This window comes from Diceros bicornis, unplaced genomic scaffold, assembly GCF_020826845.1.
Source record: "Diceros bicornis minor isolate mBicDic1 unplaced genomic scaffold, mDicBic1.mat.cur scaffold_93_ctg1, whole genome shotgun sequence".
In the NCBI taxonomy this organism is placed as follows: Eukaryota; Metazoa; Chordata; class Mammalia; order Perissodactyla; family Rhinocerotidae; genus Diceros; species Diceros bicornis.
In genome coordinates, this window is record NW_026691823.1 from 1,120,151 (window position 1) to 1,406,907 (window position 286,757).

The 286,757-nt window shown below is 37.2% G+C and overlaps 5 long non-coding RNA genes across 29 annotated transcripts in view; 1 reads left to right on the top strand and 4 right to left on the bottom strand.

The window, feature by feature from the left end:
- Positions 1-47,264: 47,264 nt before the first annotated feature.
- LOC131403854 (uncharacterized) lies at positions 47,265-179,678 on the bottom strand. Of its 24 annotated transcripts, XR_009219582.1 has the most exons (13): positions 179,595-179,678; positions 177,021-177,285; positions 169,998-170,093; positions 168,136-168,217; positions 161,271-161,387; positions 135,890-138,468; positions 130,860-131,019; positions 120,261-120,342; positions 115,204-115,367; positions 107,704-107,769; positions 107,083-107,225; positions 89,151-89,302; positions 87,849-87,894 (listed from the first exon to the last, which is right to left on the bottom strand). It is a non-coding gene; the product is annotated as an uncharacterized LOC131403854 (long non-coding RNA). The 24 variants fall into 24 exon arrangements; XR_009219584.1 differs by lacking the exon at positions 107,704-107,769 and having other exon boundaries at positions 87,850-87,894; XR_009219586.1 differs by lacking the exon at positions 89,151-89,302 and having other exon boundaries at positions 87,880-87,894.
- LOC131403858 (uncharacterized) lies at positions 179,672-225,304 on the bottom strand. Its single transcript, XR_009219607.1, has 3 exons — positions 225,215-225,304; positions 203,974-204,118; positions 179,672-179,725 (listed from the first exon to the last, which is right to left on the bottom strand). It is a non-coding gene; the product is annotated as an uncharacterized LOC131403858 (long non-coding RNA).
- A 29,105-nt stretch (positions 225,305-254,409) lies between these two features.
- Positions 254,410-257,960, top strand: LOC131403857 (uncharacterized). The gene is made up of 3 exons (XR_009219606.1): positions 254,410-254,652; positions 254,773-254,877; positions 257,829-257,960. It is a non-coding gene; the product is annotated as an uncharacterized LOC131403857 (long non-coding RNA).
- Positions 257,961-280,266: 22,306 nt separating this feature from the next.
- LOC131403879 (uncharacterized) lies at positions 280,267-284,440 on the bottom strand. 2 transcript variants are annotated; one of them, XR_009219622.1, is made up of 4 exons: positions 284,372-284,440; positions 282,076-282,226; positions 280,685-280,710; positions 280,267-280,482 (listed from the first exon to the last, which is right to left on the bottom strand). It is a non-coding gene; the product is annotated as an uncharacterized LOC131403879 (long non-coding RNA). The 2 variants fall into 2 exon arrangements; XR_009219621.1 differs by having other exon boundaries at positions 280,685-280,726.
- A 1,740-nt stretch (positions 284,441-286,180) lies between these two features.
- LOC131403880 (uncharacterized) overlaps positions 286,181-286,757 on the bottom strand; it is a 3,024-nt gene continuing 2,447 nt past the window's right edge. Inside the window, exons 2-3 of the long non-coding RNA XR_009219623.1 lie at positions 286,598-286,633; positions 286,181-286,227 (exon numbers count right to left, since the gene is read on the bottom strand). This is a non-coding gene — a long non-coding RNA (uncharacterized LOC131403880). The remainder of the gene's footprint in view (positions 286,228-286,597; positions 286,634-286,757) is intronic.

Genomic DNA, 286,757 nt, shown 5'->3' on the forward strand with positions numbered 1-286,757 from the left:
TGCAATTAATTAGCTCACCGTATAGGCCCATTAAGTGAGCTAGAGTCCACTTTTGTTTACTTCTTTTTTTAATTTTATTAAAGTTGGGTTGTGTAAGTGCTATGTGAAATCATTTTGTAAGTGAGAACAAAATCAAGGTATAGACATAATTTTTCTCTGTTTTACATTTGGGTACAAAATATAATTTGCTCTAATACCCAAGGAGACTATTTGACTTGAGGGATGTGACTTAGAAACCCAAGTATGCTCTGTGAATATCAAGGGTAACAAGAAGGGGGCTGTTGGGGAAGGGTGTTAGTCCATAGCAAGTCTCTATTATTCCTAACAATCCAAAGTAAGCCTATGATTTATTTATCAAAACAAATGAGTTTATATGCAAAGACATCTTTAAATCACATTAAATTATTACACAACCAAATTCAAAGAGTATTTTCTATGCCCAGTTAGTGTCAAGAAGCAGCTCTACTAGCCCTGATGGTCTAGTGGTTAAAGTTCGGCACTCTCAGCACTTTGGAGGCCTGGGTTTGCTTCCCAGTGGCAGAACCACACCGCCCATCCATCAGTTGCCATGCTGTGTTGGCAGCTCACACAGAAGCACCAGAAGCATTTACAACTAGGATATGTCACCATGCACTGGGGCTTTGAGGAAGAAAGAAAAAAAAAAGAGGAAGATTGGCAACAGAAGTTAGCTCAGGGCAAATCTTTCCCTGCAAAAAAAAAAAAAAAAAAAGATCTAGTCCCAGCCCAAGCCCCTCCTAGAAATTTTGAAGGTGCCACTGAAGAGTGCCCCCACCACCTGCTTCTCTCTGTGACAGTGGTGAAATAATGTAATCTCAGCTCCTTCACCTCTAACTTGAGAACAACAATATCCAGTTCCCTGGCATAGCTGTTACTTTCTCCTTGAACCCTTACTTCCTGGATCTAAAAATACTGAGTAGCACATTGCTACCAATAACCTTCAATTTTAGAAGGCAATTAAGTGAGTTTTTCTAAGAAAAAATTGTTGCTAATTCATTGAAATTATAATTCCACCTGTTTAAAAATATAAATTGGATGATTATGTGATAAATCGTCAATGAAGGAGGATCTTACATTTTAATGCCAGCCTATGGAATCTGGGTACCACTGGGACTGAGGCACCTAAGATAAAATTTATTCTGAAGTAGGGAAAGTTCTAGAAGCAACACCATACAAAACAAAAGGAAGAGCTATTATCACTTTTCATTACTTTTAGGTGTTTTGTTTTGTTTTGTTTTTTGGTGAGGAAGACCAGCCCTGAGCTAACAGCTGTCAGCAATCCTCCTCTTTTTGCTGAGCAAGACCAGGCCTGGGCTAACTTCCATGCCCATCTTCCTCTACTTTATATATGGGATGCCTGCCACAGCATGGCTTGATAAGTGAGGCGTAGGTCCGCGCCCAGGATCTGAACCTGGAAACCCTGGGCCTCTGAAGCAGAGCATGAGAACCTAACCACTATGCCAGTGGGCCAGCCCCACTTTGTGGGTTTTTAAAAAACATTTTTGATATCTCTTTTTGATATTTAATGTGAAGATTATTAGTTATGAATTCTCAGTAAAAGAAAATATTTGCACAAAATGTTTGAGAAGCCCTTCTCCCTTGATTTTAATGCCCCAAATCATCCAGTCTGCAATGAAGAATTGTTTAGCCACAGAGCAGAGAAGGGAAAAAAGACAGCAGGAATCAGGAGAAGTAGAGCAATGTGAATGGAGTAAAGATAAACAATGCTTTGAAGAAATGTTTTGGATTTGAAAAAGAGAAATATTAATTTATATAGTGGATTTCAATTCATTTCTTATATAAGTAAAGTGTTTTTAAAAAGAGATACTATTCAGTTAGGTGATTTCATTTCACTTTATCTATTTTCTAAAATCCTAATAAAATACCAAAACAAAAGAAAAAAGCATCACGTCTCAGCATTACATGTCGACTTAATACAAATATTTCTTATCAATATATTCCTAATTAACAAAACTTATTTTTAGCTAATGTTATTTGAGCATCATTAAATTAAATATATACATTAAATATTTAAAGAATTTACCCTTTGAGATTTAAATAATGTATACAGTAACATTTACCTCATATGCACCTCATCTCAGTATATATTTATATTTCAAAGGGGAAAGTTGAGAAATAGGAATTAAGGAATTATTACAAGTGAAAAAAACATGAGGGGGAAGAAGATCTTTAAAGGGTCATTTACAGGCTTAGGAGTTCACTAAATTGAAAGCGCCTATGACCCTGACAAAGCGGTACTCAAATTCCAGTTGAAATAAACCATTTAAACTCATAAAATGATTTTTATTACCCTCTGAGAAAAGAAAAATCCAGTGGAGTCATCAAGCGATTTGTTACATTTTTTTGTGCGTGGCGTTTGAGAAAGCGTCGTCAAAATCATTTTTCTGAGTTTATTATTTCAACAGCAAGGAATGCTTCCACAAGGCTTTTGTTATTAAAGAACGTGCATATAGTGTGATAATTTATGTCTAGTTCATTAAGCGGGTGTTCTGGGCAACATAATATAGGGGAAATGACAAATATGACACACTGTTTTCCATTAACCCCTCTGGCACTGACAGGCTGAAGCTCCCTTCTGAAGACTAATCCATTTTGCTGAATGCTTAGCATTTTCAGATCCTAGCTCTGGGTGCCAGAAAGGTTTCATGTTTGAAGTAGAAGAAAAGTATGTGGGCATTTTGGGCACCTAGTCAGCTATCCCTTATGAAAATCAATTGATAAAATCCCCAGTCATCAAAAGGAGAAAGCCTTTGTACACACAGTGCACACCAAACCAGGATGCTTTATACTCTGTCACTGGAGCAGATGCTATAAATCCCTTCTCATCAAGTAGAAGGAAAGCTTTTTTTTTTCTTTTTTAATATGACCACTATTGTCACCCTTTAGAAGGCTCCCTAACCCCATTTATATTTATTTCAAAGACTATTACTTAGGAAAGGGGGGGGGAGAAAGATATTGAATATAATTATTCACAATATCTAAACCAATGGTCACAGGACCACAAAACGCCTCCCCTCCGTGGTCAAATTTAGCTCACAAACTTCCTTTATCATTTTGGACTTGAATGGATTTGCACGTTGTACTTTAGCTCCAGTTTGCCACGATTCCCACCAACCCTGCTATTCCTAATCTGTTTTCCACATTTACTTGATCTGCTTAATCCCCACAGGCATTTGAATCCCATCTAAACATTCATCTCCCCAAGTAAGGCTCTACTAACTTTTTCTTTGGTTTTATTTTTTCTAGGATTCAACAGAATTTACTATTGTTCACGGTTAGGACCACTCTGCTCTCAGATGACCTAGATTCAAATCTGAATCAGCTTCTTTCTATGTAGGCTACTTACTTAACCTCCCCAAACCTCACATTTTTCATTTGTAAAGTGGCAATTGTAATAATACTACAGTAACATTTATCGCATATGTACCAGATCTGTCTAACCACCAGTGCAGACTCCTGGGTATGCACAGAGACCCACACTCAGAAGGGCTACATGATAGGTAAGTACTCTATTGTCTCTGACTTTAAATTCTTAAAAATATTCCAACAAAGAGCCTAGCATTTCATTTTGCACTAGGCCTTGTAAATTTCATAGCCAGTTGTGCTAATCACAGAGAACTCTTCACCACTTAGTTTAGAGCTTTCTCCACATTACATCTTAAAATTGATTAATATGATGTCAAAATAAATGGGCTTACAACGATATGGAAAGATCCACATCCCATTTGACCCATTATTTTCTTTTTATTGCTTCCCTTTTCTCAGCTGTATTTTTTCTTATGTATATATATTGACTCAAAATTATTGACATTTTTATTCTATAACTTTTGGAAAGATTTAACAAACCCTCAAAACCCAACTCCTTTGGGTTTCCAGATTTAATAAATAAAGATACAGGATGTACAGTTATATTTAAATTTCAGATAAACAATAAATAAAATTTTTAAAAGACATCCCATGTAACATTTGAGAAACACTTACATGAAAAAAATTTAATTTGCATTAGAATCAATAAAGAAAAAGAATGGCATTGCATTACATTTAATCAATAATGTCAGCAAAATTCTAGAATAATTCTCCAGATTTCAAAGAAAAGAAAACAGATGGAAATGAAGAATTGTATGAATATGTATGGAGGTCAAAAAAAAAGAGACAAAATCATATGAATGTGCATCCTTGAAAAGATTGGGCTATTCATTATGCCCTATAAAATATTTAAATAAATTATAAAATAATTTTCTTCTAAAAATAGAGGGTGTACTATTAGTCTCCGGGGTACACATCTCTGGTCAAGCTACTATCTCCCCATGTTTTAAGCAGAAGAAACAGCATAAGCTCTTAGCCTGTAGAGGGGTCTGAGGGTTTCCACTCCTACCATAGATGGATCTCTCAGATGTTCTCTCAAAACCAATTTCCTGATATCTTCTAACCCGCCATCTTGCCTTTCTCCAGGAGCAAGGTATATGTTTACTGTTTATCTCCATTAAATAAGAAATGTCATATGCTCTTACTTCTTTAAGAATCTAAAATTTGTGGACATTTCTCCAAGCTCTATATGACTGATGTATCGAGAAAGTGATAGAAATGAAGGCTCCACATTTCGGCTTCACCTGGTTGTGAATGGCTCTGATTCCACAGAGCTGGGGGAGACAGCCAAGATGAAATGACAGGCTTCCTATCTTCCAATCTGGACCCACAAAAGTAAAATTAAGCTGCTAATTGCTGAAATTATTCAAAGTATTCAGCCAAATATCCCCAAATAATCTGAATTTATTTATGAAAATGTTTTCCTATCTACACTGGTTAGTAATCTTTCTAAAAATAATATTGTATTACCTTCATTTCTAGGGATGTTCCCCAAGTAATTCAAACATGAGATGGTTCTTCCAGCCCCACTCCCCCAGAATGAAAAATCAGTTATCTCAAGTCCATGTTACAATTTTTTAAGTAAATGGTCATTATATTAATTATCAAAACCGTGAAAAATAGAAAAAAAATCAAGTGTGGAACATAACATTAATTTCAAAGTGCTTCTTTTTTCCTCCAAAAAATCTGACGTCTGAAGAGAGCATGCTTGTGGAAGTTTAGCTAGATTTATCTACTCGGAAAAGTAACCATAAAAATCCACACAAGGAAGTGGTAACAATATTGGAAGTCAGTTTTAAGTGGGACTGGGTAGCATAAACAACAGAAATGGATGTTTCCACAGCTCTAGAGGCTGGGAAGCACAAGATCAGTGCCAGCATCTGATGAAGGCTCTCTTCCTGGCTTCTAGACGACCACCTTCTAATTGTGCGCTCACACGGCGGAGACAGAGAGAGAGCCAGCGCTCTGGTGTCTCTTCTTATTACGGCACTAATCCCATCACGAGGCTCTCACCCTCACAGTCTCATCTAAACCTAATCGTCTCCCAAAGGCCTCCACCTTCAGACACAATCACACTGAGGGTTAGGACTTCAACACACAAACTTTGAAGGGACACAGTTCGTTCCGTAGCAGTGGACTTGACATTGTGAAACAGAAACTGCTTGAAAAAGATGGGAAGGCGCCTTGCACATTCTCACCATATTAGTCGCTAATTTAAAGATGTATGAACCCACGAGAAAACAGAGCAGCTCGCTTTCTAAATCCCTCAAAAGCTGTTTGTGGTTATGACAAACACAATTTCTTTGACATTTATTCCACCAAGTCAAGCCATCCTTCTGCTTTCCCTAGTAATTTTCACCATCAACATTTTCTATGTAAAATCATCAAATCCAGAAAACACCTGCCCAGATATTGAAAAAAACTCTCAGTAAGCTAATACATATTGAGTGGTATATTCTAGGAGGCAGACCACACAGTGGTTAAAAGCCTACTTTCCAGAACCAGCCTGCCTAGGTGTGGAGCCCAGATCCACCACTTACAGCTGGGAGAAAGTAGTATCCGCTTGCCCTCCTGTAAAATAGAAAGGAATGGTAGTAATAGCAGTACTTATAGGGTTGTGAGGATTTAATGACGTAAAGTGTCTAAAGTGCTTAGACAATGCCTAATACATGGTAAATAAATCTACTGGTTTATATCGGTATTATCTGCAAAGACTGTTAAAAATACGTATGTCCGGGTCCCATCCAGAGCTAGTAAACACCAGTTAGGAATATATGTTAGTAAAACTAGTGTGCTGGTGGCTAGTCCTGTTAGGGAACCACCTACGTATTCTCCAAACAGGAAGCTTATTCAGGTGCTTAGTGAGACAGATAATACCTGTAGCAGCGTTTGCTGTAATTATAGGTTTTTATTTACTGTGTAAGATTGGATGGAAGGAGTATACATTCAACTGCAATAAAGTGCATCTGAGAAGAGTATTTGACTACTGTCTCATTGGGCAGAGAGCAGAATCTGTCCCCAAAAAACAAATCAAACCAAAATTAAAGTTCACAATATAAGCAAATATAGCCTTATTCAAACTAAGCCCAGGGAAATAAATGCAGCTTGAGAAAGAATATGGGAAAACAAGGGAAAAGAAAGAGCCCTTGAAATACTTAAAAGGAGGCGAGAGGAAACTTTTGAAATGAGCAGAAATCCTCAAAAAAAAAGTACATGGAAAGAGTTAAATAAAATATTGCACATCTACATAAAAAGACTCTGTAATTGTCAAAAACAATACCAGATTAGTATATGTATTAATGAAAATGTAAAATAAAATTGGACAAAGTAATCTTTTATATAAGATTGTAATATTTCATTATCATACATATACTAATTATTATGGGAAAACCAGAATATAAAGATAAATAATCTCTTATTATAGCTGTATTCAGAGAGAAGAAATTGAAGTTAAGATACTTTATGCTTATATTTATGTACACGTATGTATTCATATATGTATGTACATACTTACAATATCTTCTTGGCATCCTCATTTGATCTCTTTATTGTCACCCTTACTTACCACTCACGTTTTCTCCACTTTATGACAAAAGATTATTTTTTTTTTTTTTTTTTTACATTTTTATTGATATTTTAATGGTTTCTAACATTGTGAGATTTTGGGTTGTACATTTTTGTTTGTCCTTCACCCCATATATGACTCCCTTCACCCCTTGTGCCCACCCCCCACCCCCACTTCCCGGGTAACCACAGTCCAGTTTTCTCTGTCCATGTGTTGGTTTATATTCCACATATGAGTGAGATCATACAGTGTTTGTCTTTCTCTTTCTGGCTTATTTCACTTAACATAATACGCTCCAGGCCCATCCATGTTGTTGCAAATGGGACGATTTTGTCTTTTTTTATGGCTGAGTAGTATTCCATTGTATATATATACCACATTTTCTTAATCCAATCGTCAGTCGAGGGACACTTAGGTTGCTTCCACTTCTTGGCTATGGTGAATAATGCTGCAATGAACATAGGGGTGCATAAGCCTCTTTGGATTGTTGATTTCAGGTGCGTTGGATAGATTCCCAGTAGTGGGATGGCTGGATCATAGGGCATCTCTATTTTTAATTCTTTGAGGAATCTCCATACCGTTTTCCATAGAGGCTGCACCAATTTGCATTCCCACCAGCTGTGTATGAGGGTTCCTGTTTCTCCACATCCTCTCCAACATTTGTTGTTTTTTGTCTTGGTGATTATAGCCATTCTAACGGGCGTGAGGTGGTATCTTAGTGTTGTTTTGATTTGCATTTCCCTGATGATTAGTGATGTTGAGCATCTTTTCATGTGCCTATTGGCCATCTGTATATCTTCCTTGGAGAAGTGTCTGTTCATTTCCTCTGCCCATTTTTTGATCGGGTTGTTTGTTTTTTTGTTGTTCAATTGTGTGAGTTCTTTATATATTATGGAGATCAACCCCTTGTCAGATGTATGTTTTGCAAATATTCTCTCCCAGCTGGTTGGTTGTTTGTTCATCTTGATTCTGATTTCATTTGTCTTATAAAAGCTCTTTAGTCTGATAAAGTCCCACTTGTTTATTTTTTCTTTAGTTTCCCTAGTCTGGGTAGGCATGTCATCCGAAAAGATTCCTTTAAACCCAATGTCAAATAGTGTGTTGCCTATATTTTCTTCTATGAGTTTTATAGTTTCAGGTCTCACCTTCAGGTCTTTGATCCATTTTGAGTTAATTTTTGTGTATGGCGATAGCACATGGTCCACTTTCATTCTTTTGCATGTGGATGTCCAGTTTTCCCAACACCATTTATTGAAGAGACTTTCCTTTCTCCATTGCATGTCCTTAGCACCTTTGTCGAAAATTAGCTGTCCGTATATGTGTGGTTTTATTTCTGGGCTTTCAATTCTGTTCCATTGATCTGTGTGTCTGTTTTTGTACCAGTACCATGCTGTTTTGATTACTATTGCTTTGTAGTATGTTTTGAAGTCAGGAATTGTGATGCCTCCTGCTTTGTTCTTTTTCTTTAGGATTTCTTTAGCTATTCGGGGTCTTTTGTTGCCCCATATAAATTTTAGTATTCTTTTTTCTATTTCTGTGAAGAATGTCATTGGGATTCTGATTGGGATTGCATTGAATCTGTAGATTGCTTTAGGTAATATAGACATTTTAACTATGTTTATTCTTCCAATCCACGTGCATGGGATTTCTTTCCATTTCTTTATGTCATCGTAGATTTCCCTCAATAATGTCTTGTAGTTCTCATTGTATAGGTCCTTCACCTCCTTGGTAAGATTTATTCCTAGGTATTTTATTCTTTTTGATGCAATTGTAAATGGTATTATCTTTTTGAGCTCTCTTTCTGTTAGTTCATTATTAGCATATAGAAATGCAACTGATTTTTGTAGATTGATTTTGTACCCTGCAACTTTGCTGTAGTTGTTGATTGTTTCTAACAGTTTTCCAACAGATTCTTTAGGGTTTTCTATATATACAATCATGTCATCTGCAAATAGTGAGAGTTTCACTTCTTCGTTACCTATTTGGATTCCTTTTATTCCTTTTTCTTGCCTAATTGCTCTGGCCAAAACCTCCAGTACTATGTTGAACAGGAGTGGTGAGAGTGGGCAGCCCTGCCTCGTTCCTGTTCTCAGAGGAATGGCTTTCAGTCTTTCCCCGTTGAGTATGATGTTAGCTGTGGGTTTGTCATATATGGCCTTTATTATGTTGAGGTACTTTCCTTCTATTCCCAATTTATTGAGAGTTTTTATCATAAATGGATGTTGTATCTTGTCAAATGCCTTCTCTGCGTCTATTGAGATGATCATGTGGTTTTTATTCTTTGTTTTGTTGATGTGATGTATCACGTTGATTGATTTGCGGATGTTGAACCATCCCTGCGTCTCTGGTATAAATCCCACTTGATCATGGTGTATGATCTTTTTAATATATTGTTGTATTCGGTTTGCCAATATTTTGTTGAGGATTTTTGCATCAATGTTCATCAGCGATATTGGCCTGTAATTTTCTTTCTTTGTATTGTCTTTGTCTGGTTTCGGTATCAGGGTGATGTTGGCCTCGTAAAATGATTCAGGAAGTGTTCCATCTTCCTCTATTTTTTGGAATAGTTTGAGGAGGATGGGTATTAAATCTTCTTTGAATGTTTGGTAAAATTCACTGGAGAAGCCATCTGGTCCTGGACTTTTATTTTTTGGGAGGTTTTTGATTACTATTTCAATCTCTTTACTTGTGATTGGTCTATTCAGATTCTCCATTTCTTCTTGGTTCAATTTTGGGGGGTTGTATAAGTCTAAGAATTTATCCATTTCTTCTAGATTGTCCAATTTGTTGGCATATAATTTCTCATAGTATTCTCTTATAATCCTCTGTATTTCCATGGTATCCGTTGTAATTTCTCCTCTTTCATTTCTAATTTTATTTACTTGAGCCTTTTCTCTTTTTTTCTTAGTTAGCCTGGCTAAGAGTTTGTCTATTTTGTTTATCTTCTCGAAGAACCAACTCTTTGTTTCATTAATCCTTTCTACTGTTTTTTTGGTCTCAATATCATTTATTTCTGCTCTGATTTTTATTATTTCTCTCCTTCTGCTGGCTTTGGGCTTTGTTTGTTCTTCTTTTTCTAGTTCTGTTAGGTGTAATTTAAGGTTGCCTATTAGGGCTTTTTCTTGTTTGTTAAGGTGGGCTTGTATCGCTATGAGTTTCCCTCTCAGGACAGCTTTTGCTGCGTCCCATATGGTTTGATATGGCATGTTATCATTTTCGTTTGTTTCAAGATAGTTTTTGATTTCTCCTTTAATTTCATCAATGATCCATTGGTTGTTCAGTAGCATGTTGTTTAATCTCCACATTTTTGTCACTTTCCCAGTTTTTTTTTCCTGGTTCATTTCCAGTTTCATAGCCTTATGGTCTGAAAAGATGCTTGTTATGATTTCAATCCTCTTAAATTTATTGAGGCTTGCTTTGTTTCCCAACATATGGTCTATCCTAGAGAATGTTCCATGCGCGCTTGAGAAGAATGTATAGTCAGCTGTTTTTGGGTGGAGTGCTCTGTATATGTCTACTAGGTCCATCTCGTCCAGTTTTTCATTTAAGTCTAATATTTCTTTATTAACTTTTTGTCTGGATGATCTATCCATTGCTGTAAGTGGGGTGTTAAGATCCCCTACTATTATTGTGTTGTTGTTGATTTCTCCTGACAAAAGATTATTTTAAAAATATAAATCTGATTATAATACCCTGATGTTTAAAACACACTCCAATATCTTCTCGTATCCCTGAGGACCAAGTCTTAAATCCTTAATATGTGTGGAAAGACCATCTATACTCAAGTTTTGTCTAATTTCCTGCTTCCTCCTTCTCTAACTACTCTAGTCACACTTACTCTACCTGCTTAAGTCTCTCAGATGTGGCATAATTTTTCTTTCCTTCAAGACTAGAGAACTCTCCTCTAGGATCTTACCTATCCCTCCGTCTTTTCCCTAGATAACGTACTCATTCTTCAGCTCTGCAGTATTTTGAACCAAATGTTTCTCAGATTAGAGCATTGATAATAGTGCAAATAATGCTTGCAAGACTTAAGAAGAGGTAGCAGAATTTAAATTGGCTTTTGCTAGAAACCCAAAATAATAGGTTAGGCAACACATTTTATGAGATTAAACGATGAGTAAAACGTAATCCAGACCCCCAGGCAAGGAGAGAAAGGTAAATGGACTAAACATTTATAGAGTATTCAATATGCTCTATATGCTTTACAGACAAAATCCCATATAATTACCAAACAATCCACAAAATACGTATTTACCCTATTTTACGAATGAAGAAAGTAAAGATTAAAGAGATGACGAAAGATTACTGATATCAAACTGGATTCCAATCTAGAACTGTCTAAATCCAAGACACACACGTTTTCCGCCATCCCCGCCACCACAGCTCAGCAGCTTACAGCCCACAAATAACTCTAACACAAAGCACAGCGTGATTGGCGTGGCAATACAGGTGTTGTGGTAACGCTCTGAAAAAAGTGTCTTTCAGTAGAACTTTATCTGGTTGCTACAAACAGTGTTAGAGAATCATAGGCGAGGATTCGGGAACCCTTCCTGAGGGAGGGAGTATTTGAGTCGGACCTCACTTACCAGGATTTTGAAATGATTCATAAAACACTTAGAAATGAATCATAAGTAGAAAAACCAGAAAGAATCGTATTAGAAATATAGGCCACCAGAGGTGCTATTTTCACACTTTGCTAGGGTTCACACATCCTACCCAGTCCTCCTATCCAACCTCCCGATTGTCACAGATAGCTTGGCAGAGGAGGTAACTCTGGCAACTTTTCAGGGAAGGCAGTTAATCAAATTCTTACAGCCTTAGACAACAAGTTCCTGAGAAGTTCCCTTGGGTAGATGCAGTGTAGACTATCTGTCTTTCATATCTACCAAGGAGAGAAAGCTGCGCTTAAATGAGATGGTAGCAATGAATGATAAGGTTTAGGTATATGACAACTCAGGACCTTTCCCTGATAGGATAGGCTGCCACGCACTGAGGTAGATTGAAAAGAGAAGTTGAGGATATTTTCATTTGTTATTGTGAATTAAAATTTTACAAATTCTGGTATCAAGAGTATGCCTAAATCCCCCTATTTTGTAGATTTTTTTAAATGGAATCACCAACAAACATCCTTATAGAAAGATTCTAAAGATAGATATAGAATAACAAGCATATGGGAGCAGATCATGAACACAAAATATGTTATGCTTCCGGGAATATTTTCTCAGTCATGTTCTGGGATAAAAGTATTTGTAAATTCTGCTCTATAAAATTATACAGAAAAGTCACATTTCTTTAGCTTCTTGTTTGAATGATAAATGCAAGTTCTACTTGAGAATTTCTTCAGAGAAATAACTATCCATAATTGTATCAGAGACTTATTTGAAATAAAGAGACAGACTTAAATCTTTCACATATGGTTAATTCTAACAAATTATGTTTTTCCCATATTTACAAGTAAAAAACATAGCATATATTTTAGTTGCCTAATTACTATATATCTTTATTAACTATTTTATTTTATTAAGTTGGAAAAAATAGCTATGAATATACTTTGCAATTTAAATCCCCAAAATTAGTAGAAACAGAAGCATGGGACATTCACATCCTTTAGATTCCACAAGCAGGAACAGAAGGGCTATCAGTAAAGTAGCAATATGATAAAATCAGTGAATCTTTCTAAAAGAGAGTCGCATTCCTTGTTCTGTCAAACCTTTTATTAAATCAAAACTGAAGTCATTTCGAGCGACTGAAATTTACAAATGTGTCTTTCTACAAATAGATTATCTAATTGTCTGGATAAGTGAATAATGCAGACTCTTCTGTTCCTCTCTACTCAGAGCACCTGCACGGGCTGCTCTTTTTGCAGAGAAGGTTCTTCTCCCAGGTGGCCCTGTGGTTGGCTCCTCTTCATCACTAGCCATTGGTTCAAAGTTCACTTCCTCAGAGAAGTACCACCCTGTATAGAATACTGACCCAACACACACACACACACACACACACACACACACACACACACCTATAATGCTCTACTGCATTAGCATATTTTATTAAGTCAGGGTTCTCCAAGTGTAGTACAAGGACTTCTGGGGGACCGCCAGAGTTTTTCAAGAGGACTGAAATTTAAGACTATTTTCATAATAATGCTAAGGCATTATTTGCCCTTTAAATTCTCATTCTCTCATCATTGTAAGTATGAATTTCAGTGATATGGTTTCAGATTCCACATTGCAACTAACCCTTAAGTTATATGCTTCATTTTAAGTTATAAGAAACACTTGTTCTATATACTCAGGATATGCTGTCTACATGCCCTAAAAAACTTTAAATGCTACATGTACACACATATATGTAACATATATAATGTATATATCTTAAATGTTACACATATATATGTAATTACTGTGGGTGTATACACACACACTAACATTTAAGGTGCTTTAGAGCATGCACATAGCATATCAGGAACTTTGAATTGATTCAGATAATAGTACCGTTACTATTCCGTTATATACACTATTCCAGATAACATACCATTACTAATAGTTCCATTACATAGAACCATATGAAATTGCCAATATTGGACTATGTTTGATCTACAAAAATTGCAATTTATTATGACCCAACAGTAAGAAAAAACCTTATATGAGGAAAAAGTTAATAGGAAAAGTTTACCTTTTCATATAAATAAGCATATTCATTATAATCGAAAGTACTATCCAGGTCTTCTTTTCCCCAAGAATTTAACCTTGCACAGGTAGTACAAAAAAACATCTGCCATAAGACCCTAAAAAGAATGTTGCAGTCTTTTCAGTCAGCGGGGACAGGTGTACCAAGAAGAGCAGGCTAGTTAGTTCCATCAGCTCCGGAAAAGGATTGATCCCAAAGGCAATGAAAGGGGGACTTGACCATCTGCAGTTCCCAAGAAGAAAAATAAATCAGCTTCCGGTGTCTGCTGCAGCTCTGGATATGATCAGAATGTCCCCTAATTCTTTATAGCATGGAACAATGACATATAAGATATTGTTGCTAACTGGCACCAACTGCTCTACTTGGCAGTCAGTCAAGGGAAAGAAGGTGGTTTTCTCTCCCTAAATGTCTTCAATCATGCTTTTATTTTAGAAAATAAACAAGGGAGGGTAAGTACTAGTTATATATTACATAGCATAATATAAATATTGTTAGATAAATGGTAAAGTGTTGCTTTGAAAATAGCATATCCTATTTTTGGATCATTTCAACGTGTGTGGTGATGTGGGAAATGCCCTATTTCTAATATTTCTCTCCAGGGGAAGAAGTTCACTGTCTATAGCAACACTGGCCTGTCTCAATTCCCTCCCTCACTTTTCACCTAATTATGAGTTTGAAAGGAGAGTTGTATGTGAGTAGAACAGAGACTGCTTCTGGCCTTCTTGGAGTTGAGCTATTTCAGGAAACACATGTCCCAATCTGTTCCTCCATGCCACCAATTTTAAAGGAGCCTCCCAGAGTGGCCACAGAGAAGCCTGCCCAGTCCAGCCCTGTTGTGTGGCTAAGGCTACTACTTCTCAGGTTCAGTGTTGCCCATAAATATAAACTTTTATAAAAATAAAGGTGATATTTTGGCCTCCATGAGCTAACCTTTTGATCTTCTTTCTCAATTGGATCAAGATCTCCGCAGAGAAGATTGTTATTAGGTGTCAAGAGCCTCAACATTTGGCATAATCAACTTCACTGAAAATAAACACACATTTACAAATCAATTCTCTGAGCACTATCATCTCTCTCACCTCTACAAGCTTGGAATTAAAGAGGTTGCTGGCCATTGCCTTACACGGCAGCTCAGAGAGCCTGGGAAAAAAGAGAATTGGGGAACCATTGGCTTGAAGATGTTACATAGTGACTTGTTTCCTTTTCTGCTTTCTAATGGATCAACTCAGGACGTATCTTCTGCCACTTGAGGCAAAAAGCCAAATAAACAAAAAACTCACAAAGCTATCCTGCCTTTTAACACTCTGTGAATTCTGATGGATTAATACAAATGAGGTTGGCAAAACCTGTGTCTACACTGGTGGGTACCGCCAAGCTATGGTGAAATAACGAAGTGCAGCCAGTAAAAGCTGCAGCCAAGACTAGAGTTACAAGAACTTCCCTTACTTCATTTTGCTATTGCGAGAAGACAGTTATGAAGAAGAACTTTGCTCAAATTAAATAGCACTCTATTTTTACATAAGATAGATGATCATAACAGTTGATGACACTTTTTAAGGGAAATGCTGCTGGAAAAATTATCAGGTGGAGCAGGCCTAAACAGCTGCCTCTGTTGGACTGGGTCTTCGCAGCTGCACAGAGCCCAGGATAAACGACAAGCAATTCTTCTCACTCAGTCCTCTATTACTTCCAAATCTTCAGACTCATATTTCATACTTCAACATCACATCATTTTTCTTATTGAGCTGCCAGGGGAAAAAAAAGATAATTTCACTAAAGATGATAAAATAAAGTGGACAGACTCTTTGTCATAGGTATGAATGAGAGGAAAAAGTCATCTAATTTTAACCCTGAGTTACAGAAGTATTTTCAAGTTTTTTACCTGGGTCAGCATGGAACCTCTGGGACAGATAGTAATAGAACTAGAGTTTCATAACCAACAAATGAATTGAGAGGTCACATTAACACAGTAATCAAAGCAGTAATGTCATATTACAAAAATAGTCCTGCTGTATCCAGAGTTCCAGATTTCCCAAAATTAAGCAATAAAACGAACTAGAGTCAAGCGAACCTGCCTACAAATCAGGAGATAACCCTGTCACAACATAAACTCTTGGAGCTCAAACACCATCATCTGTAAAATAAAGCTGTGAGAATTGCTGAATTTTAAGGTTTCTTTTAACTGTAAGATTTTCTGTGTCTATTATCTTTGTTTATTGTAAGAGAAACAGATGGATAACAGGTACTTCTGCTGAGGGAAATGGGAAAGAAAACAAAAAGTCAGTACTAATGATAGCTAAACATTTTATGGAGGAAGGAAATCTAGTTATTCTGCTTTTCGTTCTGTGCTATTTCTTTTAAGTAATTATACTATCAGTTCCTGATTCTAAAATCTTCATTTTCATTGCTTGCGTTTAAATGTGCCAATTACAGATGCATTTTTTAAATCATATTTATTATTTTTTTCGTATTAGAAAAGTGCTACATATTCATTGCAATGAATACAAATACAAAAATTCACAAAACGAAAATGAAAATTATCTATAATCCTATCACCCAGACATAACCATAGTTGACATTTTCTATATCGGTGTATGTGTGTGAAATGTGAAATAAGTTCCCAGATATTGGTTTATCAAGTGGTACTGAAGTGCTTTGAGAATGGGTCCCTGTTTAGAAATATTCAACTACATATCCTCAGTGGGCAAATTGAAATTGGCACCATGAGAATAAAGAAATCACTTCCAAACAAGTAATTATTGAGGTCCAAGAATCCGTACTGGGGAAACTGGGATAACGAGGGAAGAAGAAAATAAGCTCCTATGCTACAATTTGCTGAGCAGAATGGACTAAGAAATTGAGTGCCCCAATTGAGAGAGTTCCACTTATTAATTACCCTGCTACATGGCATGCCTTTTTAATTGGAATAACCAGCAAGGCAGAGACTTAGTTCAGAGCATTCAAATGACTCCTAATAGTAGTTAACTGGCATGCCCATCTCATTTAAATGGAACACCTGGCATTATATCTCAGCCTCCTTCCCAGGAGTTGGCTCTACGATATTTACTCACAAAACTTCTGCAGGGCAAGGCTTTTATGGTTCCCTCACTGCTACCCCGTGGGGAGTGCTAAGAAAGTTTCACCAGGGCTTAGTTTCCTTCATAGCACCTTTATCAAGTAATTGCACATTTGACACTGAAAATCCAGAGTGGTAGACTGAGGTTAGTGACACACTTAGAGCTTTACTAAAGAGTATAGTCTTCAAGAGTATATCTTCAATTTTATGAAGTACCTATTCTGCAGCCTTACAATTATAAATCTGATGTCACATTCAGCTATTATGGTAAAATTTCATTGATAAGAATGACAAGGAGACACAAAATGTCAACCTCAAATCAGTTTAGTTCAAATTATCCAGTTAAATTTAAACTGCTAGAAAACAGATTCTCTACTACACCTGCCTCTTTAAACAAATAACCATTATGACTATTGTTCTGGTGGCGATAAATAGTGTAGAAATTTCATTCAGTTCAAATCTTACAAGCTAAAATTAAAAAAAAAAATCAATCTCAATACCATGACCTGAAAAGTACTCAGTATTTTTACAATTGAATACAAAACATATGAAAGCCTACTGCTGTCTAACAACCATTGAAATATACGCAGCACTTGATCATTTTTTAATATCCCACAAACAGTTTCTTGGCAAGATGAGGAACTAACGCAGACAGTTGGCTCTCTCTCCTAAACCCAACTCTAGTGAACTGACAGAATCAACAAGGAAATTGTTGGATGTGAGAAACTAACAGTCAACTTTTAAGAAATTTTATATTTATGTCCCTTTGTTAGAGGAAAATGGCAATCCAGAATGGAAAGACCAAAGGAGAGCTTCTAATCATGTTCTTTCCCTCTTCCACATTGCACAGGACTGCACATTGCTCCATGCACTAACGCTGTGAGCCACAGACAGGGATGACAGGGTGATATCAGGGTAGCTGTCATAGGTTGGGTTTTTCTGAGGCAGATGCTGAGATAGGGCTTGAGGGACAATGCATTTATTAGAGACCAATACCTATGAAAGGTGAGAGACTAAAGCAGGCCTGGACAAAGGGAGAAGTCAAACTATGATGCTGGCCTAAGACAGCTTTGGCCTAACAAGCAGAGAGTTTGGGAGCAAGAACTACCATCACAGGTGCCCTGTAACAAGCCGAAACAGTCAGGTATTTGTACCCCTGCCTCACTCAATCACCAGATGTGGATTTCTCTGGAAAGGGCATGACCTTGTTGAGTCAGCTTTCTGCTTCTGATGAAGACCGTGAAGGAGTTGACACATGGCTGGGCAGTAAGTCCTCTCTTGAAATGGGGTCTGGGTGGTACATCTCCTGTCTACTACAGTGGTCTAGTGGCCAGTAAGGATGATGAGTGGATAACAGTATCTATCTGCACCCACAGACCCACAGTCCCTTAGCTCTTCTTGTTTCATCCTCATCCTTTATACTCTCAGGATTAAATTACCGTGGTTAAGAAAGATATGGAAAGGGAAAGTATAGATGAATTTTACTAATGAATATAGAAGCAATAATTATAAATAAAATATTAAAAAATTAAATATACATATATTTCACTTGTATATGAAATGTAAGTGCTGGAACTATGTGTACGCAATGACTGAATGACTTCTCCAGCATTTCTCCCATATGCATATCTAGGCTCCACAGTCATGAGGAATTCATGTGGCAGCCATATTTGTTGTGGGGGGATTCCTCAAAGAATTAAGTTAACAGCAAGGCTTAAAAACATAAACCAATAAACAGAAACCTAAACGTGGATAACTTTAGTAGAGGCTTGGTAACAGACTTACTGTTAACAGTTTATCATGGCTTTGAATGTCTATGACATGTAGCTCTTTGCAGTTCTGTTGTGCATGTGATTTGAAAAAAACATGCACGGCAGGCAGGCAAGTGAGATAAGCTGATCGCCAGAAACCACTGCTCCATGAGGCTGTAGTAGCGGTCGTAGTGTTTGGAATTGTATTTATTTATTCATACAGAAAATCCTCGCAAACCTCCTTTACGTAAAATGTAACATGGTTTAGAAGTGAAAACCTACTGAGAGTGGATATAGAAGTGAAAAATATTTGATAAGGCCAAAGAGACTCTAAGCCATAAAACAGTAGTCCTGTGGACAAATTATATGTTGTCTTCGTGCTCACACACTGGGGTTATTGAGAAGCCCTCTAGATATGTTCCTCTGTGTCAAAATCTATTCCATTTCTGGCCTACTTGACAAGGAAGGCCATAGGTTTTGAGGCACAGGTTTTTGAGAATAGATTTCTTCAGCCATTCACCAGCTGTATGACCTCGTTCAAACTACGTAGGTTTCTTCAGTTTCAACTTCCTTGTTTGTAAAATAGTTTAGAATATATTTAGAATTGTATGATTATTAAATGAAGTTATAATAATGCTACTCACTTATCCGTATCCACATCACTCCCTCCTCTTCACCAATCGCTTGCAAAATTGGATTCTTCACTTGATTATACCACAATTATAAATTTATGTATTCTAGTGAAATTTTAAAAAAATGTGTCCAGGGCTATATAACAACTCTTACTCTATTTATTTATCTAAATAGATATTTATTTGATGTGTATTATTTCAATGTCTTCCTAGATACGAATTAGCCTATTCTAGACAAATTTTTTCAAGCTCTTAGGTTATTACCACATAATGGAAGAAGAGGAAGAGAAAGATAAGAGTCTTAGAGATAATCAGTAGTATATCATGTAAGAAAAAATATCTAAAATCCACATCTAAATCCAGTGGAGCTAAAATTATATTTCAAAAGTCTAACAAATGGGAGCTTTTTGAAGTATTATTGAGAAAATTAGTATTTTTAATAACTCAGCTTCATGAAATGCATGATGTTTACATTCTGTTATAATTTTAGATTAGGAGAGTGGCATCAAATAATTCATTGTAATAATCTGAAATTCACTTCCATGTGTAAAATAGGCCTAAAGACAGAATACTGAATCCAGTTTTATTTAAAGAACCAGGAAAATTTATTCAGATATATGTAAGTCTAGGCACCGAGTGCAAAATTACTATAGTCTGTATGGGATAAAAAGCTATAAAATTTTCCTTTTTTCATTAAAGATTAATTTGGAATGTTAATGACTAATACTAAATCTAAATAAAAATTTTCTTTGCACTTATATGTCAGTATATTTCTTCTTTACTTTTGAGTAAGCTGTTACCTGGAGTTATTGCAAAATAAATTACAAATAGACCCCCAGTACTAAAATAATGAGATAGTAATCCAACTTTCTAGATAAATATATAATGCCATTTTCCAATAACAGAAGAGAGCTAAACAGCAATGGACTTGGATATCTTTAGCGATATATGGCACTCAAATCCATTATTAATTTTGTGCCTTACCCAGCACATAGGGGTGTAGCTAAGATTAGAGCTCACTGGATAATTTAAAATTCATAAAGTTTCTTGAGTTTCTCAGAGTAAGGTGCTATATAAATATTAAATAGCAGTAATCATAATGACGAAATTATTATTCCAATCTTCATCTTGCACATGCTGTAAGTAATTCTCAGCCACTTTATCACTTGGCTATATGCACATACACACAGTCAGGGAGGTTTTTGGGAGTATGGAATTCCCTTTGAAACCAATGAGAGTTCAGCAATCAATTCAACTCAGCAGGAGGCTTGGGGGTGTGGAAGAAAGAAAAATTGCACCATAACACTGAACAGAATCAAAGCAAATAGAAAACACAGTTCAATGGTTTCAAAGTTAAGAAAAATGAGGTAAGGCTGCTATTTTTAATTAAAAGAAATAAAATTCTAAATATTATTTTATAGGAAAAAAATAAGAGCAAAAAGAATAAGTTAAAATTGTAAAGAAAAAATAAAAAAGCCATGCACTTTCTTGTATAAGAAATGAAAACTCTCCATTCTTTTAAATAAGATCTAAATATGTTCATTTGTATTTCTTGCAAGTTCCTAAACCTTATTTTGGATTTGAAAATATCTCTTTTGTATCATAATTTAAAATCCTCTTTGTGCCTGCTAAAATTGGTTGCTGTAATTGTCCTGAAGAGAAGGTAATAGATTGTATTAAAAAAGACAGCCTTCTGCATTACTGAAGACTACATCAGCACCTGTGGCCAAGAAAATTATAAAAATGGATGCCTTCCGAAAAGATGAGATAAAGTGCATTTCCTTATAATTAGAATAGTGGAAACTACAAATATGGTCATTTTTAATAGTGAAAACATGGTACAAGCTTCAGGGAAAGGTATCTTTATGAACTGCTATTTATATAGCTTAAAAGCTGTCTCTTCCCTAAATTTATTCTCAGACTCATACTTAGCCCAGAGATGGAAACCATATTTACAGAAACAATCTTCAGATTCTTTAAGATAAGAGGGCACAAACCAACACCTACAAGTTTGTAGTTTACTCAGCCAGCCTGTAACCATGGAAACAGATGGCCCATTACACAGAGCCAGCCCTTGCGAATGCACCCCTGCCTCCCCGTCTTGAAAACTGCTAACAATGTAATCTGATTACTTTGTCTAAGAATGTGTTACCATTCAAACAACAACCAATCAAGAAAGTATATGAAAAAGTTCTTGCTACATTAGTGTATAAAAAGGCTTAAAACACGTCTCACACAAAAGTTTAACATAATCCTTTCCACTGAATCTTCTTTTATTGGAGAAAGACAGAGATGCTACATCAATAAGGCTCTTGATTCTGTGCCATCTGCCCACATTGTTCCCCACTTATTGTATCCCACACTTTATTGTTCTGTGCATCCCCAAACCTGCACACTCTGTCATGCACGTGTTCTTTATAACATTGACTTCACATCCTGTTCAGCCTCCGTGGAAATGTGTAGAGAACAATGACTATTGACAATTCTTTGAGAGATGAGATATATCATGAGTCTTCCGTCTTAAACAATGACAATTACCTATTTTTATTTGATATTATTAATATAAATAACCATAAGCATCACATTTGCTACTTTAGTATATCTTACAGCCTAAAATGAAAATCTCACGTATATTATTAATGTTGACTCTAACAGCCCTGTCAGAAACACATCCTCATTACTGTTTGCACAGAGAAAGTTCAAGAGACTTCAAGTATCTTGTCCAAGGTAAAAGTAAATGAATAAACAAAATAAATACAAGTAAAGTTTTTTATGGCAGACTCAGGATTCAAACTTGGATTTTTTGACCCTAAGTCTGTCTTGCACTCTGTACCTACAATTATTCAATTCCCAGGTAACATCCTAAGATAAACTAAACTTTTCTAGTTAACCATATTTACTGAAAAACAAAGTTTCTCTGTACATCTAACTGTCATCATACATCATTTATTCTTCTTATATGGCCCGTGGTGACTATAAATTTTTTCATTGTGGCATAGTCTATGTAATCAAATATCAAAGATTAAAAGATTATGCTAAAAATATTATCAAACTAATAACTTTCCTTTTGTTATTACAAGTCTCGTATTGTGATAAAATATATATTTAAAAAAAAAACCCTTGACACTTTCTGCCCATGATAACGAAGGCATAGTTGACATATTGGAAAAAATGATTCCTTAATATTTCTACAACACTATAAATTGAGTGCTTTTATTTTCACTATCTTAAAGGTTACAAAACGTAGAAAGATAAATGAAGAATAATGTACTTGTTTCAGTTTTTATTGGAGGAGATTAAAAATTAAATTTTATCCTATTCATATTTTGTTGTTTATAATGAAGATAGAGTTCAGGAAAGTATTGCCTGCGGCATTTAAACAAATATAGTAAAATAAAATCCCTTTAGTATACCCTCTACTACTATAAATTTCTATATGCAGTGAATCAAAATTCTTTATTATCTTTGCATATTTCTTATAAAATTTATCACATTTTATGTTTCTCATCTGTTTCTATGTAGCTCCTGAAAGGTAGAGACTAAGTTATTCAGGATGTATATACAATTTCAACAAAGGACATGGCACTTACTTGACATTCAGTGGAAAAATTTATGAATAATGTAACTGAGTTATAATATATCATAGGTGTTAGCCAGGGCCAAAGACACCCATGAAGTTGGGATTACTCTGAAGTCTGTAATAGATTATATACACACACATATATTATATGTATATAGATTATATATGCATATACATGCACATATATATGTTTAACATGAGGAAAGACATCTTTTCCCTTGATATCATTTAAATAAATTCATTTTTTTGGAATAGCATTTTTCAGACTTTTTTCTATAAAAGTGAAAGTTGAGAAATTCAAAGCATTTCAGAAATCTTAAGGTATAGCATTGCAAGTCACTTATAACTCTGATTTATATCGAGCCAGTGGTAAACTGATCCCACACGTGAAATGAGTCAAACTCTTTCAAAACATTAAAGGCGTACTGAAGGGAAGGGAAACTAGTAAACAGTTCATGCTGCTCTACGAGATTTAATATTTCACAGGGGAAATTTCTTCCTCCAAGAGAGCGGCTTACTTGTGAAGGCTCACTGTGTTATCAGACCTATTTGGATTGGACCTAAGCCTAGAAACATGGGTTAAGAACTTACGTTTACAGACACTGCATCATACGCCTCCTGTATAACCAGACCCCTTTACAGAGGCTCTCAAAGAAAAAGAAAAAAAAACCTACTCTTACTGCCAACGATGTAAAACCACAATAGATGTTTACAAACATATTAAATCATTTGAAGCATTTTAATTAATTAAAAAGAAATCAGAACATTTTTATGATTATTTATGTTTTAATATCATATTAGTTTTCTACCGCTGTGTAACAAAGTACCACAAACACAGCACTTTAAAAACCATTCCTACTACCAGAGGGGAAGGGGGGAGGGAGGAGGGTGAAAGGGATAATTCGGTACATGTGTGTGGTGATGGGTTGTAATTAGTATTTTGGTGGTGAACATGATGTAATCTATGCAGAAATAGAAGTATAATGATGTACACCTGAAATTTTTACAATGTTATAAACCAATGTTACTGCAATAAACAAAAAATTAAGAAAAAAAAAAACATTCCTTATTTCCCTGTTGTTTAAGTTAGAAGTGTAGGTGGGCTTCACTGGGTTTACTGCTTTCGGTCTCACAAGGCTGAAATCAAGCTGTCAGCTGGGGTAGCTCTTCTCTACAAACTCGGGGAAGAATCCACTGCAAGGATCATTTAGGTTGTTGGTGGATCTAGTTCCACGTGGCTGTAGGAGTGAGATCGCAGTGTCCTTGGTGGCTGTCAACCAGGGTGGCTCTCAGCTTTTAGAGAGTGCACCTCGGTCCTTGGATTTGCTCGTCCCTCTTCAAAGCCAGCAATGGAGCAATGACTCTTTCTCTATGCTTTGACTCTCTCTCTTGCAAGTGGGAAAACTTCTCTGCTTTTAAAGGGCTTGTGTGATTAAATTAGGACCGACAGAAAAATTTACCTTTTTCCATATAATGTGACATAATCATGGAAGTAACACCATAGGGTGAAGGTCATGGGAGCCATTTAAAAATTAGGCTTACCACAAATATGTATTAAAATCTTAGTAGTTAAAAGAGCAAGCAATTAAAAAAATTACTATACTAATGTTGAATCTAGAGAATAATAGATTTAGTTTAAAAATGAAACCCCAATGAAGGCATAAAGCTATTAATAACAATTTTAATTGTGTAAAATTTCAACATACGACGACATACATAAAACAGAAATAGTAATGGTTTTATATTAAAAGTATTTAGGCTATTAATCTGTATAGCTAATAACCTAATAAGTAAACCATCTAAATTTTAATTTATAAGATAAAAAATAATATGGATAAAAAGAAAGGTAAAAATGGTTTCATCACATGAATTTTAAAAATTCTTTGAAAGTGTCAATTATATTTAACAGTAATCATGTTACAATAAATTAGCATTCAGGTATAATTTAAATGTTAGAAAATCTGATTATATTTTAACTTCCTTCAAAAGGTGTTGGAGTCAGTCTTTTTCACCCATTTGCCTCTTAGCATCCTCAAAATAAATCAATAAAATTAAAAAGTACATGAAAAGAAAACTTCATCTTTAATTTAATTATGCAATAGACACTATCTGCAATTAAAATAGTATTATTATCTATAAAACAGAATGGAGCATGCCCCAAATCAAGGAAAACACCAGTTATTACGTATACCAGCCAAGATGTCTAACGAGATGCATTATTCTCATGTATTATGACCTACAAATAATTCACATAATCCTTTAAAACTCCAACAACATTTCCCTGAAGCCATGTGGCAAACACTACTGACAAGCCAATGGCAAAATCAAAGATTCCCATCGAATCTTAAAGATTTCCTTAGGAAACATGGAGCAAAAAGTGATAAAACTCAAACATGCGATCCTTTTCCTTTTCTGTGACTCTGTCTTCAACCAACAGAAATGGCAAGAACTTGAAGAGTAAAAAAGAGAGGAGAAGGCACAGTCACCGTGTAGCTGTGGACCAGCGTCAGTTCAGCAGAGATAATTAAACACAAGATCGATAGCTCAAAATGCTGTGGTTGTACTAGTCAAGAGAAACCTCTGCTAGACGCTCTTCCTCCAAATTTTCTTGATTATTCGTGTCATTCAAGTCTCTGCTGACATATAACCCGCTCAAGACTGCCTTGCCTGACCAACTTATCAAAAAATACCGCTCACAAACACATATACATACCTAATACCTTTTATTACCTTAACTGCTGTTTTCACATAGCATTAATTATTCCTAAAATCATGTTTACTATCTTTTCTTCTAGAATATAAGTTCCAATAGAGGAAGAAGGAATTTTTTCTACATTTTTTACTGCTTTATCCCTAGCATTTAGAATAATGCCTAGTATATATTGGGCATTCACTATATACTTAATGAGTGAATGAATGACAAATATTAAAACAATTTTAAATACATACTTGAAAGAGAAATGTCAAATTCATGATAGCAGTTTCTTCTGGGGAAAGATCAGATAGATAGATAGATAGATAGATAGATAGATAGATAGATAGACAGATTGATAGACAGATAGATGACAGATAGGCAATTACAGATAAAGAGAGAAAGAGAGAGAGAGAAGCATAGAAACAGAGTGAGACAGAGAGACAGACATAGTGAATATGTTCTCACAGGCTATGCTTTGCCTTTTTACTTTCTTATGGGAGGGGTCCAAAGAGGACTATAACTTTGGGGCAAGCTTATATTTCTTTATCAAAAATTTGAGGCTAGGGGCCAGCCCAGTGGTGCAAGCGCTTAAGTGCGCCAGCTATGCTGCGGTGGCCCAGGGTTCGCCAGTTCGGATCCTGGGTATGCACGGACGCACCACTTGTCAAGCCATGCTGTGGCGGCATCCCGTATAAAGTGGAGGAAGATAGGCATGGATGTTAGCCCAGGGCCAGTCTTCCTCAGCAAAAAGAGGAGGATTGGCAGATGTTAGCTCAGGGCCGATCTTCCTCACAAAAAAAAAAGAAAAAAAAATTGAGGCTAGGGGGCCTGTCCGGTGGCATAGTGGTTAAGTTCGCTCGCTCCAATTTAGTGGCCCCAGGTTTGCAGGTTTAGATCCCAGGTGTGGACCTACACACCGCTTATCAAGCCATGCTGTGGTGGCGTCCCATATAAAGTAGAGGAAGATGGACACGGATGTTAGCCCAAGGCCAGTCTTCCTCAGCAAAAAGAGGAGGATTGGCGTGGATGTTACCTCAGGGCTGATCTTCCTCACAAAAAAAAAATAAATAAATAGACAATACAATTCAAAAAGGGGCAGAGTATTTACATAAACATTTCTCAAAAGAAGATACACAAATGGTCAATAACCACATGAAAAGATGTTTAACACCATTATTCACTCAGAAAATGCAAATCAAACCAAAATGAAATACTACTTCATGCCCACTATAAATGGCTATAATTTAAACACCAGACAACGACAAGTGTTGACGGGGATGTGGAGATGCAGAAGCTCTCATATGTTGCTGATGGGAATGTAAAATGCTGCAGCTGATTTGTAAAACAGTTTGGAAGGTTTCCTTCCTTCCTTTAAGGAAAGAAGTTTCCTTCCTTAAAATGTTAAGCATACGTGTTTGACAAAATGCTACCTTATAACCTAGCAATTACATTTCTAGCAAAACAAAAAAATGAAATTATACATCCATACAGAAACTTGTACATAAACGTTCATAGCAGCCTTCAAAGCAGCATAAAACGTGGAAACAATCCAAATGTCTATCAACTTATCAATGAATAAACAAATGCATGGAATATTATCTGGGAATGAAAGGGAATGAAGTGATGATATGTACTACAATGTGGAAGAAACTCAAAGGCACGCTAAGTGAAAGAAGCCAGACACAAAAAAAGCACATACCGCGTGATTCCATTTATATGAAATGTCCAAAATAGGCAATACCAGCGAGACAGAAATTAGCGTAATGTTTGCCCAGCAGAAGGTAGTGGTGGGGGAAAAAAAAAAAAAAGGAAACTAACTGGAGGGTATAAAGCTTCTGTTTTGAAAGGCAAAAATGTTCTCAAGTTAGGTTGATTAATTGGCAACGATTGCATAACTATGTGAATGAATTACCAAATAAACATGGAATTGTATACTTTAAATGACTGAATTTAAATGGGTTAATTGTATTGTATATGAATTATATCTCCATGAAGCAGTTGAAAAATATGAGTAAGATCAACTTATCTATTTATTAGAAGGAAAAAGGGATGTCAGACTGAATCAAGAAACAATATCTATTTTTTATGCAGTAATTAAATTAAAACTGCATCTTGAAGAAAATAGCTCGGAAATGTTGCAAGTAGCAGGTTACGCAAATACACATCAGAGAAAAACAAAAAGAAGAGTTCATGATATCAATACCATATAAAGTTGAACTCAATGCAGAAAGCACTAAGAAAACAAGGAGTTCTCTCTCATATGAAATGTTTCAAATATATAAAAAATCATGTAGTATAATATGAGGAAGAGCTATGTGCCCTCCACCTAGCGTTTGCAAATTTTAACTTTATGCCATATTTGCTTCAACTTTTTTAATTTCTTTCATTGTTCTGTATGAAACTCCATGTGTTGTCCCTCATCCTATCTGCCTCCTTCCTTTAATTTTGTTTTTTTACTTAATTATTTTATGGAGGTCATATTGGCTTATAACACTGTATAATTTCAGGTGTACATTATTATGTATCGGTTTCTGTCTAGACTGCATCGTGCTCACCACCAATAGTCTAATTTGTATCCCTCACCGTACATGTGCCCCTTACTCCTTTCATCCTCCCCTCCTCTTTCCCTCTGGTAACCACTGATCTGTTCTCCTTATCTGTGTGTTTGTTTATCTTCCACATGAGGGAAATCATACGGTGTTGTGCCCTGTCTAGCTTATTTCACTTAGCATAATACCTTTAAGGTCCACCCGTGTTGTTGCAAATGGCACAATTTTCTCTTTTTTATGGCTGAGTAGTATTCCTTTGTGTGTGTGTATATATATATATATAGCAAATCTTCTTTATCCACTCATTCATGGATGGGCACTTGAGTTGCTTCCATGTCTTGGCTATTATGAATAATGCTGCAATGAACATAGGGATGTACACACAGATCTCTTTGAATTGTTTGTTTCATATTTTTGGATAAATACCCAGAAGTGAGATAGCAGGATTCCACTAGAATTTCTATTTTTAATTTTTTGATAAATCTCTATACTGTTTTCCACAGCGGCTACACCAGTTTGCATTCCCACCAGCAGTGTATGAGGGTTCCCATTTCTCCACATCCTCTCCAACACTTGTTATTTCTTGTCTTGGTAATTATAGCCATTCTGACAGGTGTGAGGTAGTATCTCATTGGAGTTTTGATTTACATTTCCTTAATAATCGGTGATGTTGAACATCTGTTCATGTGTCTGTTGGCCAACCATATATCTTCTTTGGAAAAATGTCTTTTCATATTCTTTGCCCATTTTTTGATTGGACTGTTTTTTTGTTGTTGAGTTGTGTAAGTTCTTTATATATTTTGGAAATTAACCCTTTGTTGGATATATGATTTGCAGACATTTTCTCCCAGTTGGGGGGTTGTCTTTCATTTTTTTCATGGTTTCCTTTGCCTTGCAAAAGTTTTTTAGTCTGATGTAGTCCGATTTGTTTATTTTTTCTTTTGTTTCCCTTGCCTGAGTAGACATGGTATTTGAAAAAATACCACTAAGGCCAGTATCAAAGAGTGGACTGCCTATATTTTCTTCTAGGAGTTTTATTGTTTCAGGTCTTACATTCAAGTCTTTAATCCATTTTCAGTTAATTTTTGTGTATGGTGTAAGATAATGGTCTGCCTTCTTTCTTTTGCTTTTCTGCATACTTTCTCTCTAGAGAAAACCTCATGCAAGGTCATATTGCAACAGTGTTCATAGCCACATTGTTCATAAAAAGAAAAAATAGTAAACAATATAAATTTCTATCAATGTGTATGTTGAGGAATATTCTTGCAACTCAGTATGTTATGGAAATTAAAAATGAATGAAAGGGGGCTGGCCCCGTTCATTAACCATTAAGCTGTAGTGGTTAAGTGCCCACGCTCCGCTGCTGGCAGCCCAGGTTCGATCCCGGGTGTGCACTGATGCACCACTTGTCAGGCCATGCTGTGGCGGCGTCCCATATAAAGTAGAGGAAGATGAGCACAGATGTTAGCCCAGGGCCAGTCTTCCTCAGCAAAAAGAGGAGGATTGGCATGGATGTTAGCTCAGGGCTGATCTTCCTCACACACACACACAAAAAATGAATGACGTAAGGCTACATTTATCCTCTTAAAAATATATATATATATTATTAAATGAAAAGAAAAACCAAGTTAGGATGTTATTTATGAAATGTTCATATATATAATGTTTGAAAATCCATAAATATGTAATAAAGTATTAAAAACAAGTTAAGGAATAATAAAAAATGAAGTTGTGTGATATCTTTTGATACTCAGAATACTTCAATTTTAATGAAGTCAATGCATCAGTTGGTTCCTTTATGGATTGAGCTTTTTTGTCTTCTTGAAATTATCCTTGCCAACCACCAGATCGTAAATATTTTCTTCTGAAAGTTTTTAAGGTTTGCTTTTTGCGTTAAGGTTTTTTTTATCCTAGCTAGAATTGATCTTTGTGCCTGGTGTAATTAAAATCTAAATTGATTTGTTTCTATAAGGTTAGTCAATTGTCCCAGAACCGTTTACTGTATTCTTTCTCCACTGATGTGCATGCTCCATCTGTCATGGATCAGGGCTCCATATACTCACAGCCTGTTTTGGAGCTCTCTATTTTGTTACATGGCTCTATTTTTATTTATCTCTACCCTAATGCTACTCTGTCTTTATTCTCCTAGATTTATAGTAAGTTTATATAGGATAAGGAAAGTTTCTCCAACTTTTTCAAAAATGTCTTGGCTCTTCTTGGCACTTAGATCTTATGTATAAATATCAAGATTAGCTTCTGAAAGTTTGTGAATCTTATGATCCCTAAAATGGCATATCCTTCATTTATTCAGATTTTCTTTTATATCTTTAAATATCTTTCTATAATTTTCTCCATATACACATTGCCATTTTTTGTTAAGTTTATTCCTAGATGCTTATTCATACCTTACTTGGGAATATGTAAATCTTTTTATCAAAGTACCAGGCAAACAGTACATACTCAAAAACTGTTAACTGCTATTCTTAATGTGTTTTTTATTATATTCTCTATTAGTTTTTCTTGTTGTATAGGGATGCTTTTGAGCCTTTGCATGTTGATTTTTTATGTAAGAAAACTTGCTTCACTTTCTTATTAGTTCCAATGCTCTTTCTGGGGATTTTCTTGGATTTGCTTCTGGTTTAACATATTTTATCACTTTATGGATATACTCTTCAATTTCTAGTTTCCTAAGAGATATATCTTCAGTAAATGTCAAATCATTCAAATGTTTTTCCTGTATATTTTTCTTTAATGTACAGTCACAAGTCACTTAACAATGGGATGCATTCTGAGAAATGTGTCCTCAGGCAATTTCATCATTGTGTGAACATCATAGAGTGTCCTCACACAAACCTAGATGGTACAGCCTACTACACACCTAGACCATATGGTACTATTATAATGGGACTACCATTGTATATGTGGTCCATCATGGACCGAAACGTCATTATGCCACACGTGACTGTACTAGTATTATTCCATCTCTAGTTGGGTTTCCCACGATGCAGATTCTGAGATGTAAATTAACATGTAGGAAGATGATCAGGAATCAAGACTTGGGATCATCATCTATAGAAGGAAAGGGAAAGAGGCAGGATGGGGCAGAGCGAGAAGTTAGTCTGTAATGAAATCTCAAGGGAAACATCAGCCAACACTACAAGAGGCTCCACAGCTGAGGTGGGATGGTATGTCAGACTTTTCTTAAATTGGCGGGAGGGGGCCATGGCCTTAACTTCCTTCATGGACCAGTCATTTAATGCAAATTGTTTAGGAAAAGGAGCTTAACCTCAGACAAGGTGACTCTCTTCATCCACTCATTTCTTGGAAATGACCAGTAGCTGAGGGCTATCTGCTAGGAAATAGCATTCCCAGGCGTAGGAAAATAGTCCTTAAGTCCAAAAAGAGTATCTAGTGGTACATCACACTATCAACTAAATATACACTGCGATAATAGATTTTGTGGTGTTGAACTTCCTTGGATTACTGGGATAAACCATATTTGATCATAATATGATTTTTTAAACGTATACACTGATAAATTCAGTTTGCCAATATTTTATACTTTTTTATAAGCACTGCTGAGTTTTATTTGCTAATATTTTATTTCATATCTTTAGTCTTATGTTCATTAGTGATATTGGTCTATTTTTTTATTAATTTATTCATGGAATATTTATTGAGGGATTACTATGTAACATATACTGTTGGAGTGTTTAGGATATAATTTTTGAGAGCATAATTTTTTATTCTCTTTTCATAGAAGCTAGGTATTAATTCGATTTGTTGAACAGCCACAACATACTTAAAGTCTCTATCAAAATATTATAGAAAATTGTTTTTATCCAGGAAAAATTATTATTATTATTTTTTTGTGTGAGGAAGATCAGCCCTGAGCTAACATCTGCTGCCAATCTTCCTCTTTTTGCTGAGGAATATTAGCCCTGAGCTAACACCCATGCCCATTTTCTTCTATTTTGTATGTGGGACGCTGCCACACCATGGCTTGAGGAGCAGTGCATAGGTCCGCACTCCGGATCCAAATCAGTGAACCCCAACCCGCTGAAGGGGAGCACATAAACTTACCCACTACACCACTGGGCAGGCCCCTTGTTTTGTCTTCTTAGCATGATATTAAATGCACTTTAAAATTTTATTCTCAGGTTCACATTTGGTGGAAGATTTCTGTTGTTATTACTAATACTGCACATGCTCTCCCTCTCCCTCTTCCCCACTCTCTTTCTCCCTGTGCATCACCCCACTTTGGCTCTTTTAAAGATGCCTGTAGCTGGCCCTATCTGTCAAGAATATGGGTCTACTCCCAGTGTGTTAAGGGACATGGCAGAGTCAGTCAAGGTACTTTGACTGGGCTCTCGGAAATCAATTTACAAACTTGGAGGCAGTTTTCTCCGGCCACATCTTGTGAGCAGGTGCCACATCTTAATCTCTATTTTCAACCAATGAAATATTTTATTTGAAAATCATTTCTAATGCACTTTACTGATAGGAGCTAAACTTCTGGCTTCCACTGCGCATCTACTAACCCAGAGGCCAGCAGGCCCACAAAATCAGCTCTTCACCATGGTGCACATTCTGCTCCGTGGAGATACGTGCCTTATATTTGAGCATAGCTATAACTCTGTATTTGTTTTTATTATGTTATCTTCCATTAACATTTAAATTTAAGCACTAACTCACTTTACCACCTTGTCCTAAAATATCTGGGAGGCATGTTAAAAGATAAATAGGGGCCGGCCTGGTTGCATAGTGGTTAAGTTCATGCGCTCTACTTCTGCAGCCTGGGGTTTGCCAGTTTGGATCCCGGGTTTGTTGTGTTTGGACCTACACAACACTCGCCATGCTGTGGTGGCATCCCACATACAAAATTTGGGGAAGATTGGCACAGATGTTAGCTCAGGGCCAATCTTCCTCACCAAAAAGTAAAAACGATAAATAATGTAGTACTGCCTTGATCTTCAGTGAAACAAATAATAGTATCTATATTATTTATATAGATTATTATCTGTATTATTATCTAATATATTATCTATATACTTATATAGATTATATATAATATTCTATATTATATATCTATAATAGTATCTATATAATAGTATCTATAAGCAGACACAAAATTATTTAGATAGAGAAAGGAAGAATACATAGGAATCTAATAAATCAAATAGTAGGTGGATCTAACAGCTATTTCTCCCTCTCTGCAGTTTGGGAATGCAACTCCTTTTCATAAACACATGGAACAATTAGATAAATGTTTTAGGCACTGTTAAATAGTACCTTATTTAAGCCTCAAAACAACCCTATGATGTACATGCCATTATTCTATCATTTTAGAGATAAAGAAACCAAAACACAGAGAAGTTAAGTAATATCTTTAAAAGACACACAATTGGTAAGTGGTAAAGCAAGGATTCAAACCTAGGTATCTAACTTCAGAACCAAACTCTTCATCATGAGACACCTGAGGAAAAGCAGCTGGAGATGCCCAATCAGCAAATCACCATGTTCTACAAATGAAGACATAAGAGTTATATTACTGATGATAATTACACTGTTGGAACAAATCAGGTTACTCAAGGTGGTGGATAGCAAGAGAAGGAACTGAAGTCAGGATTTGGAGAACAGCAGGTTTAAGTAGAGGTTAGAGACCAAGAAGCCAGCGCAGGAGATAAAGAATCAACCCAGAAGCAGGAGGAGACCAAGAGATGTGTCTTCCAATAATCCAAGGTATTCTGCATATAATACAAATTTTTTTTTAAATTTTTTGTTTATTGCAGTAACATTGGTTTATAACATTGTATAAATTTCAGGCGTACATCTTTATACTTCTATTGCTGCATAGATTACATCATGTTCACCACCCAAATACTAATTACAACCCATCACCACACACTTGTGCTGAATTATCCCTTTCGCCCTCCTCCCTCCCCCCTTCCCCTCTGGTAACCACCAATCCAATCTCTGTCTCTGTGTGTTTGTTTATTGTTGTTATTATCTACTACTTAATGAAGGAAATCATACGGTATTTGACCTTCTCCCTCTGACTTATTTCACTTTGCATTATACCCTCAATGTCCATCCATGTTGTCACAAATGGCTGGATTTCATCGTTTCTTATGGCTGAGTACTATTCCATTGTGTTTGTTTTGGGTTAGGGTTATATGTTGTGTCTAAAATTCTCTGTTAGACTAAACAGAGATAATTTCCATAATAAAATTCTACAAAAATAAAGTGCGAATCGAATAGACCAGATGATTCTAGCAAAGTTTAGAAAGTAGTATTTTTCAAGTATCATTTAGAATTAATTAAATTGGCTCAGATTTCACTTCACAAAAAAATTCAAATGAGTTAAATATCTTGAGATGAATAGTACATTCATAGAAAAAAGACCTTATCCTAATTTTCCTGGTATGTCATGACCCATACATTCAGCTTTTAGTAAATTATAATATATTAGAACAAGATTTAATCACAACCTTTACTGATCTGGATCAGCATTTAGTTTAGATTCTTAGAGTGATACTGTTTATATTATTTGAAAAAACATATTCGAATTAGATTCTCAAACACTATTTGTGCTAATTCTTTTTAATACACTGATTGTAGACAGAGATACAGAGCTTTCTCAGCCTCACCCTCACATAGCACAGTATGACTTTCCTGCAGAGCACTCATCAGCATTTATGATTAAACCACTACATTTGGTGATGAATTGATAGATCCTTGGCTTCCACATTAATCAGTCAACTCCAGGAGAGCAAGGTCTGCCTCCGTTTTCACTCACCTTTGTAATCCTAGGCATATCACAATGTCTGCATCATAGGAAGAACTCAATCACTATTTTTGAATAAATAAATCATTATGGATAGAGAACTTTCAATGTTCTATTTCAAAGCTGCTTGGGGAAAAATGCGGCTGCTGTTGAACGATGCATCTTTTTCTCCCTCTTGCCATAGTTAACTTAGATGATGCCCAAAATAAAATTCAAAAAAAACAAATATCAGACATACTTTTATGAAGGAAAATTCCTAAGATGTCTACAGAATGCTAAAACAACTAAGTGAAAATCAAAAAGTGCATTTATCTGGTTACTCGAATAATCAATCTAATTTTTAGCAATTGACTTGAGTAAATCATTCAAACAGCTGAACTAATCATTTTGACATATCATCTCAGCCTTGAAAAGGAATCTTCAATAGAACTTCTGAACTTACTGCTGATTCCCAAGTAAAGTTAGTGATTTATACACAGAAATAAATTAAACATCTTCTTTGATTCCCTCGCAAACCTGCTGGTTCTCCTCTTCCCCGGCTCAGTTAAAAACTTCCTCCTCATTCCAGTCATTCAAGCTGGAATCCAAAAATATTCTCCTTCATGCCTCACATATAATTAGTTACCAAATCCTCTCAGCCACACCTTTCCAAAGTCTCTCTCCTGTGTCAATTTATTCTTATTCCCACTACCCTAGTTCACACCATCATCTCTTCTCACCTAGACAATTCAATAGCTTGCCCCTATTCCTAATTCTAGAGAAAAGATTACTTGGGTTAAAAAATCAGAAATCTGAGTTCTATCATTTCCTGTGCTATCAATTGATATGAGCCTCTTTTATCATGTATTAAATACGGGGATTGTGTTCTCTGAAAATTCCCCTAAAGTCATGTAATTTTTCCCCAGCTAAATCCTCCCTTCACATTTCATCCAATCACATTCTCAGAACATAGATCAAACATCAACTTCCTACTCAAATCCTGCCACAGGAACTCAATGTTGATAGAAAAAGGTTCAAATTACTTAGAATGGAATTCAACTCTACCCAGCATCTGAACCCAACTCACCTTCCCGTCGTTTTCTGCCACATTTACCTTCTAAATTGATGCAATCCAGAAATTCCTGATTTGTTGGTTTCCCAAATTTGCCCTATACATTCCTACTTCCATATGTTAACCCCTCTGAGAAACCCTCCTGGATAATACCATCTGTCAGTATCTTTCCCATCCTTCAAGAGCCATGCCAAATGCCATTTCCTCCAGCATTCCTGATTCCTGGCCACACTTAGACTCTCCCTCCCCTTTGTATCCATCAAGATTTGTTTAGACATTTATTTACTTCTCTTCTCATTTTGTTTAGTCTTATCAACCAAATTTTTAGTTTAGACAAGATCTAATTATTTCCCATTTCTCACAACACTTACTGCTTTACAATGAAAATAATCAATGGAAAAATACTTATAAATATTTCAACTCCTAATCTATTTCCCTCCTCCTCCTTTTTCTCTATTTTTTCATTCCCTATTACCTCTAATTTTAAATTAAAAAATACTTTTTCTTTTTAAAATGAAAGTTATTTGTGTAGTGCTTGCTTAAATATATTATTTCCTCAGTATACTGTGCATGCAAAAAAAGTGCTAAAATCACATAGGCTAAGATCATTGATGAATTTTCAATGAATTAGTGAGATTCTTTTATGTTATTGTAAATTATAATAATAGCTCAATAGTTTTCACAGATATATATTTGCCAAAATCTACTCTTTGATTTTTTTTGGTGAGGAAGTTTTGCCCTGAGCTAACATCCATGCCAATACTCCTCTATTTTGGATGTGGGTCACCACCACAGCATGGCTGATGAGTGGAGCAGGTCCACGACCGGGATCCAAACCCATGAACTCATGAACCTGGACCACTTAAGCAGAGCATGCGGAACTTGAACCACTCGGCCACAGGGCAGGCCCCGCCAAAATCTTCTCTTGATGAATACTTGGATAGTTTCTAGTTGAGGGACATTATGAACAACGCTGTTATGTGCCTTCTTGCATATATATTTTGCAGCATTCATTTCTCTTTGGAAAATATCTAGGAGTAGAACTGCTGGATGATAAGGCAAGTTGGTGTTAAACTTTAGTAAATACCGTCAGATAGTTTTACAAAGTGGTTATACCAATTTATAGTCCTTTCATGTAAACAGCATATATTGAAATTTTATTACCTTTACTCAAGCTGAAACTTTTTTCTTGTCAATACAATGGTTTAAGCATTTACATTTTTTAACAGAATTTTTAATGTTTTGACATATATAGTTTTGTTATGCATGCACACATACATATTTATCTGCTGTAATTATACATTCCACACATTATGGTGGTGTTAATTTTATTACTGGTTACTTTTAAGAAGTTTTAAAAACATCATTGAGGCCATGTGTATTAACACAACTTAGATAAACCTGAAGACCACCTATGTCAACATGATTTAGTCATTTGTTCCAAAAAAACGTGGTCTATGAACGATAAGGCTGAAACCACTATACAACTTCACTATTTCATTCAGGAAATTCTCATGATCAATTTATCAGACATAATCTGCTCCCTTGGGTAACATTTAGGTTATCAGTCAAGACTCAGTTCAAGACCCCCATTTTGTTGTGTCCACCAAACTTAAACTAATCCATCATGAATTCAGCCCTGTCTCCATCAGATACCCACTTGGAAAGACCTGCCTTAAATCATTTGATCCTAGGTTCAAAGTCTATAAAACCCCACTTTAGTTTTCCCCTTTTGAGACAGTAAGAAGACTTTGTGGTAGTCTCCCTTACTAGAGGGAAATAATAAATTTCTAAATTTATTAGAAAGTTCTAATAAATTTAACTTCATAACAAGTCAAGAGATAGTTTGGAACATTGAATAACATTAGACTCAAAATAAAGTGCCTCTTTTTTATAATAAGCAGTTTAACACCCCTTAACTCTCCCCTGCCCATTCCCACATTACAACATTTACTAACGTAACATGATTTACACCAAGGTTATTGCGATTAATTTTACATCTCATAAATTCTCTTGAACAATGATTTAGGCTTAATTTGTACTAGTTGTCACATTTTTATACCTGACTTCTCCAATTATGAGCAATTAATTTGGAATTATTTTATAATTAGTTGGAATATTACTAAAATATATACTGAAAACTTTTAAACACTTTTCAAAGTAATCTGTAAGTGCATCTTTTGTATATTTGAATACTTGTTCTATTTCTAAGGAAATTTATTTGGATAAAAATTATCTCAAGTCTCCATAAACATCCTCCCATAACATCTCATATTTAGAGTTACAGAGAATTTGGAGGCTAGACTACTTCTTTTACAGATAATCTGTTTTCCTTTTTCTTTGTTTCCTCTGTGTTGTAGATTTTCTTTTTCCTCATGTGCCTAGTGAACTTTTTTCTAAAATAGAGGTTTCTTTTTTAAAAAGTTTTTCCTGAAGTGGTAGTTTTCCTGGAGGCTGTTTCATTTGGTATATGTTGGTAATTATTTTTCTGAAGAAACATATCTCCAACAATAATTTAATGTCTTCAACAATAATTTAATCTAATTATCTTGTTTTTTTCTCCTGCTGAAACACCTATAATTCCATTGTCTGTCATTCCTTTTTATTTTTCTTTCCCTGCTATGAATCAAAGTGTCTAAAGTCGATCTTCCATATCATTAAATTGATTCTCTTCTTCCAGAATCCTGTTCGTTAATTTTTCTGATGAAAATTTAATTCAGACATTGCATATTTTGTTTCCTTGATTACTTCTTTATGTTTTCCTTCTCTGTTTTAATCTTATCCCATTCAGTCTTGATGGTTTTCTATATCAAGGATGTCAAAGTGTTTTCTGAAGTAATTTTATGGTTTCTGTAATAATCGCTCATTTTCAGAGGTACGGTCTTTTTCTGAGTCTTCATTTGATATTTTCGCTCCTTTGATCTGCAGCGTTTTTACCCTTCTCATCATTAAACTTTGTAGGAGTTATCCAGAGTTGGTGCTTACCAAGGGATTTGGTGTTGGGTTGCTTTGGCACAGCTTAGTGTTTGGGTGCTAGCTAAATCCTCATTGTGGAGTCAGGGCTGGAGAGCAGGTTGATATACACAAGTCCCAGTCTATTACTCAATTTCCAGCAAATGTTCTGCTTAAAGCAGGGCTTCTTTATGTTTTTGTGCCATGGAAAGATTTGCCAGAACACTGAACCATAGAGAAACCTTAAAAAGGCAAACAGAATTCCAAGAAAATAAATTATGCTGAAACACAGATAGCAATCTACTTTAAAATAAAATATACATTATATACCAATATATATGTGCTTCTTTATTAATCATTAATATCAAGATCTAGTGAAAGGTCTCATAACTACCATAAATCCAAAGTATCAATGAGCATAAAAGATATTTTGAGACACCTAAAGTTACTTAAATATGTTATCAAACTATTAATGATCTCTCTTGGGGAGAAAGTCACGAATCCTGCTAGTATAACTGTGGTTTATTGCCTACATTCGTACTTGAAAGGAATGCTACATTTCAGTTACAGACGAATGAAAATAAAGATTTCTTTTTTTCCATCCAATTTCATGGAGCCCCTGAATTTGGACCCCAGGTTAGGACACTTACTCTAGTGTTATTCTATTGGATGTAAGTGGAATAACCTATTTCCTTGCCTGACATCGTAAAACTCTAAATTAAAGAATTCCATGAATAAATATGAGACATAGAAATACAGTTTTCAAGGCATCTCCAGTCTTGCCCTTATCCATCATAGCTTAGTTGGGGGGATTTGGGGTCCTAGAAGTCATAAGAGGAAAAGGATTGCAGTCTGCTGTTTTCCAAAAGCCACACCTTCAAAGAAGATGAATAGAGCTCAGTTTTCTGCTTGATACTGATCCTGTGTCTCCAAGAACAGTTAGAAGATAATGGTTAAAGAACAGAATACACTTCTACTGTGCATCAGGTGATGGGGCTGCTGCCGGATTTCTTGAAGTGTATCATATTTTAGTTACCTATCAAAGAATTCTACCATCAGATCCCTCAGTCTTTTTTCTGCGTAACAATCTTGAAGTTTTTGGAGGTAATAACTACATGACAGTTGCTATCCAGATGCCAAATTAAAATAAAGGTATATAACACTATTTTAATTTTACACAGATAGCATAAACACAACTAAAACATAATTTTCAAGATATAGCTTGGTTTTTCGGAACACCATTCCAAATCTATGTTATAATATTGCTTCACAGGATAAACTAAATAATTTCCATGAATAAAATGGATCAGAACTATCCTTGAGTATAGAATCCCGGGAACAACTTTTCTCCTAAGAGGTTCAACTTTGTGTTTGTTGGGTTTACTTTAGGTCAAAATACACATTTGTGAACTTGAATTTTCTTTTAAGACATACACATGCACACACACACACACACACACAAACTATAGTATTGTACTAAACTAATCCACACATTTAAAAATTCTACTTTATGAATAAGTTCTTTTAGTTATACATATTGGATAGATAGATGGATGGATGGATGGATGGATAGATAGATAGACAGACAGACAGATAGAAAATCAATATAGTTATACTTTTGAGTCTTTCTTTTCTTCTCATTCTTGTTCCTATGACATTACTGAATAAGCAGTTAGCGTTGTGGAGGGAAGCCCCTAAAGTATTTTTTTTTTAAATTGTGACCTTAAAATTGTGTGTTCTAAACTGCTGCATGGTCATCAACTAAAGCATTCTTCTCAGTTTCTGCCTCACTATAACGACACTCTAGGCTTGTTGATCTCTGGCCCAGCTTCACACAGAACCACAGAGAGCACAGGGCTAGTAACAAGTAACCATGGCAACCAAACTCCATACATGTTTGCACAAAAAGGAGGAGGTTATATCGCTGTGGACTTTCATCTAAATGAAATTTTCTGATTGTTTTATGAATTCAGATTCTCTGGAGAAACAAAGCATTTCTCAAGTCAAGAGGTTATCCGTCAAATGCAGGAACTGTGCTCTCAGGGAAAATGATGGAATTCCATAAGACAAATATTTTCAAGATTTTACAAAAACGAAATACAGAAAGATATCCCAGTTGAAAATACTACTTGGCAAGGAGCAAAGAAAGGGATCTGTATTTGCTATTGAGCTGGAGAAGACAATCTTTAGAAAAGGACAGCCATCTGAGAATGAAGGAAACTTTAAACTCCATTAACAGATGGACTCATTAATATGACTTTGCTGCTCCTTTTCAAAAGGAACTAGTGACTAAACAAAACCCACAGAGGGAATCTTTGGGTGTGGAATTTATAAATAAAATATTGCCTTGATCTTTGTGTACACAATAAATGTATCAAAACAGTATCTGCAAAATTTAACCAAATATATTCAGCTGAATATAAAAAAAACATTTTGGGATGCAAAGATATTTCCTCCAAATTATTTTCTTAGAAGAGTTATGAAAGATAGTCAAAGCTAAGAAGGGTAGTTATTTTGAAATATTATTGGTAATTTGTAGATTCTCACATATTTCTATATCTAGACTTTCTTGTTAATTCAATTTTTTTAAACACCTAAAGAAAAATAAGGTGCTATATCTCTTTCCTCTCAAAATTTTTGCACAAAATTTCCATCTCCTTTTGATTCTTTTGGGCATGTTTGGTCTACGATAAATTCCCCCATTGACACCTTTTGGTTGTTATAATCATCTTTGACAAAGAAGGTGCTATAGTAAAATTGCCTCTCAGTCCTCATACTGAAAAATATCTCAGATTAAAAATTTGAGACATGTAATTGACAATAGTGCAACAGCCAGGAGTAGAAATAAAGGGATCCATGCAAGGCCTGCAAGAGACCAGAATGCCTCAATTATGATAACACCAAAAACCAACCACCACAGAGCTTATAAACTTACAACTTTCCCAAGTAAATTCTCTTAGAAATTATAAGTAAATTCTCTTAGGCAGGTTTGGCTGTGAGATAAGGCTAACTGGCTCTGATTATTACATTTGATCCCTTGGTATGTACTTTGAAAACCATATAATTTTTACCAATAACGCAGGTACCAGGAGATTCTTTTGTTATGCAAAGCCAACTGTGAGTAAATCGGCAGAGCACGTCAAACTTAACCAACAGGCCACTGGGGCTGGCCCTCATCCTTAAGGATGTTAAAGTGTAGTTGGCTTATCCCCATACAAAGGTGAAGAGTACATGAGACTATGCAAGTGGGACAGAGGAAATATCACGTAGGAATTCAGAACAAGAGATCAGTGTAGGACAGAAAAAAACAGAGAACACTTGAAAAAGGAGGTGAGACTTGAAATGTGTTTTAATGGATAGGAAAGATTTCAAGAGGAAAAACATATTTCTCATCTTAATATTCAAATTAAGATGGGATTTTAAAGTGTGGTTACTAAATACTAATGTATTTAAAAGAGCACATAAATTCAAAATGAGCAGTAGTGAATTTGAATTATCTCTATGCTTGTGATATTTTACAGATGATCTAGGAGACTTGAGATTTCATTGAAAAGGAAACAGATGTTAAAACAATTATTTTTGTTAAGTTAGATGTTTTAAAAAATGCTAGCATAACAGTTGAATATTTTAATATTTGGTGCCCAGATTTCTTTTCTAAAGCAAGACAATGAGAAAAAGAAGGTAAACATGCTAGGAAAAGTGTAATTATACATTGCACTTTTTTGCTAATGCTGTGAATCTTAAATTAAAAGGCCAGTTACACTATTAATGCTGCTTTTAGTTTTAACCACCAAAAGTGCAGAGCTGTTAATTTAACCATCTTTGTTACCTTACAATTCTTTCAATAAATCAAAGAAATCTAAATTAGACACCATTGTCTTTGCAAAATAACATGGTAGCAATAGATTTCACAGCAATTTTCACTGAATTCTTATTGAATTTCAGAATATTTTATCCCATTTTAGCTAATTCTTAAGAAGACTTCAGGAAATAATCACTTCCTTTAGTATACATAATGCTTTCTGAAATTTGCTTCATAGGAAAATAGATTAAAAATTAGTAATTAATAAGTCACAATTGCCCCTTAAGGTTAGTCATCATTATTTTTATTCATTCTTGCAAAGTTGTAAACTCTATTTGACTGAATTAACAGTTCCCAATATCACATTTATCAGCTCCAGGAATTAACAGAATATTGGCACTGAGGATGAAGAACTGGTGTAATTGTTTTGGTAACCCACCATCTTTACAATCTGGATGTAGATGAAAACATAGTTTTGGATTTGGATATGGGTAGGAATACTTATTGACACCTGCATCATTTTCAGATGTATTTTTGAATTTAATTTCAGAACAATGTATCTGACATAACTTATAACTTGGGACAATCACTGGTGTCTCTCTGAGCCTCCTTTTCTTCATCTGCAACATGTGCTCTACTGCTAAGAACAGGTGTGGGGCAAACAGGATAACACATGCAGAAGGGCTCTGAGGTAGGGGCTTCACTGTAGAAATTGTGAAAATTAATAAAGGAAAACCTCACTTAAAACGGAGTCAGGAAGCCCCTTAGGGGAGGTCTACAGGACACAACTTCCCTGAAGCTTACTTTACAATTTGGACAGGAAGTGCAACTACTACTCCAGCAGGAGGAAGAAAGATTTTCTCCTTGCCCAGCAACAGCCCAGCCAATGAGAAGCTTCACAGCTCAGCCAACGAGAAGCCATCTCCACCCCAAACTCTTACTTTCCTCCAATGAATTTTTGTTCAAAACAGCCCCTCCCAACCCCCCCTTCTTCTCTATAAAATCAAGCTCCCCTCCCTTATTCTCTGGATTTGCCTGTGGTCCGCCATAGCTTGCATTTAACAAATTGCAATTCCTCTGTCTACTCTCGAATAAACTCATTTTGCTGGTAGGATAACTGGCTATTTTATTTTAAAGTTCACAAAATAATATACCTGCCATTTCTTGTTTCCTCCATTTCCATTATACTCTCTTATATCTGGCAAATTCCTCCACCTTTGCTTAATTGATGAAGAACCTTAAATTTACAGTTTCAGTAATTCTAAACTGGTTCCCACACCTCACACACATTATTCCCGTTCTTTGGGTATCATGCTGCTAGGGGCTGGAAGAGTGGTACAAATACCACCAGGTAACCCTTTTTTGAACCACATGCACTTTGTGTTCTGAGTTATGTGCATACAGAAATGTACATGTACATACTTATATTAAAATATGGCAATAAACTAAACCATTAAATATTGAATCAATATTTAAATTAAAATATGGCAAATAAGGATGGGCAACTGATCCACATGCTAAAAAAATCTTTCTGAAATGCTTCTATTCACAATATTGGTTTATATTCATTGATAAGCTGTCCTTATGCTTAAATTAATCTGAATTTGCCTACTTATATTATGTTGATTTACAAATCATCTCAAGTTTAGGAGCTCAAATTTCAATAACTATAAGTAACCCAAGATTATGGTAATAAATAAAATAATCTAAAGAAATCACAAGAATCTTTTAAAGATGCTCTACTACCATCATGCAAGAAATTATTTTAATTATGAAAACTTTAAAAAAAAATTATTTCTACTTCTAACCATGACAGAACTTGCCTTGGTCCTTGACTTGCCGTCTCACCATAAAAAGCAAGAATACTGGAAAGCATGAAACAACTCTTTTCAGATATTGGGAAAACACACAATGCAGGGCTGTGATCCTCAGGAAGAAAACAAAAGAAGAAAACACTAAAAGCTCTCCCTTTTACTGACGGCATTTGCTCTCCAAACCCAGAGCAGGGACGGAGAAATAAGCAAAGACGGCAGTTCAAGGAGACTGAGGCGTCTGAATTTTAGCACTTGTACTGAGAAGCTTGGAAACAGTCAATGTCTCAAGGGAAAAACTGGAATATTTGATTCACTTCTCGTGCCTCCCTTCTTTCTGGGATCTTGATGTTCCTCAAATCCAGGTGCTTTGGCAGAACCAAATTCTAATTTTTGTCTCTCCAGATCTGAAAAATTGTTTAAAGCTCTCCTGACTCCCCTGCCTTTTAGGAGCTTCTCAACCTGCTTTGTCTCTCCTCTCCCACCAAGAATGAGCAAATGTCCTATGGGGCATATGGGGTAAAATGAGAAAGCAACCTGCAGAATGTCGAGGCCCGACTCAATTGGTTTCCCTACACATTGGAAATTTGGCTTCTCACTATTGCCTTAATTTTCATTTTCCTACTAATATATAATAATTCTAAGCAATGAAGTTTGTCTCCCAAATACATTAGTAAAACTTGGCAAGAAAAACAAGGAGATGGCAGAATAGTCTCAAATTTTAAAACCTGAAGGTCTGGACCAAAAAAGAGGACTATCAGGTTGGGGTCGAGATAACAGATACGGCCAGAGTAATGACTAACTCCAAAGCTAGCTTCACTGAAGAGAAGGCATTTTAAAGATTGAAGAAAAATCTTGTCAGAAGATCCCAGAAAAGTTCTAATTTTCATTACCAGTTAATAAAGTTATTGATACATAAGCGTACAGAACAGAACATGGCTCTTGTTTATTTTCCTTGCACTTTTTGGCCTGGGATATGGGTTTTAAATAGACATTGTCTGTACCACCTTCATTAAAATAAACAAAATATTTGTAAAAACCACGAAAGAAGAAAGGAAGGAAGGGAAGGGAAGGGGAGGGGAGGGGAGGGGAGGGGAGGGGAGGGGAGGGGAGGGAAGGAGGGAGGGAGGGAGGAAGGGAGGAAGGAAGGAAGGAAGGAAGGAAGGAAGGAAGGAAGGAAGGAAGGAAGGAAGGAAGGAAGGAACTCTGTGCCTTTATTGGCCAAGCAGGCCACCTGAGTGAGATGAAGTGGGAGGTGTGGGTGGCGCCGGTGCCTGGCTGGCCATGGTTCCCGGGCCTGTAGGTGATGAGAACGCACCTAGGTAGTGGTCAGCCATCTCTCGCTAGGTTTCTACCTGGCTGAAGGTCTTGCCATTGTAGACGCCCACCATCTCCAGCAGGACGACCATGTCTCCAGGTGCATCTTCAGCACCTCAGGCCTCTCCCCGGCAGCGCCTCCTTCCTGGGCTCGCGCAGGCGCGTCAGCGGAAGAGCCGCCTCCACGGCAGGGCGGGTTTAGTGGCTGCGGCTGCACCCGCTGCTCCAGCTGCTCCTAGAATGTGACCCCGGCTGGGCGAGAGCCGCCCCGCGGTAGGTGCATTTGCAGAAGGTCCGCTTCTTCTTCGGCTCTACTTCCACCATCTTGTCGGGTCTACTTTTCAGAATGTTGGTTTTCCCGTACATAAAGGAAAAGGTACGAACATATTCTCTCTCTAAATATTTTTAATTTTAACAAAGAAATTTTTATTATTTTTAGTTTCGAAAAGACAGCTACAATCAAAGAAACTCTAAACTGGTCCTGTCCAATAGAAATATAACAAGCCACATATGTGATTTTCACCTTTTCGTAGCCAAATTTTAAACCGTAGAAATGAAACAGATGAAATTAGTTTCAATAATATATTTTTATTTAACCCAATGTATCCAAAATATTATCATTTACACGTTTAATCAATATAAAAATTATTAATGATATACCTGTCATATTCACTACAACACAATAATGTTGATGCAGTGGTTAAGGTGAAATGTAGTCCCACTAAAGCAATAAAGATTTATGAAAGAAAAAATGTTTTAGGTGCTTCAGTTTTTAAGTTAAAATTAAATAAAATTTAGAATTCACTTCCTCCATAGCTCTACCCATATTTAAGTGCTCAACAGCTTCGTGTGCTTAGTGGCTGCCATCCTAGACAGCACAGTTCTAACCTCACTTGTTGATGGAAATTAGTGATTTTCAACGGAGGCTGCAGATCGCTGCCAGAGATGTGTTGGTCAAAGAAATATCTCCCTCAAAAGAGAGGCAGTGTTGAGAACGACAAGATGAATTAGTCAGTTATAGCTCTGACTTTAATTTTCAAAAGAATAAGTAAGCTAATTAAAATAATTATGAACAATGCTGTTGATCTTAAAATCAATTCTCTTGTCTTCCTGCCAAATAACAGTATTTCAAAATCTTTCAATCTAAAATCCTATTTTCTTACTGAAAAACATTTACCCTTTAAGCATTTTTACTTTCATATTCTCACTGTACAAATTATTGCATTTCATCAAGACCCCAGAGCATGAGCCATTTCGTATACTGTGTCATCAGCCTCCTAGTGACTGCACTTTTGTCCCTTGTTGAACCTGTGGTCCATCACTTTCAAATACTCTCCACCCACAACCCACAACTGCTTTGTTTTCTTGTCCTCCCACTACACTGGATCTGTACATCACTATCAGGAAATCACTCCAAACCTTTGCTCTCCTGCTTTTATATGCAGACCATTAAGCACTGCTGGGAAAAATCATACCTCTGTACCAAATAAGTTTTCTCTGTTCAAGTTCACTCAACAATCCTTCTATTTGTTCTCGTCTGTCAACTCCATCAGCCCTTCTACGTGGCAGAGTCTCCAACTCTTAGACATTTTTCTCTATTTCTCCATTTTGTCCCCATGCTCATGCGCACCTCCATGCCCGTCTTTGATAGAGAAAATGTATCTTTTTAAGTTACAGCAAAGACAAAAGCCAAGTAGCAGAAATTCACTCAACCTCTACCTCCACCCACAAATGAACTGATCTTCATATACCACTTTCCCTCCTTCTTTTATATCTCACTGAAAGAAGGGCCAAGTTATCTGTTCAGTTTACTTTGAACTTAATAGAACTTTGAACCTCCTCAGAGACCTTTTTCCTCAGTATCTTTCTTTCTTTTATTTTTTTACCTTCAGTGTATAATTATCTCTTCTGTGTTAAAAAGAAAACCTCCCAGCATTTTTTTTATTTTCCTATGTATATTATCCTATCTTTCTCCTTTCTTCACATTTGTCCCCGAGAAAAACATTGTCTTCTCACATTGTGTGACTTTCTTTATCTCCCGTTGATTCCTAATTACATTTACTCCTGGCTTCTTTCCCCACAGTCCACAGAATCTGGTCTCAATGAGGTCAAGGTTATTGTCTCTAGTGCCAGATTCAGTAGACGTGTCTAAGTACTTTCTTCACCTGATCTCCCTCTGTGCCATCTGATTAATTCCCCTTTCTTCTCTTGGCCTTCTTAATGCTGCTCTTTGCTAGATTTTTCCCAAATATTCTGGTCACTTCTTTTCAGTCTTTGTTATCACAGCTTTTTCTGATTGCATATTAAGAAGTTACGAATTTTAGTAATATAAATTTCTAAATAACATTCTCAATATTATAATATGAAAAGTGAAAGTGGTGGTTTTCTTCTGAAAATCATTCAGCCTATTGACTTGATGAAAAGACAATTCACCAAGCCAGGTGAACTGATTTGCTTTACGCGGGAGCTTATACTCTTGAAAATAAAGCCTCTATTCTTCAAATGTGTCCTGAGAGAAAGTTATGTAAAAACCTTAATAGCAATATAATCAGACTGTTACCACACAATTGCACCATAAAGAATACCAGTCATGGATATAATCATGGAAAATTGCCAGACAATTGCAACATTAAAATGTATCAATCATAGACACAATCACACAAATGACTACAATCAGTAGTAAAATTTAAAGCAATTACAACTTTTAACGGAATTATTATGTGGGAAAATTATTTAAATAACAATACTGTGTTTCTAACTTTTACATAAATTCAAGAGAATGTCTCTGATACATGAATGCCTCCCCAGTAGAAGGGCACTTCTGCGCTAACCTCCAATTTCTTTCAAATGTCCTGGCCACTTAATTGTTAATGTATCTGAATGTCAAGTCTCAATTCCAAAGAAAGAGAGCTCCTAAAATGTAAGAAATAAGGTACACTCATATTAGAAAATTGTAATTGTGTCCTACAGGAGAAAAAACTGATTTCTAAATATTATAAGGAGATGACATCAAAATGGTAAGCTGTTTAAATAATTTTTCAAATGTGACTTTCTAGCTGTTGCCAAGACATGAGAAATTAGTAACACTGTGTATATAAAGCAAAAATGTAACTTAAGAGAAAAGCAAATGCCCAGAAGCTCATAAAACAAAAGCATGCAGTCACCCTATCTACTCATGTTTAAGATGATGTCTTAAATCATTTTCTTTTTAAATTTTTTTTTGTTTTTTGCTTTTTATCTTCTTTATTCCTATTCACAGAGGTCATAACAAACAGATATATTTAATTCAAGCCTCCCTATTTTTGACTAAAATGAAAATTCTGTTCAGTTGAAATTAACCAGTGCAAAATTGCCACAGGCATGTTCCAGACAGAGAGTGCCTGGGTGTCAGAGCCCTCTGCCTGTCTAAAAGTCCCACATCACACTCCAGTGTTTTCTCCAGGCAGGCAGCCCATCCTTTGATGAGTTGATTCATGCTTCCGATCTTCCTGCCTCTGGCCTTGACCTGAGTACTGTGGCTAAATACACTAACAATACTTAAATCTTCAAAACTAGAGAAAGTTAGGAAGGCATGAAGGGCGGTATCAACTTAGAGACAATAGAGCCCACAGAACACTATTGCAGAACACAAGTTGGCCCAAACTTGTCAAAAACTCTCTCTCAAACACAAAGCCTAGAAAATAGCCAATTATTTATTTAATTATCACATATATTATTTAAAATGTAAATATCTATGAACGTTTTAAATAAATTTTTTTTCATCAAGACATCTAGCAAAGAATCCAAAATGCCTTACTGATGCAGTAACTTTCCCTAAAAATATCTGAGTTCTTCACCCAAGAAGAAAGGAAAGGTGTATGTGAATATGGCAGGGCAGGAAAAGCTATAACAAAACTGTTATGTTGTTATAAGCTTAAGACCCCTGGGACGGAGGATCGCCAGAAAGTAGAATAAATGACCAGAAGGAATGGTTCCAAAGACAAGACACAGCTTAGGTCAAGATAATTCACATCAATCTTGCATCAAGCAATAAGCTAAAAATGTGTATTTTTGCCTCTTTCGCATGCATCCTTCTCCAATTGAACCCATATTCCCACAGCCCAAATCAAAGCTATTACTCTTATTGTCAATTCAGCTACATGATTGCTAAATGGACTTTCTTGATCTACCTTGAGAAAGTACTGTTATGTAAGAAATAAGCAGGTAGGTAATATATAGCATATAAACAAATTAGTTGCAAATGACCAAATTACTAGGAAACTCTTGTTTTAAATTCTACACTGTCAGAAAGAAATTCCTTTAGCTATGATTTTTATTTCAAAAAAAATTAAAATAAACTGAGACATTTTGCTTTGAAAAATTAAATATAAAGCCTTGTACACTGAAAACTGACACATTAAAAAAACCTAATGTCTGAAACTTGGAAACATGAATGCTTCAGAGGCCTTCAAATGAAAAAGGCAATTTAACTCACTTTCCTCTTTGCCTGAATATTGGTGCAATATTATTTAATGCCACTAAACCAGCTTGTCAGTTTTTTCATGTTACTTTCCATTGGCAAATGTATAATGTGTCCAATCTTTTATGGAGCTCTGCTTATATGCCAGGCACTTTACCAAATGCTTCGCATATGTTATCTCATTTAATCCCTCCAGCAACCCCTTTAAAATGCAACTTTTTCCCTATTTTACAGATTAGGAAATTGAAGCTCGGAAAGATGAGTACAACTAATTGCAGGAAAGGTAGAATAAAATCTAAATCTGTCTGACTCCAAAGCCAGAATGCTCAACCTGTGCAATAAATGTCCTCCCTAAATGACTAAGGTAGATCAACTTGCATCTAGAGAAAAAATAATTCAGCTTCCAAAAGTACATTGCAATGTAATTCAATACAGGAATTTCTAGTAATTTGAAAGAGTTAATAAGCTAAGGTAACCCAAATTGAGCAATATTTTACGAAGTTAATAGCCAATTCTCTTCAAAAACCCCAAGGTTGTAAAGTACAAAGAAATTCTGAGGAACAATTACACATTAAATAAAACTAAAGAAATATGACAACTAAATATAAGGAGTTATTCTGGAGTGGACTCTGGACTGGGGAGGGGGGCGGTGTAAAAAGTAGCTACAAATAACATTATTAGGACAGAAATTTAAGTGTGGAGTATGGATTAGACAGTAGTATTATATCAATGTTAAGATTTCTGATTTTTATAACTGCACTGTAGTATATAGGAGGTTTTTGTGCTAATGTTGCAGCTCTAAGTTTGAAATTATCTCAAATCGTAGCAAAATAAAAAGTGGCTGATAGATAAAAGCAAACAATTAAAATAAGTCAAATAGGAAGAAAACAATCAGATTGATAACACTTCATAGTTTTTATATTCTGACAAATATATATACTAGGATGAATAAGGAAGAAAATGAGTAAATACGTTGCTTTAAATTTTTCATTATTTGAGGGAATAATACTACGTATTCCCTGTAGAATTCCTCCAGGGGCATTATAGTTGATTAGTATTACTTTTTTTTTAATTGGAAAGAATCTTTCAGAGTCTTGCGTAAGAAGATTTGGCTACTACTTTAAGAGTTTATTATGCTTATGCTCAAGTAATCTTGAATTACAACATAAATCCCTTGAAAGAATATTGATAGTCACATAACTACTATATAAACTCATTGCCACAGTATTTTAAATATTCTCCCTTGATATTCTTAATCTCCATATAATATAGAACAATGCTGATATTTTAACAAGAATGGAAAGAATACTGATTGCTACTACCTTTGAATGATACGTCACTTCCAGCAAAGGCTCAAGATGAGAAAAGGAAAGAAAGCTGAAACTAAAGACTATTTTCCAAAACTATACAAACATAAAAATGTAAAGATATACCTCAATTTGTTGCTAGTAAAGTACAGCTAAGTGCATTCACTATCATTTTTTTTAAGGTTTGAGGTAAATATAAATTTTTTTTCAGTAAAAAAAATTCATATGAATGTTGGTAATATATTTTAAACATCTCTATTTAGGAAACTCAGAAAACAATTAGACTGTATAAGCATATCTGAGTTTAGTAAAGGGTCTGAGTGTAGTAGAGGGTACTCTATAAAAGTACACATACTAGACTATGTGCTCTAAAATTATCTTTTAAAACAAAGTTTTGACTGGATTTTGACTATTTTATATCTTTCAAAAAGAGATATAGGAAGCAAATATGTCAAAATGTCTGATAGATCTGGGTACAGGGAATAGATATCTCACTATTTTCGGTAAGTTGGTTTTCCTTCAAAATTAATTTTTTTTTAACTTAATAGTTTGTTAGAAGAGTTTTATTGGAAAATGAGGTGGTATTAGGAGAAAATGACTATTTATTCCCAAATCTTTGTTTTAATTTTCTACAAAACACTGGTGTTTGTAAAATCAGGAATCCTAGGTTTAGTCAGGATCTTCAGTCATCTGTGTAATATTTTTAACCTCTCTAGGCTTCCTCATCTATAAAATTATGATATCTTAGAATCCTTTAAACTCTGAAATTGATTCTCAGACATACTATAGAAACAATAGCAAGAGAATATTGTTAAAGCCAGGATTGTTGGGTTTAGAAATCTTCCAAAACTAACTTAAGTAAAAATAAAATGGAGACAGGAGAGGCAAGAAGTTTCGGCAACTCTAAGTGAACTGTAACCAGGACCTGAAAAGCAAAGACGGCTAAGCCCTTGCCTCTCTCAGGAGCTCTCTCGCTCTCGTTTAGACTACATACTTTCCTCTCTTCTTCTCTGTGCATGTCTCCTTCATTTTTGTCTTTCTCTGAAGACTGGCTTGCTCTTCTTTTCCATGCACGTGACCACATATTATGAGGTCACCAAAACCTCACTGTTATATGACTTCATTGACTGAATAGCCAACTAGGGATTTTGGATCTCAAATTCAAATTCCCAGGAGAGAGACATTTTGTCTGACTATCTGTTGCCATGCAACTGTGATCTCTTGGGTCACGGCCCAGTCCTCAGGGCTGTGGAGGCACATTTGTTCTAGCACAGATCCAACAATCAGTGAGATTTTGGGAATCAGAAAGTTTCTGCAAGGTAGGAACAAAAAGAGTGTGATAAGGTATGACAGTTAATAATGAGGATTATGAAGAAAAATAAAAGGCCAACCTGAGAGTGAAAATCACCCTAATAACAAAAGCCATTGTAAGAAGAACTTTAAGAAAGGTGGTTTGATATGTCGACTATGTAAGAGGTTCGATCCATAAGGCAATAACCAATATAACAGCAGTGAGTTCTTCTGATTTCATAGGGTTTTACCATCACCTAAGAATTCCACTGTGTGCATTAGAGAAGAAAGCATTGAAATACCTATCAGGACAAATAATAGCCCAAATATTTCAATCCAACAATCCTTCATTTTCAGCCTTCCAAAGATCTGTGGGATGCTTTCTAGGTTAAGATGCCAAGCATTAACCCATTCTTGAAATTCTTCACTTCATGTAAAGAGATCCACAAGAAGAAGAATAAAGATACGAGTTACAAATGGAGGTCATATGCTTTCATGATGTAGAAGAATAGATAAAAGAGTTCTCCCAATAGGATGATGAAGAGAAAAGTATGGGGGTAAAGGGGCAGATATGTATGGTGACGGATGGCAAGCAGACTTTTGGTGGTGAACACGATGCAGTCTATACAGAAGTAGAAATATAATGATGTATATCTGAAATTTATATAATGCTATAAACCAATATGACCTTAATTTTTTAAAAAAGAGAAAAGTATGAAGGGAATAACAAATTGTTCAGTGAGAAAGGGTATAAAAAATGTACAGGACTGGTCCAGAATCTTGGGAAAGCTGTCTACTCAGCTGTCGTCTCCTTCAATTCCTGGAAATCTTACTTTCAGGTCACCAGTTGGTGTGCAGGTCCAGTCAGGGTTTAGTGGTGTCTTTAGATGTAACTTATGAATCCAAGGGTCTATACCTTGGAGTCTAGTGACACAAGGGCTGGTTAACAGTAGCTGATAAGTTTCCTTCCAGTGAGGTTGGAGGGAGTCTTTCTAAAGGTGTCTTTTCCAGTGTCTACAGGAAAGTTCTGGGCTGCAGATTGTGATGTCTGGTGTTTTAGTCTCCCGGGAGTGCACTGTGGAAAGACTGTTCTACCAAAGTGTGATTATTCTCTATAGATTTGATTAGGCCTTTGCCAAATTGACGTATATCCCCTTTTATCAGCTGTGGATCAAAAGAAGTAGGGGCTAGGTGCATTGAGCATCCCATTATAAGGAGAACAGATTCTTATTGAACTTATGCAAATATGTATATTGTCATGAAACTAAGAATATTTAATAAGAATTTCAGAATTCTAGAGGGATCAGGTATGGAGAAAAAGATAAACGCTTCAACCTTCGCTGCAAAGATACACTTTACCAAATTGCTGTAAGTTATAGATTGCTTAAAAGAGAGGAGAAAAGAGGGTCCTTTAAATCTGGAAAACAAAATATCAAAGCAATCAGTTTCCCATTAGAATTTTAGAAATTCCCACCCAGTTCAGTGTTATGATTTGATAACCCAAAGTTATCAAAGACCTGTACTCTAAAGTACTTGTCAAAGTCTTTTCTATGAATCTCTTTGAAGATGAAGCACTTTTGCAGCCACAGTTCTTTGCCAAACCCCATCAGAGTAAAGCAAAAGCTGTCTATAAATGACAAAAGACTCTAAAATGCCCATTATTAAAGATCTGATGAGCAGTCATTATAATGCAATTGACAAAGGAATTTGGTTATTTTGGGGACATGCAACATTTTAAGATAATAGTTGGAGTTTGATGATGTTATATTAGGACACGTCCGATTTCCAGGAATTTTGTGTCATTTCTGGAGCACTAACAATATGTACCTACATAGATATGATGTAAAGAAGGCTTAGTATTACTTCTTATTTGATACTTCCCACGTAATTTAACATATCAAATAAACCTAATTAGGTTAATATCTCTCAGGTCAAAAAGACTGTATTTAGAATTTGATTCAGGGATGTTGGTTAAAAATATCAAAAGGTTTTAAAACATTTAATCCAAAAGATTCACAGATTTTTATGAAACAATATTTAATTATCCATTTAACCAAAGCAACAAAAAGATTTTAAGGGAAAATGCAGAAGGTTACATAGTTTTAAGCAAAACCCAGTTCTTTTTTTTTTTTTTTTTTTGTGAGGAGATCAGCTCTATGCTAACATCTGCCAATCCTCCTCTTTTTTGCTGAGGAAGACTGGCCCTGGGCTAACATCCATGCCCATCTTCCTCCACTTTATATGGGACGCCGCCGCAGCATGGCTTGCCAAGCAGTGTGTCGGTGCGCGCCCGGGATCCGAACCGGTGAACCCCGGGGCCCCACAGCGGAGCGTGTGCACTTAACCTCTTGCGCCACCAGGCCGGACCCAAAACCCAGTTCTTTTAATATTGAGAAAATTCAGCTTTTCTAAGTAATCGAAGACCTAATAAAGACAAAACAGAGAATCTTTGTTTTCTAGGCAAATTACTTTAAAGATAAAGAAACTTTCTTTAGAATTTCTTTTTTTTTTTTTTTGTGAGGAGGAGCAGCCCTGAGCTAACTGAGCTAATCTGATGCCAATCCTCCCCTTTTTTCTCAAGGAAGATTGGCCCTGGGCTAACATCCATGGCCATCTTCCTCTACGTTATATGGGACGCGGCCACAGCATGGCTTGACAAGCGGTGCGTCAGTGCGCGCCCGGGATCCGAACCTGCGAACCCCGGGCCGCCACAGTGGAGCGCCCGCACTTAATTGCTTGTGCCACCGGGCCGGCCCGCTCTTTATAATTTCTTATTAAGAGCAGATCAATAATCTGAGAAGACTTTGTCCTTTTAATAAAGGACTTTGTTCTTTGTACTTTTAATTAATGTCCGAATTTTAATTTTACACCAGTGTACTTTTGATATTAAAATTTATTTTTCAATAAATTCACTTTAATCTTAGCCAGCTTGACCACACATTAAAATTTCTTTTTAAAGATTCCTTTTTCACAGTCTTCTACAATTTTTTATGTCTTGTTTTGTCCTTTTTTTTTTTTTTATTTTGGAACAATCATTTTATTTTAGAACAAAATTACTTGCTTTTTCCTTCAACAAAATTCCATCTTCATTCTTCATATCTTCTTTCACTGAAAATACATAGCCTACTTTTCTTGCTTACTTTTCATTTACAGTCATTCTCTCAATTTCAAAAACTTATAAAGTTTATCTAGAAAAGAAATGAAGCAAAGCAGTTGTTACAGAATAATTACAGATTTTACCTTGGAGGGTGGCATAATTGCCTATGCATTACATTAAATGAATATAAACTCCTTCCACATAGTACAAAGTAAGCCATATGCTTTTTGGATATTACAGAACGAGATTCACTTGGGTCTATAGGTTCATCCTGACATTGCTCTGCCACACTGTTCATGATAGAACAGGCGGATAGAACAAGATCCCCACATTGTTGCTGAAGACGGCTGCTGTAAGTTGAGTAGGCAGAATAAAGATTTGAAAGATGGAACAACAGCGTCTAAACTGATGGCAGGGCTATAAATATCTGGGAAACCGTCACCAGAATGCCCAGCATTGTAAGTAGTTATAAGAACTGGGGGAAGTTCTTTTGAACAAAGATTGTTGCCTGGCTGTAAATCTGAAAAAACAGGCAACAGAGTATGAGCCTGTCAGAGAATGAGTACAGCCTGGCCTTGAGGAGTTATCCTTGTGTGCCTACAGGACAGCAAGGGTGGTGGTTCTTGCATTGGTCTCTCCATCTGGCTGCACAGACCTTTCTGTTGCTCAATTTACTGTAGTATAAGAGCAATGGTTTTCAAACATGTTGAATCATTCCACAGCAAGAAATCTAGTGTATATCATGGTCCAGCATTTGCCTATATATATAAAACCATATAAGTATCTGAAATAAAAGTTTAATAAACTGATATGTATTTCCCATGCTTAATATATGCCATATGTGCCTTCTATTTTGCATTTTATGAAATTATTTTCTTTTATTTATATATAATAAATAAATTTATAATAAATTTATCTATGAATTATAAATAAAGTTGAAGATATGTATTATCCATTTATCTATATTGATAAATGTAGATACCATGTACATGTTCTGTTTAAATAAACATTAATCATAATTTCTCAATGGTCTGTGACAATAGTTTGAAAAATAAAAAGTTACAGTGAATCCTTCCATAGTAGGAAAAAGCTCTCAAGAGAATCCCATTGCTTCTCATCTTTCAGAGGCTCCTGCTGCTTTGCCTGCACTCTCTCAGCGTCAGTGCACACAGTTTGCACAGAGTTAATTTATGTTTATCACTCTAAGTGTTCTGACATTTTCTCTTTGGTTCACCTTATATTCTCAGCTCTTCTTCCAACTTTTTTAACTCTTTGCTTTCCAGTGAAAACTAGGAAGCATGAAATTGTGAGCTATCAGATATTATAAGCTCATCTATTAGCATCCTGTAGTAGATTAGCAAACCCATAAACAAATTTCATAATTTCTAGAAGCATATTTCTCTTTACAGCAAACTTTTCAATGTGGCACAAAACATGTCTATTGGTGGACCCAAATATTGTTTGTTTCCCTGTATGTTTAGCAGTCAATGTCTCAGTGACTATCCTATCTGGAAATGATTTAGATATTTAATGGATATCCATTATTTAGTTTAGCTTAGTGTAAGCTTTTATCTTATTTACATTTATTTAAACACTTGTTTTTAACAATTATGTTTGGATTAGACATTAAAGAGTTAACCATCATCTTAAGTTATTTTTCTTGTTGACAAATTCTGTAACAGAATTATTTGACTAGTAAACAATTATTTGATTAGTAAACAATTATTTGATTAGTAAACCCAGATAGAAAAACTTGTATGCTTGTATTTCATTCAGTATTGATTACTCTGAAGACATGCCTGATCTCAGACAATGTGAACTTGAAAGACGTTTGGGTTAGTTTCTATATTTCTGAGAATTTTAGGAATACTTAATATATATAAATGTTTAATTTTGGCAATACCATCCAGAGGTAGAAAAATACCATACATATGTGTGTGTATATATACATATACATATGTATATATACACACACATATGTATATACATACAGAGAGACACAAAGATCTTTAAAATTTTTAGCCATGTCTCAGGTACAAAACCCAAAAGAATAGCTGAATCTAAATTGTGTTTCTGGCAGATGGACTAAGTAAAGTTTACCTGCTCAGAAGGCCAAAGACTTTTACTAAAGATTTTTTTTATTTGCGTGCTGTGAGGACCATTTTATAGCTGTTTTTGAAGTCATTTTTTCTTTTAGAAGCTTCTGCATAGGAATCAAAGAATGCATTCCATTGTCTCTGAGAGGTTTGGAATCCTCTCTTTTAAGGGTGCCCCTTAAGGTGGACTTATCCAAAAGAAAGTTTCTCCAGAATGGCTGTTACAATCGCAAATTATCCAAAAGTTCACCCATTTCCAGAAAGGCACAAGATCCTGGTCCATAGACCAGGTGGAACCTATCTTGCCTTTGGATTCCCTAAAACTTCTTTACTACGATAGGCCTTCTTGTTCAACAGTGCCTAAAACGCTGGAATCACGTTTCCCCGCCTTTTGAACAGGATGGGGCACTTCCCAGGACACTTCAACATACCAATCAAAATAAGCTTCCCGTTCCACTTGCTTAGTTTTAGATCTCTTATTTTCTAACTGTGCATGCAAATAAACTAATTTATATATTTCAAAAGAGCCCCATTGGGGCCAAGCAAGTTTTAAATCATCCTTGGTATACCAATGCCATTTCTCTAAAAATTGATATGCAGAGGGCCCATAATTTTTTAACATAAATCCAGCAGGGATCCCCAAAGAGAGCTGAATCCCTGTAGCAATAGACTGCATACTTCCTGCTACAAGTATGGACTCACCAAAAGAGGAAGTAAATTCTCTTAAACTAGTTCCAAAAGACACCCAGATAAAAGCCAGAACCTCAACCAAGGTGGAGGTTCAGAACTGAGAGGACTCACCTGGCCTGAGGCTGTCAGGGAGATGACAGAGCACAGGAGGCTCACACAGGGGTCTTGCTCCAAACCAACAGCAGCCCCAGAAATAGGTGGAAAGTCGCTTCACATCCCATAGCTCTAACACCAAATATGCCAACTTATTAAAAAAAAGACAACTGTAAAATAGAAGAGTAGCATTTATTTGGGGTCTTAGAATTGCAATTCAAGGAACACAGTTCCAGCAGCAGCTGGAAAGTCCAGACTTTTTATTAGCAAGAAAGAGAGCCCAGAACAGTTCCCTCCATTGTTTGTTAAGGAGGGTAAATTTCTGCTACAGTTTATTGGCTTACTCAAGGGCATATGGTTGCTACCAGAAAAAGTATGTTTTTGGACAGTCCTTCAGAAAGTTCTGTCTCAGCAAATAACTCCCTTTTGGCAAGTCAGCATGGTCAGCACAGTTTCATATTTTTAACAAGGTGAAGTCCAGGGTACAAAATGGAGTCACCACTGACAATTCATTTCATAGGTGCAAGGCTAAAGAAACTTCTCTCGAGTCTGATCATAGAAGGCCGTATAGACAATTCATTATAATCAGTCTGTTATCTCCTTAGGCGAGTCCTAAATATGGCATGGAGTTTGGGCCTATCTATCGAAGACGTGGTATACCCCTTTCTGTTCTGTTCTCTACCTAAAGAATACTGTGGTAACAAGTTCTATAGATAGTTACATTTAAATGAATAAGGTTACTTGCTCTGACTAAGACAATTTGTTAAGCATACAAGACCATTACATGGGTTCAGAACCCATCTATACCATTCACTAACTGTGTTATAGTGGTGAAGTTATTTAAACTCCATAAGCCACAGTTTCCTCACCTGTACAAAGTATTAATACTAGCAGTTATTTAATAGGGGCTATGCAGAGCAATTTAGCACAGTGCCTGACACATAGTATGTATTCAAAAGTTGATTTCTTGAAAAATAATTTGTATAATGGCCAAAATAGTGTTTACGTAAATAAGGTTCAGTATAATAGATCACCAATACTTCTAAAATAATTTAGATTAGAATGTGTAAATCATTGTATAATTTGATATTTCCCACAATAAATTTATCATGGAAATAGTGGTCATATTTAGCTTTCTGCATTTTTTTACATAAACGAGGAAATAAGTTCATTTTCCTTTCTTCTTAATGGAATGTTGTACCTTACATTTTCTTATGTTGTTTTGTGTTATTGTGTTCTTTTTTTTTAATTGAGGTATAATTGACATATAACACTTATATTAGTTTCAGGTGTACAACACAGTGGTTTGATATTTGTATATATTGCAAAATGATCACCACAATAAGTCTAGTTAACAACCATTATTATACATAGTTACAAATTTTTTTTCTTGTAGTGCGGACTTGTAAGTTCTTTATTAGCAACTTTCAAATATGCAATACAGTATTATTAAGTACAGTCAACATGCTGCATATTACCCCGTCTGGCCCAGTCATCAAGGCTAAGGAGGCACAATTTCTAATGGACAAGTTCTCCCAAAAGAGGAAGAGAAGTGGGGAGAAAATAATGCTCAATTCCTTTGCCTCTTCATATGATCCCTAATAAGAATACAGTTAAATAATTTTTAATACTTTCTTGGGCACTATGTTTCGTAAGGGGAGAATTTGGTACCAGCTTTGTAAGTCTGTAGGACCAGAAGGATCAGCATTAACTGGTAATTGATATTGCCTGTCCACAAATGTAAGATCTCAAATTTTAGGAGTTGAATCTTTAGAAATAATTAGAGAGCTAAGTTCTCTGTGCTGTGACTTTCTTCCCAAAGACGTCCTACAGTTACTCTAATCTAGAGAGAAAAATCATTAATAACTCTACTGAATGTTCTAAGATTATTATCTTTCAGATACTTGTTCTAAGATGATCCTATAATTTTTATCTTATTCTAAGATATTTTCAAGATTATTATCCTTCATATTCTTAGGATATTCTTATTATTTTATCTCCGATTAAATACACTTATATTTTAGTGGAATTTGTTATGTTTATTATCTGTGTCAGACACAATTGGTGGTTTAATCAACAATCGTCTCATACCCCTTTTGTGTTTTTTAAAAGAACACAGAGTTTAAATACCTGGTGGTCCGGGACAAGAAAATATTTATTTATCTAAAAATAAATCTTGGTAAACTTATATATAATTTTATGAAATCTGGACAAGGAGACATGAAGGAAAAATACCAGGTTTGTGGCAGTGGGGGAAGTTAAGGTTCTGAGAAAGTTTACCTTACTCCCTCAAGAAAACGACATTCTTCTGGCCTTTGCTATTTCTTACAGAAGAACATTCTTGTCCAAATGATTTAGACCATAAGACGGCAAATGTGAAAACAAAATTCAATAGGACAACGTGAAGGGTAAAGTAACCTGTGCCTTTGAGAACAATAAGTCACGGAATTAACCCAACTTGGCCTTTTTGTAATGAGAGATAATAAATCCAACCTATATTTAAGCCAGTGTTAAGTTGTGTCCTCTGTTATTTGAAACTCATCATTCTATCAATTTTATCCAAGTAGCGTATTCTCTTAAGTATTTTAAACAGTTTTTGCTTATCTTTTTCTTTCCTTGTATAATTTTTATTTTACTCCTTTCATTTTGTATCACTACTTCTGAGGGAGAAGAGCACATAGGGAAGCAGGAGGCACACATTTGAGACTTCATTGTGAAGGGCAAGATGTAAAAGAAAAAGAAAATTTATTTTTCCAAAGGAAGAAAAAAAGACATGATAAAAAGAGAAGACAAATCAAAGCCTCTTTCCCTGAAAAGAGTAGTATCCATTAAATAAACTGCACTTCAAAATATTAACAGAAGAGAGAACTCTTGAACAGAGAAACCTAATTAGCCATCTGAAAGTCTTGTATGTAGACATTTGTTATTGCCAATCCAGAATAATTTTTTTCAAATACTGAATCAACTGAAAATTGCAGAGTACTTCCATATGGACCTAATATAAAAAGAAAACAAGAAAAGGAGAATCAAAACATCTCAACTGATAAAAATTCTCTCTAATAAAAGATCTAACAAGGAAATTAATTAATTAACTAAACAATTAAAGTAAAACCTTTAACACAACACTCCAAACTGAATTAAACAAGCTTAAGGAAAAACTTGCATTAAAAAACTTTGAATTATAAATTCCAAAATTTAGAACAGAAATGGACATCTAAGTTCATTCACTCTGAAAATAAGTTTTCAATATTAAGATAAATATTAACATGTGTTAATATTAGCTACATTACAGAGTGTCCAAGAGAGAAAAGCTTAAACGTCAAAGTTAATAAGGAAGATTTAGGAAAGGCATTCTAACAACTAAGACAAACCAAAATTGAAATAATGAAAGAAACAAAGTGTTCAGAGAGAAATTGATCAATATAGGCAAAGAAGATAAAAGACAGGCATAGTTGGAGATATTAAAGACTAAAATAAAATAATTGAAAATATTTTAAACCATAATTCAAAAACATTCAGAAACAAAGAAGTCCCGAAGCTATGTAATTGAAGAGATCACCATATACTGAAAAAAATATGCCCTTTAATGTTTAGCTTCAATATCTTTCTTTAAGCATAAAGAAAATTATCCTTGGAATATTCGTGCAAAAAGACAAAGTCACATATCAATGAAAGAAAATCTGATGACATCAAAATTCTAGACAAGGACGTTGAAACCAAGACAAAGGTGGGACCTTTGTTCCAATAACTCAAGGAAAGAAAGTGTGAGCTACGAGTGTTAAATCAGCAAAACTGTCTTTCAAGTGTCAAGTCTATAGAAACTGTTTAATCCTGTAAGAACTCCAGGAATACTGTATGAGCCCTTCCTGCAAAATCAATTACAGGACAAGCTTACTCCACTCAAGACGTGATTGAAGAAACTTGAGCAAAAGGACTGATTTTCAGCACTGAATATATTTAACTGTAGGTCTAAGATTAAAACAGAGGTGGTAACAATGGTTGAAGAACAAGGGTGAGAACAAGGATAAAACAGCAATTGAAACAGAAGGATTTAAAATATTATGAGAATACTGTGCAAAACTTTATGCAGATAAATGCCAAAACTTAGATGAAATAGATAATATCTCAGAAAAATATAATTTATCAAATTTGATTATAATAGAGACAAAAAGTTTAAACAGATGATTTGCATATGACAAAGAGAGAAAGAGAGAGAATGGAAAGGCAGAAAGACAGAAAGAGACACAGAAAGAGTGAGAGAGTTATTAAAGAACTACCCAATAAAAAAGCATCACATCCAGATGATTCCATAGAGAATTCTATCAAAACTTCAAAGATTAGATAATTCCAATGCTGTATAAATTGTTACAGAACGTAGAAAATTAAGGAACACTTTAAAATATTTTTAGAAAGCAAGAATAGCATTGATTCCTAAACTGAAAAAATTTAGCACATACCAATTTTGTTTCTTAACATCAATCTAAAAATCTTAAATAAAACATTAGCAAACAAAATCTAATACTACATTAAGAAAAGATATAGCATCATTAATTGAAGTTTATTTAATAAATCTAAAGATAGAAATTCATTTGTAAAACTCACTATATTGATAGATATAAAAGAAAAATACATAATTATCTCCATAGATGCTAAAAAGCCCGTGATAAAATCCAACACCCGTTTCTGATTAAAATTTATTCAATAATATAGAAATATACACACATACATATAACATTATATACTCAGCCCTAAAGCCAGCATCTTAATGTGGAAGAAAAAGAGATATACCCATCAAGTTCAAGAATAAAGCATGAATACTTTCTATCTCCACTATTATTTAACAATAAATTAGAGGTATTGCCCATGAAATTAGATTAGAAGAAACAATTAGAGGCACGAGAATTGGAAAAGAAAAAGAAACCCCAAATGAATCAGTGATCTAAATACACAAATTAAATCTATGCAATTACCAGGGAAAAATACATGGTATTCCTTTATAAACTGGGTGAAAAAAAGTCTACCTATAACTCAAAATCCTGATGCAATGAAAGGAAATATTGAAAAAAAATTCTGTATGACATCCCCCCAAAAAAAACATGGAAATAAAATTGATACATAGAAAGGAAATTATTTGTATATATCACAGGTAAAAAGTGATCATTCTAAGTATTTAAAGAACATTTTAAATTACAGGGGAAAATACCAAAACCAAATAAAAATAAAGGCAAAAGATATAAATGGCTTACAAAAAGAGACACAAGAGACATACAAATGACCTTTAAACATATGAAAAGACATTTAACTTCACTCATGATAAGAGAATTTCATATTTATCTCACCTATACTAAGATTCCATATATTCTTTATCAGATTTATAAAACACAAAAGTTTGAGAACACTTTGTTTGAAGGCTTTGGAAACAAGTACTTCCATATATTGCTGATATAAATACAACATAGATTCAGCTCTCTGGGAAGAATTTGGCAGTATCTAACAAAACTTCAAATTTAGGAATTTACTGTTAAGATACACTTACAAAAATACAATTAAAAAATGTAGCCCATATACAGGAGATTGACTGAATAAATGACTGTTCACCACAAAATGAAGTTCTATGCAGTTTTAAACCAAAATATGAAGAAAATTTCTATGAACTCATATGCAGTGATTTTCAGGACAAGCTCTTTAGTGAAAAAAAAAATTAACTTCAATAAAGTACCTATAATGCACTCCTTTTTTGGATAAGAAAGAATGAGAAGGAATATTTAGTATATATTGCTTTAATTTTGAAAAAATAAGTACAGGAAGTGAAAACCTGAAGCCAATGAAATGACTACCTGCAGGGGGGTGAGTGGCAATGGCTTGGAAATGGATAGAAAAAAACGCGGGTCCCTTGGAGAAATATTGATTCCGGGGCTAAGGCAAGGAAAGTACAAGGTAAGACTAGAAAGTCTTCTTGTTACAGAAAGTAAGGAATTTCTTTTAAAAATTATAGGTACATATCAAAAGGATCCTGGAGCATGCATGAATAGGCTCCCACTGGCCAAATGGGGAATGGCTTGGCTATCAATCTGAATAAGAACATAACACACTGCAATAAGAAAGGAACCTAATATGTATATTGCTATTAAATAATAGTAATTACAAAGTGAGGAAAAGGAAAAGCTCTACTTTATGGACAAATATCAACTAACATGTTGAAAAAATTATAGAAATTAAAATTTATTCTTTTTCACCTATCATAGTAATGACAGAAAGAATCAATGGAAGCTAATAATTAGTGGATTTATGAACACAATATTATGTCCTCATAAACTTTCCCCCACAGATTATTTACTAAAAAGAACTTGTGCAGTGAGTAAATCTGAGAGATGACACCTTGGAGAAATGATCAAGCCATATTTCACCAATAATGGAAGAAACTCACATCATGTTCTGTACAGAGGACGCAAAAATCACCTGTGTAGTATGCCTGGCAAAAATGTTTAACTCCAGTCAAATCATGAGAAAAACCTTAAATGAATCCAATTGAGGTGCATTCTTCCAATTTGGAACCATATGAACTTTTTCTATTTTGAGAATCTTACTCTGTCAAGATGATTCTCCCTTGCTTCAATTAGTTGTAATAAATTTAGCTTTGATTTACTAACAATTAACAAAGCTTTGCTTTATTAGCCAACTAAAGAGAATAACAACTGAACGCAATGCGTTATTCTTCATGTCCTCTGGATCAAAAAACATCTGTTAAGAATTCTGTTTGGACGATTGGAGGAATTTAAATATGGACTATATATTAAATAATTGTATTTTTAAATGTTATATTTTCTGATTGTGATAATTTTATTACAGTAATGTAGAAGAGTATCCTTGTTTTTAGAAGGTACATGCTGAAGTATTTGAGAAAGAAAAAGCAAATGTGGTAAAATGATGTCCTTTGATGAATTCTTACAACTCATATAGATTTTAATTTTTCAAAATAAAAAAATTGGAAAAAATAATGCAGAAAACTAGATAGTGATACTAATAGAATTGTACTTTAAAATTTTAGTTTTTAAAGTTCTTCAAAAATTAGAAGATTTCTAACATCTGAGTTTCTTTTGTTCTTTGGTTTTTACACTTTATTTCTATATTAATTGATAAATTTATATAGATTTCTTATTTTCCAAAACTGATTTTAAAAGTTTGGCATCTCAACTGAAAAGTGATTTTTAAGTAGTCTTGGAAAAAGCTCCATGGTTATTTTTGAGTTCTTTAAAAAGAAAATCATGTTAAAAATATTGAGATTTTGCTATCTCACTAACAATTCAACCAAAATACTTTCAGTTTAGCATATGTTAAAACATTTATGAGAAATGGTCATTGACCAAAATGTAAAAATATCACTTTTAACCATCAGCAAGTCTCCTTCTTTTGCTTACTTCATATGACTCACTTAATGGATAAATTGCTCATGCCCTTTGTTTCCTGCTGATTAGAAGTTGCTACTAGCACGACGTATATGAGAAAAATAGCAAATGTTTCTCAGAAACCCACAGAGCAATGTTTTTCCAACTTTGCAGAACATTGCCAAAAATATCTATCTGAACCACAGGCACCTGGAATGGATATCAGAACATATCACAAAGTTTTAAATCAACATAATCTCATTTTTCACTTCATTATAGAAACTGCCCACTTGCAAGGTGGTCAGTTGAGGAGCATAGCTACCAAGACCATCTAAGCAAAAAGAATATCCAGTCAGGTTTGTGAATTTTTGTGCTAAGAAAGTTTATGTAAAAATATAGAGATTGGTTTCTATTCTGCAGAGGCAATGATCGAGGCAGTGTGAAGACAAAAAAGTTTTGGAGCTTTCTTTATGATCAAAAAAAGAATTCACAGTTACTGCTTGGCATACAGGAAACTTGACCTGGGATACTGTAAAAAGCCAGCTGAAAAGAGAAGCAACCAACGGAAATACCAGAGTCATTATTGAAAAGTAGATTGTAAGAGGCGTAAGGACAGAAGAGTTAACAAACCAAATTGAAAAATTGTGCCTATTTCCTTTGAGTATTTCAAAATTAATACTTTATGAACTTTATGACCTATTTAGATAAACCCAAAGAAGGATTCAGTAGATGATGGCATGTAGTTTGCCAAAATATTCTGCAAATTTAGTTTTGTCTCATGTCTGTGTGCTTCACAATTACTCTTGTCTCTGTCATGAAAACATGCTTCCTCTAACATCTACTCCTCCTTTAACACTCAGGTTATGAACCTGGTATAGAAATCTTCTCTGAGTAGTCTTGACTGCCCATCTAAATAATCCTATATCACATAGCGCATTCCTCTTTCACAGTGTCCTGGAAGTATTGATCTACTTGTTTGTTTTGTCCAACACTGCCTTCAATAAAGGGGTTTGTGTTACTCAGTTAAATCCTTAGCACGTTATCTAAGGCCCCAGTAAATCTCAGTTGAAGGAACGTGTAAATGAATGAGTGGACAAATGCCTCTCTATGCTGCCATACACCTGTGCCAAAAGGGCCTCTAGTGCCGATGTCACCAGTAAACACTCTAGGATCTAAGACATGTAAAAGGTGGCTTCACTCTGCTCAAGGTCCTCTGCACAAGTAAGGAACGTCATTCTCTCTTTCTTTCTTCACATTTCTCTTGTGTGGATCCCAGAATATTGGTGAGTTACGGTACCAACGCCTAACAGACTTCTTAAGGAAGTAGCTATTTGAAATATATGTTTTAGTTTCCACTCCTCTGTACTCTGGCACAAGAACCTGGGATAAAGAGAAGGGGGAAGGAAAACCATTAGGGCTAAAGGTTAACATGATCAGCACAGGCCCCAGATGGCCAATCTTCTTTAACCTCAGCCTATCCTAAGATTTATTTTTCTGACTCTTTTTTTCTTAAAATGAACTTTTCTTTAGAAGGCTCCTTGTATCTCATGCAAATAGGCTCCTCCAATCATGACCACACATAAATGACCCTGTGTGACTATTGTTTAGGTTCATATTCATATTCTGCTACCAGAAGTGGTATTACTAAATACTGTGTTTACGTTCACAATTGACAAAGCACTATCATTATAAGATTTACTTTTATATTTCTCCTTTCATAATGAAAGAATCTCTAAAAAATGGGTTAGAAAGGTTTTACCAATAGAGAACATGATATTTACAAAGCTTTAAATGACATTCATACATTCACTTATCCATTCAACTATTCATTCAACAAATGAGTATTGACCATCAACTTTTGACCCTGTTAGGTTTTTAGAAGAGACTCACACTTTGACCAATGAAGTGGCTTAGAATAGCGGAGCCATGTATTGACCAGCAAATAGTACCCTAGGGAAAGTCACACTGTATAGCAAAAGCTTACTAACTGTGAAGTAGCTAAAGGTCCCCTGCCAAGGGCCCACCTTGGTCCCACTTCGTTCTTGGAAATCAACAATTCTTTTGTGACTATGGTCCCTACTCCATTAGTATAGATGTCACCTCCAATCCAGCCAGAAAAGGATTGAGTTAAACCGTTTTTGTGTGTGTGATTCTTACAGTAGATTCAACTTCAGTAAAAATTCTTATGATGTATGGAAAATGGCATGGCTTCTTCTGTGTTCAAAACAAGATGTAACTGTATGAATCATTTACTACAGGAATAATTTTCAAACTTAGCATAAAATCCTTTCTCCAAATGAAACATTATTCATGAAGCCCAGATTCCAGACTTGGTTCAACACTTCCAACCCCTAAAATTCTACACCCCATGGAAGTCAGACTCTCCTCACGGATTTATACAAACTCCTGTGGTGACATTTTCATGGATTCCTCTACCTCAGTGCCCCTTTCCAAGAGAACTGCTTCTAAATACATTGTCAAACATCTCTCAGCCATCTTAGCAATTTAAATTATAAGGAAAATTCATCAATAAGCTCTACTTACTGTATGGGAGAGAGCCAGATGACGGTCTTACATCAGAGAAACACCATAATTTCCAATGGAAGAGTAGGCATCGCCATTTGGTCACTCCACCACAAGGAAGATTTATTGACCCTCCTTCACTCAATCTCAGCTTCTCTTCTGCCTCTCTCTCTCTCTCTCTCCTTCCTTATCTTCTCATCCACTCTTACCAGATTTCTTTATAGCCCCAAAGTATTTTGTTCTTTATTTTATAGAACAATTAAGCACACCCCTTCTCTTACTGCTGAATGTGCCTAAACAAATTTACTAAAATGTTCTGTTAATTACTAATTTGATTCTAATTAAAAGTAGCTGTGATTAAAAATAGCAATTTGCCCCTGTCTCCTATCGTGTACGAAAGCTCAGTGTATAAGCAGAAAAATAAAGGAGTTATTCTAGTTGAACTGGGAGTGAGCCCTGAGAACTCCACCTTCTCATCTCCAACCTCTCTCCACCCAGTGTCAAAATGATTTTCACAGAACTTCTGGGAACATGTATTTGAAAATAACTTCCTAAGAGGCTATTCCATCAGGAATAAACAAACAAAAAATAATCAAAAGTTAGAAAAGAGAGTACCAAATTAAAGATGCCTTTTTCTATGCATTATATTAAATGTTTATAAATTCTAATTACATATATTTCAAGTTGAGCATATTGTATTTTTTTAATGATTCCTAGGAATCCATTCTCAGTACCACAAGGTATTTCTATTTTTTGTTTGTTTGTTTGCTTATTCATTGACTCGGGCACTTATTTTTCTTTGTAAAGTGAACTTGGACGTTTAAACCATTTTATGATATTCATCTCTACCTCTACTAAACAGTAAAAAACTAATATTTGTTGAATGCTTATAATGTGCTAACCATATTATCTCCATTTTAGCAAGGAAAAAAAAGTTATTGTACTAATTTATTTTCCTATCAACAGCGTAAGAGTTCTAGTTGCTTCACATTATTTTCAACTCTTGGTATATGTATTTTTTTCTTTATCCTAAAAGATAGCTGAGCTGCCTAGATTTACAGTGATATTCTCCCAGCATTTTGAACATACTATCATATTCTGGCTTCTTTTAATGCTGCCAGTTTAATTGTTGTCCTTTTGTAAACACTGCATTTTTCGTCTGGCCACCTTTCAGATCTTCTGTCTCTATTTTATATTCTGCTGTTTCACTTCTACTTGAATTCGTAGGTGTGATTTTTCCGCCTCCAATGTTTCCTAAATCAGAGGATTCATGTCTTTCATTGACTCTGTGAAATTCTCAGATGTTATCTTTTGAGCAGCCACTTTCGTTTTCTATATTCAGCTAAGGAACCCCTATCGACTAAATGTTGAATTTCTCAGTCTATCTGACCGATGTCTTAGGTTTTCAACATCTTTATCTTTGAATTTCTCTTTCTGTGTAATATCTTCAATATATAATACCAGTTAATCTTCTTCTTCTAAAATTACTATGTGTAATTTTAAAGAAAATATGTTTATTAATTGCTCAAGATCTGTTCTTTTTTAAGACTATCTTTTAGTCATAATATCCTGCTCACTTCCTATTTTTTGTAAATTATTTTCTTATGATTTTTTTAATCTTAAAAATATTTATTTAATAGCTTTTCTCCAACATTTCTATTATGCAACAAGTTCAGGAGACTTGTACTACTCTTTTGGTATCCACTGATTCTTGCTCATATTGGATTGTTTCTTTATGTTGTTTCTTGTAATTTTGGACTGAACTAATCTTCAGTGGGGCTTTATCTTCCGGACTTAGCAACAGCTTGGGTTGGAAACAAATCTTCAGTAACGTTTTGTTTATTTTAAAAGCCTCCCCAGGAGTATTATGGGACTTGGAATACTTTTATGTTAATTCCTTGTATATGAACGCTCTCAGATTATGTAAGTAGAGTAAATTCAGATCCCAAACATATGTTTGTGAATTATCACTGGAAAAAATCCTACCTATAGAACAAGTCAAACAGTCAATCTTTCAAGTCATCTCTCTTTCGAAGGGATGGATTTTATTCTAGTCCACCACTTCACTACAGGTGGCTAGTTGAGAGTTCTTGGATTATTAGGTAAACTAAACTGGGTCTCAGTTACAACTCTCTTTTCTGTTCCTTTATGGGCATTAATACTCAATCTCCTAGTTACCCAGACTAGCAAGCACTCTCAGAATGGCAAGTACTGACAAGCCTCAGCATTAGCTCGCATATTTTCTTCTCAAGTTTCGTTTTTTGTTTTTGTTTTTTTTTTTGATCCTTAGAGCTGTCCTTTCCATCCTAGTAAACTCAGCCATGTGTTTTATTTAAATGTTTGTGTTTTGTGCTTTATTTTATTTTATATGTATTACTTATTGTATTTTATCTGTCATCTTTTTTTCCCATTAAAATTTTCAGGAAATCTAATTTGCCATATTGCTGGAAATAGAAATCTCTTCTATATCCCAACTTTACATATTATCAATATTAATATTGCATATTTACTTTTTATATTAAAAAATTTTGTCATTTTAAACAAAACTAGGACACTGGAGCTAACATTTATGGCTTATTGTTTGTTATAAACTTTAAAGAGTAACTCTCATGCTAACGTTCAGAAAAAAATTTTAAACTTCTATTTTTACAATATATTTACAACTCTATCTGTATCTGTATAGGTATTCTAAAGTGAGCAGGTAGGCAGAAAACTGCCTAGCTCACGTCACTATCCCACCAAGAAAATATCAACCAAAAGAAGGTAGTCTAGGTATGAGCTCTATTTTACCGACCATCAAGGTACTGCATTGTGCTTTCAAACAGGTTTATGCAGCCAAGTGAAAAATATGTGTGAAATAACAAATGCAGCTGAGTAGGTATAAATGTGAGTAAGCGAAAGAAATAAGCTGTATACGTGAGGACACAGAATCTCCTATAGATTTTCATTCTGAAGATTTCCTTTGACTACTTACTCTAACCAAATCCCACCTTCTAAAAATAGCTTCATATGAATCCCAATGATTTATTCAGTATTTACTGAATATATTTTTTTTTCTGGTCACTGACAATACAAAGATGAATAAGGCCACATTGCCTGGCCTTGGTGTTCATATTCTCAGAAGAAGAACAGACATGGAGCCAGAAAAATATATTACACTATGAAACATACAATATTGGGGGCATTAATCAAAGTGCGGTATGGAAGATGGGTTGATTGTTGGGAGGGAGGTGAGCAAGAGAAAGTTTTGTGAAGGAGACGGCACTGTGCTCAGTCTTCAAGGACAATTATACATTTGAGTGGTTGGGAAGGGCACTTCGGATAGAAGCAACAGCACGTGAAGAACTCTTCAAAACTAGGGACTATGCCTCTAGAATGTTCTTCGTACTTTGTTCTTGATGATACTGAATGAATTTAAACTTCCCAGAATGCATACTTAGTTGACAGTAATTAATGTTCCTAGGAATTCTGGGAAGAGATTAGAGAATTTCTGTTAATTTTTGTGAATGTGTAAAATAAATAGATGATATTCATGCCTTCACGATGTGTCTATCCAAATCAGAGATAAAAACATATACCATAAGTATGAAGAATCACAAATTATTTATCAACAACCTCAATGTCAAATAGAATCCCATCCCATTATGATAAAAGTGTAGGGATATTAGAGATGAATGTGGATGAGACATAATAGGCTAAATACTTACTAAAGTACAAAAACCTTAGCAAGGTTTATGAACACGAGATGAGTAAGGGACCAAACAACGCAAAAAAAGAAGAAAATGAGAAGCTGAATAAAGACAATAGAAACAACAGAAAGAGCACTGCACAGCACAGTCATAAAAGAGATATTCAAACAGGAAACACATTCATTTGTTTTATTATAAATTACTTTTATGATCACAAAAAGAAGTTCTTAAAACAGAGTTGCTGAGAACAAATGAGATGGAACAAATGGTGATGAGTACAGAAGGAAGGTAAAGGAAATTGTACAAAGGTCAAACCAGAGCAAGTGGCAAGATGGATGTTTTTTAATGGGAACTGTATTTAGTAGGAATGCAACCACTATGCAAATAATATCTCTCTGTGTAAACTGTGAAAATCAGTCTTAATGTGACTGATTAAAAAATATTTCATCAAAATTATTAAAATTGAATCTCACCTTCCATAATAAATAATGATTCAAATAGGTGATACAGACCAATAGTGTAAAAGTAAGATCACAATCTGGTGATCTAGTGGTTACAATCCCATGCTCTCACTGCCACAGCCCGGGTTCGTTTCCCAGTCAGGGAACCACACCACGCATCTCTCGGTTGTCATACTGTGGCAGCTGCGTGTTACTGTGATGCTGAAAGCTGTGCCACCAGGATTTCAAATACCAGCAGTGTCAACCATGGTGGACGGGTTTCAGCGGAGCTTTTTGACTAAGACAGATTGGAAAGAAGGACCTGGCCACCCACTTCTGAAAAAATTGGCCATGAAAACTCTGTGAATAGCGGTAGAGCAGTGTCTCATATAGCACCAGAAGGTGAGAGGATAGCGCAAAAAGACCGGGCAGGGTCCACTCTGCTGTATACAGGGTCGCTCAGAGTCAGAATGGACTCCACAGCACTAACAACAACAAAACATCACAAAGGACTAGTATTAATCAGTGAATTCTTCCTGGAGAAAGTGAGATTAAAAATAGATTTTGTATAGTTACATAACATGGATTGATGACTAGAAGCAGGGAGAACTTTGCAAGTATGTGAAAAACAAAATCCCGAACCAGAGCATGGTACAGAGAGCAGGACACTGTAAGTAATAAATGTCAACACATTCACTTGAATAAATTAAAAATAGAATGCCAGAAAGGAGGGTGAGTAAAGGGGGAGGAAATTTCACTGGGTTCTTTAATGCTAACCTAGGTGAGAGATAGTATGAAAAGCAGAGAAACTAACGTAGACTTCAAAACTTCAAGCAAAAGGGAAAATTAGGAGAGGAAGAGGTGCCCCCAAAGAAGATAGAACAACTAATTTGAATTACATAATAAAGAATATGGTCTTCAGAGACATGAGTTGCACAGGAAAATGAGTACATGCACATTTACCATTATAGCTTGAGTCAACTATGCATTTTATCACATTTTCAAAATAGAATACCTCACAACTCAACTGCGTTAAAAAAGAACCTCGAAGATTGTATGATATCAAGAGTTAATTAGAAAAGCATTAATGTGCTTTCTCTTTTACTTCTCTGTGTACTTGACTTTCACTTTGTTAGCATGAGGCATCTTCTGTCCAGAAGGAGAACAGAATTTCTTACAGGAGGAATGAAAAGAGAAAAAATATATTAATATTCATTTCTGGGAGGCAGATGGAATTACTCTGAAACTATAATAGTTGTACAATGAGCCTATTGTATTAAGGTTTTTTTCCTCCAGTGTCCTGGTGGCCACCTTGCCTTCTGTCACGTAGGGAAGCCCAAGACTGGTGTTTCCAGCTCTTAGTGTTGAGAGATCGCCTTTAGAAGGGCTGTTAGCTCTTCCACCTAGGACCTAGAAGGCAGAGGCCTTGCTGCTTGATAGTAGAAGGCGGAGAATATAAAGAAAGTAAAAGGAGAGACTGTGCTGTCTCTAGCCTGCGGGTTGGTAAGAAGAATGGGGGAGAGCAAGAAAGTGATATGTGTGTCCCTAATTTCCCCTCCCCAGACTTTGGCCCCAACAGGTCCCTAGCAGCCAGCAGACAAGGGACATGACCGCTTACCAAAGGACACTACAAGGACACCACATGGCTCCTGGATTGGCAGTTCCCTCTGATGTCACAATCATACAAGCCGATTCTATTGGTTCATGTACCTGTGTGCTATTGTAGGAGAGGAGGAGGCAAGCGGATGGCTTGTTCACTGCGTGACGAGACTGATTATCGTATTGCATTGGAAAAGGTTAAAACTGGTTGGGCGTTTATTTATCCTTCCTCCCATGAAGAAATCCAAATTAGCTTAAAAACAAAATAAATAAATTAAATTTTTCTCAGCACATTTGAGTACAGTGTGAGCTAAATTTTATGACCCAGCTTCAATTGTATTGAAAACTACAAGAGAAGATCGCCATGTCTAAGATGTTTGATTTAAAAAAATTACCAGCGAGTATCATTAGTCAAGTCAATAACTAAGGATCAGTTTACAGCAAGACACTTAGTGATATTAAAATATTAATGATTATTCTTATCATGATTATATTGACATTGCACTTCTGAGAACTCCGAGAAGTTTGCACACTTTAACTCACTACTGCCTTGATGTTAAATGGAAAAAAATTGAAGCCCATTTAGTCAGAAACATAATTTAGTTGTACTGCCAATTAGTAGTTTAATTATATGAAGAAATACTTCAGATCTGCTAGGCAGTGTTTGATACTTTTATCAGTTCCTGTTTTTCTTTGTATTCTTGAACATAATTCTTTGTAAAAAATTTGCAAATGGGAGGGTTCATTTAAATAAAATATAAAATATTTAGTTTGAGTTTTGCTGCACATTAATGGAAACTCACAACTGATTTTTTTTAATTTTCATATTGATGGGATCTACTTTTTTCTTTCTAAGTCTTATAGGAATGTCAAATTGAAAGTAGATGCTAAATTTATTCATACACCTGAGTGTACATAGGAGTCTTTGTCATGTGTGGTCCAGTGCTCATTTCATCTGCAAGATCCTCCTGGCCATTCTAAAGTTGATACTTTATTATAGATACTGTTTGTATAAATGGTAATGACTCTACTTCAGTTTTACCTTAATTTACATTTAATGGTAAAGAAAAATAAAACATCACCTATTCAGTTTCTCAGCTAATGGGCCCACTTTTTCCACTCATTGCTTTGAAAGGTCTCTGTGTTCACACAGTGTGATGAAGGGGCACGAGTGGGAGGGTGTTCACTGGAGAGCCTTCTGTCCTCCAGATGTGGCTTATAGACTGCCATAATGAAGGACAGTTATCCACGCCAGTTCTTAATTTCTTTGTTATTTCGACATTCGATTTGAGTGGTGGGAGAAGCTATTAACTGTATTTTACCCAATCTTTTCTCTTATATAGTTCTTTTGAAGGTAATTACTGAAAGAGCTAATATATACATCTGTACAGGGGAAATTTTCTAATTGCATTCATGGGCTTCTTTAGAATTTTTTGTACATATATTTGAACTTTTTCATGACTTTTAGTACACACACCAATTTAAAACACACACACACACACACACACACACACACAAATCTGTTCTAGTCCCAGCCATGCCGTGAGGAAAAGTCCAGTCAGCGCCAGCCAACTCAGGCACGTGGGTCATTGCGAGCCTTGCCGGAACTTGAGCAGCTGGCCCGTGCTCTGAGGCGCATGCGACCTTCCTAGTGCTCAATCAACAAAATCTTGTTTTACTTTTTCCCTGAATTTCTGGCTACCCGGCATCAGCAGGGCTTTTAGTCCTTTCCCGGCATGAAGGATAGTTTAGGAAAGAGAGATGTCCTCCTAAAACAATTTAAGCCAAGAGTGAAATGGAGTTGGGCGCAGGCATTCAGAATAGTTTCGTCCTTCAGAAAGGGCAGAGGGCTTCACCATTTGTGAGCTAACAGAAAGAAAACTTCACACATGCAGCTGTACCACGTGCTGCGCAGCCTGAGAGATGGGGCAAGATTTCCGGTCTCTGCTTTTCCCCTAATTCACTTTTGACCGTCCACTTGAAGTCCTACAAACTCTCCACCACACTGTAAGCTATAGAAGGGCAAAGACTTCCTCATTCGTCTTTAAATCCTCAGCTCCAGGCTTAAGGCTGGCACCTGTCACTCAGTGAATATTTTATGAATTGATTATTCCATATGTTTTATAATCACCTCTTCATTTTTGGGAGCCCACAGTAAAGCGAAGAACTGTCCCACCAGGGAGCACTCCTAAGCACTTCTGGTTTGACACTACCTGATTTGAATCGATTTTTACTCAAGTGAACTCTTAATGTTTTAATATGCCTCAGATTATCTTTGAACAGTTTTGGTGTCAGAAGAGGAAAGCAAAGGAGACTCCCGGTGGCCCCTAGGCACGCTGAGCAACAAGGTGTGGGACCCTGTTAAGCCCCTTGAGGTCACTGCTTTCTTGCTGCCCCTGGAGGGCACGGGCAAGTTCCTCTCGGATCCTGGATCCTACCTCCACTGCTTTTTTGTTATAAGCTTTCAGACTTCATTTGAGCTTTTTTTTTTTTCTGGACTGGGTCTAGAAACTGGCTGGAGTCAGACTGGATCTGAGTTAAAAACTGGACTGGGTCCGGAGTCAGACTGGGTCCTATTTAGAAACCAGACTGGATTTGGGGTGGGACTGGGTCCAACTTGAACTAGACTGGGGCCAGTGTGAGGCCTCAGGTGAATAAAATTTTGTTTTAATACTGAATGAGTAAGTTATCCTCACCAAAGATCTTCTTGAATTACAGTGGCCACAGTGGAGAACTTTTAACCATCTTAGGTAAGCTTATCCATTTACAAGTGCCCTGGAGGGGGTACAGGGAAAATTATTTTCCCTCTTCTACAGTTTCTGGTGACCTGGATGAGACCCACTGGGACACCCTACTCGCTCCTAAGCCTGCAGGTGGCATCCTGGGAAAACTGGCAGAAACTGGCAAAGGGTAAGAATTCATACCAGTCAGCTCTCCTGATCTCTGTCTGTGGTGACTGGTCGAGAGAGGAAGGTAAAATTTTATGCTGTCCCTTCCTTTCCAAATTCAGATTGGCAGGAAAAACATTGGTTATCAGTCCTTTCTTTCCCAGGGACAGCTATTTCCTTCTTGTTTGTCTCATTTTGTGTCCTGAGAACTTGGCTTGGCAACCATCAGGTTGGGGGCCCCCAAAATATGAACAGAGATGTAAGTGGCACCCCATTTGTGGCTAGATATGGCTGTACATAAGTGTAAGTTGCACTCCATTTGCTGCGATGGTCCTGCTGACTGTTGCCAGCTCTCAGGGGAATCATCTAAGTCTTTCTTTTGGTTGTCTTTGGGAGTGGCTCTGGGTCTTGGGAGGACAGTATCTTTTACACTCTCTTTAGAGATGGCTCTTGTCCCCATGGTATTGTTCAATACTGTCAAGAACATTTACTGTTTCTCCTGGCTGAAACTTGATAAGATATTTAAAAGGATTTTTTTTTTAAGCAGCTCTATGGTCAGAAGTTGGCCATATTGGAAGCTGATATTCAGAACCTGATAGGCAGAATAAAAGTATTTAATGCTGTTAACTCTACAGACATGCCTGTTTTAATTAAACCAACAAACTTAAACTAGCTCTTATTTAGTGAAGATTATCCTAGATCACATGAACTTGAAAAACTTTTGGGTTAGTTTCTATATTTCTGAGACTATACTTGATTTATATACATGATTGTCTTTGAGCCAATTAAATAGAGCTCTTTACAAATTAATTTTGGCAATATATCATCCAGAGATAGAAAAATATCACACATCTATAACTTACATATATAGACATACATAAACATATAGACAGGTGCAGAGATCTTCTAGCTTTTGTTTTTAAAATTTTAGCCATGATACAGGTATGATAATGCAAAACTCACTAGTTTATCAAAGAATAGTTGGATCCAAATTGTATTTCCAGCTGTTATAATAAGTTAAGGTTACCTGCTCAGATGGCTAAAGCTTTTACTAATATTTTTAGAAAAGGCTCCTGTAAGTCACCAAAGACAGAAAATCCTTGATTTGTCAACATTGCCAAGATCATCATGATATCTATTTAAATTTTAAAAATAAATAGCTGCCCACAATGACAAAGACCTACAGTAACAATTGTACTTATAAAGATAAAAGTTAATGTAGAGAAAGATGTTAATTAGGCTCATAACATTCTAATAATCAATCATAATGCAAGTTGAAAATAAATATGATATGAGAGTATTTTTATGTTTTTCTTTCAGGCACATAATTTTTTAATTATGTGACACTTTCTTTCAAAACAGAAAATCTGGTGGTTTTCTTAAAATTAGGGTGAAGGTAGGGAGAAATTACTTAATGGGAAGTAAAAGAAAGAGTCACATTATAAGTAGGTTACATTCATAACATAATAAATGTACCACAGGTCAGACTTTTAAATAATTGCCTGCCTTATTACTCTAGAAATGCTGCCGCATAAACTGGGCTAAAGAAATTGAGCAATTTTGTCACAGAAATTTGAAAATGATAGCACAGAGATTTTCGGTCCTACTGATGATTTGCCTGTCTATATAACTTTACTACATATGGGGGAGGAAATAAACCATTATTCCTATTATTCTGTTTAATAATTTACTGGTAAATATCCAGTAGCTTCATTTAAACAGATGATTTAAAATTATACATATCTTCAAAATTATGCCATGTATTTAGGTTTTTTGAACACATACAGCAATATTTATAAGGAAATTATGGGTAAGATTAGAACGTAAATAATAGAAATAAAGTGACTCACTTTTACCAAATAACTAAAATTTATCATATTTTATAAATATTTTGCTTTATTTATTTTATGGCACATGCAGAAAATACATAATAGAACATGTAATAAGAAAATGTTGAAGAAATAAACCAAAAATGGGTTTGATTGGTTATGATATTTAGAAAAATGTAGTGAATCTCCCTTTTAGTTGTGAATGTTGATTTTGGTATGAATTTGATGGTATTGAAATTTTTCCACCCAATGCTTCTGCATTGATTATAACTAATATTTATATGTTATCAATCATGTTGCAATGATTGAAATTTATTTAATTTTGTATATTTCAATACTTCAAGTGACTGAATTTTTATGTTTTCAATCATAATGCCATGTTCCTACTAGCATATTAATCACTTGAGGACAGAGGCATCGTGTATCTTGTTTAGTGCTTTCTTCCCAACTCTTAGAGCAGGACCTGTGTATAGTAGAAGCTCAATAAATATTTGTTGAACGAAAGACTATTTGAGACCTTTATCTCTTGTGGAAAGATCTGTGAAATGATTCCTTTTCTGGAGACATCAATGCCAATAGAGTTAAGACCAAATGTTAGATCATTTGATCATTAGAGTCATTTGACCTAATAGATTTTTAAACCAAGACCAAATGAGATTTCTGAAATTAGAGTGTTAACAATATCAACATTGTCATCATCATCATGAACAATTACTATGAGAAGCATTTATAGAGTTTAATATACATTCCACTCATTTTGTTAGCCATTTGCAAAGACCATCGCATTCTAGCCTTGCAAAAAAATATTATATTTATTTTATATAAGGGAAAATTGTAACTCTGACCTTACCCAAAGTCACTTGGTAGGCAAAGATAAAAGGAAGCAATCACATCCAGGTCTGTTTCCATCTAAAGTTTTGCTCTTTCTTTTCTACCATACTCTTTCAATTTTGATATATTTGTCATCAACAACATTTACCTTATTGCCGTACATATATTGATGGATGATTATGCAACCTAACATTGCTGAAGAGCTTTATTTTAACTTTATTTTTTTAATTTCAATGTAAAATTTTTCAAACATAGAAAAAATATAACAAAGTCAACATTAAGCTTCAACACCAATCAACATTTTTTATGACGGTTTCGTTTATTCTCCCGTTTTTCTTTTATATTTGTCTGTTGGTATGTTTTAAAACAAATCCCAGACATTATGTCATTTCCTCTCTAAATGTTTCAGATAACATCTAAAAATGTTAAAGTTCTTGACAACTCCAATTGACTTTGCTTTGTGGATCGTAATATTATTTTATTATTTTTTATTGAGATACAATTGACATATAACATTATATTAGTTTCAAGTGTACAACATAATGATTAGATATTTGTATGTATTGCGAAATGAGCACCACAGTAACTCTAGTTAACGCTCATTAGGACACACAGTTACAAAATTTTTTCTTCTTCTGTTGAGGACTTTTAAGATCTACTCTCTTAGCAGCTTTTAAATCTACAATACAATATTATTAACTATAGTCACCATGCTGTACATTACACCCCAGGACTTATTTATTTTATATATAGCTGGAAGTTTGTACCTTTTGACTCCCTTCACCCATTTCACCCACCCCCACCCCCCAAATTGATTATTATTATTATTCAGTGACAAAGGTCCAAACATTAATTTCTTTTCACTTACTTTTCTCACATAAGAAACTATCATGATTCTCTTATTTTATTTATATTTGTTCTTAATCACATTCGTGTTGGGAATGTGGGGGATCAGAATTTGCCACCCCAAAGTGTGTCTCTTTGGCTTGATTATTTTTAAGAACAAAAGACTCGGAAAGAAATTTGACCTTCCCCCTAACTGCTAAAAGAATTTAAGATGGAAGGTCTGTTCTGGGAAGGAACTAGTACCATAAGGAACTATAGTATAGTATGAACTAGGTGTGATGGACAGGGAGGAACCTAGCAAGGTGCGTTGAATCAAAGTCCTCTCCATGTTCCGTTGTCTCTGCAAGGTATGGCAAACATTTGTTTACCAAACTTTTGCTTTTTCACCTCATATGGATTGCCTTCCTCCCCTTTGATGTCCCAAACCACTACCCCCAAGATCCTCCATTGTCTTTAACTAAAGATGGTATTTAAGGTGGTGGCTTCAGCCATTTTGGTGAGTTACTCAGTTTTCCTGGGTTTCTCCCATGTATACATGTTACTAAACTTTGTTTGATTTTCCACTGTTATTCTGTCTTTTGTCGATTTAATTCTTTAACTCTTAGATCAGCCAGAAGAAGTTAGAGGGTAGAGGAATAGTTCTTCCTTCTCTACAGGATAATTATTAAAATATTTAAATTATCAGAATTTACTGATGTTATTAATAGTGGATAAATCATCTAAAATTAGAGAGAAAAATACAAGTATCAAAAGTCAATACAGAGCCAGCCCTGATAGCCTAGTGGTTAAAGTTCTGTGCTCTCTGCCTCAACGGCCCAGATTCGTGTCCCAGCTGCAGAACCACACCACCCATCTGTCAGTTGCCATGGTGTGGGAGTGGCTCACACAGAAGAATGAAAAGAACCTACAAATAGAATATACAACTATGTACTAGGGCTTTCAGGAGTTAAAAAAAAAGGAAGACTGGCAACAGATGTTAGCTCAGGGCGAATCTTTCCCTGAAAAAAAAAAAAAGTCAACACAAAATACAGAGAAAGAATTGTAATAGTGCATGCGAGTTTTATTTTCATTTATTTTTCTCTGATGAACTTCATGCTAACAGAATAATTATAAATTATTCAGCTAAGTGGTCTTCCTGCACTAGAAATATGCATTTACAGAGAGAGGAACATAGAGGAAATCTCCCTTCCCATTTGCCATTCTCTCCTTCTTTGTCACTTCCCAGATTCTCTACTATGAAGAATTCATTCTATAACCCTAGTCCTTGTAATTCATTGCTTTGAAAGTTAAATAACACACAGAGGAACTCTATATTTTCAGAAAATGCAGGTCCTACATGGTCAGCAAAAATGCATAACATTTTGCAGAACCTGTGTCTTTAGCATTTTTTGTGATTACATGTCTGATGTATTCATTGAATATGCTTGTTATACATTAGGCTTTCTATCTTATCCCAAATCCTATTTACAGGAATAGATTTGTGGCATTTAAAGTAGAAACTAGAGGGGCCGGCCCAGTGGCGCAAGCAGTTAAGTGCGCGCGACCCACTTCGGTGGCCCGGGGTTTGCAGGTTTGGATCCCGGGCTCACACCAACGCACCACTTGTCAAGCCATGCTGTGCCGGCGTCCCATATAAAGTAGAGGAAGATGGGCATGAATGTTAGCCCAGGGCCAATCTTCCTCAAGAAAAAAGGGGAGAATTGGCACCGGATGTTACCTCAGGGCTAGTCTTCCTCACAAAAAAAAAAGTAGAAACTAGAAATTTAGCCCAACATATTTTACCACGTTATTTACTCTGATACATTGTCATATCATATTAATCAGAGTAAATATCCCAAGATAGATTCTGTTTAAGAAATTCGTTTTGATTATTGGTACACATACACACATTCACGCACGCAAACACACACACACAGGGGGAAAGAGAGATTTCAAATGCTATGTCTATTTGAAATCATTTACATAAATAGTTAAAACTGCATACTCTTCTATTCTCATTTGCATGTATGCTTATATTTAACCAAATTTTAGAGCCATTTGGGATCATTTGAAACCATTAGCTCTGACCAGAATTAAGCAGAATAAGCAAAACTTAGGCAAAATTAAAATACATTCACTGACTTTTCCATCTTCTAAAATCAAGAAAATAAAGTTCTCCAAGCTTGGACACTTTATCCTTATCTTCTAATACTTTTGTGACTGCTTATTCTTCTAAGCTCAAGTCTGTGGTAACTTTACACTCATTTCTCTCTCGTATCCAGGTCATTTGAGGAGGGAATGTGAAGAAGATGAAGGAAAGAATTTCATTTTCTTGAAGAACTGTGTTGGGTCGTCACTCTACATACGATGCCTCATTTCACCATTAGAAAGTCTGTCAACACTGAACTTGTTTTTGAAAGATACAATTAATGTTGCATTTGGACCAGGTGGTATATTGGGGAAGGAAAGAGACTACGAAGGAGACAAAGAGGGAATATGCCATCAAGAACTTGAAAGAATCTCTAACCTTTTCTGATATAATTTTGCCCTTATTCCCCTTGCCCATTTCTTTCATACTCTAATGAAATTACTCTCTGCCTTGAAACCTTCCCCTTCCATTCCATTTTCCATGCATGTAATGAAGACACCTTTCAAATCTCTAGATCTATATCATTGCTTTCTTAAAAAAAGGTAACCATTCCTTTCCACCACATGGACAAGATAAAATGTGTTAACATGACCCTCCATTATATGTGGCACTTGTCAATCTGCCACTTTTTCTTCACTTATTCATTTACTCAATAAATAAATCTTTTAAATGTCTGCACTGAGAGAAAATTTAGCATGGTGATTTAGGACATAGGCTCGGGAAACAGACCACCAAATTTTAAAGTTAATCAGACCTAATAGGTGTATGAACTTGGGCAAATGACCTAAACCTTCCAAACCCCAGTTTTTACATTTATAAAATGAAATGGGAATAGACGCTACTATATGTAACTACGTGGGGACTAAATAAGACTATCAATGCAATTTATGTAGAACAATGCCTAGTACTTTGTGAGCACCAAATAAATGCAAGTCATTTTGCTGGTAATGGGCCTGGTTTCTAATGTATCACTGTGTATAACAGACTGAACAGAGGAAAAAATGGATGGCAAGAGTAGAGATGAGTTAGGTCCCTATTGTGATAGATCTAGCAATGGATGATGTTAGTTTGGAGCTGAGTGGTAGAGTGGAAATAGAGAAAAATGAACATATTCAAGAAAAATTTGAATTTAACATATGTAAGATTTAGTGATAGATTAGTTTTGTGGAATTAGGGAAGGGAGATGTCAAGGATCATTTCCAATGTTTTAAAATTTATTTTTATTGAGGTATAATTGACATAACATTATTAGTTTCAAGTATACAACGTAATGATTCAGTATTGCAAAATGATCACCACAATAAGCCCAGTTAACGTCCATCACCATACATAGTTACAAAATTTCTTTTCTCGTGATAACTTTCAAGATCCACTCTCCTAGCTACTTTCAAATACGCAATACAGTATTATTAACTATAGTCACCACGCTGTACATTACATCCCCATGGCTTATTCATTTTATAACTGGAAATTGTACATTTGGACCCCCTTCACTCATTTAGCCCACCTCCTACCCCCTATCTCAGGCAACCATCAGTCTATCCCAATTTTTTATTTCTGTGATAGGATGAGGGAGGAGAAGGTTTGAAGGGGGCCAGGGCAAAGATCAGGAAGCGGAGTAGAAGATCCTGGAGTTGGTTTAGTACAGGTTGAATTTGATAAGCCTTTGAGTCATCAGAGGATAAATGTCAGGTAGGCAACTGGATATACATTGAAAGTGTAACAGGAAAAAACATCAGCAGTGGAGCTTCATCTCTCATTGATCAGGACCTGCAATTTATACTCCAACAACAGTGGTCTTTAAAATGTCCCTTAAGTTTTTTACATCTATGTCTTTTATCATGTTTTCCCCTCTTTCTGGAATGTTCTTACCCAATCTTCTTCATCTGAATGCCAGATTCACATCTTTAAAGTTCAGTTGAGATGAAATCTTCTCCAATAAGCTGTCATAAGCAATTAGTCAACAAACTTGTTTGTATTCCTCCTAATTCACAGCTTCCCTTGAGGTTAGATGCGGCCATGTGACTAAGTTGTGGTCAATAGACTATGTCCCACTTCCAGGCCTAGCCTATAAAAAAAAAAAAGACCTACAGGCCTTCTTGTCCCCTGTTTCCTGCCTGATGCACAGGATCCAGCAGTGGACTCTGAGGCCCTAGGAGATGCCAGAGCCATAGGATGGGAGCATTTAAAACACCAAGTGAGAGGGGCCCCACCAAGTATATCAAATATATAGAAACACATGAGCTAGAGAAAGTCCTACTGTGTTAAACCACAATAGTTTAGAATTATTATGGTAATTAGCCCACCCTTATGTCTTCCTAATTTTCCATGACCATATTGTGGCCCCCTATGTTCACAAAGCCCCATGGTACATTTGTATTATTATACATTCCATATAGGGTTCCACATTGACTTATATGCCTGTGTCTCAGAAACTAGAAGTTTTATGAGGGGAAAGTCCATGTCTTTCTCTTCTTTTTATCCCTAGAGCCTAACATCTTTCCTGAAATAGTTGGCTTGTGGTGAACATTTTTAGAATGAGAAAATGAATGAATTATTCATTTCATTTCGTTCATCCAAAATTTTCATGATGTTTCCCCCAAGACCAAGTTGGTGCCATAACACAAATTAACACCTATGCATTACTAGGGTTTCAATTCCTTAATCATATATTAATTTCTTATTTGTATTTGTCTTCCCTGATTCTGTCTCCTAATATCCAACTCCTCTTGAGTTGTTGGAAAAAAATTTTGAATTCTCTCCCAGTATATATTATTAAATGGATTTTGATACGTTAAAATTTTCTTTTAGGACCATAACTCTTCCTTATGAAATATCTGCATTTCGTTGTTGTCTTTTTTTCTTTCCACATTAACATTCTTGCTTTGTTTCTATTTCAGCCAAAATAATGAGCTTTTGATTCTATCCTTTGGATAAAATTTATCCTCTGCTTTTAGATTTCTAAAAACATTCCAATCAATTTTAAAAAATGAACAACAAATACTTCCGTCATGAGTACTGGAAACAAAAATTACGCTCTATTTTTCCTTAGCCCTAATGCCTTGCTGTTTTCTAAATTCAGCTTGGCATCTTAAAGTGCCATGAAATAATTAGAGAGATCACAGAAGGCTACTCCTCTCCTTGGCTAGGGAACAAAACATGTCAGATCACCATATGCTACCCCTACACGTCAATGCAACCTTCTGAAAACTCATAAATTTCCCACTTCAGCGTTTCTAAGCAACCACTTTAATATTTTCAGCCACGAATTGGATGAAAGCCTCAGTGACAGCACACAAAGGAGAATTCACGGAAAGAACCCTAGGAAATGCCATGTGCGCGCTCAGACAAAGGGGAAGGGAAAGTGCCTCCTCAAAGGATGTCTACGTGTTGCAGGTGGGTTCTAGTCATCACAATTAGCGAGCGTTTTACTGTAACAGCAAATGCTGTAAACATCAATAATTTTAAAAGGAAGCTTAACGCTTAATGCTGAGCTTTTCTCATGTCCTCTTGGTATATTTATGGTTTTAGTACATTTAAGAGTATGAGTGACTTAAACATTTGTGTATAAAAGAATAACGTGGCCCCTAGAAGTAATATTTTTCAGAGATTCAATTTTTATAAGCATTTAAGTTTTGTTTATTTGTTTACTCATGGTGTCAGTATGGTGTAAAAATGTTTGAATTTCATGAAGCAGAAATTTACAATATAATAAGAAAGAACAGACATAGAATATCCAATTTTCAATTTTGTCACAAAGATTTATCAAACATAGAGTCATGAATTTCTCTGAAAGATGTTCAGTAAACCAAGGAAAATTTTGACATGAAGAAACACTGATCAAGGATTGGTGTTTGGGAATCAGAGATGTAGGCAAAGAACATGACATCTAGAATTAGAATCATCTAGATCTGAATTCTAATCCACCACCTACACGCTGTGCAACCCTAGTCTAGGTATTTAAACTCTCTCAGCTCTAAAATGAAGATTATGATACCTATATGGATTGTTGTAATGATTAAATAAAAATAAACATGAAGTCCTGAGCTACTATTAATTAATGGCTATCATTAGTATTTATATATGATTGACCTGTATCATCCCTCCTAATTATCTAACTGTTCTGTGGAGGAAACTGTGTGAAAATATTTTATTCCTCCAGGAAATGAACTCTCTGCCTTTCTGAAAAGGCCAGTGTGAAATTCATCAAGCAGCCGCAGAACTTGTCAGGGCGTGTGCTAACCACTTCTTATCCCAGCCCCCTCAGATGGCTGTTTACTTTCTGCTGTCATTTATTGTACTCTAATATATCAAAGGTCTTTGGCCCATCTATTTCCTTTTTCTTTCCCAGACTATCTGGCCACAGCAGTAATCAAACCTACCCAGTGAGTGAGTAATGAACAGAAATGTCACATATGCAGCAGGACTCTATACACAAGCAATCTCCTTATTCTCTGTCAAAATCCTGTGGACTTCCGGAGAGGGGAGAGGGGCTGGAGATTGAGTTCAATCACTAATGGCCAGTGATTTAATCAACCATGCCTATGTAATAAAGCCTCCATAAAAGCCAAAAGGAGGGTGTTCCGAGAGCTTCCAGGTTGGTGACCACGTGACTGTTTGGCAAGAGTGAAGAGTGTGGAAGCTCCACGTCCTTTCCCCATACCGTGGTCTATGCACCTCTGCCATCTGGTTGTTATAAACTAATAATCTAATAAGTAAATGTTTCTCTGAGTTCTGTGAGCATTCTAGTGAATTAATCAAACCCAAGGAGCGGTCACTGGAACCTCCGATCTATAGCCAGTCCGTCAGAAGCACAGGTGACAACCTGGACTTACAGTTGGCATCTGAAAGGGGCGGGGTGCAGTCTTGTATCACTGAACCCTTAACCTGTGGGATCTGACACCATCTCCAGGTAGATAGTGTCAGAATCGAGTTGAAGTATATGACACCCAGCTGGTGTCCAAGAATTGCTTAGTGTTGTGGAAACCCTCCACACACATTGTAATTGGAGTCAGAATTTTGCATCTACACATTTTAATAGCTGTAAAAAAAAAACAAAAAAAAATCTTTCACAATCATTATTGTTTCATTTGGAAAATCATCATAACATTATGAGGAAGGGAAAGCAAGTATTGTTCCCATGATGTGAGTTCAGTAAATCTATGTTGAATGAATGATTGTGAATGAGTGAACTCTTACCCCATGTTTGATGAGGGGGCTGACTGTTATGTAATGGACCTATTTCATCTTGAGACCAATTTTTTTGACTTGGTGTGAAAGATTCTTTTTACTACCCCATGCTTAAACACAGTCAAAATCTAACTCAGGCATTTAACACTGATTTTATTTTAATGACACTGTGCAAGGCTTTGCACAGAGAGAAAGATGTAGGTCTGGTTTTTGTCACCTAAGAACTTATATTCTAACTAGAGTGCATTGAGGCAGGCATATGAGTGCAAAAAACACAGAGGCATAAAAAATATTTAAAACAATGAATTTTTGAGATATATGGATGCCCAGTGGTTCTCTTTAGGGCTAGAAGTAAATATTTTCATATGGAATTCTGAAAAGTTAGAAGACTGATTGTCTATGAATATCCATCAATAGTTAACACAGAAAAGTAGTTGTGGGAAAACTATGGTCTGACCTGGTAGAGGGCAGCTGGCAGATCTCTATGTAATTTGGGAAGAGTTTGAAAGAGGTAAAAACTTGGAGCTACTCAAATAAAACTAGAGAAGTTAGAAGGGAAAAAGTGGAAGAAGCCAGAGTAGGAATAAACTGCTGTGATACTTCTAAAAGAATGGGGTAAGGAGCTTGGTTGACCTTCTCCCCAGAAAAATATCAATTCCACTGGTGAAAATTATAAAAAACAATCACTTAAACTCTCTGGAAATTGTCACAAGAGTATATAGAAAATGCATAAAAATTCACTCAACAAAAGCTACTCAATATTGGTAAGAACACTGAGAGTCTGTGGAATTTGAGCCAACCTCATTTCATTACCTACCTCCACTCCCCAGCTCCACATTATAAAAGCTCTACCCTAGGGATAGGCAGCCAAGAAGACAGGGATCCCTCTCCCCCAGATCCTAGGGTCTATGATATCATCCCAGGAGCAGCAACTGCTGGCATTTCTCATCCCTCCCTGAACTCCTCCCTCCCCCAGCCCCCACAGAACCGCTATTCCAAGCAGGTGTGGTAAAGGTGACCCTGGTCCCTCTTCCCCCATCTCATCCCCACTCTGCCCCAGGCGGAGGAGGTGGTGGACACTGGGGCCCATCACCTCTGCCCCAGCACCTGTTAGGGTGGAGATTCAATGCCCAGAAAGGCAAGCCAAGAAGACCAAGAGCTGCCACACACACACACTCTGGTGCCTATAGTGGATTACAGATGTCACTTTGGGAAAAGCAGATTTCTGCCCCCAGCTCCGGTATGGTAGCACAGGGATTCTGTCCAGGGAGAAAGGCAGGTCATAAGGGTGAAGAGGTTCTCAGCCCTGCCTGAGGAGAATAACGTTATTTGTAACAGGAAATAGAGAACTCTAAGTGTCAGAAAGACTTTCTGCGTGCACCAGGCTGCACCCACTCAGGGGCAAACACAGCAGGATGTGGGGCAAGCTTGACAGCATTCCCAAATGATACACAGACCCATTAACACAGGGCGAAAGTCTGAATGGCAACAGAGGCTGACAAGTTTGAATTTTACTGGAACCCTCTCATCCTGGAAAACCGTCATGGTTAAAGAAATCCCCCACTCCTTGTGTTCTGGAAATAAGTTACTGCAAAGGAACACCCTTTCCCATATGACTTAGATAAGACTCACATATGTCCCCCTCATTGACCTATGACAAGACCAGACACAGACATTCCAAATTCCCATTCTTTGCCTCTTAAATATTTGCTGAACTGCTTGTCCCCACTGATAAATCTGAACAAAGTACTTGTTAACCAAACTTTGGTTAAGTTTCTCTCTTTCCTGCAGACCCCTGAACTTTGACCTACCCTCATTCTGAGCCAGCATACAACTTCTCCTAAACAGCCCCTCCTGAAAATAGGCTGACATCAAGATAAAATATTCGTTGATCCGCTATCCCATCACTCCACCCTTTCATTCCCCTTACCCACATCAAGTTCTTTCTAGCCTTGTTTACTCCTCCCTGTAAAAGAAAAACTCCTTTTGCCTAATGCTTGTTGCTAAAGTTGTTGCATCCTCCCTGTTACAATAGTCCCTTTCCTCCACTTTGCAATAATCTCTTCAATAAAGTCTCTCCTTACCTAAATCTGGATACCTTTATGGCGGTGCTTAAACACAACTTCTGACTAAACACGGAGTGAACAATACTCTCATCCAGGGTTGACACCTAAGAAGCCAGGATTTAAAATAATATCACAGTCATCCTGGAAGTCTGGAAGATTGTGTGACGCCCAGGCTGTGCTTTCCTGTGAGAAATCAGAGACTAAAGCTCAGAGAAATCAGAGAATAGTACCAGGCTGAAGAGGGGACAGAAAAGACATAGAAACTCCCTGAACTGATATAGCAGCCTTCAAGCACACATGTATACCAACAGTAAAGGATAAAAATCTAACTAAATAAGGAAGCTTAAGCAAAACTTTAATCAATTAATTGTTATGCCAAACCAGAGGGTTCTCCTAGATAGCTCGGATAAGAGAAAAACAAAAAGCAAAAGAATAGTCTTAGCAGGGGTGTCAGAGGTTGCACATGGCAAGGGAAAAAGACATTACAGAATTTAGGTCAAGTCACTCAGCATATAAACAAATGACCAAGCAACAGCAATAACTCCTTGGGAAGGTCAGTATCCAGAATTACTGCAATATACTATCTGAAATGTCTAGTTTTCAATGAAATCTAACAAGATATGCAAGGAAACAGGAAAGTGTGACCCATACTCAGGGGGAAAAAAGCAGGCAATAGAAATTGCCTTTGAAGAAGTCCAGATGGTAGACTTAGCAGACAAAGATTTTAAATGACCTATTATAAATATATAGAGAGAGTTTAGAGAAACCATGCTTAAAGAATGAAAAAGATATATAATGATAATGTATCATCATATAGAGAATATCAATGAAGAGACAAAAATTATTTTAAAAAACAAAAGAAAATTCTGGAGTTGAAAAGTACAGTAACTGAAATGAAAACTTTATTAGAGGGGCTCAAAAGCAGATTTGAACTAGTGGAAGAAACAACAAACTTGAAGAGAGATCAATAGAGATTATACAATCTGAAGAACAGAGAGTAAAAACAATGAAGAAAAATTAACACAGCTTCAGAGACATGTGGGATACAATTAAATACACTAACATATATCTAATGGGAATACCAAAAAAAAAAAGAGGAGAGAAAGAAAGGGACAGAAATAATATTTGAAGAAATAATGGCTGAAAACTTCCCTAATTTGATGGAAAACATTGCTTTACACATTCAAAAAAACGAAATTAATTCCAACTGGATAAATTCAAAGAGATCCATGGTTGAAGTGTTGAAAGATAAAGAGAAAATCTGGAAAGCAACAAGAGGAAAATGACTCATCTCGTACAAGGGAATCCCAATAAGGTTAATATCTGGCTTCTCATCAGAAACAGTGGAGAACCGAAGGCAATGGGATCACATTTTCAAAGTGCAGGAAGTGTCAACCAAGAATCTTATATCCAGTAAAATTATCATTAAAAAATGAGGGCGAAATAAAGGTATTCCCAAGTAAACAAAAACTGAGAGAATTTGTTTCTAGGACATCTTCTTTACAAGAAATACTAAATGAAGTTCTTCAAGCTGAAAGAAATTGGCACAAGACAGTAATTTGAATCAACACACATTAAAAAAAAATGTGTCAGTAAAGGTAATTATGTAGGTAATTACAAAAGACAATGTAATTGTATATTTCTTCACCTTTGTCCTTTAGACTAATTTAAGAAGTCTCATAAATCAATGCATATAAAATTGAATAGACTTTTAAACATGTCGTTAGAAGAATAACGTCCCCTTTCCCAAGATGTCCACATCATGATCCCTAAAACCTGTGAATATGTTACCTGACCTGGAGAAAGGGATTTTGCAAGTGTGATTAAGATGAAGGATTTGGAGACAGGAAGATTATCCTGGATTATCCAATGGGCCCAGCCTAATTATATGAGCCCTTAAAAGTAGAGATCCTTTCCCAGTTGAGGTCCATTAGAGGGACTGTGGAAAGAAAGTCTAAGGAATGCGATGTAAAAAAAAAAAAAAAAATGCGAACGTCTAAGAAGAAAATATTTACTTCTACCCCTAAAGAGAACCACTGGGCATCCATATATCTCAAAAATTCATTGTTTTAAATATTTTTTATGCCTCTGTATGCTAAGGCTGCTTTCAAAGATGGAGGAAGGGAACCATGAGAAAATGTGGGCATTCTCTAGGATCTGGAAAAGGCAAGGCAACTTATTCTGACCTAAAGCCTACAGAAAGGAACACTGCCCTGCCTATGGCTTGATTTTAGATCAATGAGACGTGTCTCAAACATCTTACGTAAAGAACTGTGAGATAAAAATTTATTTTGTTTTAAGCCACTAAGTTCATGGTAATAAGTTATGACAGCAACAGATAACCATTACAAGTGGTGAAATCTAGCTAGTAATTTTTAAACTACCCGAAAAGAAAAGACTCAGGTAGAACTCAGTTAGACTGAGTGAAACTAGACTCAGCTTCATTCATGTATTCTTTCAAACATCCAAAGAAAATTCATATCAGTCCTTCTCAAACTCTTCCAAAAAATCAAGTAAAGGCAACACTTCTCAATTCATTCTATGAGCCAGTATTACCCTGATACCAAAATCAGACAAAAATATCACAAGAAAATGTAACTACAGACCAATATCTCTTATGAATACAGATGGAAAAGTCCTCAAGAAAATACTAGCAAACCAAATTCTGCAACATATAAAAATTATATTATACACTATGACCAAGTGCGACTTGTCAGGAATGCAAGGGTGGTTCAACATAAAATCATTCACATTAATAGGAAAAAGGGAAAAGCCACATGATCATCTCAATTGAAGTAGAAAGAACATTTGACAAAATCCAACACCTTTTCATGATAAACACACTCAACAAACTAAGAATAGAAGAGAACTTCTTCAATCTAAAAAAGGGCATCTATATGAAACTCACAGTTAACATCATACTTAATGGTGAAAGACTCAATACTTTTTCCCTAAGATCAGGAACAAAACCAAGTTGTCTGCTCTTGCTACTTCTATTAAAAATTGTCCTGTAAGTTTTAGAAAGAGAAATTAAGCAAGAAAAATAAATAAAGCACATCCATATTGGACTGGAAGAATTACAGCTACCTCTATTTTCAAATTATATATATATTCTAAAGAGTCCATTAAAAAACTACTAGAGAGGACGTCAGGAACATGGTGGAGTGAGCTGTTCCCTGTGTCTCTCCCCTTTGAACTACAACTAAAAGGACATTCATCAACCAGTGGAGGATACCCACACAGCACACCAGGATGCCTGAGAGACCCAAGCAGCTGTACATCTGAAGGTGGATGGACTATCCCCCCAGGAGGTGATGAAGATAGGTGAGCACCCTCTGGACTCCAGGCAGCCTAGTGCACGTGTGTGACTACTTTCCTGGCTGGAGCAATCATAGCACTGCTGTGGCCCCAAGGGTGGGAGCATGCCTCAGCATGACTGTGGAAACAGGTGATGGCAGCCCTGGGCCCCCCATGTGATCACTTCCTTATCTAGTGGGGGAGCCCTCAGGGCCATGCAGTCCACAGAGAGCAGCACAGGCTTGCACTCGGTGGGGAAGCCCCACCCACCAAGCACAAAGGCCAGTGCTACCAGGAGCAGAGGGCGACTGAGCTGCTACTGAGGAGAACAAGCTCCCAGTTGCCATGAACACCCCTAGTATTGCTGCAGTTCCAAAGGGGGGAAAAGTGTCTCAGCAGGATTGTGAGAACAAGCGGCAATGGCCCTGAGCCCAGTGTGATCACTCGTTCATCTAGTGAGAAAAACCACAACCCCACCATGGTCCCAGGGAGGGGCTTCGGCTCGGTCCCAGAGGGGAGGTCCCACCCATGAAGCACAATGGTTGGTGCAACCTAGGTGTAGAGGGTGGCTGAGATCCCAGTCCGGGTGAACAAACTCCCAGCTGCCGTGAACACCCATGGTACTGCTGCAGCCCCAAAGGGGGAAGCGTGTCTCGATGTCACTGTTGGAGCTGGCGGCAGTAGCCCTGAGCCCCCGTGTGATCACTCTCTCATCTGGTGGAAGAATCTACAATCCCACCTGGTCCCAGGGAGTGGCCTTGGCTCAGTCGTGGAGGGGAAGTCTCGCCCACCAAGCACAATGGCTGGTGTGACCTAGGAGCAGAGGGCGAGGGAGACTGAGATTCCAATCTGGGCAAACAAGCTCCCAGCTGCTGTGAACATCCATAGTACCGCTGTGGCCCTGAAGCAGGGAGCACAGCTCTGTGAGTCTATGGGAGCAAGCGGCAGAAGCCCTGAGCCCCCCATGTGACTACTTCTCCATTTGGTGGGAGATCCCACAGGGCCACTGTGATCCCAAGGAGTGACCCAGGCTCAGACAGCCACACCTGACAGGGATCGCAGCAGTGGGCTCAGACTACACAGCTCCTGCACTCCCTCAAGTGGCAGCAGGTGGAACCTGCATCCAGAAACTATCACTATGCATCAGCACAAATCCACTCCATCAAATGGTTTAAAGAAATATATCAATACTCCTGACCAGAAGGAAAAAGACAAACACCCAGAAATCCACCCTGAGGGCATGGAAATCTATGATCTAAATGACAAAGAATTCAAGACAGCCATCCTAAGATAACTCAACAAGCTACAAGACAATTCTGAAAGACAGTTCAATGAAATCAGGAACCAAATTACTAACAGAGGGAATTCTTCACAAACGAGATCAAAACTATAAAGAAAAACCAAACAGAACTGTTAGAGATGAAAAACAAAATGGATGAGATAAAGAAAAGTTTGGAGTCCTTAAACAATGGGGCTGATAATATGGAGGACAGAATTAGCAATCTGGAGGCTAGGAAGACAGAAATGCTTCAGATGGAGGAGGAGAGAACATAGACTAAAAAGAAATGAAGACATTCTCCAAGAAATATTTGACTCAATTAGGAAATGCAACATAAGGATTATAGGTATTCGACAGGGAGAAGAGAGGGAAAAAGGAGCAGAGAGCTTGTTCAAAGAAATAACAACTGAGAACTTCCCAAACCTGGAGACGGAGCTGGAATTAACACGTAAAAGAAGCCAACAGGACTCCTAAGTACACCAATGTAAAAAGACCTTCTCCAAGACATATGTTAGTAAAGCTGGCAAAAGTCAACGATAAAGAAAAAATATTAAGGACAGCAAGGCAGAAGAGAACAACCTATAAAGGAAGCCCTATGAGGCTTTCAGCAGATTTTTCAACAGAAAGCTTGCAGGCGAGGAGAGAGTGGAATGATATATTCAAAATTTTGAAAGACAAAAACTTTCAGCCAAGAATACTCTATCCAGTGAAAATATCCTTCAGATATGATGGAGAAATAAAAACTTTGCCAGATAAACAAAAGCTGAGGGAGTTCATTGCCACAAGACCCGCACCCCCCCCCACAAGTTTGATCAAGAAAGCCCTCGTACCTGAAAAGAAAAGAAGAAAGGGTTTACAAAGCCTTGAGCAAGCAGATAAATAGGCAGACAAAATCCAAAATTGCAGCTCTCTATCAGAACAGATCAGCAAACACTTAATTATAACTCTAAAGATAAAGGAAAACAAAACATCAAAAATAAATATTATCACTTCATTTTAACCACAAATTCACAACACATAATGGGATAAGTTGTGACAACAACAACTTAGAAAGGGAAGAGGAAAGGGACGAAACCTACTTAGACTAAGGAAACAAGAGGCTATCAGGGAATGGACTATCTCATCTATGAGATCTTTTACACAAACTGCACAGTAACCACTAAACAAAACATCAGAACAAAGACACAAATGATAAATAAAGAGAAAACCATCATAGACAGCCACCAAACTGAATTAGCAGTCCAAAATTCATGGGATGGGAAACAAGGAAAATACATAACAACTGAAAAACAAGAGATAAAATGGCAGCATTAAGCCCTCATATATCAATAATCACTCTAAATGTAAATGGATTGAATTCCCCTATCAAAAGACACAGTGGCTGGATGGATTGAAAAACCAGACCCAACAATTTGCTGCCTCCAGGAAACACATCTCAGCTCTAAAGACAAATACAGGCTCAGAGTAAAGGAATGGAAGATGATACTCCAAGCTAATGGCAAACAAAAGAAAGCAGGTGTGGCCATACTTATAACAGACAAAGTAGACTTCAAGATAAAAAAGGTAATGAGAGACAAAGAGGGGAAGTATATAATGATAAAAGGGACACTCCACCAAGAAGACATAACACTTATAAATATATATGCACCCACCACAGGAGCACCAAAGTACATAAAGCAGCTATTAACAAACCTAAAAGTAAATATCAACAACAACACAATAATAGTAGCGGACCTTAACACCCACATACATCAATGTATAGATCATCCAGACGGAAAGTCAATAAGGAAATAGTGGACTTAAATGAAAAACTAAACCAGATGGACTTAACAGATATATATAGAGCACTCCATCCAAAAAGAACAGATTACATATTCTTCTCAAGCGCATGGAACATTGTCAAGGATAGACCATATCTTGGGAAACAAGTCAAACCTCTATAAATTTAAGAAGATTGAAATCATAACAGGCATCTTTCCTGACCATAATGCTATGAAACTATAAATCAACTATAAGAAAAAAGCTGGGAAAGTGACAGAGATGTGGAGACTAAACAACATGCTACTGAACAACCAATGGATCATTGAAGAAATTAAAGGAGAAATCAAAGAATATCTGGTGACAGATGAAAATGAAAATACACCATACCAATTCATATGGAATGCAGCAAAAGTGGTCCTGAGAGGAAAATTCATAGCAATACAGGCCCACCTTAGCAAACAAGAAAAATCCCAAAAAAGCAATCCCCAACTACACCTAACAGAATTAGGAAAAGAAGAACAAACAAAGCCCATAGTCAGCAGAAGGAGGGAAATAATAAAAATTAGAGCAGAAATAAACAAAATTGAAACCAAAAAAAACAGGAGAAAGGATCAATGAAACTAAGAACTGGTTCTTTGAGAAGATAAACAAAATTGACAAACTCTTAGCTAGACTCACCAAGAAAAAAAGAGAGAAGGCTCAAATAAATAAAATTAGAAATGAAAGAGAAGAAATCACAATCACCACAGAAATACAAAGGATTATAAGAGAATACTATGAAAAACTATAGAAAAACTATATTCCAACAAAGTGGACAATCTAGAAGAAATGGATAAATTCTTAGACTCATATAGCCTCCCAAAACTGAATCAAGAAGAGATAGAGAACCTGAATAGACCAATCACAAGTAAAGAGATTGAAACAGTAATCAAAAATCTCCCAAAAAATAAAAGTCCAGGACCAGATGGCTTCTTTGGAGAATTTTACCAAGTATTCAAAGAAGATTTAATACCTATCCTTCTCAAACTATTCCAAAAAATAGAGGAAGATGGAACATTTCCTAACACATTCTACAAGGCCAACATCACCCTGATACCAAAGCCAGACAAGGACAATACACAGAAGGCAAATTACAGGCCAATACCACTGATGAACATAGATGCAAAAATACTCCACAAAATATTGGCAAACCGAATACAGCAATACATTAGAAAGATCATACACCACGATCAAGAGGGATTTGTACCAGGGACACAGGGATGGTTCAACATCTGCAAATCAATCAATGTGATATACCACATTAACAAAATGAGGAATAAAAACCACATGATCATCTCAATAGATGCAAAGAAAGCATTTGAAAAGATCCAACATCCATTTACGATACAAACTCTCAACAAAATGGGTATAGAAAGAAAGTACCTCAACATGATAAAGGCCATATGTGACAAACCCACAGCCAACATCATACACAGTGGGGAAAAACTGAAAGCCATCCCTCTGAGAACAGGAAAAAGATAAGAGTGCCCACTCTCGCCACTGTTATTCAACATAGTGTTGGAAGTTCTGGCCAGAGCAATTAGGCAAGAAAAAGGAATAAAAGGAATCCAAATAGGCAATGAAGAAGTGAAACTGTCACTGTTTGCAGATGACATGATTTTATATAGAGAAAACCCTAAAGAATCCATTAGAAAACTATTAGAAATAATCAACAACTACAGCAAAGTCGCAGGGTACAAAATCAACTTACAAAAATCAGTTGCATTTCTATACTCTAATGACGAACTAACAGAAAGAGAACTCAAGAATACAATCCCATTTACAATCGCAACAAAAAGGATAAAATATCTAGGAATAAATTTAACCAAGGAGGTGAAAGACCTATACAATGAAAACTTTATAGTTTTATAAATAATTTTATAAAACTATTATATAAAATTATAAAATAGTTTTATAAATAATGTCTATAAAACTTTATAGTCATTATTGAAAGAAATCAATGGTGACATAAAGAAATGGAAAGATATCCCATGCACATGGATTGGAAGAATAAACATAGTTAAAATGTCCATACTACATAAAGCAATCTAGAGATTCGCATCTGTAGATTGATTTGCATCTATTGCAATGCAATCCTAATCAGAATCCCAATGACATTCTTCACAGAAATAGTACAAAGAATCCTAAAATTCGTATGGGGCAAGAAAAGACCCCGAATAGCTAAAGCAAATCTGAGAAAAAAGAACAAAGCTGGAGGCATCACAATCCCTGACTTCAAAACATACTACAAAGCGATAGTAATCAAAACAGCATGGTACTGGTACAAAAACAGACACACATATCAATGGAACAGAATTGAAACCCCAGAAATAAAATTCACATCTATGGCAGCTAATCTTTGACAAAATAGCAAAGAACGTACAATGGAGAAAAGAAATTCTCTTCAATAAATGATGCTGGGAAAACTGGACAGCCACTTGTAAAAGAATGAAAGTAGACCGTCTGCTTTCGCCATACACAAAAATTAACTCAAAATGGATCAAAGACCTGAAAGTGAGACCTGAAACTATAAAACTCTTGGAGGAAAATGTAGGCAGTACACTATTCATCATTGGTCATAAAGGGATCTTCTTGAATTCCGCGTCTACTCGGACAAGGGAAACAAAAGAAAAAATAAAACAAGTGGGACTTCATCAGACTAAAGAGCATCTGCAAGGCAAACAAAACCAGAATCAAAATGAAAAGACAACATACCAACTGGGAGAAAATATATCTCCGACAAGGGGTTAATCCCCATAATATGTAAAGAACTCACACATCTGAACAACAAAAAAACAAATAACCTGATCAAAAAATAGGCAGAGGATATGAACAGACATTTTTCCTAGGAAGATATACAGATGGCCAATAGGCATATGAAAAGATGCTCAACATCACTAATCATCAGGAAAATGCAAACTACACTAAGACATCACCTTACACCCATGAGAATGGCTATAATCACCAAGACAAAAAATAACAAATGTTGGAGAGCATGTGGAAAAAAGGGAACCCTCATTCACTGCTGGTGGGAATGCAAAGTGGTGCGGCCTCTATGGAAAAGAGTATGGAGATTCATCAAAAAATTAAAAAGAGAAATACCTTATGATCCAGCTATCCCACGTCTGGGTATTTATCCAAAAAACTTGAAATCAACAATCCAAAAAGACTTATGCACCCCTATGTTCATTGCAGCATTATTCACTACAGCCAAGACGTGGAAGCAACCCAAGTGTCCCTTGAGTAATGACTGAATAAAGAAGATGTGGTATATATATACCATGGAATACTACTCAGCCATAAAAAAAGACAAAATCATCCCATTTGCAACAACATGGATGGACCTAGAGGGTATTATGTTAAGTGAAATAAGCCAGACAGAGAAAGACAAACACTGTATGACCTGTCACATATGTGGAATATGATAACACACAGACAGAGAGAACAGTTTGGTGGTTACCAGGGGGAAACAAGTTGGCGGGTGGGCACAAAGGGCGAAGGGGTGCATTTATATGGTGACTGACAAATAATAATGTGCAACTGGAATCTCACAATGTTATAAACTATTATGAAATCAACAAAAAAATTAAAAAAAAATAAAGTAGGCTTTAAAAAAAAAGTCACGACAACAAAAAAACTACTAGAACTATTGAACAAATTCATCAAGATTGCAGGATACAAGATCAATATACAAAATTTAATTGTATTTCTCTACACTAACAAAGAGCATTCCTAAAATAAAATTTAAGAAAACAATTCATTTAAAATAGCAACAAAAAAGAATAAAATATTTAGGTATAAATCTAACAAAATAAGTACAAAACCCATATACTGAAAACTACAAAACATTGTTGAGAAAAATTAAGAATATCTAAATAAATGGAAAGACATCCCATGTTTATGGATGAGAAAACTTGTTATTGTTATGATGGCCATACTCCCCAAATTAATCTACTGATTCAAAGCAATCCCTATTAAAATCCTAGCTGATGTCTTTGCAAATTTATTTGGAAAAGAAAAGGACCCAGTACAGACACAACAATACAGAAAAATAATCATAAAGTTGAAAGACTTAGACTTTCCAATATCAGAACTTATGGCAAAGCTACATTAATCAATACAGTGTGGTCTGGGCATAAAGACAGATGTATAGATCTGGAATAGAATTGAGTCCAGAAATAAACCCTTGAATTTATCATCAATTAATTTTTGAAACGGGTATGAAGACAATTCAATGGGGAAAGAATAGTCTTTTCAACAAATGGTACTGGAACAACATGATAGTCACATGCAAAAGAGTGAAATTGAACCTATTAAAATTAATAAAGGGAAACTTCATTTAAAATGGAATCAGGAAGCCCTGTAGGGGGAGTTCTCACACACACACCTTCCATTGCAGCTTACTTTACAATTTGGGGCAGGAAGTGCAACCACTTTACTACTCCAGAAGGAAGAGGGAAGATTTTCTCCCTGCCCAGGAACAGCCCAGCCAATGAGAAGCCATCACCACCCTGAACTCTTACCTTCCTTCAATGAACTTTTATTTAGAACAGCCCCTCCCACCTCCCACCTTTAATCTATAAAGGCAAGCTCTCCTGCTTTGTTCTCTGGACTTGCTTATGGTTCACCATAGTTTGCATTTCCTGAACTGCAATTCCTCTGCTATTCCTGAATAAACTCTTTTTGCTGGTAAAATAACTTGCTAACTTATTTTAAAGTTGACAGACCTCTACCTCACACCATATACAAAGTTACTCCAACTGGATCATAGACCTCAATGCAAAAGAAAGCAAAATCTAAAAACTCTCAGAAGAAGACACTAGAGTAAATCTTCATGAGCTTGGGTCAAGCAAGCTTTCTTAGATATAACACCTGAAGCACAGATGGCAAAAATAGATAAATAAAACCACATCAAAATTAAAATCTAAACTTCTTTGCTGCAAATGATACCATCAAGAAATAAAAAGATATCCCACAGAATGGGAGAAAATATTTGCAAATCATATATCTGATAAGAGACTTACATACAGAATATATAAAGTTTATACAATTCAATAATAAAAAGACAAATAATACAATTAAAAATGGGTAAAGAATTTGAATAGACATCTAAAAAAAGTATACAAATGGCTAACACACATATGAAAAGATCATAAATGTTATTAATGGTCAGAGAAATACAAATCAAAACCACAATGAGATATTACTTCATGCTGACTAGGATGGATGTAATATAAAAGACTGACAATAACAAATGTTGATGAGGAAGTGGAGAAATTGAAACCCTCATGCATTGCTGGGTGAGAATGTAAAATGGTACCCCTACTGCGGAAAACAGTTGGTGGTTTCTTAAAAAGTTAACCATAGAGTTACCAAATGACCCAGCTATTCCACTCCTAGATGTATACCCAAGAGAAATGAAGACATATGTCCACCCAAAAACCTGTTCATGAATTTTCACAATAGCGTTATTCATAACAGCCAAAGTCTGAAAACAACCCAAATGTCCATCATGATGAATAGATTAAAAAAAGATGTTATATACACGTAATGGAATATTATTCAATGATAAGAAGCAATGAAAGACTGACACATGTTACAACATGGATGAACCTTGAAAACATTAGGCTAAGTGAAAGAAGTCAATCACAAAAGACCAAACATTGTATGACTCCACATATATGAAATGTTCAGAATATGCAAATCCGAGGAGACAAAAGAGTAGTGGTTGCTTAGGGTTTGAGGTATGGGCAGCATAAAAAATTAACTACTAAGGGAGTTTCTTTTAGGGGAGACAAAAATATTTTAAAATTAGTTGTGGTTTAGTCAGAATCCTGTGATTAAAAAACAGTGAGGGGGCCGGCCTGGTGGTGTCGTGGTTAAGTTCGCGCACTCCGCTGTGACGGCCTGGGGTGTGCGGGTTCAGATCCCGGGCATGCACTTACACACTGCTCAGCAAGCCATGCTGCAGCGGCGTCCCACATACAAAATAGAGGAAGATGGGCACAGATGCTAGCTCAGGACAAATCTTCCTCAATAAAAAGAGGAAGATTGGCAACAGATGTTAGCTCAGGGCTAATCTTCCTCACCAAAAAGAAAAGAAAAAAAAACACATTTAATTACACACTTTACACGGGTGAATTGGATAGTATACAAATTACATCTCAAAGCTATTTTTAAACGGAATAAGCTGCTGCTTCCAGAACTGGTTAAGGATCTTTGAGTAAAAGAGAGAGAGATCAACTCTGTCTAAACTAAGCAAAAAAAAATGTTGGAAAAAATTGGGGCATTTTACTGAAACGAAGAATAGAATGCATAACCAAGGCTTCACTGAGCAACCACAGCATCCCTGAACTCGTTTATGGACTCCACCTACGTTCATGCACAGCATAACGACGTTTCAGTCAATGAGGGACATATACGATGGCGGTCCCATAAGATGAGTACCACATAGCCTAGGTGTGTAGTAGGCTACACCATCTAGGGTTGTGTAAGTACACTCTACGATGTTTGCACAACGAAATCGCCTAATGACGCACTTCTCAGAACATATCCCAGTTGTTAATTAGCACATGACTGTATTTAAAAGAGAAAACAACTTGTCTAGGACAGCATTGTCTTGAGTTTGCTGTCATATGTAGCTGAACCTAGCTCTAAGTAAACATGCATTTTATTAAATGAAGAAAACTCACTTCTCTTTTTAGCTTGCTAAGGGTTTTATCAGGAATAATTGTTAAATTTTACAAAATGCTTCTTACATATGGTTTTCTTTATTACCTTAACTTAGTGAATTTCTTAACGACTGTATTCTTGTCAAATCTGAATCCGTTGTTTATTTCTTCTTACTCTTCCTCATTGCGAAGCTTCCTCCTATTATTTCTATGATACCCTTGTTATGAGTTTATTTTTCTGGAACTTTATCTACCGGAATTTTTTGAGTCCTGCAATAAGGTCCAATCTTCCAGAGAGGATTTTCATTCGCCTCTGTCAACTAAAAAGCCAGGGCTACTTTACAATAAATTCTGAAGTTTGGGGTATTCAGCCATCCACTTTTTTTGAAATCCAGATCTATAGGCACCTTAGGGACAGCTTACATTTAGATCTGCTTAGGGAAAAATATTCCCCCCTCCACCTACAACCAATGGTTGTAAATGGCATGTTTCACTGACGGTGTTAAAAAACAAAATTTAACCGAGTAAATTTGAAGCTCTAATTGGCTTTACTAAATGATTCATGGAACAAGCACTGTCCCATCTAGCAAGTAAAAGTGTGCTGCAAGGAGTTGTACAAAATGGAAGGTTTTTATAGGCAAAGGGAGGGTGAGGTAAGGAAGTTATTAGCAAAAGAAAAGAAAGGATTGTTTCAGGCCAGGACATCTTTTGAGAGGAAGGGAACAGTGGGAGTTTTATCACACAGATTACCTCACTAGTGCTGATCAGAAAATTTCAGATTGACTACTTAAAATCACATTCTTGGGAGATGTTTAAAACTGAAATTATATCTTGGTTTGCTGTCCTGGAGGCAAATTACTCCATTTGGGGCCTGTTAGTTCTTTTCTAACAACAGCGTGAAATTTTTTATTTGTTTATTTATATATGAATATTTGTTTAGCTTTTCTATTTCATTAAGTTGACTTTATGCAGAAGTTTCCAATCTAATGGCTTATTGTGTTTGAGCCCTAGGCTTTGTCTTCTGTTCCTCGCAGAATAAAGACCCATTTGAAATGAAGCTCTGGGCGAACAGATATCGAGAGGCTTCTGTGTTCACTTACCCATCAGGATTTGTTCTGATCTCTTTTTGGTCTTCAGAATTTTCCACATTTTTTTGCCTTCTCCTCTGCTATGTTTGTAAAACGTGCTTTTAATGTTTATCCAACACCTTAAGAGATTTGTTCTTGCCCACTTTCTATTCATTTCCTAGACAATATAAATATTTTTCACTGGTTTTTGAACTTTATATAAAGCTCAACATTGTGATTGTAAGAATTCTGTTGCTGGTGGAGGTGTAGTTCATCCAGTTTCGTGGCTGTATAATAGTCCAATGTACAATTATATAAAAACATTTATTTTTTATATTGCACATGAATATTTTGATGTGGAGAGTTGTAGACTATTTCAAAAAAAAGGTTGCTATGAAAAATTTTTTACACATATATCCTCCAGCATATGTGCATGCATTTCCTAAGTGGATATTCATAGGAGTTGAATTTTTAGATGTGTGTACATCTTCTGTGTTGGCAGATTGCTTACTGACGTGGATGTACCAATTTCTATTCCCACCAGCAGTGAATGAGAGTTTCTGTTGCTCCACATTTTCACCAGCATTTGATTGTGTCACAGATTTTTTAACGTTGCTAATTTGGGGGGTGTGTAACAATATCTCGTTATCACTCTAACTGGCGTTCCCTGATTGGTAATGTGGTTGAGTATCTTTTCTTCCATTGTCTCCTCTGCTTTTTTTTCTTCTGTTAATTGCATGTTTCAGTATCTTGCCCATTTTTCTATTGGATTATCTGAGGTTTTTTTTTTCAACACAGGTTTTCTTTATCTCTTAAAACTCACTAGGAAGGACACAAACTAGGCTGGGTTGGAAAGTTTTCTTTTCCTCTAGATATGTATTAGCTGACACTTCTAGGAAATATGCACAAAGGGAAAAATAAGGAGCTATCTGAGGAGCACAAACAGGAAAATTCTCAAGGAAAAAGAAAATATTAAAATTACGATGTAAAGAAGATAGATGAAGAAGTGTTATCACATATCTGGCAGCTCACATGGAAAGAAAAAAATAAAAGAAGAGGAGAGGAAATCATGATTAAGACTCCCCTAGAATTAAAAAAGGAAAAAGATGATGTAAGCCTACAGAATGAAAGTTTTCCTCACAAAACAAATAGGATAGAAAGGGGAAAAAAAATACAGTTTTTTAAGATCAGAAGCAAAGAGACAGCAAAAGAAATCAAAAGAAACAAATTATCTATAAAGGAACACAAATTGACTCTGGATACAAGATGACAATGGGGCGATATTCTCAAAGTGCTGAAGGAAAAAATATTTGAACCTAAAATTCTAACGTCCATTTAAACTTTCTTTAGATGCAAAAACAAGATAAAGTGGGTCTTCAGACACACTAGACCCAATTTAAAAATGGTTTTCAAGAAAAAAGTCAAAAGAATCCAGGAGGAAATACTATGGAATCTCTTATCATGGTGATATAGTTATTCATATTAAGTAAATTTAAGAGGCATTCATCAATAAGGAGAACAAAAATATAGATCTTTAAAGCATAGATGCATATCTCTGACTATATGTTAAATACATTAGACTGGCTGCCCATGGTGGAGGGAGGGGTCGGTGTAAGAATGGGAATGCAGAATGAAGAGGAAAAAAATACACAAAAATAAATAAAACAAGAACCAAGTTGCGTACACTGTTGAGGCTGATGTGCCATGATTTGTGTACCTGCAGTCCCCCCCCCACCAAAAAACTGAAGCAAAAATGTTACAATAGAACCACAAACAGCAAACAAGGAGACTTTGAATTACACAGTTATCGTTAGAGAATTTGCCACATTATTTTCAGAAACAGATGAAGCTGAACCCAAAATAGGGAAAGACAGAAAAGACTTAACTAAATCAAGAATTATGAGTTAATAGATATAAACATGCATATAAACAATGCATGTTTTCCAAGCATTCAAAACCACCACAAAAATTTTGACTATATTGAAATTAACATTTCAGTTCAATAAAGAACGCCATATACAAAGTTAACCGTTCCAGACAGGAAATGGCATTTCGAATGTCTATGCCCAACAATTAATTAATATCAGGAACATAAAAGGTTCTGCTGATAATATACAACAAACCGAAAATCTAACAGAAAAATGAGCAAAGGCCATAAATAGCCAACAAACAATAAAAGGAAATTCAAATGACTTAAAAATAGGAAAAGATGTACTCGGCCTCACAGATAATTAGAGAATAATTGAAACAATGGCATAGCACTTTCACCCTTAAGTTTGGCGAGAATATTATTAAGTAATTCCAAAGATTATCAGATGTGGGAAAGCAGAATCCTTCATGCTCTGTTGAGAGGAGGCCAAACTGGTGAGCCATCTGAAGAGCACTGTGAAGCATTTCAGGGAATTATGTAGGCATGTACACAATGAGTCAATAAGCCCCCCCTGAGTATATGAGTCAGAGAAACTATAAACAGATTCATTAGGGTACAGGTATGAGGCTGTTCCTCTCTGCACTGTTTGAGGTAAACGGGAGCTGAAGCAACTAAGGTGAACTTCACTTGGGAAACGGGAAAGTCAAAGATGATAGATGTATAAAGTAGAAAATCATACAGGAGTCAAAAGCAATGTAATACACACACACACGCGCACACACACAGACAGACACCATTAGGGATATAATTCAAAATGCAGAACCGTAGCCTGCTCTCACCTGCTTCTGGTCTATCTCTCTCAATCCCCTCCTCTCAAAACTACTAGATCGGTTGGTCTAGAATTTCAGTTCTTGATTAATATGGGTTTTTTTTTTCTTTTTTTTAGAGTGGGGTTAATCACGAAAAAATTGTTCATCTTTTTTACTTACCTTTATTTTCCATATTTCCTTTGGATCTTGTGGCAAAAAGAGGTTGTGTAGATCAAAGTTACAAATGATGAGATTCTGGACTAAGAAAGTGGTATTGTAAGGACTAAAACCCCTCTCTGGCTGGTCATGGAATTTCAGGGTCGCTGGAGTATCAGAAATGAAACATTTCAAAGGATTATCAGTTCAGCATTATTTGACGCCTGTTCTGCCCAAACTAGCACATCATGAGGAGCAGCACAGATTGCTACCCTACACAGAAAATGAACAGAGCCATTCTCATGACCACCCCCATTCTTAGGTAAAACTAATCTTGCCCCACCCAGTATTGCCATAAAATACCAGGACCAGCTGCTTCTCATAACCAATGCTTCTTAGCGTAGAACTTTTTAATGTGTGTCATTATGTAGTAGTAATCCTTTCAGAGCAGAAGATGAAGACTGTGAATGCAAGAGTCTGAGCATCTGCGTTAGTTTTGCCACGGTGAATCCAGCACCGAAGTCAGTAGTGCAGCTTTAACTAAACCAAAAATATTAACCAATTCAGTTGTTGCTGCTTTTAAAATTAGTTATTTGGTCACTTGTATACTCTTCACGTGGGAATAGATATTTTTGCCACACCCACCTGATTTAGCCACCTTTATCTCTTTTATTCTAGTACACATTATTAATCCCATCAACCAATCATCAACTGGAGGAGATAGAAATGGATAAGGCAAGTAAATATTGTTTTGATAGAGAAAGAAACATTTAATCTTGGTATTTACCAATTTAGGCATGGTAAATTTTAGCACGGTAAAAATAATTAAAAAATAAATTAGTGTACTATATGAGCATGCTAAGTGACAATTGTATGTGAACAGTTTTGCAGGCTGAGCTCTTTTATGGATCGCTATGTGGTTAAACCAGAAGCATCTTTGTACGTCAAGAGGGCTCCCCATCTTATCCCTGTTAATTCAAGAGTTCTGTCTTTGAGACTAGCATTCACACATTTTTTTAAAGGAAATTTACATATTCTGAAGCTGTAACACCTCCCAGCTTTTGTCCCACAACCACACACAGGCAATACTCTCAAAAACACCAAAATTCTGTTCCTTTGTGGAACATGTTGGACTATATCCCTTGTCCAGTGTCACATTTCCCTTGTAATAGATTTAAAGCACAAACCCAGCTCATTCCAGGCAGTTCCCGGTATCATCACTGTCTAGGCATACAAGATTTGTGTCTGATCTCCCAGTTTTCTGGACGTGCAGTAACTTCCCTCCTTTCCCAAAACTGTTCTGGAAGAAACTTCCCTAAGTGAAGTAAATCACTTTCTTCTCAGTCTAAACTTCACGCTCATCAAGTCTTAGAAGCCATCAGAAAACGTCACTGGAAATGTCCCAGTTGAAAACAATCACATTTTCTGACCCTGACTTCTCAGTATCTGGGTTGCCTTATCATCACTTCTCACATTCTAGGAATCCACAAATCACAATGAATCTGCTGCCTGCCTGGCTGACTCTTTACCAGCACATAGGTCACCAGCTTGGTCTCAGCAATGGTTACCACGTGTCAGTGGTGGTATAATGGCTCCCCTCAGCATCCACCAATTTGCCTATATCTCTCAAACAGTTGGAGTTTCCTTTTTTAATTAAAATGCCATAAATTCTCTCTATTCAACATTTTATGTCCAACCCTATTACACACACACAGACACATAATTTAGAGAAATATGTGTGTACATACAAGTAAGTACGTAATCATGAGTGCATTTACATATTTATAGTCAAAAAAATCCTAAATCATTTAATTCAACTCTACTTATATTGTGTGTATATAACTTCCTCTATCACGTTTCAGGCAAGAGATCATTAAATCTCTTCTTAAATATCCTCAAAGATATAGAATTGGTTATCATTCAAAATTCTGACAACTGCAACCCTATAGAGTTAATTCCCATAATAAATTACTCTTTCTCTATATAACATGTACCCATTGGTTCTAGTTTTCCCTTCCGGAACCACACAATGTATTTAATCCACCATATGATTAATGACATGCAGTTTTTCATGGCTACTTTTTATGCGCATTTTTGTTTCCAAGACAAACTAAGGACAAATTAAAAGAAAACATATTTGAACAAAAACTGGCTGGCCACCAAGCCAAGGTTCCTTGCTTTATGATTATTTGACTAATAATGATATGGGAATAAATTTGTGAAAAACTTATGATGGCACCAGTGGAACTATTTCTAGTACCAAAACAGCAGGAAGCCATTGAAAAGTAGGATAAACATTCTAGCAGCTTCCTGAAAAATGTCTGAAAAAATGAAATCTAATAAGACAAATCCTTAAAAAGAAGAAAAACTTGAAAATAAAAGTTACTAACAGTAGGAAGCAACATGTAAAGACAGATGTGACTTCAGTTTTGCTTCAAAAGAGCATTTAAAAGTTACATAACTCCTTAGCTAACAAGCGTTCCAAGAAAGCTGGATTGAAAGCCGTGACAGAGGTTCTCACAAAATAAATTGTTAAATTATTCTTTTTCCCAAGAGAATGAGTAGTAGAAAGAAGAATATCATGTTTCCTTATATCACCTGGGGATACATATCTTAGTGACATTTTTAAAAAAGTTTTTGGTATAACATTTAAAAGAGGAACATTGTATCAAGGGTAGCAGCAGCGAACAGGGAGGTGAATTATAACTGCGACTCCATGACTTTTTCCCACTGGGGCTACTTTTACCTCAACTCTTAGTTATTCAAATAGACCTAATTGTGCTCTCAACTTTGAATTTTAGTGTACTAAAAAATGAACGAATAAAAGATGATTGGTGATGTCTTATGAAAAGAACAAAACTTAAAGGCTCAGAATAAAAATATATTTGGTCTGGCAACAACAGAGTTGATAGAAAAAACCCCAAAGTATTATATAAATATTATTCCAACATCTCAGTGCTTAGTTCTGTGGATGGATTGTTTTATTTTCTCTTTTCCTTCAATTCTTTACGGTTCCCTCCACCATCATCCTGGGCCAGGAAAGCTGATTTTGTCCCATAGAATAACCAAATCTACTCTGTCTATCAAGAGTCCCAGACATATATCCAACAATTCCAAGAACAATACTGTTTACCAATATTCAGATCTTTTAACTCATTTTAACTAATATTATTTGAGCAGCTATGTGCCAGACAATTTAATTGTTGCTGGAGATATGAAAATCAATAAATATGACCACTACCCAACAACAGGCAAATATTTATTCAAACAATTATCAAGACATTTAAAATTCATCAGACAATTTTACAATATTCTGCCTCATTTTAGTTCTGCAAACATACTGTGTGTGTGTGTATGTATGCATGTGGGTACATGATCTCAAGACATATATGATCCTCAGCTCCACCATTTATGACTTGCGACTTGTTGTTATGTCTCCTTGAAACGCATTTCATTCTCTCTAAAACAGAATAGTCATGATTCCCCGTGAGTTGTTGGGGAAGCACATGAGATAATCAATATACACATTGCCTAGGCCATAAGAAATACTCAATAAACATTAGTTATTATATTTTGACTATTATTAAATAGAGTTATTTAAATGAATAAAATGTTCTGGAATCATATAATTTTAGAGTTCACATATTTCAACAGTTTCTTCATAGTGTTCAGATAAACTGGTTACTCTAGGCAACGAATCATTGACAACTCCAAAAACATAACCCAGGATTCTTTATCTCAAGATCTTTTTATTTATATTTTTATTTAGTCCTTTTACTTAAACCTTACCTCCTTACCTCTTCCTTCTCTAGGGTACTTGTATATTTTAAAGTAGATTATCTACAACTTAGGCTACATAGATAAATTGTTCAAGATTTTATAAACATTTTTAGCAGAAGCAGGACAAGAATTCAGATCCTGACTCCTCATTAACTGCTTTTTTGTAGATACTACAGGCTCTAAGTAACTACCTACCTACCGAAGTAAGTACATATATATATACACACTACCATAGCAATGAGAACTGTGTTGCGGTGTGAATAGAATTTATGTTAAGATTTCTAAAAACATACACACTTTTGTTTTCCAGTTATTGTGGCAAAGACAAGGACATAAAACGTCATTGCCTATTAGTGACTTTTACTTAATACATGAAGGAAATGTCTCTTCTCCAGGGTGAGTATTTCACTATCATTACCAATATGGGTAAAATTATCACACTTTCCCTTAGGTGTGACCATTCCGAGGTAATATTCTAACGGCGCCATATATTCTTGTAAGATATACACTTTCAGGAAAAAAGTACTGTGGCAACCTGGAGAAAGATTGCCTGGGAACGTTAGGTCAAGAGAAGATCGTGACGCTCGAGCAGCAAGAAGCCAGCACTGGCGGGGCCTTCCTGAAACCCTCAGTCGCCTTCACCACACACGTGAAATGGGTTTTTGCTCTTAAGCAAGCCCCCTACTTCCCCCTCCTCTCGATCACATCGCCAGAGCTTTGCTTCAGACGCTCGTCACATCCTGGTTAGCGTATTACAGGCATCAACCTACTTCGGTCTCTCCACCCGGCAGGCCAGCCTTCATCATTTTGTCTCCGCAACACGATGTTTAAAACCCCCAAATCAAGTCACTCTGCTCCCCACTGGCCTCTCCTTTATTCTCCAGCCGCTCAGCTCTGCTTTCTCAAACAAATATCTATTCTTTTACTTTGTGTGTGTTTTAAAGATCACTGTCTATGATCTTCTCAAGAAGAAAAAAATATCATCCTCTTTCCCTACTCCTTTAATCCAGTTGCATTGTACCTGTCTTCTCCACCAAAGTTCCTCGAGGACTGTAGGTCAACCTTGTATCCTCCTCTACATCCCAAACTCTGGCATAGTACCTGACACGCAATGTGCACTCAGGGAATGCTTGTTGAATGAATGATCGAATTGAATAATATGCTATATTTTGTATACTACAGAATAAAACTGTTATAACGTGCGCTAAGCATATGAGTATTAAATATGAGGTTTTTTCTGGATGAGTTGGTGTATTATCTTCTCTCTTCAAACTGTGATATGACTGTGGAACTATGTGCATAATGACTCAGAAATAATGGAAAGTAGCAAGAGAGGACAATTGCTCCTGCCTTGGGTTAGACTGAAGCATAGATGACTGTCTAGATTCTTTTATCTAAGGATCATTTGAAAGGAAAGTAATATGTAATTTTTAAATTAATTCTATATTTTTTTAATATTCAGAGGAGAAACTAGCCTCTTAAAAAATAAAAAGCATTACCTATCAGAAACCAAACAATAACAACAAAAAATGGGAAATATAAAACTTCAGTAAAGCATGGCTTTCACCCCTGAATGCTACTTAATAAATGCTGCCTAAGATCTTAGTTATCAATTATCTTTGCTTCAGTCTCCATTGGTTCATTCCTTTATTCAATAAACATCTATTAAAAGATAAGAGTGGAAATTTGGTAAGAGCTTAAGTTCAAGCTTGTAGTTTGCATCTCACTTCCCACCCTCTCACTTAAGGCGAGACTCAAGGTGTCATAATTCCAACACATGAAGTATTTCTCAAAAAGAGTGGGTCAGGGGCAGGAGGGAGAGAGGAGCTAGTCACTTGACCTAAGATCTTAGAGTAAGGATGTCAGTAACAGAAAAAAACAGACCAGGAAGGGAAGATGGCAGAATGCTAGAAATAACTAACCCACTTCATAAATACTTGCAAAATGTATGAATTAACTCTGAACTTGAAGCTTCCACACACATAACCTCAGGGGGGGAAAAAGTCATGAGAATGGTACCAAGGAAAATACGACATTTTTCACTATCATAGGCAAGAACTGACTTCTCAGCCACTAGAACTGTCCAAAGAATAGAGAAGATCCTGGATGAAAAATGTGAGAGAGGACTCCACTTAGAAAACCCAAGTCAGCCCACCAAAGACCCTATCCTCTTCAAAGATAAATCTGCACATTTCAACTTTTCATTCATGCAACATTTTTAAAAATAATTTTATTATGTACCAATCACTATATTCACCAGAAGGGATACAAATATTCACAACAGACATAACTTTTGCCCTCATGATGCTTACAGTAGAGTAATGGAAAAATATAAATTCATCAGTTAGCCAAAAACAAATATAAGATTACATTCTATTGTTGTTAATTGAACACATATTTAGTGAAGATACAATCAGCAGTTTGATGGATCAAACATAGAAAGTGGACTGAGTTAAATAGAGAAAACTTTTCATTTATTTAAAAGGATTAGTTAAATGTCTACTATATGTCAGGCACATCAATGGATCTGGTGGAAAGAGAAAAAGAGTATGTGTAAAACATAGTCCCTAGTCCTTCAAGAAGCATATGGCTTAATGGGGGAAACAAGTATGTAATCAAATAGATACCAACACACACATATACAATATGATGTAGCAGTAGAAATACATAATAATCATTTGTACATATATCTATTATATGCACATATAATCAGAACACAGAGAAGGAAATGATTATTACTTTAAGATACTATTATTTTGACATGTTTAAATTCACTATGAGAGAAAGCTGATACTAGCTCCGACCCTGCCAAACCTTCTGGGCTGCGTGCATTTCTTATTCTTACCTTCGTCCCTCACTGTAACCTCAGTCCTTCCCACTAATCCAGTTTTGACAAAAGTATATAATCTCACCTCAAACCAGATAATTCTCCATCTGAGACCAAACCCTAATCCTTAGCCCTGCCAAAAAATTAATCCGATTTAACCTCCACTAATTTGGCCATCCCTTTTACATCAGTCCCACCAGTACCCAGTGCTACCACTTCTGTATACTAAACCAAAGTCCTATAAACCTGTCCTCTCCTGCTGTAGTTAGCTTTTGGAAATGTACGTTGAGTCCATTCATTACACAAATACTCATGGAGTACCTACAATCAATTGAGCTTGGAAAGTAGTACAAAGGTGAGCGAAATAAAACTCCTATCCTCAATAATTTTCCATTCTAGTGAAACAGACTCTCAAAAAGGGTTAATTTCAGTAGCGCGTTAAAAGCATATAACATTGATAAGATACAAGGACAGAAAGGAGTACCTAACTCAAATTAGGAGAGATGAGGAGACAGGAAGACCTTCATCAATGGGGTGACCATGAGTCCCATATTCCCCTGAGCAGTGCTGGTTTACACTTGTCTTGACATAGCTTTTTAATAGTGTCTCATTTCACTTTAAAACGTTTCCTGCCTCAGATGAAAATCAATATTCATAAAGTGGTTATACCTTAGTTAATGTTATAAAGAAAAATGGGGTGAAACCAAGTGAAGTCAGAGAAGGATTCCAAAGATGTGTAAATGTGTACCATGTGTAAATCATGGAGGTAGGGAAGTGTGAAACGAGTAGTTGCAAGAAAATCAATGTGACTAGAATGTGGCATTCAAAGATTGGCAGCGTGTGAAGCCAGCAGGTAAAAAGGAACTACCTAAAAGGGAACTGAGCCTGATCCTTCAAGTAATGGGGAGGCTTGAAGGGTTTCAAATAGACAAATGATGAGGTGAGATGCGACACCATTTGCACTTCGAAAACTCAGTCTGTTGGACAAACAGAGGAGGATTGAAGTGGTGATTTTGAAGCAACATGATGCAGAATAACCATTAACATATAGGTTTTGGAATCAGATCAATCCAGGTTTAAATTACCCTCTGATTTAAATCCTGATATTGCCACTTAGTAGCTTTGTTAACAAGCACAGACTCCAGCATCAGACAGTCGGGTCTGAAATTTAGTTCAGATACTTAGCAACTCTATGACCTTTAGGAAGCTACTTAACCTTACTGTGCCTCAGTTTCATTACCTACATAATAAGGAAAATAATGCTTCTTACCTCACAGTATTTTAATTAAGGTTAAATATGTTAATACAGATACTTTCCTTAGAACAGCGCCTGAAACAGGGTAACCAACTTCTGTTCACATATATTTTGCTCAAGACTTATTCACAATGAAATACATATTTGTTGAAAAATTTTATGACTATTGTAAGTTAAAAGTTTGATGACATAATATTTATAGAGGATCTAAGACATAGCTTAGTAGCAAAAAGAAAAGAAAAATTAGTTACTGTTCCAATGCCCAAGAGGAGCTCTGCTCTACCTACAACAAAAGGATGGATGGCAAAGATACTCTTTTAGATGTCAGAAGCATTTTTCCATTTTGTTAGCATGATCCCCTCAAAGAAAAACGTCTTGAAGAATTACAAGAAGAGATCTTCACTGAAATGATGTCTTCAGAATTACATAGAGCAAATTATCTCCAGCCTGTTAGTTAATAGCAACAACAAGATGTTAGAATGTACTTACCACATATGTGTCATGAGTGGCACATTATGACTTTTCCAAATTTGTTTCAAATTTTGCAAATTTTTAAGTACTGGGTTATTTTTGATCTCAGAGCAATTAAATTACAGAAATATACATCCTTATATTTAAAGTAGCTGCTTGAGAAATTATAAATTTAAATGCAAATGAACATATACATTGGATACTGTTGGTGCCCCACACCACACACTGTAGGACCAGCTCTACCTTCAGCTATAGCTGTGATGGACAGTTCTTGCACATACTGTAGGCTCCCCTCCTCAAGCTCCCAAAGTGTCCTACTCTAAAGGCACAGTCCATAAGTGCGGTAAATATACATCTCCAGGAGCAACCTTCAGTCAGTGAAAGATGGGTGTCAGTAGGGGGATGTCCCAGCCTCATATTCATTGGAGGGACTGTTCTGAGATTCATTCTACATAGTTCCCCAAAGGGTCCCCAGTAAGACTGAGCCCAGTTGCCTAGAGTTATAACCAGTTCAAGAACCCACTTTTGATTGGGTTTCCCTCCATCCCCGTCTCACTCCCCCCACTGTTTCACTCCAGCATTCTGAGATCACCACCCAAATAAATACTCTGTGCCTAAATCAAAATCTAAGAATCTTCTTTTGGGAGAACTCAATCTATGACAAGGATCCTATTACTTTAAATGTTCAATCTGATCATCTTTGTAATTCTTGATAAGTTGAGGGGATAATCACATCAGTTGGTCTCCATGTTAATAATTCTAAACTGTTTTCAATGTTATGGCTTCCTTCTGTTATCCCCTGAATCATACTGCTAATATGAAGATAATTGCCTGTATCTTACTATTTCTATCACCATACCTGACTCATCATTATTAGAAAGAGAAGAATCTTTTGTAACATCTATTTAAATGTTCTATTGTAGAAAAGGGGTTACTATTAATGACACTGGAATAATTTTCAAATTTCAAAGGAAATGTATCTCAACAACAAAAAAATACTTCATGTTGGAAATATGAACTCTTCACTTTGCACGGCCCTTACTCCATATCCATACAGTTCACACAATATTTTGCTCAAGATTTATTCAGCAAAATAGATATTTCTTGAAAAATATTGTTCACTTTCTTTCCCTGCCAGATTGTCTGTTGACATGCCAGTGAATTGTTTATAAAATGAATGCTGTATCTTCCTTTCAGCTGACAGGTCTCTGTGGTTTGCTGTTTATTAGTTTTGTTTGTTGTGATTTAAAATGCACGAGCTATTTTTCCCCAGTGTTGTGGTCATTTTTTTTCCTTAGTGAACTAGAAGAAGATAAACAGAATGTTCTTATTTACAAGTAACTACTATGTCCTTCAAACCCACTTTGAATTTCCATTAATCCCTCCCTCCATGCCTCAAATCTTAAAAATATAAAAGAATCTAATGCACAACTTGAGAAGTTTTTATAAGCTCTTTGTGTTGGAGTTGTAAAATATAGAAATTTATTTCTAGGGTCAGAAAAGTCATGTCATTGAAATCTCTTGAAACTGTTGGCATTGAAATCCCGAGAGCAAGACTAATGATATATTCAAAGCAATTATTTTTGGAAAAAAACAAATTTTTGTCATTTATCTCTCCATCCGTCCATCTAACCATTCATCAAACTTGTAATAAATATCGAATAGGCCGGGCTTTGTGCTCAATGCCAGAAATAGCAGAAATGAATAGCTCAGTCCCTGACTTGAATAAGCTCAATCTAGTTGAATAAACAAACATGTAAAAGATGATTGAATTTTAATGTGAGAAGTGCTATAATAGAGGTATTTTCTAGAAGCTGAGGGCATGTGGGAGCATAGAGAAGAATCTAATTCTCTCAGGGAAGCCTCATTGAAGATGTTATGCTTGAGATGAGTCTTGAAGGATGAGGTAGGCATACAAGAGTAGGTGGGCATTTCAGGCACGTGCAAAGAACAATGTAAAACATACAGTTTTTATTTTTATGTTGTGTTGTTTTGTTCACATTTTGTTGGAGAATACAAATCTTTGTCCTAGTACAAAAAAAAGAGTAGGAAAGAATCCATGCTGGCACAGAAGGCAGAGGTCTGCCTTAAAGGAATTTGGATTTCACATCATAAGTAATTGGAGTCCTTAAATAAATTTGAGCACTTTAGCAATATTTGTGTTTAAAGACCTGTGTTAGAAAAAAATAATCTGAAGTCACTGTGGAGAATGAATGATAGGAAGTAGCGTTGGAAGGGAGAGGAGATGTGAGAATAGTTTGGCTTCTGATCATCTTCCCATTATCATTGGCATAAATGTCACCATGTGAGAGGGCTTCCTTGACTACTATCTGAAGTAAGTCCCTGGCACAGTGACTAGCTCATAATAGGTTCTCTGTAATGATTTTAAGAATATATAAATAGGTAAAAAGAAACACAATAAAGGATGCAAAAAGTAATAAAGACTTGAAAAGTGGAGGTCAGAATGGAATGGAATAAGAAGACATTTAAAAAATATCTTCAATACAAAATAATATGGTTTGGTCATAAATCTGAAGAAAGTAAGTTGTGATCATTTTTGAATTTTTTTTAAAAAAGTAAAAGTTGAAGTCAAAAAAAAAAAGAAAATTGAGACATTGACAAGACCCTGAATTTACTAGTTGAGAAACTGGTTTGATGATATTGCTAATAACATGTCAGAAGTAGCAGATTCAGAGATTGTTGTTGGATGCAGTGGACATGTTGTACGGAGTAAACGGGGAACGTTTTTGAATAGAGAATGCTATAAATAAGCCTTCTCTTGGTTTGTAACCTGGTGAGTTTTAGATACCTCCCAGGACATTCAGGCAGACATCTCCAGTAAAATAGCTGTAAAAAAGCTGGTAATAGACAGGTAGGTAGGTAGGTAGATAGAAAGATAGACGATAGATGATAGGAGACAGAGAATTACAGTTTAGAAAATAGACTGGGCAGGATTCACAGGCGTGATAAATGTTAGTGTTTTGTGATGATAGCTGAATGATTGTTGTGGATAAGTTTTCCTCAAAAAAGGATATACAGTAAGAAGATAATCAAAGGTATAAGAAGATCTAGCAATACAGACAATAAAAAAGTAGGAAAAGAACCAAAATTGAGAGTTCAAAAAGAAGTTCTAAACAAAATGTTGTCAAATGTGACAAATGCTAAAGAGATCGTGTAAGGTATGAATAATGGAAGATTTCCAGTTTGTAAATTCATATATTTTCTGTAGCAATAGATAAATTATGTAACAATATTCATGCTTTCCAGATGAAATTTAAAAATTCTAAAATTCAGTAGCATGAAAGACAAAATGTTTTCAGTGCTACCATAGACATGGTAATATGTTGTAGTAAGTCACAGCTCCCATAAGCTAAGATAATAACCTAGCATGTTTTGAATAGCAAAAATGAAATTCCAAGGGTGAACTGGCCACTGTTTGTATACTTACACATCCTTTTTTTCCTAATGTATTTCTAAACAGAATACATCTAGTTTGTATTGCTGATCTTTTTATTTAGTGTACGAAGTCTCAGAATTATTCCCAAGCACATAGTGATAAATGACTTAGAACTTCAAAGTGAAGCAATATTCTTCTACCCTCAAAGCTAATAATCATCCAGCATCCCATTAACTAGAATTAATTTTTGTCTGACCAAGGGAGCAGAGATATAGTGAATAACATGGCCCTTTGCCTAGGATATATGTATTTATTATTATATATAAAATATAATACTTATTAGACTATATTTATATATATTAGAATTATTTTATTATATATACTAAAATAATTATGTAAGTTGTAAGCTACTTTCGTATTTCAGATATATATTATATTCAAGTGTTTCCTTTAAAAAATTATATAAATAAGAAATATATTTGTTTACCCATTGAAAAGAAACACAGAACCTAATTGAAATAATTTCTGTTAATGAAATATTTTAATATACATAAGCATTATAAAATTGGAACTATTTCCTCAAAGGAAGATCTTATACCATTATAAAAATAATACATAAGTATTACACACAATAACTATTTTTAATTATCTTTAGAGAAAAACAATTTTTTACCATTATATCTTTGTGTTCTCATTGCTTATGACATCATAGGTTTCAATCAATATTTGATAATGATAATGATCGTACCAATGGTATAAACCAAATAACCCATATTACTTTGATCACACAGTTATTTCTCTGTCATTATCTTGCTATTATAGTAATTACTATTCATTGAGCACTTAACACGGGATATACTCTGTTCTAAATGTCAATCCTGTGTTATCTCAACTAATAGTTTCAACCATTGTACTCTTGAGGTAACTGTGGTTAAATATTCAGTTAAAGGGGGTACAGCTAGCAAGTGGTACAGCTGGTTTTAAACTGAAGTCTTTTTAAACTTGTGGTCTTAATCACTATGCTAAAATGAGCTAATTCAGAATATACTTAACCAATCCATCTATTTGTTAAAAAAAAGTCATACTTTCACATCCAATCTAAGATGGAAGGCTGGAAACATGTATTTGCCTTTTATCCACCCCTACAACTACTCTTGGAAGATTTTGAAATACAAAATAAATAATTTCCTACCAAAGAAAAGAATGAGAGGTGCATCAGAGAATACAAGAGATTAGAACAAACTTTTCAAAGATGAAGGTATATGTGAGCAGATTGACAGATGAAACAGGTGAAAAAACTACAGGCCATAATATACCATAAAAATACTGCTGAGTAGTTGTGAAAATATTCACTTGAAAGCAACCTGGGGAGGATTTGGGCTCAAAGTCAACTGATGCAACAAAGAACCAAAGTGAGAAATAACACTGAAAACAGGAAAATTCATTAAAAATATTATATAAAATAAATTTACCAGTCAGCAACCTAATTTCTCTTCCAGAGCCTCTGCATAGACAGCCAGGCTTTCCCCCAGGCATGACACTTGATAACATACTCTAAAAAAAATTGAAATCATCTGTTTAGAGAAAGTCGAAGTATGACTCTGAAGTGAGTACCCTCCAAAAATTCTTATTCTTACATTTTGGCCCACAGTTGATCAGATAGCTCTCTACCTGTGCTCCTCAAGGTCTATCAGTAAAATGCCCCATCTAGTCCCATACCTTGCCCCAAGTTGAAATTCTCAACCACCTAAAGAAACAGACCTATTTAAAAAGAGTCAAAGGAAACCCACTACATTCTCTCAATAACACTGTCCTCAATATGAACATATAACGAAGAATCACTATATATAATTCCAGAAACATAAAAGCTAAAATTCAAAATAAACATAGTAAAAGTGACCACCAGAGAAAACAGGTAATTCAGAACACAGAAACCAACTTTTAAAAATCTTTAATTATGTAATAGTGAGTTCAAGAATATATTACACCATAAAACAATATCAGAATACCATTGCTTAAAAATTAAACAAGAAAAACCTCTTAGAAAAAAAAATTAAATTTCTCCAAAAGAGAATGAAATTGAAAAGAAAACAAAATCTCCTAAAATATAGAAGAAAAAGACAAAAAGATGGGAAATATGAAAGAAAACATAAACAGTACGGAAGAGCATTCTACAAAATCCAACATGCGACAGTGGAAGGGAACAGAGAAAAATTAAGGGAGAGTGGACATGGTAGCCCCAGAATTCCAAATTTGACCCCGAAAATGGTAAATACGACAAGATATAATGAGATGTCACACCTGTGACTATGTTACGTTCCATGGCAAAAGGGATTTTACAGACGTAAGTAAGGTTGTCAATCAGGAGAGTTTAAGTTAATCTGGGTGGGCTTAATCTAACCATATGAGCCTTCTAAAAGCATAGGATTTTCTCTGGCTGGTAGCAGAAGAAAAAGTCGAGATTTGAAGCATAAAGGGAATTCAACATGTCATTGCTGGCTTTTAAGATGGAGTGGGGCCATGTGCCGAGGAATACGGGCTACTTTTAGGAGCTGAGAGTGGTCCCCGGATGAGAGTCAGCAAGGTAACAGGAGACTCAGTTCTACAGTCACACGACAATGAATTCTGCCGTCAACCAGAATGAGCAAGGAAACAGATTCTCCCCTCCAGCCTAAAAGGAACATAGCCCTACTAACGCCTTGATTTCAGCTGTGTGAGACCCTAATCCAAGAACCCAGCTGAACCCACCTGAACTTCTGACGTAAAGAACTGAGAAATTGTAAATAGGCATTAGTCTGTCGTAATTTGTTACATAGCAACAGAAAACTAATGAGGAGGGAATGATGATAATGATGAGTGCTGATGAGGACTATGAAAGGGAATCCCATAGATTTGAACCGGCCATGGTTTTTAGATTGAAATTGCCTTTCTGGTGTTCAACAAAAAAGAACTACAACTGGATAAAATAGTGCAAAACTTCAGAATGCCAATTACAAAGAGAAGATACTAAAGTCTTCCAGTGGGAGAAGTAAACGCTACTTAACAGAAATATTAAAAATGAACTGGTATCAGAGGCAGTCGACCAATGTCTCTGGTTTTTAATCTAGACATTCTACTTTGAATCCATGGCCACTTACTAGCTTGTGATCTTGAGAATGTCACTTGTCAGTCCCCAAGTTTGCTACCTGTAGAATGGGTATAATAATATTATCTCACAGGGCTGCTGTAAGGATTCAATGAATATATCCGTGTAGATATGATATATAGCTATAGACAGACATAGACACAGACAGAGCTAGGGTGCTAAGAATAGTTTCTGCACAAATAAAACACTTTTTCCATCTTTCCTGGATCATTTCCGTTGACTTACAAACATGTAAGCTCTCTAGTCCCAACGAAACAAATGAAAACAAAAACCTTTCGTGACTGCACATCTCTCTCCAACTATAGACCCATTTTCCAATCCCCTTTAGAGCAAAACTCCACAGAATTGACAATTTTTGTTGTCTCTGACTCCTTCATGCCCGTTCTGTCTCAACCGATCTAATTTTTGCCCCAATCTCAAATTTATACTCTCAAAATAATGTCTGAAAAATGACAGGTAAAATGAGAACGACTCTTTATAGTAAACAATCAATAGATATTTTATTAAGTTGGTAAAGCAGAAAATAGAGGCATGATCACATTTTCTAGTTAAGAATATCATAAACAGAACAACAATTGTAAAAGACTTCCTCTGGGCCGTGGGTCAGGGGGTAGGAGAGAAGAGGGTAGTGATTTTTACTTTGCATCACAAGCCCTTCTGATCTGCTTGATTGGTTACTACGTATATATATGATTTGAGAAAATAATTTAAATTTGTAACAGCATAAGTCACTCATTTTCTGCTATTTATTAGCTACAGAACTTTCCACACGGGAACCTATGAGCTATCTTTTAAAAAACAATCATTGGTCTTTTTCATTTCTAAAAGTATAGACTTCTGTTATACTTGAATACTTTTATTCAGGAAAACACTATTTCTGAATATTTGGGGATCTGATTTTTGCCATAGAGGCCCTACACAAAATGACAACCACGGCATTCTAAATGTAAGCAATTCTCAGTGACATAATCAGAACATTTCACTATCCTAATAATACAAAAACACATGATAACTTTGTAATAACAATAACAACCAATATTAGCCAATGAATGTCATATGGTAGGACCTGGATCAGAAAATGGCCTGAATGAGATATTGCACAGGCTCTCTGCTGGGGGTGGAGAGCAAGTGAGGCCCCACACCCCCAGATATATCAGCTGAAGCACAAGGAAGGATCGCTTAACTCACACACATGACCTAGGAACAGAGACAGTCCCTTTAGCCTGAATCAAATGCACGCTTGTGTGCTCACACACACACACACACACACCCCTCCTATAGACTTCTGACCTGGGAAGATCTCATGTCTTTTCAAGATGAATCATAATGAAAAAGGATCCAGCATAGGACCTATGTCAAAAACCACTAGTACATAGAAGGAAAGGAACAGAAATAAAAAAGCAAATGACAAAAGTTTTGCTATAGAGCAGGTGAAAATGGAGACAAAGGATTTTCCCAATCACTCAAAAAAAATAAATTTGTAAGTGTCTTTATTTAAAAAGAGCTCTAAGCAGAAGGGGCCCAGCAAGGAATATGATGACAAAAAAAATAGACGAAATATGAGCTGGAGGAAAGAGTGAGCCTGGACACTACAGTTAAAATTGAGCATGTATAGAATTTTTTTTTTCTACCCTCATCCTGGACATTGAGGACTCTACGGAGCAAGGCTCCTGCCCCATGGAACAGAGTCCACAAAATGGCTTTCACTCCCTCATTTTCCTTGCTGTAAAATATATAAGAAATAAAATCAGAGTTCTCCTTTTGTAATCATATCACAGAAGGGTTGAGCCAGCAATTTATGCAAACCTGTGTTTTTCTTGTCTGCAAAACTGCGCATGAGAACATTTCACCGTGTCTAGACAGCATTAGATGATATGACGATCAGCACCGGGTTATTTTAACCTTGACTCCAATTTGGGAGACAGGAATCCATGGGGAGGGAGATAAGTTTCCAATGCTCTTTCCAACCAATTATGTTACTTTTGAGTTGTGTGTGCTCTGAGAGCAAGCGGGACGATAAACAAATAAAAATGAAAATAAAAATAATTTTCAAAAAAGAAATAACTCACGATGTGACATAACTTTCACCTACTGGTTTTCTCTTGTCTGTCTGCTGGAGCGCTCACTTTGAGAAGGGGGGAGCCCCAAGTTGTCGTCCACACCAAGAGAAAAAGCAGAAGACCCTGCTTCTAGATTTTGTGGTCTAGAAAGAGAGAAGGAAATAAGCATTCATCCATTACTTTCACCCCGCTGCCTCAGCCTCCTCACTCGGACAGTGCTCAAGTGGATCCGTAATATTTTGAGATTTAAGTTTCTGGCGTACAGAATTTCTGAATCCTAAGGGAAATTGAAAATGGACGGCAGCAATTTCCTTCTGCTTTTTGCGCGGAAAAGGTGCTAAAACCAAAACATGAATATTGAAAAGGAAAGAACTCTTAAATGTAGACACATTAACCTAAATATGTAAAGGAAAAGACTCCTAAGTAAAACACTAGTTTTAAGCAACTTTAAAGGTAGAAATTATCTTCTCTCCATAGCAGTGTTTCTATATCCTCCCAAAATTCTAGAAAATATTCACATGGAAATGTGACTCGTCAATGGCTGATGTAATAGCGGTGGCCCTAACCCGGAATTCCACTACACTCATAATGCCCCATCATCATCTGTCCCTGTGCTGCTCCGGTCAGCAACAAATAGGAAAAAAGACATATAAAATTAAGTGCAAAGTATAGAAAATTGTTTAGATATTTAGTAATAGCAAAAACAACAAGATGTACATCAAGATACATGAATTCCACTGGAGATAAGCACATACTGACGCCAATAAAAACATTAGGCTTTTGGGGTCCGCCTGGTGGCACAAGCTGTTAAGTGCGCGCGCTCTGCTGCGGCGGCCTGGGGTTCGCAGGTTCGGATCCCCGGCGTGCACCGACGTATTGCTCGTTAAGCCATGCTGTGGCGGAGTCCCATATAAAGTGGAGGAAGATGGCCACGGTTGTTAGCTCAGGACCCATCTTCCTCAAGAAAAAAGGGGAGGATTGGCATCAGATGTTAGCTCAGGGTTAGTCCTCCTCACAAAAAAAAATAAAATAAAATACTAGGCTTTTTTTCTTTTATGTTCTTTCTTATTTGTGTTAAACAGTGAAATAATAATTATGGTACATTTTAATGAAGATGAGAAATAAATAAAAATATTTTCAAAATATAATACAGATAGTGATATCTTAAGGAAGTTTAAATTTTAAAGGATCAAGATGGATATGATAGATATTTGTCCAATGTCCAAATCATTATGTTACTTTTTCCAAATGAATACCCATTTTTTGGTCATCTCTACATAAGGAATAAAAATTAACTAAACGAGTAATCAGAGATATCATGGTATAGCGCAAAGAGCATGGCCTTTGGAGTGAGACAGTGTAAGTTTCCGCCCCTTACTTAGCCATGTAAACTTAGGCAAGGTATTTAACTCCTCTGAACCATAATTTCCTAGTATGTACCAGAGATTATGATCCCATTTTTTTAGGATCAAAGGAAAGATTCAGATTAGGAAAAAAGCTCCTAGCACAGAGCCTAGCACACAGTGAGTGACGGCTGCCTAGCTATTTATAAATGTGTATGTGTGCATATATGTAACAAGCAATAAAAAGATTCTCTCTACCTTCCTTTCTCTTTCTCCTCCTCACTTCATCTCTTCCTCACTTCCTTTTTTTCTGCAACAAGTGAAACTATCTGACGCATAAAGAGAAAGTATCGTGGGAAAGTACCTCCTTTTTCTCTTAAACTATACACGAGCTGTGGTTTGAAAAGCAACAGCCTCCCCAACTCTCTTTTTATCCTCTAGGAATGTAAACATATTTTTTGTTGCTAACATCTGGTCTTTCTCAATGTCTCACTAAGTCCTGTTGTGGAAAAAATAGGAGAAATTGAGCTTTGGCTCAGATGGGGTTAAGAAAGGGAAGTTAAAAGGATACCAGGATTCAAACCCCTGGAGTGTCACTCCCAAAACAGTTTCCAGAGTATAATCTTTGGAAAATTTCGCGGTGAAAGATTCTGGAGGAAGACTTTTTTAAGAGACACATTCAAATGCCTCGGACCCATAGGGGTGCCAGGGAACTGACGCAGCTGGTCATTTCATGAACCATTTAAGTGAGAACACTTGGTAGCTACATACAGATATTTCTGCCAACTCAATTCACCAACAGAAATATTTTCCTGACTTTATGCAGAAGCCTCTTCTGCCCATTAACCATAGGACGGATATGAGACTTCCCCTTCTATATCATTCAGCTGCTCAGTGCGACATCTCCCAGCAACACTCGAGACTTTTTAACACCAACAGAGATCACAAGACTGCCAACTGAATTCAGAGGAGAAACTCCTGAATCTGTATTTTGGGATAGGATTGGGGACACTAGGCTACTCTAGAGTGGACAACCATTTTTAATATATATTTTATATAATAGCTAACATCTATTTAGCACCATGTGCCAGGCACTGAGCTAAGTACTTTACAGGTACTGATTTTTCACAGTAACTCCATGGGGTAGGCACTATAATCTTCTCCATTTAACAGATGGCAAAATAGAAGCCTAAGAAGTTCAGTAAACTGCAAGAAGCTCTCATGTATCAGTAAGCAATAGAGTCAAAATTCTACTCCAGGTGTGTCCAACCCCAACATCCATTCTGTTAACCATTAGAAATGGATTAAGAGAGACCATTACTCCAGAAAGCCAAGAGTGAAGAAAGGATTGAGGTGGCGAGGTAGAGAGGTGGGGTAGTGATGCTTCCTTATCCTGAACTCAAACCAGTTATATAGTTGCTCATTGGGAAGCTAAATCTTTTATATTAAATGTATATGGTACAGATGAATGTAACCCCATCTTGTTGAAAGAGTACGACTGGACATATACACCTTTGACAGTAACTGGTGTGAGTGTACTTACTTCCGAAATGCATCCTTCTTTTTATTTAGTTGTTTGGTAGGCAGCTCCTGCCTCAGCTTCTATATTATCCAAATCACAGATACACATCGATGGGTCTCCATGAGGTTTCCATGCAGTGCCTCTAAATAGATTTGAGATGAGAAGAAAACAATCCACCACCCCAACACACGCACACACTTCTCTACCTTGGGGAGGGAGAAGAACACTGAGCATACCAATTCTGAAGAAATCTTCAATCTCATACTGCTTAGCCTCTCTGACTGTAATCACTTTATTGCTTTGGATGGGTGAGGGAATAAGTTTCGAGCACCAGATTCAGGCCATCTCCCTTGTAAGTCATGTCTCAGTTGTCTTTCCTACTTTGTGTGTGTGGGAGTAAATAGGATCTGTCTTCTTGGAGATTTGGCCAAACCTGAGATCACAAGAGTTCTATGTGAACATCAGTTGCTCCCCAAAAAAGAAAAGAAAACTTGAACTCTTTTATTCAACAATAAATCCATCTTCTTATCTCTACCATTTCATAAACTTCACTTTTTCCTTGCTGGTTATACAACAGTAGATCTGTGATGGGAGTAATGACTTCCATTGTAAACCTATGCAAATGAATTCCAAGTGTGCTGTCAGATGATGAAAGGAAAAATGATGACAATTTTATTCTACTTGTTCTAGAGTAAACAGTGGTAAACTAATTACACGATACACCTCAACTAAATATCTATGAATGGAGGAAAAGTCTCTGATTACTGGTTTTGTCTTTATTTCTATTTGATAAATTACATTTAATTATGGTGTAATTAGACAACACCTTTAGCATTAAAAATATAAGCCATGTAATAAGGTATAATTTCTGAGAACAGCATAAATTCTAATGACTGTAAATAAAGAGACCACATGATAACTCCGTGAATTCATCAGAACAGTTCGGTTTATATATTTTTTAAAAAGATTGTTTTGCATAATATGGAACTTTATTCAAAGTGTCAATTCTAGAATTCTTTATGAAAAAGCAATTGAAGAAATCAGTCTTACATGCAAATGCATTTTATAATAGATAGAATCTACCCACTAAATGAAGCCTTGGAAATTAAAAAAATTACCCACCAAATTCTCCTCTAATTGAAGCAACTAGTAATTAAATCAAGTGCTTAACTAGTTAATTACAATTAAACAGTAAATTTCAAAGCCTCTCGAAGTTGACATTGAGCCAGGAATTGCCTATGTCTCTTCAGTCCCCTCACAACCCCCCACTGCTTTCCTGCATTTCACGTCCAAGTCAGCAGGGTGAGATATCTGGAAACCACTTCCAGCAAGGTCCATTAGTCCAAGGATATTTCTATAAATCTTTTTGATCAAAATACAAGAAAATGACACTGACTGCTATTCATAACTCACTTTCATATTCTGTTATGTAAATATGTGCAGACTTGGCTGTTGGCAGTAACAATGGTGACTCCAAATCTTGCTACCTTACCAGATTAGAGGCAAAGGGGCAGAGGAGAGAAGGGCACCTTGGTACCTTTCATCCAACTGCTCATCTATACTTTTCCTACCTCTTATCTATTTGGAAGTGAAGAAAACATTTACTCAATGCCATGTAACATTTGGGGACCAAAGACAAAACTTCCAGAATACATCAGAAATTATATCTTCTTTTGCAAGTCTTGGCATGAAAGTTCTAACATTGCTCTCTTTGATCACTTTATAGTTATAAATTTCCTGTTGAATGCTAGCTCTAAAAAGCCTCTATACTATACTCTCTCCTTTCAATTTATTATTCTACAGTGATCAGAAAGTCTCTACTGAAAATGATATTTAAAATTCATGCCACTGCCATCTGGAATGCATGCCTCATTAACTGAAGATTCTGGATCATGGTCTCAATCTCCATTCCAACTCTTATGTTTGTCTTAGATGATTCCAAGGCAATGTCGCTGACCCAAATTACACAGCAGTCTTGCATCACCACCTTGCTGTCTCCAAGATCTCCACTTTACCTCATCTGTTGACTCCTCTGGGCGCCCTCTGGACACTGTCATCTACAAAACTTTCCCAGCTTTGCAATACTAAATTCAAATATCATCCTCCCTGAACACATCTGCCTATCCTTCTGTCTCGTTTCCTGAACCATTTCTGCTACATCTGTTCTCCTAACACACTGGGACTATTAATCCACCAACCCCTCTCTTTCTTCCTGTATATCAGTTCCCTGTTTCATAATATTGTTCCTGAATAAAGAAGGTAATGTGATATGGCAATAGTTCCTATTCAGACAAGACACTGAGGTAAGCATCTCCAGCTGTTGAGAGAAGTAACCAAGGAGAGAGAGAGAATGAGAAGAATAAAGACAAAAGGTGGATTTAACTGTCCTTTTCCCCCAACCAATTGGTATTGAACTCCTCTATCAACAAGCCATCTGAGAAAGATGAAGGCAAGACTCCTTGAGATGAAGAGAAACATTCACAAAAAGAATTCTGAACTTTGAATTCATGGGATATGTGTTCCCAAAGAGACTATTTTAAAGTACAAGATTCAGTTATCTTTAATCAGCAAATTTATTTTACTATCCTTAGTGGAAATGGGAGGTCCAGCTCAAGATGAGTTCAGGACTGAAAAATTCAGATACACTTTTTCACTTTGAAGTCATTGTGTGTAATTCCAGCCTACCAATTACAGTCTGTTGTCATTAGTTTAGTCATTCTTTTACTAATACTCTGACACAATTTCCCTGTTGTCCTTTAGTTACACCTCTCCCAACACCCGAATCCAGGACGCAGCCAACCATCTGTCTCTCCCGTGCAAGCTGTGGGGGCTGATGGGAAAGTTCACACATCTGAGATTAAAACCATTGCAAACTGATTGGGATTTCAGTCCTGCCCAGGAATCCTGCTAGGCTTCTCTTGTCGACGCTCTCTCACCTCCTGTCATTTCTCTCTCTCCCAAGAGGTTATCTCACTGCCTACATTTATCTATATATTTCACAGAGACTATAGAAGCCTTCAGAAGATAACCCAACTTTGCACCACCATACCCATAAGCCTACCTGAAATTGCTCTCTTCTTTTCCACTTTCTCTCCCATTACAATAGATGAGGTATCGTGGGAGGAGGTCATCAAGCGGATGTGAACAACTGGTTGACCTATCAGCTGGACCAGCAATCGGAGGCTCCTTACCCCCTCCTCTGCCCTTGGGATGTGTGTTCTGCCCACCGTTCCCACACTAGGAGTCATTTCAAGGACACAGCCTTGAGAGAGTAATATGTTGCTGAGACCATCTGGACAGCATACACGACTGAACCCTGTTAAGGCTTCTATATAAACTTTTAAGATTCTGGTGGGCAGTTGCAGGTATCTACTTGTCTTGGGGCCTCCCAAGACAAGCCTCATATGTAAGATTCCTTGCTTATTAAAACTGCCACCTACCAATCTGGAGTAGTCTGCCTCTTTCTTCAGGCTCTCCCTGCCCTCTGCATATGGGGGCCAGTTTTGAGTTTCATCTGGGGATCTCCTGAGGTTGTGAACCAACAGGTATCTCCATTCTCCAAGAAAAGAAATATTTCGATTTCAAAGAAAACTCCCGAATACTAACCTAGCTTCTCCTTCTCTTCGTAGGCAATCCTCTTTAAGGAGTTTTTTATTCTTAATAGTCTTCAGTGCTCTCCTTTCCTTTCTCTCCTATCTTCTCTAATCTGAAAATCTGTCCCATCACACAGTTGACAACCTCCCTGTGCTCTAGAACTTCAGGGACCAGGTATAAGGCAACTGAGAAAAGTATCAACTTCCGTTTTGTTCTCATACAGCTGCCATAACCATCCACGGGAAACCTTACAAGTTGAAGAGCACAGCACGAATGCCGAGTGTACACACATCTTGTACAATGACAGCTGCTTCTCTCCCCACACCTCCCCTCTCCATGCCTCCAACTTCTCCTCATTCCCCAACTCCTGCAAAATTTCCTTTGTGCTGATACAAGAACTTTCTTACTTGACTGTTGTCTTCATTGTGTTGTGGTTCTTCTCATCCACATATCCTTACCGTGATGGAAGAATACGTCTTCACACTTGGCAGAGTTCCAACATCAGACTTTGTGGGCCAAGCTATAATTTTGACTAGGTCTTTAACTATCCAAAAATGGGAATATTACCTGAAAAACATGTTAACTTGTGAATTTTACCTAGTCATAGATTAAATACAATTCGTTTAAGTCACACGTTTACAACGCTTACACATTGCACCACAGAGATCACCTCTCACTAGGGTCACCACCAACAAGCGTGTTCTAAATCCAGAAGGAACTTTTATTATTATTACTTGACTTGACTTTACAGAGGTATTTGACACAGTTCATTACGCGTTCTTATATACTCGTCATTTTACAAGCAAACAAAACACCTCAATTCTGTGACCATGTGACCACACCCTCCCCTGACATTCTCCTCTGTCCTAAGCCACTCTTTTCAGGCTCCTTTCTCAGCTCTTCCTCCTCAATTTGACTATTAATATTTGATTTGTACACGGCTCTAAAGTAAACCTCGTTTTCTTCTCACTCTGTGTTCTGTGCCCAGATTGTCTCACTCCGTCCACAGGCTTTAATTTTTATCTATGCATTGATTATTCCCAAATGTTTTATCTATAGCCCAAATTATTTTTCTGAGCTCAGATCCACACACAGACATCTAAAATTCACGATATGCAAAATCAAACTCATCATTCCCCCCTTCCCCCTCCAAAAACAGACTTCTCCATTATTCTTTATTTCAGTTATAGCACTAGCCTTTACCTAACTGTTAAGCCAGAAATCTGAGGTACTGTTTTATGAATACATGTGTGTATCTGAGAACATAAAATAGATTTCTTAACTTGAGTTGCATTCAGAAAAATGTTTGAAGGCCAAATTTAACATATAAAGTGCTTAGGAAAGTGTCTGACACACAGTAACTATTGTAAAATGTTAGTAATTATTTTAACTATTGTCATTAACCCCTCATTCTTCTTCACTGTCTCTTCACAGCCAATGCATCACCAAATCTTCTTGTTTTATTTCATAAACATACCTTTATCTCATCTACTTTCCTCCAAGCCTTCTGCACTGGCCTACTCTAAACTGCTATGTCTCTCACCCAGCCCACTATAACAGCCCCCTAACTGCTCTTCTGATGACCACTCTTGCCCCTCCTCAGATTCTTCCCCATCCGGCCTCCAGGTTGACCTGTTCGTGAAACCAATGTGATCCAGTCCACACCTCTCCCTCCTCCATTAGCATCTTTCAAAAAATTCATTATTAATATGGTCTATATAGCTTTGGTTTATATGCATATCGATTCACTCATCACTCTCCCACTCTGCCAATATATTCCAGCTATACCGTCCCTTCTCTCGGTTTCCTGATCTCACCAAATTCCTTTCCAATTCTGGGCTTCTGCACCTCTGTTTTCTCTGCCTAGAATACAACCATACACTGCCACCCATCCCCTACTTTTTGCCTAACTACGTTCTACTTATTTTCTTAGTCTAAGTTTATAGTTTAAAGTTTACATTCTCCAGGAAGCTTTACCTGATATCTTTCAATTAGTAAATTCCAAACCATACATCATGGCCCACAGTGTGTTATGGAATCAACTCAGTGTATCTACAACCAGTATTTTTCAAAAAGTGTTACGCTATGGTGTGAATTGGGAGGGGTGGGATGGATAGGATGGATACATAACGCATTACATGCAGTTAAGGTAAAGTACTATTTTAGAAATTTGTGTGTGTGTGTTGGTGATGAAAGAGAGTATATTTTTCTCACTGATTCACATTCAAAAATAAGTTTAAAAGCACAAGTTTGAAAACCACTCTTCTAAGTGATGTTCATCATTTATTTCTTTTTATAACACCAGCGTTTGCCTTTTAGTAAAATGAACACACTCAGGCTGTTATCTGTACATATCTGCAGCAGAAGTGTTTGTCTTACATAAAATTTAGGAAGTAAAGTATGCTAAGACTTAACCTCCATTAAATAATGTGTCAAAACATAACCTCCATTAAATAATAGATTATTTTCTAAAGTTGGGCCCTCATCACTGAGGGTTTCTTTTTTCAGCACCTATCATAAAGCCATAAAATGAGGAACATAAGGATGGATCTTTTGCTACAGGTGCTGCTACCCCTGCTAATTTCAGGTTCAGCAACCACATAAACCCGGGCCGGCAGGCAGACATGCCAGAGTTCCAATGCCTTCTCTGTTGGCTGCCAGTTTAAAACTTTTTGCAAGTTACATAACTCTTTGAAGTTTTTTGTTTCCTCATCTATTTTTTGGAGATGACACTCTGCCTTATTGAGTTATAAATGTTAAATGGGACAACATGCGCTTAGAATAGTGTCTTTCAAGTGTCAGGCCTTTAATAAATGTTGGTTCCATTCCTCTTCTCTATTTCTTTTCCTTCTCCAATCCCTAGATGTTGTTCCTTTTCTAAGTACAGTCAGCATCCTGAGACGACTGGCTTGGTCTCCTGACAATGGCTTTTCTAACATATAATATGTGATCCTATTTCACACTTATTTGCTAATGTAATTGTAATGTAATCAAATTAATTTCAATTACAATATAAGCCAAACTAATGACATCATGAAGTTTTTAATTTTTTTCATCTTATTCATATTCTCTTCTATTCTCCTATTTATAGCTGAGCAGGCCACCCGTTTGGACAATCTCTCTCAGTGATTCTACGATTCACATTCAAATATTCCAAGTCAGGTGTGGAAATGTGGAATCTCTTCTGTATAAATCGGACTGTTTGCTATACAATGTAGGTGTGCTGTCACTTTCTAGCAGATTATGCCCATGGGTTGAGGGAAAATAAAGTGTGTCTCAAAAGGAAGATCTTATTATGGCTCCACCAAAATGTGCTGTATGAAATAACTGAAATGGACATCATGATTTGATTGACCTAACAAAAGTTACTATTTTACTCATCCTCAGTTCAGGACTAAAGAATCTATCATCATTTCTTAGAGTGTCCATGAAATTCTATACAGATAACCTATTAAAGAAATAAGATGAGGAAAAAAAGATAGATATTTAACAACTCAATGGAAGTTGTAAGACAAGAAGCATTTCAAATACTAATAAAAGTCTCATTAAAATAACGATAACTGTAGTTAGTAATTTAAGGAAAGTGGGATTGAAAAAGCTTGATTCTCTTCTGTACACCTGGTTGCATTGATTTCACATGTCCCTCAACGTGGAAGACATACAGAAGAAATGAACAAAAGTGAATTAACCACAACTAATTCCCAAAATATCCCCAGAAATTCATATTAAAGCCTCAAGCATCAATACTAATTCTTTAAAGTTTGTTTCTTGCCTTTTAAATAAAACTCTTTTCATCCAGACATGCCTCTGTGTCTGGATGTCAAAAAGAAAAAGAAAATTGAACATAATAGTTTTAAGAGACATAACTTTGAAAGCAGCATCATCTTTTGAGCAATCTACTCCTCAATTTGTAACAACTCGGATTTTCTAAATGTGCTTATTTCATAAGATGTTGAAACATTTCTAAAGCCTGGTAACAATATTTATTCAAGTCTACATAGTCTTTATTTTAGAAAGTGTTAGGCAGTTTGCTCTTGAACAAGGTCATGCATTTTAAAAGCTGCTGTATAGAGAATAGGTAATAAGCATAACCACAATTTCTCTTTATGTTAGACATATTCATAAATAAAATAATGCTTCATAATTTAAAGTATCTCCATTTTATTATTATTATTTGTTATATGTTATCAGCAACAAATTCATGTGGGGTCCGGAATCCTCACTTTTTATAAGAAAAATATAAAGAGATATTCCTTGAGTGATTTTCCTAAGAGAGAAAACAAATCCTGGTCTCAATTTTTTAAGTCTGTAGTAACTAAGTAGATGTCTGCTCTGTGAACTGAATACAGAATTCAGGTTTCTATAAACAAAAAGTTCTGTTAGAATTAGAAAAAAAAATTATGGTATTATTTCTAAGTTGACTTGCTAAATCGTTGTCATTATACACCTCCATCTGACTCATCTATCTTACGTACTTTATTTCAGTTTTCTCCTAGGTTCTGTTATCTAACTCCAGAAATCAGAAAGAGGCACCAGAATCATAATTCTAGATAGAAATTTGACAAAATTCTCTTTTGTAAAAATATTGAATTTGAATATATATATATATTCTATGTCTTTTATCTAATCCCAGGAACTGGAAAATCTCTTAATTTGTGAAAGACTGCATCCAGTTACACAAAACGAAAACATCGGTTTTGCTAAGTTTTGAATTAAATTTTCCCAGTGAAAAACTAAACAAATCAAGAGTGAATTTTTTAAATGATTTTTGCCACAATTCCTCATTTGGGGAATAAAAATCAGGTCTCTGAAATTTATACTTTAAAAACTATAATATGTCTGGGGCCAGCCCGGTGGCGCAAGCAGTTAAGTGCATGCACTCCACTGTGGCAACCCGGGGTTCGCTGGTTTGGATCATGGGCGCTCACCAACGCACAGCTTGGCAGGCCATGCTGTGGTGGCGTCCCATATAAAGTGGAGGAAGATGGGCATAGATGTTAGCCCAGGGTCAGTCTTCCTCAGCAGGAAAAAAAAGGGGAGGATTGGCAGATGTTAGCATAGGGCTGATGTGCCTCACACACACACACACACACAAAAATATATATATATAATGTTTGAAAATTAATGATCAAACAATGTTTTTGTTTCCCAGATGGCTAACAGATAATTTTGGTTATTTTCTCTTGGGTCTGAACTGAACCATCTTTAACCACTATCAAAATTCTCACCTACTCCTTATACATCAATTATTAATATGGAAAGTAAAAAGGGGGAGAGAAAAACTAACATCATTGAAGTTTATAACTAGGAAGTTGTCATTATGCTGAACATTTTATATTTCTTATTATATTTATTATATATTACAGAAAATAAAAATTAATCAAGTAATATGTAATAATAGTAGTTTTAAGTCATTTGCAAAGAATTAGAGTTTCACCTTAGATTTCTAAAACGTGATCTCTCTCTCAACATCACTTCCATCACCAGTGAAATATTTTGACGTTGTACTAGAATCATGTAACATAAGTCATTTTCACTTCTTGTTCTCAGTAGCATTGAAATATGTATATTTTAAATTAATTATATTTCAATTAATTTTGACTTGCAGCTTCTTTTCTATCATAATGAATTCAGAAAGTTAATTAACTTGATGACAAGATATAAAAACAGCATTAGGCAAAAGGCCCTTATCTAAAACCATAAAAGAAATAAAATGTCATCCGTCATTTCAATTCATTGTACCTTATCACTTAACTATCAAATGATATAGTTCTGACATTTAGAAGAAAGATGATGTGCATAATAAATGTCAGGGCTTTTTTCCCCTCCAAATACAACTTTATTTTCAAAAAGCATAACAACAAAATGCAGGTGTCATGTAATTTGTTCTTCTTTTCACATGGTAAGCTTTGCCTAGAAACAAGCATCAGCCAAACCTGATATCTGTTGCCTAGCAACCATCTGACAATTGTATGACTTAGATGACCTGGATATATTTCTGACTGTTAACGCTTACACAACTGAGTTACTTAAACACTTAAAAACTCTTAGGGTTCCCTGGTCAAGAATATTGAAATGAAATTTAATTTTAACCTGCAATTATTTAATTAGGTTGATTTTTCTTATTGAAGGAATTAAAGAATTAGAATAAACACGGTAAAGAGTTCTAAAAACAGCAATAAATTATTTAAAAAAACATTGAATAATGGCTTGAATTTTCTCATCTAGTAGGCTTAAGAATAAAAAGTACACTGAGTATCTCTTGTAATTAAAGCCTCGGTTTCTACCTTTATCATCTAATTTATATGCATATATGTTTTCCCAAAATTTAAATGTCACAAAAAATTCTGAAAAATAAGATCATTGACATTAGTTCAGCTTTGTCAATAACAAACTTCTCCAGTGCTTAAAGCAAAAATTATAAAGCTAAACAAAGAGAAGTTAATCTGCCTGGCATTCAGGCAAACATATTAATCTCTAATATAAATATGAAGCAATAAAATTAAGGATTGCATCTGTTAAAAATAGTTAGACTTCCAAAAAATACATTTACTGCATATATTGTGTAAGCACTAGCAAATGAGGGATAAAGAGACAAAGAAGAAAAAGACTCAAAGTTTTTGCAAAACAGTGACATTTAAATAAGTACAATTTTCCCACTTCTTGAGGCTAAAAAGTACTCAAATGCTTTGCTGAACTCTCTGACAACACTGTGTCTTTAAAATGTTAATTTCCACTTGTAGGAACCAAGTGTTTAAAGTTCTTCCAACAAATTGAAGTAATTATAAACAAAATAATTTTTATCACATTAGTCAAACTACTATTAAATTTTATATGGATTGCAGTAGGCAAAAAAAAGTGTGTGTCTGTCTATATACAGTAATTAAGAACAAAACTAACTGGGTACTTGTATATTTAAATTTTAAAATTATTAATGCATAGGATATCTTCCTATTATAATTGAATAAATTCACTATAAAAATCAATTTATTAAACCCTGAAATAAAAAGCAGACTCATTTGTAAATGGGCCAAATGTTTGCAATATTGGAAGATGGCCCCTACTCATTGCAGAGAAACACTGATTCTCCAGGGATAATTTATAATACAGTTGATTGGAAATGCTTCTATGAATATATGAAGTATCACTTTAAAAACAATGAAATCAATTTGTATCATTCAGGCAATTTATAAAGTCGTAAATGTAATTCAATTGATGGTTTTTAACTCAATGATATATTTAACTCAATGAAATAGCTTAAATTGTAGAACTTGGAAGGTAATGGGAGAAAAATTAAGATAACCATATGTCCCAAGAGTTTTGCATCAAATGGAAAAAGAAAGGATGGTAATTAAAAGAAAAATCAGAATCAAATCAGGATATTTGTTGTTATTTTTATAGAGAGAAAAAAGAATATTCTCAAAGATAGAGATGAAGAATAAGGGCAATAATAACAATGAAGAAAAAGGCACCATTTATAGAATGAGAGGATGATTTTTGTGGAAGTAAATCTGAGAAAAGTAAGGAAAGGAAAGGTTCCCTAGAGACGGAAGAACATCACCTGGTGTTGGGATTAAGGAGTGAAAGTTAGGGACTCCATTTATATACCGAGGTGAACATTGGGAAGGGAGGAGTATAGAGATGTAAGGTAAGTTTCATCTTTGCATTTCTCTTTACCCGGACATAGCGAGCTGGGTCTTTTCTGACCTTCTTAAAGATGAAGGAAAGACAAACAACCCTCCCATTACAAATGCTCCAGTGCCGTCTGACCAGTCTGTCCAGGAAAGACCTCTTCTGCAGCAGTCATGGCCGTGTTCCAGCTCTGCCCTGGGTATGAAAGCCCACCTGTGGGAGGGCAAGGAGGCCAATGCAACTGGGAAGGAGCCAAGAGCAGTTGGAGTGTCTTCACACAATCTGGTGGAAATGCCATTAAATTGTCCCTGCCTTGTTGCCGCAAACATCATACACTCTGTGCTTGTGCAAATCCAAAGGACATAGAACAGGAGGACGCTGATCCTGTAGGACAAGAAGGGAAAAGAAATTAACTTTAATGGATACAGACTTTATTCCAGCTGTTTGAAAATTGAACAGTTATGACCATTGAATTTTGGTATCAGATAAACCCAGATGCCAGTGTAGGCTTTGCAACCTGTGTGAACTTGGGCAAGTTATGGAATCTTTATGAGACAAGATATTCATTGCCAATTAAAAAGACCAATACCTTATTAAAATAAAATGAAATGATGTATGTAAAGCACTTAGGATACTGCCTGGCACATATTAAGTGCTTGAAAATAAAGGGGAAAAAATGTGTAATTGGGGGCTACAGGATCGAACAGATATTTTGCACTTATAAACACGTTCACAGATATTCCCATGATATGTAAATAAGAAATACAAGACTTTCATTTCACATCCACTCTGTACTCAATTTGAGTATATTAACTCATTTATAGTCTCAAAACTCTTTGTGAAGTAAACACAATTACTGTCACTTACTAAATGAGAAGCCTGTGATTAAAATATTTTTTGTAACTTATCAAAGTTGGCTCATCTAGCAATTTTTAGAATCTGTTTTGTGCCAAGTACTTCTCTAGATGTTCAGTATACAGAAGTCAATAACTAAGGCAAAATGAAGGCTGCCAGCACTAGTCTTCTAACCTGGGTCTTGTTATTCCAAATCCTCTGTTCCTTTCATACGCTGCTTTCTAATTTGAAACAGCTAAATTGAATGCCCTTTTCCCTGGTGGTGAGCAACCAAGAGAATTCTAAGGTAGCCACAGTTTTAATCAGCATGAAATATCTAAACCACAGATCGAGTGGGTTTAGTGTATAAATCCCAGAGGAAAGTTAATGAAACCAGAATGTTGAATATTGTTACACATATATAGTCAGCCATAATTGGCCAACAGTAAATGTTGGTTTTATATAAGCAATCAAGCTAAAATAAGTATATAGTTTTAATGTTAGTAAGGATTCAGCTTAAAGGTTAATAGAATAGCTCATGCATTCAACGAATATTTATTGAACCAAAGTGTAATTCCTAACTCCTAAATTAGGAATTACAGAGGTAAAGATGAGCAAGACTTAGAGTCCTGTATGGGATGTAAGCAAGCAGGGAATGACCATGTAGTGTGGTATGGGCTACGATGGAGGAAAGCAGGGTGTTATGGAAGCAGATAAGAGAGTAAGAATGCAATCTCATCAGGACTTGGGGGCCACGGAAATTTTTCTTGAGAAAAGAGTATCCAGAATGAGACTAGAAGGGTGTGACAGCTAATTTTGTTTGTCGACTTGACTGTGCCACAGCGTGCCCAGATTTTTGGTTAGACATTATTCTGGGTGTGTCTATGAGGGTATTTGTGGATGAGATTAATGTTTGAATTGGTCGACTGAATAAAGCAGCTTGCTCTTCCCAGTGTCAGTGGGCCTCATCCAGTCCATTGAAGGCCTGAATAGAACAAAAGGGCAGAGTACAGGAGAATTCACTCTCTCTGTCTGTCTTTGGTCTAGGACATTGGACTTCTGCCTTTGGACCCTGACTCCAGCTAGAACTTACATCATCAGCTCTCCTGGGTCTCCAGCTTACTGACTACAGATCTTGGAACTTCTCAGCATCCAAAATCATGTGAGCAAATTCCTTATAACAAATCGTGTGTGTGTGTGCGTGTGTGTGTGTGCGCGCGCGCACGTCTGTGTGTGTCTGTGTGTGTATCCTATTCGTTCTCTTTCTCTGGAGAACCCTAACTAAGATAAAAAGTGAATCATAAAGATGGAGTAGAGAGAGAAGTGTCTCAGGGAAAGAAAACGGTAGGGCAGAATCGCTGAAGCAGGATAGTGAATGAGCTACTCCAGGAACCCGAAGAGGTTCAGTGGAGCTGTAGCAGGGAATGCTGGGAGGAAGAACACAGAGATGAGGCTGGAGAAGACAGCTGGAACAGGATCATAAAGGAAACTGTAACCCACGTTAAGGAGTTTTAACCTTAATTTTAGGGCAGGGAAATCCATCCACGTGTTTTAGGCATGGGAGTGAGGTGATATAAATAATTCTGTGCCTGCATTTTTATCTACACAAGAAACAGGCTAACCAAATAGCATGCTGTTGCAGTAAAATGGGTAAATGATGCTGATGGCCCAAAAAGTGGCAGGACTGTGGGGATGGAGAGAAGGAAATAGATTAAGGAGGCAGAATTCAGAAAATGCAGTGATTGACTGGACATGGAGGTTGTTTATGGAGAAGGAGGCATTTGGATGACACTGTTTTCTCAAAAAATAAGCAACTATATGAGTGGTGGTAACTTTCTTTAAGATTTGTGAAGGAAACAGTGAGTTCAGCTCTTCATAACTGTAGTTTAAATGCCTGTAGCAATGAACAGTAGGCAGTTGAGAATGCAGGCATGGAGTTCAGGAGAAAGTCTTGGGTTGACTGCATAGACCCAGAAGTCTTTGGGACATTGCAATTGAAGCCCTTGGGGGAATGAGATCCTCCCAGAGAAAGCACCCCCATAGCATTCTTGTGTTGTAAATTGACTGAATATTAAAAATATGTAGAAGAGTCAATAACTTCATATATGTGCTTTCCATTATTAATACAGCATTGCTAGTAAGGAGAGGATTTTATAGTAGACTGGAATCAAATGCTAAAAGTCATTGTGTGACAACAGCTCATATAGAAAGAAACAATTAGAGAAGGGAAGAGCCAGCATTGATAAGAAGATATAAGAAATTATTATAACTAGTGTTACTTAGAGCAGGAGAATGTTGATATCAAATAAGATATATTTTCAAAGAAAGCGCCAACCTGTTAACCTCATATAATTTAATGAACACACAAGTGGCCATGGTTTGTTTCATTTTCTTCATAATGCGTTTGAACAAGGTATCTAGCCACCTGTATCGAAACATGACTACAAATTTTATCTCAAGGTGAAATCTGAAATTCCCATTTCAAAAAACTTCATATCATTCATGAAACAAAATTGCATCTTGATGGTAATCACACAGCAGATTTCATGCATCATGTTACATTCAATTACTGTTAAATTGGTCAAACACCAGTATGCACTATTAATACAATGAATCACTCAAAGGCCAAGTAGTGAATCTAAAAATATCAATATCATAACAATTCATTTCTGAATGCACTTTGCTCTTCAAAAATTTTCTTTCTTAAATGCTATCCAAATAAGACAAATATAGTTTCTTTTTTTTTTTCCTTTCCAACTTTTCCTTATTATTTAATGATGTAGTTTTTCTTCCACTTTACCCTTTTTTCACTTTTCACCTTTAGGAACTCATCCTCCTGAGAAGGACATCAAAAAAAGCCAGTTCCTAGATAAGAGCATTCTCAGCATACATTTAGAGGAGAACAATATATATATGAGCAATTGGAAGCATAAAGAACTTTATTGGAGGGGCCGGCCCGGTGGTGCAAGAGGTTAAGTGCGTGCGCTCTGCTGCGGTGGCCCGGGGTTCGCCAGTTCGGATCCCGGGCGTGCACCCACGCACTGCTTGGCAAGCCATGCTGTGGCGGCATCCCATATAAAGTGGAGGAAGATGTGCACGGATGTTAACCCAGGGCCAGTCTTCCTCGGCGAAAAAAGAGGAGGATTGGCAGATGTTAGCTCAGGGCTGATCTCCTCACAAAAAAAAAAAAAGAACTTTATTGGAAATGGAGGCAGGAAATGTTGGGGTGGAAATATAAGGGTAATAACTTTAATAATGACTAATATTTGTTGAGTGATGTTATATGACAGACACTCTGCCAAATACTTTAAAATGCTACAAATGCTAATTAAAACCAAAAATGTAAATAATAAAGCACGTGGTACAAAAGAAATGGTGGCCAGAAATAAAGAGAAAGGATATAATGTTTGTTGAACACCAACACTGTGCCAGAATCTTTGCACATATTACTAAATTTACTCTTCTCAGCAACCTTATTGGATGAAACTGAGATTCAAGATGGATCTGTTTGGCCACCGAATCCTCATGCTTTCCTCTGACTACGCTGCCTCTATCTGTGTCCTGTAGCCTCATGGAGGAGGGAGAGACCCTGGTCCTAGGGTCGCTCAAATTCATGTTGCTGGGGAAATTATCAAGAGAAAAAAAAAAGGCTATGGAATTAAAAAGGAAGTTTGACTTTAAAAAATACAACAAACATGTCAGAACTGATGGTGTTTCTAAATAAAGGAAAACAAAAGAGGGCCTTGTCAACGGTACAGTCATTGGACACGCAAACTAAGAGCCAATGAGGCGTTTTCAGTAGTGAGAAATGAGGGGCTGCTGTTTTGAACAGAAAAGTAAATCTATTCACATAACTTGGGACATGGAAGTTCATCTTTTTTGACAAACAAGGGTCTTCAGAAGGAAAGCACCTAGAAGACACATTCTTAGTTAGCTACTTTCTAAAAGAGTAAAATTGTTAATGTTATGAAATACTAGACCTTTCAACACAATCTTTTTAAATGATATATTTTTTAAATGATCTGGGGGTAGTTTGAAATATGATATGTAACCATGGTTATTTTTAGTTGCATTTAAAGAGTAAATTATTGGAGAACTTGGCCTAAAATAAGAAAAAAATATCAGAGAAAGGCCAGATTTTACCTTGCATACATGCAGAAATAAACCACATAGCTATAATTCCAGGATTCCAGGGAAACAGGCCAAATCAGAGGGTCACAAACAGCCAATTTCTATTCCACAGATCAAGAAAAACTCAATCCTGAGATCTACTAAGTTGTGGAAGAATCTTTTAAGAGAAGACATGATTCTAACTCTATTTATTGTCACTGGATTTTTTAAAGATGCCCCATGGAATAAAAGTAGAGGCCAAGAACTCTCCTACAATAGATGTATACAGAAAAATGGCATTGAACATCGGGGCTAGGAAAAGAGATAATCAGTATTTCCTGTTAACGTCAGATATACAAGTCTGGAATTTTTGTCCGGGTATATTATTGAAAGGATATCTGGGAAAATACAGGCACTTTAATGAGTCATTATTCTTTCATTTGGGGGGGAAATAAAATTGTAACCCTAAACAGCATGTCTCGCATTCTAGTTAAAACAAGGTTGCCACTGGGATTTCATTTTAAATGACTATAAATTGACAAGTCAGAGGAGGAGATGAGAAACTGCTTGACTCTGATAGTGCAATGAGCTGGAGCACAATGTGACAGAAGCCCCGAAAGACAGGAGCGTTTGGAGTTGGTTCTCTCCGTTGACTTGTTAGCAAACATAAAAATCACGTCTGCACCACCGTCTGCTACCCCAGATACATCTGGTTGAAGAGAAGGAGGTCATTAATGGAGATACCATTAAATTGCAACATACTCTTTCATTATTCTATTAATTTCCCTTAAATTTGCAGGAATGTAATTCAGCTATCTTTAAACTTACAATCTTAATAAATATTAAAGACTTTTCAAAATGCAAACATAAAACTTGCCGTTTTTGTCAAAGTTGCCCTAGTTTGTTTTTCTTTAAATAAACACAAAGGAGAAAGTTACTTAAAACAGAGAACAGAATTTAAATAGCCATACCTCTCTACATCTGCAAATATCTAGACCTGCATATATTTTATATAATGAATTGATATTCACCCTAGCTTTTCCTTGTTTGAATATATTCCATGTTCCTTCCCCAGCAGTTAATTCAAATGTCTAGAGTTTTACCGTTTTTGTAGAAAAGATCTCTTGACATTGTGCCTCTGACAGAATAACATGCAGAGCACACGCCCACGCACTCACACACAATGGATGTCAAAGAACAGGACGTGACAAAACCAAAGCTTAATATCCTTTCGATCATTTCAAAATTTCAAACTCCATGGAATTTGCTGTGCTTCTGAGAGTTTAACCTTGTGAACTACAGCATGTTCTTTTTCTAATTATGTAAATTTTCAAATATATACAAATGTGAGAAAATAGTATAATGAATACACATTTTATCTACTATTTATCTTAACAAGTATTAACATTTACCAATCTCAGCATCTTTTAAAGTTGTATGCCCTTATAAAAGAAAATAAACTCTGAACCACAAAGCAATAAAACTACTACTATATTTTACATTATTCATTATAATTTGGGTTTAACTGGATCCCATAAACCCAAGAGTTTAATATACTTCCCTTTCATTAAACTATTGGGTTTATAAGATCCAGTTTAAATCTAAATTTTATATGTATATAAAATTTATATATATATATATCTCCTCTACCCTCTTTCTTAAGAAAGAAACACCTAGTGGATGCTAACTTCAACTGGAAAACATAGTATCAGAATTCTAGTTCTGGGTCTGTCGCAACAGATAAGATAAACATGTGCAGTCAGTTAGGTATTACATTTTCTGGTATCAGTTTCCTCCTTTTCAGACATAAGAGGTTAAAATCACTTCTAGCTCTAAGATCTTGTGATTTCAAGAGAGTACACTTCAGTTGCATGCATACTGAAATTATCATTATCATTTCAGGTCTTGCTCTAATTTACATGGCTTTACTACAAAATGTTGATTTTTCTTTTGTTAAAAGATGCCGATTTAAATCATTCAAGTGTGCAGGATGTATGTTCGACTAAAGGCAAACTTAAGTGATAAGCAGGAAATATGTTGTATACCCCATTAGAAATTAAATATTATTATTCTTATTTTTTCAGTATGTTATAAGGAGAATTTCACAAATGTCATAATTTTTGCAAATTCTTCCATCAGTAGTATGAGACTGCAAAAGAATATGTAAAAGAGTAAGATTGAAATTCATGACATGAAACAAACATTGAGTAAATGTTCACAAATCTAAGGACAGTAAAGAGCATTCTCCCCAGATTAAAAGGAAAGACTTTAACTCTGAAGACCCCATTGCAGCTCAGAACTGGATAGGAGTTTGTAGTAGTTTTCTATATTGCGGTAACCACAAATTTAGTGGCTTAAAACAACATGTATTTATTATCTTATAGTTCTCTAGGTCAAAAGACTGACATGGATCTCACAGTGCTAAAATCAAGGTGTCCACAGGCCTGCCTTCCTTTCTGTAGGCTCTAGGGGAGAATCCATTTCCTGCTCATTTTGGTGTTGGCAGAATTCAGTTCCATGCGGTTGTAGGACTGAAGACTTCAAGTCCTTCTGGCTGTCGACATCTGGGGCCATCATTAGCCCCTGGAGGCCTCTCTCCAGTATTTGCATATAAGCCACTACATCTCAGAACCAGCAATGGGGTGTCAAGTCCTTCTCACACAGCCATCTCTTTCTTAATCAACCACAGAAGGTTCTCTGATTTTTAAGAACTCATATGCTAAGATTGGGCACACCTGGATAATCTCGCTATCTCAAGGTCCATAACCTTGATCTGCAATGTAGAATAATACATTCAGAGTTTACGGGGATTACGGCATGGACATGTTTGAGGAGCCATTATTCCACACACCACAGAATTACATCTTCAAAAACAACAGTAATTGGCCTGCTCTGCAAATTCCAAACTCAGGAAGAGCACCCTGCATTGCACACAAAACTTAAAATAGCCTCCCATAATGCTGAGCCTCCAAAGATTATAAAGAACAAATTAGGAAAAATTCTCTTTTCATGGAGAGATTTCCATTCATTCATTTGTCTGTTTATTTGTTCATTTATTCATCCATCTAGTAAATGTTTATTATGTGCCAGGCACTATACCAGGTGGTAAGGAAATACCTATAAATGAAACAGACATCATTCATCTGCCGTGGAACTTAAGTCTAGTGGTTGGTACACGCATGAGACAAATAACCATATAAATTCAAGTCCTGCGAGTAGGTGCTGTGAAGAAAACCACACTGTGGTTTCATTAGGGCCTGCTGCAGAGAGCTGCCATAGCACGTGCTGGCGAGGAGAGCATCCCTGGGGAGGCAACCTTACGCTAAGAAATGAAAGATAAGTAGGAGTTTGCATGAAAGGTTGCTGGCCAGAGGAGTAGAGAAGCCGAGGATAAGAAGAAGGCATGCAAGACAGAGAGAACAGCGTGTGAACAGGCTCTGAGGGGTGAAGAAGCATTGCCTATTTCAGGAATAAGTAAAGGACAAGAGAGAGAATACAAAGACCAGGCCTCCCTTAATATCTGCAGAGTCCAGGGAAGAGCAGCAGTGCAGGCTCCTGACTATCACCTCCCTCCACCCCGGACCCATCATGCCCTTTGCAGGCTTCACACACATATATATGGACAGCCCAGGCTACATGTCCAAATTTTTTCCACTGTCCTCCAAACAGCTACCTCTTGACCGATTATTGGGCAGAGGGGTGCACACACTGGTGACTTGACCAGTCATTGAAAAAACATACTTGGGAAAGAAGCCCCTAAAGACCTTAGAAGTGAGCTGGGTCCATTAGCTCAGAGAATTCTGGGGTCCTGGGAGGAGTGCAGCGTTCGACGTGGGAGCGTCTCTTGACCCTGCAGATTCCTCGCCCCATGAGGAGGGGAAAGGCTGAAGCAAAGCCATCATATATAATGAACATCAAAACTCTTGCAAATGCCAAGGTTAAATTTGGAACGCTATTAGCATTTTTCTGTTTTCGTAAAGGGTAACTTCAATAAGGAAAACTTTCACTGTCAATACTGAACGTGAAATGCTAATTTGCTAAATCGAAGTTTTACTTTATCAGTTAATGATAAGGATTTTTTCTTTTCTGGAGTAGATGCTTATTAAATGGCTATTGATTGATTTGTTGATTAATGAAAATAAAAGAGACATGTGAGGCTGCATGAAGATAGTAGACTAAGCACTATGCACTGCTAAGGGGTATGTATCATGACCCGGTAACCTCTGTATTGCCATAGTAGCTATTCGAGTCCCCAGCAGGTAATACACAAGTAATAAATGTATGTCAAATACAATTGACTTAAACTATCCAACCAAAGGCAATTTTTCCCATTTCAATGCACTGTATTCAGAGGAAATTGCCTAGATACTAAGTATAGAATCATATAATCTTAAGTTTAGAGTCATCTACTTTCAGCATAGGAATCTCTTCTGCAGCTTCCTCTGGTTCTAAGGTCTTGCCTGTATCATCCCTTCACTTTGTCCCCCAAAGCTTCATTGTCTCCAGCTGATTTTAGCCTCCAAATCCCATAACTTTTTCTGTTTAAATGAATTCACACTAATTTCATATTGATAATTCTAAAAATTATTTAACCTTATAGAAAACAGAAAGATATATGTGAACACTGTCAAATTAGAGATCCTGATTTAATTACTCACACAATTCTCTACTATCATTCACCTTGTGTGCTCTCTCCCATAGTTTGAATATATACCCCAGAGTCGTCTTCATACCATTGTCAGGACAGTTAAGAATTATAAAAATCTTAATGTATTAACGAGGATTCTACACTTCTTTAATCATGTTAAGTGTCGTTTTTCTTATTTCAATCATTTCTCATGGAAATCAATCTATGATACATATCTTTATACTTCAATTATAAAGAATAATATATGCTTTTTGAAAAAAATTGTAAAATGGATAATTGCAAATAGTGAATACTTCTCATAATCACATCATCAAAGGAAAAATAAAACAACCTTTGTTTAAACTTTTATTAAATATTCTTTCAGAACTTTTCTATGTGTTTAGAAATAAAGGGTTTTATTTTGTTTGAATCAAAATAAGATTACATTAAACATATTCTCGAGGAAGAAGTCAAGATGGCAGCGTAGGCGGACTCTGAACCCACCTCCTCCCCCTGACACGGCCAATTTACAACTACTGGTGGAAAAATTACCCCTGAGACGGAACTGCAAACTGGATAAGAGGAACTCCTGCAACAAATGACAATCCTAATTGAGGTGGAAGAGGCAGAAACTCCCTTCTGGAGAGAGAAAACGCCGCCTTCACAAGCCGCAGCACCTCACGGCTGCGGGGAGCAGCCCACAGGTACACAGGCTCCCTGGAGGCGTGGGGCCCCCAGCCGGGGAGCGCCCCTGCCATGGGCATTTTGTCGACCCAGCACAATCAAGACGAGTGGCAGAATATCTGACTTTGCCTGCTACTAAAACATTGCGGAGAACCCCCAGAAAAGCTGGTTCACAAAGATATTAAAACCGGCTCTTAAAGGGCCCACACACAAACTCACCCATTTCAAAGAGCAACCTAAAATCACTAGAAAGAAAGGTGCACAACCCTTTGGGGAAAAGAGACTCATATGATAGGTCCTGAGCGCATCTGGGTGAGAGGTGAGACCTCTCCAGGGACTGGGACATTGGTGGCAGTCATTATTGTGATCTGGTGGGGGCATGCTGACATAGACACCAGCATATGCCATTGGAGTTCTCCCTGGGGCCTGTTAGCCCAGGGTCTGCCCCACTCACTAGAGCACCGATTTAATCCAGCTCAACCAGGGCAGGCAGCCCACCCTAGAGACTGGCCCCACCCAACAACAAGCCCTCAGGGAACTTGTGGGCCTGCATAGATTAGTGACTGGATTCTTTGCAGCCTGGTGACTGGGTCCACCTCTGTAGGGCAGGGTGTGTGCAAGGAGGGGGTGGAGAGTGTGGGGCTCCTGTCTTGGAGAGACAAGGTCCACCTCAAGAGGTCAGGGTGCACGCACGGGGCAGGACTGTGTTGACTGTATGTGTGGGCCTGTGGGCGGCAGGGCTTGTCAGCTGCAGAAGACTTGTGCTTCTCAAAGACCCACGTAGGAGGTTGGCCCCACCTTCCAAAGCCTGAAACAATTGGGAGCTCCCATGCCTGAGGCCAGCCCCACCCAGCTGCAATCCTCAGAGAGCTGACAAGAGACCTGAAGGATAGAGGCTTATAGCAATTGTAAGCTGCTGAGCCTAACAACCTGCCATGCTGGGGGCCTACTCACTTAATAGAAATACAGCAACAGGATTGTGCTATTAGACCTTGCAGCCAACTCTGCTGGGACACCCCACACTCGATAAAGAGACTGAAGGGCCCACAACAACTACACGCAGCTGAGTATTACAACAGCTGGCCAGGGGCATAGCTCAGCCTCCCTGGGCACCTATGGGAAGAACAACCCTGCCACAACAGAAGGACACACGTAGCCCACACAGGGGTCACTCCTGGAACATTTGCAACTGGAGAGGAGAGGGAAGCACACTGCCACTCCTCCTAAGGCATCACTTATATAGGGTCACCTCTTCGAGAGCAGGAGATGTGGCCAACCTACCTAATACATAGACACAAGCACAGGAAAAGAGGCAAAATGAGGAGGGAAAGTAATACATTCCAAGCAAGGGAACAGGACAAAACCCCAGAAAAGGAACTAAGCACAACAGAAATGAGCAAGCTACCCGACAGAAAGTTCAAACAAAGAGTGTTAAGGATGCTCACTGATCTGGGGAGAAGAATAGATGAACTCAGTGAGAATGTCAACAAAGAAAGGGAAGATATAAAAAAGAACCAACCAGAAATGAAGAATACAATACTGGAAATGAAAAATTCACTAGAAGAACTCAAAAGCAGAGTAGAGGATACAGAAGAATGGATCTGCAAGCTGGATGAAAGACTAGAAGAAATCACCCAAACTGAGCAGATAAAAGAAAAAAGAATTAAAAAGACTGAAGACAGTCTGAGACCTCCGGGACAACATCAAGTGCACTAACATCCATGTTATAGGTGTCCCAGAAAGAGAAGAGCGAGACAAAGGGGCAGAAAATATGTTTGAAGAAATAATAACTCAAAACTTCCCTAACCTAAGGAAGGAAACAGCCATCCAGGTACCGGAAGCACAGAGAGCACCAAACAAGATAAACCCAAAGAGGCCCACACCAAGACACATCATAATTAAAATGTCCATAATTAAAGATAAAGAGAGAACCTTAAAAGCCACAAGAGAAAGACAAGTTACATACAAAGGAAACTCCATAAGGCTATCAGCTGACTTCTCAGCAGAAACCTTACAGGCTAGAAGAGAGTTGCATGATATATTTAAAGTGCTAAAAGGAAAAAACCTACAGCCAAGAATACTCTACCTAGCAAGATTATCAGTCAAAATGGAAAGAGAGATAAAAAATTTCCCAGACAAGCAAAAATTAAAGGAGTTTGTCACCGAGAAACCAGTACTACAAGAAATGCTAAGGGGACTTATTTAAGGAGAAAAGAGAAGACCACAAATAGAAAAAATTATCTATTTCCATGATGAGGGGGTAATGGATACAAATGCACAAAAATTAGGTTAGATATTATATCAAAAACATAAAATGTGGGAGGAGGGAAGTTAAAGAGTAGACCTTTCAGCAGAAGTCAAATTAAAGAGACTATCAAGTTAATATAGATTGCTATATACGTATGTTACTATATATGACCCCCATGGTAATCACAAACGAGAAGGCTATAATAAATACACAAAAAACTAAGAGGAAGGAACCCAAACATAATACTAAAGAAAGCCATCAAACCACAAGGGAAGAGAGCAAGAGAAGAAGAAAGAAAGGAACAGAGAGAACTACTAAAACACCAAGAAAAAAAGTTTAAAAATGGCAGCAAGTACATACTTATCAATAGCTACTTTAAATGTTAATGGACTAAATGTTCCAATAAAAAGGCATAGGGTGGCTGACTGGATAAAAAAAAAGACCCATATATATGCTGCACACAAGAGACACACTTCAGACCTAAAGACACTCACAAACTGAAAGTGAAGGGATGGGAAAAGATACTCCATGCTAATGGCAATAAAAAGAAAGCTGGGATAGCAATATTCATATCAGACAAAATAGACTTTAAAACAAAAACTGTAAAAAGAGACAAAGAAGCGCACTACATAATGATCAAGGAAACAAACCAACAAGAGGACATAACACTTGTAAATATCTATGCACCCAACACAGGAGCACCTAAATATATAAAGCAATTATTAACAGACATAAAAAGAGAAATAGACAGTAACACAATAATAGTCGGGGACTTCAACACTCCACTTACACCAACGGATAGATCATCCAAACAGAAGATCAATAAGGAAACATTGGCCTTAAATGACACTAGAAGAGATGGACCTAGTAGATATATACAGAACATTCCATCCAAAAACTGAAGAATACACATTCTTTTCAAATGCACATGAAACATTCTCCAGGACTGATCACATATTAGGCCACAAAAAAGTCTCCATAAATTTAAGAAGATTGAAATAACACCAAGCATCTTTTCTGACCGCAACGGTATGAAACTAGAATCAACTATAGGAAGAAAATCAGGAAAGCCACAAATATGTGGAGATTAAACAAAATGCTACTGAGAAATGATTGGGTCAATGAAGAAATCAATGGATAAATCAAAAAATACTTGGAGACAAACGAAAATGAAAATACGACATGCCAGAATTTATGGGATACAGCAAAAGCGGTTCTAAGAGGGAAGTTTATAGCAATACAGGCCTATCTCAACAAACAAGAAAAATCTCAAATAAACAATTTAACAATGCACCTAAAGGAACTGGAAAAAGAAGAACAAACAAAGCCAAAATCAGTAGAAGAAGGGAAATAATAAAAATCAGAGCAGAAATAAATGAAATAGAGACAAAAAAAAAATAGAAAAAATTAATAAGACCAAGAGCTGGTTCTTTGAAAAGATCAAAAAAATTGACAAACCTTTAGCTAGATTCAGCAAGAAAAAAAGAGAGAAGGCACAAATGAGTAAAATCAGACATGAAAGAAGATAAATTACAATGGACACCTCAGAAATACAAAAGAATATAACAGAATACTATGAAAAGCTATACGCCAACAGATTTGACAATGTGGAAGAAATGGATAAATTCTTAGAATCATACAATCTTCCAAAACTGGATCAAGAAGAAATAGAGAATTTGAATAGACCAATCACCAGTAAGGAGATCGAGAGTGTAATCAAAAACCTCCCCAAAAATAAAAGTCCAGGACCAGATGGCTTCCCAGTGAATTCTACCAAACATACAAAGAAGACTTAATACCTATCCTTCTCAAACTCTTCCAAAAAATTGAGGAGGCAGGGAAGATCCCTAACTCATTCTACGAAGCTGACATTACCCTGATACCAAAACCAGACAAGGACAACACAAAAAAAAAAGAAAATTACAGGCCAATATCACTGATGAACATCGATGCAAAAATCCTCAACAAAATACTAGCAAATCACATACAACAATATTTTTAAAAGATTATACACCATGATCAGGTGGGATTTATTCCAGGGATGCGGGGAAGCTTCAACATTTGCAAATCAATCAACGTGATACACCACATTAATAAAATGAAGAATAAAAATCACATGATCATCTCAATAGATGCAGAGAAAGCATTTGACAAGATACAGCATCCATTTATGATAAAAACTCTGAATAAAATGGGTATAGAAGGAAAGTACTTCAACATAATAAAGGCCATATATGACAAACCCACAGCTAATATTATCCTCAATGGTGAAAAACTGAAAGCAATCCCTCTAAGCACAGGAATAACCAAAGAGGTGAAAGATCTGTACACTGAAATCTATAAAACATTGCTGAAAGAAATTGAAGAAGACACAAAGAAATGGAAAGATATTCCGTGCTCTTGGATTGGAAGAATTAACATAATTAAGATGTCCATACTTCCTAAAGCCATCTATAGATTCAATGCAATCCCTATCAAAGTTCCAACAACATTTTTCACAGAAATGGAACAAAGAATCCTAAAATTTATATGAACAACAAAAGACCCCGAATAGCTAAAAGAATCCTGAGAAAAAAGAACAAAGCTGGAGGTATCACACTCCCTGATTTCAAAACATACTACAAAGCTATAGTAACCAAAACAGCATGGTACTGGCACAAAAACAGACACACAGATCAATGGAATAGAATTGAAAGCCCAGAAATAAACCCACACATCTATGGACAGCTAATCTTCGACAAAGGAGCCAGGAACGTACAATGGAGAAAGGAAAGTCTCTTCAACAAATGGTGTTGGAAAAACTGGACAGCCACATGTAAAAATATGAAAATAGACCATTACCTTATACCATACACAAAAATTAACTCAAAATGGATTAAAGACTTGAATGTAAGACCTAAAACAATGAAACTTCTAGAAGAAAACATAGGCAATACGCTCTTCGACATTGGTCTTAGCAACATATTTTCAAGCACCATGTCTGACTGGGCAAGAGAAATGATAGAAAAAATAAACAAATGGGACTACATCAAACTAAAAAGCTTCTGCACAGCAAAGGAAACCATCAACAAAATGAAAAGACAACATAACAATTGGGAGAAGATATTTGCAAACCATTCATCTGATAAGGGATTAATCTCCAAAATATATAAAGAACTCATGCATCTCAACAACAACAAAACTAACAGCCCAATTAAAAAATGGGCAAAATACCTGAACAGACATTTCTCCAAGGAAGATATACAGATGGCCATCAGGCACATGAAAAGATGTTCAGCATCATTAATTATCAGGGAAATGCAAATCAAAACTACAATGAGATATCACCTCACGCCCGTCAGAATGGCTATAATTAACAAGAGAGGAAACAACAACAAGTGTTGGAGAGGATGTGGAGAGAAGGGAACTCTCATACACTGCTGGTGGGAGTGCAAACTGGTGCACCCACAATGGAAAACAGTACGGATATTCCTCAAAAAATTAAGGATAGAACTGCCATATGATCCAGCTATTCCACTGCTGAGTATTTATCCAAAGAACTTGAAAACACCAATGCGTAAAAATACATGCACCTCTCTGTTCATTGCAGCGTTATTCACAATAGCCGACATGTGGAAGCAACCTAAGCGCCCATCAAGGGAAGAATGGATAAAGAAGATGTGGTATATATACACACTGGAATACTACTCAGCCATAAGAAACGATGAAATCCAGCCATTTGTGACAACATGGATGGACATTGAGGGTATTATGCAAAGTGAAATAAGTCAGAGGGAGAAGATCAAATACCGTATGATCTCACTCAGTAAGTAGTAGATAATAACAACAAACAAACACATAGAGACAGAGCTTGGATTGGTGGTTACCAGAGGGGAAGGAGGGAGGGAGGAGGATGAAAGGGATGATTAGGTACATGTGTGTGGTGATGGATTGTAATTAGTATTTGGGTGGTGAACATGGGAACATGATGTAATACATGCAGAAATAGAAGTACAATGATGTACACCTGAAATTTATACAATGTTATAAAGCAATGTTACCACAATAAGCCAAAAAAAATTTTTTTAAACAAAAATAAATTAAAAAAAAAACATATTCTCTAGTAAGTTGCTTTGTTTCCCTCATCACTTGTATTAACATATATAACACGCAATTTTGCAGGTGCCTGTGCATTTGTGCATGCATAGAGGTAATGTATTTCCGTGTCTATATACGTAATGTTATCAGACTCAATTTAATAGCTATGATTCACTATTACAAACAGTGCTGTTACAAATCATTTTGTACAGTATAGTAAATGGTTGAGAGCATGAACTCTAAGGTCAAACTGCTTGGATTTAAACCCTGGTCTGGTCAAGTACTGGCTGTGTGTCCTTGGGCGTATTACTCAACATCTCTCTTCTTCAATTTCCTCTTATGTAAAAGGTAGATTATTATAGTACTTATATCAAAGGGCTGAAGAGAGGGTTATTTATATAAAAAGTATATAAACGGTGCATGGCATATGGTAACAATTTGCTACAATAGAGAATGAAAAAACAGAGGATGTCAATGAAGCCAAAAGTTTGTTCTTTGAAAAGATTAACAAAAGGGACAAAACTTTAGGTAAACTGACCAAGAGAAAAAGATAGAAGGCTCAAATTACAAATCAGTAATGAAAGAGGGAGCGACCCTAACGACCTCACATGACTAAAAAAGAGTATAAATGAATACTATTAACAACTGTATGCCAACAAACTAGATACCTTGCACGAAACGGACAAATTGTGGGGCCAGCCCAGTGGCATAGTGATTAGGTTTGTGTGCTCCACTTTGGCAGCCAGGGTTTGTGGGTTTGAATCTCAGGAGCGGACCAACACACTGATCAACAAGCCATGCTGTGGTGGCATCTCACATACAAGGTAGAGGAAGATGGACACAGAGGTTAGCTCAGAGCCAATCTTCATCAGCAAAAAGAGGAAGACTGGCAACAGATGTTAACTCAGGGACCAATCTTCCTCACAAAAATTAAAATAAAAAAATAAAGAAAAGGAAAAATTGCTAGAAAAACATACTACCAAACCTGACTCAAGAAAAACTAGAAAATCAGAATATACTATAACAAGTAAAGAAATAAAATAATCAAAAACATCTGAAAAAGTAAAGCTCATGCCCCACTGGCTTTACTGGTGAATTCTGCCAAATATTCAAAGAAGAATTAACTGCAATTCTTCATAAACTTTTCTAAAAAAAATAGAATAGGAGGTAACAGTTCCCAATTCATTGTATGAAGCCAGTATTATTCTGATACCAAAAAACAGACAAAGATATTACAAGAAAAGAAAACTATACAACAATATTTCTCATGAATACACACACAAACATCTCCAAGTTACTAGCAAACTGAATCCAGTTTATGAAAACTGTATATGAAAAAGATTATACATCATTACTAAGTGAGATTTCTCCCAGAAATCCAAAATTTATTCAACATCTGAAAATCAGTTAGTGTCACACATCATATCAATGGAAAACATGACAAAACCACACGATCTCAATAGACAGAAAAAAGCATTTCACAAAATCCAACACTCATTCATGATAAAAAACATTCAACAAACTAAGAAGAGAAGGAAATCTCCGCAACCTGATAAAGGATATCTACAAAAATCCCTACAGTTAACATTATATTTAATGGGCAAAGACTGAATGCCTTCCTCCTATGACTGGAGACAAGACAAAGATCTGCTTTCACCAATTCTGTTTAACACTGTACTGGAGGTTCTAACCAAGGCAATTGGGGAAGAAAAAGAAATTTGAAAATATCCAGATTGGAAAGGAAGAGGTAAAACTATCTCTATTCTCAGATGGCATAATCTTATGTATAGAAAATCCTAAGGAATCCACTAAAAAATTATTAGAACTAACAAATGGATTCATCAAGGTTACAGGACACAGATCAAAGTAAAAAAACCAATGGTATTTATATACAGTTGCAATGTACGATTAGAAAATAAAATTACGAAAACATTTTCATTAATAACATCCAAAGAATAAATGACAGGGATAAATTTAAGAAAAGATGCAAAACATACTCTAAAAACTATGAAACATTGTAGAAAGTAAATGCAATCTAAACAAATGGAAAGACATTCATGTGTAAGGATCAGAAGACTTAACATTGTCGAATGGCAATGCTCCCTAAATTGATTTTCAGATTCAACACAATTACCATCAAAATGCCAGCTAGTGGTTTTTGCAGAAATTGACAAGTTGATCTTAAAGTTCATATGGAAACACAAGGGACCCAGAGTAGCCAAAAAACTTAGAAAAAATAACAGAGTTAGAGGACTCACACTAGCAGATTTCACAATTTCCTACAAAACTACAGTTGTTAAGACACTGTGGTATTGCCATAAGTAGACATATAGCTCAATGGAAAAGATTTTAGGTCCAGAAATAAACCCTCGCATTTATGGCCAGATGATTTCGAGTACCAAGACAAATCAATGGGGAAAGAATCATCTTTTTAACAAATGATGCTGAGACAACTAGATATCCACACACAAAAAAATGAATTTGGACACCTTTCTCACATCATACACAAAAGTTAACTCAAAATGGATCAGAGAGCTAAATGTGAGAGCTAAAATGCTAAAACTTTTAGAAGAAAATATAGGAATAAATCTTCATGACTTTGGATTAGGTAATGGATTCTTAGATATGACACAAAAACACAAGCAACGAAAGAAAAAGTAGATAAATAGGACTTTATCAAAATTAAAAACTTTTGTTCTTTAAGGAACACAATTAAGAAAGTGAAAATACAACCCACAGGATAAGACAATATTTGCAAATCATATATCTGATAAGGGACTTGCATTCAGAACATACAAAGAGCTCTCACAAGTCAACAATAAAAAGATAAATAACCCAATTAAAGATAGGCAAAGGATTTGAATAGACATTTCTCATAAATAATATACAAATAGCTAACAACCACATGAAAACATGTGCCATCACCACTAGCCATCAGAGACACACAAACCAAAACCACGAGACACGCTTCACACCCAGCAGATTGGCAATAATCAGAAAGACAGATAAAAACAAGCGTTTGGTGAGCATGTAAAGAAACTGAAAACCTCATATACTGCTGGTGGGTAGAGAAAACAGTCTGTCAGTTCCTCAAACGGTTAGACGTAGAGTTGTCATATGACCCAGCAATCCCTCCTAGCCAAGAGAAATAGAACACACATCCACACAAAAACTTGTACGTGAATGTTTACAGCAGCATAATTTATAACAGCCACAATGTGGAAGCAACCCAAATGTCTATTAAATGATGAATGGATTTATCTATTTATCAATAGATAATAATATTTGACTTATCTATATAGTGGAATATTATTTGGCAATAAAGAATAAAACGTAATTAAGTGTTGATCTATACTACAACATGGATGAAGCTCCAAAACATCATCCTTAATGAAAGAAGTCAGTCACAACAGACCACATGTTGTAAGATTCCATTCATATGAAACGTCTGGAATAGACAAATTTTGTGTGGGACGAGGGTATGGGGTTTCTTTTTTTATTAACGGTACAGGGTTTCTTTTTTGATTGATGAAAATGTTCTAAAATTACATTATGATGATAGCTGTACAACTGTGAGTATACTAAAATTAATATAAAAATTCAATTGTATACTTTAAATAAAGGGTGAATTGCATAGTATGTGAATTATATCTCATTAAAGCTTTTTCAGAAAGCATCTGCTATAGATTTGTGCCCAGCAACTTGGCTGTTTTGTATATTGCTTTCAAATTCTCATTCTTTCATTGCTTTTTGTTATCTTAATATGTTTACTAGGATCACTAGCCTAATGTTAAATAGAAACAATCATCAATGGTCTTTCTTCAGTCCTCATTTTAAAGGAAAATTTCTAACCCTTCACTGTTAACTACTATGTTTGCCGTAGATTTTAGGAGATACCCAACTCATATCTTACATCCTCCATAAAGAATTTTCAGCGCATTCCAGCCTTGAATCATGTCTTCCTCTTTGTGTGCCTTTGGTATTTATTGTCTGCCTCATGGATGTAAAGATAAAAATCTTTTGTGTTCTAATATTGCTTAACATGAAACAACCTTCGAAGAGTAAACCAAATGCTTGTAAAACTTCTCAGATCATAACAGCATAGAATGAGCTACTTCCCTTTAAATGCCCACACCAGTCACTTAGGATATAGCACTGCACAGATTTAAAACAGCTTTTGCATGATTATCAATTATATTTTATGTATCTTTTATGACTGGATCTTATTTCTCTGATCAAGCTCCTAGTGGGCATGGACTATATTTGTTTGTATTTCCATGAAGTTTTACAATAAGTCCTCAATAAATATTGGTCAAGTTGATGTAATATAGTCCTTTGAAGGCTGGTATTACCATTACCACTCCAGTGTTTTCTATCATATCCAGCACTTCCTCCATGTCTCTACAGGACACACATTATTTTCGAAGGTGAGGGAATATGGATTGAAAGCATTGGATGAATCAGTGTGAGCCTGGGAAGGGAGACTCTGCTGTACTTAACAATTCGTACAACTTCAAAGTCAGCAGCAAAACAGTCTTGGAGACAAGGGCCTGTAGAACGCCCATTTGGAAATGGGACACATCTTTGTTTTCCTTTTGTGGTTCTTTTTTAAATTTGACCGTTCTGTTTTAATGGTCAACAGCTTCAGCTCCAATTTTGTGCAGCAACAGAATCAAAGCAATGTTAAGAAGCTATTCTTGAGGTGATTCAGGCCTATACTTCTCATTTTGAAGGTGAACAAAGGAAAGAATAAATCATCCACCGAGCTCTTGTAGTGAACTACTGCAGCTAAACCACCCCAATTGTGCTCTACTGAATGAGCGACAAAACTACTACCCACCCGCTTTACTTTCCCTCTCCCACTCAAGACGTTTCACTTAATGAACTGGTTGAGGAGATTTGAATTGTTGCCATTCCCTGGGCTGCTGAGTTAAAAATACCCAGGCTTTATGAATAAGAATTATACAGCTAGATTTTCTCAAGTCTGCCAGTATCACCATAAAAATGTGAATAACATCTTCAGATCAAATAGTACATAAAGGAAACTTTAGCAATAAAAATTAATAGTGTATCCACTCACTGCTTTATGGTCTGCTGCTTACTGAATTAGTCCAGTTGCCGAGGATAAAATCATAAAGCTTACTAAAGAAAAATAACATAAAAACGTATTTGTTTATGATCTTTCAATACCAAGAGAGGAATCAAATCTGTGATTTGAAAACCATTTTTCAGAAATATAGTGGAATATGGAATAAAAGGCAATTTACCCTTCCTCAGTAGGGTATAAGGTATTAAGACTGCAGGAATAAGGCCAAGAAACTCTCCACCATGTGCAGTTTTTCAAGGTGAAAGAAAATCCTTGTCAAACTCCAGCAGTGAAAAGAAATGAGGAAGGATGATTAATAACACTGTTGGCAGGGCAAAATAAACCTTGAAATCTAAACAATCTTCCATCATACCGAAAGAGCATGCATCTATTGTCTCTCTGCATTTTAATTGTTGGTTTGTTATTCCTAAAGTACTGTGGCATCCTGTTTAAATGTGTGCAAATATTTCTCAGCGTGAAAGCAGAAACATGGAAATTGTTAGTGAGCCATATAAATATCCGATAGTTCATATTGCTCTCAAGTACATATAAATCCTTTAGCTTCTCCAGCGTCATTTAGCAATTCCTAAAATCTACATTGCTCACCCACTGTCTCACATAGTTATAGGTGTGAGTAAAGTTTCTAGCTACATAAACTAAATATCATGGCTGTGTGGAATGCTCTCCTCTGCAGCATTACTTGGATTACTATGCCTATCCTTAAACAAACAAACACAATCACAAACATCCTCCCCTGAAATAGTTCACTGATTAACAAACTCTTAAAAATTATTTTTCTTTTTTATTTTTGATTTATAGATTTTGAGGGATGATAAATTGTGTCTTCTCTGAAATAGGATACTTCTGTTCCATTTGAGATTGCTCAAATTTGAACATTTATTTTTCCTAGTAAGAAAATTATAAATAGCCAAAACTTGGAAGCAACCCAAGTGCTCATCAACAGATGAATGGATAAAGAAGATGTTTTATATATATGCAGTGGAATACTACTCAGCCATAAAAAAGATGAAATTGTGACATTTGTGACAACATGGATGGACCTTGAGGGTATTTTGCTAAGCAAAATAATTCAGATGGAGAAAGCCAAATACCATATGATTTCACTCATATGTGGAAGATAAAAAACGATCAAACACACACACACATAGATAAGGAGAGTAGATGGGTGGTTACCAGAGGGGAAGTGGATGGGGGGAGGGCAAAAGGGGTAAAGGGGCACATATGTATAGTGATGGATGGAAACTAGACATTTGGTGGTGAACACAATGCAGTCTATACAGAAGTTGAAATATAATAACATACATCTGAAATTTATACAATGTTATAAACCAGTGTAACCTCAATAAAATAATTTTAAAAAAAGAAAATTATAGTAATAGTAGGAGAGAACCCTCACCCTCTCTAATTGTACAAGTTAGGGTAACACTAGCTGTTGTTAACAAGTGTATCCCCAAATGATCTAAACGCATTAGATTATTGTGTTTTTCACACCACATTACCGGACAGGGGAATGTGTTGGCGGGGCAACTTTCATCCACACAATAATTCAGGGACTCATGTTCTCAGCAGCTCAGCAGTCTTCAAGGTCACCATTGATTGTCTCCAACCCAGCCAGCCTGAAGAGGAACAAAACAAGGAGGACTGCATGGAAGAGGCCTTTAGGAACCAGCACTAGAAGAGGCATGCAATTCTCCTCTCGCATTGTACTGGCTAGAATTCAGTCACATAGCCACAAATACCTCCAAGGAAGGCTGAGAAATAGCCTTCCTATGTACCCAGAGAGCAAAGGGAATGCATATTTTGATGAACAACTAACTAGTTTCTTCTTTCACAGTTAAATAACTTAAACCCTTGATACTTTTTAACTTGATGAAAAATGAATGTTTATATTCCATTAAAACCCAACCAATTAGGTCATTTATAAATTAGGCATAAATTCAGAATACTTTATCTGATGTAACACATTTTATGATGCATTATATCTATTTTTTAGGTAAGAAAACTTGGGCTCAAATGAGTCTCATGACTAAATCTAAGGTTACAAGTTGCCTCATCTTTAGGTCTAGCTCTTTGACTGGAAGATTTCAGCATCTTCAGTGAAAAATCAAGAATACTAACAAAGTAGTGTCTACTTTGCATCAAACCTACTTATTCATTTTTCTTTCCATCGATACCTTGTGCTAACTTAAGCCAAAACTCACTGTAGATGTAATAAATGTATTATAGAAATTGAGAATATATGTGAGAAAGTGACCAATATTTCAGATACATAATATGCGCTCAATTACATGTTTTAAACATTATCCTGACATTTTAACAAGGGAAAATCCAGACTCAGATTATTTCAATGGTGAATTCTTCAAAACACTTAAGGAAGAAACAATATCAATTACACATAATATCTTTCCAAAAATATAAGAGGATAGAACACTTTCCTCTTATACTTTTGTGGGGCCAGCATAACGTCAATACCAAAAGCAGACAAAGATATCACAAGAAAAGAAAACTACAGACTACTATCCCTCTTGAACAGACACAAAAATTATTAACAAACTATAACAAATTAAATACAGTAATGTATATAAAAAGGATAATATGTCATAATCGAGTGGGTGTATGGGTATATCTTGGAAATGCAAGGCTGATTCAACATATAATCACTCAATATAGTTCATCACATAAACACACTAGAGAATAAAAACCATAAGATCTTTTCAAATAATGCAGAAAAAGCATTTTATAAAATTCCACATCCATTCATAGTAAAAACAAACAAACAAAACCCTCTCAGCAAACTAGAAATGTACAGGAACTTCCATTAACCTAAGTAGCATTTAAAAAAATTTACAGCAAACATCATATATAATGGTAAAAGACTGAATGTTTCCCCCCAAACTTGGGGAAGGCAAAGATCTTCACCTACTCCTATTCAACATCAAACCACTAAGACAAGGAAAAGAAATAGGCATACACAATAGAAGGGAAGAAATAAAACTATCACTATTCATAAACTACCTGATTATCTACTTAGAAAATCCTTATAGAATCTACAAAAAAAAAAAAAAAAAGAGAGAGGGGACTCTTGAAACTCTCAGTGAGTTTACAAAGTCAAAATTATAGAGTCAATATACAAAGTTCAATTTTTTTATATACTAGCAATAAACAATTGGAAATTAAAATTTAAAAAGTAACAAAATGAAATACATAGTTATAAATTTAACAAAATATGTGCAGCACTTGTATGCTGAAAACACAAAATATTGATCAAAAAAATCAAAGGGAACCTAAATAAGAGAAATAATGTGTTCATGGATTAAGAGATTTTATATAATAAAGATGAAGATTCACCTCAAATAGATAGACAGATTCAATACAATCTCAGTCAAAATCCCAGCAGGATTTTTTGTTTTTTTGTCAGCAAGCTAACTCTAAAATTTATATGGAAAGACAAAGTAATTAGAATTTCCAAAACAATTTTGAAAAAAAGAACAAAGTTGGAGGACTCACGATACCTAATCTCAAGGCTTAATATAAAGCTACACTAATCAGTGTGGTATTAGAGAAAAGAATGACACACAGATCAATGAAACAGAATCAAGTCCATAAGTAGATCCACACCTATATGGTTAATTTATATTTTACAAAGATGCAAGAGCAATTCAATGAAGAAATGATAGTCTTTCAACAAATGATTCTGAAACAACTGGACATTTTATTTATTTATCTGTACTTCAATTTATATCTCACACCTTGTACAAAAACTAATTCAAAATGCATCATGGACCTAAATGTAAAATATAAAACTATAAAATTTCTAGAAAAAAAGTAAGAGAAAATCTGTATTACTTGATGTTATACAAAAAGATTTTAGATCTAACACTAAAAGCATGACTCATAAAAGAAAAAATTAATAAATTAGACTTTGTCAAAATTTAAAATATTTGCTATGCCAAAGATATTCTTAAGAGAATGAAGAGACAAGCCATACCCTAGGAGGAAACATTTGCAAATCACATATCTGACAAAGGATTTACATCCAGAATACTATAGAAAGAACTCTTGAAACACAGCCATAAGAAGTCAAACAACACAATTTTTAATAAATGAGCAAAATATTTGAACAGAAATATCTTCACCAAAGAAGATATAAGGATGAAATATAAGTAGACGAAAAGATGTTCAGTGTAATTAGCCATTAAGGAAATGTTAATTATAACCACAATGAGATTCCACTACATATCTATCAGAATAGCTAAAATCAGAAAAGCTGACAATACTAATTACTGTGAGGGAGTGGGCAGCTGGAACTCTCACTCATTGCTGGTGAGAATGCAAAATGGTACAGTGACTCTGGAAAACAGTTTGGCATTTTCTTATAAAGTTAAACATACACTCACCGTATGGTACAATAATACAATCAATTCTCCTTATTCACAGATTCCACATTTGTGAATTTGCCCACTTGCTGAAATTCATTTGTAACTCCCAAATCGATACTTATGAGGCTTTTGTGGTCATTCCTTGGCGTGTACAGAGCAGTAAAAAATTTGAGTCACTCAACATGCACATTCCCAGGTGAGATTGAACAAGGCAATGCTCTGGCTTCTTGTTTTAACTCTCATATTGTAAATGTGTCCTTTTCTCAGTCTATTTAGTTTTCTATGGTTTTTTTTTTTTGCATTTTTGTTCTTTTTGTTGGTGACTTTGCTGTTTAAAATGGCCCCTAGGTGTGTAGTGCTGAAGTGCTGTCTAGTGTTTTTAAACTCAAGAAGGCTGTAAAGTGCCTTATGGAAAAAATGTGTGTTAGATGAGTTTTGTTGAGCCACAAGTTACAGTGCTGTTAGCCATGAGTTCAGTGTTAATGAAGCAACAATGTGTATTAAATACGGTGTCATTAAACAGAAAACACATGTAAAACAAAGTTACGTATTGATCAGTTGACAAAAACATTGCGGCTAGAGGCTCACAGAAACTTAACCCTGCATTTCTCCTAGGAACAATGTCTCATTACTCGCTAACTCAGTGTTCAAGGTGACTTTATAGAACATAACTACCACAAATAACAAGAATTGATTGTGACACCCCGAGATATTTACCCAAAATAAATGAAAATTTGTGTTTAAAAAAATCTATATTTAAGTTTTATAACAGTTTTTTTCATAATTGTCCCAAACTAGAAACTATCTATATTAATTTTCTGTTACTATCATAACAAATTACCACAAATGTAGCCACTTTCAACAACGCAAATTTTTATTTCACAGTTTCCATAGATCAGAAGTCCAGTCGACTCAGCTTAGAATCTCACAAGGCTGAAATCAAGGTGTTGATAAAGCTAAGTTCCTTTCTGAAAGTTCTCGGTGGCAGTCCATTTCCTTGCTCGTTTTTCCATTTTCTTTCCTGGCTGTTGACCTGAAATTTATCATTACCATTACATCTGGTTAAAGATTAGGGAGATTAGGGCAGTTTAGTCTTTGCATTGGCTAAAGACCCATGGGATCTGATGAATGCAGGATGATCACTACCAAAATGAGGATGGGGCTCTATATGCTGAGTCTGGATGAGATGGTGACCAACGCGAACAGAGTTGAGATGGCACTGAGCTGAGAATTCAATGAAGAGATATGAATGATGCAGATCTCCTTCTGACTCCAGGTATTTCATAGCTGCAGCTCCCAGGTCTGTAGAAAACTACTCGGAGCGCTGAGGTCTCACCTCTCTATTCTTGGGTATGTTCCCCTCCCACTATGGAGAAATTAATGTAAAAATACTCATTTCCCTATCTCTTCCCCTCCAGGTCCTCCCAATCTCTCTAAGAACTTAGTCTCTACCTAGACAATTCCATTTGCTTCACTCGCAAGAAAAGTAAAAGAAGCATTATGGAGCTGCGTTTTTTCTTCTGTTGTGGATCCATTTTTATTAGGCAAGCTTGAGGAGCTCAGAAAGGGGAAGTGCTCAGTCTAAACTCTGGGATGGGCATAAACTTTGGCTCCTAGGTAAGATAAACCTTCGCCTCATACCTGCAATTATATCACTCTTGTCCAGGGATATAAGTAGGTACCAAAATAAATCATAGAAAACTAAGACGAAAGGTTCATCATTGAATCTATGTGGTTATTTGTATATGTACATTTATGTATGTATGAACTACTAAACCTTGATCACCTCACTAAATTCCCAGACATTTACCACAATGTAATAGTAGTTATCACAAAGTAGTTCTTGAATATAGGATATTTAACTCAAAACTCACTTATTTATATCAATCTCAACAACAGGAACTTGAGAGAGAAACTTCAATTTTCCTGCCCTATATCTTTCTCCATCCAACTAGATGATCCCCTGGCCACTACATTAATCTACCCATTCCTCTGCATAGCCCCAAATGCCAATGAACCCCTGCAACTGGAAGTCTCTACCATAACCTTCATATTTTTTAGAATCAAAGCCTTGGTCTTTCTCTACTTATCATCTGCCCCTTTGGATTTATTATTTCTAGCAGTTTCACTGTTTTTCATTTAATGACACAAACTAAAATTCTTGAATCTTATTTCATTTATCTCTTTCTCTTGCCTATACCACCTATATACACTCAGTCAACTTTTTAAAATATTTCTCAATTCATTCCTTTATTTTTATTCCCATTGCCACTGCCTTGGTCTAGCTCCTTTGCAGTCCATTCTTTGGCTATTGAATTACCTCTAAATCAGTCTCCCTGGCTTCAGTTTTATTTCATTCACCCATCAATCATCCCAGGTACCACAGGCAGATTGACCTACCTAATAAATGGAAGAGATTTAGTTTTTAGCTTATTGAAAGCTACCAGTGATTCACAGTATAAAAAACTCAATATATATTTGTGAAATGAAAGAATAAATATTACTCAGATTGTCTATCATGGAACTTTGCATATGAGAGGCACTCAAGAATTGGAATAAATTTCCAATTGATATTAATTTTTAATAGATCTTGAAAGAGAAAGTCTGAATGCATAGAAATCTAAATATTTTCCTCATAAAGAAGATAATCAGAATTGTCTCCTAAAATATGTCTCAACAATATTCCAGCAACACTCCCAGATCTTTAAAATGATCCTTTTAGCAACTTTAGTGCTAACTTCATCGTCTTAGTGAGCTCCTGGTATGCTTAGTTTCACGTAAGGGTCTTCACAAAGTGAAATTTCCCATAGATTCAAACATTTCTCCCAAACTTCTGATTTTTTTCTGTAATATTTCAAGTATGTCACTATCATAGCCTTTGTTAAATACAAACACACACACTTATGCACACACACATGCATTTAATAAATGAATTAATTTTTGAAACATAAAAGTAAAGCTTTATGCCAATTGCAATATTTCATTTCTTAAGTATTCCTTCAAGTTCAAAATTAGAGTAGTTTTATTTATTTTCAGTGTAAATAGAACAACTGAAATCCCTCATTAGAATTCTAAATACCTAAAAGTCAAAACATATATCAATTATACTAAACCATTTAGTCTATCAGGCAGTTTAATAATTCCCAAAGGAAATGAGAAAGCTAATTACTTGGGTAATATAAATCCCCAAAAAGCTAGTCTCAAGCATAAAAATAGAGGAAACAATAACACTATACAGCAAGGATAGAAAGTAATTTTTTCTAGAAAATCCCTTTTCTTCAATTTTCATGGTTCAGGTTATGCCAGTCGTATTCAATAGCTATGTAATTTTCTCTCTCTAACCAGTGACGACTATTTTTACAGTGGAGAATGAGTTCTGTACAAGGTCAAAAACAGTGTGAATGATTCTATAAGGAAAGTTCTTTGAACAAAGTTCATTTAAGACCATTTACTAGCAGAGGCAGAAAACTGTTTCCATTATCCACATGAACCAGCATTACTGCTGTAAGTCGGAAGCACGGTTGCCAAGAGTGATGTGAGTCATTAAGCTTCAAGCAGACGCCAAGACTCAAAGGTCCAGGGTGTTGCACGCTGTTCCAGTATAGTGCAGCCCTTATCATCTAGGCAATCAGAGGTCAAATGAAGAAAGCATGAGTCTACTATTACAGAAGATTATTTGGCATACACTCTCAATTTTTTACTGTCTTCCCTGGTGGTCAATAGCGTTAACCTGAAATGCCATAAATTTTATACAGAACTTGCCATAAGAAGCATCATTCCTTTAGATAAAACTTGAAAGTGAATTGCCTACATCATGAATAACTTGCTACTGCATGCCAATTTACTGCTTTGGGATGACCACTGATGCTCTATTTTTAGTGAAAAGAAACCTAATAATTTCACTAGTCCCAATCTTCTCATCACCACACTCTGATCTCTGCCCAGTCAGCATTAACACAGAGAATGTTCAGTCGGGAGGAAGCACCTGGTATTGCCTCCTTATGCATACAGCCGGAGGGATGGGATATGGAAGGAAGAACCACAGACTTCTCTTTGTAAGCTGCATCCTAAATATGAGCCAGAAGAATGAATATTTATTACACTGACTTTCAAAAGGAAATATTTAAAATTGAAGACATAATGAGACAGAAACAGAACACCAAACATACTAAAATTCATCAGATAATTTAATGGTTTTCCAGTATTCTCAGTCTCTCCCTCTATGACTTCTCCTTTTCTGCCTTCAAACATGTTCATTACTACTTTATTAAAAATCGATTTTTAACTCATGCTACCCATCGTGCCAACTAATGTTCTTTCTGTTTCTAACACTCAAATTCCCCTTGTTTTATGCCTTCATCCCTCTCTGTTCTCTCTTAGAACTCCATGCTCCAGCCGTACCAGACTAGGGACAATTTCCCAATGGGACCCGATCTTTCGTTCCTGGCCTTTGCCAATGCTGCTCTCCACTTCAAAAGTTTTCCATGCTTACCTTCCTTTCTTAACAAATTCATACTCTAATCACCTCCTCTTCCAGACCTGTTATGACAGTCCAATAGGTTCAACTTCCCTATGCTCCATTTGTATCCAATTTTTATTTCTATTTCATCACTTTTCATGCTGTGTTTTACTTGTCATATTATTTGACTCAAGAGTATATTCTCCTTGAATATAGGAACTGTGTCTTTTATCTCTCTAGTCCCGGCCTAAGCACAGTCCCCAGCACTCAACAAGTACTGAATATTTATTGAATAAATAAATGCAAATAAACAAAATGTATTCAAAACAATGATTTCACTGTGCTTTTGATCCACAAATTCAGTCTCTAGGAATTGATCTGAAGTAGTCTATTAGACAACTGTGTAAAGATGTCAACACATACAGGGGACACAACTCTATGGTATTGTCTTAAGTCTTGAGCTTAGTGGTGAGTATATGTACGTCCATTTTATTTTCCTTTATATATTTTTGTTATGTCTGAACTATATCCTAATGAACTTTAAAAATATAAAGATACATATAAAAGCCACACAAGAAAATATTATTTATAATAGTGAATAACTCGGAAAAACTAAAGTATATTTCAATAGGATACTGGTAAAATTAATTATAGTACACGGATATAAGTTGAAGTCTACATAAGCATCGAAAATCTTAGATCATCTTTTTCATGGAAAAATGACCATGATATATTATTCAGTGGGAAAAACAAGCAGATTGCAAAACACAAATTATATTATGACCCTATTTATTTTAAACTGTGTATTAATACAAAAGGTACCTTAAAGGTAAAAGGTTCATTGTGGTTAATTCTGGGTGGTAAGATTTTAGGATATATACATATTCTGCTTTAAGTATGATTTAAATGTTTCTAAAATAATTGATTAATATTCAGAAAAAAATGTTGTTTTCATTTGAAAAACAATTTCCTCAAAATATTAGGTAATTTGTTTTTTATATTTCTTTCAAAATCAAAAGGAATCCAGAGGGTGTTTTGTTGCTGTTTTTGTTTTTATTTTGATTTTTTATTTGTTTGCTTCAAAACAGGTAATGATCTATAGTTAAATAATAAACCAAGGAACACACAACAAAACAAATTTATTTTTTAAGATAATATATAAAACATCTCATTCTTTCCTCTTTATGTTATAATTAGAAAGCACAGTTTTCCTATGTTCCTATTTTCTACCCATATTGTGGAAGGAGAAACAGGGGAGGGACAGGAAAGGGGAAAATGAAGACTTGATGAGACAAAATAAGGCTGACATATAAAGATAGAATAAGAATTCTCAAATTTATTCAGTCCCATTCCTCTTTGAAAATCTCATGAAAAATGTGTATCCTCACCGAAAAAAATGTCTATTCACGCAGCCTTTGCATATAACTTGAGTGGATTCATAGATTCTGTGAAGCAGATGCACACCTCAGGACACAAGACGTGATCTAGAGAGACAGAAAAAGCAGAACACCACACAGAGCTAGACGCAAAAAACTGGAGAAGCAAAGTCTAGATGCAGATTATCTGTACGGCAAACCTTTCTCATCTCCGTTAGTTATAGTTGCTACAAACGCATTTTAAAACCAGAGAGTCTTTATCACTTCAGACAGGAGTAGGCAGTAACATTTCTTATCACTTGTCTTAAAAAGAAGATTTTCTTTTGAAAAGGGTGGATTCCAGCTCTAGATGCAGAAATGCGGAAGTGAACATCTGCACCCATGCTTTAACAACTAGAAAAGATATGAGCATAGTAGGTTCATAACAGGTGACACTCTGAATGGAATTTCATCAAGCCAAGCTTTGTGATCTTGAAAGTCTGGTTTCCCATAATCCAAATCTAGAAACCTTGGAAGGAGAAGATGCATGAGGTAGGGGTTGGGGATTGAGTGTGGGGAAAACATGGAAGAACAAAGGAGGCTTAATCAGAATTTAATTTAAAAAAACAGTTGAATGGGAAATTAGACAATTTTGCAGAATGATATCTGTGGGCTAATTTCAATAATTTACATCTGAGGAGCAGTTGCCAATTTTTATTCATACTGTAACCTAAGGAACTAAAAGTTTGTTATATAACAAACTTTTTAATATAGGATAGAGTTTGTTATTTTGTCTACAACTAATCTATTCTTCCTACTGTGCCCCCCGTTGTTTGTGAAGTAAATACCCAATCTAATCTAAAGTTTAGTCTGATAGCAAAAAAGAGCCCCTCAGGACAAGTTCAGTCTCTTAGATAAAAACGCTCAGTCTTGCAGACAACATCCCTCCAGCCGCTTCTCTCCCTAAGATGAGACAGCTGTACTGCTCACATGCTCTAGACTAGAGGCAGAGGGGAGCAATTTACGATTCTTGAATACAGGTTGCTTCCCAACCTGTCGTCAGGCTCCTCTAGTCTCCAGCACAGAAGTTGGCCCTGGTAAACTTTTGGTCCATTCTTCTTTGGTTGGACCCATGTTTCTGCTCAGGGTTCAGGGACAGAAGGTCTCGTCGTATCTCCTGCTGGCACTAAAGATAGTTCTAAGGCCTGACTTTGATCCTACCACTTCCTGGCACAGATGATCCATCCTATGGCCATGGCTAAAGGGCCATGCTGCTAGTCCAGTGCTTTCTGTCAAGTTCTCCCAGCATGTGGTGTGGGTCAGTCTGCAAAGTGCACATCTACCTTCCTCCCAGAGTTGCAAAGAAGGGCTTGAAGAAGTCCCACCTCTCTTTACTATGTGATATACATATATATATATATATATATATATATTTTTTTTTTTTTTTGCTGAGGAAGATTCACCCTGAGCTAACGTCTGTGCGAGTCTTCCTCTATTTTGTATGTGGATTGTCATCACAGCACGACTGATGAGAGGTGTAGGTCCGCCCCTGGGATCTGAACCCATGAACCTGGGCTGCCGAAGCAGAGCGCGAGAACTTAACCACTAGGCCACGGGCTGGCCCTTACTTTGTGATATTTTTATCTATCTGACACATTACCTGCTCTAGATTGAAGTCTGGAGAATAGAAATTGAGACCCCTGTGGGGTTTTTTTTTTTTCTTTTGGTGAGGAAGCTTGGCCCTGAGCTAATATCTGTTGCCAATCTTTCTCTTTTTGCTTGAGGAAGACGGTCACTGAACTAACATCTGTGCCTATCTTCTTCTATTTTTTGCATGTGGGACCCCGCAACAGCATGGCTTGATGAGCAAGTGTGAGTCTGTGCCTCAGATCCGAACCCAAGAACCTGGGCCACGGAAGTGGAGCACGAGAACTTAACCACTACACCACCGGGCCAGCCCTAGAGACCCCTGCTTTTGACCACTTCACACGATACTTTGTCTCTTTCATCTTTCTCCTTCCCACAATCCCTCAAGACTGGAAAAGTGAACTTTCCCCTTTTCCTCTTCCTCTTCTACCTATCAAAATTTCTTCTATTGAAAACCCAGTGTTCTAACCTGCTGAACAAGATTTCTCCCATGTTTAAAGAGAAATAAACTTTAAACAGTTCATCAACCACCAGCCTGGTTTGCAAAGCAAAGGATAGAAGCGAAAACTCTCCTTTTGAATTTCAGAACCTAAGATCTCTTCCTGGATTCATGGATGCTCAAGTGAACAAGAGTGAAGGAAGGCTCAGGAGGTCTTCAAAAAGGGAATCACGTTAAAAATTTAAGCTATTAACGTTGCTCTATATCCCACGTCATCCCTCTGTTGCCCCTGTGCACACTCAGATAAATTAAGCATCCCTTAACAGCAAAAGTTAATTTACAGGAAGCATTGACAGAAAAGTAATAGATAGAAATACCAGCGCCTGCCCCCTCCTCTACTTTCCCACTTCTGGCCCCAAGGCATGCTGGGATGGCTGTGGTGCACAGCTAAAGCAAAGATCATTGTTCCTCCTAAACCATGGTTCGGCTTCCAGCACTCAGTTCCGGGAGGAGATTCAGTGGAATTGCACTGAGTCTCAGGGCATCACCTTGACTGAAAGCAGGGAAGCACTTAACACTATGTGAATTAGCCTCCGCCAATGAACAAAACTATATAGTTCCTTTCCCAATGTCCGTCCATCAGAGTGGAACCTGTTTTATAATTCTCTCTCTCCCAAGGCTCTCATAGCAGAATTATTTCCTCCTGAGACTCCGAAAGAAGAGACTCGAATTGTCTATTAGCTCAACTACTTTATCTTACTTAAAAAGACAAGTTTAATAAATCAGAACATGCTTATGGCTGAATCCTGTCTGCCAGTATCATGCTATCTTTAATTCATGAGTGTACGGACGACACGAAATTTCAACAGTAGTATGGCCTTGAGTCTTTTTTTAATCTCTGGGGGAAAATTCCCAGGTACAAATTAAAATCTTATTTCACATTTTTCATCCCTACTTCCAAGTTGATATATTCACATCCAGAATCTTTAGAAATAAAAGAAGGTAAAAGCGATTCATGGTGAGAAGCAGAGGAAAAGAGGGCAAAGTTCAAGTCTACTTTTCTAACCACCCTAGAAAAACCAGATGTTCTCTGAAAAACCACATTTGAGAACATGGTGAGAAGGACATAACAATTTGCAGATGTTGGGGATTGGGGCTGGGACATGGTCCCATACAGAGTTAATAGTTAATGGGGAGAGGAAAAATTTGTTCCTTGTCAGGGTAAGCTGGAAAACACTTCCAGGGGATATGCCTTAGTCCATTTGAGCTGCTATAACAAAATGCCATAGACTGGGTGGCCTATAAACAATGCAAAGTTATTTCTCACAGCCCTGGAGACTGGGAATCCAAGATCAAGTCCACTGGAAGATTTGGTGTCAGGTGAGAATCTGCTTCCCCCCAGAGGGCTGTCTTGTTTGCTGTAACCTCACATGGGGAAAGGAGCAAGGGAGCTCTCTGGGGTCTCTTTTATAAAGGAACTAATCCCATTCACGAGGTCTCTGCTCTCATGACCTAATCCCCTCCCAAAGGCCCCACCTCCCAATACCATTACACTGGGGATTTTTTTTCAACATATGAATTTTGGGGAAACACAAACATTCAGTCCATAGCAGGAAATTGGAAAAAAGAATTCAAATTTGTTAGGCTAGAGTTTTCAAATTCATCATCATTCCAAGAGGTTTTGCTCTGTATTAACAGGGTTGTCACATTGTGAGGCAAGTTGCCCGGCTTCTGTTGAAGTATTCTGTCAAAACATTTAAGCTTCTCACCATCTTTCTCACTAAATCCTTGTGAGAATTATTCAATTTAACCCTTGCAAAGTATTGATTTCATAAAATTTTTGAAAACACAAAACATTTTTAAAGGAAAAATTTTACTTTAATTACCACATATCTCCCCAAGTAACTGAGCTCATTGAAGGCAAGTAAAGAGGTTTGATCATCGCTGGTCAACACTATGTTACACCTGGCATATGGCAGGCACTTGAGAGAAGAAGAAGGGAGAGAGAGAGAGAGAAAAACAAAAGAAAGAACAAAAGAATGGAGAGAAGGAAGCAAGGAGAAAGGAAATAAAGAACAAAGGAACACAGAGGGAAGATGAATAAGTAAATATTAGACAGACATAGCAATGTTTCCTGACTTATACAAAATAGTAAATCTTGTATCAGTTGCTGACAGAGAATACCTCAGGGAGTAACTGAAGGAAAACTGAAAAAAAATAAATATCTTTTAGGCCAGTAGTATTCTGAATATTTGAGAACGGTCAGGTCTGGGCCTGAGGAAAAGTCCTCAGATAGCAGATTTGGCCACGGCAGATCAAATCTCTATACCACGCAGTCACAGGGGTCTTCAACGCCTCGTGTAACTGGGGAACACACGCTGAGAATGTCCAAATAGTCCGCCTGTGCCACAGACACTACAGCTCTGGAAGCTTTATTAATTCACAGCTGCTCTCAGAGCTGATGCTGTAAAACAAAGAGATCTGTACTCTGGGAGGGGTGTGTGTGTAAATATGTGCTCACATAAGTGTATGCAAGCAGAAGGATCAGTCTTGTTTCATTACCTTTTGTGTATAATATTCAGTAACTTTGGATAGCTTTCTTCTGGTTACAAAACTAAAATAATGATTAAGAAATTTTGGAAAATCACACCAAAAAAGAAATAAAAATTATTTATAATGTCTCAAATAAGCACTATTAATATTTTGGTATATATCTCCCAGGATATTTTCTACTAGGATTATACTATGCATAACATTTTATAAAATATTCACATAATATTAATCATCCTGAATATTATTGCCTGCCATGAAGTATATATTCTTCTGCCATGCATTATTAATGCCTATAAGTATTCCCATCATATAGATTCGAGGTCCTTCAATAATACTCTATGGTTGTAAATGTGAGTAGTTTAGATTTTATTTTATGTTTGCTGTTAAATATTAGTGCTCTAATTCACATCCATGATTATTTCCTTAGGGTAAATTTTAGGAGAAAAAATTACTTGATCAAAAGATATTATCACTTAAAATATTCTGATACATATTACCAAATTGTTCCACACAAATGTGTCACTTATTCCCTTCTATAACATGTAAGTCACATTTACCTGAACTATTGCCAACACTGGCTATCATTTTTCCTCAATTTTTCATATTTTAAAATGAAAAAGGTATAGATTTTTATTTTCTTCAATTAATTGTGAGGTTAAATAAATCCTGTTCTTTTTTCATTTTGTATTGCTTTGTTAGCTCATGTCCTAATCACTTTTTTGTTATTTGTGTTTTCATTACTCATTCTTTCATTATTTTTTGTAAAGGCTCTTTATTTCATGAGAATATTCACTTTTTGTTTTTTTTTTTAATACTTTATCAAGTTGTTTTTTATTGTGGTAAGAACATTTCACATGAGCTCTACCCTTTTAACAAAATTTTAAGTGTACAATACAGTATTGTTAACGATAGGCATAATGTTGTGTAGTAGGTCTCTAGAACTTACTTATTTTGCATAACTGAAACTTACTTTTTTTAATTTTTATTCATAATACGTTGACATTCAAGAATTTTGAGTTTTTTGTAGACAAATGTACCAATTACCATTGTTTTTACTTTTAACGGATCATGATTTGAGGTAGAGATCTTATTTTCTTATATTTGATAATGCTTTCAGCTTCACTCTTTAAATAAACTGTTATTTTCCTACTGATTTGAAATTTTACTTTGCCATATATCAAATTCTGATTACAATTAAAGCCTGTGGCTGACATTTTTATTCAGTTCCATTAATCTGATTGTTGGGATTTGGTGGTAATCACATGCTGTTTTGATTACCATGGTCCAGTTTTGATATCAACTACTTGGTAGTGCTATTACACCTTACCCTTCATTTTAAAAAAAGAAATGTATACCCTTCTCCCCTTTTTTGTTCTTCCATTAAACTTTTGTATGACTTTAAGTTCCAAAAAATTCTTTGGAAGTACATAATGGAATTGAATTAAGCCTTTAAATTAATAGGATAAAATTAACATCTTTACAATATTCATACTTCCCATCCTGGAACATGATATACATTTATCTAATCAAGGCTTTTATTGTGTCTCAAGTAAAGTGTATTAGCTCTATTTATATAGGTTCTACACTCTTCTTGTTCATTTTATTAGTCCTTGATCATCCAGAAAATATTTTGGGGGGAGCCTTTCATGAACCAGGCAATGTGTTAACTTATTCCTGAAATTCTGCTACTAATGTGAATGAAAACTGTTCTCCACAACGTTTCGTGATCATTGATGATAAATAATATAGCTCTTTATTTTTCTACGTGTATTTTATAAATATCTAATTTCTTGTTAACCTCAATAATTTTGAGTTATCTGGATAGCAAGTCACATTATCTACAAATAATGATAATTTTGCACCATCTTTTTGAATATTTTTACTTCAAATTTGTGTTTCTTTATAGTATTTGGTAATGGATTCCAGAATAGTATAAAGAAGGACATATTAGTAAGCCTAGAATTAATCATAATAATCTTTGTCCCTATGATCAATTTTCATTCTTCATTTTGTGTATGTTTTCTCTGTTTTACTTCATTTTTAATTATGAGAGCTTTGTCAATTTTGTTAGACTTTTTAAGGAAGCAATTTTTGATATTAATCTATAACATGTGAAGATTTTTCAAATTATTAAAGTCTCCCTTTTGCCCTATTATTCATGCCTATGTTCTCCTTAATTTTTATTTTTGGGATTAAAAAACATATTTTTAATAGAACACAATTATTTCATTTTCTTTCTTCCTACTTTAATAAGGAAGGTTTCAAGGTATAAGTTTTTCTATTATTATATGTATGGATGCATTTTCTAAACGGGACAAAATTTTAATTTAAATTTAATTTAATTTTAATTATTTAATTTTTTCATTTAATTAATTAAAAATTAATTTTTTTAATTTAAAGTAGATTTAATTTCTGACCATGAGCTACCAGCCTGTTTGGTGCAAAGAACTTTCTCAAGTCTTTTCTGTGTTAGACTTTACACCGGTGGTTCACAAGGAGTCCACTCCCGGTACTGGGGCCTGTGGAGTTCTCTCCCATATTAATTTTGAGCTCGGACATGAGACTGGCTTTGGCCCCGCGTCAGCAGCCATGATGCGAGCCGAGGGTTGATAAGCATTTGTACACTGGGATTGTCTTCCTGGAACCCAGTCTCCATGCTATGAGGAATTCCAGGCTATTCTCCTAGGAGAGAAGACACACGAAAATCTTATGGAGGATAAGACACCACGTGGAGAACCGAGGTGATCTGGCCAAGCTCCCAGCTTCAAGCAGCTGACACTACATGGAGTAATACACCACCCGGTCAACCAAAAGGATCGTGAGAAAAAAATAAATGCTGTTATTTTAAGCCACTAAGTGTTGAGAATGTTTGCTATGCAACAAGAGAAAACTGACAGTTTTTCTGTTTAAACTTGATCTGACTCACTGATTTTTCTCTTTAGCCAAGTTTCAGAGAAAGCTGCCGAGCAGGAAGATATCTCAGTCTCCACATGTCAAGTACGCCACCACACCAAGAAGGCAGGAATGTCCACAACTAAATGTGGATTGAAGAACCATTTTTTTCTCTTCTGTTTTCTGGTGCTGATGAATCCTTGCATCATTTCTGTATCATTTTGTTAGGGATCCAACAGAAACACAGGGGATGACTTCCTAAATATCGATACTTTCAAAATCCTTGAATGTAATTCTAAATCATATCTCCTTTTGAAAATGTAAGATGTCATGCATAACATTTGACCAAAGATGATTTGCTGTGAGTTATAGATCTCTCTAAATAAATGAGAAATTTGTGTGCCCTCTCCTCAGAAAAATATGTCTGTATGAAGAAAGGAATTATTACAAACAGTTTCAGCAGGTTCATGGATCACCTGATGCAAAATCATGGACTCATTAAGGAAAATATGCGGTGATTTTCAAATATATTTTAGCCAACTAATCTGCCCTCACATAAAAGCTTACTGGGAAGAAAAACAAATAAAACAGAAAAAAACAGAGCTATCATAGTTGAAACCAAGGTGGTGTCTGACAACCCTCCTGTTGCCTCTATCCCTCCATCTACTAACCACCACCACACGTCCCTCACAGAGGGACCACTGTTTTAAAATGACACGATAGAATTTAATACATGCAAGAAAGAGGTAAATACGTGATGGGATGAGAGCCAGGGAAGTTCTGACCCAAGCTAAGGGCAAGTATAGAACAAGAAGAGATTGAATTCATTCAAGTAAACGTAAAAGAAAATACTGTATGAATCACTGTGGACAGAGGTTCAACATGGAATTAAATCATCTGCTGCTTTCAAATAAGTTGGATGACCATTGCACTTACAAATTTTATGTGTCAACTTGACTGGGCCATGGGGTGCCCACATATTTGGTCATACATTATTCTGGGTGTATCCGTGAGGGTGATTTTGAATGAGATTAAAATTTAGGGCCCGGCCCGGTGGCTTAGCGGTTAAGTGAGCGCGATCCACTGCTGGCAGCCCGGGTTCGGATCCTGGGTGTGCACCGACGCACTGCTTCTCCAGCCATGCTGAGGCCGCATCCCACATACAGCAACTGGAAGGATGTGCAACTATGACTTACAACTGTCTACTGGGGCTTTGGGGAAGGAAAAAAAAAAATGAGGAGGATTGGCAATAGATGTTAGCTCAGAACCGGTCTTCCTCAGCAAGGAGAGGAGGATTAGCATGGATGTTAGCTCAGGGCTGATCTCCCTCACAAACAAACAAACAAAAAAATTTAAATTGGTGGACTAAGTAAAGCAGATTGCCCTCCATAATGTGAGTGGGCCTCATCCAATCAGTTGAAGTTCTAAATAGAACAAAAGGCTGGCCCACCCGGAGTAAGAGAATTCTCTTGCCGAACGACCTTCAAACCAGGACATCAGCTCTTCTTGGTTCTACAGCACTTCCAGCCTTCAGACTAGAACTGGGATATGAGCTCTATAGATTTTGGATTTTCCAGCTTTCATAAGCTCATGAGACAATTCCTTATAATAAATCTCTTTATATATATAATACATATAAAGAACCCTGGAGAACCCTGACTAATACAACCACATGTCCCAGTGTGTCCAGGACAGACTAGGTTTATGCCTGTGGTCCAACTGTGAACATGAATAGCTCCCCTTTTCACTCACATATGCATCCAGTGTTTTGTTTTTGTTTTTGCAAAGCAGGGAGAGGTTGTGTTTGCCTGAAACGCATCACAGGCAAGACTGGTGGTGGCCCCAGCTCAGTTTAGAGGGCAGGAGTTGCACCGAGTAAGGCAACCAGCGGACCTTCTGGGGCCCTGGGGATGAAAGCCCCCACGGGTGGCAGTGTGGGCAGGTGACAGGGTTGGCTGGCTGGGAAGAGGCGGCTGTTGGCCCTACCCAGGCTGTTTTTTCCAGGGCCAGTGGAGGCTAGTGGCAGTGTGGCCTGATTTAATGCTCCCTCCCAGCCCTGCCCTGCCCCTCGGGCATCTACAGAAGACCCTGGTTCTTACCAGGTTGTTCTAGTGGACGCAGCGGTATCGAGGTGTCTTTGCTCCTCCTCAGGGCAGTATGTTACAGCTTAAGCAAACCCTGCAGCACCAGCAACCCAAGAGGAGAGACACCAGTGAGACGGGACACGCTACTTAAATAACCAAAAAAGAAAAAGATAAGAGTTCTCGTGAACAAAATTCTCAAAATTTTTTTTTTCTCAAAGTTTACAACAATGGCTTAATGGAAATGCTATACCTTAGGTAGAAGGAAACACAAATAGGTTTCACATTCACCTTTTCCTCCACACAAGTGAATCGAAAGTTCTAAAGCCTTAAAATATATCACCATTTTAAGTTCCATCCTATAGGATTATATCTTCACACTTTGGTTCTTTTTCCAATTAATGGTCCATTTGCGGAATGCATATGTAGTTATTTCAGTTCTGTACAACTCATTAGAGAGCCCTCTCAGTAACGGGCTTCACTCCCCTCGGTCTGATGTGAATGTATTCATTAAGGACATACCATAAAATAACTAATAAAGTAAATTTGGAACATTTAAAAAGAATAAAGCACAACTTACTTTCCTTAAAGAAATAATTTAATCTGTTGTGACTGTTTTAAATATTTGAAATAGGGAAGAAATTCTTTACAGGTGGTTTTTATTGTAACTTGGAACTGACTCCTCATTCAAATGTGCATATTAATGTCTAATGCATATCAGAGCAACTCCTGTGGGAAGAATAAATGTGTTAGACTGTGCAAGTATAAAGAATAAACATGAAACCTGGCAGAAGGTCAGATGGGTGGAACTTCCATTCTGTTTCTCTTGCCCTGAGTAATTGCCCAGTTTGCAAGAAACCGTTGTCCCATTTAAATAGCAGGGTTGATCATGATGTAGTCTGACTTGTAGATGAAACCCTATGTAACTGTGTTGCTCATGCAATTCTACTCAATCATTTTTTACTTTTACTTTTCTATTGTTTCAAGGAGGGGCCAGTTTGCACCTTCTTGATTAAAGAATGATTTCTTCAGCAAAACTCTCCTACCTCAGACACGTTGACAGTTATATATTGAGAATAAAAACCCTAGATTTTTCACTGGCAACCAAAAATTAGATGTTTTTTCCTTCTCTACTGACAACAGGAAGTTAACAATAATTAAAAGGAAAATATTGAATAAAACAGTAACTATCCTAGATGCATCCTATAATATGAATTGTATATGACATATTAAAAGCAAGACTAAGTTGTTAATTGACAAATTGTGAGACTGTTCATTTGACCACAAGTACTGTCACTTACAAATAAATAATTCAACTGTGAACCAAGATCTAGAGATACCCTTCACTGCTTTAGACATAACATGGTTACCAAGAAGGTGTCATTTGTAAGGCAAATTCCCTCAAATTCACACGTGTGCTGTTCCATTAAACTCCCTGTCAATCTAGTCTTATACCCACATTTAACATTCAAATTCAAACCATACAGACAACAGTAAACAAAACCAGTGTACTATCCTTAACGTGCAATGCTAACAAACTTTTGAAGAAACAACCATTTTCAACTTATCTCTTTCTGGTGTATTGCTCCTGAGCTAAGATAGGTATTTTTTAAATGAGTATTTCAGTATCAGTGATAGGTGATACCACAGCTCTCTTGTTTTCAATATTGCCCAACTCATATATAATTGAAAGAGAGACAGGACATGGAGTTGAAAAAATGATGATGTTATTCTTAGCTACACATTATGATGGTCATAGATAACTGTAATAGTAAAATACCAAAATATATTAAGAATTCTATTAGTTTTATGAAATACACATCGAAACTCAGACTTCAAAAGGTCTGAAGTAGACTATAAATAAATGACATGAAGTAGTTTTCATAGGGAACATATAAATTTGTTTAGGTGAAATTAGGTCTTTAATTGACAGGATGGCAAGTTATAAATAGTCAATTCAAGAGGGTGGAAAGTAATAGGCCATTTAAGACCATTCTCAGACTTTTGAATCTCTAAATTTCTGTTTTCTCTGTCTTACCTCTCCCATCTCCTGCTTCAGCCATTTATAGCAAGGCATCTAGCCTCAAATAGGCTGGCTGGTCATGAATAAACCATCCATCTAGCAATGCATTACACAACCCTCGTATGGAAGCATATTCGTTAAATATTTAAGATATTTATATTCTGTTCTGGCAAGAAGGCTGATTCCTGGATGCAAGATTCAGGGTCACTGGATAAAGGGGAGCCACTCCTGTTATTAGCCAACCGAGGCAAGACAGAATGCAATGGAGAGGCCTTTGTTTAAAAGTAAAAATGATGCATACTAACTTGATAGACTCCTTCCAACCTGTGCTTTAATTCAGTGCATTTGCATCTCAGCCCAAACCAAGTAAGACAACTTATCAAAGCCCTTGCCTCATCAAACGGCAAATTTTAAAAAATTTTTGTACCTCCTTGGTACTGTTTCTCTAAATTTCTAAAACCATTTGTATGTCTCCCATGGGGAAGACAGGTCACTTACTTGATCCCTACTTTCTGTGCTTCTTAGACACCCAAGCCTTCTCTATTTTCTTTGACCCTCAGAGTCCTGAAGTTCTAATAGTCCAATGGCCCTGTGCAGCTTCTGAAGCCAATTTACTAGCACATTCCACCCCCCCCCCATCATCTTAGGTGAATTTTCCTAAATTTAAAGCTCCTTCATCTCACAAAGCCGTACCATTCCCCTGTCCCACCTACTGCTTTCCCCTTGAGTCTCACCATCCACTAGAAAAAGATTGGATTTGTAAAACCCCTGACTGAAGTTGGTCTATGAAAATTTTGGCCCACTGAAAGAGCCAAATTCACTTCACCTCATCTCTCCTGTACACTTTTTATTGCTTTCCCTTAACTTTCCTTCCTTACTTGGTCCACATTTGTTTACAGCATATGAGCCAGCAGTGATATAAATGTGTTACCAACAAAGAACACATTTCTTTTCATTATTAACATTATCTGCCCCATAGGATTAGGCTCAGATAACTATAAAGTAGAATTATGATATATTCAAGTTTTCAAAAATTATCACCACACTTCTCCTCTTTTGACAAGGGATTGAGTAGAGAGTTTGGCAATTTAAGACTTATATCCAATTAGAGTAGAAACACAGGTATTGCCATACATCAGTGCTGCAAAATACCATTTTTGCAGCCCTATGAGTAATATTATTTTCTAGTAAGCAATCATTTCTTCACTTAATCCCATATTAGATCGTACCTCTGTCAATGTTTGTAATGAAGGTGAGCAGTTTGTTTTTGGCCCCAGGACATGCTGTTAGAAATAAAATGTGCAACTTCCACTGTGCCTTTGGGAAGCATTTAGACATCTGTACACTTTACATCGTCTTTCCTATGTTGCCATAGAGAGTATCATCTTGTCTTCTTCTTTGGCAGCTCTGAGATAACATACAAAGCTGGTGTTGAGTTATGGAATGCCATTTGGAGACCCCTCAAAGCGTTCTCAAATATAATTCACTTCCTTTGGAAATATGTATTATCCGTTCTTCCAAAATACAATTTAATTATGCACTTTCATAAAATGTCATCATCCTAGTACACTTGACATTTTTAACACATATTCTATTCCTGTCATCTCTATCAATGACAAATGACAGAATAAAGGCCTCGTTAAAAAATTATATCATCCAAGGCATTTTATATAATTAGGGGCAATTAGAATTTATAAAACATTTAAATGAATTTAGCTTTTCTTTTAAAGCCGATGAAGCTCATAAGAAAGTCAAAGCAAGCACTGGACACTCAATCTATCAATCAAAAGGCGCGATTTGAAGCAGGTGCCAGATGGCATCCTGGCAGCATCACTACCTCACCTTTGACCTTAGACGAGCACCTCATCCTTCCCAAGATTGTTTCTTCATTTGCAAGACTAGAGAACTAAATTACAAGCTTTCTAAGATTCGTTCAGGCAACGAATTCATAACCTCTTAATATTTACTGGGTATCTATATGTCCAGAACTTACTAGATGCTATAAGAGATCTAGACATAGCTCTTATCTTGAGTTGCTAATAGTCTATTTTTGTAAGAAATAGGGAAAACATTAAAGCACAATAAAAGACAATTAATAAACAATTACCGGAGTATTTACTAGAGATTGTGTGGTAGCTAACCTGTGTTATAGAAACTAAGAAAAGGGAGAGATAAGTAATGGAAATCTCTGCATTTAAGTTTAATAAGAGCATCCAGATTCTCTTCAGGTGAACTATAGCCCGCTTTTCTTAGAAAATCTACACCAGATGAAATTATATCCAATTCAACTTGTATCTATTGAATACTTTCTACATAACTAGTTAACTTATTTCAACACAAAATTTTCCTTTCCTATTTTGTTTCATCACTGTTAGTTCTTCTACTAAACTTTGAATCCTCAAAAGCTCTTTGGAATTGTTTTTAGTCCTTTCTCCCTTAATCTAGGAAGTCACTCAGTGTCACCCAGCAACAAAGTAGTGTAGACAGAGTTAGGATTCAGGTTTTCTACTATTTAATTCTCCCCTATGCCCAGTGCCTCTATTACCACACTCTTCTGGGCGAGCTCCCTCTTAACAGTGCTTCCTGCACACTGCCACAACAAGCATCCTCAAATCACCCCTTTCCTGCAAATCCCATCAGACTATACCAGGCAACTCAGGCAGTGAGAAACCTTAGAAATCATCTAGTCTTCTTTCTCTCCACCACCCACAGGCACATCCTGTAGCAACTACAGAATGGCAGCGTCCAGTGCTATTAAGTGATTACTTAGTGCACTGACACTGTCAGGATTTCATCCCAAATTGGGACTTTTCCCACAATCAACCAACATAAATTTTCTCATTTATGAAAATCAAAACCTAATTCCTACCTTAAGAGTTACCATGAGAAATAAATGAGATAGTTTGTGCCTAGTATACAGTAAGTGCTTCATGCTGTATTAACCATGAATTTTTATTCTCTATATGCTGATGCTTTGACATCTGGGGCCCTAATGACCTGGGAGGGACTGCCCTTCTCAGGGTTAGCTAATTCCTAGTGATATCGAACAACTTGCCCATGAGCACAACTTTCACATGCAAATCAGTCAATGCAGAGCCCACACACCCAACCCTCTCTTCATCAGCCTCTCACATTGCAGGCCACTATCCATCTGCCCTAATCACCCTAGGGCCAGGTACCAAACTATTGGGGAAGCTCCTATACCCCATAGCCCACTGAAATCATTCAAACTAGCCAAAGCTAGTCTGCTTACCCTGCCTTGCCTATTCCTTCTCATGGAAACCACAACAAAGGATCTTGCCCATATTTTCCCCTCAGCGTGAGCAACTGACCCTTCTGACTGACACTGGTGCTTCCCTGTGAGGCCCTGTGTTGCGTGCCATGCCTCCTGATTCTAGGGGTCTGGGAATACAATAAACTTCTTCCTTTATGACAATCACTCCCATGTCTCAGCTTCCCATAAAACAAATACATATTAATTTTCCCCTTTCTGACCCTCCCCAAATAATGGATATCCCATCCTTAAACTTCAGCATCCCCAACTGTGACTCCTAGAATTCTCTCCTGCCTAGTAAACTCATAACCAAGACATATTATGTTCTATTTACCTATGGCCTGGCTATCTCCCCTGTCCCTCTTTCAATAGACACATCCAGTCGTGGGTAGAGTTCTACATTTTTCAAATGGTTTTCCCATGTCTCAGGTCGTTTTCCTCCTAGATCTGATGTTCTAACCTACCTTCTAGATTTTTTCCTATGTAGTTTTTCTTTTCTTAGAATAAACAAAACTTGGTTTTAGTCTCAAGTCTAGAAACTTTGTCTGTGTAGGTACTCCAGAACCCTCGTCTTACCTCTCAACACACTCAAAAATGAAAAGGCAGGATTGTGTCAAGAGTGAGAACAATGGATTAAGAAAGACTTGATTTTAAAAACTGAATCCACTGTCTGCAGTTCTTGGACAAACTGCCTCTCCGAGGCTCAATTTTTCACATGTAAAGTGCAGACAATCATACCACCTATATCATAGAGTGCTTATAAACATTAAATGAGATTAACGTATGTAAAGTATCTGATATACAGTATGCTCTAAAAATGGTAGCTCGTATTGCTGGGATTTTAATTGTGGTTGGTATGATGGTAATGTCAGTAGTAGTGATTATTACAAAAATAAGGTCATCACTGAAAATAAACTTTGTAAGCGCCTTTAAAATGTTTATATCTGTCACCTTGGAAAAGTATGGTTCAATATTTGGTTTTAAAATAATGGGCTTTTTTGCATACCTCCATGTAAATTTTTTTTTTAATTTTTTGTTTATTGCAGTAACATTGGTTTATAACATTGTAAAAATTTCAGGTGTACATCATTGTACTTCTATTTCTGCATAGATTACATCATGTTCACCACCAAAATACTAATTACAACCCATCACCACACACATGTACCGAATTATCCCTTTCACCCTCCTCCCTCCCCACTTCCCCTCTGGTAACCACCAATCCAATCTCTGTCCCTATGTGTTTGTTTACTGTTGTTATTATCTACTACTTAATGAAGGAAATCATATGGTATTTGACCTTCTCCCTCTGACTTATTTCACTTTGCATTATACCCTCAATGTTCATCCATGTTGTCACAAATGCCTGGATTTCATCGTTTCTTATGGCTGAGTAGTATTCCATTGTGTATATATACCACATCTTCTGTAAATTTAAAAACAAGTCCAACCATTTAAACATCTATCGTGTGGAGGCAATTCTTTTTGGATCAAACTTATTTTTTAAAGGAAGAGCATCAATTCGTTGGATGTATGCGTTCAGTGTTCATTTGCTTAAAACATGTCTACCTCCAAATATACAACAGAAAAATAAAGATTAAGTTTACATTTGTGTAACTCTGCATAGGTTGACTTTTCTCATGCGTTGTCATTGGATCCTTACAAAAATCTAGTGATATGAGCATAAAAAGAGTGTCATGAGCATAAAAGCATCATTATCACCATTTCACACATGAAGAAGCTGAAGGAGGGAAAAGTAATTAAAATTAGTAGAATGTCTAACTTCATATATAAATGATTTTCATAATAACCGTGACTACTCCACTAAAATGGCTCTTGTCAAGGCCACTTAATACCTCCAAATTAACCAATCCATCAGTTACTTCTACGTCTTTATTTTATTAAAGCATTTGACAAAGTTGACCCCTTCTCTTTTCTTGAAATATTTTCTTCACTTAGCTTATTTGACACTGAATTACATGATTTCTGTTCCCACTTTCTCTTGCTCCTTCTTGGTCTCTTTTTGCTGGATGCATCCCTTAGTCCTGACTTTAAATTATGGAGTAGCTCCGATTTTTCTCTTCTTTTTCTATAATTTCCATTTAGATGACCTCCTGCAGTCCTACTGCCTTAAATATCATCTAAATGTTGGTGACACCCAGACTCATGCTGTAGCCCCAGACCCGAACCCCATGAACTGCAGGCCTGAATATTTACTAACTTACAGTACATCTCCATGGAGGTCTTACAGACACCTCAAAACCTAACTTAGCCAAAACAAGTATATTTATTTCTGACCCCAACTCTAATACCATCTCCTCTCCCAATCTTCTCATGTCTAAAATGATTCCTATCATCCACCCAAAGTCAGAAACAGAGTCCTCATTTTTCCTAACTTCACAGAGCCAATCCTTCAGAAAATCTTGCCTGCTCCAACTGCACAGTATATCCCCAATCTACAACTTCTTCTTTCCACAGCTATCTCTCAGGTTCAAGTTTAATTATTTCTTACTTGGACTACTGAAATACCTTTTCACTAAGGTCTCAGCTTTTATTTTTGCTCTCCTACATTCCATTCCCTATGAAAGAGCTACAGTAACCTTTATAAAACATACATAGATTGTATCACTTATCTGTTTAAACCCTCTAAAGACTTCCCATTATTGGCAGAATAAAGCTGAGCTCATTATTGTGGCTCCAAAGCTCCTACATAATCAGTTCCTTGCCTACCTTTCTGATCACTTCTGGTACAATACTCCTCATTTATCACATTCCAACCATACGAGACACCTTTCTCCGTTCCTTGATCTTGTCAAAATTCTTCCCACCTCAGGGCTTTTTTACAAAAATTCCTCTGCCTGAAATGCTTTCCCCCTATATTTTCAAATGGTTGGGGGCCTCTCATCATTCAGGTCTTTGTTCAAATATATACCCAGGACCTAGTAAGAGCTCAATCAATGTGGGCTGAATCAGTGGCATGAATGAATGAAGTGGCACCCCCTCAGAGAGACTCTGCCTGAGTATCTGAAGTACACCCATCTAGGTATCTGTCTCAGTCATTCTTTAACATTACTATGTTTTATTTTTCTCACAGAACTTATCACTCTCTAGAATTATTTATTTTCAGATTACCTGTTGATTAGCTGCATATGCCACAAAAATGAAATGTCATGAGTGCAGGGATCTTCCCTGTCCTATGCTCGACTGCATCTCCAGTGCCTGGAACAGTGCCCAGTTAAAGGAATATCACAATGATAGCCACTTTGTTGAATGAATAACGAGTGAATAAATAAATGAACCCATTTTGCAGGTGAAGAAAATGTGACTCAGAGAGGTTAAATAAATTTCCTAAGATCATATAGGGCATATAGATTTGTGGCTAAACAAGGATTCCACGCCGAAACTGTTGGACATCAAATTCCTTTCCATTTCCAATATGGCATGGTAGGTGGAACTTGAGATCTGGACAAGATGTGTAGACTCATTTCTCCCTGTTTCTCCTACTAACTATAACTATAAATTCCAGAAATAACACAAGAGGCAATCAAAAGAAAACTCTGAAAGGCGACAAAAGGAAGAAGAACTGGTTTCGGATCCCAGGACTAGAAAAAATAATACAAGGGCAATTTACATGCACACTCTTCTCAACCTAGCAACAGCAGACAGGCTCATTCTTTCCCTCGGTCGTTTGGAAGTCTCTCCGACAGCACCAGGTGAGCTCAGCAACACCCATAAGGGGACGGATAGGGAACCACACTAACAATAAGCTGCCAGAGGAAGTGCTCTCCTCTGCACAGGGCCCGACATGCCCCTCCTTCACCAAGAGATAGGGGTAGCTGGAAAGAGGGATCCCGCCACAACCCCACTTGGACCTGGAAGACTCATAGTCCCTGTGGGCTGAGGCTCCTCCCCTCCACCCAGAGACGCCAGCTCCCCAGCCCCAGAAAACCCCTTGAGTCCTCTTGGGCAGCACCAGCAGGGCCCAATAGCAACCACATCAGTAACCGATTAACCAAGTAGACTAGAATAACACTGCAAATGCTCTGAAAGTTAAACTGAACCATAGACCAAAACTGTAGCTAAGGCCTGTGTACTAATCAACAGGGTAACTGCCTGATAAATATGAGATTTAAATAGGATCCAGAGTGTCCTATCAAAATAGATGAGATGTTCAGGATACAATCAAACATCACTCATCATGTCAAGAATCTAGAAATCACAACTTGAAAGAGGAAAGACAATCAAGTGACGCTAACAGCAAGATGAAGCAGATATTGGAATTATCTGACAAGGATTTGAAAGCAGCCATCATAAAAATGCTTTAACGATCAATTACAAATTCTCTTAAAAAACAGATGGAAAAAATAGAAAATCCCAGCAAAGAAAGGTAAATAATAAATATTAACTAAATGAAAATCACAGAACTAAAAATACGATAATAGGAATAATAAACTTGCTGGATGGTCTCAGTAATAGTGGAGACGACAGAGGGTTGAATCAGTGAACTTGAGGAAAGATCAATAGAATTTAGTCAGTATGAAAAAGAGAGAAAAAAAAACAGGAAAAAAAAATGAACAGAGACTAGAAGACTTGTGGGAATATAACAAAATTTTCAACATTCATATCATTGGAGCCTCGGAAATCAAGGAGAAAGACAGTAGGGTTGAAAGGGTATTCAAATAAATAGTAGCTGAAAGCTTCCCAAATTTGGCAAAAGACACAAACCTACAGATTCAAGAAGCTACATAAACCTTAAACAGGATAAACCCAAAGGCATTCTTGGCAAAATCCATCATAATTAAACTTCTGAAGTCTAAGACAAAAAGAAAATTTTGAAAGCACTCAGAGAGAAATGATGAGTTACTTATAGGAGAACGCTCATTCTAATGACAGCAGATTCCTCCTATGAAACCATAGAGGCCAGAAGGAAGTAGCTAAATTTCAATATTATGTTTTTTTCCTAAACAAATAGGAAGAATCATTAACTATCACAAACATGTAGATAAATCTCTAGTGCTACTTACCTGGAAGCAATCTAGATCAAGTTGCAGTGTGAGAAGCAGCTCTGTGCAAATCAATGCCTGGAGTTCCACTGGAGGCATCTCTTTGAGGGTCTCCTGGGTCTTCTCTACATGAATTTCTTATTTAATGCATAGCCTACGTGTTATGTCCTTAGCAGGATTTCTAAATTTGAGAAAATCTATCCAACCACTTTCGCTATATGCAGTAACCATCAGAGAGAAACTTAATTTTATTTACATAGATTAGCCAGGAGAGCAAACTCTAGCTTGGTACTTCATGCATTTTATAGATGCACACTCAATTTTCAACATTGTACTAAAAGCTTAAGTTTAGTCTGACCGTGCCTTGCCTCTAAAAATGGACAGGCACTCTAGAAATGGACACGGTATTTATTTTTGTGGATATATATCAAATACAGTTTTCAAATTTCCTTATAAGATTAGAAACCCCATTGAAAGATTGCAAAGGCTCAGTATTTAAATGGTAGGGAACTACTAGGAAAGATAGAGGGGAAAATAAGATTGCTGATTATAGCTTCTTTAAAAGTTACTTCATTGTTTGACCTTAGCATACCATTTTATTTAAAATATGCTTGTTTTATATATACAAAACTTCTTTTGAAATGATTATTAGACAGTTAATAAGTCTTTTGAAGACTAAAGGCAGTCTGTTAAGTATTTAAGGTATTTCAGCTTTGCCTCTGATAGTATATATCCTCAATGAAATGTAACTTGAAAATGGATTTTCTTATCATCCATGAAAAAGTATAAACTTAATCTAGTTTCAATTTCTTTATCTCAATACCCTTTTAATTGACACTTTGCCTCACCTAATGAAAAAGCACTCTCTCCACAATCACAACTATTAGAATCTTATTTTGCCCTTGACAAGACTAACAGACAGCAAGTTGAAGCTTAAACACTGATAGCTGAAAATCTTCTCATCCAAAAGCCTGTAAAAATCTTCAGTATCTTGACTGAATATATATCTATTATTCTTTATACCTAACTTCAAGAGGATTTAGAATGACAGATAACAAGATTCAAGAAAGTCTTAATGTACTTTAATTCCAGCTTTAGAAGTATTAGGTACTGCGATTTTTTTTCCTTTAAAACATATTTAAATATACAAGAGGAGCTAAAGGTAAGTTATACAGACTTCTTAAAATATACCATTTACTGTCTGTCTTTTTAAAAATAATTCAATTTGTTCACCATCCACGAAAAAAAGTATATCCGCTGGGATATAGCTGAGTGTAACTCTACATTAGCAGCCAAAAGTAATGTAAATCCACAAACAGAGTCCATAAGTTTCTGAAATTCTCAATCTTCCTTTGTTAAATAGCATAAATTATGATACTGGTAGTGAAATCAGAGTTCTACGTGTGATTAGAGAACTTATTAAATAATACGTAACTCATCTATATGATGCAATACCATGCATATATTAAAAATCAGGTCCTCACAGTATACACAAAAGTGGGAAAATGCTTACTCTTTATTGTTAAGGAAAAACAGAATATGAATTGTATTTCTGGAGCATCCAGATTTTTTATATATTTCTTACTCTTGTTTATTGTTTTGTATTCACATAAATTTCAAATATATGCATGTAAACTCTGATAGTAAGTCACAGCTGAGTTTGTATCAGTTTACCCAACTCACCAGCTGCTTTATTTTCATTGAATCTATCTGACACTACTCTCACCTCTAGGAGCGATGATTTGCTTTTAGTCAATTAAGAAGACACACAGAGTTTATTCGTGATGTCACCAAGATGGACAAGTAGGAGATCCCACAAACAGCAACAATTAGACAGCTATCCACAAACAAAAAGAGCTTTGAGAGAGCTCTGTGGTCCACTTAAGAAATTTCAGCAGCACAGTGGAACAAAGGGCTTGAGAATAACTGCCCAGAAAGGGAAGGAAGACAGCTTCGTTTTGCCTGTATCATCCCATCTCCCAAGCTGCATGGCTCAGCAGCAAGACGGAACTTCCCAGCTAGAAAGAGTTCCCTTTGCAGGGGAAGGAAGAGCAGGGTGAGCGACCAGCTTCCTCAGCCTTTCAGGGCACTGCATGAAGGTCCCGCCTTGTTTCCACCCCACCCGGAGACCTGCAAAGCTGAGACATACAGAGATGGCTCAGAACAAGGAAGAAAAGCAGGGGCTACCAGTAGCAGCCACACAGCGGAGCAATCCGGGTTCCCGGTAACCTACTCTGCACACAAACCCAGCTGCTTTTGCCACGGAAGAAAACAAACCCAGCACAGCTGTCATCACCGGCCTCCTCTGCCACGAGCCTGCAATGAACCAGCAGCCAGGGTTGTGCACACTGACAGCCAGGGGCACTGGCTGGTTGGTGGGAATGTAAATTTGTACAGCCACTATGGAAAACAGCATGGAAGTTCCTTAAAAAATTCAAAATAGAACTACCTATGATCCAGCAATCCTACTTATAGGTATATATCCAAAGATGATGAAATCACTATCTCAAAGAGATATCTGGACTCCCACATTCATCGCAGCATTATTCACAATAGCCAAGACATGGAAACAACCTAAGTGTCTTTGAATGGATGAATGGATTTCAAAATGTGATATATATATATATATATATATATATATATATAAACACAATGGAATATTGTTCAGCCATAAAAAAGAAGGAAATCCTGCCATTTGAGACAACATAAATGGACTTCGAGGGAATTATGCTAAATGAAATAAATCAGACAGAGAAAGAGAAATACTGTACGATCTCACTTGTATGCGGAATCTAAAAACATCGAACTCATAGAAACAGTAGAATAGTGGTTGTGAGGGGCTGAGGAGTGTGGGAAATGGGGAGAAGTTGGTCAAAGGATACAAACTTTCAGTTATAAGATGAATAAGTTCCAGGGATCTAATGTACAGCATGATGACTATAATTAACAGTACCTGTATTGTATACTTGAAAGTTGCTTTGAGAGTAGAGCTTTAATGTTCTCACCATAATGACAACAATTATGGTAATTATGTGATGGGAAGGATGTATTAACTAACCTTATTGTGGTAAATATTTCACAATACATACATGTATCTAATCATTGCATTATACACCTTAAACTTACACAATGTTACATGTCAACTACGTCTCAATAAAGCTGGAAAAAAATAAAAGAAGACATACAACTTTGCAAGGTCAGAAGAACAAATAGTTTTCCAATATGGTCATGTTGTGAGTCGATAAATATAGAAACACTTGTTCTTAAGAAGTAAATTCAAATGGTAGCTACAGTTTCAGATATACTTATCTTCAAACAGATGCAACAAAAATCTTCAGAATCCTCCACCATTTCAGATAAAAACTACTAAAATGAGCATGAGTGACAACCTTGACTAGCGGCATCTAAATCATAAGAATCATGTTCTGTAGTAAGAGAATAGAATACAGCTGGGGAAAGTTTGAATTTATGTAAAGAATGGTGCCCTTTTTATGTACAGGTCCTCTGTTACGCACATTCATGATCTTGAAGCTGGGTACCTGAGTGTTACTGTAAATATTCCATACGAGCATGGTTACCCTCCAACTTTGCTCCCAACACAGACACAGATGAAAAGAATAAACTAACTTAGTTCCCATTAGATGTATATGTTGTGTCCAAATGCTTGCTTCACAGAACATGCATAATTATAGCTTATTAACTTGTTGTTTACTTGTCTAACCAAAGGGGTCACTCAAGGTTCACAAGGATTTATGAGCTTGTTTTGCAGGAGAAAAAGAATGCCTTTAAGGAAGTTACAACTACCAGATAACCAGCCCCCCTCCCCCCCTGCACCCCCCACCCCCACCACTGCCACTGCCGCCAAGAAGTCTGGTTGCCCAAGGTCTTATCTAAAGTGAAAGAAACACAGATTTCCCCTTTGTTTCCCCAAAACTCCACCTCCCAAACCCCTTAGCCCTATGAAGACCCCCTGCTTTCTTCCTTTGTTAAGGCAGCTCTGAGAAAGCCTATTCTCCCGCCTTCTCATTTTGGCCAATTCAAATAAACCTTCTCTACCTCCAAGCACCAAGTGTCTCAGTGACTCGCTTACTGTGCACATTGATCTGAGCTTAAGAGGTTCAGTATAAATCTCATCTAAAGTTTTGATCACAAATGAGAAATTTGTGTTCACAAAATCTAAGTAAATTTCTCACTGCCCAAAGCTGGCAAAAGGCAGAGCTTAGATGTCTCAATATCAATTCTTTTTACTACATAAGACATATTGTGGGATCCAAAATGCCTGAGAGAGTTATAAAGGAAGAATGGGTAGGTGATAGGCTACTCCAGTCATCTACGTATTAGATGAGTAAATAGCACCACCATTCCCCCAGTTGCTCAAGACATAAGTTTTTTATGCTTCTCTTTCCCTCAATACCTTTATCAATCTATGAGCAAGTCTTGTCTACTCTACCTTGAAATCGTATTTCAAATCCTTGCACTTTGCTCTGTCCTTACTACCATCACTCTAGTCCAAGGCATAACCATATCTTTGCTTGGCCAATGCAAGAGACCTGTGACTGGGCTTCCTGAGTTTACTTATGGCCCCTTCTAGTACATTCTTCACATGACAGTCAAAAAATATAAATTAAATAAAATATTGCCACTTCCTACTTACAACTTCTTATTTTGGCTCATACGTAATTCTTATTACTACAAGATTTATCCCCACTTGTGTCACTTCTCAATTTTCTCACCTATTATCTACTTCTCTCCTGACACGCTGACCTTTTTTTGGCTCCTCACATGCAACAAGCTCATCTGTAGATTTAGGGTGTTTGCAATAAACTGCCCCCTCCTCTCAGCATGTTCTTCTACCTGATCTTTGTATAGTTGCCTTCTGATCAATCAATTCCATGCTTCAATGTTACTTTTTCAAAGAGGCCTTTCCTAGCCTCCCAATTCAAAGTGACCACACAAACACTTTCTATCACATCATCCCATTAAATTTTTCTTTGTAACACTTACCACCATCTATTTTAATATTAGTATGTACTTATTACTGACTGAGTCTTGATTGTCTCTCTGTTTCCCCATCAGCATGAGTCTAATCCAGATGAGCAAGGACCTGGCCTCTTTTGTTCACCCCTGTGTCATCAGAACAGCCTGATGTAGAATGAGTGCCCCATAAATAATTGTTGACTGAATCAATGACCTCAATTACCTTTCAGCAACAGAGCCTTCTTTTCTTTTCATCCTATAGTCCCCTTAAAACATGTAAAACTCAGAGGTAGTTCTGATATCTAATGTTTTATCTATCACAATACTTCCTATCATCAGAGTTAGCCAAACTACAATAGTTTTATTCTTGTTATCATTTTAGTATTTTCTTTTCTATGTCTGTTCAGGAAATCCATTTAATCCTCATTAAGGAAAAGTCATCCACAGTCAATGAATAATAATAACTGAGATCAAAGTAGATATATTCAATAACTTAAGCTCATAAATTAATAGATAGTAACTCAATATAGCAATGGCATTTTGAATGTGGGAAGCCGAAATATGGTAAAACAGCTTTAGACACAACACACGCCATCAGCACAATAACACTGCATTCACGGCTCAAAATAAATTAGCAAACAGAATGAATAGCAAGCCAAATGCAAAATAATGAGGAGGAGGGGAGAGGAAAAGGAAGAGAGGAAGAAGGGGAAAGATATTACAAAAAAAATTCAACTATAAATGAAAAAGAAAAAATCGTCATGGGCAGTTGGAATGTGTCCAAGTATCATAATCCCTGTTCCAATGGTTTCCAAATCAGAAACACCAGGGAAGCATTTTAGAAATACAGTCTCAAGTCCGAGTCACCGATATTCATATTTCAAAGGCTTGGAGTGGAGACCTAGAATCTATATTTTTAACAACTATCCCATGCTATTCTGAGTTTGAAAACCACTGATTTAGTCCTACAACCTGCATTTTGCAGATGAAGAAGCAAAGATCCACAAAAATTCTTGATACCTATCCCACTAACCAGCGAAGATTAAGTTCCCATACATTTTTTTGGATACTAAAAGATCACTCTATAAGAGTTTTAAATACTCCAGAAAAATAGATGAAGGAACTGGGCCGGTGGTGTGATTAATAAGCACACCTGAATGTATCCTATGGACATACTCCCCAAGGAGTGCTTCACTGTTTAAAAGCACCTCACATGAAGCAAGTGCCATTCTATAACTTAAATTTTCGTTTTGATTACTTGGGCTCAAAGTAGAAAATCAAGTAGAGAGAAATCATAGAGGCTAGTTGTAGAGCTATTGTAGAAATTAAGAAAGAAGTGGCCGTATCTTGGATTCATGGGAGCGCTGTGTGAGGTCACAGAGGTGAGTCCAGCATAACTCCAGTGGGATCCAGTCACATAGACTGCAGCATGAATGGTGCACCTGAAATGGTAAGGTGAAACAAACCTGTGGGCTAAGGTGATGGAGGGAGGAAGGGAGAAAGAGAAAGAGGTAAAGAGTTGAAATTAAGATATATTTAGACATAAAATGCATCTAACAGAAATATAAGTAAATCATGAGTTTATGTGAATTTTTAGTTACATAGTTGACATTTCTAATATTACATATTCTTAGGATTATATTCTCTAAATTTCTGTTATCCTTTACACACATCATATCTTGCATACTTGATTTGCAGACCATGAAATAAAGAAAGAAGAGAACGTCTACTTATTAAAAGGATTTATGCTCCTTTTTGAATAAATGTCCTACACATTTTCCAGTGATTCCTATAAAAATAAAGATACTCTACCATCTTAATTTCTAAAATAGCTCAAAAAGAAAGAAGTTCTTAGTCATGAACAAATACACTGATGAGTAAACAGTATAAAATGATCAAATATTTCAGAAAAATATCTTTCTTAAAGACTTTTTTTATCAGAAAAGTACTATTTGCCATTTATCTCTTTGCTTAATTCCAAATCACCATTAAGTGTTTTTTTTTCTACTTAACTTGATTTGACAAAGAAAAGAAACTAATAATATGAATAACAGTCTCCTTAAAAAAATAAAATCTTAAGAATCTGGTATCAGTGTTCAGAAAGTCAGAAAAGCAAGAAAAAAAGTTGTTACATTGAAACCAACACCTAAGTTAATTTTGTTTATGGTCTCTCTGCTAATTAGACTAGCTAAAAGAGAAGCTCCAAATTTAGTATACACAATGCAGCATTTGCAGTGTCTAATTTAGTATCTGTAGGAAAAACAACAATCAAGTTTGCATGCATTGATTTTTTTTCCACTAAAATCTCATGTAGTTTATTGTTCATGACTTAATTTTCCATAGTTCTATAACTTTAATAAAACCTAACTCAATTAAGGAAGTTTAAATTTATTCCAAATCAGCTTGCAACACTTGCAAAAAAAAACTTTAGCAGAAAAAAGCTAACAAGGGCAAAAGTTACCTTGTAAGAAGACCTTTTGGTTGTTAATTTAAACTTTTTAATAGGCAAATTAAAGGTCATTTGTAAAATAAAGGACCAAGTAAAATTTTTGATGCTTGTGAGAATGAGCAAGTGTTATAAACAACTAGTTAATGAAACATTCTTATGGAAAGAATGGATTAAGTTCACACTTTATGCTAACAACTACAGGTTCAAAGAGGGGCCCTACTAGTTATACATTTGACAGTATTATTATCCACCCAGTCGGCCAACCACAAACCCAGGTCAGAGTTCACTCAAAAGAACACTAACTGGACTCTGGACCAAGATTGCAACATAAGAACATCCTGAATGTCCCTCTTCCCATGCACGCAGGAAATGTACAATTCCCTCTGAGAGAAACCGGAAATTAGCTGAGGGACTCCTACTCACCGGGCAAAAAAGAAAATATGTATATCAAAATGGTTAGGAAAGGCTGAGATCATCTCTAGCCATCACCCCACCCCTGGGGACAACCCCATACAATCTGGATGGAACCCTCAACTCCCAGCTTCTCCCAGAGGAGAGAGTTTGGACCACACATCTAGTGCCTCGGTGTCAACTGCCCCACCTGAGGGATGGACCCCTAAGCACCTAGCTCGGAAAGCCAGTGAGGCTTGTGCTCACAAGTCCCACAGGACTACAGCAAACAAAGATGCAGTCCTTAATGGGCCTGCAAGCAGGGCTGCAGCTATCCCTACAGGGCTCAGCGCAGAGGGAGCAGGCAAAAGTCCACATCTTCCCGTTTCTCCCTGGAAGAGGTTTGACTGCATACTTTACAAGCTGCTGCCTGAAGGTCTGACTTCTAATTAGCATGCATCAGGGCTGACTACAATCTCCCCTGAGCCTGGAGGAGCCAGTGGGGACTTCCCCTGCCTTCTTCCCTCAGCTGATGCCAACAATAAAACCAAGTCACCAGCATCCCCCTGGAAGTAGCTTGTTCAAACATCTAGGGCCCTAACTATTAAAGCTGCTGCCTGAGGAACAAGCCCCCAGATCACTTAGCTCTAATAGCTAAGAGGGCTCAGCATTCAGGAGTCTCACGAGACAATAGCAAACGAAGAAATACTTGCTAATGAGCAAGCAAGCAAGCTCTTGGCCACAGTGGCTATTCCTCCAGGGCTCAGCACAGAGGGAGCAGGCAAAAACTCTTCTCTGACTTTCCCCCCTGTAAGGGACTTAACTACATTCCTGTAGACGGCCGTCTTCTTCCGGTGTCTTCACAGTCTTCCCTCTGTGTCTGTCTGTGTCCTAATCTCTTCTTATAAAGACATGGGTCATGGTCATAATGGATTAGGGCCCATCCTACCAACCTCATTTAATTTTAGTTACCTCTTTAAACACCCTATCTCCAAATACAGTCACATTCTGAGACACTAGGGTTTAGGACTTCAACATGTGAATTTGAGAAGGGACGCATTTCAGCCTATAACACCATCTGAAGCTCTCTTCCATGCTCCTACTCCCACCGTCCTAGTTGAGACCTGTCTCCTGAGGTCTATCCTGGAATCTCAACCCCAGTCTGCCTGCACTCTATCTCCTACACTGCCCTCATTCTTGCTTTAGCTCTACCAAGATTTTAAAATAGGATAAAATTAGACCCCTTCGAATATGTTGCCCAAGGGTCAGCTCTTGTCTGGAAAACAAATATGTTGATAAAGTATGCTCTAAAAGCTTTTAAAAGTCTGCAAGCCAAAACAAAACAAAATCATTAGTCCTAGGGGTTAGTGCAGGAAAATATAATAAATGTACTTTTATTAAACGCTAGTTGAGACATTAGAAAAATTTCATATATACCAAACACCACACCTATGCTTATGTTGATGCTTTGTACTCAGTAGACATTTCATTTCTTACCTATGAAATTTGTAAAAATGTAAACAAATTATATTACCCGCTACAGATAAGGATGAGCTCGTCTATTTTGCTTACTGCTATATCCCAGGGCCCAGAATCTACATAAAATTATCAAACACTACATTCCTGATAGGAGTGATAATGATATAGCACTTTGGAAAGTAATTTCTTCACATAAATTCAAAGCTTTAAAAATATTTATTGAGCCAGTAATTCCAATAAGATTCTAACTTAAGGACATTATTCTAAATATGGAAATCTTCTGCAGGAAGATATTTCTTTCTGCACAAAAGTGTAACCCTGAGAAGATCATTTACATGTGTTTATAAGCGGGTCAAATCTTGAATAAAATAACAATAAAAATAATGGCTTAATAATGGGCCACTTACTATGTGTCACACATTAAGCTGAGTGTTTTACAAATATTACCCAATTTAATCACCACAACACCATAAATTAAATATTATTATTCCTATTTTTATAGATGGAGAAACTGAGACTTAAGATTAAGTAGCTTGTCCAAATTTAAGCCACTATTCAGTGATAGAGCCAATGTACAAACTGCAAAATGTAATTGATATTAGGATTCATTGCCCCCATTTCTGATATTTTTCAAGTCTGTATTCCCTTCAAGTCTACATTATTCTCATTCTTTCCCTCTCTCTCACTCAGAACTTAAGAATTTAAGTGTAGTATCCTTTCCAAGAGTCTTTCAATTTAAAAGAAGACAGCTGAAAGAAACAACGATTAACCAATATCAGTGGCTCTCAAAGTGTCAGCTAGGAACCCATGAGAGTCCCTGAGATCTTTTCAGGAGACCTATGAGGTCAAAACTTATTTCATAACAAATCCAAGATATTCATTGCTTGTTTCACTCTCATTATTTTACAATTGTATAATAGAGTTTTCCAGAAGCTACCTGATAGCAGTGTTATCTCAACAGACTGAATGCAGAAACAGATAAGAGAATCTAGCTGTCTTCTATGAAGCCAGACATTAATCAGATTTACAAAAATGGGGGTGGGGTGGGGATGCCACTGTTCTCATTATTATTATTATTATTATTATTTTAGTCTTGGAAAATGTAGTTCTTTTCATGATAGCATTATGTTAACATGTAATGGTCTTATTATAATATTTAAAATTTTTTTCTTTTAAATTTTAATACAGCAATATCAATAGATATAACTCACATAAACCAGAGCTCTCTGGGGTCCCCAGTCATTTTTAAAAGTGTGAAAGTGTCCTGAGACCAAAAAGTTTGAAAATCATTGACATAAATTAGTAATAATGAAATCCCTGTTAGTGGCTCCAGGTCAGCCAAGAAAACATTTTGGAGGATGTGACATTTCTAGCAGGTTCGATCTGTTCCACAGACGTGGAAAGCTACTCGACCCAAGTTTGCTTTTTAAAATTATATCCACCTCCAATATACAGCGACTAACAACTCATTTGTCTTTAAACCTAATAAACATTTTTTGGGCACCTACATGAATCAAGTATTTAACACAATCAATATTTGGCAGTGCTGAGACATCAACCTAAGTTTTCTTATTCCAGGTCAATTGCTCTTTCCCCTAGGTTGCCACTAAATAATGTTTTAAAGCAATCGATATAAACACACCCAAGAAGGAACATCACCACCCACTGTGCCAGTATGCTCTCTGTCTCTCTCTGTCTCTCTCACACACAAACACACAAACAACAGTCACACACAAACACACACACACCCTTCCTTAATAGGAACTGACAGAGTTAGATTCACATTTTCTGAGATAAAAAGAGAAATCACTGTTCAACTTTTGTTCTCCTGTGGCAAAACAGTCCCTTGATTATAACAATGACAGAAAAGGCTCTTGCTTCATTTCCATTGATAATAGCATTATTGAGCTATTAAGCTCTCCCCTGCATCACTTACTATTCTTGATGTTTTCCATTCAGTATCTCAATCCTTGCAATAACCTGTGAGCTAAGTATTACTATCTCCATTTTACAAATGAGGAGACTAATGCTCAGAAAGAGTAAATAACTTGTCCAGGTCACACAGCTATTACATTACAGATATGGGATTCATACCGAAATTTCTCTATGTGTAATGCCTCAGATTCTTAACCAGCTCTTTACTCTCCTTTGTAATCTTTATTCTTATTAATTCTCTATGTGATGTGTGAAAAGGGATTACTTGCTTGGCTGTCACATGGTTTGATAGCCCAGAGTAAAGGTAGTGGCTGGATATGGTGATATGGTGCACAAAGGCATGGGGAAAACCAAGTTTTATTCCTATTATCTACTTGCTGACTTTTCAGATAGTTTTAGTTCCTACTGTGTTATGGTTCCTCAAAGGTTTAAACAACAGGTCATGAAGCAAACGAAATGATTCATAGCAGTACTTATTCACCCAGCTATTCTGAGTTCAGTAAAAAATAATAAACTGACTCTCTTTTTTTAATGTTAACTTAGACACTAGAGAGAGCTTGTGCAATGTAGAGAGTATGGAAAGAAACATGGACACTGGCAAGTACAGTTAATTGAACATTTTATAGAACATTGAGAGAGTTCAGGGAAAGTGCATTTCCCATTTTTTATCTTCCCATGTTTAATGAAAATCCACCTATTATGACTGCATAGAAAAAGAGGAAATAGAAGAGAATTATCATTTTTATTTCTACTTAGTAGCTCATCCAAGCATTTGAATCTACTGGATCTAGAGGCAATACATGCAGAGAGTCCACTGAAAGAGACAGGAGAAAGCATATACATCTGCCTTCAACCTTCCTCTCCCAGACTAAAACCTTCCCTTCCCTGACCACACAGTCTAGCCTTAAAGTAAATTTTGAAATAGACAAAAATTTCCTTCAACTCCAGGGACTCCTGTTTTGTGCTTTATCCCTCTTACCTTTCCAGTGGGGCGCCCCACCCCATTCTCCCTTGGGTACCTGGTGCCCAAATGAACTAAAAAATGTACTTGATCAGCTTTGGTGGAATATGGTACCAGTGTCTGATACCATTTATATTTCATTGATGACAAAAATCCATAAGTTAGAAGAATAAAGCCTTAGGATGAAATTTCAGGAAACGTGATTATTGATTAGCAGCTGCATTTTTGAAAAGCAAGTCCAGCCATATTGCTACCTTTTAAACCTAATCATTACATTTTTAAACCAAATTTTCAGTAGCAAAGTGTTTATAAATCCTGATGTTACTTTCTGCATATTCACTTTCTGATAATTATATGTCTTCCATGAAACGTTTTAAAGGACATTTTGTTTAAATTTTTTATAGCTTATACATATAGGAAAAAGGGAAAGAAAACGGAAGGAACAGGAGTCGTCCAAGGGAAGGAAGAGAGAAAAACTGAGTTTTTATAAAGAAATGATGCTTTCAAGGGATTTCACTATTAGAACATCGAAGGCTACCACTCTTCCTCCATGGGGCCCCATGTCCTAAAAGAAAAACAAGGGTAAAAACCCAATAGGCAGAGCTCCTATTGGGTAGAATAATATTCTGGATGTCAGACCATAATGCAAGAGCACACGTATAAAATTATGGAAAAGGCATATTATACTGACAGGACTCTGGCAACCAACATGCATGAAATGTTACACATAAAAGGAATCTCAGAGAGTATTATAAGGGAGGAAGAAATTTTCCTCTACCCTTTTAGATTTTTCTGGCTGGTCTAAGAATTAAATTGACATGAGACCGAATAACAGGAGAAAAATCAAACAAAGTTTATCCTAATAGCAACTGAAACCAAAAGACACAAGATCCAGAAAATTCACTCACAAAAATAGTCTAAGGAAGCAAAGACCTTCATTGCACAGGCGGTAAGGATGGTTTTGTGCTCCAGTCTCCCACAGGGTTTTTTCCAGCACTAACAAGCAACAAGGGTTGAGACAGCAAAGGTCCCTTATGGAATGGGACCCTTTATGACAAACTTCACTGACAGCTGACACAGCAGGACAAAGACAGTGCATCTCGGAACCCCAGTCAATTCAACTGGTCACCAAGATGCATGCCGGTGTGTGCATCCTCTGGATGGCGGAGATCAGAAAGGATATTCTCACAAAGCCAAGCTCTCAAGACCTATAATAAGACAAAAGAAAACCTCATCCTTTTTTTTTTTTTTCTTATTTGCACATAACAGCTTTAGCTAAGCTTTGGGTCTCTTGGTGCCAAATTAATACCTAAGAGGGATGTGCTGTGGAGTGGGAGATTGTGTATGGGTTTTACAGTCTACCTCATTCCACAGATGTTTCCTTGAGGTTAGTGGGTGACCTAGTGTCCATCTAACCTATTCCATGACCAACTTATCCTATCATGGGAGTCTTCTCAAGGTGGTGAGCACCCTAATGGCTCTTAAATGCTCCACCCATGCCCACCAACTTTGCAGCCTTGGCTTTCAAGATGTCCCTCAGCAATATCTTTTACCTCGTGTGCATATTAACCCACAACAAAGTTTCTGACCGCAGGGCTGGCCCAAACCACAGGTTTATAGGGCCTATGCCTGTGTCCTGCCCTATGGTTTTTCCTTTCTATGACAAATGACACAAAAGACAGAGACAAGGAAAAACGGTGACCATCTCTGGGAGGAGAAGGATCAATAAAAACCAAAAAGTACTCTACCAAATTTCCCAGTCACTAAGTCCAAAAAATTGTCTTCACAAATATTTTCTCCTGCTAATCCAAATTTAGAAAAGGAAAAAACCCACCACTCTCACTTCCATTGGACCCTGCAGGCAGAGATCTGGGAGACTGACATGGTAAGAACTTTTACCTCTTACCAGTTCTTGTCAGAGGTCCAGCATCTCTCAGCTGCAGCAGTTCCAGAGCAAGCTGTGTCCAGCCAGTTAAGTTGTCTCCCATCCTCATCGCAACTGTAGAAGAGGAAGAAATTTTCCTCTACACTTCTAGGTTCTTCTGGCTAGTCTAAGAATTAAATTGACATGAGACAGAATAACAGGAGAAAATAAAACAAGTTTAGTAACATGTATACTTGGGAGAAACTCAGGAAAACTGAGTAGCTCACCAAAATGGCCAAAGCCACCACCTTAAATACCCTCTTTAGTTAAAGACAAAAGAGGTTGCTGGGGGTAGTGATTTGGGACTTCAAAAGGGAGTAAGGCAATTCACATGGAGATAGAAAAGCAAATGATTGGTAAACAGATGGTTGCCCTGCCTTGTAAAGACAATGGGACATGGAGAGGACTTTGATCAAATGGGCCTTGCTAGGTTCCTCCCTGTTGACTATACCTAGTTCATATTGTACTATAGATATCTATGGTGATAGCTCCTACGTGGAACAGGCCTTCTATCTTAAATTCTTTTAAGTAGTTAAGGGGAAGGCCAAACTTTCTTCCTGAGTCTTTTGTTCTTAAAAATAAGCCAAAGAGACACATTTTGGGGTAGCAAATTCTGCTCTCCTACAGTATTCTTATCCCATCCTCAAAATTACCATTGAAAGGAGGAAGAAAGGAAGGAATGGAAGGTGAGAGAGAGGAGGGAGTAGAAAGGAAGGAAGGGAGGGAGGGAGGGAGGGAGGGAAAGACAGAAAGAAAGACAAGAAAGAAAGACAGAAAGAGAAAGAAAGAAGTCAAAGGCAGGAAGGCAGAAAGAAAGAAAGAGAAAGAAAGAAAGGGAGGGAGGGAGGGAGGGAAGAAAAGAAAAAAGAAAGAAAGAAAGAAAAGAAGGAAGGAAGGAAAGAGAGAGAGAGGGAGAGAGGGAGGGAGGGAGGGAGAGAGGGAGGGAGGGAGGGAGGGAGGGAGAGAAAGAGGGAGGAAGGAGGGAGGGAGGGGGAGAGAGAGAGAGAAAGAGAGAAAGAAAGAAAGGAAGAAAGGAAAGAACGAAAAAGAAAGAAAAGAGTAAACTAACTAAAGCTGAAAATGCTAAAGATTTGTTCAAGAACAAAGAGCTAGAGAGTTGCTGAGTCAATTCTAGAATCTCCATTTCATTCCCAGTTCAGAAATTTTTTTCCACAGCTCCACTAGGATTCACTCTGTTTCAGTGACTTGGATTTAAACCCACTCATTTCTAGATGCATTCTCTGGAGACGTTTAGTAGGCACCATGTCCCCATATGTTCTCTTACTACCTTTTTTTTTTTCGTAACCAAATAAGGCATCTGCATCTCTGTGATGTTTGATTTCCAAGTAGAAATTAAACATTCAATACTACATGATCTGGTCATTCTTTTGCTTACTCTCAGATCCATTTTCTGCCCTTCTGTTTCTCTGTTCTGCGTATTGGGGGAATTAACCCCATAAACAACACAGACACCCTTCCCAACTGATTTCCACCTAAAGTTGACTAACGGAAGGCAAATGCAGGAGAATGGAGAGTGAGAGGAAGGGAGAAACAACCTTGTTTCCACTGGTGCCCTCCTTCCCACAGCCTAGAGTGGCATCTATAACTACATCTCCCTATGGCTCCAGCCCACTCAGAACAGCTCATTCCTTCACAGACCCAGCTTCCACGGGACAGCCCTCACCACAGCTCTAGCTTTCACCTAGATCCCCAGGTTTGGGAGCTCTTGTAACAACATCTCCTCCTGTTGTCCCCTAGGCATCGTTGGTAATGATTTCTTCCTGTTGCTAATATTAACTGACTTGCCATCTCTTGTTTGGCTTCTCAGATCATCATCGTCTGTGTGACTATTTTCTTGTATCAAACTCTCTGAAATGCCTAGAGAGTTTGCTGCTTCTTGACTGGACCCTCATGCATCTCAGTTGCAGAGCTAAAGTCTTCTCCCTTTAAAAGATACTTCTTTCTTAGCCACTGATGTCCTCTCATTCTTGCATACTCTTTCCTAGCCCATCAGTCCCCAAAGCCAAGAACTCACATAAGAGGAGGTTTGTGGACAAAGAAGGAAGATGGATACTTGATTTGAGCAGCATGGTGCTCCTCTATTTCTTTTATGGGCTACTTTATAAATGACTACAGCCCAAGAAGAGCTCGATGTAATCAGAATAATTGATGAAAGTTAATATTTAGTCTACTAGTGTCTCCAATGCTCCCCTCGACACACACATACACATTCCCATATCCATTTAGAATAATCACTATTTCACAAAGTTGGAAAAAACTCTGACTTTGCATTCATATCTTATTTTATTTGAAACTAGCACCATATACCTGGTGTTTGACAAACTACAAGCCAGAAAATCGTATACATATGCCAACTTTAAGATGATATACGTAAACTAAGACTATACAGTAAGATTGATTACGCATTGATTATTTGTCTTACAAAATGATTCATCATGTTACTCCTTCAAGTATCAAACATCTCTAGCGTATTTAAAATGTGATTTGATTACCAAAACTTATATTATGCTAGCAAACATTTCTTACCATGAGAAAAAAAAATCAACATACGAAATTTCACTATATTTCAATTTATTAGGGCCCAGTTTCCTTCAGCTCAGAGTGCTGAAGTCTACAATGGAGACTGTTCTGCTGAAAATATTACTCAAGTTAATATAGACTAAATAGTTGAGTATTTGGATTTTGTTCTACTTTGGAGCATTTGCTTTATGGGGTTTCCTTTAAAATAATGGAGATTTACACCATGGAAGTTTAAAGGAGGAGGTGCTTTAGAATATTTGGGGTGCCATGAAATCTGGAGAGCAAAGATAGGACCTAAAGATCAGATTCAGGGAACCCCATTAGAAAAGTGTTTTCCTTTGCACCAAGAAGGCAGTCATAGGAAGCTACAGCTGAAAATATTTGCCTTCTCATTATAATAAGCTTCCAGAAACCCTCCACTCCTGCATGCCAGAGTGGCACAGCTTGGGGTTACTTATTCTGAACCCCTACAGCATCAGTATTTGAGGTGCATTCAAAAGTGAAAGAGCTATGGCTTGGAGAATAATTTATTCTAATTCCGTTGGTTCACCAGAGAAAGATGCGCTTACTGAATGATGACTCAGCAAGTCTGTGGACACACGTAGAGACCTATGTTCTTTTTGTTTGTTTGTTTGTCACTTTATAAGTTACAGAGTTTTTAAAGGTTTGAATTCACAAACACACATATACAGACATACACAATTATTCTATAAGTCAGTTCAACTTTCTGATGAAATTTACCTAGGTCAAAATTTGGTTTACAAAATACAAGATATAATTTTATTTTTTATTGCTTTTACTACCCTGTCAATATTTAAGCGCTAAAAACTCTGTGATTTTGGTTATTTCTGCATCATTTTCCACTTACTTTTCAAAGGTTAATAACTTTGTTAATTATTTTCAAATAGAAAGATGCAACACTAGAAATAGTAACATTAGAGAGCAGGCTTGGCACTCGGAGATATTCATGATAGTAAGAGAGATCTAATCATTCTCTAGTTTTAACCCTACAGCTCTATCAATGAATTTAACAGCAAAAGAGGTGATAGTCCTAACCCAACCACAATTTGTAAGTTGATAGTAAGTAAATTTAAACCCAGCAAGATTTCTTTACAAGCTTATTTATAGCATTGATTTTATTGACTTCAGGGGAAGTCAAATGAGCCTAAATCTTGTGTCTTTTACGTGAAAGCCCTGCACCATAACTACAGAGGGCCAACTTACAACAATATTTACAATCCAAAAGAAGGAAATTTTAAAATCAAATCACCAGAGTGCTTTTGCCAACAGCTAAGGGGAAGAGGTGCGACCAGGGAACCAGGCAAAGAAAGGGTCACTGAGGGTCTGGTCAACAACTAACATGGTCTGTCAAATGTTTTTCAGACAAGAAGAAACTATGTGTTCTCTTTTGCAGAGGTTGCTGCCTCCATTTTGCAGATGTTGCTATCTTGCAGAGAAACTTACATGTTTGCACCAAGACCCTTGCAAAACGTTCCAGGCCCAAGTGTCCTAAAGTTAGTTTAAATTCATTAGCATCTAAAATTCGCCTCCTCTGGGAGGGTCCAAACAGCCATTTTTAGATCATGCAATGTATGTAATAGCATGTTTACCTGCTACACCTGTGCCCTAAATGAATACAGTTGTTACACAGTTGTTACAAATAAACCTTGTATCTTCTGCTCTGTTGTGTATAAAGTCTCCATCAGCCCTGAGCTCAGAGAGACACTGCATTGGGAGCTATCACAGGTGTTCTCCTTGCTTGTGCAAGCAATAAAACTTTTCTTCACCTACCTCTGCTTTGGCTGAGATTTTCGGCTCCATGCTCACCAACAGACAAACCCACTGAGTTCAGTTACAGAGGAGTTTGGAGTAATACAATGAAAATTACAATCAAGTAAATAAAGTAAAATTGCTTAAAGTTTCCTTCGAAGTCAACTTCAAAATTATCTTGGAAAGTAGAATTCACGTAGTAGGAGGAAATGGTTAAAGATCTCAGATGAGGAATAGCCAATCTGATGACTTATCAGATGTCCCAGGCATGTTAATATTCTTACTATATATATTAAAACAATTTGTTAGGCAAGAATACAGAATGATGAAACAATTATGTAGATCATGGTACACTATTTCTAGTGATGATGTCTATAAAAACGTAGAATTTTAAGGTAATCAACAGTAAAATAAGTGTTAAACAACTTTTCAACAATCCATCTGATGGTTTTTCCGAGAAGGAACACTATTGACTGGGAAAAAATAATAGGCGAATTTGAATGGAGTCAAATTTATGACAGTCACAACCACAGGAAAGTTAGCTTGGATCAAATTCATGAGACACCCAGCAGCTACAATGTCATATACTGAGAACTATGAACAATTTAACTCAAATAATTTGCTTCTAGATCATCTCACTGTGTTCAATAACGTGGTAGAGATGGTAAATATGAGAGCAAAGAACTGATTTAAATACTCTATGAATGTTCATCTATATATAAAACATAAGAGGTGAATACTAAGGATTGTTCTACTACACAGATTTTTCCTAGGATTCACAAAGGCAGTGTTCAGAGGCTTCTAATTTATTGCTAAAGTGTACTATTTTTTCTGTTGGAGGAAACAAAAAATGTAATGACAAAGTTATTAACTCATTTATATCCTTAATAATAGAGTAATTCTTAAAGCCAGTGTAGCAATCAAATATTCTCCCAAGACTGAATGCTTAAACATTGCCATGCAAAACTATGAATATTTTTACTGCAAAACACATGATTACTAGAGCAAAAATGAAGTTAAAGAATTTGACAAAGTTGATTGCAGGCACTGTAAGTTGTTTGACCCAGTATTAATGATAAAATTAAGAATCTTATTTTCATTAAAAAATCTCCTTGACATTATTTTTCCTAGAACAAAAAAAAAGCTAGAGCTCAAATAATTTTTCAGTTCACCATATAAAAAGTTGGTCTAATGTCTCAATCAGATGATAAGTATATAGAAATTTCCACTAAGAATAGTTTTAAAACTTTGCACCACACCACCTTTTTAGGAGCATTCTGGGTGTGTCCTCTTCAGTGACCTAAGGGTGAACCAGTTGTTATTTGTATCTGTACTTTTATGGAAGTCTAGATTAATGTAAAAAAAATTGCATCAATGGTGAATTTAAAATGTGGCTTCGTCTCTTTATAATTCAGCCTAACAATCATAATGTGATAGATCAGCATAGAATTGGATCTACAATGAAGTATCAAAACTAGGTAAAGGATGATTATTTATCCTAATGGAGAATAATAAAATATTGCTTTATATTGAAACATATATGAATATATTTTAGAGTAGAACTAAACTAATGATGCTTAATATGAAAGAAAGCACTTCAAATAAGTATGTCCTTGTGTTGAGCTATTTCAGGCTATGCCCTCAGATGCTGCCTTCCACCCTTACATTTCTTTGACCGTGAGGAGATATTTTTGTCAAAGCTTGTGAAACATTAGTGCAGTAGATACAAATTTGGATTAATTAATATCCTACATTATTGACTAGTTCTGTGACTTTGGAAATATGATTTAACTTCTCAGATTCTCAATTTATTCATCTTCAAAAATAGATAACAACATTTAATTCATAGAAGTACTTTAACAACTAAATGTAACAGTAATATAAAAATCAAGATGACTTGTTCTGTGTGTTTATCAACATTCAACTGCGGGAGACAAGCATGGAGGGAAATCATGCCTGCAGAATATGGTGAGTGCTATATCAGAATGGCTTCTAAACTCTCTGAGAGCACCCAGGAGAAACGGCTGAATTTGACCGAGGATAAAGGAGAAGTTATACAGAAGATGCTACACACAACAAAGGATATGACCAGAGAAGTTGAGGAAAAGCATAAGTAACCAAATAAAGGGAGTCACACAATATAAATGGTGAGAGGATTTTCAGGAGGTGTTGGGGACAAAATGGCAGATGAGAATTACAGGTGAAGGTTGGGGCTAAATTAAAGAGGTCCTAATAAGGATGTTGACTTTACAGCATATAAAGTAGAGAGCGGAGAAAAGAGTGTATTGCTTTTGTTTTTTTTAGTGATATATAATTGACATATAACACTGTGTCAATTTAAGGTGTACAATGTGTTAATTTGATATATTTATGTATCACAACATAATTACCACCATCGTGTTAGCTAACGTCTGACACCTAACACCTAATCCTGTCACATAATTATCATTTCTTTTTTGTAGTGAGAACAATTATGATCTAGTCTCTTACCAACTTTGAATTTTATAATGCAGATTGTTGACTATAATGACTATGCTGTGCATCCTATTTCCAGGATTTATTTATCTACTACTTGGAAGTTTGTACCCTTAAACAACATTTATTGGGAAGAATATATTGCTTTTAGAAAGATACTCCTAGCAGCAGTCTGGAGCGTGGTGTGACAAGAAGACACAGATGAAGGAAACTGCCACAGTAGTTCAAAAGCCAAGAGAAGAAACGATGAGAAAATTATAACAGCACAATTTACATAATATTAGAGTCAAAAAGACACTTTTCTAAAATTTAGGAACATACAAAACATGAGGAAAAAAAGAAAAATGTATGAAAAAATGCACTAAATGCAAGCAAAGCTATATTCAGAGACAAATTTATAATAAGTATATTGTCTAACTTTTTAAAAATAAGCTAATCATTGACCTGGAGAAATTACAAAAATAATTAAGTTTTAAAAAATAAGAGTAAAAGTAAATTTGAAACAAAAGGAAAACAATAAATGAATCAAAGGGCTTATATTTTCTGTAAAAAAATATTGTTAATAAATCTCTAGAAAATCTGCTCAAGAATAAAAGATTGAAGTAAATAACTTAAACATGGAAAAAGGGATCTGCTAATAAATAAAAGGGCTGTTATTTTAAATTACCAGTGAATTAAATGCAAAATTATATGTTAAGATATTTGAAAAGAAATTTGTGAAATAGATAATTTTCTGCAAAAAAAAATATTAAATTACAAAATTTACTCAAAGAAAAACAGCAACCTAAATAGAATAATATTCAGGTAAGAAAAGAAAAAAATCTATCAAAATATAAATTTTTGAAAAAGCTTGGAAACAATTTTACTGAGATACCCCTTATGTATTAAAGTAATATGTAGTTTCAATTATTACTAAAAGTATAGCAAATTTTCAGTGGATAGATATCTAAAGATCAACAACTGGCAAACAAATAACAAGCATATTGAAAAGTGCAATGGAGAAGAAAGATTTCACTTATAATAGCTATCAAAAACAATATAAAATATCTGAGAATAATCCTAACAATAAATATGTGGTCCCATAGGAAAGAAGCTCCCAAACTTTCCTGAGAATAATCAAAGACCTAAATAAATCTTTCTAGAAGCATCTGATCTAGTACGACTAAAGATAACAAAGAATGAGTTAATTTTGCCAAATCTAACCAAGTAAAAATATTATTAGATTATTTGAAATGCATAGATTATTGAAAATGGAAAATAATTAGAAATAATAACGGTTAATACTTATGTAGTGTTTACTATGCGCCACGGCACTTTTACATAGATAACCCATATAATCTTCATATCTATCCCTGAGATGCATAATATGCTTTTCTGCACTTTATGCAGGAGGGAAAAAAGAGCTCAGAAAAGGAAATTGCCTGAGATCACATAGCTCGTAGATTTTGGAACCAAGAATTTAATCCAGACAGCATGACTCCAAAATTCAAGCTCTAACCTGCTATGGTATTCAGCCTTTCAATCCCAAATGTCCAAAAATTGGAAACTGGTCAAATAAATTAGGATAGACATATATGTCTTTTAAAAATGGGAAATGCTTAGATACAATATTAAGTGAAAAAAAGGAATAAATAGAACATTATAATAATATAATCCCAGTTATATTATTTTCGCCTATGTGTGTAGGCCTGTATGTAGAAAGAATGCATTAAACGAAAAAAACTGGACAAAAATATACCAAATATGTTAACTGTGATTTGAGGTAAAATTATGTATTATTTTTATTTTTAATACATTCCAATTTTTCTGTAAGCAGCAAGTGCTACCTGTATAAGAAAATAAACAACAAAACTGAATTTTAAAAATAGGCATAAATAGTGACCATAGATTTAAAAAGATAAAAATTTGAATTAAAATAATATTTTACTTAACTGAGACATTGAGACATAGAAAGTTTCCCTCCTTTAACCTTTCCAAATTACATGAAATCAACTAAGAGCCAATGATGAAGCAAAGCTAAAATACCCCTCCTGCCTGATCCAACTCCCAACCATACCCCTCCCTCCTGCCCCCAAGCATATATGATACTACAGGCTAACAGGAATTAAAGTTTGATATATAAACAAGAAAATTGGAGGAAGTCACACATTTCAAATAGTATAAAAAGTTTGAGTCTTTTATTATTCAATTAGTATATAAGGATCAGCAAATTATGCTCCAATCTGTCCGATTAGACACTGTGTAATCCTAGACTCCATTGCAGGCTTTTTCTAGTACATTTCTCTAATGCAAGACATGAAAGAAAATAAAGCAAGCCAAAATCTTTTAGATTATTTTATACCTAAATGAAAATAACAAATAAGCTAAAATATTTTACCTTTTTATTCGAATACTAGAATCTCTTACTTTTTTTTGTTAAAAGTGCAATATTACTGAAATTCTTATCGAATGAACCGTCCAGGATGATGATTGATTTCAGCTCCCTTTCAGTATCCTTTCTGCCTCAGAAAACAACACCCCTCAAAAAAACATGGATGTTTAACCAAATAATGATCTGTTTGAGTATCTCTCTCAAAGTCCACATCTCCTAACTCAACAGGTCTCAAGTTGCACCTGGAAACACAAATTGTATTGCAGTAATGAAAATGTCAGCACAGGCCTCTATCTGCAGCCACAGCCACTTTCAGCTTTCAATTTTTATTTAAAAGGCTTAATTGGAAGTTTTATTACTCCCAATTAGGCTTTTTAATTAAAAAGAAAGGTTGAAAGAGGCTGCAGGCAAATACTGCTGAAACCCATATCAGCATAAAATCAAAGGAAATAAAAACAAAATTACGCCGTTGTAAAACAGCAGTTAGAGGCACAGTTTTCAATAATGTTTACCTCTGGTCATATTTAATGTTGACGATGAAGCGGACGTGACTGATTGGAAAAACCAGACTGTGTCTAATGTAACAATAAAATTCATCAAAACGATACTTAAAAGACCACATTAGCATTCAAGGCAAAAATCTACCAAAATGCACAGTTGGCAATTCAAGTAGTTAGCAACTCTAATTCACCAACACTGCACTAACTCTACACACTAATGTAGACTCTTAAAATCTCTTTAACAAGCAGAATACTATGTATAAACAATGTGGGTAAGTGTTTATTGTTGTAAGATGATTAGCTTTTTAATTTCCTAAAGAATTTTTTTTCTTCTGTATAAAGACTTAGCTTGTCATTATTGTCGAGTTTGGCACTAGTGATGGTTTTTTAACTCAAAAACGAAATTAGAACTTGCATTCGCTTATATTTTTGGCATCTTTTGAATTTCATGTAATATCTTCAGAGCAAAATAGAGCTTCTTATATAGAGGTGAGTTCATCATCTGAGGTAACAGGAATATGTAGAAACATTAGATCTGTAGCAGACACAATTTCATACCTAATAAACTTGGCTATTTATCCCGAATTTTATAATAAGAGTCAGAAGAAGATATTTAAAACAGCTCTCATATAAGCTGTGATACTGAAGAAGTTATTTCTCCATATGGTAGCTTTCCAACTCACAGATTAGATTAATACTTGCCCCCAAATCACACAACCAAATTTTGGGAAAAAATATGCAAATGTCTATGCAGAGAAGGTAAATTTTAGTATGATATCAAGGCTGACAGAAATCTTTGTTGTTTATGTCCAGTCATTTAAGGAGTTCATATTTTGGCAGTTGGAATCTTGACTAAAAGATAATGCAGGTGGGGGCCACCCCGTGGCTTAGCGGTTAAGTCCCACGCTCTGCTACTGACGGCCCGGGTTCGGATCCCGGGCGCGCACCGACCCACCGCTTGTCCAGCCATGCTGAGGCAGCATCCCACATACGGCAACTAGCAGGATGTGCAACTATAACATACAACTATCTACTAGGGCTTTGGGGAGAAAAAGGGAAAGAAAAAAAAAAAAGGAGGATCGGCAATACATGTTAGCTCAGGGCCGGTCTTCCTTAGCAAATAGAGGAGGATTGGCATGGATGTTAGCTCAGGGCTGATCTTCCTCACAAAAAAAAAAAAAAAAAGATAATGCAGGTGTAATGCAGCCCCTCTGCATTTTTCTAGAGAAAATGATCGTGCATAATCTCTTTCAGGAGGAGACATTCACTAAACTTGAGCAGACCAGGAAGGAGGAGTGGGTATCTGTTGTGTCATGGATTACAGTCGTCTTCATCTCCCGGCTTCAACTCATGTCCTCTCCAATCCATTCTCTGCATATCAAATTTTCGTAAGGCATAAGTCAATTCAAATCATTCCTTGCTTTACAAACTCTTTTATGGCTTCTTCTAGTGGCTACGTGGCTACAATAAAATCCACACTCCTATGCGTGGCCTGCAAAGCTCCGCCTGATCTGGCTCATGACTTCAACCTCATCTTGCGTCTTCTTTCCAGCTCACTCTCCTCCAGTTACTAGGGCCTTTTCCCAGTTCTATGAGCACACTAACCAGCTGTCTCCTTCCTTGGGATATTAGCACAGGCCCCACTCTATGCCTAACACTCTTTCCAGTTTCCTAAGGGCTGGCTTTTTCTGTGCTTCTCAGTTTAAACACAGTCTCCATATAAACATTACGTCTTCAGAGAAGACTTCCCGAACCATTTAAAGGAAGTTCATCACAGTTACTATCTTATTCTTTCATAATTCATACATTTATATGCCCCATAACTTATCACAATTGTAATGATGATATTTAGTGGTCCACTTCCTTGTTTTCATATTTTTTTAATGTCTTCAACAAAAGAATATTTCAAAAAGGCAAGAACCATGACTGTTTTGTATGTCAATGTATCATACCACCTACCCAGCACCAAGCCCCATGCCTGGCATACAGCAGGCACTCATTAAACGTTTTTATCCCCCTTGTAACAATGTCTTTTATTTATTTATTTATTTGATTGTTTATTCAACAAATCTTTTTTCCAGCTTTATTGAAATATAATTGACATATAACATTGTATTCATTTAAGGTGTTCCATGTGATGATTTGATACACGTATAATTTGCAAAATGATTACCACAATAGGGTTAGTTAACGTCTCTATGACCTCACGTAATTATCCTTTTATTTTAGAGGTAAGAACATTTAAGATCTACTCTCACAGAAACTTTCAAGTATATAATATAAAATTGTTAATTATAGTCACTATGATGTACATCATATCCCCAGAACCATTCATCTTATAACTGGAAGTTTGTACACTTGGACCAACATCTCCCCATTTTCCCCATCCCCCAGCCCCTGGCAGCCACCATTCTACTCTCTGCTCTGAGTTTGTTTTTTTTATATTTCACATACAGGTGAGATCATGCAGAATTTGTCTTCCTTCGTCTGATATTTCACTTACCATAAAGCCCTCAAGTTCCATCCATGTTTTCACAAATGGCAGAAATCTTTCTTTCTCATGGCTGAATAATATCCCATTACATATAAATATATCTATATTTATATATATTATATTATATATTATTTATATATTATATATAAAATATCTCATTACATATATATATATATGCCACATCTTCTTTACCCATTCATTGGTAGATGGACACTTAGGTTGGTATCATGTCTTGGCTATTGGGAATAATACTGCAAGGAACATAAGAATACAGATATCTCTTCAAGATCCTGATTTCATTAGCTTTGGCCATAAATCAAGAGAAGCGGGATTGTTGGAACATATAGTACTTCTATTTAGGATTTTTTGAGGAACCTACATACTGTTTTCCACAGTGGCTGTGCCAGCTGACATCCCCACCAAGAGTGCCAGAGGGTTCCCTTTTCTCCACATCCTCACTAACACTTATCTCTTATCTTTTTCATTATAGTCATTCTAACAGATGTGAGGTGATATCTCACTGTGGTTTGACATGCATTTCTCTGATGATTAGTGATGTTGAGCATCTTTTTGTGTCCCTGTTAGCTATTTGTATGTCTTCTTTGGAAAAATGTCTATTCAAGTCCCCTGCTTACTTTTTAATCAGATTGTTGTTTTTTTGCTATTGAGTTTAGGAGTTTCTTACATATTTTGGATATTAACCCCATATTACATAGAGGGTTTGTAAATATTTTCTCCCAATCAATAGGTTGTATTTTCATTTTGTTAATTATTTCATTTGCTGTGCAGAAGCTTTTTAGTTTAAGGTAGTCCCACTTACTAATTTCTGCTTTTGTTGTTTGTGCTTTTGTTGTCATAACCAAAAATTTTTGCCAAGACCAACATAAAGGAACTTTTTCCCTGTTTTATTCTAGGAGATTTAGGTTTCAGGTCTCATGTTTAAGTCTTTCTTTTGAGTTAATTTTTTTTGAGTGATGTAAGATAGGGGTCCAGTATCAGTCTTCTGCATGTGATTATCCAGTTTTCACAACACTGATTAATGAAGAGACTATTCTTTCCCTATCGAGTATTCTTGGCTCCCTTGTCAAATATGGTTGATCACATATGAGATAGTTTGTTTCTGGGCTCTCTGTTCTGTTCCGTTGGTCTATGTGTCTATTTTTATACCAGTTTCATACTGTTTTGTTTTTGTTTTGCAGAGGAAGACTCGCCCTGAGCTAACATCTGTTGCCAATCTTCCCCTTTTTGCTTGAGAAAGATTCACCCTGAGCTAACATCTGTACCAATCTTCCTCTATTTTGCATGGGGGATGCCTCCACATCATGGCCACCAATGAGCTGTGCAGGTCTGCACCTGGGAACCGAATCCGGGCCACCAAAGCAGAGCACGCTGAACTTAACCACTAGCCATGGGGCCAGCCCCTGTTTCATACTGTTTTGATTACCATAGTTTTGGAATACAGTTTGAAATTAGGAAATGGGATGCCTCCAGCTTTGTTCTTCTTAGGATTGCTTTGGCTATTCAGGGTCTTTTGTGATTCCATATGAATTTTAGAATTGTTTGTTCTATTTCTGTGAAAACTGCTATTAGAATTTTGATAGGGATTGCATTGAATCTGTATATTGCTTTGAGTAGTATGGACATTTTAACATATTAATTCTACCGATCCATGAACATGGGGTAAATTCACATTTATTTGTGTCTTTTGAAATTTCTTTCATCAAAGTCTTACAGTTTTCAGTGGGCAGATCTTTCACTTCCTTGGTTAAATTTATTGCTAAGTGTTTTATTGTTTATGATGCAACTGTAAATCGGATTTTTTAAAATTTATTTTTCAGATAGTTCATTGTTAGTGTATAGAAATGCATTTTTTGTGTGTTGATTTTCTATCCTGCAACCTTACTGAATTTATTTATTAGTTCTAACAGCTATTTGGTGGAGTCTTTAGAGTTTTCTATATATCAGATCATGTCATCTGCCAGCAGAAACAATTTTACTTCTTCTTTTCTGACTTGGATGCCTTTTATTTCTTTATCTGCTGATTGCTCTGGCTAGGACTTCCAGTACTAGTTGAATAGCAATGGTGAGAGGGGGCACTCGTCTTGTTTCTGATCTTAGAGGAAAAGCTTTTGGCCTTTCACTGTCGAGTATGATGTTAGTTATGGGTTTGTCATATATGGCCTTTATTATGTTGAGGTATGTTCCTTCTATTCCCAATTTGTTGATAGTTTTTATCATGAAAGATGTTGAATTCTTTCAAATGCTTTTTCTGCATCTATTGAGATGATCATATGATTTTTGGCTTTCATTCTATTAATGTGGTGTATCAAATTTATTAATTTGCATATGTCGAACCATCCTTGTATCTTAGGGATAAAGCCTACCTGATCATTGTGTATGATCCTTTTAATATGCTGTTGAATTCAGTTTGCTAGTATTTTGATAAAAAATTTTGCATTTATATTCATCAGGAATATAGTTTTCTTTTTTTGAAGTGTCCTCATCTGGCTTTGGTATCAGGGTAATGGTAGCCTCGTAAAATGAGTTTGAGAGGGTTCCCTCCTCTTCGATTTTTGGGAAGAGTTTGAGAAGGATTGCATTAATTCTTCTGTAAATGTTTAGTAGAACTCACCAGTGAAACCATCTGGCTCAAGAATTTTCTTTGTTGGGAGGATTTTTGGTTACTGATTCAATCTCTTTACTTATTACTGGTCTGTTCAGATTTTCTATTTCTTTATGATTCAGTCCAGGTAGGTTGCATGTTTGGGGAATTTGTCCATTTCTCCTACATTATCCAATTTCTTAGCATATAATTGTTCCAAGTAGTCTCTTATGATCCTTTGTATTTCTGTGGTATCATATTTTATATCTCCTTGTTTGTTTCTAGTTTTATTTAGTGAGTCTTCTCTTTTTTTGATGAGTCTAGCTACAGGTTTATCAATTTTGTTCATCTTTTTAAAAAACTAGTTCTTAGTTTTGTTGATCTTTTCTATTGTTTTTCTGCTCTCTATTTCATTTATTACTGCCCTAATCTTTGTTATTTCCTTCCTTCTGCTAACTGTTGGCTTAGTTTGTTGTTGTTTTTCTAGTTCCTTGAGGTGTGATGTTAGGTTGTTTATTTGAGATATTTATTTTTTCTTAACATAGTCATTCATCACTATGAATTTCCATCTTAGAATTGCTTTTGCTGCAATTTTTTTTTTAAATTTTTGCTGCAAAATTTATGGGAATAAATTTTGATATATTGTTATTCCATTTTTGTTTGTTTCAATATATTTTTTTATTTCATCTTTGACCCATTGGTTGTTCAGGAGTGTATTGTTTAACCTCCACATATTTGTGAATTTTACAGTTTTCCTACTGGTATTGATTTCTAGTTTCAAACCTTTGTGGTCAGGAAAAATACTTGGTATGATTTTGATCTTTTTAAATGATAAGACTTGTTTTGTGATCTAACATGTGACCTACCCTGGAGATGTTCCATGTGTGCTTTAGAAGAATGTGTATTCTGCTGCTGTGGGAAGGAATGTCCTGTATATGTCTGTTAAGTCCATTTGATCTAAAAGATAGTTCAAGTCCAACATTTCGTTGTCAATTTTCTCTCTGGATAATCTACCCATTGTTGAAAGCAGGGTATTGAAATCCCTTAGTATTACCGTCTTGTTGTCCATTTCTCCCTTCAGATCTGTTAGTATTTGCTTAATATGTTTAGGTGCTCCAATGGTGGATGTATATATACATATTCATAATTGTTATATCCTGTTGATAATCTGACCCATTTGTCATTATATAATGACCTTCTTTGTCTCTTATTACAATCTTTGTCTTAAAGTCTATTTTGTTGGATATAAATATAGTTACCTCTGCTCCCTTTTGGTTTCCACTTGCATGGAATATCTTTCCATCTCTTCACTTTGAGCCTATGTGTGTCCTTAATTCTGAAGTTAGTCTCTTGTAGGCAGCATATAGTAGGATCTTGTTTTTTTACCCATTCAGCAATTCTATGCCTTTTTTTTTTTTCCCAAGGAAGATCAGCCCTGAGCTAACATTCATGCCAGTCCTCCTCTTTTTTGCCGAGGAAGACTGGCTCTGAGCTAACATCTATTGCCAGTCCTCCTCCTTTTTTTCCCCAAAGCCCCAGTAGATAGTTGTATGTCATAGTTGCACATCCTTCTAGTTGCTGTATGTGGGACGCCGCTGCCTCAGTATGGCCGGAGAAGCGGTGCATGGGTGCCCGCCCGGGATCCGAACCTGGGCCACCACTAGCAGAGCGCGTGCACTTAACCGCTAAGCCACGGAACCGGCCCCAACTCTATGCCTTTTGATTGGATAATTTAATCCCTTACATTTAGAATAATTACTGATAGATAAGGACATACTAATGTCATCTTATTAATTGTTTTTTGGCTGTTTTGTATTTCCCTTGTTCCTTTCTTTCTCTCTTGCTGTATTCCTTTGTGAATTGATGATTTTCCATAGTGGTATACATTGATTCTCTTCATCTTTTGTGAATCCATTGTAGGTTTTGCTTTGTGGTTACCATGAGGCTTACATAAAATACCTTATAGACCTAAAAGTCTATTTTATGCTGATAACAATTTAACTTTGATCACATACAAAAACTCTACTCTGTTACTCTTCCCTCTTTTTATGTTTTTGAAGTCACAATTTTCCTCTTATATTAAGTATTCATTAGGTTCATAGGACCACTTTGTGAGATAAAGTATTCTTTGTTGGCAGTTTTTTTCTTTCAGTACTTTCAATATATCATCCTACTCTCTCCTGGCCTATAAGGTTTCTGCTGAGAAATCTACTGATAGTCTTATGGGGATTCTCATGTAAGTGACAAGCTTCTTTTCTCCTGTTGCCTCTAAGATTTTCTCTGTCTTTTATTTTTGACAGTTTTATTATAATGTATCTTGGAGAAGATCTCTTAACGTTTAGTTTTTTTGAGGACCAATAAGCTTCATGAACTTGGATATCCAAATCTATCCCCAAATTTAGGATGTTCTCAGCCATTATTTCTTTAAATAAGCTTTCCATGCCCTGCTCCCTCTCCTCTCCTTCTAAGAGTCCCATAATTTGCAGATTGCTTGTCTTGATGGTACCCAATGTTTCCACAGGCCTTCTGCACTCTTTTTCATCCTTTTTCTTTGTTCTCCTGTGACTGGATAATTTCAAAGCTTCTGTCTTTTATTTTGCAGACTCTTTCTTATGCTTGATCCATTCTGTTATTAATGTTTCGTAATGTATTTTTCATTTCATTCATTATATTCTTCAGCTCCAGAATTTCTGTTTGGTTCTTCTTTATTCTTTTTATCTTTGTTAAACTTCTCATTTTGTTCCCCTATTGTTTTCCTAATTTTGTCAAATTGTCTTTCTGTGTTTTGTGTTTCTGGGTTTTTTTGGGGTTCACGGAGCTTTCTTAATCCAGCTATTTTTATTTTTTTGTCAGATAAATTGCAGATACTCATGTCTTTGGGATTGGTTACTGGAAAATTATTGGGATCCTTTTGTGGTGTCATGTTTCCTTGATTTTTCATTGTTTCTTCAAGTATTGAGTTGCTCTCTTCACATCTGTAGTAGCAGTCACTTCCTCTAGTCTTTACTGACTGGCTTCAGAAGAGAAATGCATTCTGTCAGCCCTGCTAAGGATTCTGAGGCTTTCTCAGGCCTTCTATAAATACAAATAACCTTACTGTCTTAATTTTCTACTGTTGTTATAACAAATTACTATAAATATAGTGGCTTAAAACAACACTAATTTATTATCTTACAGTTCTTGGGGTTATAAGTCTGACATGGGTCTCATTGTACTAAAATCAAGATATTTGCAATGCTCTGTTCCTTTCTGCTAAGGTCTGAACGTTTGTGTCCTCCCAAAATTCATATATGGAAATTCTAATGCCCAATGTGATGCAATCAATGAGGCAGAGCTTTTGGGAGGTGCTTAGATCATGTGAGTGAAGCCCTTATAAATAGGACTAGTGCTGTTATAAAAGAAACCCCACAGAGCTCTCTAGACTCTTCTGCCATATGAGGATACAACAAGAAGTCTGGAACCTGGAACAGGCCCCTCACTTGACCATGCTGGCACCCTGATCTTGGACTTCCAGCCTTCAGAAGAATAAGAAATACATTTCTGTCATTTATAAGCCACCCAGCCTGTGGTATTTTGTTATAGCAGCCTAAATGAACTAAGACACTGTCTGAAGTCTCTAGGGGAGAATGTGTTTCCTTGCATTCTCCAATTTCTATAGGGTGCCTGAATTCCTTGGCTTATGGCCTCCTTCTTCCATCTTCAAAGCCATAATTTCTCATCTCTCTGACCCCTCTTCTATCATCACATCTGCATCTTTGACCACAGCCAGGAAAAGTGCTCCCCCTTTTAAGGATTCATGTGATGAGGATGGACCCATCCAGATAAGCCAGGATGATCCCAAGGCCCTCAACCTTAATCACATCTGAAAAGCCTCATTTTCCTGGGAAAACAACATATTCATGAGTTCCAGGGATTAGGATGTGGGGAAACCACATATTTGGGGGAACCATCACTCTGTCTTCTACAATTATCTTTCTGAGTCTCAATTCTCTCACTAGTGTAACAAAAGAAATAATAGCTTCTACCTTACGTAGTTAAAAGGATAAAATGTGATTATACACACGAAGCATCTGAGCCAGCGTCTGGCATATAATTGTGAACCTAAAACTGTTAGCTACTCTTACAAATAACAACCTGCCCCTGCTGTGCCCAATCACTTCTAACAAAGCCCACTTTCTACTGCCACAAAATGGTTAGGGTCATTGGTTTTGAACCCTTGCCTATCACAGATTCTTTTCTATTTCTCAGAGGACAGATTTTTCTGTTTCTACAGGTTAATCTTAAATCTTTCATAAGCATTTGTCTCCCCTTCAAATAAGCAGGAGAGGTGGTACCAGGGGTTACCTGTACAAGTGAAATTTTCGAAACTGCCACTCACTAATGGGTCCTAAACCCCAAACTTCTCTTATGACCATTCATGGTTACTTTCCGATCTAAATAAACCTCACACTAAAATTCATCATAAACGTTCACATGTCTCTTTCCCCCAGGCCCAGAGCTGGACATGGTGAGGCAGCTAGCCAATCACCTGCTGTTTTCAGAGGGCCTGGCGTCACAGTGTAACCAGATTGCCAAGGTTCACCTAGAGGATTACCTGCTAAATCACAAGTTTAAAGAAAACAATTTAGAGTTACCCAAGAGGAAACAACACACTTACTTATCTCCAGACTCTCCACACAGACTGTATTAAATTTTCCGTAACCAAATTTACTGCAGGACTGAGAACAAGGATGTGATATTTCTGCTGAAAGTTTTTGATATTTGAAACTGCCTTGTGTAAAGAAGATGAAAATGTAGGTGCAATTCCCTATCTCTTTGGCAAAACATTTTTTCTATTTGGGAAAACTGCTTGGTCATCTAATTATTCCTGAGTACAAAGTAAAAATAAGTTCAAAGCACAGGACCTAAATTAAACTAGATAATGCTTTCCAAGGTCAAGATGTTTTAAACATGGTATCTGATATCATCAGACTGTTCGACAGTTCTTTTAGCACCAATTTCTGTGACGTTTTTAAATCAATAAAACAAATACTCAACTATTGGAGAGAAAAAGAAAGGAAAGATGGCATAAAATTCCTTTCTTAACAATTTCTAAACTAAATATATATTTGAATATTGCAATTGTTGAGCCAAGCTGGTAAGGAACACTTAGAGAACTATCTAGCATTTTTCCAACACTTGGCAGTCACTTCATTAGGTGTACAGCATAGGAATTTAGAAAACAAGTAGAATTCAGCCAAATAGATTTGTTGTAGTCAACACTCACAGATGCTAAAAACGAAAGCTTGTTTTGTTTGAAAAGGGCACCCCTATTCCCATCCCTGCCCATCAAGTGAAAGGGAAAATATATGAGGATGTCAACCGTGAAATGTCAGCATACTAAGTAGGGTATATAGCTCAAGTTTCTTGATATGAGAGGGAAAGATTTTGGTGAATACTATTTGAAAGTCCATCTGCCACAGAGTTCTCCTGTACTTTCCCGTGTTTTATAAGGCTGCTCGGGGGGATGTGCAGAGCGTGGAATTACTATCTCCACACATCGCCCATCACCACCCACAGCTGTTCCTGGGAGTACTGGAGAGAATTGGATGTACCAAAGAAAATGAATTTAGAAATAGAAGAGCTTCAGAATTTGAACAAGAAAAGGAAGAGAACTGAAGCAAATGATACGGTTACCTTACCCCATGAGACAAGCATGCGTGAATTAATGAATATTATAAGATTTTTTACTAAGCCTGAACATAACTACAAAATATAAAACGGGTCTAGATCTTTTGTTGTCACTATCAAAGGGCGAAAAATGAGCCAGTCCAATGTGACAGTGCTAACGGCATATAATGAAAGCTTGAAATTGAAATGGTGATAAGCTCCGTGTGCAAGTCCTGTAGATCAGATGAATATTTATTACAGTTACATTTCAGATTCTACTAAAGAGCACATAACATCTTAAAGAATAACTTTAAAAGCCCTCATCTTTTCATTTCAAAGGAAAAGAAAAAAGGGATATAACCTACATAATGAATGGCAATAGTCACAATATCGTAACGTTTCTCAAACCAGAAAAACCCCTAATCACGTCCCAGATTTAACAAGATGACATCCAACTATAAACAGGATCATTTCACACACAACGATATCACAGCCAGCTCTGCGGAGACAGCGGAGCGACATTACACAGTTTAAAAGCGCATTTGAAAAGGGAAAGTGCAACCAAACTACCTGGAGTATATGAGTGAACATCATAAGATTAATAATCTGTGAAATTTAGCCAAAATCTTGCCGTCCATAGCAGGTATTTCAGTTTTTCTTAGACAGTTAAGATGGCTGGAAACTTTTAAAGATAGGAGACTCGTTTGAAATGGATTTTGCTTTAAAAAAGATGGTTTTGATGTATCTCTACACAGCGTCAAAAGTAAACGGGCACCCAAGTGCAACAAGGGCTCTCAGGAAGACACATTTTCAATACTGACCTGGCCAAGGGTGAGACTGTGGAAAATATACTGAGGTTTGATTTGATGGTTGTCTCAAGCTAAAAAAAAAGAAAAAAGAAATAAAATAAATCTTCTCTCACTGTATCAACAACAAGATGGTGGCATTTCTTTTTGAATCATCAATAGAGTGATTACTCGTCCTATAGCATACAGCTCATTAATCTCTCTTATTAGACCAATGATAATTTGGACTAAAATTTACAGTCCACAAAGTATATTGGTTTGAGACAGTATAAAAAATATACCTAGCTAATGAAACTTACAATTTTTCTTTGTTTTCCCTTAATCATCTGGATAATTTGTCTAAAACATTGCCCCCATCTACCGCATCTTTCTAAATAAATATGGCTAAATACATATGACTCATTTTGCAATTGTGCCTCCCCCACCATTTCATATGAATCTGCCATCCTATTTTTCAAAACAGAGAAATCAAAAACACCCTCCGTATTTTAAGACTATAAAATCGTGGCAGAAAAGTACCAGAAGGTAAATATTCTTTTTTTTAATTTCCTTCCTCTTAACCAGTTTAGGGAAAAAAAACCTGTCTTGCTTGAGCTTTTAATTAGTTAATCTCCCAAACAGGTAAGTCGGTGCTGTTAAGTGCTGTTCTGGTTTCAAATAATTACCTGAAAATGAATGCCTGGGGTTAGATTAACTATTGCGTCATCAGCATTCATCACTACCGCTATAGCATGAAGTGAAAGGAAAATAACGTCAAATGAAGAGAGGAGATAAAACTATAAAAACACAATGGACACAATTTTTTTTTAAATCTTGGCATTGACCTTCTCCTCCCCAGACGCTATTTCATTGCACACATTGTGATGGTCACGTAAGAGCCACATTCTTGAAGCATATTTATCTGGCACAAATTTTGTATGTGTTTCTGCTTTTCACGCACAGACTCTCACACCTTAGCGGGCACCAGAACCACCTGGGGGAGCTTATTAAAAGTTAAGATTCCCAGATCTTTTCGGATGACATGCCTACCCAGACTAGGGAAACTAAAGAAAAAATAAACAAGTGGGACTTTATCAGATTAAAGAGCTTTTATAAGACAAATGAAACCAGAATCAAGATGAACAGACAAATGAAACCAGAATCAAGATGAACAGACAACCAACCAGCTGGGAGAGAATATTTGCAAAACATACATCAGACAAGGGGTTGATCTCCATAATATATAAAGAACTCACACAATTGAACAACAAAAAAACAAACAACCCGATCAAAAAATGGGCAGAGGAAATGAACAGACACTTCTCCAAGGAAGATATACAGATGGCCAACAGGCACATGAAAAGATGCTCAACATCACTAATCATCAGGGAAATGCAAATCAAAACAACACTAAGATACCACCTCACGCCCGTTAGAATGGCCATAATCACCAAGACAAAAAAACAACAAATGTTGGAGAGGATGTGGAGAAACAGGAACCCTCGTACACAGCTGGTGGGAATGCAAATTGGTGCAGCCTCTATGGAAAACGGTATGCAGATTCCTCAAAGAATTAAAAATAGAGATGCCCTATGATCCAGCCATCCCACTACTGGGAATCTATCCAACGCACCTGAAATCAACAATCCAAAGAGGCTTATGCACCCCTATGTGCATTGCAGCATTATTCACCATAGCCAAGAAGTGGAAGCAACCTAAGTGTCCCTCGACTGACGATTGGATTAAGAAAATGTGGTATATATATACAATGGAATACTACTCGGCCATAAAAAAAGACAAAATCGTCCCATTTGCAACAACATGGATGGGCCTGGAGCGTATTATGTTAAGCGAAATAAGCCAGAAAGAGAAAGACAAACACTGTATGATCTCACTCATATGTGGAATATAAACCAACACATGGACAGAGAAAATTGGACCGTGGTTACCAGGGGCGGTGGGGGTGGGGGTGGGGGTGGGGGGTGGGGGGTGGGCACAAGGGGTGAAGGGAGTCATATATATAGTGATGGACAAACAAAAATGTACAACCCCAAATTTCACAATGTTAGAAACCATTAAAACATTAAAAAAAAAAAAAAAAAGTTAAGATTCCCAGGACTCAAAAGGCTCTGAGGAATGCACATGTACATTTGGGGGCCCAGAAACTTCCAAACATTCCACATTGATTCTCATTTAGGGGGTCTATGGATGATACATGGAGAAACACTACCCTAGAGGCTCTTCACTACATCCTCTTCTACATATTGAAAGAAAAAAAGAGAAGATTCCCTGCATGTGCCTTGTACCTGGATAAGGCAGAAATTCAGCCACAATTTTATCTCACTTTCCACTGTATGAATGATGGTAATGCCACTGACCCTAAGCCGAACCTTCCAGTGACAGGTCTTCAGCCCCTCTCGAAGTAATTTATCCCATCTTTGAACAACTCTGATTGTTCTCTTCTTCTTACATTTGCATGAAGATCTTTGTTCTAACCTTTGGAATCACATTCTATAACAGCTATTTTATTCCAATAAGCCCTCAAACTGCCAGTGTAGGCACAGTGTAGACGGTCCCACCCAGACGACTGGCATGGGCACAAAACCCAGTGAAAATGCTCTGAAGGTCATACAAGATGGCTCATTCTTATCAAAAGATGGAAGGATTTAAGCGATTTGAGATTTGGGTAAAGCTTCATGTGAATATAAAACGTATAGACCATGAGAATGGGGAATGGAAACACAAAGGAGAGTTTGTTTTCTAAAGATACAAGATACACATGAAAAAATAAATTCAAACAATACGAAAGTTAAGAGTGAAAAAGTAAGGTCTTTTTTCTCAAATCTGACCTTCTAGCCCCATACTCCTAAAAACAGGTATTTCAACAGTTTTTATTTTCAGTTATTTTACTGGTTACCTTCTTCATAATATGTTTATTTGTCTCTCTTTACTTATAAAGGCCTGAAAGTTCCCCTCGTTTCCTCACCATGAGAGATGAGGAGAGGGCACCTACCTTACTTCATCTATCTGTCTCCCCTTCACCTTATACTACTTATTTGAGTTAGCCCAGTGGTTGCCTCTATGGCTTTAAATTACATAGTTAAATTTCCAGCCCTGAATTAATCATCTTGGGCAGCATCTAAAGATGATATGAAAAATGAGGAAATTAGCACAGATCCTTCCTAAAGGTAAGATGTTAAAAATGTTTTCTTAATCACCAACTTCTGTGTTAGGTGGCTGACCTGAGGCAAAGCTATTGAATTCATTCTCTCTTCTATCCATAGGCAGTAGTGTTGCTGACATGTATACTGTGGAGAATTGTTACAAAGTTTCTAAAACCTTATATTTCACACAAACATGAGTTTGTGGAATATACACACACTAGACTGATTGTCCTCAAACATTTCATTCAAACAGACACACTTATCTTCTTGTAACTTTCATATAACACATGATTTTAACTCACACAACGTGATTCTAATCTGTTCCGAAAGAGTTTATGCTTTATCTTAAGCTTCCTGGGTAACACACTCTATTTTCAGCCCCACAGAAAGCCTTCTTTATTTGACAGGGTCCTTGACTTTTAATCAAACTTCAACAACATCACTCAAGAGTAATAAAACATTTATTGCAAAAATGTCACCAACTAATGTCTTAGAACAAAGCCAAGCTATCAGTTCTGAAAGAATGGTTGCTTCCAAACTACCTCACTGGGTTAGTCTTGGCTGTAGAATAAATGACAGAAATTTACTCAAAAGCTAACATATAATGAAAGAAATGACAGAGCTATAAACAGGTACTTGATGAATCACAACAGTAAAAGATACGGCATTGTTGTAACATGTTCATAAACTACAATGGCAGACTTAATTATGCCCAATGGGAATGTGGTTGGTTTCATTGCTGTTATTTTGAGTAATGATATTGACAGTGAATCAAAAAGACAGAGAAACAACACTACAATTACAAACCAAAGAACAACTTTACAAGAATTCTATGTCGTACACAGCTAGGATGCAATTGTCATTTTTTCAATCACACTTGCACTACACAGAGAAATCACTTTCAGTATTGTCATGAAAGCTAATTTATGTAGACCAAAATTCGACTTTCCTGAAATTGATTCCTTAATTTTCCCAGTATGAAGTTAGTGTCTTGTAGAAAATATACAGGATTAACTAATCATACAATGTCCTTAAAGAATTTATAGTAAGGCTTTAAACATCAATGGACTAAATGCTCCAATTAAAAGGCATAGGGTGGCTGATTGGATAAAACAACAAGACCCATATACATGCTGCATACAAGAGACACACTTCAGACCTAAAGACACTCACAAACTGAAAGTGAAGGGGTGGTAAAAGATACTCCACGCAAATGGCAATGAAAAGAAAGTTGGGGTAGCAATACTCATATCAGACAAAATAGACTTTAAAACAAAAACTGTAAAAGAGACAAAGAAGGGCATTACATAATGATCAAGGGAGCAATCCAACAAGAGGATGTAACACTTCTAAATATCTATGCACCCACCTAAATATATAAAGCAATTATTAACAGACATAAAAAGAGAAATAGACAGTAACACAATAATAGTAGGGGACTTTAACAGTCCACTTACACCAATGGATAGATCATCCAAACAGAAGATCAATAGGGAAACATTGGCCTTAAATGACACACTAGAACAGAGGGACCTAGTAGATATATACAGAGCATTCCATCCAAAAACCGAAGAATACACGTTCTTTTCAAATGCACATGGAACATTCTCCAGGACTGATCACATATTAGGCCACAAAACAAGTCTCCATAATTTAAGAAGATTGAAATAATACCAAGTATCTTTTCTGACCACAACAGGATGAAACTAGAAATCAACTATAGGAAGAAAATCAGAAAAGCCACACATACGTGGAGATTAAACAAAATGCTACTGAACAACAATTGAGTCAATGACGAAATCAAAGAAGAAATCAAAAAATACCTGGAGAGAAATGAAAATGAAAATACGACATGCCAGAACTTATGGGATACAGCAAAAGCAGTTCTAAGAGGGAAGTTTATAGCAAAACAGGCTAATCTCAGCAAACAAGAAAAATCTCAAATAAACAATCTAACAATGCACCTAAAGAAACTGGAAAAAGAAGAACAAAGTCCAAAATCAGTGGAAGAAGGGAAATAATAAAAATCAGAGCAGAAATAAATGAAATAGAGACTAAAAAAAAATATAAAAAATTAATAAAACCAAGAGCTCGTTCTTTAAAAAGATAAACAAAATTGACAAACCTTTAGCTAGACTCACCAAGAAAAAAAGAGAGAAGGCACAAATAAGTAAAATCAGAAATGAAAGAGGAGAAATTACAACAGACACCTCAGAAATACAAAAGATTATAAGAGAATACTATGAAAAGCTATATGCCAACCAATTCAACAATCTGGAAGAAATGGATAAATTCTTAGAATCATACAACCTTCCAAAACTGGATCAAGAAGAAATAGAGAATTTGAACAGACCAATCACCAGTAAGGAGATGGAAACAGTAATTAAAAACCTCCCCCAAAATAAAAGTCCAGGACCAGACGGCTTCCCTGGTGAATTCTACCAAACATTCAAAGAAGACTTAATACCTATCCTTCTCAAACTGTTCCAAAAAATGGAGGGGGGGGGGAGCTCCCTAACTCATTCTACAAAGCCGACATTACCCTAATACCAAAACCAGACAAGGACAACACAAAAAAAGAAAATTACAGGCCAATATCACTGATGAACATCGATGCAAAAATCCTCAACAAAATACTAGCAAATCTCATACAATACGTTAAAAAGATTATACACCGTGATCAAGTGGGATTGATTCCAGGTATGCAGGGATGGTTCAACATTCGCAAATCAATCAACATAATACACATTTATAAAATGAAGAATAAAAATCACATGATCATCTCAATAGATGCAGAGAAAGCATTTAACAAGATACAGCATCCATTTACGATAAAAACTCTGAATAAAATGGGTATAGAAGGAAAGTACCTCAACATAATAAAGGAGAGACAGAAATAGCCAATAAGCACATGAAAAAAAGGTTCAACATCACTAATCATTAGGAAAATGGAAAGCAAAAACACAGTGATCACCACTGCACACCCATTAGGATGGCTACTATCAAAAATCAGAAAATAACAAATCTCGGCAAGGACGTGGAGACACTGTAACTGTTGTGCACGCCTTCCTTTTCCTCTGGATGATTCACACCACACTGACACACTCAGCAAGTCAGCTGCACGCTTATACATTTACTCATTTATTTAAAAAATCTAGGCGAGGATTTATTTAACAAACACTTACATAAATATATTTACTTATTTATGTATTTATACTATTACTTTACTGCCTCCCATTCTCCTATGTCTCTTCTCCTTCCAGTTTAATCAAAACATCCTCCACAAAACACGTTCAAAAACAACCTAAGGCCCCAATCCACTGATATATAACAAAATATGACCACAAACCACAACACTTACACAACCCCGATCAATAGGCTGCGATTCTCATTATCATTCCATTAAAGTAATATGAAATTTTTGTTACTACATAACCAAAAGTCAACCCTAAAATCTCAAAAAATAATGATTTTCAATTTATAAATTATTATTTACCCCCCTTTGCGCCACAATTCTCTTTGAGTCATTTTACTGGTCATCTGCATCACAGGGAATAATAAAAGAAAAAGAGTGCAAACATGATTTTACCAAACTGCTTATTATCCTAGAAAAATATATGGTGGAAGAAAAGGTTAAAATAATTTGCTGAAAGGGGCTTAGGTGTGAAATAATCGTTGGCTCACTGTGTGAGAGACTTCTCCACTGTGTTTTACATTCAGTCATCATCACACATTTGGTGAGTGATCAACAGTATCTTAAATTTAGTACTAATTTTATATTGTCATTCTTACAAAAACTGTGAACAGAAGGAATGAGAAAATAGATATGTAAATAATAAATAAACTTTAAGTAATGATTAATGCCAAGTATTTAAACTAAATTTCTAATACTTGTTTCAAAAGTTTCCACGGAGTATAAGTGAATCTCCACATGGACACTTCATGTTTCTACAACTCTCAGCAACCTCACAAGGTGTCAATGAGCTACTGATGGAAGGAGCATGTCCCACATCCCATTAATTAATCACAAAGGAGACAAAAGATATAATCATTAATCTATTTCAACTCAATTTACTGTTTATCAAAATGCTACTATTAAAATTACTGTTAATCATTGCTACTCCCAGGTTAGATGAACAAATATCAAAATTTCACATATAATCTTTAAAATACTTATCTTTTACAGAAATTCTTTCATCCCATAAATCATGTCTGCTTACAGTTTACCAAAAGAAGAAAATTATTTTAACAAAAAGGAATAATGTCTAAATTTTACCTTGCCGGGCATATTTCTTCCCATTTAAATCAATAGCAAAATCTTCAGGGTAGAAGTCAATTATACTAGAATCCTGTATCAGGGAGAAAAGCAAAGATTCAAAACAAAAGTCACATATTTCTGTTATAAAGAATTTGATACAACTTTCATTCAAGTTATCAGGCCTGATAAGAAAATGAAGTTTCATTCCTTTTAAAAAATGTTATTAAGATATCAGGTCACTAATCCCGGGCCTAGTAAAAACAAAATTCACAATTTTATTTTAAAAGATGAAAATAAAAAGGCCTTATTATAAAAGAATTTTAGAACTGACGACTGTGGGCCCAAGACAGTGAAGAGTTTATTAACTCTAATAATTCCTACTTCTCAGCTGGGTGTCACTCTTTCTAGCTAGGACACAAAACACACGCAGCGGTGACTGCAGGTAAACCAGCCTTCATGCTCTGGTACCCACCACACATGGCTGGAACCAATAAAAATAAGGACTTACAGGTATGCTGAGAACAAAATGACTGTTATAAGAATTTCTCCCAAACACACATCAATTTTATTTACTGGGTAGGGTACTGATGGCCAAGGAAAGCAGGGAAAAAAAAGTAGCAAAAAATATACAGAAGAATCCAAATACTTTTACTTTGTTTCTGGACTTCACTATTGTAACTATAAGATGCAAAAGCAATTGTGACTAGTGCTAGCAAAATGTACGACAAAAATCCAGTTATCAACACACTCAAAAACTAAGACACTCACAGGATCACGCGTGAGCTTCCGCCACGATGGAGGTAGGAAGTTACCACTTGCAGCTGGAAAAACTCCCATAAGTTGTTCCAGTCGTTTAAACTGCAAGAAAGAAAAAAAGTTTAAGATAAGACACAATTTTTATCTAAGCCAAAATTCTACAAATGTTATGGCTCTAAATACTCAAGCTTACCAGTTTAGTACCCTTCTCAAAATCAGAAGGCATGTCTGCAACACCTTCAAAGTCTGAAGCAAATGGTGCATAATGAAATGGATAATACCACTTCCAGGAAGCACAGCCCTAAAATCAGTAAAAACAAACAGAAAACAACAACAAAAACAAATCTATGTTAATGATGGACACGGTAAAGACAAAAAAAATTAAACTATCAACCTATAATATTCTACTGATAAAACATATGACTTCTGGTACATATTCCATGTATTAATTTTTTTCCATGAGTCCTCAAAGATGTTTGGATTAAATCTAAACTTTTACTGCGTATCAACGGCTCCTTGATTTAAAAAATACTGCAAAGCATCTTTAATAATCAGTACTTAATACCAAACTTTATACTAACAAACACAATTTGGTGAAGATTTTTATCCTTAAAATGTGTTTGGTGACATTTCTTTCCAACTCGAGAGCTGCTATCATCACATAAAATGAAGAACAACTGCAGCTGACACTCACTGAGTGTACAGGTGGGTAAGGGACATCACTAGAAGAGTGACTGAGAGTAACAGAGCCAAAAGTTTCATTTTACAATTCCCTATTATATTTTCATGTGACAACTTTCTCTTTACTTTAAAAATATTTAAGTAAACCAATCAAAAAGAAAAAACAGTAAGTTATACTCAAAGAAAAGAGAAGCCTTCCTGAAATGAGTTTTGACTCTGCGCCTAGTGAATTAAAATCCTGAGGGTCAGAGCCGACCCAGTGGCACAGCAGTCAAGTTCACACGTTCCACTTCAGCGGCCCAGGGTTCGCCGGTTTGAATCCTGGGCTCGGACCTACTCATCGCTCATCAAGCCATGCTGAGGCGGTGTCCCACATACAAGAACCAGAAGGATTTACAACTAGGATATACAACTAGGTACTGGGAGCTTTGGGGAGAAAAATGTTGAGGGTCAGAGTAAAACACGAAATGAGAATATTTTACAATTGATACTTAGTGTATTAAATTACTTTCTACTTTCCAACAAACTTCACCTATTCCCAAGTCACATCAAATCTGCTTCACTCCCCAAGCACGAAACCAGGTATTATCAGTGCTACAATCCCCTATATGTCCGCCTAATCGCTCACCAATCTGACATCTCATTTATCAAAAGCTTTAAGTCAGATACAGATTACTCCAATGAGAATGCACTTCATGTAACATCACTACACTATATGGAGGAAATGGGATCATTCAAATTCCTTTCAAATTCTTACCAGTTATTTTCCAGGCTTTTGTCCTTTGTTCAGTCATTTAGCGACTGTGTATTAGTTACTCTGTTATTTTTTATTCCAACTAAACAAAACAATAAACTTTAATAATTTTAAAGACCAAGTACTCTCAACCACAGTATTTAATGCTGAAATTCTTTAGCATAACAAAAATTAGCTTCGTTTATATATTAACACCTAAGGAGCTTCAAAGGCTTTACAAACAAATCTTATTTAAAGTAATGAACTTCTTTACAGGAAGCTTGAAAATATGAGTCTGGGTTCAATTTCAGAATATAGCTCAACAACACACACTATTATAGAAATAACTATTTTCTTAAAGTGATTAACTAGAGATTTAGAGGAAAATATTCATTTTGTACCTGGTAATAATATCGAAGAACCCAGCAGAGCCCTTCAACGTACGACTGTACAACTTTACGACGGAATTTGTCATCAGCTGCATCAACGTCAAATTTGTTCTTGTAGTACCGCTGCTTCCAACCAGCTTCCCAAAGCCTAAAAATCAGGCAAAGCCAGTTCATGTTGAATTCATACACTTTCAGTAACTAGCTACCAATTTATCATCCAAATCAATTTATACTTAATATCCAGGTAAAATGTAAATGAGTTAAACAGTAATATTAACATAGCTTCATTTAATTATTTCTAAAAAGTCCACTCACAGGATTTATTATCAACTTAAAGATAGTTAAACGTTAAAAACTCAAACACTGATTCTAGAAAGATCATTACAAAACTACAGTAAAAAAAAAAAGAGAATAACCATTTATTAAAGTAGATACACAACACTTGTTTGCTCAGATTTTCATACTGTTTTACATGTTTTTTTGATTGTAGAACAATTCTACAACTACATTTTAAGATGCAAATACTGAAGATATTTTATATAGTTCAAGTTCCTCAGTTTGTTAAAGTATATCTAAATTACACAAAGAAAGTCAACTAAATTACTTTTTTAAAAAAGAATAATCTAGAAGCCAGGCAGAAATTAAGTATATACCTACTCTCCCTATCCTTGGGCCTTCTCCCTCATTCAGCAAAGCGTTGTTGGCATAAGTGAAGGACACGGACACACACACACACGTTCTGGTAAAACTTAGAAGGAGGTCATCAATTCACTAAATTTTCATTAATCACTGAAAATACAATGTGAAAAACCACATTTTCACTCAAAGTATATTTTTTTATTTTTTTAAGTACTCATTTCTCAATCTCTGAAAGATTTAAAGATGCCAAAGAATACTAAAAAAAAATCAAGAACGATCAAGAACGTCAGGATGATTCTCCATTAAGGGCTCTTTTCTACCATGTGCCAGATCTTACTAATTAATTGCAGTCATGTTTCAGAATACACCATATCAATTTTTTTTATTTACTTTTTTTTTGAGGACGATCAGCCCTGAGATAACATCCAATGCCAATCCTCCCCCTTTTTGCTGTGGAAGATTGGCCCTAGGCTAACATCCATGCCCATCTTCCTTTACTTTACAGGGGATGCCGCCACAGCATGGGTTGACAAGAGGTTGAACCTGCGAACCCCAGGCCGCCGAAGCGGAGTGCGCACACTTAACTGCTGTGCCACCGTGCCGGCCCCTACACCATACCAATTTTAACTTTGCCCCCACGCAAAAGATTTACAGAACATCAATTAGGAGAAATATCTTCTATCCATAATGTTGAATATCACTATTTTACAGAAACTACTAATGAAATAAATGCTAAGAACTCCAAGCATTTCTTGATAGAAGCAATTCTACTTTGATTATCTTCAGCACCAAAATTAAACAATAAAGTACTAAAAAAATCAAGTTAACTATTAAGCTGATATTGATCATGATGGCTACATGGTAAAACAAAAAATATACTCCAAGAGTTGCAGAAGCAGAGGATAAAAACTCAGATCAGGTAGATGCTCAATCACAAGTCACCACAGATCTCTGAATCTGACATCAAAAGATGTTGGGAAAATACAGAACCAGACATCACACTTCTGAAGTTTCTAATCATAAATACAAACACATCATCCACGTCCTATAAAAGAAGCATGAGCTGTGAACCACTACTGTTTAACTTTGAAATAAATCATTTTGCAAAATTCTAAATGAGTTACAATTATTGAGGTTGTTGGCCCTTTGCACTTGAGCCCAGGGTTCAAATCCAGATTTAATCACACAAGAAGCTGTTAATCTTATTATATAATGATCTCAAACTTCTGTATAAATTAAAGAATCCAATTTTCCTATTATAAATTTTAAGTATATAGCTAATGGGAATCTTCTCTGTCATGAACTATAGTTGTGCATATGCAAGTTCGTGGTTTTTAAAAATATATTTATCTCTTAACCGAAAGCCTTTTGCATATTTCATTTTAAAGAAGAAACTTTTCAATTGAGATGATTAAAACAAACTATATCAAGTAACCAAATGTAACTGAACTTTCTGGGTTAAGCAGCTTGAAAATTTAATCTCATAACAGTAACATTCAGATCACACAGAGCTAAACACCTCATGTCTAGCAGATCTAGTGCCTGGTCTCAGAGGGAAAAGTGGCTCGGAGGACGAAAACCAGCATGCATACTAATCTAGATACTTAGGTTTAACAGCTATAGCTTACACATCTCACTGGAATTTACTGACTATCCTAACCCTCCACATTAATTACTGGTGGATAAAAAGATCACAGGCAAGCATCTGAAGGCACTGCTGCTCTAAGCTAAATAGCATTAATTAGACGGCATCTATTTCAGCAATTTGCTAACAAAGTGCTACCAAAATATGGCTTCACCTGACGTTATCCTCTGGTTCAGGTTCACTGTCACTGTCTTCTGCTTTTCGCTTAATTCCTCCTATCGGAGACGGGGAGCCATCAGAAGTGAAACTCGTATTAGGAGATACTGAAGGACTCTGTAGACAATTATGACATTACAGAGGAAGGATTTAATTATTCATTTCACATAAGAAGTTACATCCAATTACTGTTACCACCATGCTCCACAGTAATACATTTTTTTTTAAGCTATTACATAGATATGGTAAATATATTTAGAAAGTATAAAGACTGATCTTGGCATACTCTACCTCTCCAAAAAAGAATAATATAGTACCAAGCCTCCTACGCTTAAACTCAAAAGAATTTGAACATTAAGGTAAAAACTGCTTCAGAAGAAATCAGAAAAGCTTAATTTCATAGATTTTTTTTTTTAATTATAGGACTTGAACATTTTCTTCCTTTGGTGGTTCCCTCGTGTTATGAATTTGTGATCACTTTCCACCAATTAACTAACAAAGCTGTAAGGGGAAAAATATATATATATGTATATAAATTAATACATAAAATACTCAATGCTGGTGAGAATAAAGTTAGATGTAAGTGGTTCAACCTAGTACAACCATTCTAGAAAGCAACAGTTTAATGAGACTCCGCCAGATATCTGTTAAACTATTTTATACCTGTTGTTTTAAAATTCATTGTACAAATAAAATCTATTAGTCATCTTAGAAAAATGCAGCTTTTATTATTTCAAAGACTTGGATACCACTTTAAATTTACCATTATCTTCCCTTTGTACCTAACTCAATGAACATAGTAGCACCCTAAAGTATTTTAATATTTAACTAAAAAATTAGGGGCAGCTTGGTGGCATAGTGGTTAAGTTCACACACTCCGCTTCAGCGGCCCGGGGTTCACAGGTTCAGATCCCGGGCGCACACCTACACATCACTCAGCAAGTCATGCTGTGGCGGCATCCTACATACAAAATAGAGGAGGATGGGCATAGATGTTAGCTTAGGGCCAAACTTTCTCAGCAAAAAGAGAAAGATTGACAACAGACGTTAGCTCAGAGCCAATCTTTCTCACACACACACACACACACAAAAACTAAAATGTTCTGCAACTTTAATGTTAAATGACCAAAAACCGAAGTGGCAGAAAATGTTCTCATGGTAAAGTTTTTCTTCTGTTACTCACAGTATATTAGATATTTCAAGTAAATTATTTTTAAATCAAGAACTCAGGAGCCTATTTTAATGATACTGTAACTAAAACCTCAGCATGAAGGTAGTTCACAACAAAGGCCAAGAAAAGTTACAACAAAGCAAAACTATATTTCACATAGAGCTCACAACACTTTCCTTTAATAAATGTATAATATCAATTTTATTCATGATACTGTATGGCTAATACTATCAAAAAAAAAAAAAAGAAAAGAAAAAAGAAAACAGGGGCCAGCCCTGTGGCCTAGTGGTTAAGTTTGGGGCCCTCTGCTTCAGCGGCCCGGGTTCAGTTCCCGGGCACAGACCTAAAACACTCGTTGGCAGCCATCTATATACAAAATAGAAGAAGATGGGCACAGATGTTAGCTTAGGGCAAATCTTCCTCAAGCAAAAAGAGGAAGATTGGCAACAGATGATAGCTTAGGGCCAATCTTCCTCACCAAAAAAAACCCAAAAAAAAACCCCACAAAGAATAAAAATAAATCCAGGAAGGCACTGTTGTACTTGGAAAATGAGATGGGTATTTTCCGGCAGACACATCTGAGTCTGAAATACCAAGTCCAACCTTTAACAGCTGTATGGCCTTGGGCAATTTATTTAACCTCTGTCAGCCTCAACTTCAAACAGGGACGATACTGTTCTATCTCTTTACAGGTTATAGCAAGGAGTAAATGAAACAATATCTGTAAACATCAAAGCTGCCTGCCTGGCGCATGGCGGTTAACCATTCAGGAAGTCGTCTCTATTAGATTTTAAACAACACTAATCCATTTGGATTAAATTAGGAGAGTGATGTTCCTGTCAATCATCTAAGTACAGAGAAGGTGTAAACAAAGCAATCTTTCCCAAATTCACAAACAAGATATAAATTATCTTTAGACAACAAAAATAATACACCTTCAAGGGAAAAAAAGAAGAAAAGAAGGTGTTTGCTCTTTAACGCTAAAGATCTGCTGCTCTTTTCTGCTCTATCTCTACTAACAAAAGTATTCAGAAATATTCTTTCCTAAACATACCAGAGTCATACCAATTCATTCAAATTTCTTTTTAAAAAGCTGTTTTTGCAATCAAAGTTGATTAAACTGAGAATGGTCGCAAATATAATGAAACTACACTTCAGAATGCAAAATTTAAAAACAAATTTATGAGGAAACAGAAGCTATCTAATAAAACATTAACCATGTTGACCATCAGTAGATACCAGTCAAGTACTGGAGCCCAGCACACCCAAACAGCTCAGAAAAAATAACACAGCAAAAATCCATAACTGTAAAGGCTTCCTTTAAATAAACTGGTCATTTGGCTTCATGATTTCCTTAAATTCAACACATTCTAGATGAAAACTCCTCTATGCAAAGATTCCAGTAGAAATAACTGTGTCAAGGAGAATTAAGGCAGGATCAAATAAGCAACCTAATCACCAATCTCCCCATTCCTATTCCCATGGCAGACATTATTAATCAATATAGTCTAATCCTGTGGAGCCTGAATATTGGAATCTTTCTCAAAGCAATCATAGCTGGCAAAGTTTAAACCTACCTGCCTCCCTGAGATTAAGAAAAAAGCATTTTATCATCAACGTGGTCTTAGCAATGCTAGTCACTCGCAGTTCATTCTGTGAGGACGGTAGTCACTATAATCTTAAATGATGGACATCAGCTTTTTCCATTCTACACAAGAATCTCACTGCAAAACCTTTCACTGACTCTCCATATCCCACTCTGTTAATGGTGTAAGGAATAAGACAAGAAAGGAAAAACAGACCAAAAAACACAACAGAAACCCCAGCCGCTTCTCTCAGAAGATGCAAAATCTGTTTCCAAATTCCAAATCTAAGGTCCTAAAACTTCTAAGTGTGAATTTATGGGAATATAAATTCAACCAGTCTCATGATATGGCAAAAATTTCACATATAGGGTTGCCTTGTGATAAAGGATTTGAGCATCAATAGGATAACTATTAGAATAATGAAATTTAAATATCCCAACTTATGTAATTTCCTTGGATATATCATAGCAAAAGTTTACATAGGATACTGTACCTTATATAACATCTTTCCTCCCTCTAGAACATTCTCTCTTTCTCTCGTGCCTACTAGCCTGAAATAAGCAATAGCTTTGATTACCTTTTGTCTGTGTACATTAGTTCACGGTCTGTTCCCTTACCCCTGCTGCTGCCCTGCCGGGTGCTCTGAGCTCATGGTCTGCTGCTATTACAAGAAGCTACTGAACAGAGCATAGCCTTGCTGGCTGAGATGATTTGCTTCTGCAGTCTGGATTACAACGTTCAAATAAGGAGGAATACCATGAGGCAAATCCATTCAGTTCCTGAGTTTATAAATAGGGACCAACCGAGCCAGCCCTGATGGCCTAGCGGTTAAAGGTCGGCGCGCTCAGGGCTGGCCCCGTGGCTTAGCGGTTAAGTGCGTGCGCTCCGCTACTAGCGGCCCGGGTTCGGATCCCAGGCCCGCACTGAAGCACCGCTTGTCCGGCCGTGCTGAGGCCGCGTCCCACATACAGCCACTAGAAGGATGTGCAACTATGACATACAACTATCTACCGGGGCTTTGGGGGGGAAAAAAAAAAAGGAGGAGGATTGGCAATAGATGTTAGCTCAGAGCCGGTCTTCCTCAGCAAAAAGAGGAGGATTAGCACGGATGTTAGTTCAGGGCTGATCTCCCTCACAAAAAAGTTTGGCGCGCTCCGCTTTGGCAGCCCAGGTTCGGTTCCCGGACGCAAAACCACCTCAATTGTCTGACAGTAGCCATGCTGAGGTGGCGGTTCACATAGAACTAGAAGGACTTATAACAAGAATATACAACTACGTACTAGGGCTTTGAGGAGGGGGAAAAAAAGAGGAAGACTGGCAACAGATGTTAGCTCAGGGCAAATCTTTCCCAGCAACGAAAAAAGAGCTCTAAAAAAAATTTGGATAATGAGAGCTACCTTAAAATATGTATTCAGATATATTCCACGTCTGAGTTGGAGAGGGAGAGTGTAGGCAGTGAGGAGTACCTGTATTTGACAAACTGAGGAATACTACTCTGCAAAATGCCCATAACTGATCCCTGGGAGAAAAGGGGAAATATGGCAGCAAAACCACCCTCTTCTCTTGCTCTAGCTATGAGACATTTGGATGTCCTGTCATGCTTCTGGCACCATCACCACCCAGTACCTTTGGGGAAGCAGGAAGCACTGTGGCCCGACTGCATTAGAGAAACACTGCAGCCACTTAGCTATCCACATTTACATGTATGTTCTTTTCTTTCACATCATTTAGATATTTTCATATTAATAAGGATTTAACAGAGTTAAAAATATCTCAAGGCAAAAGAAATTGAGAAAAACTATAAAACAAAACAACGCCAGGCTAAGTGATCAAATTCACACACAACTGTAAGAGGCATCTGAAAGTCACCACTCTTCAATGCTACATAAAAATAAGTTACTTACAGAATTATTCTGCATCCTCATTTCATAGGCTGCTTGTCTCGGATTACTGGCTACTTGAGAACCTGGTGAATTTCTTGAACCCAAGGCATGAGGGTTTAATATTCCACCAGGAGTGAAAGCTGGTTGATCTCTCTAACATAAATGGAAATGAATGTAGAAATTAAAATTAAATCACAACACAGTTAGATGACAGGAAGAAATGAAGGCAATGGAAAAGAGTCCCTGCTGTAAGCTCTTTAAAGATGAAATGGATTTCCGTTAACATTACAGGGTTGTCTACAGTTTGATTTGATGGTAACTCACCCTGTAAACAATAGTCTGTAATATTTAATAACTCTGCTATAAAAGTACATATAATACACTTTTCTGATACACAGAAGCTATTCAAATCTCATTAGGTTATTCCCTTATGTTCACTTACAATTTCAAAACGCATGCAAGACACAATTTTAGGCAAATAAAGATAACTATTAAGGTAAAAAAATAAGCCAAGAGTTTGATTTATACTTAGGAAATACAACTTCTATTTATCCTTCACCTTGATGGAATTTAACTCTTTGTTTCCAATTAGTTAGAGCTATGATTATAGCTATAGTAGGTGACAGTCATGGCTGACTGATAAAAGATATTTTTTAACAGACACTGACTGAAAGAAAATAATAATATATAAGGTAGACATCAAACATGCCCTTCCCTATCTAAGTGGTTTTGAACCCACCTGCAACAATCAATAACTCTACTTTTCTCCCTTATAGGTTCCTGAAATTGCTCGATTCTAATAAAATATAATAATAAAAGGTGGTCCCCAAACTCCATTTGTTTAAAATCCAGTAAGGAAAACAAGAAAAACAAAAACTTAAGAAGTTAAGTGACTATAAAGTGTTATGCAATTAACTAAGCAAACAAATATCACAAGCGAGAAGCACTCGAGTTAAAAGGAAGGACTGCTCAACCTGGATTACAAGCGGAAGCAATAGGGAGGCCTCGTGGAAAACGTAAGATGGGAGGGAGCCGTGAAGTCAGAAACCCATTGAGAGGGACCAAACAAAGGCAATGCTCTGAGTCAGGAGGGACCTGGGATATTTAGAAGACAACTGGGGAAAGCAGGGTGAGAACTTGACCAGATCATAGTATGCTCTGCACGCCAGACTAAGATAGAACTGGATTCTGCGGGAACTAAGGAGTCACTGGTAATTTCTGAGCAGAGAAACAACAAAGTTTCGAGTGTTGTGTTCTAGGAAGAGTAACCTGACAAGGATATAGACAGAGTGCAGTAACTTTCAAGAAGATACAAAGAGCTAACTATTTTTATTACAAAAACAATACCCAATTACCGGAAAAAATTCAAATAGCTAAGTGCTACCCGGCCCCTCTGGCCCATCAAGTGTATCCCCTCAGACTCTAGAGCTTAGAAAGGACTTCTTTAAAACTGACACCAGCATTCTTTCTCCAGGTAAGAGGCAGCTGGGTAGACATTATGTCCCTAACAAACTACTGGATAAGGAAAAAAAAGCTATCTTCCTCCCAAATTGTAAATGTATGTTATTGCCAATCTGATGAAATGAATTAAAACTCACCTTCATTCTCTTTCTCTTTTCTTTCTGTCGTCTTCTAAAACTGTCCTAAAAGTATAAAATCCACATATTCTGTCAAATAATTACACAAAAATGTAAGAGTTAAACATTACCGGGAATGATTTGGGAGACAAAGTTTTAAAGGAAGACCCCAGAAACGTAACTAATTAAACTAGGCAATGGACTATATGTTCAAAGTGTTGCTTATCAGAACTTTAGATAGACAGAGATCATTCTAAATTGAGTTTAGATACAATTTAATTATGCCTCTTAATTTTTTTCAGATATTTTTTGATATCATTTCAGGAAAGAATGCAAGAGTCATAACAAAGACCCTCTGTTTTACCCTGGAGCAAGTAGCCCACCAATACAGAGAAGACACAAATAAGTAACTCCCCACTTACTTTGGGCCACTCAAAGGCCTCCTTTACCCCAGAAAGCATTCCTCCCACGCCCAAGTTTCTGTGAGCATCAAGGCACTGAGACGACAGCTACGGTGGCCAGGGCTGCTGCTGTGGACTGAAACAGGGGCCAGCAGGTCCTGTACTGACTGTCATTCTACCAGCAGCTGCACTTCCATCACTTCCAAGTCAGTACTGCCACCTGCAATATAACACCCTATTGAGATCTGAAATGTGTGCTTTCTGCCAGGAGAGGGGCTGAATGCTGGACACATGGTGACTGACGACCTTAAAACCTCCTAAGACAGCAAAACCACCAATTCCTTTAACCAAGCTTTTGCCCCATCTTTAAACTTATCTAGGTCACCAATGACCCACAGACTGTGAAATCCATTACTCAGTTTTCAGTCCGTATCTGACCGTGACTCTTCCTTCTTGATCCGTGCTCTTCACTTGGCTTCCAGGACACTACACTCACCTGGTTCTCCTCTTTCACTCTTGCTGAATGCCTTCACTCCTCAACTTCCCAACACCTTAATACTGGCGTTCCTCTTCACCCAGTACTTGGACCTCTCACTCTCATGGGAGTGATCATCCAGTCTCACGGCTTTAAACACCATCTACGTGCTGATGACTCCCCAGTCAGGACCTCTCCCCACTCAACATCTCCACTTGGGTGTACAAACTTCACATGCCCCAAATGGCATCCCCACCCCTAGCTCTGTGCCTCCCAGTCTTCTTTATCACAGCAGCTCAGACCATTTTTCAATTGCTCAGACAAAATGCTTTGGAGTCATTCTTAATAGCTTTCCTTCTCTCACCCCTAGCATTTAATTCACCAGCCAAATCCACTAGTTTTACCTTCAAAACATGTTCAGAATCCAATTACCTCTTATCAATCTCCACTGCCACCATGTTGGCTCCCTTGGATTATCGCAAAAGAGTCTAATTGGGCTCACTGTTTCTATCTTTGCCTCCATACAGTTAGCCTCAACAGGGCAGCTAGAGTGATCCTTTTATAATATGTGTCAGATCTTGTCACTTTTATACTCAAAACCCTCCACTGATGCAGAGTGAAAGCTCAAGTTCTTATAATGACCTATAGGGTCCTACCAGATGTGGCCCTCCACCATCTTTCTGACCTCCTCTCCTACCCCTACTACTTTCCCTTTGCTTCCTCTCTGCCTGCCACACTGGCTCCTTGCTGTTCCCTGAACATCCTGGGTAAGCTCCTGACCTAGAGCCTTTGCACTGGCTATTCCTTCTGTCTGAAATGCTCTTCCTGCAAACACCTGCATGATTACTCCCTCATATCCTTCAAAGTCATCTGTCAGTGAGGCCTTCTCTAGTCATCTTTTCTAGAACTGCATCTTTTCTAGAACTCCTCATGTCCACCTTCCCAGATATTTCCTCATCTGCTTTTTTCTTCACAGCACTTATCACTCTCTAACACATTACACACTTTACTTAGTTTTTGTGTTTACTGTCCATCTCCCGTGGAAGAATATCAGCTCTATGAGGTCAGGAATTTTTGTCTGCTTTTTTCTTTTGTTTTTTGTTGTATCAGTAACACTCAGAATACTATTTGGCACACGGTAAACACTTAATAAATATATGCTGAATAAATGAAGAAGATTTGCAAGACAAAAGGCAAACATCAAAGCTCATAACATAAAAAGCATCATATTTCTGACCTAACTGCTCAACTTTAATAATAAATATTGATGTATTCCTCTTTTACCATGTATTCTGCTGGTCAGTTAAATACCTATTTCTAAGGGTGGTAGTTACACATAAGCAAAATAGGCACACCTGGTTGGACTTTACTGATCTTTAATTTTTGTGTGCTATGAACTCCTTTGGAAGTCTGTCAAAAGCCGGAGACACACTTCCTGGGAAAATACACACACCTAGATACTATTATATTGAATTTCTGAGGGTTCATAAATTTCACCGATGTCCAACTATGCTGACAAACATCATATGATGTCAGGGATACCAAAAACGATCCAAAGCTTTAAAATGCCCTCTCTGCCAGGCCAGCTGGAAACTTTATTACTCAAATCTGAAGCACTCTGGTACCTATCAAATCCCATACATCCCACTCTAATGGCAAATATCACCAATACTTAATAGTACAGAGTAACCTAAAACCACATAAAAGGACTGTTCTAACGTGAGGCTTTTACACCAAGTACTACACCGTCTGTGTAGCTTTTTCTGAAGCATAAATGGCAGCAGGTCAGGTGGAGCCACCATAATTGTTGAAGGCTTAGTTAAAAATGGCTGTCCTGATAGACATTTGATATCCTAGACAAAGTCACTTATGCTATTTAAATTTTACATGTGAAAAATTCTTGCCATCACAGAAGATTACCAAGTACCAAAGGCTTTAAAAAGAACACTTACAGTCTACTCACACTGGTATATAAAATGGTACCCAAGGTTCTAAAAAAGAGATCACTAGCTATAGCATACAAAGCTGAAGAAAATATAAAATCTTGTCAGATGCAATGACATGTTTTAATCTGTTAGGAGATAATGAAGCAATGTAGCAATATTATTATGTTGCTATTTGCTCAAAATAGCCATACGACTTTTTATAAAATCAGTTTCTAAAAGGATTTCCTTCACTCTCTTTCTAAAAAGCTACTATCTGCTCATTTTACCCACTGCTTGCCTCCCTTGCCACTCTTGCACAATCACCTTGCAACCTACTCTGCCTCCAGGCTACTGCCCCTCCACCCCACTAACTCTTCAGGACCTCTGAACCCCTGGCCATGGACTAGGGGCCTATCTCACTCTGACGCCTCCGGCAGCACCAGTGGCTTCTCATCTCTTCAGGGATTTCCTCCCACCTCTCTAGAACTGACTCCCCTTTCTCCTTAACATCCATGCTTCTTAAGGTTTCTGTTGGAGGCACTTGAACTCCATACAAAGCTCCAGGGATTTCAACTTCACACTCATGACGTGAAGTATTCTGCTAATGTTCTGAAATCTCCTTCCAAAAGACTTCTGCCCTGAGCTTTACACATATCCATCTAACTGCTTCACGGACTTTCCTCCTCTCAGGTGTCCTGTGACCCCTCCAACTCAGTATCTCCAAAATGAACCTCAATTTCTACCTTGTCCTCACCCCAACCTTCTCTAGCCCCACTGCTTGCTGTTTCATGAACAGCCCAACCACACTCCCAACTGCCTAAGCCAGACTGGACTTCTCACCTAAGCACTCACTCCATCATATGTCATCAATTTCCAAGTGCTTTATTATTTTATTTCTTTCTTTTATGTTTAATTGCTTATTCAGAGCTGCAACCCTCTGCCTAGACTGATGCTATCTAACCCAGAGGCCCCTACACTCCACTACCAGAGTACAGAGTTCCTAGGTCTTCACCTGACTTCCACAGCATCAACATTTCCTCTAAAACATGGCATCCACTAGCTCATTCCAAGCATCCTTCCAGTCTTGGAACCCTCATTTCACATCCCGTTGATCAGACACGTGTTTGGATTTTTATCTTAATCAGGATTATGAAGAGAGAAAAAAATTACAGTGCAATTCACACAGTGTGCAATACACAGTTCCACACAGCAAGCATCACAGCCTTTATAAAATAATCAAAGCACTGGCCACTCATGATTACATTGGCGTTTGATACACTATAACAACGCACTCAAAGAGGTTAAAAGTACAATCACAGGATCATCACAGCATATTAGAGACAGGAGCAATTTAGCTACTGCAATAGAAACATTTTACCTCATCATCCTTTCTCTTTTTAAAAATGCTATCCTCAACTTCACCAACTGCTAACATGATCATCTGTACTCTTTGCAGACTGACATAACCACTTTCTGTAAGGTAACCCTGTAAGTGATGAAATACATGTAAAATGATCTTCTTATAAAAGCAAATACTTCTGTTTTGAAATTATTCAAGAATGAACTCACCCCAGTTTTGTGAACCACATTTTTGTATATGTTAACCAAACGGTCAATTGCACCTTCCCTGCCACCAGGAAACAAACATTATGTATTAGGACCAGTACGCACTGTAAGCAAGAAGGCTACAACAGTAGTTTAAAAACCCACACAAACACACATACCGAATCTCTAACGACGGCAGGTGAGGAAGGAAGTCATTTCCCACAAAGAAGCACATGAAGACCCAGTCATCAGTGCTCCTCTCGACATCAAATGTGAGCGGTAGGCTGGCCATGGTGAGCTCTCTTTCCAAATACTACAACCAAAAAGGAATGCTGCCATTAAAGCTATGAAATGGCACTCTGCTTTAGAGGGCTGATTCAAGTGATTATTGCCACATACCTCACGAAGAACAGTAAGACGAAGGAAGATAAACTCTCCTTCTGCACAAGGAAGACTATCTGCAAGTTCATCGTGCTGCAACAAAAGGAGTAAAGATTAAACAAGTCTACTCTAAACCCTGTAATTTTTTTCCAGCCAAATGAACATTATAGCTTTTTTTAAAGCAAGATCCATTTTAATATTACAAGTACTAAATAAAAAAAGAACTCACCAAACCATTTTAAAAATAAAAATTACCCATAATCCCAATCATACCTAGACCAGGGATCGGCAAATGTTTTTTGCAAAGGGCCAGATAGTAAATATATATATTTTAGCCTGTGCGGGACACACAGGGTCTCAGTTGCATATTCTTTCATGTTTTATTTCATTTTTACAACCTTTTAAAAACATAAAAACCAGGGCCGGCCCCCTGCATAGTGCTTAAGTTTGGCATGCTCCACTTTAGCGGCCAGGGTTCGCAGGTTCGGATCCTAGGCGTAGACCTACACTACTAGTCAGCCGTGCTGTGGCGGCAACCCACATATAACATAGAGGAAGACTGGCACAGATGTTAGCTCACGGCTAATCTTCCTTTAAAAGTAAAAAATAAAAAAAAAAAAAGTAAAAACCATTCTTAGCTCATAGGCCAAATCTAGAGGGCTGGAGTTTACCAATCTCTGACAGATAGCTAACCAGTATTTTGATGTGTATGCCTCTAGACCCTTCTCTGTGAGCATACAGTATATTTCTTACCTGCTCTTTTCACTCACTGTGTCTTTTAAAGAGGTACCATATTCTTAAAACAGATAGAAACCTCTTTAGAGACTGGATATAATCAAGTGAACCCAAAATATGCAGAAACTAGGAGTAACTTAAAAGTATCAAGAAGTTTAAAGTATCAACAAGTTTAATATATTTGATTTGTAGTTCCTTTTAAGAATAACCATTTGAAACATTACTTGTACAAACAAATCATGTGCCATGGACATTATTACCTATGAGACTTAAGCCTCGTATACTTACAAGCTATGTTAGAAAAAGTGGAGAGTAGAAAGAATGAGCACATGCATGCTTTTGAATGTGTCTTTAAAGAGTTTTCAAAGACACATTTCTATGAGAGGGAACAGAGAAAGTAGGTAAAAAATCTAATCAGAAATAGTCTTCTCTTTATTTTAAAAATGAAGCAACCTGAATATATTTAATGCTGTTCAATTATACACTTAAAAATAGTTAAAATGGTATATTTTGTATTATATATTACAACATAAATGTACCTTGAAAATATAATGCTAAGCGAAAGAAGCCAGCCAAAAAAAAACCATATACTATATGATTCTATTCACAGGAAAGTCAGAATAGGGAAATCTGTAGAGACAAAAAGTAGCTTAGTGGTTGCTTAGGGATGGGGTAAACAGGGTAGGGGATAAAGGGATGGTAGCTGAAGGGTTCAGGCTTCTTTTTGAGGTGATGAAAATATTCCAAAATTTACTGTGGTGATGGTTACACATCTGCGAAAATATAAAAAAACCCAGTGAATTATAAACTTTAAATGGGTGAATTGTATGGTATGGGATCATATCTCAGTAAAGAGATATGAGATCATATCTCAAAAAAAAATTGAGATATGGAATCATATCTCAATAAAGCTGCCTAAAAAATGTAGTAGCCAGCTCCAAAAAAAAACATCATACTGAAGAAAGCAGAATGTAGGGTCAGGGAGCAACATCGCTTTTGTTCATTATGAATCCTTCCTGCCCTTAAAGCCATGCCTGCATGTTTGAAAAACAAACAAACAAACAAAAAAAGGACTAAATGAAGTAGACGAGTGGAGTGACAGGAAAAAAGCAGGGTAGGAAACCTGGATTTCACCACATGAAAAGAGCACAATTCTACACTATGCAATGTCACCAAAAATTAGACATAAAAATATCCTCACTTATACCTGGACATACAAACTACTAAAAACTCACTCACCGAATAAATTTCTGAAACATCAAATGAGTCTGTGTAAGGCTTTGTTTGAAGAACTTAACTTGTATTAATTGATTTAACCCACACAACCACCCTATGTGGTACATATATAGCTGATCTTCATTATTTACAAGTTCCATATTTGTGAATTCACCTACTCACTAAAATTTTTTTGGAATCCCAAATCAGTGTTTGCAGCATTCTCATGGTCATTCGCAAACATGAGCAGAGCAGTGAAAAATTTCAGTCTATCAACACACACGTTCCAGTTGAGGTCAAACAAGGCGACACTCTGCCTTATTTCAGCTCTCATACAGAAATGACCAGAGGATAGAGATGGTAGGGAGCAGTGCGGTGTAATGCAAGAAGCTCCAGTTCTTTCGAGTTTAGGAGAGTTTAAGTCATTTTCCCAAGATCAGAAAGCTAACGAATGGAGGACTGTATGAGCCAAGGACACAAAGTGAAGAAATTGATGGTTGAATGAATTAATAGTTAAAAGGCTAAAAAAAGAGATAAAACGAGATCATAAAAAATACTTAAACCAAAAGAAGAAGAAATGGAGAACGGAAACAAAAAACACATGAGACAGAAAACAAACAGTAAGATGACAGATTTAAATCTAACCATATCAATAATCACATTCAACGTAAATGTTCTAAATGCCCCAATTACAAGGCAGAGATTGTGAAAACAGTGTGGCAGTTCCTCAAAAAGGTAAACATGGAATTACCATATGATGTAGCAATTCCACTCATAGTTGTACACCCAAAGAAATGAAAGCAGGAATCACTCACAGGTATACACCCAAAGCATTGATGTGGCACACAGATACTTGTCCACGCATGATCACAGCAGCATTATTCACAACAGTCAAAAGGTAAAAATAACCCAAGTGTCCAAACAAAATGTGATAAACACATACAATGGGATATTAGTCAACCTTAAAGATGAATGAAACTCTGATATATGCTAAACATGGATGAAACTAGAAAACATGCTAAGTGAAATAAGCCAGACACAAAATGCCAAATACTATATGATTCCACTCATCTTAGGTACCTAGAATAGGCAAATTCATAAGACAGAAGGTAGGGGAGAAGGGAGAACGGGGAATTATTGTGTAATGGGTATAGAGTTTCTGTTTAGGATGATGAAAAAGTTACAGAAATGAAGAGTCACAATGGTTTCACAATATTGTAAATGTACTTAATGTCACTGAATTCTAAACCTTATAATGGTTAAAATGGCAATTTTTATGTTGCGTATATTTTGCCACAATAAAAAAAAAGGGCAGAGATCATCAAACTATAAAAAGGCAAGACCCAAGTGTATGTTGCCTACAAAAACAAACACTTTAAATATAAAGACACAAACAGGCTAAAAGTAAAAGGATGGAAATAGACCATGTTAGCACTAGTCAAAAGATCTGGCTACATTAATATTGGACAAAGTAGACTTCAGAGCAAAGAATATTACGAGGGATAAAGAGGACCGCTTTATAATGATAAAGGAGTCCATTCATCAAGAAGACATAACAATCCTAAGCATTTATGTACCTAATAAAAGAGCTTCAAAATGCAAGGAGCAAAAAACAATGGAACTAAAAGAAGAAACAGACAAATCCAAAAAATTATAATGGGAGATTTCCACACCCCTACCAATAACTGACAGAACAAGGAGACAGAAAATCAGTAAATGTTGTTCAAGTCTTTCATATCCTATCAACAAACGTGATAACATTTATAGAACACTCCACCCAATAACAGCAGCACATATATCTTTTTAAAGTCAAAATGAAACATTTACCAAGACCATATCCTGGGACATACAACAAATCAGATAAGCTTTTAAAAGATTCAAATTATGCAAAGCATGTTCTCTGACAGGGGAACTAAATTAGAAATCAATAACAGAAAAAAGTCTGGAAAATCCCCCAAATATTTGAAAATTAAATAATACTCTTCTAATAACACGTCATAAAATTTTTGTTTGATTAGAAATTTGTCAACTATCCTTTTTTTCTATAACTGTTCAGCGTAAGGAGCCAGCACAGTTTACTTAAATCATCCCTCATTTATGGACATTTAAGTTATTTCTGAGTTGTTTTTTTTTTTTGCTATTATAAACAGTATTGTCTTGAACATCCTTGTAGGTAAATTTTCTTCCACATCTGTGGTTATTTAATCATAACACTAGGCATGAAATTGCCTGACTCAAAGGGTAGGTTGGATTGTAACACTTTTAGTGTATATTGCAAATCGTTTTCCAGAAAAGTTATTTCCATTCACAAGAGTGCTTGTTTACCTCCAGCCTTGCCAGCATTGGGGTTTATCATTTTTGTTGTTTTGCTGATTTAATAGATGAAATACACTATCTCGTTATTTTACCTTCATATATATTATTCTATCATACAGAGGTGGGACTTTTTCATATTCTTATAGAGCATCTGTGTTTCTTAATTTCACCATTCAACTAATGTTCATTTTAAGAACCCACCCAAACCAGACATTGTCTAGGTTTTATTGTCGGTAACCTAATGATGGTCCCTTGTTTGTTTTCCCGTCAGAGTCCAATCCTTCATCCATCTTAAATATTTTTTTCTAAAAATTACTTTTTAAAAATTAGTGCAAAAAGTTAGAATAAAGTTAATGTATGCCATGGCAAGAATAATTAAGCATTAAAAAAGGAAACACCTGAAAACTAATTCCTTCTCTCTTCCCTGACTCCTGAGGTCCCCAGATCTCTCCCACCTCAAGCAACCATTATCACCTGAATTGAGCTTCCTTCCAGAATATTCTATACTTACACATCCATCTTCTATTACATAAATGACAGGATACTGTACATATCATTCTGCGCTTGGTTTTTTCCACGTAATAGGTAGCTTATTTCATATCAGTACTTAAGGTTAAAAACAACTAACAAAAATGTTTATTTTGTGCCAGACATTGTTCTAAGCACCTTTAGGTCTAATGCTATCTCATTAATTGGTAGAACAAGCTTATAGGGTAGGCATTGTGTTGTCATCCTTATCTCAAAGTGAGGAAACTGAGGCACAGTGATGTTAAGTAACCTACAAAGGCCGCAAAGTTAGTGAATGGATCAGAATTTAAACACAGGCAGTCTGACCCAGAGCCTTACCCACTATAGTATATTGTCACTCTCATCTCATTTTAAAAAACAGTTGTATAATCTGATTTCTGTCTCTATGGATTTGCCTATTCTGGACACTTCATATAAATGGAATCATATGCTATGTGGACTTTTGTGACTGGCTTCTCTCACTGAGCATCATGTTTTCAAGGTTCATCCATGTTGTAGTGTGTGTCAGTGCTTCACTCCTTTTCATGGCTAAGTAATATTCTGCTATATGGATGGACCACGTTTTGTTTATCCAGTCATCTGTTGATGGACATTTGAGTTGTTTCTAATTGGGGGAGAAGGAAATGGGGGATGACTGCTTAATAGGTATGGGGTTTCTTTTTTGGGGTGATAAATGTGTCTGGGAACTGGATAGTGGTGATGTTTGTACAACACTGTGAATGTGCTAAATACCACCGAATCGTACTTTAAATGGTTAAAATGGTGAACTTTATGTTATGTGAGTTTTACCTCAGTAAAAAAAAGAAGGCTTCATAGTATTTCATTGTATGGCTTCATTGTTCATTTAACGTGTTCTAAATTCTTGGACACATGGGTCCTTCTAGCCTTTCATCACTAATGAAAATATTGCATTAAATACATGTGTCCACACATCTTTGTGCCGATGTGTATCTGTAGGCCAATAGCCTTTTAAATGCCTATAGGATTCGATTTCCCTACACCTAGGCTTGGAGGCTCCAGCCCACGTTTATTTCCATCTAGGTGGTGGGTCACATGGTAGCAGCCTCAGACCATTCCTGGGAGTGTGTCCCATGAGGACAACAGCCACCTCCCAGAACCTTATCCTCTGCAAACCTTCTCCTCCAGGTTATTGACATTCAAGGCATTTGCCCAGCTCTTCATCTTGGGGAGCTCCCGGGTGTTGGGCATTTTCCAGATTGGACCCTTGGCTGGTATCATGGCCTACCTGTTCACCATCATCAACAGCCTGCAGGGGGCCTTCATCTTCCTCATTCACTGTCTGCTCAACCGCCGGGTATGTAGCTGCTGCCCTCGCTGTCCCTGATGCCCCTCCTTCCAGGGGACATGCCTGTGCCAGCATACTTCCCTGCATCTGGGAGTGATTCATCTCCCCGTGATGTGTCTCCATCTCCAGGTACGGGAAGATTACAGAAGATGGATTACCAGGAAGACCACACCCGGATCCCAGTCCCAGACATCAGGGGTCATACTGACATCCTTTGCCTTCACTTCCAAAACGGTGAGAGACTGTGTGTTTTATGAAGGTTCTGGTCAAACAGAATACTTGCTTCTTAGCAATCCCAACACCACCATGTGTTGAGTGTCTACTGTGAGTTAAGTGCGTCCATGTACATTAGCTCATTTGATAGAGGGTGGGGTTTAAGAGTGGAGGTTCAGGAGCCAGGCTGCCTAGGTTTAAATCCCAGCTCTGCCTCTTAGGAGCTGTGTGATCTAAAAAAGATAAACTCATGGGGGCTGGCCCCATGGCCTAGTGGTTAAGTTTGGTGTGCTCCGCTTTGGTGGCCCAGGGTCGGCTCCCAGGTGCAGACCCACACCACTCGTCAGTGACCATGCTGCTGCAGTGCCCCACATACAAAATAGAGGAAGACTGGCAACAGATGTTAGCTCAGCGTGAATTTTCCTCAAGCAAGAAAAAAAGATAAAATCGTGACTCATACAGATATAAAATGAGCATACATTAAGGATTTTATTCCACTCATCAATCAGTGAAAGAACCAGGCAGATGTTATAACTGGCTCAAAAGAGAACAGAAAGAACAGACATATATGTATATAATATATAATATATACAATGTATATAATGTATACATAATACATCATACACATAATGTATACAACGTATACATAATACATAAAACACATATAATGTATACAACGTATACATAATACATAATATACATATAATATGCATACAGTGTATACATGATATATATTATATATTGCATTATATATATGCAATTTATCCAATGTATATCATGTATACATAATACATAATACACATATAATATATACAATGTATACATAATACATAATATATATTACATAATACATGTATATGTCTGTTCTTTGCTGTTCTCTTTTGACCCAGTTATAACATCTGCCTGGCTCCCTCATTGATAATTATATATACATAATATATATAATATAATGTTTAATTATATATTATATAATTATACGTATAATTATTAATATTATAAAATACATATAAAATTTCATATACCTATATGTTATATATGTATTACATATATATGCATTATAATACCTATGAATTATAATACATATATATAATTTCAGGAATATTGAAATGAATGTGCAAATGGACGCAAAACTGTTTTTTCCATGGAATTATTTTGCATCTCTGTCAGTTATTTAAAATTTACAGAATTGTAAAATATCTCCCACATAGATCAGAATTGGACAACCTGGAGATGTGTGCTCTGACAATACATCATTTTCCATGGAAGTACTCATTTTTCTCTACACCATAGATCTCATCCAGTCTCACAGCCATAAACACCATTTATTAGCAATGACCCCAAAATATTAAACAATGTGCAGTCCAGCTCCTTCTCCTGAATTCTACACTCATATAACCAACCACCTACCAAGTGCCCCCACTGAGATGTCTAACAGATGTCACAAATGTAACATGTTCCAATCTGAGCTTCTGATCCCCCACCTCTCATATCCATGGAGGGTTCCCTATCCTTCTATTGCTCAGCACAAGGCCGTGGAGTTATCCTTGACTCTGCCTTTCTTCTTACCCTCCATCTCTGATCCATCAGCAAATCCTGTTGACCCTTCCTCAGAATGTATCCAGAATCTGATCGCCTGTCTGTTCCTTTGTTGCTTCTATTCTGTTCCAAGTCCTATTGTCTGTAGCCAGGATTATGGAAATAGCCTCATAAAGGGTCTTTCTGCTTCCCCTCTTGCCTTTTCCCTGCCCCACCTTTGGTCTGTTCTCCTTGCAGCAGCCAGAGGGCGCCTGTGAACTCCTGAGTCAGGTCACATCCCTTCTCTGCCTACAACCCTCTATGGCTCCCACCTTACTCAGTAAAAGCCAAAGTCCTCCTGATGGCCCACAAGGCCCTGTACGATCTGACTCTCTTTTCCTCCTTGACCTCATCTTCTGTTAATCTCACTTCCCTCTGCTCCACCCATGCTGGCCTGCTCAGGATTCTTCAGACACGCCAAGCTCACTTGCTCTTTAGGAATCTTGACCTGGATGCTCACTCTGCCTTGAATGTTCTTGTCCTGATACCCACATCGCCAACTCCCTCACCTCCTTCAAATCTTTGTTCCAATCATTTGTTATCAATAGTATTTCCTCTGGCAACTCGATTTTGTACTGCCTCCTTTTCTCCTACCCTGACATTCATGCTTCTCCTGCCCCTAATCCTGATTTTCTTTTCATAGCGCTTGCCACTTCCTAACATGCTATAACTTCCTTATTTATTTATGGTCTTCCATCTCACACTAGAATGTCTTATTTTTTCACTGACATATTCCAAGCTCAAGTAACTAAGATCCAGTGGCTTAATTAAATAGCGAATTATTTTTTTTGCAAGAATAGAAGCCCAGAGTTAGGTGTTGCTGGTATTGGTTCTATTGCTCAGTGGTATTATAAAGGATTTAGGATCTTCCCAGTTTTCCAATCCACTAGCAGCATGTTGGCTTTTCATCAAAATGTTTTTTATGGTTGCAAGGTGGGTGCCATAGCTCCAGACATCACAACCATGTTCAAGGCAGGAAGAAGAGGGATGGGGCAGAAGCAGCAGCCTCTCCTTTCATGCCTCTCCCTTTAACAGGAAACAGAAGCTTTTCCCAGAAACCCCTCAGCAGATTTCCCTTTCATCTAATTGGTCAGAACTGCATCACATGACCACTCCTAGTTACAAAAGAATTTGACAAAACAAGTATTTGGCTTTCTAGCTTCTAGAACGAGAGCTATCAGTGGTGAAGAGGTTAAGAATGGCTTTTGAGTTTGCCTGCAGTGCCTGCCATGCTAGAGATAATCACTGTTAACATTTTAAGGTTTATCCTTCTAGTCTGTGTTGCTATATTTCTCTCTCTCTGTATTTATAAGACCCATGCCCCTATAGATATGACCCCTGGGATCATGTTTGTACTAATCTTGGTACTGATTCCAGTTCTGATTTCTCTCTCACAGGGTTAAAGCTCTTTCTTGCTTTCAAATACGCTATGAAGCAACATTTGAGGACAGCAGGTGCCGGCAGGAGCTGACGCTGAAATCTTCTCTTCATGGCTTAATGTGGAATTGCAGATCTCACCAGCCCCAGGACTCTCTGCGTGATTCAGAGCACTGATGGGTGGGGCGTTCTTCCCACGTTCCATGCGCTGGTGAGAAACGAGACTTTCTGTTCCAGATTACCATTTTATCTTCTATGTTCTGCAGCCCTTTGAATTTCCAGAGTGTTGAGGAAATAATAGATCCTAGTGCAATGGCATGACCAAGAACATCTGGCTACCGTTTTGTTTTCTCCTAAGTTCTTTGGCGTGTGGCTGCAAGCCTGCCTCTCCAGCGCCTGTCACAGAGTATGGAAACGGCTTCAGGAAATGGCTTGTCTTCTGACCGACTGGCTTACCCTTTAACAAAGACTCCTCCTGCCTGTAAAGAAATGGCCAGTAAGACTGTAACGAGAGCCCCGGGGGATAAACAAAGCTCACTGACATGGACGCCACTTTGGCACAAACACTTAAAAGAGTTATGTTGGTAAGCAGGAGCGGTCGATGGAGCAGAATTCCAGCGTTTCACAGAGAGTTGAAGGACTTGATGACAAAGCCTTGGGAAATATTTTGGTTTCCTGGAAACTTTCCGGGAACCAACGTCTCCTTTCCTTCCAGGAACTGTTTTGTGACTTGGCTAGGATTCGCACTGCTCACAAAGTTATCACCATCCTGCCTTGCTCTTCGTCCCCCATAAAGTCTTGAGTGCCAAGGAGAGAAGAAGGAAAATTTAAAATGTACATATCCTCCCTTCCATGGCCACTCTCCAGCCTGCCTCCTCAAAGTGTCCGTGGACCAGAAGCATCAGCATCCCTTTGTTGGATAAACAGGATCTCAGGCCCCAGCCCAGATCTGCTGAACCAGAACCTGTGGTTTAATGAGATCCCCGGGGGGGTTTTGTTGTGCGTGAGTGAATGCTCTAGAATATTCTTCTGTTTTCCATGCTGATAGCAGAGCTTGTTTTTAAAACTAGAAAGGAAAACATATTCTTGGCTTTAGGACTTTGCATCTGCCACTCTCTCTTCCTAGGACACCTTTCCTCAAGATTGGACTAATTTCTACCCTCTCTTTGAGTCTCAGCTTAGTCGTCACTTCCACCAGGAAGCACTCTTTAGATCTCTTCAAGTAGGATTAGATGTCACCTCTGCGTGTCCTCTAAGGCTTCATGCTTTCTAGCTCTGTATTATAATTTCTTTTCTTCTTGAGTGTCTCCAATTAGATTCTGAGCTCCATAAGTGCAGGGAAGTATAGTCAGTGGATTCTTCATAAATATTTTGAATGAAAGCGTGACTGAATGGTTACTCTCCATTTTGAAGATGAGGAAACTGAGGCTCAGAGAGGTTAAGTAACTTTCCCATCATTACACAGCTGTAGCGGGCTGAGCTGGGCTTTGAACTCTTGACCAGAGAGCTCCTCTTCCAGGCCACTAGTCCTTCTCCTTCTCTTTCTTTGACCCTAGGAATTCTTAGTTTGGGGATACAGAGAAAAGACTATTTACTTTGAGTCAACTTATCATTTAGGATTCAGTTCGCTCGGTAATGATCCTGTGTTGAACAATTTGATCACAACATTAAACTTGATTGATGGAGGCTCAGTCTTTGTTATTTGTGGCAGCCACAATTTGGGAGGGGGGCTGACACATGTTTACAAACAAGAGTTCATTTATGATAGGTTGGTCTTCAATGCCTGGCTTGTCCAGAGGGTTCAATATAGAGGTGACAATTCTAAGGGATATTGAAGCAAGAGAAGGCATGATTTTTACTCATTGCCAATTGTGGCAGGTTAATTGCATCAATGCCTTCAAGAATGGTTTCCATGCCTCCACACCCCTTCCCTGTAACTTTGTAACCCTTCCTTCTCTGACTCTGGCTTGGCCTTGAGAGTTTATTTGGCCAACGGAATGTTAGCAAGCATGACTCAGAGGTTTCAAAATTGGGTGTGCATCCCTTCTTGCCCTTTGCATGATTTGTCTTGCTCGCTCTTGCACCCCTGCCTCCGCCATAAGAACGTGCCCAGTCTAACCTGCTGGAGGGATGTGAGAAACATATGGAGGAGAGTTAAGTCATCCCGTTACACCAGCTGAGGCTGTCCTTAATCAGCCACCTAACCAACTTGTAGCTGACTGCAGTCGCATCAGTGAGCCAAGTCAAGATCAGCAGACCTGCCCACCCAACCCATCAACTCAGGAGCAACAATCAGGTATCATTATTTTAGGGCACTGAGTTTCAGGAGTGGTTTGTTATGAAGTGTTATTTGTGGCAATTGCTAACTGATACAGCAGCCAATGGATTGTCAACATTTTGCATTTGATTGCAACAATTTGGAATATACAAAGAGGAGGATTTGCATCTATATTTCCTCTTAGCTATCAAGGTCTATAAATCTATAATGCTTGAATAAAGTTCTTTCTGACAGAAGACTTGCACAAGGCATTGTCTATCTCTATTACAGTGTTACATGTTGGTTTAAAATGCAATCGTGTTAAGGAACTCTATGTTTCTAAGGTAAGTGAAAGCTGTAACCTCCACAATAAGGATCTTTCTTACTATAAACATCAAGCTATGCTTGGTACGTTCCTTTACCCCCATGGCCTCATATGCCTCCCTTAGAGACAGAAAAGACACTTAGAATAAAAACTGCATGGTTCTCAAATCCCATAAATATAAAGTGAAATAACTCTGTCCTCTTATAATCCAAATAATTTATGGTGTCCAAAAAAAGACAGAATCCATTCATTCAAGAAATATTTATTGACCACCTAAAATGTACTTTTCCTTCCTAAACCATTAAACATCATTGAAAAAAAATTAAAAAATTGAAAAGCAAGGATATTAGAACATAAAATATTATTTTAAATTTAAATATTTTATTTTTCCCCAAACCAGAATTTATTAAAATTTGACTTTCGTGATTTTAATGGAAGAAAACTCATCAATAATTTTTCAAAATCAATTTCTAAAAAATTAACCATTAAAAGTACATTGAAAAAGTATATGTAGGGGCTCACATTTTTCCTTTTGTATCAGGTTCCATTATGACCCCAGCATAGCACTGTCAGATCTTGGATTTGGATATTTTGCTTATCATGGATTTTTCTTGCATTGATTTTGATATTTTTAAAAATTGCATTTACATGGTATTTATCTTGATTACTTAGTTTTTTTGATGCACACTTAAATTTTGTGCCTGAGACGAGTGCTTCCCTCCCCTCACCCCAGTGCTGGCCCTGATCGTGATCTTTTGTTTTACTGAGGAAGATTCTCCCTGAGCTAGCAACTGCTGCCAATCTTCCTTGTTTTGTATGTGAGCTGCCACCACAGCATGACCACTGACAGACGAGTGGTGTAGGTCTGTACCCAGGAACCGAACCAAGGCCACCGAAACAGAGCATGCGGAACTTAACCACTAGGCCACTGGGGCGGGCCCTGGTCAGGATTTTTGGGGGGCAGATTCATACTGGTTTTTCAGGAAGTGGGACAACATCCTTGGCACCCCTTGCTTAAAAACACTTGAGTATTAATAATGCTGTATTAGTCACACCTGTCTACATGGAAAGAGAAAACCATAACATAGTGCCAGATGTCTCATGGCTACACAGAAAGTTATCTTCAGGGTGACATAGAACAAGTATGCCCATGTTATTTTAAAACCTTTATTTTTCCCACTTGTCGTATTGTGAACATCTTTTCAACTCATTGAACCTCTTAGAACTTCATTTTTTTCCTCGAGAGCTGCATGGTATACATGCGTCATAATGTATTTAGCCTGTGTTTGCATCATTTCCAACTTTTTAGTACTATAAACTATACTGTAATAAACATCTTTGAGCTAAATTTTGAGCACTCTTCTAGTTAAATGCTTTTAAAATTAGTAGTAGGTTATCAGTGAGAGGAAGCTTATGTCTTCCTTAATGTCTGGTTGAAGAAAAACATTAGTAACTGCACACATCTATCAAACTTTCACAAACTGTCCAAAAGTAAATCATTAGAAATATAGTAATTTGAAGTTTACTTAAGCTCTACTCATAGAAAATCTTTCCATCCTCAGTTCTAAGTCATCTGGTTGCCTCCCTGCCTTAACATTTCTGTTCTGTTGTGCCTAAAGTTATCAATCTTTTATTTGTGATACTCAGCATGTTGGATTATAATCAGATGCTCATGTGTTTTTGTGCCCCTCTATCCTATGAGTTCCTTGTCATTTATCTCTGCACGCTTATGACCCAACAGAAGATTAGGTTCACGGATTGGATCAATAATGTTTGTTTAATGAATGCATCAAGGAAAGAGTGTGTCAATCTACCACACAGCAACAGGACACTGTTCTCTATTCTGCCTCCTGAAGGACACCCGATTTTACAGATAATGTCATGCTCTTGCAGAGTCACCCAAAGACCCTTTTTTTTAATATGCCTTAATTTTATCTATTTATTTATTTTTCCCCCACAGCCCCAGTAGATAGTTGTATGTCATAGCTGCACATCCTTCTAGTTGCTGTATGTGGGGCGTGGCCTCAGCATGGCCGGAGAAGCGGTGCACGCCCGGGGTCCGAACCCGGGCCGCCAGCAGCGGAGCACGAGCACTTAACCACTAAGCCACAGGGCCGGCCCAAGACCCTTTTGTTTAAGTTTCCAATAACAATATGTCTGTGCTAATTCCATTATGAACACTGCTATTTCTAAAACGACAATAAGCAACTTAGGTCAGCTTCCCTAAAAGCAGAGCCTGAGACAGGGATTTTGGTGCCCATGATCTTTGAGGGAGTGCTCTGAGAAGAGAGAAAGTACGGGAAGAAGAAGGAGCGGAGCAAGGCTGTGGTCTCAGCTGGAACCTACTTGCAGCCTGACCTCACTGTGAGCCCTGGGGCATGAATTGTACCTCAGCGTTGGTCCCATTTTGAGGCACAGGGACCAGCCTGTTTTGTCCCTGTGTCAGTTAATTATTGGCTGCGTGCTGCCCCCATGGTGGTGGGAAGATGTATAACAGCTCCCCTTTGGCTGAGGCCAATTTTCTGGAGAAGGGGACAGCTGGCCCAAAAAGGGGACCAGGGAGAGCCACCAACAATATTGACTATTTCGCCCCATCCTCGTGACCACCAAATATGAAAAAGTCAGTTGTATCAATAATTCAGATACTTGCTTGAAGCTCATTGTAATGAGATTTCGAACTGCATTAAAACAACTTGTTTCAAGTGATGCTGCAAACTTCTTAGGCCTTCCAGTAAAACCTTCCTCTTACTAAAGATCTTAAAGATTATTTACTGTTACCATTTGGCTTTATTGAGTCTAGAATGCAATGGTTTTTATATTTCCAAATATACCTCTAATAAAGTACTTCCATCTTTAAAAAATATGAAAAGTGTCAGAAAGAGACATTTCTAATTCTTATCTTGGGAGGGGGCATACTTTCTATTTGAAATCCTATAATGTACAACACCCAATAGTACTTGCCATTACTCCCTGAACATTATATCGCTTTATTATCGATATTTAATCTTTGTCATGTCCCACTTCTGTGACCCTACTTCATGGGTAATTCCCAGCTTTAATAAAAGTATCCACTGTATGTGCAATTTGAAACTCGCAAGCTGCGTCTGCCAGTGCTACAGATATCGGCTGGCTCAATTTGCTTGTCTAGCTTTTGACCATGGGATCTCAGACTGTCTTCCTTCCTCTTCCCTATTTCTCATAAAAATCCCTCTTTGGGAGTTTGTGGGTTTTGCTGAAGTAGCATCTGGTCTCTGCTCCCCATCTTCCTCTACTCTGACCTCCTTGTCAAAGTCCCTCATATGCCTTCCCCAAGTTTCTGCCCAGCTCAGCACAGCGATATTTGCTTGTGGCCACGTCAAGCCCACAGAGTGCCGAGAGTCATCCTGACCTGTGCCGGAAGAAGCAGGTTCTCTCCCCAGCTTGGGGCTGCCATTGTCTCCCGAGCTTGAAAGCAGCTGCCCTTGGGCATGGAATCACTTTTGACTCATAAACACCATGGCACCATCTCTCATTCTATCCCTTCACTTGAGGGGCCACCAAATAACCACTTAGGTCTGCTGGACACATGGACATTCTCCACCCTTCTGTCTTCTCTCTCTTTTCCTTCCAGTGGAATCTTCTCAAAACCTCCATGCATATCGACTCATGCAGGCAGGTGTTTTGGAGGCGTTATAAGGGTGTATCTCAATCACTTCCAGAAGCATCTAAATTCTACCTCTGGTCCAGCCCAAACACCCTGTGACAGACAGCTGAGAAAACCCAGGAGGCTTGGAGATGTTAAGGAATTGTCACGATGTCATTTATTCATCCTCTGAATATTTATGAAGTATCTATTGTCTAGAAACTGGGGCTATGATACTAAACAAGACATACATTGTCTTTCCTTTCATGGAACTTACATTCTAATGGTGGGGGGAGACTCAATAAACAAGTAAATAGATATTAAAGTGAGCTGGATGTCTTCCATTGACCCCTCCAAATCCATCCAGTTGTCTGCCTGGAATGCTAACATCTTTGGAGTATGACAATGGACTTTCTTGACCTCTGCCTTTCAGTTGGTTTTGGCCAGTGGGAAACACCAATAGGATATCAGAAAAATGGAGGAGAGAGAGGTCAGAGTATTTATTCTCTTAGCTCCTTCCCTGTGAGTCACCATGAGCTGTCTGTCCCTTGAATGAAGACCACAGCTCCAAGATGTGGTGCACCAAATCTTATCAATTACAATTTCTTATCCTTGTCCATTCTGATATTGTCTTAATAGCATTACATGCAGTTCCTAAACATCTTCAGCCTATCCTGTGATTTTATTTCCACATAGAATAAAAAGAAAGCTTAGAAAGCTTCAGTTAGGACATTTGCAGAATTAACATCCATACTTTTTGTATGAATTACATCATGTTGTGCCCTCCCCACCAGCATTTTGCATGATCGCCACAGAGATAAAAAAAAAAAGCCAATGTTGTCTGGATTTTATGAAAAATAATGTTCATCAAAATCCCTGGGTAACGGATATGATTTTGCCAAAACCCAAACTGATCAACTAGGTTCCCTGTTTAAACCCGTATGGGACCAGTAATTTATTTGTTATTTTTTAATAAAAGTCACATAACATAAAATTCACCATTTTAGCCATTTTAAATTAATATCCAGTGGCTTTTAGAACACACAAAATGTTGTGCAACCATCACCCTGTGGGGCCATGTTTTAAAGCATCTCAGGTACCAAGCACACTTGGCATGGGAGGTTTCTTTGAAACAAAAGTGACAGTATATTCTAAGGGCAAGATTCAGTTGATTTCCAGTGAGCCGAGTGAGAAAGAACGTTTGTATGAGCCACTAACCAGGACCACGTTGGCATCAAGTCTAGGCTGCCGTTCTGATGGGGCAGAAATACTGGGCTCTACTTGATACTTGTGTCCTGTTCTTTGCAGGGCAGAACACCTTCACCTTATTTCCAGCCAATCCTCCTAACCAAATATCACTGCTTCAAGGCGTGGGAAGTTTGCTGAGAAACAATTGTGTTCAAACGATAGGCAAAGGAGGAAGTGGCTTTTGTGTTTTGTGCTTCAAACTCATATATTGGCAAAGGGTGACGTTTCCTTCTTTTCTTGAAATGTGGCTTCCTCTTCTGTGACAGTGAATAAGAAAGATTTGGCTTCTGGTTAGAATGAGCAGAGCCCTTATAGTGCCAGGGTGTACGTTAGCTGGCAACTTGTCGAGAAGCGCCTGCCCAGCCAAACGGATTAAATGAAGAGGGTTTAAAGAAGATACAATTTATATAAGTGTGCGCAGGTAGAATAGGTTCTGAATCCAATGCCACAGCATGAGGTGGGGGGGTTTCCCCACACATTCAAGCAATTCTCTGACACCATCTGTGTGTTCTACAATGCATCTCAATTGTGACACTATCTACCCAGAGATAGCGTCAGATCCCATAGGTTAATGGCTCAGTCCCACAAGACTGCCTCCCCTCCTACTTCAGAAGCCAGTCGAAAGCCTAGATTGTCACTTGTGCTTCTGACTGACCGGCTATAGATTGGAGGTTCCCATGACCCCCTCCTCAAGTCCCATTAATTTGCTAGGGTGGCTCATGGAACTCAGAGAAACATTTTACTTACTAGATTACTGGTTTATTATGAAAGGATGTAACTCAGGAATAGCCAGATGGAAGAGATGCATAGGGCAAGGTATGGAGACGGGGCTTGGAGCTTCCATGCCCTCTCCAGGTGTGCCACTTCCCAAATTTCCATGTCTTCACCAACCTGGAAGCTCTCCGAACCCACCTTTTTGTATTTTTCTAGAGGCTTCCTTGCATAAGCATTGATTGATTGGATTGATTAAATTATTTGCCATTGGTGATTGAACTCAATCTCCATCCCCTCTCCCCTCCCTGGATATCAGGGGGTGGGACTGAAAATTCCAAATCTCTAATCTCTTGGCTGGCTCCACTGGCAACCAGCCCCCCTTAGGTGCTCTCCAAAAGTCACCTCATTAGCATAAACCCACTTATGCTGGAATGGGGCTTGTTATGAATAACAGGTCACCCATTTCACCTTTATGGCTCAGGAACTGAGGAGGAGAGACCAAATACAACAAAAGATGCTCCCATGGCTCCTATTGCTCAGGAAATTCCAAGGGTCTTAGGATCTTTGTGCCAGAAACAGGATGAAGACCAAATACATATTTTTTATTATAAATCACAACATCACAGCAGGGCTAAGAGAAACCAACAGAGGATGGTGGGACACCCTGGGAGTAGCAATATGAGGGATCGCTTATCATTCCTTGGATTAAAGGAGATACCCTTTGATCCAAGGGGATGGAGCAGTTACAGGAACCTGGAAAGGGGCTTAGCCTGTGACAGAAGAATTGAACCACTGCCCAAATGTGCAGTCTCTGCAGGGAAGGGGGAGTTTCTTCATCTCTCTCTTCTCTAGCCCTCTTCTCTCCTTCCACGGCTACCATTTTCAAACTCATTTGGAAGAAAGAGCACAAGAGTGGGCTGATAATACAATCCATACAGGACAACCTACCAGTGCACAGAGCAGAGTAGAGAGGGATGGAGAGCAGATTCTTTCCCAGTTGCCCAAAGTGAATTGTTATAAACTTGTTAAAATTTGAGAGGCAGCCACACCCCATTGAATTTTTTTCCTCCTCCTTCCTCCCATTGAGATAAAATGAGTACATGAGGAAGGGCTGTCTGCTTTGGCTGAAGCAGAGGCAACTCCTTCTGGTTATACCAGGAACACGACTGTCTCTTCCAGGCCGAATTTTTCCCACCACGAGTCCATTGTTTAAGGAAACCAACATTCCCTCTCTTTCATGGGTCTGGTTTCCCCAAGAACACAGTGAACCATCCCCTCTCCCTGTGCTGCATCACCATAAACCCACACCCAGAACATAAGCACCAGGTTAAAACACCACCAGATCCTGAATTCAGTCACTGCTGAGACACTCCCATCAATGTTGTCATTCAATGGTGACTCCTGAGGACACCTTTCCCCTGAGACCCACTCCCAGCCTGTCCTCAGCTTCTTACAGTAACACTGAGATTTCCTCAGAGTCCTCCCAACTTGGGCAAGAAACATTCTGAAATGTTCTCTGTATTAATGTTCAGGGACTGGGGACATTGGTAGATGTAATTTGAGTGTGTATGTGCAGTAGTTTCTACGCAGGTATTCTACTTTTCAGACACAGATAAAATAGTGTGGCTACTCAATGCACCAAGAAAATGGATAACTGATCACATTTTTTCATGATGTGAAGTCTTTAGAGAGTAAATGTCATGCTTAGGAGCACAGACTATGGAGCTAACTCCTCACGTCCAAATTCCAGCTCAATCCCTTACTAGATATTTGTATTGACAGAGTTATTTGCCTTATTGGTGCCTCAGTTTCTTCATTTCTCAGTTGGCAATAATGATCAGCATACCTACTTTGTAGGTTTATGGAGAGTATTAAAGGAGTTAATGTTTGAAAAATGCTTGGAACACCTAGTGTATTCCCAGTGCTGTACCTATATATTAGAAATAAAATTTAGAAATTCTTCTGACACTGCCTGTGAGCCCCAGAGGGTGAGACTGTTGCCTGGATGTATGTAGAAAGCACTCCATGACATACGATGAATAAATGAGTGAACAACATTGGCAAATGCATTACCAATGTCACCTATGTCACCCTACAGGCATTCCCAAGCCGAACCACACGCAGACATTCCTGCTCTGTCCTGCATCACATTCCCTGGAGGAATCACTGGGGCTTCTTGGACCCTGGTAACCATGCCCACTAAAGGTTCTTTTCTGTCAGCAAAGTCCAGTCTTTGTCCAATTGCTGCAGCTCACAGGGTCTGCACTCTGATCCTTGTCTTCACTCGAGGGAGAAGTGCCATCCCCAGAGCTGGGCACACGCAGAGCCTGAGCCTTGGAGAAAATGTTTCCCTGACCCTGGGGTAGGTAGAAGAGCGCAGGGACAGAGTGGGATTTGGGGAAAATCCTCCAGGTGTTGTCAGCAGGGATGGAGGCAGGGGATGTGTCAGCAAGGACTGGTCTGGTTGGTGGGCCTCGGTGGTTAAATAGTAGGGAGGGCTGGGAAGTTTCGTAGGTTCTAGCATAATACAATCAATATGACGGTCATGAAATCAGAATCAGCCTAATTTAGGGGAAATTAACCCAATGTCAGCTGTTCCCTGACTCTCTAATCCAGTAGTGACTTATAATAAGGGTATTTGTGTTCTATCATCTCCTTTTCATTGATTGGCTAGAGTAATTATTCTTTACATAGCCTGTCTATTTTTACATAGTAAAGAAAAAGTGAGTTTTAAAACAACCCTCCTTGGAAAAGTCTCCCTAACATATTGGATTAATAACAGAAGCCACGACAGGAAATTCACCACATATCTTGAGCTTTAATCTCTGGTTTTAGATCTTCCTAACTGGTAAATTACCTTGACTTCTGCCTTCTTTCTTGAGATTAGTCCACTAAGGACTAAGTAGGAGTGCAACCTCATGCCATGTGAGAAGTGGTGGGACTCTAGGAAGAGGTTTGTTTCATTCTATCAGTGTGTCTGTGTGTGTGTGTGTGTGTGTGTGTGTGTGTGTGTGTGTGTGTGTGTATGACAGTTTTTGCTGCATCTTGCAGTGTGGGCCAGTGTAGACTCCATTTCTAGGGAAAAAATTTCCCGAACCACTTTCTCTGGACTTTATTTTCACTGATGGCTTCATCGGCACTGTCCAATAGCAACATTAAGCACACTCTATTATAGAATTTAAATATTTTTTTTAGTAGCCACATTTTAAAAAAGGAAAGCGAACAGGTGAAACTAATTTTAATGGTATATTTTAACCCACTATAACCAAGATATCATCAATGTGGGTGCAGTCTATACAAAACTAATAATGAGAGAGTTTACATTTTTTTCCTGGGTTTCATAAATCCAGTGTGTACTTCCCACTTACAGCACAATCTCCATTTGTAAGTTGAGTTTTTTCAGACATACGTTCTCTGTACTGAGATTTAATGTTCACAGTTGTCAAATAAGCGTCACTAGGAGTGGGGTGGATGATAATTTCACTACTGATTTAAGCTCTAATGGAGCTATGAACACCAACTGGTCAATGGGTTAATCAAATGAATAGTCATATAGTACAGAAGACTGGTATGATTTGGGATTTAGAAAAAGACTGGGGACCGTGTGTCCTGACAGGGGGCACCAGGGATTTTGTTGTTGAGAGTGACAAGGACAAGAAGAGAATAAAGTCATACTCATAAGTGTCTGACAACATAGGGGAGAAGAAATGACCTGCCGTAGTCCTGAGTTTTGACCTCAAGCTTTCTGTTCTGGACCCAAATCTCTTTGATGATGTCCCAGGACACAGGTCAGATTAATCCCCACAGGGAGAGAGGGAGTGTAGAAGCACAAGGCATCTGACATAATTGTCCTGGGAAGGCAGGGTTCCCTGCCAGACTAACTCTGATCCACTTTCACAATTTATTTTTATAGGGTAAGAGGAAAAGAAGTATGATGGTCAAATCATCACAGAGAAAGTGACATGATTGTGGAAACCAATCCAAACCAAAGCCTGGTTTGAGCATCTCCATCCCTTTGAGGATGTCCAGTTACATATTCAAGAGGCCAGTTACTAGAATCACATCCTATCCTGCCAATGAGATCAGATGCCATCAATGGGAGGAAACCTTGGAGCAGCCCCAACAACTCTGCTGGCAGAAGAGACTGCAAGGTCTCCAGGCCTGCAGAGTACAGGAGAACTGTTAAGTCCTTTGGACCTTGCCAAAGCCCTGCCGAAACTTGCACCTAGTTGCACAGGTGCATCCCTGCCAGGTGTGCTCACAGGTGGTCTGAACTCCAGTCCCATGCCCACCCCTGCCTAGTCTTCAGATTCGGCAGAGATGATCCCAGGAGCTGGTCTGTACATCCCACAGCTCCTTTGCAAACAACTTCTGGTGACTGAGGAGGATATCAGGACACAGGAAGGGAAAGTGAAGATGGCAAGAGACACACTGGCGGTAGCACTGATGCAGACAGACTCGCTAGCGAAGCAGGGAGAGTGAGGGGCCAAGAAGGACGTCCCGACAAACACGATGAAGAAAAGAGAAGACGGCGCAGATGACATGCAGCTCACACTACATTAATGCCTCTGCAGGGGTCCTGATGTCTTCTTGCTTTAAGCTCTTGAAACTTTAATATATACCAATAGTTTTCTTTTCTTTGATTCCTTTGCATGACAGAGAAGATACAGACAGTGATCCTTCGGAGGTGAGAGATTGGGTTTAAGTGAAGAGAGAAAGGAGATCTTTCCTTCTCACTTTGTTCTCTCATTTTCCTTTCCTGAGTGTCATGTACTTGTATTTTAAGATCAACAGAGAGTTATCACAGTCAGGGGATTCTTTAGAGTTTTGCCCTCACAGTCACAGAGAAAGCATACCTAGTCCAAATGGATTGTCCTTTTTGCGTAATATTGCAACAGATTCCAACATAGTATTTCACTAAAGAGCTGTTATATCTGTCTTCTCAAAAAAGACACCTACTTCTGGGTCTCTATTTTTCTGGTATTTGTTGCATGTTGAATCACAGTTCCATATAATGAAATACTGGATTTTCCCTGTTTTTAGATTTATATGCATTGGAAATTTGATTCATGAAAATTGATGTCCCATTGCGGTATCATGCTGTCGGGAGAACGACCGTTTTCAGCATCACAAGTCTCACAATTAGGCAGTGTGTTGGGATTTGTCTATTTGCCTGATCGAGCATGTTGCACTCTTCAAATCCTCTTTATCATTACTTACTTTTACCCCACAGATTTATCAGTTTCTGAGAGCAATGTGTTAAACAATAATAGAGTATCTTAGTATTTATATCTTCCCTAAAAATGAGTTATTTTTTAGGTAAATCTTCTCTCCTCTATTCTTCCATGGGTAATCATCTGGAATTTTGGTTCGAATGTGTTTTTAATGTCTTGTTTTAAAACTAATACTAAATTAGACAGACTGTTTTTTCCTTTCCTCGTGACTCCTGTTTTGTTTCCCTGGGTTCACATTTCTTCTTCCTGATGCACATTCTTTACCGGTTCTTTCACTGCAGGCCTGTGGGAGGTCAACTTTGAGTCTGTTTGTAGGTCCGATAACGTCTTTCTTTCTTTGACACATAGTTTGAATAGGTGTTTAATTTAGCTTTGGAGTAATTTTTTTCCTTCTTTGTCAGGTTATTTAATATTTCTGAGCCTCCATATCTTTAGCTTAAAATGGGAATAAAACCCTAAAAATGGTGACTGTAACTGAGATAATACACGCAGAGCTTGCCAGTCATGTTGCTTAGCAGAAATTAAATAGTCAATAACGGTAACTATTATTAATCATTAGAATGATATTATTATAATAATGTAATATATCATAATAATATATTTAATGTATAATTATTATTATACATTAATTTATAACTATAATGTACAGTGTATAACGTATAATGTATGCAATGTATAATAATAATATATTAATATTATTAATCATGATAATCTTCAGAGTGTGCATTCTCAGAGAATCACTGCTTAAGACTGAGAATGTGAAGCTCACACACAAAAAGTCTGAGAGAGTGGCATGACTGTGAATTTAATTCTCAGCCCTTGGGTATGTTCAGCTGTGGTCGTCTGCACAGTGTGCACAGATAATGTAATCTGTTCCCACAGACCCACGGCAGAACAGCGCAGCCTGCCTCATGCCTGGATGCTCTGGGCTGCTTGTTGTCGGGGCCAATGCTGTGAGGCTAGTTGGACTCTGTACAGAGAAAGATGAAAAAAGACTCTTTCTTTTCCCTCAGATTTCCTCCCCCCCCCCCCGAGTTTTATTCACTTTTACATCCAGAGCAGATACTCTCTTCCCAGAGCCTTGGTGTTACTCTGGGATTCAGGGTCTCCAGACACCTAGTCATTTCAGCTCCCAAGGCCCAAGGTGACTGCAGAGTCATGTCTCACCCATTCCTCTCATCTTGGCCTGTTTCCCGTCATGGAGGACCCATGAGTGGGGAGAGGAGCTATCGAGGGAGATTGATCTGGAAGTCCTGGTGAATCTGAGCTTCAGAGAATGAAGCAGAAAAGGGGAACGTGAGACTGCCAGTGCTTCAGTGGGGGAGGAATATGGAGGAACCGAGAGGGGTGTGATGGCTGCACAGAGTCAAGGGGAGGGAGGGATGTTCCAAAGTTTCCTAATAGGGAAAACTTGCACTGAAGTGGGGGGTTCGATTTTACATGATGGCAATGTCTGTGCTGGTTTCACCAATTCTGGTGTCCCTGAGGGATAAACTGGTGTGACACCACAGGACAGAAGTTACGGTCACTTTCAGGACTTAAGGAAGTTGAAACCTTTCAGCTTAGTCCCCTGTGAGCCAGTCAGGGCCCAAGTCTAGAAAGGCTCGGAGCCTGTGTCCGTCCAATGTGGTTTCGTTCTGTTCCAGTCAAGCTGCTCCGGACCCCATCTGGGAAATGGGACCTCAGATCTAGTCAGATCTAGTCATCGCAGCTTCCGTAGGTCGCCAAGAGGCAGGTAATAGCCCAGGCGTCATCACTGGACCTCATAGTTGCCCTCCTTCTTCTGCCGGCAGACAAGTGACTTGTGAGGTGATGAGGGCGCATCAGAATGGTCCAGTCAGCTGCCCAGTATGGGAGACTCCAGGGGAAGGAGATGCCAAAGCCACAGAGACCCGAAGCCTCCTGTGTCTCTCTCTTCCTTTTGTCCACTTAAGTTTCACCCTCCGTCCTTCTTTTCCTTCCCTTTTCCCTCTTTCGGCTCTCTCTCCCTCTCTTTCCCCTACATGTTCTAGCTTAATTGAGGTATTAACGACATACAGTAAACTGCATATATTTAAAGTGAACAATTTGATACATTTTGATTATAACTTATTGAATCATCACCACAATCAAGAAAAGGAACGCCCATCCTCCCCAAATTTCCTCATGCTCATTTTAATTCCTCCTTCCCTGCCGTTTGCAAACACATTCTCATTCCCAGGCAACCAGTGATCCCGTATATGTCCCTATAGATTTTCCTGTATTTTCCAAGAATTTTTATAAATGGGATCATATACTATGTACTCATTTTTTACCGGCTTCATTCACTCAGCATAATTTTTCTGAGATTCATGCTTGTCATTGCATGTACTATGAATTCATTCCTATCCCCAACCCTTCCCTGGCAGCACTGTACACAAGCCCGAGCACTTTCCAGGTTGGCGTGAGATCCAATAGTACTGCTGCATCCCCAAAAGTAGGAATGCACCTTGGTGCAACTCTGGGAGGGGTTGGCGGCAGCCCTGGACCCGCACATGAATGCTTTCCTGGATGGCTGGAAAGCCCACCGTGCCACTGGAGTCCCAATGATCGGCCAATGCTCAGACCCGTGAAGAAGCCCCACCCACCAAGCACAGAGGCTGCCATGAGCATAAGAAAAGGCAGCAGCAGATACACGCACACATGCAGATGCTTTCCCAGATGCACACACACCCATAGCAGTGCTGCGCTCTCACAACTGGGTACTTGCCTCCGTGTGGCGGGAGCTCTGAGCCCAGTGTGAATGCTTTCCCAGCTGGCTGGAACACCCACTGTACCCACACAACTTCCAGCATATGGGGGGGATCAGAAACACAGCTCATGCTTCCCCCACAGCAGTAGCAGGTGGAATCTGCGACCTGATACTACCACAAATACTCAGGCAAAAGATTACTTCATCAAACACCATAAGAAACTACAGTAACAATTCAGAGCAGAAGGAAATGACAAATCTCCAGAAACCAACCTTGAAGTCACAGAAATTTACAATCTAAATGACAGAGAATTCAAAATAACTGTCATAAAGAAACTCACCAAGTTACAGGAATGTTCAGACAGTTCGATGAACTCAGAAATAAAATTAATGAGGAAAAGGAATACTTCATCAAAGAGACTAAAACTATTAAAAAAAAACAAGCAGAAATTCTGGATATGAAGAACATAATTAGTGAGATAAAAAAGAATCTAGAATCCTTAAAAAATAGATCTGATATTATGGATGAAAGAATTAGTGATTTAGAGGATAGAAATATAGAAATGCTTCCAGTGGACAAGGAGAGAGAAGTCAGATTTTTTAAAAATGAAGGAATTCTTGGAGAAATATATGACTCAATTATAAAAGCAACATAAGAATTATACGTATTCTGGAGGGAGAAAAGAGGGAGAAAGGAGCAGAGAGCTTGTTCAAAGAAATAATAGCTGAGAACTTCCCAAACCTGGGCAAGAACCGGAGTTATAAATACATGAAGCCAACAGAATGCCTAATTACATCAATGCTAAAAGACCTTCTCCAAGGCATATAATAGTAAAATTGGCAAAAGCCAATGACAAAGAAAAAATATTAAGGGAAGCGAGACAGAAGAAAATAACCTACAAAGGAACCCCTATCAGGCTTTCAGTATATTTCTTGGCAGAAACTTTACAGGCAAGGAAAGAATGGAATGATATATTAAAAATAGTGAAAGACAGAAACTTTCATCCTAGAATACTCTATCCAGTGAAACGATCCTTATGATACAATGGAGAAATAAAAGTTTTCCCAGATAAACAAAGTCTGAGGGAGTTCATCGCCACTAGATCTCCTCTACAAGCAATGATCAAGAACGCCCTCATACCTGAAACAAAAAGAAGGCAAATGTCTACAAAGCTTTGAGCAAAGAGATAAATAGACAGACAAAATCAGAAAGCTACAGCTCTGTTTCACAATAGGGTAGCAAATACTTAATTATAACTTAAAAGAAGAAGGGAAGGGAAGCATCAAAAGTAACTATAAACACTTCAGCTTAGTCACAAACGCACAACACAAAAATGAATAACTTGTGACAACAATAACTCAGAAGGAGAAGAGGAAAGGGATGGAACCTGCTTAGACTAATGGAGACAAGAGGCTATCAGAAGATGGACTATCTCATCTATGAGATCTTCATACAAACCTCACAGTAACCATCAAACAAAAAATCAGAGCAGAGCCATACATCATAAAAAAAGAGAAAACCTCCACAGACAACCCCCAAAATGAAATGGCAGTCAGAAACACAAAGGAAGAGAAACAATGGAAATATAGATTAGGTGGGATTAAGTCCTCATGTATCAATAATCACTCTAAATGTAAATCGATTGAATTCTCCAATCAACAGACACAGAGTTGTGGGGTGGATTAGAAAACAAGACCCAACAATATGCTGCCTCCAGGAAACACATCTCAGCTCTAAAAACAAACAGGCTCAGAATGAAGGGATGAGAGACAATACTCCAAGCAAATGGCAAATAAAAGAAAGTATGTGTTGCCATACTTATATCAGACAAAGCTGACTTCAAGATAAAAAAGTCTATGAGATACAAAGAGGGGCGACATATAATGATAAAGGGGACTTTCCACCAAGAGGACATAACACTTATAAAGATATATGCACCTAACACAGCAGCACAAAAGAATATATAGCAACTATTAATAGACCTAAAGGGAGAAATTAACAGCAACACAATAATAGCAGGGGACCTGAACAACCCACTTACATCCATGGATAAATCATGCAGAGAAAGACAACAAGTAAATAGTGGAATTAAGTGAAACATATGATCAGATGAACTTAATCGATATATATAAAGCATACCCTCCCAAAACAGCAGAATACACATTCTTCTTCAGTGCACATGGAACATTCTCAAAGATAGACCATATGTTGTGAAACAAGGCAAGCCTGAATAAATTTAAGATGGAAATTATATCAAGCTTCTTTTCTGACCACAATGCTATGACACTAGAAATCAACTACAAGAAAAAAGATGGGGAAGTCACAAATATGTGGAGACTAAAGAACACACGACTGAAGAACCATTGGATCAATGAACAAATCAAAGGAGAAATCAAAAAATACCTGAAGACAAATGAAAATGAAAAGACAACAAAACAACTCTTATGGGATGCAGCAAAAGCAGTTCTAAGAAGGAAATTCATAGCAATACAAGCGCACCTCAACAAACAAGAAAAATACCAAATAAGTAACCTTAAACTACACCTAATAGAACCAGAAAATGAAGAACAAGTGAAGACCAAAGTCAGCAGAATGAGGGAAATAATAAAAATTAGAGCAGAAATAAATGAAATAGAGACTAAAAAAAACAGTAGAAAGGATCAATGAAACAAAGAGCTGGTTCTTTGAGAAGATTGAAACAAAATTGACAGACCCTTAGCCAGACTCACTAAGAAAAAAAGAGAGAAGGCTCAAAGACATAAAATTAGAAATGAAAGAGGAGAAATTACAACAGATACCACAGAAATCCAAAGGACAATCAGAGAATACACTGAACAACTTACATGCCACCAATTTCAATAACCTAAAAGAAATAGATAAATTCTTTGATTCATACAACCTCCCAAAACTGAATCAAGAAGAAATAGAGAAAATGAACAGACCAATCACAAGTAAAGAGATCAAAATGGTCATCAAAAACCTCCCAAAAAACAAAAGTCCAGGACCAGATGGCTTCTCTGGAGAATTCTACCAAATATTCAAACAAGATTTAATACCTATGCTTCTCAAACTATTCCAAACAGTTGAAGAAGAAGGAACACTTCCTAATTCATTCTATGAGGCCAACATCACCCTGACAGCAAAAGCAGGCAAGGACAGCACAAAGAAGGAATATTACAGGCCAAAATCACTGATGAACACAGATGCAAAAATCCTCAACTAAATATCAGCAAATCGAACACAGCAATATATTAAAAGGATCATATACCATGATCAAGTGGAAATTATACCAGGGATACCGGGATGGTTCAACATCCACAAATCAATCAATGTGACACACCACATTAAGAAAATGAGGAATAAAAATCACATGATCCTCTCCACAGATGCAGAGAAAGGATTTGACAAGATCCAACATCCATTTATGATAAAAACTCTCAATAAAATGGGTATAGAAGGAACGTACCTCAACACAGTAAAGGCCATATATTACAAACCCACAGCCAACATCATACTTAATGGTGAAAAATTTAAAGCCATTCCTCTGAGAACAGGAAGAAGACAAAGGTGCCCACTCTCGCCACTCGCATTCAACATAGTACTGGAGGTTTTGGCCAGAGCAATAAGGCTGGAAAAAGAAATAAAAGGAATCCAAATTGGAAAGGAAGAAATGAAACTCTTGCTGTTTGCAGATGACATGATTGTAAATATAGAAAACCCTAAAGAATCCATCAGAAAACTATTAGAAATAATCAACAACTACAGCAAAGTTGCAGCGTACAAAATCAACTCACCCCAATCAGTTGCAAGTCTATACTCTAATAATGAACTAACAGATAGAGAACTCAAGAATACAGTCCCATTTACAACTGCAACAAAAAGAAAAAAGTGTCTAGGGATAAATTTAACCAAAGAGGTAAAAGACCTATACAATGAAAACTATAAGACATTATTAAAAGAAATCAATGATGACCTGAAGTAATGGGAAGATATTCCATGCACATGGATTGGAAGAATAAACACAGTTAAAATGTCCATATTACCTAAAGTAATCTACAGATTCAATGCAATCCCAATCAAAATCCCAATGACATTCTTCATAGTAATAGAACACAGAATCCTAAAATATGTGTGGAATAACAAAAGACCTCGAATAGCCAAAGCAATCCTGAGAAGAAAGAACAAAGCTGGAGGCATCACAATCCTAACTTGAAAATATATTACATAGCTATAGTAATCAAAATGGCATGGTACTGGCACACAAGCAGACTCATAGATCAATGGAACAGAACTGAAAGCCCAGAAAGAAAACCACACATCTGTGGTCAGTTAATCTCTGCCAAAGGAGCCAAGATCATACAATGGAGACAGGAAAGTCTCTTCAATAAATGCTGTTGGGAAAACTGGACAGCCACATGCAAAAGAATGAAAGTAGATCATTATCTTCCACCATACACCAAAATTAAAACGAATTGGATAAAAGACTTGAATCTAACACTTGAAACATAAAACTCCTAGAAGAAAATATACGCAGTACAGGATTTGACATTGGTCTTAGCAGCATCTTTTCCAATACCGTGTCTACTCAGGCAAGGGAAAGAAAAGAAAAAATATACAAATGGGACTACATGAGACTAAAAGGATTCTGCAAGGCAAAGGAAACGATGAATAAAACGAAAAGATAGGGCCGGCCCCGTGGCTTAGTGGTTAAGTGCGCGCTCTCTGCTACTGGCGGCCCAGGTTCGGTTCCCAGACGCACATAGACGCACCTCTTGTCCGGCCATGCTGAGGCCGCGTCCCACATACAGCAACTAGAAGGATCTGCAACTATGACATACGACCATCAACTGGGACTTTGGGGAAAAGAAAAAGGAGGAGAATTGGCAATAGATGTTAGTTCAGAGCCGGTCTTCCTCAGAAAAAAAGAGGAGGATTAGCACGGATGTTAGCTCAGGGCTGATCTTCCTCACAAAAACAAAAAAAAATGAAAAGACAACCCACCAACTGGGAGAAAATATTTGCAAATCATATAGCTGACAAGGGGTTATTCTCCAAAATATATAAACAACTCAAACAACCCAACAACAAAAAAAACAGATAATCCAATCTAAAAATGGGCAGAGGATATGAACAGACATTTTTCCAAAGAAGATATACAGAAGGCCAACAGACACATGAAAAGATGTATAACATCACTAATTATTAGGGATATTCAAATCAAAACTACAATGACAGATCACCTTACACCTGTCAGAATGGCTATAATTCCCAAGACAAAAAATAACAAATGTTGGAGAGGATAAGGAGAAAAGGGCACCCTCACACACTGCTGGTGGGAATGCAAACTGGTGCAGCCACCAGGGAAAATAGTATGGCGATTTCTCAAATAATTAAAAATAGAAATACCATACCTTTCAGCTATCCAACTACTGGGTATTTATCCAGAGAAATTGAAATCAACAATTCAAAGAGATTTATGCACCCCTGTGTTCACTGTGGCATTATTCACAATAGCCAAGACATGGAAGCAACCCAAGTGCCCTGCTACAGATGAATGGGTAAAGAAGATGTGGTATGTATTATATACAATGGAATACTACTCAGCCAGAAAAAACAAAAGACAAGATCATCCTGTTTGCAACAACCTGGATGGACCTTGAGGGTATGATGTTAAATGAAATAAGCCAGACAAAGACAAATATGCATGATTTCACTCATACGCAGAAGATAAACATACACAGGGATAAAGAGAACAGATTAGTGGTTACCAGAGGGGATGGGGGCTGGGGGTTGAGTGAAAGAGTTAAAGGGGCACATATGCATGGTGATGGATAAAAGTCAGACTACTTGTGGTGAGCACGATGCAGTCTATACAGAAATTCACAAATAATAATGAACACCTGAAATTACACAATGTTAACACCCTTTATAATTTCAATAAAATAATGAAAAAAAATAATTCATTCTTTTTTATGGTTGAATAGTATTCAATTGTGGGGATATACCACAATTTGTGTATCCGTTCACCAGTAGATGGACATTTGGGTTGTTTTCCGTTTTTGTCTACTATAAATTGGTTGTTATCAACATGTGTGTACAAGTCTGTGTATAGACATACGGGTTTATTTCCCTTGGATGGATTCCTAGGGGAGGAATGGCTGGGTAGACGTACGTAATTATTAAAGACGCATCCAAGCTATTTTTCACCAGCACTCGATGAGAGTTTCAGTGAATTGACATCTTCAACAACACTTGCTATAGTCAGTCTTTTTAATTTTAGCCATTCTCAAGTATGGTGGAATCTCATGATGACTGTCACTTACATTTCCCCAATGACTCATGTTGTGAAGGAGAAGGCAAGCCACACACAGACTGGGAGAAAACATCTGCAAAACATATCCCTAGAAAAGGACGTGTACTTATAATATATAAAGAGCTCTTACAACCCAATAGTAAGAAGACAATCAACACGTCATGGCTTACCAGCAGACAGCAGATCAGGCCTGTGATGAGCACCAGGATTCCCGCCAAGCAGATGAGGATGAGGGCCCAGAAGGGGAGGTCTGGGGAGACAAGTGCTGGGGTGAGCCACCTCCTGTCATCGCCCCAGGGCTCCTGCTGACCCCACTGTGCCTCAACCGTCCTTGACAAGGGTTGGCCAACTTTCCTCATCATCCAAAACCCTGTGCGCATGGTTCTCTTCGATGAGGCACAGCATCAAGATACTCGCCCCCTACCATGGGCTGGGGCTTCCTGCAGGTTTACTAGGCTTCTCAGTCGAGGTGTCATCTCTGTTGGCAGAATATTCTGGAAGTGAATGAAATGGAGAATGCATGTGAATGTGTTTCACTCTTTTTAATAAAACTTTTTAGACACAGAAAAATAAAGGGAGAGTCTCACAAACATCCATCATCTAATTTAACCATGTATATTCCATCCAATTAAAACAATATTTCATCAATGTATAAATTATTAACACTTGCCACCCTTGATTCATCCCATGTTTTCAATGAAATATTAAAGTCAAGTAAACATCATCATGTTTCACCCCATTTTACTTTCCATCTCTAAAAAGTGAGCACACTTTGCTACAAAATCCAAGACCATTATCACAGAACAAAAGTTTAATAAATTAAACCAAATTCATACCTCTGGGCACAGAGGACTGAATTTGGGGTGGACTATCTTATGACGGCCGGGGGGAGAATGGGTCATCACAGTTGGCAAGCCTATGGGATCTCTCTAAATTTGTAAATTCCCACTCAAAATTGTTCTTCCGTGCCTAGAAACACATTCATCCCCTTCTCCTTTATCTATCTGCTTAATATTCATTTTCTAGGATTAACCTACAATGTAATATCCTGCAGGAAGTCTTCTCTGATTTCCACCTGCAAGTATGAGTTTGTTCACATCAAATAATTGATAATTTTCAATTTTCTATTCTTGTTATTGCCAGCTACAACATAAACTCCAGGAGGGTAGGACACACAGCACCCAATGGGCATGGGAGGAGGGGTGCAGGTCCCCCTACTTGTACCTCTACCCAGACAACCTCTTAGAGGAGTGCTGTCTGATATGGAGCAGCAACAAGTCTCTTTTTGAATTAAAATTAATTTTAGTTAAATAAAAGAAAAATTCTAGTACCTCAGTAACATTAAAAATCAGTAACAATAAAGACCAGTCACAATACCATCCTTCAAGCACTCAACAGCCACATGCAGCTATGCACTGGACAGCACAGATAGAACATTCCACCACTGCAGAAAGTTCTAGCGCATTGCTGCTCATCTAGAGCGGGACTTGGCAAACTATAGCCTGTGGACCAGAAACCACATCCACCCCCAAACCTGTAAGTCTGCTTCACACACAGCTGGAGGCCCTCACTGACCATCCGGCCAGTGGCTCTCAGTGCAGAGATGAGGAAACAAAAGTCCAGAAAGAGGAGGTGACTAGTTTGAGGTCACAGAGCTGTCTAGGAGAAGGTGAGGGCCTCCCATACTACACTGGTGTCCTTTTCTCTCTCTCAATGGTGGCTAAAGACTGGGGGACTATGCCACCTCCTGCCAGCCTGAGCAAGTTCAATGTTCTCTCAGCCCCAGGCCTCCAGAGTCCCCAGAAAGGCCTCACTTCCTTTCCCAATGAGCAGGGAGCCTTACCATCCCCAAGGACACTCTTCCTGTCCAGGGTCAAGTTCTGCAGCTGGGTACCATTCTGGGTCAGCCACAGGAATTCCTCATAGATGGCAACTCTGTCCAGTCTCTGTGCCAAGGCGGCAAGGTACACAGGGAGTCCACTCCAGTGTGGTTACTGTGGGGGACAGACCTGGAAGGGCACAAAGGATAATCAAGGGTGTCTGGAATTCTACCCTGAATCTAGATTCCCTGCTTCTGGGTCCTGTCCAAGAGAACTTTCTGCAATAATGTCAACATTTGTCTGCACTACCAAATACACTCATTATTAGCCTCATGTTGTTATCGAGCACTTAAAATGTGGCTAGTGCGTGTGAGTGAGGAACTGAATTTCTCATGTAATTTCATTTCAAGTAATTAATTTATAAATAAATAACTATAGGGAGAACATTTTTGAAACTTTGGAGTAAGGACTTCTGCAAATGCATAAAAACAATGAGAACACTGGTAAAAATGGTCAAAATCATCTTTTCAGAAGTCTAGAAATTAATCAAAGGCTTGTAAGAATCTGAGGAGGGTTTAGTGAAGACACACGGTGGAATCTTGATACAGGGAGCAAACTTTGTGGCACTATAACTTGCACTATTCCCATCCTGCTCTCACAACATCCTCCATGACTGTGAAAACCGTCAGTCTCAGAACCATGGTGGCTGAGACAACCCGCAGCACAGCAGCCATAGTGGGTGTGGAGCTCTGAAAAGACCCCTCCCCACCCAACTGCAACTAGCTGACCTGCCTGGCAGCTCCCCAAAAACGCCCCATGTTCAGGGCTTGTCGTTACTTGAGTCAGAGCTTGCCCAGGATGGAAAGTCTGTCCCCAAGGCACTTGCTAAAAACAATCAGGGCTAATTGTTTTCTATTGTAGTTGCCTGAGGGAGTGATACCAGGAGAGGCAGGCAAGAGGTGAGCCAACAACTTAGAAGAAAAATTGGGGGAATGAGATGTCCACAGGGGGCTTTGAAAAGCTCCAGTGTATTTGTGGCCCTCTAGAAGGCCACAAGGGCTCAGGGATGTGGCACGCCCAGGACAGACTTGAGAACGTCTGAATCTCTCACCTCTAGTTGGAGGGGTGACTTAATATCTGAAAACTGATTATGTAATACACCATATTAATAGAATAACCGCCAATACCACGTAATCTCGGCCATATACATAGAAAAGAATTTCACAGAATACAACACCTTTCATGCCTAAAAAACAAAACACTCAACAAATTAGGAATAGAAAGAAACTTTCTCAACCTATAAATAGCATCGATGAAAAACCCACGGTTAACACCATATTCAATGGTGAAAGACTGAAAATTTCCCCCTAAGACCAGGGACAAGACATTGATGTCTTCCCTCATCTGATATGTTAATCACAGGTACTAGAGGTTCTGATGAGGGCAATTAGGCAAGAAAAAGGAATAAAAGAAACCCAGATTGGAAGGGAAGAGGTAAAACTATTTGTTTTGCACAGGAGAAGATATTGTATATAGAAAAACCTAAAAAATACACCCCCCGACACACACACAATATGTGAATCGTATCCCAACAGGTGTATAAATAATTTAAATTGCCCCATGTGGTTAGTGGCTCCACTATTGGAGAGCACAGTTAGACTGCTGATATTTGTTGAAAGTCTCCAGAAGAGGAGGAGGAGGAGGATGCTGGAGGTTGGTGGCCCCAAATGTTAATGCTTTTCTCAACTCCCGAAAACCTATGGAAGGAGATGGTAGGATTAGCTGACAGGGATGTGGGGGAGACTGGGCACCATGTCAGTGACTTCCAGATCAAGGATATGTCACGGGAGCTCAGAGCCATCAGCCACCAACTCAGCCAATGCTTCCAATCTCCTCAACCTACACCACGTGAGTGACCAGGCAGGAGTGGAATATGTCTCACAGCTGGCTGCATCTGTAGAGCTTGGTGACCTAGAACAAACGCGAGGGAGAGTGGGTGAGATGGAGGTCTCCTGGGGATGCAGGGGGCCACTGGAGCCAGTGAAAGATCACAGATCTTGGGGCAAGGGAGACCTGACTTCAAATCCTGGCTCTGCCCCTAACACATTGTGTGATCTTAGGCACAATACTCCCCTTTCTGAGCTTCAGTTTACCCATGTGAGAAATGGGGAAGGCAGCTAGGACATCACCTCTGGAAACTGAGAGAACCCAGACACGCAGGGAAAGTGAAGGATTGAAACAACCAGGTAACAGACGTAAGTCAGGCGGAGGAATGAGGGTGCCTTCAGGGCAAGGAGAGACGGGACAGGGAGACCCCACCTGGTCCTGGGTGTCCCTCAGCAGGGCGGCGTACTCCGAGGATGTGGGCTCCGGGTTGCTGAGGTTCCAGCTGATGCTGCGGAAATGCAGCTGGTGTTCTCTCCGCATGCATAAATTACAGGGTGCAGAGCCTGGAGCCACCGAGAGAAAGAGCAGACACGTGGAGACTCTCAGCTCCCAGCACAGAGGCATGGAGGCCCACGGGGTCAGGGTGGTGGGTGCAGACAGCGTCCACACCGGTGGCTTCCCCATCCTTCTCAGGCCTGGGGAGAGAGGGACGTGGGGACTCTAGAGAGAGGTCCTGAAACCTCTGGGGTGGGGGCCAGAACAGGAAGGAGGAAATGGGAGGACAGGGGGGAGACAGAGAGGGGTGGTCACAAAAGTGGTCATTAGGGGCAAATGCTCAGGGGAGGGTCTTACCTGAGGGAGAACAGTCTGCAACTCAAGGAGAAGAGGCCCAGGCTGCTCTTCTTGAACAAGGATCCAGCTGGGGAGGAAGGAGGAGGAGGATGAGCAGGAGGGACAGGGGTTGGGGGAGGGGCTGGTTGGGATTTAACCCACCAGGAGCTGCTGGGACCAGGGTCTCCCCAGGCTCTGCAGGACCCTCTCAGTGGAGTGGAACGTGGCTGAGCCATTGCTCCTGTCTGATGAATACCAGAGGGTGGAGATGGGGAAGGTGACTATGAGGGTCTTCAGGTTGTGCCCCAGAGCTGCAAAACGAGAGGGAGAGCAACGGCCATCACTGAGAGCTGGCCTGAGACCACACCAGAGTCCTGCACTCATTATCATCCGTCGTCTTCTCTCCCAGTGGCACCACCACCCACCTGTGTGGTCACCCAAGTCAGAACCAGCATATCTGCTCAGCTCCTCCTCCCTCCCAGTAACACCAATTCCACTTGCACACTGGTCCTCACATACACTCCATCCCTGTCCCAGCTCAGGTCTTAACTTCCTTCACACGGACCAACACCCCAGCATGCTCACTGGATGCTCTGTCTAAAGGATGTTCTACATGGACTACTAGAAGGATCTTTCTGAAATGAATACCTCACTAGGACCACCACTGCTCTAGTACCACCCGTGGCTCCCTATGGCCTTCAGTGTTAGTTCAACCTTCTTGACCTGGCACTCAAGACTCTACTCAATCTGGCTCCTGATGAACTTTCACTCTCATTTTATCCATCTACTGCGGGTTAAACTTCATGCTTCATGCAACCCAAATTCGTTTCAATTATCCCCATATGCCATGTTGTTTCTGGCTAGAGCCTTTGCTCATGGAATCCCCTCTGCCAGGAAAACTCTTCATCCTCTATTTGCCAGGGTCCCTCCTAGTCATTCTTAAAGACTCCATTCAGGTGAAATTTTCTCTAGCAAGCTCTTCCCCTCCAAATGATGCCAGGTGCCTCTCCCCGAAACCTCCCACATTGTACTATAATGGTGTGTTAATTTCATAAGACTAGGGGCTCTCTGAGGGCTGACCTTAGACTGAATCGTTGGTATAATCTTTGTGATCAGCATGATTGCCCTAAAACCAGAATTTCACACCCTGGCTTCCCAGCTCCTGGATCACAACCGGCTGGTAGAGGAGTGGGGCCGGAGAGCTTCTCTTGGGAAGGAAAAGGCACCCCCAGATACCTGTGGTGGCTTCTGGTGGCACAGGTGATGATCAAGTATGCAGGGACGTGGTGGCTGGCTCGGGAGCTGTGGCGAGGGCTGTCTCAGGGAGGGACAGAGTGGGAGGAGCCCCCAGGCTCACCCGGGCTCCAGCAGTGGCTGTGCCAGGACCACCATTCACAGGTGAAGCATACATGAGAGTGAGGGGAGGGGTGACTGTGTGAGTAGAGGGATGAGCAAGCCTGTGGATGAGAGGAGCCCAAGAGAGAGAGATAGGTGAACAAGAGAGACTGAACACAGAGGAGAGACAGATGGACGGGTAGAAAACTGGACAGACGGATGGGATACCTGGAAAAGGAGGACCAAGGGCGGGGCTTCAGGAGAATTAAAGTGAAAACCACGTGGGGTCAGAATGTGGTGGAGAACACGTCTGTGTCTAAGGCTTTCTCACACTGGGCTGGGACTCTCCACCAGAACCCGGGAGGGAGAGAAGGGATGAATTAGGGCCCTTCCAGGTGCTTCCCTCACCAAGGACAGCGGGTGAAGGAGAACAAGTGCTCCCCAGCCCCAAATGCGGACGGGACCCAGGATGTCAGGGCCAGGAATACTCACTGGTGGTAGTCGGGGCTGCAGCTCCATAGGTGTAATCTGTGGAGAGAAGGCGAGAGGAGCTGAGCAAGAGTTGGGGTGAATATAAAGGATTAAGGGAGAGGGAGGATGTAGGGAGCTTGGTGGGGAAAGCAGAGGGGAAGAGGGGAGTGGTGTTCAGGGG